This window comes from Brachyhypopomus gauderio, chromosome 3, assembly GCF_052324685.1.
Source record: "Brachyhypopomus gauderio isolate BG-103 chromosome 3, BGAUD_0.2, whole genome shotgun sequence".
In the NCBI taxonomy this organism is placed as follows: Eukaryota; Metazoa; Chordata; class Actinopteri; order Gymnotiformes; family Hypopomidae; genus Brachyhypopomus; species Brachyhypopomus gauderio.
The window spans coordinates 14,009,629-14,231,855 of NC_135213.1; the positions used below are offsets into that span (position 1 = coordinate 14,009,629).

General features: G+C 42.5%; 19 protein-coding genes and 1 long non-coding RNA gene across 34 annotated transcripts; 6 read left to right on the plus strand and 14 right to left on the minus strand.

Annotated features, from left to right (window-relative positions):
• Nucleotides 1-2,062: 2,062 nt before the first annotated feature.
• LOC143510368 (cartilage intermediate layer protein 1-like) lies at nucleotides 2,063-3,328 on the minus strand. The gene is made up of 6 exons (XM_076999638.1): nucleotides 3,104-3,328; nucleotides 2,936-2,989; nucleotides 2,734-2,767; nucleotides 2,645-2,665; nucleotides 2,322-2,493; nucleotides 2,063-2,199 (listed from the first exon to the last, which is right to left on the minus strand). Exons 2-6 carry the CDS (start codon nucleotides 2,945-2,947, stop codon nucleotides 2,079-2,081), a joined length of 360 nt encoding a protein of 119 aa, XP_076855753.1. The 5' UTR covers nucleotides 2,948-2,989; nucleotides 3,104-3,328; the 3' UTR covers nucleotides 2,063-2,078.
• A 5,714-nt stretch (nucleotides 3,329-9,042) lies between these two features.
• LOC143510369 (uncharacterized) lies at nucleotides 9,043-9,651 on the minus strand. The gene is made up of 3 exons (XR_013129962.1): nucleotides 9,629-9,651; nucleotides 9,306-9,477; nucleotides 9,043-9,183 (listed from the first exon to the last, which is right to left on the minus strand). It is a non-coding gene; the product is annotated as an uncharacterized LOC143510369 (long non-coding RNA).
• Nucleotides 9,652-18,217: 8,566 nt separating this feature from the next.
• On the minus strand, nucleotides 18,218-19,248 carry LOC143509745 (cartilage intermediate layer protein 1-like). The gene is made up of 5 exons (XM_076998571.1): nucleotides 19,121-19,248; nucleotides 18,891-18,924; nucleotides 18,801-18,821; nucleotides 18,478-18,649; nucleotides 18,218-18,355 (listed from the first exon to the last, which is right to left on the minus strand). Exons 1-5 carry the CDS (start codon nucleotides 19,130-19,132, stop codon nucleotides 18,250-18,252), a joined length of 345 nt encoding a protein of 114 aa, XP_076854686.1. The 5' UTR covers nucleotides 19,133-19,248; the 3' UTR covers nucleotides 18,218-18,249.
• Nucleotides 19,249-24,444: 5,196 nt separating this feature from the next.
• On the minus strand, nucleotides 24,445-25,474 carry LOC143509744 (cartilage intermediate layer protein 1-like). Of its 2 annotated transcripts, XM_076998568.1 has the most exons (5): nucleotides 25,354-25,474; nucleotides 25,124-25,157; nucleotides 25,035-25,055; nucleotides 24,705-24,876; nucleotides 24,445-24,582 (listed from the first exon to the last, which is right to left on the minus strand). In XM_076998568.1, the coding sequence occupies exons 1-5, from the start codon at nucleotides 25,363-25,365 to the stop codon at nucleotides 24,477-24,479; spliced, it is 345 nt and encodes a 114-aa protein (XP_076854683.1). In that variant the 5' UTR covers nucleotides 25,366-25,474; the 3' UTR covers nucleotides 24,445-24,476. The 2 variants fall into 2 exon arrangements, with proteins under 2 accessions (XP_076854683.1, XP_076854684.1); XM_076998569.1 differs by lacking the exon at nucleotides 25,035-25,055.
• A 13,842-nt stretch (nucleotides 25,475-39,316) lies between these two features.
• Nucleotides 39,317-43,899, plus strand: sar1aa (secretion associated, Ras related GTPase 1Aa). Of its 3 annotated transcripts, none has more exons than XM_076999640.1 (7): nucleotides 39,317-39,740; nucleotides 39,883-39,954; nucleotides 41,294-41,413; nucleotides 41,581-41,646; nucleotides 41,792-41,895; nucleotides 41,995-42,126; nucleotides 42,314-43,899. In XM_076999640.1, exons 2-7 carry the CDS (start codon nucleotides 39,897-39,899, stop codon nucleotides 42,428-42,430), a joined length of 597 nt encoding a protein of 198 aa, XP_076855755.1. In that variant the 5' UTR covers nucleotides 39,317-39,740; nucleotides 39,883-39,896; the 3' UTR covers nucleotides 42,431-43,899. The 3 variants fall into 3 exon arrangements, with proteins under 3 accessions (XP_076855755.1, XP_076855754.1, XP_076855756.1); XM_076999639.1 differs by having other exon boundaries at nucleotides 39,319-39,646; XM_076999641.1 differs by lacking the exon at nucleotides 39,317-39,740 and adding an exon at nucleotides 39,761-39,798.
• Nucleotides 43,900-46,916: 3,017 nt separating this feature from the next.
• On the minus strand, nucleotides 46,917-82,814 carry LOC143510371 (testican-2-like). The gene is made up of 11 exons (XM_076999642.1): nucleotides 82,442-82,814; nucleotides 70,930-70,938; nucleotides 70,376-70,421; nucleotides 64,387-64,501; nucleotides 63,276-63,381; nucleotides 52,890-53,016; nucleotides 51,326-51,445; nucleotides 51,027-51,245; nucleotides 50,737-50,799; nucleotides 49,703-49,840; nucleotides 46,917-49,291 (listed from the first exon to the last, which is right to left on the minus strand). The coding sequence occupies exons 1-11, from the start codon at nucleotides 82,628-82,630 to the stop codon at nucleotides 49,143-49,145; spliced, it is 1,281 nt and encodes a 426-aa protein (XP_076855757.1). The 5' UTR covers nucleotides 82,631-82,814; the 3' UTR covers nucleotides 46,917-49,142.
• Nucleotides 82,815-83,605: 791 nt separating this feature from the next.
• Nucleotides 83,606-95,176, minus strand: ascc1 (activating signal cointegrator 1 complex subunit 1). 2 transcript variants are annotated; one of them, XM_076999644.1, is made up of 11 exons: nucleotides 95,041-95,176; nucleotides 94,331-94,459; nucleotides 94,143-94,242; nucleotides 93,843-93,940; nucleotides 93,390-93,568; nucleotides 92,695-92,828; nucleotides 92,323-92,442; nucleotides 91,882-92,006; nucleotides 90,431-90,504; nucleotides 89,112-89,242; nucleotides 83,606-86,629 (listed from the first exon to the last, which is right to left on the minus strand). In XM_076999644.1, exons 2-10 carry the CDS (start codon nucleotides 94,443-94,445, stop codon nucleotides 89,126-89,128), a joined length of 1,062 nt encoding a protein of 353 aa, XP_076855759.1. In that variant the 5' UTR covers nucleotides 94,446-94,459; nucleotides 95,041-95,176; the 3' UTR covers nucleotides 83,606-86,629; nucleotides 89,112-89,125. The 2 variants fall into 2 exon arrangements, with proteins under 2 accessions (XP_076855759.1, XP_076855758.1); XM_076999643.1 differs by lacking the exon at nucleotides 83,606-86,629 and having other exon boundaries at nucleotides 88,906-89,242.
• anapc16 (anaphase promoting complex subunit 16) lies at nucleotides 95,084-97,318 on the plus strand. Of its 2 annotated transcripts, none has more exons than XM_076999645.1 (4): nucleotides 95,084-95,216; nucleotides 95,684-95,844; nucleotides 96,613-96,687; nucleotides 96,848-97,318. In XM_076999645.1, the coding sequence occupies exons 2-4, from the start codon at nucleotides 95,703-95,705 to the stop codon at nucleotides 96,955-96,957; spliced, it is 327 nt and encodes a 108-aa protein (XP_076855760.1). In that variant the 5' UTR covers nucleotides 95,084-95,216; nucleotides 95,684-95,702; the 3' UTR covers nucleotides 96,958-97,318. The 2 variants fall into 2 exon arrangements, with proteins under 2 accessions (XP_076855760.1, XP_076855761.1); XM_076999646.1 differs by lacking the exon at nucleotides 95,084-95,216 and adding an exon at nucleotides 95,233-95,488.
• Nucleotides 97,319-100,349: 3,031 nt separating this feature from the next.
• Nucleotides 100,350-102,340, plus strand: ddit4 (DNA-damage-inducible transcript 4). Its single transcript, XM_076999647.1, has 3 exons — nucleotides 100,350-100,510; nucleotides 100,860-101,122; nucleotides 101,254-102,340. The coding sequence occupies exons 2-3, from the start codon at nucleotides 100,927-100,929 to the stop codon at nucleotides 101,745-101,747; spliced, it is 690 nt and encodes a 229-aa protein (XP_076855762.1). The 5' UTR covers nucleotides 100,350-100,510; nucleotides 100,860-100,926; the 3' UTR covers nucleotides 101,748-102,340.
• Nucleotides 102,341-103,096: 756 nt separating this feature from the next.
• Nucleotides 103,097-115,508, minus strand: dnajb12b (DnaJ heat shock protein family (Hsp40) member B12b). 2 transcript variants are annotated; one of them, XM_076999654.1, is made up of 9 exons: nucleotides 115,291-115,508; nucleotides 114,434-114,608; nucleotides 113,430-113,575; nucleotides 113,141-113,314; nucleotides 112,837-112,910; nucleotides 109,383-109,492; nucleotides 105,839-106,011; nucleotides 104,136-104,283; nucleotides 103,097-103,641 (listed from the first exon to the last, which is right to left on the minus strand). In XM_076999654.1, exons 1-8 carry the CDS (start codon nucleotides 115,421-115,423, stop codon nucleotides 104,162-104,164), a joined length of 1,107 nt encoding a protein of 368 aa, XP_076855769.1. In that variant the 5' UTR covers nucleotides 115,424-115,508; the 3' UTR covers nucleotides 103,097-103,641; nucleotides 104,136-104,161. The 2 variants fall into 2 exon arrangements, with proteins under 2 accessions (XP_076855769.1, XP_076855770.1); XM_076999655.1 differs by lacking the exon at nucleotides 103,097-103,641 and adding an exon at nucleotides 103,679-104,014.
• Nucleotides 115,509-115,943: 435 nt separating this feature from the next.
• On the minus strand, nucleotides 115,944-118,288 carry cybc1 (cytochrome b-245 chaperone 1). 2 transcript variants are annotated; one of them, XM_076999658.1, is made up of 7 exons: nucleotides 118,147-118,288; nucleotides 117,692-117,779; nucleotides 117,550-117,591; nucleotides 117,352-117,425; nucleotides 117,149-117,245; nucleotides 116,900-117,044; nucleotides 115,944-116,785 (listed from the first exon to the last, which is right to left on the minus strand). In XM_076999658.1, exons 2-7 carry the CDS (start codon nucleotides 117,777-117,779, stop codon nucleotides 116,605-116,607), a joined length of 627 nt encoding a protein of 208 aa, XP_076855773.1. In that variant the 5' UTR covers nucleotides 118,147-118,288; the 3' UTR covers nucleotides 115,944-116,604. The 2 variants fall into 2 exon arrangements, with proteins under 2 accessions (XP_076855773.1, XP_076855772.1); XM_076999657.1 differs by having other exon boundaries at nucleotides 118,041-118,207.
• Nucleotides 118,289-118,303: 15 nt separating this feature from the next.
• narf (nuclear prelamin A recognition factor) lies at nucleotides 118,304-125,483 on the plus strand. The gene is made up of 12 exons (XM_076999652.1): nucleotides 118,304-118,839; nucleotides 119,309-119,375; nucleotides 119,562-119,627; nucleotides 119,809-119,946; nucleotides 120,068-120,200; nucleotides 120,379-120,513; nucleotides 121,050-121,168; nucleotides 121,339-121,468; nucleotides 122,094-122,166; nucleotides 122,600-122,737; nucleotides 123,021-123,178; nucleotides 123,648-125,483. The coding sequence occupies exons 2-12, from the start codon at nucleotides 119,319-119,321 to the stop codon at nucleotides 123,896-123,898; spliced, it is 1,398 nt and encodes a 465-aa protein (XP_076855767.1). The 5' UTR covers nucleotides 118,304-118,839; nucleotides 119,309-119,318; the 3' UTR covers nucleotides 123,899-125,483.
• A 246-nt stretch (nucleotides 125,484-125,729) lies between these two features.
• Nucleotides 125,730-139,137, plus strand: nherf1a (NHERF family PDZ scaffold protein 1a). The gene is made up of 6 exons (XM_076999653.1): nucleotides 125,730-126,394; nucleotides 132,387-132,557; nucleotides 134,829-134,982; nucleotides 135,771-135,814; nucleotides 137,323-137,481; nucleotides 137,807-139,137. Exons 1-6 carry the CDS (start codon nucleotides 125,942-125,944, stop codon nucleotides 137,954-137,956), a joined length of 1,131 nt encoding a protein of 376 aa, XP_076855768.1. The 5' UTR covers nucleotides 125,730-125,941; the 3' UTR covers nucleotides 137,957-139,137.
• Nucleotides 139,138-140,472: 1,335 nt separating this feature from the next.
• Nucleotides 140,473-151,395, minus strand: mbtd1 (mbt domain containing 1). The gene is made up of 17 exons (XM_076999651.1): nucleotides 151,214-151,395; nucleotides 150,069-150,267; nucleotides 149,804-149,937; nucleotides 149,556-149,670; nucleotides 149,332-149,414; nucleotides 147,983-148,100; nucleotides 147,719-147,853; nucleotides 147,524-147,612; nucleotides 147,121-147,355; nucleotides 146,942-146,997; nucleotides 146,750-146,854; nucleotides 146,513-146,660; nucleotides 146,335-146,417; nucleotides 145,941-146,175; nucleotides 145,596-145,667; nucleotides 145,059-145,226; nucleotides 140,473-143,859 (listed from the first exon to the last, which is right to left on the minus strand). The coding sequence occupies exons 1-17, from the start codon at nucleotides 151,232-151,234 to the stop codon at nucleotides 143,741-143,743; spliced, it is 2,115 nt and encodes a 704-aa protein (XP_076855766.1). The 5' UTR covers nucleotides 151,235-151,395; the 3' UTR covers nucleotides 140,473-143,740.
• A 333-nt stretch (nucleotides 151,396-151,728) lies between these two features.
• tdrkh (tudor and KH domain containing) lies at nucleotides 151,729-160,144 on the minus strand. 5 transcript variants are annotated; one of them, XR_013129965.1, is made up of 15 exons: nucleotides 160,018-160,144; nucleotides 157,869-158,025; nucleotides 157,573-157,664; nucleotides 157,221-157,413; nucleotides 156,893-157,032; nucleotides 156,375-156,678; nucleotides 155,997-156,163; nucleotides 155,718-155,893; nucleotides 155,501-155,565; nucleotides 155,233-155,384; nucleotides 154,718-154,828; nucleotides 154,533-154,587; nucleotides 153,432-154,405; nucleotides 152,545-152,633; nucleotides 151,729-152,370 (listed from the first exon to the last, which is right to left on the minus strand). XR_013129965.1 is itself a non-coding variant. In XM_076999650.1 (14 exons), the coding sequence occupies exons 2-13, from the start codon at nucleotides 157,993-157,995 to the stop codon at nucleotides 152,575-152,577; spliced, it is 1,641 nt and encodes a 546-aa protein (XP_076855765.1). In that variant the 5' UTR covers nucleotides 157,996-158,025; nucleotides 160,018-160,144; the 3' UTR covers nucleotides 151,729-152,370; nucleotides 152,545-152,574. The 5 variants fall into 5 exon arrangements, 2 of the variants coding, with proteins under 2 accessions (XP_076855765.1, XP_076855764.1); XR_013129963.1 differs by having other exon boundaries at nucleotides 155,233-155,387; XR_013129964.1 differs by having other exon boundaries at nucleotides 153,353-154,405; nucleotides 155,233-155,387.
• A 2,292-nt stretch (nucleotides 160,145-162,436) lies between these two features.
• tmem94 (transmembrane protein 94) lies at nucleotides 162,437-182,961 on the minus strand. 3 transcript variants are annotated; one of them, XM_076999659.1, is made up of 32 exons: nucleotides 182,829-182,961; nucleotides 181,347-181,644; nucleotides 177,765-177,881; nucleotides 177,539-177,666; nucleotides 176,470-176,606; nucleotides 176,153-176,361; nucleotides 175,859-176,010; nucleotides 175,617-175,719; nucleotides 175,406-175,492; nucleotides 175,174-175,290; nucleotides 174,859-174,915; nucleotides 173,563-173,667; nucleotides 173,058-173,231; nucleotides 170,992-171,210; nucleotides 170,579-170,891; nucleotides 170,034-170,207; nucleotides 169,848-169,950; nucleotides 169,539-169,747; nucleotides 169,025-169,206; nucleotides 168,733-168,862; nucleotides 168,437-168,552; nucleotides 168,209-168,308; nucleotides 167,854-167,962; nucleotides 167,584-167,773; nucleotides 167,348-167,425; nucleotides 167,071-167,156; nucleotides 166,882-166,963; nucleotides 166,529-166,671; nucleotides 166,336-166,427; nucleotides 166,048-166,141; nucleotides 165,670-165,840; nucleotides 162,437-165,438 (listed from the first exon to the last, which is right to left on the minus strand). In XM_076999659.1, exons 2-32 carry the CDS (start codon nucleotides 181,368-181,370, stop codon nucleotides 165,366-165,368), a joined length of 4,074 nt encoding a protein of 1,357 aa, XP_076855774.1. In that variant the 5' UTR covers nucleotides 181,371-181,644; nucleotides 182,829-182,961; the 3' UTR covers nucleotides 162,437-165,365. The 3 variants fall into 3 exon arrangements, with proteins under 3 accessions (XP_076855774.1, XP_076855775.1, XP_076855776.1); XM_076999660.1 differs by having other exon boundaries at nucleotides 182,838-182,941; XM_076999661.1 differs by lacking the exon at nucleotides 174,859-174,915.
• Nucleotides 182,962-183,127: 166 nt separating this feature from the next.
• On the minus strand, nucleotides 183,128-201,708 carry myo15b (myosin XVB). Of its 2 annotated transcripts, XM_076999662.1 has the most exons (49): nucleotides 201,631-201,708; nucleotides 201,375-201,523; nucleotides 201,160-201,205; nucleotides 200,684-200,808; nucleotides 200,422-200,536; nucleotides 200,103-200,278; nucleotides 199,473-199,563; nucleotides 197,426-197,488; nucleotides 197,264-197,321; nucleotides 197,047-197,171; nucleotides 196,746-196,841; nucleotides 196,334-196,569; nucleotides 194,332-194,501; nucleotides 194,044-194,116; nucleotides 193,524-193,697; nucleotides 192,631-192,749; nucleotides 192,393-192,463; nucleotides 192,149-192,227; nucleotides 192,015-192,047; nucleotides 191,832-191,933; nucleotides 191,625-191,743; nucleotides 191,277-191,525; nucleotides 191,064-191,145; nucleotides 190,737-190,847; nucleotides 190,403-190,550; nucleotides 190,154-190,244; nucleotides 189,685-189,931; nucleotides 189,444-189,559; nucleotides 189,237-189,296; nucleotides 188,985-189,060; nucleotides 188,778-188,896; nucleotides 188,546-188,664; nucleotides 188,299-188,440; nucleotides 188,001-188,112; nucleotides 187,323-187,656; nucleotides 187,136-187,187; nucleotides 186,960-187,032; nucleotides 186,706-186,782; nucleotides 186,534-186,610; nucleotides 186,311-186,441; nucleotides 185,872-185,966; nucleotides 185,537-185,614; nucleotides 185,331-185,427; nucleotides 185,004-185,152; nucleotides 184,716-184,840; nucleotides 184,437-184,570; nucleotides 184,162-184,295; nucleotides 183,871-184,008; nucleotides 183,128-183,788 (listed from the first exon to the last, which is right to left on the minus strand). In XM_076999662.1, exons 2-49 carry the CDS (start codon nucleotides 201,521-201,523, stop codon nucleotides 183,693-183,695), a joined length of 5,682 nt encoding a protein of 1,893 aa, XP_076855777.1. In that variant the 5' UTR covers nucleotides 201,631-201,708; the 3' UTR covers nucleotides 183,128-183,692. The 2 variants fall into 2 exon arrangements, with proteins under 2 accessions (XP_076855777.1, XP_076855778.1); XM_076999663.1 differs by lacking the exons at nucleotides 199,473-199,563; nucleotides 200,103-200,278; nucleotides 200,422-200,536; ... (2 more) ...; nucleotides 201,375-201,523; nucleotides 201,631-201,708 and adding an exon at nucleotides 198,303-198,426 and having other exon boundaries at nucleotides 183,129-183,788.
• Nucleotides 201,709-201,843: 135 nt separating this feature from the next.
• Nucleotides 201,844-208,514, minus strand: LOC143509618 (unconventional myosin-VIIa-like). The gene is made up of 16 exons (XM_076998471.1): nucleotides 207,309-208,514; nucleotides 207,045-207,109; nucleotides 206,729-206,792; nucleotides 206,414-206,523; nucleotides 206,237-206,311; nucleotides 206,053-206,146; nucleotides 205,858-205,961; nucleotides 205,671-205,734; nucleotides 205,352-205,465; nucleotides 205,076-205,237; nucleotides 204,636-204,749; nucleotides 203,383-203,441; nucleotides 203,094-203,217; nucleotides 202,741-202,836; nucleotides 202,392-202,523; nucleotides 201,844-202,011 (listed from the first exon to the last, which is right to left on the minus strand). The coding sequence occupies exons 1-16, from the start codon at nucleotides 208,398-208,400 to the stop codon at nucleotides 201,844-201,846; spliced, it is 2,637 nt and encodes an 878-aa protein (XP_076854586.1). The 5' UTR covers nucleotides 208,401-208,514.
• Nucleotides 208,515-208,619: 105 nt separating this feature from the next.
• On the minus strand, nucleotides 208,620-209,825 carry LOC143509619 (uncharacterized; the record flags this gene model as incomplete). The annotated part of the gene is made up of 1 exon (XM_076998472.1): nucleotides 208,620-209,825. A coding segment is annotated over exon 1 (1,206 nt), but the record flags the coding sequence as incomplete, so codon positions are not given.
• Nucleotides 209,826-216,968: 7,143 nt separating this feature from the next.
• Nucleotides 216,969-220,812, plus strand: asb3 (ankyrin repeat and SOCS box containing 3). Its single transcript, XM_076999665.1, has 9 exons — nucleotides 216,969-217,548; nucleotides 217,773-217,931; nucleotides 218,050-218,162; nucleotides 218,279-218,411; nucleotides 218,682-218,859; nucleotides 219,423-219,629; nucleotides 219,726-219,995; nucleotides 220,192-220,325; nucleotides 220,537-220,812. Exons 1-9 carry the CDS (start codon nucleotides 217,350-217,352, stop codon nucleotides 220,704-220,706), a joined length of 1,563 nt encoding a protein of 520 aa, XP_076855780.1. The 5' UTR covers nucleotides 216,969-217,349; the 3' UTR covers nucleotides 220,707-220,812.
• The last annotated feature ends 1,415 nt before the right edge of the window (nucleotides 220,813-222,227 follow it).

The following is a 222,227-nucleotide window of genomic DNA, read 5'->3' on the forward strand; positions in this document are numbered from 1 at the left end:
TTTCCTCGAGCAGGCGGGCAGCCATGTGGAGAAAATAAAACAGGGAAAATTAGCTCTGTATGAGGACAGATGAAATTAAACACATTTCTGGAGTGTGGCAGCAACTCCGGCATTAAGTTAAACTATTACAGCCTAGCTAAAAAGGCAGAACCAGAAGGTAGCATAGGCTTGGGGGCATTCTGAGACAATGGCATCCATCCACTGCACTGTCAACAAACTTGAGTGACCACGAGCAGTGACAGGACGACAGCACCAGCACCCCAGTCAACCATAAAACCCTTCGTCTATGAACCCCTGGATCTGTACCTTTATCTAAGGGGGGTATGTTAATTATCAAACACTAAACCAAAAAGGTGGGATTTCAACCTAGACTTAAAGATTGTGACTGTGTCAGAGTCCCGTACGCATTTTGGAAGGTTGTTCCAAAGCTGGGGGGCCTTATAAGAAAAGGCTCTTCCCCCTGCTGTTATATGTGGGACATATGAAATTTAAACATTTCTAGAGTGTGGCAGTAACTCTGGCATTAAATTAAATTATTATAGCCTAGCTAAAAAGGCAGAACCAGAAGGTAATACGGACTTTGGAGATATTGGCTCATGAGTCCATTCACTACACCGTCCACAAACTTGAGTGACCACGTGCAGTGAAGGGATGACAGCATCAGCTCCCCAGTTTACCATAAAACTCTTCACCCATGAACCCCTGCATCAGTACCTCTATCACATTAATTACCAAACGCTAAACAAAATATGTACGTTTTCAACCTAGACTTAAAGATTGAGACCGTGTCAGTCTCGTACACATTCTGGAAGGTTATTCCATAGTTCGGGGGGCCTTATAAGAAAAGGCTCTTCCCCCTGCTGTTACCTTATTAATTGTTGGAACTAATAAGAGGCCAGCACCTTGTGATCTTAGTGGACGTGGTGGTTCATAATAGAGATAGGTTTCTGGAGGTAATCAGGAGCAAGCTTGTGCAGTACTTTATAATCAGTAGAAGAATTTCATAATTTAACTGGGAGCCAATGCAGGGCTCATAGGACTGGCCTGATATGATCAAATTTTCTAATTATAGTCAGAACTCTGGCTGTGGCATTTTGAACTATTTGAAGATTATTTTGATTCCTATATGAGCATCCTCACAGTAATAAGGTACAGAAATCTAAACTGGAGCCAACAAAGGCATGTACCAATTTTTCTGAATCATGCTGTGATAATGCATTTCTTAGCTTGGCAATGGTGTGGAGATGTAGAAAAAGCTATACTAGTAGTATTATCTATGTATTTTTCAAATGATAGGTCAGAGTTGAGTGTGACGCCGAGATTCTTGGCTACTGAGCCAGGTGTAATGGGGTAGTCTGTGAGATTTATCATTAGATGTGGTCTTGTGGCCTTTGGGCACAAAAGGAAAACTTCAATTTTGTCCTATATCCCGATTCTTCCCTCCTGCTCACAAGATTGTGATGGGAGACGAGCAAACCTCCTTGAGACAGCACATGTGGATGCACCACCCTAGAGGAGCTGGACAACCTGTCTGAGGTTCTGCCTCATGATACCAGCAGTAAAGAGAAACACTTGGAAAATGCACAACTACAGCACTAAGGCATAGGGCAGAAACGGTGGAGTAATAATCTGTGGCCACCAGTTGTCTTACTCTTGAAAGGCTGATGCAGTTGTTAATTTCAGAGCAGATGAGTAACACTTATGCTGCCGATTTTATCCCTGAAGTTTGACTTCTGTGCTGATTTAAGTGCAATTTAAGCAGGGTAGTATATTGCTCTTTTGCAGTGTTGTATAAAGTATTAGAGACCCATACTTGAGTAAAAGTACTCTATCAAAAAACTTGAGTAGAAGTACAGAAGTATTCAGCATTTTTTGTACTTAAGTATTGCAAGTAGTTTATTCTAAAAAGTACAAGTATTGTGTTTTGAATTAAAGAATGGTTTTTATATATCACTTATAATAATAAATAATAATAAGAGAGAGGAGAGTCCTTGCGTGATGGGCACAGCAAACCCCGAGAACATGCAATTTTCATAATGGATGAAAAACCAAGACAACTCAATTGGAGACAATGGGATTTAATTTGCAGGCATTTCCCAGGGCCAGGGACACGGGCATCGAAAGCGCACCTTGTAGTCGAGACAGAGCTTCTTCTTCTGCTGAGAATTCAAGCAAATAAAGCCCACAAGCAGGTCTTGGCTGACAAAGCACAAACACAAACACGGTATTATATGCTTGCTTGATGGCATTTAGAATCTACTCCACATGCGGTGCATTTTTACAATGGCAATTAATCCGTTTCTTCAAAAAGGTACACTCACTGTATAATCACTTGTCCTGTCTGTTGAGCAGGTACACCAGAGAGGGTTTGAGCCTCAATGGCCAAAGGATTTTGGCAAATCTTTCCTGGGTATTTAATCTCAAGGTTTTCTAGTGTTTCCCAGTCTCCAGTCCCACTAGGGTCATCACAGTCAAACCACTGAGTGTAACACACTAGATAGAGGAAGATGAGCAGAACTGATACAGGACACAAGGATCACATCAAGCTTTTAAAATGAAAGCTTTAAACTGCATGGTATGCAAGTCAGCTTGATTGCCCAGCTACATGTAGCCCAAATAATCAAGACATCAGATTGGAGCTTACCCCTGCGGTCCAGCAAAGCTGCTGAAAGACAAAGCAAAGTATTTCAGTGCAAGTATTTCAATGAGTTCTGTAAAAGAGAGGTTACTTACCAGTGCTAGGAATGGTCAGCATCATACAGAGAATCTAAAATAAAACCCAGAAAAAAATAAAATTCATAACCCAACAGTTACAGATCACACAAGAAGAATAAACCAAAAAGCTTGTAACAAATGTAATGTTGACCAAAAAAGCCGATACAGGTGTTTACAGTTTCAAAAATCAGCATCAGTATAAGCAAAAAATCCGACTCACCAACACCTTCATGGTGGCAGGTTTAAATCTACACACCACTGGCACAATACACAGCTACACAAATAAAACATGATATCAGTAGGCATAAGCCAGAGCATCATCATCAATAACAAAAAAAATCACACAAATTAGGTTATTTAAATAATAAAAAAAAAGTCCTACACTTACCCAAAGTCAACGGTTGTAACGGTGTGGTCCATTCTGCTCTTTTGTATGGACTGGAGGAATCCTTTGAGTTCTGGGATCAGGGGAGCATGCTGAATGTACCTGTTTGTAGAAGGGCATTCATTAAATAAAGTTAGGATAAAAAACTATACTTAGCAGTGAGATAGAGAAAATAGCTATAGATAGATGTAAATATAACAGTGATTGTGACACGTATTTAGGATGTTGCATATTGGTAACTCTGTATACCTGTCCATCTAGGATGAATGGTTTAGCCCTTGTAGAATGAGGTCGGGGCTCAAGGGGCAAAAACCGAGTAGTTTAGACAAATGAGAAAAATGGGCGGGGGGAATAAATATTTGTGTGGTTTGCACCTGGTTATTTTGATTAATGTTAAGTCTTTTACTATTTATAAGAATGTGGTGCAATATTTGCATTTTACTACACATTGTTTTAATTCTGATATATTGCTCAGATCAAATCTTAATTTTTTACAAGCTTAATTGCAGAGGAGCCATATATGTAATGTGAATGAGTCTGTCCTCAAAAAGAGCATGCATGTGCACATTGATATGTTTTTGAACAAGTCACCAATGACAAAATGATGACTCATGAAATTAAAGGCAGTAAAATGGACACAACAGAAGAATGCAAGGAGAATTTTGACCGCAGAACTTGTTTTACATTACGCTTGAATATTAGGTTATACTTGATTGATACAGTTCATGAAACATTCTGCTCCCCATTGTGGGTATAGAACTACAATTTGTTAAAGGAACTTTAACAGAGACTTCATGTGCATTTATGTGAAGTTAGCAAGATTTCTCATCAATGGGAGTTACAAACTGTGTTTTCAGAAGAAAAAAGATTCTTATCCACAGATTTTCTCTTTCTTCCCCTGTTACGCTTGGGGAGAATCTCACACAAAGATGGATACCAGAGGTGTTCTAATGGTTTGTTCAATCAATCAAAATTTTTTATATAGCAATTTTTACAACAGTTGTTGTCACAAAACAGCTTTACAAGCGTTCAAGTCCAAGCCCCCAGTGAGCAAGCCAACGGCGACAGTGGCAAGGAAAAACTCCCTAAGAGGATGAGGAAGAAACCTTGAGAGGAACCAAGACTCAGCGGGGGAACCTCTTCCCCTGCTGCGACTCTTCCCCTGGGCTGCATCAGTGCTTGACCCAGCGTCAGAAGCATTAGCAAACGGGTGCTTTGCGTTTAAATGGTACGTCAGACTGGTAAAACTCCTACAATAAACTAATCCCGCATTGCATAAGGTGCAAACAACTTTAGTCTTGTCAATGTCTCCATTAGGAAGCTTCTTAAAAATGAATTTTCCATGAAGCAAACCTGGCGGCTTCGTGGCTGCATCCATGTAAGCACTCGTGCGATTTGTTGTGGGTGGTAATTCACAGGTTTGAAAACTCGTTCTCGCACCCTACTGTGCAATTTGGTTAGGAATACAATCGAGCTAAACTATCAAGGTGGATGTCATCAGTTTGCTTACCTATTTTGACCCAGTTCCCAACCCAACTTTAAGAATAGATTAACGGCGATATTTTTTTTTATATCGCCCGATAAGAGTATCACATTATCGAACGCCGTTAACGGCCCACCACTAGCATTTATATACATGAGTTCTCTATGTAATTCCTATTCAGTCCTAAACGTCTTGATGGTAATAGTAGTCCGGGGAGAATTTGTGGCGGTGAGAGGGTCCAGGGCAGTGGGTTTATCCTTCATCCACAACTAGTTAGTCAGGGAAGTGGGTTGATCCTTCATCATAGCTGGTTAGGCAGGAGGTGGCTGGCCCAGGATGGATCTTGGAAAAGGCTCTTCTCTCCTTGTCTCAGTATTTCTCTGGAAGGTGGGCAGACATACAGAAAAGAAAACTGGGAAAATTAGCTCTGTATGGGATCATATCAATCAATCAATCAAATTTTATTTATATAGCGCTTTTTACAACAGTTGTTGTCACAAAGCAGCTTTACAAGTGCCGAGTCCTAGCCCCCAGTGAGCAAGCCAAGGGCGACAGTGGCAAGGAAAAACTCCCTAGTTTTTTGCATGAGGAAGAAACCTTGAGAGGAACCAAGACTCAGGGGGGGAACCCATCCTCCTCTGGCCGACACCGGTCACCATGACAACAACAATTTAGACAGAAAGAAATAAAGAAAAGGAAAAGATGTAGTATTGTCTATCATGGTGTAGGCTTATCCGGTCAGGCAGTAGGTGGCTGGCACTGGATAACTCGCTTGTCTCTCCTCATCTCATTTTTCCTCGAGCAGGCGGGCAGCCATGTGGAGAAAATAAAACAGGGAAAATTAGCTCTGTATGAGGACAGATGAAATTAAACACATTTCTGGAGTGTGGCAGCAACTCCGGCATTAAGTTAAACTATTACAGCCTAGCTAAAAAGGCAGAACCAGAAGGTAGCATAGGCTTGGGGGCATTCTGAGACAATGGCATCCATCCACTGCACTGTCAACAAACTTGAGTGACCACGAGCAGTGACAGGACGACAGCACCAGCGCCCCAGTCAACCATAAAACCCTTCGTCTATGAACCCCTGGATCTGTACCTTTATCTAAGGGGGGGATGTTAATTATCAAACGCTAAACCAAAAAGGTGGGATTTCAACCTAGACTTAAAGATTGTGACTGTGTCAGAGTCCCGTACGCATTTTGGAAGGTTGTTCCAAAGCTGGGGGGCCTTATAAGAAAAGGCTCTTCCCCCTGCTGTTATATGTGGGACAGATGAAATTTAAACATTTCTAGAGTGTGGCAGTAACTCTGGCATTAAATTAAATTATTATAGCCTAGCTAAAAAGGCAGAACCAGAAGGTAATACGGACTTTGGAGATATTGGCTCATGAGTCCATTCACTACACCGTCCACAAACTTGAGTGACCACGTGCAGTGAAGGGATGACAGCATCAGCTCCCCAGTTTACCATAAAACTCTTCACCCATGAACCCCTGCATCAGTACCTCTATCACATTAATTACCAAACGCTAAACAAAATATGTACGTTTTCAACCTAGACTTAAAGATTGAGACCGTGTCAGTCTCGTACACATTCTGGAAGGTTATTCCATATTTCGGGGGGCCTTATAAGAAAAGGCTCTTCCCCCTGCTGTTACCTTATTAATTGTTGGAACTAATAAGAGGCCAGCACCTTGTGATCTTAGTGGACGTGGTGGTTCATAATAGAGATAGGTTTCTGGAGGTAATCAGGAGCAAGCTTGTGCAGTACTTTATAATCAGTAGAAGAATTTCATAATTTAACTGGGAGCCAATGCAGGGCTCATAGGACTGGCCTGATATGATCAAATTTTCTAATTATAGTCAGAACTCTGGCTGTGGCATTTTGAACTATTTGAAGATTATTTTGATTCCTATATGAGCATCCTCACAGTAATAAGGTACAGAAATCTAAACTGGAGCCAACAAAGGCATGTACCAATTTTTCTGAATCATGCTGTGATAATGCATTTCTTAGCTTGGCAATGGTGTGGAGATGTAGAAAAAGCTATACTAGTAGTATTATCTATGTATTTTTCAAATGATAGGTCAGAGTTGAGTGTGACGCCGAGATTCTTGGCTACTGAGCCAGGTGTAATGGGGTAGTCTGTGAGATTTATCATTAGATGTGGTCTTGTGGCCTTTGGGCACAAAAGGAAAACTTCAATTTTGTCCTATATCCCGATTCTTCCCTCCTGCTCACAAGATTGTGATGGGAGACGAGCAAACCTCCTTGAGACAGCACATGTGGATGCACCACCCTAGAGGAGCTGGACAACCTGTCTGAGGTTCTGCCTCATGATACCAGCAGTAAAGAGAAACACTTGGAAAATGCACAACTACAGCACTAAGGCATAGGGCAGAAACGGTGGAGTAATAATCTGTGGCCACCAGTTGTCTTACTCTTGAAAGGCTGATGCAGTTGTTAATTTCAAAGCAGATGAGTAACACTTATGCTGCCGATTTTATCCCTGAAGTTTGACTTCTGTGCTGATTTAAGTGCAATTTGAGCAGGGTAGTATATTGCTCTTTTGCAGTGTTGTATAAAGTATTAGAGACCCATACTTGAGTAAAAGTACTCTATCAAAAAACTTGACTTGAGTAGAAGTGTTCTTTAAAAACTTTACTTAAGTAGAAGTACAGAAGTATTCAGAATTTTTTGTACTTAAGTATTGCAAGTAGTTTATTCTAAAAAGTACAAGTATTGTGTTTTGAATTAATTAAAGAATGGTTTTTATAAATCAAAGATGTCAAAGACCATAAATACAAGTGCTCTGTATGTACAAACAAGTAGCAACTTAAAAAACTGGGCTTAACACATTTCGTACACAAAAAACAGATAACTTATGTCCCACTACGTCATATGTTTGGCGCAGAAGTACAAGTTCGCCTTAATTTAGCTGAGAAAATGACGTGTATTTTGTATGTAAAATCCATCCGTCGGATTCTAAGGGTGAGCCTACTGCCCTGCGTTTACACTCAATAAATGCCCTTACCCTACAAAAACACTATACTATAAAAATGGGCACATGATTAGTCAGCCTGAAGAGACACGGCTTACTGTTGCTAAAAACACAACTCAGCGTGACGTCGCCTTTATGATTGCCAGGTGAAGTGAAGTGAATACTGCAGCACGTCATGAACATAATTAGGTTAGTTAGCTAAGATATCCAACCTAACTAGCACTTACTGACAGCTAAAGCTGGTGTGTCTTCTGTGCGTTATATTTATAACTTACATTGATGTGTTTTTTACAGTTTGAAGGTGAATTTTTGAAGGCCAATATTTCACACTCTTTAGGGAGACAGAGATGGCACTTCATCCTATAGGAATTTAGTTTCACTCCAGCAAACGCAAACACTGTCTCTAGGTAGGGCCAGGGTGGTCTCCTTCCTCACCGCCACGATCACTTGATGTTGAAGGTGTGGAAGGTGCCAATATATGTACATTAAAATGCCAACAAGCTTAATATGCAGCACTTATGCTGCTCTTCTGCCGTTACCAGTGCATGAATTCCACCTTCTAACTTCGAACGCACAAAAAAAATTGAGAGGTGCACGACCTTGCGCGCGTGGCCAACGCGCATGGGCGAGCCACCGCGATTGAGTCATTTTTGCCGCACGGACACTTGCGCAATCACGACGTGTCAAGTGAACCTAGATTACGAAGCTCAAGTGTTCAGTGAAGGCAGCAGCAGAGTAAACGAGACGCGACCGGAGCATGCGCAGTTCTCATTAGACAGCCTGATCGCTTGACCCGGTGACAGCGCCAGCTAACATGTTTATAATTGTAACGAGTAACTATACAGCACGTAAAAACTGTATCGGAGTAAAAGTATTAAACTGATGGAAAATATGTAGTGAAGTAAAAGTGGAAGAAAAAAATACTCCAGTAAAGTACAGATACAGCATTTTAGTACTCCTCAAGTACAGTAGTGAAGTAGTTCTACTTCGTTACTATACAACTCTGCTCTTTTGTGACCATCAGTAATCTTGTGAGGGCATGATTCAGATGCACAAACTTGATACCACAAGCTCAACATCTACATGAACAGTGTCAAGCATCAACTGACTTGGATGTACACCATTTCTCTTCAGCATACATGCTAGGTTTCCTTCCTTTGAAGAAAGGCAATTTTGACACACTCTCCCCATCTACAATTCTGTAGCAACTCCTCTTGGTAGGCAAGTTTGCTCATACACCAAAAGTAAGCAGAGTGGGTACCAGATTTGTACTGCACACCACTGGGTTTCAAGAGATTTACATTTCACAAATGTATTGCACCATACGGCAGAGAACACACCCTCCCAAGTGCTAGGTTAGTGAAACAAGACTTGAGGGTAGGAGAGTCCTTGCGTGATGGGCACAGCAAACCCCGAGAACATGCAATTTTCATAATGGATGAAAAACCAAGACAACTCAATTGGAGACAATGGGATTTAATTTGCAGGCATTTCCCAGGGCCAGGGACATGGGCATCGAAAGCGCACCTTATAGTCGAGACAGAGCTTCTTCTTCTGCTGAGAATTCAAGCAAATAAAGCCCACAAGCAGGTCTTGGCTGACAAAGCACAAACACAAACACGGTATTATATGCTTGCTTGATGGCATTTAGAATATACTCCACATGCTGTGCATTTGTACAATGGCAATTAATCCGTTTCTTCAAAAAGGTACACTCACTGTATAATCACTTGTCCTGTCTGTTGAGCAGGTACACCAGAGAGGGTTTGAGCCTCAATGGCCAAAGGATTTTGGCAAATCTTTCCTGGGTATTTCATCTCAAGGTTTTCTAGTGTTTCCCAGTCTCCAGTCCCACTAGGGTCATCACAGTCAAACCACTGAGTGTAACACACTAGATGGAGGAAGATGAGCAGAACTGATACAGGACACAAGGATCACATCAAGCTTTTAAAATGAAAGCTTTAAACTGCATGAAATGCAAGTCAGCTTGATTGCCCAGCTACATGTAGCCCAAATAATCAACACATCAAATTGGAGCTTACCCCTGCGGTCCAGCAAAGCTGCTGAAAGACAAAGCAAAGTAGTATTTCAGTGCAAGTATTTCAATGGAGTTCTGTAAAAGAGAGGTTACTTACCAGCGCTAGGAATGGTCAGCATCATACAGAGAATCTAAAATGAAACCCAGAAAAAAATAAAAATAAAATTCATAACCCAACAGTTACAGATCACATTCTACACCAGCAAAGATCACTCAAGAAGAATAAACCAAAAAGCTTGTAACAAATGTAATGTGGAACAAAAATGCTGATACAGGTGTTTTCAGTTTCAAGAATCAGCATCAGTAATATAGCCGCAAGCGGCGATTGGCGGGTTCACACAAAAAAAGGCAAAAAAGCCCAAAGGGTCTTTTAGACAAACAAATTTGCCTCTTGGCCTCAATAGGCAAAAAGAAGCCCAGTAGGTCCTTTAGACCCAAAAGTGAATAGAAGCTGTTTGAGTGGAAAAAATGCATAAGTAAATCAATGTGACAAAACATTCAATTCAACTGAGGCACTAAAGGCCCAAAAGGATCAAAATAATGTGTATTGGCAAAATGATTCAGATCACAGAACTAAATCACATGCTGAGATCAGCTTTGTGTGCGTTTGTGTGGTGTTTCATGTGAGCAATTGTTTTCAGTCAGTTTCGGTGTTTGGCCACTAGATGGAGCCCAAGTACTATCATACTGATATCTCATTAATCTCAGTAATGCAATGACATTTTGGTGAATTAAAAGGTTCATTTCTGGTCAGGCAGTGCACTTTTTGTTATGAGATGTAATTGCAATGTTATAGACCTCATTGATCTGAATCATACAAGCCCCATTACTTGTCTGTATTCTGCATAACAAGATTGCTGCGTGAGTTTTTATGATTTCTCAGGTTTTTGGGTACTGTAGCGCCTCCGACAGGCCAATTTGAACCAAACTTGGCCTACCTCACAAGGACCTCAGTCTATAAAAGCCTTTCAAATTGGGAGTTGATCACTTACATGGTTTATGAGTTATAGCAATAAAGGTCATTTATGGCATGGCCAGAAGGATATAATGGAAAAATTGACCAATCAGACAAATAAAAATGCAACATTTTTTCCTTATTTAGTTAACTACAGTGTCTACAGATTATGCTTATGCCATTTTTTACATCATTGGATCAAATTCCTAGGACTAGTTCTTAAAGAGCTATTTTCAAACAATTGATGAATGTGACAAAAGTATGCATTTTTTAATAGGACTTGTAATAGCAAAGTTGTCAGGTCTACTGCAAGGTATAAAATGAAACAAGTTGCATGTTCCTAAGTGAAAATTTGGAGGAGTTATGTATGATTTTCACAAATAGCGCCACCTAGTGGCCAAATGTTTCAACACTGCACAGTATGACACATAGTCCTGGGATATGTACAGTGATGAGGTTTCATGTTGATTGGCCAATGGTAAGTCTGTCAAATGGCCAATTAATTCAAATAAAAATTAATTGGCTCATGGCGGCCATGTTTTTTGAGTGATGAGGTCATCATTGTGTGCCTTGATACCACTTGGCCCCCTGATGATGCCTGTAAATTTTGGGCTTGATGTGACTAATGGTTTCTGAGAAACAAATTTCCCCATGTTATAGCGCCCCCTATTGGACAATCGTGGCCAGCTTTGACCTGTGACCTCTGAGTCATGTGCCCTAACAACTGATAAATTTTCATAAAGATAGGTCAAAGCATTGCTGAGATATAGCTGCTGAAGTCAATTTGGCCACGCCTCAGAGCTATTGATTGACATGTGACAACCAGACGGTATACCAATGTCACAGTTTTGTTGATGTTCCTTGATAATGAGATTCTTGTGAATATTTTGACACCAAGATTGTGGTGATCAGATGAAAAACCAGGGACTAGTATAAAAAAGTAGGTTTTGCATATTATGCAAATTAGCAAAAAATCTAAGTAGGCGGAGCTTAATGGTTCTTGAGGCTTTTTTGTTTGTCTGGAGCCAAGGAATGCACCTGAAGTGGAATTTTGTGTCTAGGACCTACGGGGTGGGAGATATGAATCCAAACGCAAAATGCTGCGCTATAGCGCCACCATGAGGCCAATTTGGGTGTCTGTACTTAAGCACGGTCCCGCAAACAGACTACACCAGTCTGCCAAGTTTGGTCTCCCTGCGCCTTACGGTTTAGGCTGCAGTATGCGTTTTATGCGGAGAAAAATAATAATAATAAATATAGCCGCAAGCGGCGATTGGCGGGTTCACACAAAAAAAGGCAAAAAAGCCCAAAGGGTCTTTTAGACCAACAAATTGGCCTCTTGGCCTCAATAGGCAAAAAGAAGCCAAATAGGTCCTTTAGACCCAAAAGTGAATAGAAGCTGTTTGAGTGGAAAAAATGCATAAGTAAATCAATGTGACAAAACATTCAATTCAACTGAGGCACTAAAGGCCCAAAAGGATCAAAATAATGTGTATTGGCAAAATGATTCAGATCACAGAACTAAATCACATGCTGAGATCAGCTTTGTGTGCGTTTGTGTGGTGTTTCATGTGAGCAATTGTTTTCAGTCAGTTTCGGTGTTTGGCCACTAGATGGAGCCCAAGTACTATCATACTGATATCTCATTAATCTCAGTAATGCAATGACATTTTGGTGAATTAAAAGGTTCATTTCTGGTCAGACAGTGCACTTTTTGTTATGAGATGTAATTGCAATGTTATAGACCTCATTGATCTGAATCATACAAGCCCCATTACTTGTCTGTATTCTGCATAACAAGATTGCTGCGTGAGTTTTTATGATTTCTCAGGTTTTTGGGTACTCTAGCGCCTCCGACAGGCCAATTTGAACCAAACTTGGCCTACCTCACAAGGACCTCAGTCTATAAAAGCCTTTCAAATTGGGAGTTGATCACTTACATGGTTTATGAGTGATAGCAATAAAGGTCATTTATGGCATGGCCAGAAGGATATAATGGAAAAATTGACCAATCAGACAAATAAAAATGCAACATTTTTTCCTTATTTAGTTAACTACAGTGTCTACAGATTATGCCTATGCCATTTTTGCCATCATTGGATCAAATTCCTAGGACTAGTTCTTAAAGAGCTATTTTCAAACAATTGATGAATGTGACAAAAGTATGCATTTTTTAATAGGACTTGTAATTGCAAAGTTGTCAGGTCTACTGCAAGGTATAAAATGAAACAAGTTGCATGTTCCTAAGTGAAAATTTGGAGGAGTTATGTATGATTTTCACAAATAGCGCCACCTAGTGGCCAAATGTTTCAACACTGCACAGTATGACACATAGTCCTGGGATATGTACAGTGATGAGGTTTCATGTTGATTGGCCAATGGTAAGTCTGTCAAATGGCCAATTAATTCAAATAAAAATTAATTGGCTCATGGCGGCCATGTTTTTTGAGTGATGAGGTCATCATTGTGTGCCTTGATACCACTTGGGCCCCTGATGATGCCTGTAAAGTTTGGGCTTGATGTGACTAATGGTTTCTGAGAAACAAATTTCCCCATGTTATAGCGCCCCCTATTGGACAATCGTGGCCAGCTTTGACCTGTGACCTCTGAGTCATGTGCCCTAACAACTGATAAATTTTCATAAAGATAGGTCAAAGCATTGCTGAGATATAGCTGCTGAAGTCAATTTGGCCACGCCTCAGAGCTATTGATTGACATGTGACAACCAGACTGTATACCAATGTCACAGTTTTGTTGATGTTCCTTGATAATGAGATTCTTGTGAATATTTTGACACCAAGATTGTGGTGATCAGATGAAAAACCAGGGACTAGTATAAAAAAGTAGGTTTTGCATATTATGCAAATTAGCAAAAAATCTAAGTAGGCGGAGCTTAATGGTTCTTGAGGCTTTTTTGTTTGTCTGGAGCCAAGGAATGCACCTGAAGTGGAATTTTGTTTCTAGGACCTACGGGGTGGGAGATATGGACCAAAACGCAAAATGCTGCGCTATAGCGCCACCATCAGGCCAATGTGGGTCTCTGTACTTTAGCACGGTCCCGCAAACAGACTACACCAGTCTGCCAAGTTTGGTCTCCCTGGGCCTTACGGTCTAGGCTGCAGTATGCGTTTTATGCGGAGAAAAATAATAATAATAATAAGAAAGAAAAATCCGAGCAATAACAATAGGTTTCCCACACTATGTGTGTGAACCCTAATAATAATAAGAAAGAAAAATCCGAGCAATAAGCAAAAAACCCTACTCACCAACACTTTCATGGTGGCAGGTTTAAATCCACACACAACTGGCACAATACACAGCTACACAAATAAAACATGATATCAGTAGGCCAAAGTCAGAGAATCACCAACAACAAAAAAAAAATCACTCAAATTAGACTATAAAGAATAACTCCTACACTTACCCAAAGTCAACTTTTGTGATGGTGTGGTTCATTCTGCTCTTTTGTATGGACTGGAGGAATTCTTTGAGTGCTGGGATCAGGGGAGCATGCTGAATGTACCTGTTTGTAGAAGGGCATTCATTAAATAAAGTTCGGATAAAAAAACTATACTTAGCAGTGAGATGAAAATAGCTATAGATAGATGTAAATATAAAAGTGATTGTGACACGTATTTAGGATGTTGCATATTGGTAACTCTGCATACCTGCCCATCTAGGATGAATGGTTTAGCCCTTGTAGAATGAGGGCGGGGCTCAAGGGTCAAAAACCGAGTAGCTTAGACAAATGAGAAAAATGGGCGGGGGGAATAAAGATTTGTGTGGTTTGCACCTGGTCATTTTTATTAATGTTAAGTCTGTTACTATTTATAAGAATGTGGGGCAATATTTGCATTTTACTACACATTGTTTAATTCTGATATATTGCTCAGATCAATTCCTAATTTTTTACAAGCTTAATTGCAGATGAGCCATATATGTAATGTGAATGAGTCTGTCCTCAAAAAGAGCATGCATGTGCACATTGATATGTTTTTGAACAAGTCACCAATGACAAAAAGATGACTCATGAAATTAAAGGCAGTAAAATTGACACAACAGAAGAATGCAAGGAGAATTTTGACCGCAGAACTTGTTTTACATTACGCTTGAATATTAGGTTATACTTGATTGATACAGTTCATGAAACATTCTGTTCCCCATTGTGGGTATAGAACTACAATTTGTTAAAGGAACTTTAACAGAGACTTTATGTGCATTTATGTGAAGTTAGCAAGATTTCTCATCAATGGAAGTTACAAACTGTGTTTTCAGAAGAAAAAAGATTCTTATCCACAGATTTTCCCTTTTTTCTCCTGTTACGCTTGGGGAGAATCTCACACAAAGATGGATACCAGGGGTGTTCTAATGATTTGTTCAATCAATCATTTTTTTTTATATAGCACGTTTTACAACAGTTGTTGTCACAAAGCAGCTTTACAAGTGTTCAAGTCCAAGCCCCCAGTGAGCAAGCCAACGGCGACAGTGGCAAGGAAAAACTCCCTAAGAGCATGAGGAAGAAACCTTGAGAGGAACAAAGACTCAGCGGGGGAACCTATCCTATTCTGGCCGACACCCATCACCACGACAACAATTTAAGAGATAGGAAGGATTTAAAAATCTCATCATTGTGTGTATTTATATACATGAGTTCTCTATCCTATTCGGTCTTAAACGTCTTGTTGGTTTGTAATAGTAGTCCAGGGCTGCAGAGATACAGCCATAACAGGGGAAAATTCGGGGCAGTGAGAGGGTCCAGGGCAGTGGGTTTATCCTTCATCCACAACTAGTTAGTCAGGGAAGTGGGTTAATCCTTTATCATAGCTGGTTAGGCAGGAGGTGGCTGGGCCAGGATGTACTCGGAAATGGCTCGTCTCTCTTTGTCTCAGTATTTCTCTGGAAGGCAGGCAGCCATATGGAAAAAGAAAACAGGGAAAATTAGCTCTGTATGGGATCATATGTGGGACAGATTAAATTTAAACATTTCTGGTGTGTGGCAGCAACTCCGGCATTAAATTAAATTATTACAGCCTGGCTAAAAGGCAGAAACAGAAGATAACACGGACTTTGGCGCATTCTGAGACATCGGCTCATGAGTCCATTCACTACACCGTCAACAAACTTGAGTGACCACGTGCAGCTTACCTAGAAAGATCCCGGAGGCGAGCCCCAAAATTGTTAAGATTATTTCTTTTGGAGTCATCTTTCAGACATAGACCAAAACCATCAGGGTTCATCATTTGAATAATGAATTTGTAAAGGCCTGAGAGTTCCGTAGCCGGGCTCTGGAGAACAGATTCTCTACACACGGGTGTCAGGAAAGAGTTCCAAAGTTTAATAGTAATACATACCGAACGAAGATGTGTTTTAACACAATTGGGTAAGAATAATAAAACATATGTATGATTGGTGTTCTCCTTATAGGCACGGAAGACTGGGTATGGGTAGTGGAAAAGTACAGGGAGACAGAGAGAGAGAGAGAGAGAGGCAGAGGTTCTAACTGAGGAGCAGGCACATAGGTCTGTTGTCTGTTGAGTGAACTACTGTATTTTCTGGACTATAGAGCGCACCTCAATATAAGCCGCACCTACAAAGTTTTTTTTTTAATGGAAAATGTTGTCTAAGCCACACTGGGCTATAAGCCGCATATATCTACTGAACTGAATACAGTGTGTCCACGCATAACGACGGGTCTGGTTAACGACAGACCGGAGTTACGAACAACTTTTTTAAATTTCGCGCGGTGCGTGGAAATAAGTGGCAACACAGTGGAGTGTTGTGTACGAAAAGCTGAGGCAGCTCAGCCTCCACCGCAGCCCATCTCGGCAATGCGATCGCTCTTTCTCACGCTGTACGCACGCACGAGAACATTGTTAGTTTTTTCTATACTGTATTTACGATCAAAGCGTATCTAAATCTAGGGTCACGCTTAACGACAAAAACTGCTTTACGATGGACTTTTCAGTCTGTAACCCCATCGTTAAGCAGGACTCACTGTACATTTAACTGAACTGATCAGTTTCTGAACGGTGCCTGTAGCATTTCATGTGCAACAGTTTTGGCTTTCTCCGTTGTGCCTGCTAGTTGAATGTGCTAAATGAAAATGAGCACTTTCTTTGATTTACAACTTTGACCTACCAACTGATAAACTTTCTGCTCTGCCCCCTGATGGGTGAAGAAAAATCAACAGAAAAGCAACACCCCAGTACAAGCCGCATGGATCAAATCGATGCTCACTAGCATCAGCGACTCAATAAAATAATTGGTTAAAAATTGAAGGCTGTCTCTTACCATTTTATATTTTAGCTATGATTTCACGCCTTGCTTGTATGGAACCTGGATTAGGCTACGCAGGACCCCACATGCCCTCAATACGACACACCTTCTCTGGCCGAAACACGAGCATCCCCTGGTCCTGTCCAGCCAGCGCCACCGGCTCTGTCGTAATGTGTGTCGTAATGTGAGAGCATGTGGGGTCCTGCACAATGTTGCGCACAGGTATGCCATGCAATTGTTAGAGATGGTGGAGCAACCAGCAGACCCAGAGCCAGGACAAAGTAATGCGCTGCCTAACCCAGGTGCCATATAAGCAAGGCAACAAATCATAGCTAAAATATAAAAAGGTAAGAGACAGCATTCAAAATTTAACCAATTATTTTATTGAGTCGCTGATGCTAGTGAGTGCATCACTGATATTTTTAGGTGCATTATACAATTCTGCCAGTGTGCGTTCTGACCACACAACATTTAAAGCTTCACACACGCCGTCCCACTCAGACCTTTTGCGCTTTGCCGTAATGCCACGACGTGCCAAACATTTTTTCCACACCTCACATTCGGTGAAGTTATTCTTTGCCCATTTAGACATGGTTTGTGATGGATCAGAGAGGAAACTTCTCGGGTGCAGGGCAAATTTAAATGAATTTGCATATTCATAGGGGGGCATGTCACAGGAGTAGTCAGCCACTCTCTCGTCTGCGCTCAACTCCACATTGATTGGGATGTACAATTTTTTTTGCGTCCGCCATTTTCTGGGTTTGTACGTACGCCAATTTTTAGTAAGAAATTCACAAGTCTTTGTACACGAGGCCCCAGATGACTAACACTCATGCTTCTGATTTTATCCCTGAAATTGGACTTATTCTGTGCGGATTTAAGTGTAATTTGAGCAGGATAGTATATAGCTCTTTTGGGACATCAGTAATCTTGTGAGGGCATGATTCAGATGCACAAATCTTGATACCACAAGCTCAACATCTACATGAACAGTGTCAAGCATCAACTGACTTGGATGTACACCATTTCTCTTCAGCATACATGCTAGGTTTCCTTCCTTTGAAGAAAGGTCATTTTGACAAACTCTCCCCATCTACAATTCTGTAGCAACTCCTCTTGGTAGGCAAGTTTGCTCATACACCAAACGTAAGCAGAGTGGGTACCAGATTTGTACTGCACACCACTGGGTTTCAAGAGATTTACATTTCACAAATGTATTGCACCATACGGCAGAGAACACACCCTCCCAAGTGCTAGGTTAGTGAAACAAGACTTGAGGGTAGGAGAGTCCTTGCGTGATGGGCACAGCAAACACCGAGAACATTCAAATTTCATAATGGATGAAAAACCAAGACAACTCAATTGGAGATAATTGGATTTAATTTGCAGGGATTTCAATTGGGCCAGGGACATGGGCATCGAAAGCGCACCTTGTAGTCGAGACAGAGCTTCTTCTTCTGCTGAGAATTCAAGCAAATAAAGCCCACAAGCAGGTCTTGGCTGACAAAGCACAAACACAAACATGGTATTATATGCTTGCTTGATGGCATTTAGAATATACTCCACATGCTGTGCATTTGTACAATGGCAATTATTCTGTTTCTTCAAAAAGGTACACTCACTGTATAATCACTTGTCCTGTCTGTTGAGCAGGTACACCAGAGAGGGTTTGAGCCTCAATAGCCAAAGGATTTTGGCAAATCTTTCCTGGGTATTTCATCTCAAGGTTTTCTAGTGTTTCCCAGTCTCCAGTCCCACTAGGGTCATCACAGTCAAACCACTGAGTGTAACACACTAGATGGAGGAAGATGAGCAGAACTGATACAGGACACAAGGATCACATCAAGCTTTTAAAATGAAAGCTTTAAACTGCATGAAATGCAAGTCAGCTTGATTGCCCAGCTACATGTAGCCCAAATAATCAAGACATCAGATTGGAGCTTACCCCTGCGGTCCAGCAAAGCTGCTGAAAGACAAAGCAAAGTATTTCAGTGCAAGTATTTCAATGGAGTTCTGTAAAAGAGAGGTTACTTACCAGCGCTAGGAATGGTCAGCATCATACAGAGAATCTAAAATGAAACCCAGAAAAAAATAAAAATAAAATTCATAACCCAACAGTTACAGATCACATTCTACACCAGCAAAGATCACTCAAGAAGAATAAACCAAAAAGCTTGTAACAAATGTAATGTGGAACAAAAATGCTGATACAGGTGTTTTCAGTTTCAAGAATCAGCATCAGTATAAGCAAAAAACCCTACTCACCAACACTTTCATGGTGGCAGGTTTAAATCCACACACAACTGGCACAATACACAGCTACACAAATAAAACATGATATCAGTAGGCCAAAGTCAGAGAATCATCAACAACAAAAAAAAAATCACTCAAATTAGACTATAAAGAATAACTCCTACACTTACCCAAAGTCAACTTTTGTGATGGTGTGGTTCATTCTGCTCTTTTGTATGGACTGGAGGAATCCTTTGAGTGCTGGGATCAGGGGAGCATGCTGAATGTACCTGTTTGTAGAAGGGCATTCATTAAATAAAGTTCGGATAAAAAAACTATACTTAGCAGTGAGATGAAAATAGCTATAGATAGATGTAAATATAAAAGTGATTGTGACACGTATTTAGGATGTTGCATATTGGTAACTCTGCATACCTGCCCATCTAGGATGAATGGTTTAGCCCTTGTAGAATGAGGGCGGGGCTCAAGGGTCAAAAACCGAGTAGCTTAGACAAATGAGAAAAATGGGCGGGGGGAATAAAGATTTGTGTGGTTTGCACCTGGTCATTTTTATTAATGTTAAGTCTGTTACTATTTATAAGAATGTGGTGCAATATTTGCATTTTACTACACATTGTTTAATTCTGATATATTGCTCAGATCAATTCCTAATTTTTTACAAGCTTAATTGCAGATGAGCCATATATGTAATGTGAATGAGTCTGTCCTCAAAAAGAGCATGCATGTGCACATTGATATGTTTTTGAACAAGTCACCAATGACAAAAAGATGACTCATGAAATTAAAGGCAGTAAAATTGACACAACAGAAGAATGCAAGGAGAATTTTGACCGCAGAACTTGTTTTACATTACGCTTGAATATTAGGTTATACTTGATTGATACAGTTCATGAAACATTCTGTTCCCCATTGTGGGTATAGAACTACAATTTGTTAAAGGAACTTTAACAGAGACTTTATGTGCATTTATGTGAAGTTAGCAAGATTTCTCATCAATGGAAGTTACAAACTGTGTTTTCAGAAGAAAAAAGATTCTTAACCACAGATTTTCCCTTTTTTCTCCTGTTACGCTTGGGGAGAATCTCACACAAAGATGGATACCAGGGGTGTTCTAATGATTTGTTCAATCAATCATTTTTTTTATATATAGCACGTTTTACAACAGTTATTGTCACAAAGCAGCTTTACAAGTGTTCAAGTCCAAGCCCCCAGTGAGCAAGCCAACGGCGACAGTGGCAAGGAAAAACTCCCTAAGAGCATGAGGAAGAAACCTTGAGAGGAACAAAGACTCAGCGGGGGAACCTATCCTATTCTGGCCGACACCCATCACCACGACAACAATTTAAGAGATAGGAAGGATTAAAAAATCTCATCATTGTGTGTATTTATATACATGAGTTCTCTATCCTATTCAGTCTTAAACGTCTTGTTGGTTTGTAATAGTAGTCCAGGGCTGCAGAGATACAGCCATAACAGGGGAAAATTCGGGGCAGTGAGAGGGTCCAGGGCAGTGGGTTTATCCTTCATCCACAACTAGTTAGTCAGGGAAGTGGGTTAATCCTTTATCATAGCTGGTTAGGCAGGAGGTGGCTGGGCCAGGATGTACTCGGAAATGGCTCTTCTCTCCTTGTCTCAGTATTTCTCTAGAAGGTGGGCAGACATACAGAAAAGAAAACTGGGAAAATTAGCTCTGTATGGGATTATATCAATCAATCAATCAAATTTTATTTATATAGCGCTTTTTACAACAGTTGTTGTCACAAAGCAGCTTTACAAGTGCCGAGTCCTAGCCCCCAGTGAGCAAGCCAAGGGCGACAGTGGCAAGGAAAAACTCCCTAGTTTTTTGCATGAGGAAGAAACCTTGAGAGGAACCAAGACTCAGGGGGGGAACCCATCCTCCTCTGGCCGACACCGGTCACCATGACAACAACAATTTAGACAGAAAGAAATAAAGAAAAGGAAAAGATGTAGTATTGTCCATCATGGTGTAGGCTTATCCGGTCAGGCAGTAGGTGGCTGGCACTGGATAACTCGCTTGTCTCTCCTCATCTCATTTTTCCTCGAGCAGGCGGGCAGCCATGTGGAGAAAATAAAACAGGGAAAATTAGCTCTGTATGAGGACAGATGAAATTAAACACATTTCTGGAGTGTGGCAGCAACTCCGGCATTAAGTTAAACTATTACAGCCTAGCTGAAAAGGCAGAACCAGAAGGTAGCATAGGCTTGGGGGCATTCTGAGACAATGGCATCCATCCACTGCACTGTCAACAAACTTGAGTGACCACGAGCAGTGACAGGACGACAGCACCAGCACCCCAGTCAACCATAAAACCCTTCGTCTATGAACCCCTGGATCTGTACCTTTATCTAAGGGGGGGATGTTAATTATCAAACGCTAAACCAAAAAGGTGGGTTTTCAACCTAGACTTAAAGATTGTGACTGTGTCAGAGTCCCGTACGCATTTTGGAAGGTTGTTCCAAAGCTGGGGGGCCTTATAAGAAAAGGCTCTTCCCCCTGCTGTTATATGTGGGACAGATGAAATTTAAACATTTCTAGAGTGTGGCAGTAACTCTGGCATTAAATTAAATTATTATAGCCTAGCTAAAAAGGCAGAACCAGAAGGTAATACGGACTTTGGAGATATTGGCTCATGAGTCCATTCACTACACCGTCCACAAACTTGAGTGACCACGTGCAGTGAAGGGATGACAGCATCAGCTCCCCAGTTTACCATAAAACTCTTCACCCATGAACCCCTGCATCAGTACCTCTATCACATTAATTACCAAACGCTAAACAAAATATGTACGTTTTCAACCTAGACTTAAAGATTGAGACTGTGTCAGTCTCGTACACATTCTGGAAGGTTATTCCATAGTTCGGGGGGCCTTATAAGAAAAGGCTCTTCCCCCTGCTGTTACCTTATTAATTGTTGGAACTAATAAGAGGCCAGCACCTTGTGATCTTAGTGGACGTGGTGGTTCATAATAGAGATAGGTTTCTGGAGGTAATCAGGAGCAAGCTTGTGCAGTACTTTATAATCAGTAGAAGAATTTCATAATTTAACTGGGAGCCAATGCAGGGCTCATAGGACTGGCCTGATATGATCAAATTTTCTAATTATAGTCAGAACTCTGGCTGTGGCATTTTGAACTATTTGAAGATTATTTTGATTCCTATATGAGCATCCTCACAGTAATAAGGTACAGAAATCTAAACTGGAGCCAACAAAGGCATGTACCAATTTTTCTGAATCATGCTGTGATAATGCATTTCTTAGCTTGGCAATGGTGTGGAGATGTAGAAAAAGCTATACTAGTAGTATTATCTATGTATTTTTCAAATGATAGGTCAGAGTTGAGTGTGACGCCGAGATTCTTGGCTACTGAGCCAGGTGTAATGGGGTAGTCTGCGAGATTTATCATTAGATGTGGTCTTGTGGCCTTTGGGCACAAAAGGAAAACTTCAATTTTGTCCTATATCCCGATTCTTCGCCCCTGCTCACAAGATTGTGCTGGGAGACGACTACAGCACTAAGGCATAGGGCAGAAACGGTGGAGTAATAATCTGTGGCCACCAGTTGTCTTACTCTTGAAAGGCTGATGCAGTTGTTAATTTTAGAGCAGATGACTAACACTCATGCTTCTGATTTTATCCCTGAAATTGGACTTATTCTGTGCTGATTTAAGTGTAATTTGAGCAGGATAGTATATAGCTCTTTTGTGACATCAGTAATCTTGTGAGGGCATGATTCAAATGCACAAATCTTGATACCACAAGCTCAACATCTACATGAACATAGTCAAGCATCAACTGACTTGGATGTACACCATTTCTCTTTAGCATAGATGCTAGGTTTCCTTCCTTTGAAGAAAGGCAAATTTGACAAACTCTCCCCATCTACAATTCTGTAGCAACTCCTCTTGGTAGGCAAGTTTGCTCATACACCAAAAGTAAGCAGAGTGGGTACCAGATTTGTACTGCACACCACTGGGTTTCAAGAGATTTACATTTCACAAATGTATTGCACCATACAGCAGAGAACACACCCTCCCAAGCAGGCCCGTTGACAGTCTTGCTGGGGCCCGGGACAAGAAAGTTTCATGTGCCCCCCTCAGCCCCCCGCTTACATCATTTGAATTTCCTCTGTAGCAGACAATCCTTGAGTTAGGTCATATAGTATATAACAGGGGTCACCAAATGGCGGACCGCGGTCCAGATCCGGACCCGAACGCCGTCCTGTCCGGGCCCAATCACATTCCCGATTAACTGGATACGGACCCAAATGCCAAAAATATTTTTTAATTTTTACGAGACTAAATTTTTAACCGGAGCATTTATTCCAGGGCTACTGGAAAAACACTCCATGACGAGTGTTACGTTCGCCACCCCCCCCCAACAACTTAAGTTTGCCACCGCCTCACGTGCTGTCAATTCGCTAGGTCGTGCAGCTCTCGAATTTGTAACTTTGCGCACGCCACGCTTCAGCGCAATGAACAAAGTCATGTTTGCAGGTTCATACACCTTTATAAAAGTGGAATTAAAGCACTTGTACGTCACTTTCAAGGTCCATTTCAATATTTCCCAGAACGTTAAACTTAAGTTAAATATTTATACATATACTTGAAATAATTCACTTTTTAAAATCACATTATTTAATGGTTGTTCATTTTCAAAACGCCCAATCTTAACGCCTTCACGTTCTCTCATGTTTCGTCCTGGAATTACAAGAGGCTCGTATTTGTTAACGTAATACAAGAGAACTATTCAAACAGCTATTTGTTGTGAAACGAAGTAGTTACAGTTTCAAGTATTTTCAAATACTTGAGCACTTTTCAAACCTGGAACACAATGCAACATTAAAATTTGTCAGGTAAATATTTTTCCTTTCTGCGCTCCAGATTTTTGTTTACTTTAACTATCCACCATTATATTTCCCACTGTTGGGCGGGTACCAGCCAGCTACGATCGGTGCTGGATCAAACCATTTCAGTGGGAGGCGGGGGTGTACGCACTTAATGGAAAATATGCAGATAGGTAAAACATTTTTAGCCATTGAGCTTATTTTAAGAACAATTTTCTATTAATGACAGATTAAGATTATTTAAAACTATAGACTTTAAATAAAAAATAAATTGCTGGGCCCTTTGATAGGCCCCCCTTGCCCTGGGGCCTGAGACAACAGACCCGGTTGTCCCCCCCTGTCGACGGGGCTGCTCCCAAGTGCTAGGTTAGTGAAACAAGACTTGAGGGTAGGAGAGTCCTTGCGTGATTGGCACAGCAAACCCCGAGAACATGCAATTTTCATAATGGATGAAAAACCAAGACAACTCAATTGGAGACAATGGGATTTAATTTGCAGGGATTTCACATGGGCACGCGACATGGGCATTGAAAGCGCACCTTGTAGTCGAGACAGAGCTTCTTCTTCTGCTGAGAATTCAAGCAAATAAAGCCCACAAGCAGGTCTTGGCTGACAAAGCACAAACACAAACACGGTATTATATGCTTGCTTGACGGCATTTAGAATCTACTCCACATGCGGTGCATTTTTACAATGGCAATTATTCCGTTTCTTCAAAAAGGTACACTCACTGTATAATCACTTGTCCTGTCTGTTGAGCAGGTACACCAGAGAGGGTTTGAGCCTCAATGGCCAAAGGATTTTGGCAAATCTTTCCTGGGTATTTCATCTCAAGGTTTTCTAGTGTTTCCCAGTCTCCAGTCCCACTAGGGTCATCACAGTCAAACCACTGAGTGTAACACACTAGATGGAGGAAGATGAGCAGAACTGATACAGGATACAGGACACAAGGATCACATCAAGCTTTTAAAATGAAAGCTTTAAACTGCATGGTATGCAAGTCAGCTTGATTGCCCAGCTACATGTAGCCCAAATAATCAAGACATCAGATTGGAGCTTACCCCTGCGGTCCAGCAAAGCTGCTGAAAGACAAAGCAAAGTATTTCAGTGCAAGTATTTCAAAGAGTTCTGTAAAAGAGAGGTTACTTACCAGCGCTAGGAATGGTCAGCATCATACAGAAAATCTAAAAGAAAATCCAGAAGAAAAATAAATTCATAACCCAACACGTACACATCACATTCTACACCAGCAAAGATCACTCAAGAAGAATAAACCAAAAAGCTTGTTGCAAATGTAATGTGGAACAAAAATGCTGATACAGGTGTTTACAGTTTCAAGAATCAGCATCAGTATAAGCAAAAAAAAAAAAACCTACTCACCAACACTTTCATGGTGGCAGGTTTAAATCCACACACAACTGGCGCAATTCACAGCTACAAAAATAAAACAGGATATCAGTAGGCCAAAGTCAGATAATCATCAACAACAACAAAAAAAAAATCACTCAAATTAGACTATAAAGAATAACTCCTACACTTACCCAAAGTCAACTTTTATGATGGTGTGGTTCATTCTGCTCTTTTGTATGGACTGGAGGAATCCTTTGGATGCTGGGATCAGGGGAGCATGCTGAATGTACCTGTTTGTAGAAGGGCATTCATTAAATAAAGTTAGGATAAAAGACTATACTTAGCAGTGAGATGAAAATAGCTATAGATAGATATAAATATAACAGTGATTGTGACACGTATTTAGGATGTTGCATATTAGTAACTCTGTATAGCTGCCCATCTAGGATGAATGGTTTAGCCCTTGTAGAATGAGGGCGGGGCTCAAGGGTCAAAAACCGATATTTGCAATATTTGCATTTTACTACACATTGTTTAATTCTGATATATTGCTCAGATCAAATATTTATTTTTTACAAGCTTAATTGCAGATGAGCCATATATGTAATATGAATGAGTCTGTCCTCAAAAAGAGCATGCATGTGCACATTGATATGTTTTTGAACAAGTCATCAATGACAAAATGATGACTCATGAAATTAAAGGCAGTAAAATTGACACAACAAAAGAATGCAAGGAGAATTTTGACCGCAGAACTTGTTTTACATTACGCTTGAATATTAGGTTATATTTGATTCATACAGTTCATGAAACATTCTGCTCCCCAGTGTGGGTATAGAACTAGAACTTTAACAGAGACTTCATGTGCATTCATCTGCATTCATGTGAAGTTAACAAGATTTCTCATTATGAGATTTTTTTCTCATTCACAAGAAAAAAGACTCTTATCCACAGATTTTCCCTTTCTTTCCCTGTTACGCTTGGGGCCCTGGATAACAGATTCACAACACACGGGTGTCAGGAAAGTGTTCCGAAGTTTAATAGTAATACATGTAGTTAAATACCGAACAAAGATGTGTCTTAACACAATTGGGTAAGAATAATAAAACATATGTATGATTGGTGTTCTCCTTATAGGCACAGAAGACTGGATCTATGGGTAGTGAAAAGTACAGGGGGAGAGAGAGAGAGAGAGAGAGAGAGAGAGAGAGAGACAGAGGTTCTAACTCAGGAGCAGACACACAGGTAAGGGAGTGAACTACCATATTTTCTGGACTATAGAGAGCACCTCAATATAAGTCACACCTACAAAGTTTGTTTTTTTTATGGAAAATGTTGTATAAGCTGCAGTGGGCTATAAGCAGCATATATCTACTGAACTGAATACTACGGAGCCCCTAAAGGATCTAGGTAGAAAAAAAATATTTTGAAAGCTAAATTGTTCCCTCAATTTAATAAATCATTCTCTCAAATTAATAATTCGTTCCCTCAAATATGGAATAACACAGTAGTTTAGGACCAACAGTTTTAACAGGGTCATCTCTCCTACAGCTCTCGTACAGACTGGTATGTTGTTACCATAATGAACTAATAATGCTTTATGTGTGTATGCTATCAGTAGTCAGGCTCATGTAGCGAGAACTCTGCACAAACTCTCATTTACTATCATGGCTCCGTCGGTAATAAGTTAACCTCCAAAGTACACTACAGTGGTTGCTTGCTAGCTGACTAGCTAGAAAATTGAGAAAACATTAGCAAAGTTAGCTAACATTTTATTAATTTGTTGTCTATAATGTAGGCTATAGGCACTCGAGATGGATTACTACTCATTTAACAGCTTCATCGAGTTCATTCAAAGTCGTCACATTGAACAAGCGAGAGTCCAGAATTTCATCAGTGAAAAAGTAACGCTGTGCCTACTTCAGTATCTTACAAGTAGGCCATATCAGTCATTGCTTTGTTTACATGGTGTTGTTCAAATTAATGTAACTAGCTTATGTTACGGCTGTGCTCTGTGTGTGTTTGCTGTCTTGTTGTTGTGTCTGCCTGTTTGTTCCTCCGTGTCCCTAGGTGGTGCTGTCCTGGAGGTAACACCCTGCCAGCCATCCAGGAAGTCCATCCAGGAAGTCCCCAGAAGGGCGTGGCAAGAGGCCAGAAGAGGAGAGCGAGAGGAAGGGGGAGCAGGGGGCTCTTTGTGTTTGTTGACTGGTTGTATCCAGGTTGTGTTACTGTTGTTACTGTGTTACACCCACACACTGAGTGTTCTGTGTGGGTGGCTCAGGGTTGAACTGTGTGTCCTGTTTTAGTGTATGTTGCCAGAAGGGGGTAAGTGCCATTTTCTTTGTATGTATGTCTGTTTCCTCCTGTTTTTCTGCGTGGGTTAGGGAGTTAGTGTAGTTGCCTGTTCTTTGGTTGTTTTGTACTTATTTTGTAGTTGTAGCTAGTTTTGGTGTCTGGACTTAGAGTGGGGTTTACTTTGGGTTGTTTGTTGTTTTGGCCTGGCTTACCCCTGGAGAGATGGCTTGGTGTTCTTATGTGTTATCCTTGTATATTATATGTGAATGTAAATACACGATTGACTAAAAACCCTTGTGTGTTGGTTCATGTTCTGTTGGAACATTAACTCCTGGTCCGGTTACCTTTGGGGGGGAAACATAACAATTGGGGGCTCGTCCTAAGCCGTTGGTGTGTGGGTCTCTGTCTTCCTTCTTTTTTTTGGTGTGGGCAGGTGTGGTGTGTTTTGTCGTGTTTAGTTTGCATTTCCTTTGTTTTAAGATGGAGTTTGATTTGGAGCAGTTTGTGTTGTCTCCATCTGTTGAAGCTCTGGCGCGGTGTAGAAAGGCTGACCTTATGTCAGTGGCTGAGTTTTACAATGTTTCTGTGGCACGTTCTGCCAGAAAGGCAGAGATCAGAGAGACCATACTTGAGAGGCTGCGTGAGGACCGGAGGTTGCCTGTGTCCCCTGATACAAGGATTCCTGCTGTGGCCCAGGTTGCGGGGTTACATGGGTTGGAGAGGGCTAGTGTTGCTGTAGGGGGTGGTGGTTTACTGTCTGCTGAGGTTACAGGGCGTTCACCAGACACTTCCCCAGGCATGGATGTAGTTGATTCTCCACCAGCAGCTGGTTCTCTCAGTGACATTGATTTGAACATGGCTGTAAGGCTGAAGGAGTTGGACCTCGCTATTAAGCAGGAGGAACGGCAGACGCAGTTGTTGCGTGTCCGGGCTCTTGAGTTAGAGGCCAGCAGGAGTGCTTCTTCCAGACAACCTGCCTTGCGCTCTTCTGAGTTTGATGTAAGCAAAAACGTTTCTCTTGTGCCCCCTTTCAGGGAATCAGAGGTTGATTCCTATTTTACCGCTTTTGAGCGTGTAGCAGCCACTCTGCACTGGCCCAAAGACATGTGGTCTTTACTGCTACAATGCAAACTGGTGGGTAAGGCGCAGGAAGTATGCTCTTCCTTAACTATTGAGCAGAGCCTGGATTATGACAGAGTCAAAGCAGCTGTACTACGAGCGTACGAGTTGGTGCCTGAGGCTTATAGGCAACGTTTTCGGACTCACCAGAGATCTGCAGACCAAACGTTTGTTGAGTTTGCTCGTGAGAAAACAGTTTTATTTGAGAAGTGGTGTTCTGCCTCAAAAACAACTAGCTTTCAACAGTTAAAAGAGCTAGTCCTGCTAGAAGATTTTAAACATTCTGTGCCTGAGATGGTGGTAGTACATCTGAATGAACAAAAGGTTGCCACCCTTTCAGAGGCGGCGGTGCTGACGGATGAGTATGTCTTGACCCATAGGACAGTGTTTCCTGTGAAAGCTTCATGTTTGCCTACAGGCAGCATAAGAGGTGAAAGGGACAAAACAGGTCAAGGTGGTTATATGCGTGCTGCTCGCGTATTTGAGAGGTCACCTAAAAGAGAAAAATCTGTAGCTGAGACTACACAATACTCTCCCGATGCTCGTGTTTGTTTTTACTGTCGGCGCCCAGGCCACTTAATTGCAGACTGCCCTAGGTGGATCAAAAGGAAGGATAAACCCAAGTCTGTAGCTTGTGTGGCTGCTTCTACATCAGTGCCAAGTAAAGATCATTGTGTTGCTGCATTCCGTCCATTTATTTTGGATGGTTTTGTGGCTTTGTCTGAGGAAGAACAGTGCAAAAAGCCAATTAGCATCCTGCGAGATACTGGAGCAGCCCAATCGTTTATCTCAAGTAAGGTGCTTGCTTTCACAGCAGACACCTTTTGTGGATCATATGTAGTTGTATGTGGGATCGATCTTGCCCCTATTAGCGTACCCCTACACCACGTTTACTTGCAGTCAGAGTTGATTAGTGGAATGGTGCGGGTAGCTGTACAGGAGAAATTACCGGTTGCTGGTGTGGATTTCATACTTGGTAATGACCTGGCTGGTGGCAAGGTTTTCCCCAGTCTGGAAGTGGTACCCGAACCTTTACCACTTGATATAGACCTTTTAAGAGAGGAGTTTCCTGTGGTTTTCTCTGTCTGTGTCACAACTAGAGCACAGAAAGCGAAAATGATGGAGCAAAATGACCTATCCAATCTGTTTGTTGAGGGTACAGACAGAAAAGATCCTGTAGATAGCCACAGTGGGTTGTTGAAGCAGGCCCATTCTGTCTGTCATGAACTAACTCTCCCAGTAAGTCGTGCTGAGCTGGTGTCTGCTCAAGAGAATGATCAGTCACTTGCCCACTGTAGGTCGGCTGTGATAGACCAGGAGAAGGTTCATGAAGTTCCTGTGGCCTTTTATCAGATAAATGCAGTCTTAATGAGAAAGTGGGCCCCATCGGTAGCTTCAAATGTATGGGACAGCGTGTTTCAAATTGTGGTACCTGAGAAGTACAGGTCCTATGTTTTGAGCCTAGCCCATGATCATGTCATGGCTGGTCATTTGGGTATTAACAAAACATATAAGCGTATCCTGCAACATTTCTTCTGGCCTGGTTTAAAGGCAGATGTGGTGAAGTACTGCAACTCCTGTCATGTGTGTCAGGTTGCTGGGAAACCGAATCAGGTTATTCCCCCAGCACCACTGCGCCCTATACCTGTGATAGGTGAGCCCTTTGAGCATATATTGTTGGACTGTGTGGGCCCTCTCCCCAAAAGTAAAAGTGGAAATCAGTACCTACTTACTGTTATGTGCATGGCCACCCGTTTTCCAGATGCTTTTCCTCTAAGAAACATCACAGCCAAGTCTGTTGCTAGAGCACTTGTACGTTTTTGCTCTGTTTTTGGGTTACCAAAAACGATTCAGACTGACCAGGGAACTAACTTCACATCCAAGTTGTTTTCCCAATTGCTCAAGCAGTTAAATGTTAACCATCGCACCTCTTCAGCATTCCATCCAGAATCTCAGGGAGCCCTTGAGCGCTTTCACCAGACTTTAAAAGCTCGGTTGCGGGCATTCTGTGTTGAGTCTGAAAAGGAGTGGGATGAAGGAATACCCCTCCTAATGTTTGCTCTCCGTGAAGTTGTCCAGGAGTCCACTGGTTTTAGTCCAGCCGAACTGGTGTTTGCACACACAGTGCGTGGTCCACTAAAATTGTTAAAAGACCAAATGCTGAATGAGCCGTGTTCGGTGAAAGCTGACTTGTTGAGCTACGTGACCAGGTTTCGTGAAAGACTCCACAATGCTTGTGATACCGCTAAAGCATCTCTGTCCTCTGCCCAGTCAGCCATGAAGGCAACCTTTGACAAAAAGACAGTGTCTCGTGAATTCAGACCCCTTGACAAAGTTTTGGTATTGTTGCCCATGTCTGGCTCTGCCTTGCGTTCAAAATTCTCAGGTCCATATGAAGTGCATAAGAAATTGAGTGATGTGAATTATGTAATCTCTACTCCAGATCGTAGGCGCAAATTTCGCGTGTGCCATATAAATATGCTGAAGCCATATGTGACCCGTAGAGATCAAGAGTGCCCGGAACCCTGTCCGGCTCTTGTCACTGTTGTGCCGAAGTGTGATAGTGTTGACAATGATGATAATCAGCATGATGGACTAATGCCTCATTCTGGATCTGTTTTGTCTGCCCGTCTGCAGAACTCAGAGCTCATGCGTCAGCTGGACACGATCTTGCAACATCTGCCAGGTGATGCCCGGGCTGATCTGATGTCCTTGTGCACAGAGCATGCAAGTCTTTTTACAGACGTGCCCCGACAAACCAATGTATTGAAACATGACATTGATGTTGGTACTAGTAGGCCCCTTAAGCAAAACTACTATCGCATCAGTCCGGTTAAACGTGTCCATATGCGTACTGAGACAGACTACTTGGTTAAACATGGCTTGGCAATTCCTAGTTCCAGCCCTTGGAGTTCCCCATGCCTTTTGGTCCCCAAACCGGACGGAGCATTCCGGTTCTGTACTGACTACAGGAAAGTGAATACCGTTACTGTCCCTGATTCTTTTCCCTTGCCCAGAATCGAGGATTGTGTGGACTGCGTGGGTTCTGCTAAATATGTGACTAAGTTGGATTTACTAAAAGGGTACTGGCAGGTACCTTTAACGGACCGTGCATCCGAGATATCTGCTTTTGTGACACCGGATGCCTTCCTGCAATACTCTGTCATGGCATTTGGTATGCGAAACGCCCCAGCAACATTTCAGAGGCTGATGAGCTGTGTACTTCAGTCTGTACCAAATTGTGCTGCCTATTTAGATGATGTGGTGGTTTCTACGTCCACCTGGACAGAGCACATGCACACTTTGCGGGAAGTATTTGGTCGTTTGGACCAGGCTTCCTTGACCCTTAACCTGGCCAAGTGTGACTTTGGTAAGGCTACCATACGTTACTTGGGTAGAGAGGTTGGACAGGGTAGTGTGCGTACACCGGTTGACAAGGTTCAAGCTATCCTCCAGTATCCTGCTCCGAATACCAGACGACAACTACGCAGATTCTTGGGTATGGCGGGGTATTACCGGAGTTTTTGTAAAAACTTTTCTGTGGTGGCTTTTCCGCTAACCAATCTGCTGAAGGCTCAGGTGGAGTATAAGTGGACTAGTGACTGCCAGAAGGCTTTTGAAAGCCTGAAAGGTCTCTTGTGTAGCTCGCCAGTTCTAGCTGCTCCTGATTTCACCCTGCCCTTTAAACTGGAGGTGGATGCTTGTGACTCTGGGGCTGGGGCAGTTTTAATCCAGGAGAACCATGAAGGTGTTGATCGTCCTGTGTGTTTTTATTCAAAGAAATTCACCAGCTACCAGCAGAGATACAGTACAATTGAAAAAGAAACTCTTGCTTTGCTCCTAGCGCTACAGCACTTTGAGGTGTATCTAAATTCACATTGCTTGCCCACTATGGTGTATACTGACCACAACCCCTTGGTTTTCTTATCCCAGATGTGCAACAAGAACCAGCGGTTGATGCGTTGGGCATTACTTCTACAGCCGTTCCACATTGTCATACAACATAAAAAAGGCTCAGACAATTTGGTGGCTGATGCCTTGTCTCGCTCACTCTGAACAGTTTAGTTACTAAACTGTTTTTTTTGGTGGGGGGTTGTTACGGCTGTGCTCTGTGTGTGTTTGCTGTCTTGTTGTTGTGTCTGCCTGTTTGTTCCTCCGTGTCCCTAGGTGGTGCTGTCCTGGAGGTAACACCCTGCCAGCCATCCAGGAAGTCCATCCAGGAAGTCCCCAGAAGGGCGTGGCAAGAGGCCAGAAGAGGAGAGCGAGAGGAAGGGGGAGCAGGGGGCTCTTTGTGTTTGTTGACTGGTTGTATCCAGGTTGTGTTACTGTTGTTACTGTGTTACACCCACACACTGAGTGTTCTGTGTGGGTGGCTCAGGGTTGAACTGTGTGTCCTGTTTTAGTGTATGTTGCCAGAAGGGGGTAAGTGCCATTTTCTTTGTATGTATGTCTGTTTCCTCCTGTTTTTCTGCGTGGGTTAGGGAGTTAGTGTAGTTGCCTGTTCTTTGGTTGTTTTGTACTTATTTTGTAGTTGTAGCTAGTTTTGGTGTCTGGACTTAGAGTGGGGTTTACTTTGGGTTGTTTGTTGTTTTGGCCTGGCTTACCCCTGGAGAGATGGCTTGGTGTTCTTATGTGTTATCCTTGTATATTATATGTGAATGTAAATACACGATTGACTAAAAACCCTTGTGTGTTGGTTCATGTTCTGTTGGAACATTAACTCCTGGTCCGGTTACCTTTGGGGGGGAAACATAACACTTATAAAAGTTGTGTACTGATATGAATACAAATTGACATGGAAGCCAAGAGTAAATATTCTGCGTTTAAAGACAAGAGTCATAACATCTATGGTTAGTGCATAATTTTAATAGGCATTCATATCTAAATAAATATAAATAAAAGTCTTTTTAATATCATCTCATTAATATCAGCATTTTGGTTTGGTTGTAAACAGAACACCACAGGAGTATTTCATATACAGTAGCACTGTTAAATTAGTCACACAACACAGACACCTGGATGTCTAGCTAGCCTTTTCCTATTGGACAGGTTCATCTTTGGGCTTAAAGTACCTTGCTAATGCTTAAAGTACCTTGCTTGTATTTTATGTTTGTTTTAATTGTAAACCTGTGAAGATAATGTGACAATTATAACAAAAAAAAAGGTCTCTTTGTTTCCAGAATTGATTTCTTGTTATACAAGATGTCTACAAGATTTTACAGGAGCAAAAAAGACATGAATAAAGTTGGGTTGTACTACTTTTGTACTGTTTGTAATTTTTCATAGATTTAAAATTATACCAATTTTTTCCTTGAGTGTAAGGTATAAATTAATACACATGTAGAGATCTTCAGGAACAGTTCAATTGTACTCTGCCATTATGTAGGTACACAGACTGTAAACATCCTCATCACAAGCGATGTCACTGCGATGTAAACAGTCTGTCTCACAGTTGATGATTTCCTGTTCTGACACATGACATAAGTAGTCTTCAGATCCATACAGTTCTGGAACTGTGTACATTACATTAGGCCGCCCGTGGGGAACATTTTCATTCCTTGAGGGACGGATCAGATGGCTATTCCAGCATTCTCTTCCATATTAATTTTCGTGAATATCCATCGATTGTACCATTAATACAAATACCAAACGGTTTAAGTTTATCGTATGAATCCACATGCCATATGTAATTTGGACCCTTTGCATAATAAACTCTCCTGTTCAGACGCCTTGCTCTGCGGCTATGTGTTCCATCAGGATCCAGGGTGGACAAAATTAGACCCACATCCTCTTTATGAACTCTGACACCTTCCTCTATGCATTTACTATGCATCCACCTATACCCATGGAGGTATATGCTCCAGGCCCTTGCAGCTAATTTCGGATGAACCGGATGGTCTGCCCAATGTCATAATAGGTTTTCCTCCGAAACAACCCATTTTTACATAAAATACGTTTAAGGTATGTCAGAGATAAAACAATGCCATGTTTAACAGCCAAACCTGAAGTATGTCCAGATATTTTAAACCAAGTTCAAAATAAAATATAATCAAATTTAAGCGGTTCATGACATCTGGTGTACTGCATGTTATGCACAAAATCAGATATTTGAGGTTTATTTAAATGATTTATTAAATTGAGGGAACGGTTTGTTAAATTGAGGGAATGAAATAATAAATTGAGGGAACAGTTTGTTAAATTGAGGGAATGAAATAATAAATTGAGGGAACGATTTGTTAAATTGAGGGAATTAATTATTAAATTGAGGGAATGAATTGTTAAATTGAGGCAATGATTTATTAAATTGAGGGAATGAATTGTTAAATTGAGGGAACAATTTAGCTTTCAAAATATTTTTTTTCTACCTAGATCCTTTAGGGGCTCCGTACGAAGCAACAGGGTTCATAGCGCTTTTATTTAGAAAAACGATACGCAAAATGAAGCAATGACGTGGCCGATGTAATGCGAGGCCTCGTTTGTTGCTGATCACGTGATTTTGCTCTCAATATGACACAAGCTCCGAAGCGGGGCTTCATCGGACACGCCCCTTTTTACTCGGTACACGCTTCGAAGCCTAGCTTCAGATGTCCCATCACTAGTTCATGCAAGCTTCTATTTTCCACTCCGTGTTGACCGCGCGTTGGCGCAAAGCTCCCTAAACCGGCTTTTACATTGTAGCCATTTTTTGTGGTTTCACGGCGGTTTTATTACTTTAACCCGAGTGTGCTGAAGCAGCACTTATCCGGAGGTAGGTACGCGGTATTCAGCATAGTTGTTGGTCACTGGTGGTTCATGCAGCTAATATTGTATAGGACTAACGTGGGTTGGTGCAACAACTAACAGGGTGTGAGCTGTGAATTGCAGCGGCCGAAGGTCCTGTGTGAGCATCGCCAGTGTACTGGTCCGGGTTGCGATTGGAACGAGCGGGCCTGGAAGCTTCGTCAATTCATGTTTTAATGAAATATTTTAATACCTACCTAGTGAAATTGGAGTCGCTGCTGTTTTGTTTTGCTTTGTTTTGTGCTGGTGTTTTGTTAGTTTCGTTTTGGCTGCGTTGGATACGCCGTCGGTTAGATTTCTTTGTTTTCCTATTTTGGTTTTTTTCTGTTTTTATGTATTGTGTTTAATTCGTTTATTGGTGGTTTTGCTGTACTTGATGTGGGTTTTTTTTTTTTATATTAACTGATGGTTTGATTTGTTCTGTTTAACCGATTTATGGTTTACTTTGGCAGCAGTTTCTGGTTTAGAGTGGTATTGTTTAAAGCATTTTTCTTGTCTTTCTGGGAAATATTGACTGTGGGGCGTCCTGTGGGTCTAGAGGTCGAAGCAATTGCATATTCTAACCGTGTCTCTTCTTTCTGTAGGACATCTGGATGTCCATTCACTCGTGGTTTGGCACCTTTAATTTGCGGTGGTGTGTTCACGTGCATTACACTTTTGCGTGTGTGTATTGGAGATTTCAGAATATAGACAGGGCTAGACCGCTAGTTCTTGGACACCCACAGCCAGTTCGTCGGAGCTCCTGTACTTTTTTTTTTTTTTTTTTTTTTTTTTTTTTTTTTTTTTTTTTTTACCGTTTTCTGTATTTAGTTTTTTTAAATATTAATAAATGAAGTTATTTTATGGATGGTTGTGAATAAACCTTTGATTACCTCAATCCACATCTCTGAACATTTATTCAGGTTTACCTGTGTGCCTGCCAGCCCCGGTTCTGGACTGCTTTGCTTGGGGGGGCAGTAAAACATAATGAGGGGGCATGTCGATAGTCATACAGAAATATATTCAAGGCTTGATTTGTGCATGAATGATGACTATTGATACTGGCTTAAAGTGATGTATTAGGTAAAGAAATAAAAATGCACATTTTCGAACTTAAAACACAATGATTAAAAAATACATGTCGATTATGTAAATGGAGAACAAAGATTATCTAATTGTATTTCATTTCAATACGCCCCCTTAATTAAATTGCCATTACTAATAGAACAACTCTATTTCTTGAAAGGCTTTAATACAAATTTAAGTCAAAGCTGACAAATGTACCTACACACAGGTACAGAAATAGGAATGAGTGAGAATATTTATATTATTGGGAAATTAAAATATAAAGAAAACAAAAGAATACAAATTCTGTTAAAAAGGGGGTATTCGTCACATTTATATATTGGAAAAAAAAATATGAAAGTACATAAAATAAGAAATCTATCTACTGCACTTTAATAGTAAAAAAATTGGTAAAGTATTGAAGTTTTTATTGATGTTATGAAACGTACTGGTACAATGCGGTATTTATGCACAGTATAACAATACTGGCTGTGATGGCGAGGAATCGTTTAAACCAGGGATGTCAAAGTCAAATACACCGAGGGCCAAAAAACCAAATTTGCTACAAGCCGAGGGCCGGACTGGTTCAATGTTTATTAAAACATATTGAAATGATTGCACATAGCCTATTGAACCAAGACCTAACACAGTGTATATTATTTATGCTTAAATGAATAAAGCAATATTTTTTTATGGATCTGTCAGTAATTTCAAGTGAAAACATTTTTCAACAGGCAAACAGATAAAAGCAAACTTCCTTCAAAGAAAAATCACATGTCCTGTACATTAAATGAATAATGCTTGAAATTGTAACTACTTCATTTCACAACAAATATCTGTCTGACTGAATAGTTCTCTTGTATTACGTTAACAAATACGAGCCTCTTGTAATTCCAGGACGAAACATGAAAGAACGTGAAGACGTTAAGATTGGGCGTTTTGAAAAAAAAAAACAACCATTAAATAATGTGATAAAAAGCAAATTTTTCCGAACCATTTCGAGTATATGTTGTATAAATATTTAACTTAATTAAGTTTAATGTGCTGGGAAATATTGAAATGGACCTTTAATGTGACGTACAAGTGCTTGAATTCCACCTTATAAACGTGTATGAATCCTGCAAACATTACTTTGTTCATTGCGCTGAGGCGCAAAATTCGAGAGGTGCACTATTGATCTATATTAATATAGATCAATGAGGTGCACGACCTCGAGAATTGACAGCGCGCGAGACCCTCGCGCACGGGCGGAGCCACTGCAATTACGTCATTTTCGCCGCGCGGACCCTCGCGACGCGTCGCGCTGCAGTGACTTTGTGGGCTACCGTTGCATTGTGGGGAACGTAGTGCGTGCAAAACACCATCGGGCGGCTGTGGCCTGCGGACCGGTTCTAATAGTAATTAAATATCATCCAGGGGGCCATAGATAATCAATTCACGGGCCGGATCTGGCTAGCGGGCCTTTACTTTGACATATGTGGTTTAAACCATGAGCCGCGACGGCTTGCGCGGGGGAAATAGCACTGTCAGTTAAAGAGGGCCTCGCGCGCTGTCGATTCGTGAGGTCGTGCACCTCTCGAATTTTGTAACTTCGCACACGCTGCGCCTCAGCGCGATGAGAACAGTCACGTTTGCCGGGTTCATCCACCTTTTTAAGGTGGAATTAAAGCACTTGTACGTCACTTTCAAGGTCCATTTCAATATTTCTCAGCACGTTAAACTTAATTAAGTTAAATATTTATACATATACTCAAAATGATTCGCATTTTAAATCACACTTTCAAAACGCCCAATCTTCACGTCTTCACGTTTGCTCATGTTTCGTCCTGGAATTACAAGAGGCTCGTATTTGTTAACGTAAGAGAACTGTTCAGTCAGACAGATATTTGTTGTGAAATGAAGCAGTTACAATTTCAAGCATTTTCAAGTACTTTAGCCTAAATTCCAGCACTTTTCAAATCTGAAAAAGCAACATTAAAATTCGTCAGGTAAATGTTCATTCCCCTGTTTTTTATTACCACATATGGTTTCGGACAACACTGCGCAGCAAGTATTTAAACGCTTCCGCCGTTCGCGCAGGTTTAGGAGAACCAAGTTAGCCTAAACGCTAATGGCTAATAAAATAATTTAAGCAACACCTATGCAAGAGGTAAGTAACATTAAAGCAACGACAAACCACAGTTAAGCAAATATTACCATGTGGAAGTCAGTTTAAACTCAGAAGAGTGTATACCTGCCTTTCACTCACACTAACAGAACACATACTACAGAACTGAACCGTATGGGGCGGTCTGCCGATTTTTATATGACTCAAAGAGCCAATCAGGAATAAGCAAGGAAATATCTTCACGCTGTAAAGCAAAATGCATTTTTGTAATTGGTTCAGGGATAAAAAAAAGCCGTTGCTTGCATTGTGCTTGGGGGGGCAAAGACACAATTTGGGGGGGCAATGCCCCCCTCAGCCCCCCCCCTAGCGCCGGCCCTGGTGCCTGCCTTTATTGGCTTGGGTTAATACATAAGTACGTAGTCGGGTTTGCTCACGGGCCACATTTGCATCTTGACATCACGGCTTTGTCTTCATCTTGCTCTGATTACTTTGAGTCTGGCTTAGGATATAATGATGCTGTTTGCTATCAGAGGAGATCATATGCTTTCCTAGTGGTATGTAATAATAAAGTATTAAATAATTAAGTATTGTAAAGAAACTGAACCAGTCATGACACTAGTTCATCATTATATTTTGGTCAGTCTTTGAAAATTAAAATGACAGCTACACTGAACACTGCTGTGATGGTAATATGTTCACATTGAAATACTGTGGCCTTAAAAAGATGTGAATTATGTTTGGAAGTAGTTATCACTCTTTAAAATATAACGGAGCTATGACATTAGTACAGCAGGTGGCGATAAGTCGTTAAAGAAACGGTTCACACAATACTTCACGTAGCAAAAGAAGAATCGCCGACCTATCTACGGTTACCACGGACGCCGTTTCTCACAGTGGTACAATAAACGAAAGAACCGACAGGATATTTATTTACAAGTTAATATTAATACGACGTTCCCGAGACACCTGGCCCTCAAGGTGAGGACACAAAAAGCATTCTCTGCACTTAGTTGCCTTGCAAGCTACCGAGGACTAACTGGAGAGGACTAGCTAGCTAATGTCAGCTGACAAGGTAATAGCCAGCTAGGCTATTACTATTGCTAGGCTAGTACACTTGACCGGACTAATACGTGAGTCGCTCGATAGTTTGTAACTTATCACGTAATTTTGTCTCGTTTTGTCTCTTGATCTGTCACCGTTTCTTTTTCTTGCAGGACGCGCACCCGCAATGTCATTTATATTAGACTGGATCTACAAAGGCTTTAGTGGTGTACTACAGTTTCTTGGTAAGACTTATAGTTTTACGTATTTTAAGTTATACGTTTTCATAGCTTCATTAGCTCGCATGGTACTGCTATACAGTCACCGGCCTCTTTATTAGGTACACCTTGCTAGTCGGACGAGTTGGACTCCCCTTTTCCTTCAGAACTGCCTTAATCCGTAGTGGCATAGATTCAACAAGGTACTTGAAACATTCCTCAGAGAGTCTGGTCCATATTGGCATGATAGCATCACGCAGTTGCTGCAGATTTGTCAGCTGCACATCCATGATGCGAATCTCCCATTCCACCACATCCCAAAGGTACTTTATTGGATTGAGATCTGGTGACTGTGGAGGCCATACAAGTACAGTATACTCATTGTTGTGTCTGAGAATTTGCGCTTTATGACATGGCACGTTATCCTGCTGGAAGTAGCCATCAGAAGATGGTACACTGTGGTCATAAAGGGATGGACATGGTCAGCAACAATACACAGGTAGGCTGTGGCATTGACACAATGCTCAATTGGTACTAATACGCCTAAAGTGTGCCAGGAAAATATCCCCCACACCATTGCACCACAACCAGCAGCCTGAATCGTTGATACAAGACAGGATTGATCCATGCTTTCATGTTGTTGACGCCAAATTCTGACACTACCATCCGAATGTCGCAGCAGAAATCGAGACTCATCAGGCCTGGCAACTTTTTCCAATCTTCTAACGTCCAATTTTGGTGAGCCTGTGCAAATTGTAGCCTCGGTTTCCTTTCCTTTGCTGACAGGAGTGGCACCCAGTGTGGTCTTCCGTAGCCCATCTGCTTCAAGGTTTGACGTGTTGTGCATTCAGAGATGCTCCTCTGCATGCCTCGGTTGTAACAACTGGTTATTTGAGTTACTGTTGCCATTCTATAAGCTCGAACCAGTCTGGCTATTCTCCTCTGACCTCTGGCATCAACAAGGCATTTGTGCCCACAGAACTGCCGCTCACTGGATATTTTCTCTTTTTCTGACCATTCTCTGTAAACCCTAAAGATGGTTGTGTGCGAAAATCCCAGTAGATCAGCAGTTTCTTAAATACTCAGACCAGCCCATCTGGCACCAACAAACATGCCACATTCAAAGTCACACCTTTCTTCCCCATTCTGATGCTCGGTTTGAACTGCAGCAGATCGTCTTAGCCATGTATGCATGCCTAAATGCAGTGAGTTGCTGCCATGTGATTGGCTGATTCAACATTTGCGTTAATGAGCAGCTGGACAGTTGTATCTAATAAAGTAGCTGGTGAGTGTATATTAGCTTATATTGATAAGTCCTAGGAGATTCTGTCCTAACAGTAAATTCTGTTTTTTGTTTAAATGGCAGGTCTATATAAGAAATCTGGGAAGCTGGTTTTCCTAGGGTTAGATAATGCAGGAAAGACAACTCTTCTGCACATGCTGAAGGATGACAGACTGGGACAGCATGTGCCTACACTACATCCTAGTAAAGAATATCATGAATTATCATTTACTTTCATTTACACTGTTTGCAGAATTTTGATAAGTCTTCCAGTAATTTGTTTATATGTAAACAAATTATACAAGTGTGTGTGTATATATAGATATAGATATATAGATATGTGTGTATATGCATGTATATATGTTTATCAGCCTCAGAAGAGCTCACCATTGCTGGAATGACATTCACCACATTTGACCTTGGTGGACACGTACAAGGTCAGACCTAGCATTTGTGCAAGAAAAACTTTTGTGTGTGAATTTCTATTAATGAGTACATTTCTCTTTCCTACTCTGTCCTGTCCTGCATCCGAGCAGATCCTTATGACAGTAGTCACATATACATTGTATTGTTCTTCCACAGCCAGGAGAGTATGGAAGAACTACCTCCCAGCTGTGAATGGAGTGGTTTTTCTTGTTGATTGTGCAGATCATGAACGTCTTACTGAGTCTAAGGTTGAACTTGATGTAAGTATTACAGCCCCTTTGCAAACGGTTTTATGTGTAACCACTTTGCAATATCTTGACTTGTTGTCTTTATGGAAAGGTTTTGCTTCATCTATTCAGGCACTGCTTTCAGATGAGACCATATCTAATGTGCCAATGTTGGTGTTGGGGAATAAGATTGATCGGCCAGAGGCTGTGAGTGAGGGGAGGCTTCGAGAGATCTTTGCTCTTGACGGACAGACCACTGGGAAGGTCAGACTAGGCCAAATGCAGAGAACCAAAGAACATTTTGTGGCAAACGTTTGACCGCTTGTTTTTGTCATTATACGTTACAGTATTTTATAGTCGATCACCATTCACATGACATGATTGCTATCTTTATGAGAGGCATAGTGTATTGTGAGTGACTGTGGTATTTTTATGCATATTTGCTTTCAAGGGCAACGTGTCGCTGAAGGAGCTGAATGTGCGGCCACTGGAGGTGTTCATGTGCAGTGTCCTGAAGAAGCAGGGTTATGGAGAAGGCTTTCGCTGGCTTTCCCAGTACATTGACTGAATTGAGACGGCTTTCCTGTTAGACTCCTACTTCCACGTCCTGCTGAGAAATTGGGGGAGAGAGTGAGAACGTGGACTGGATATTGGCTTGAAAACTCATTTGAAGGAGAGTTAAAGCTAGCCCAACCTCCTGACATTCCATCCAAAAATACCACATACAATATAAATTGAGAACATATATTAAAGTATTTAATGTTGTAATTTGGGCTTGTAAGCCATTTCACAGATATGCAAACTGTCTTGGCATTCTGTATGTGTGCATGTGTTTTCATATGTACATATTTTTATGTAGCTTATTCCTAATTTGGTGTGATATAGCTGTTTGAGAATATACATCCAATAGCAGCGCTCTTTCTGTTGATCAAGAAGTAGCATGTACTGCTAGCATGACATCATGCAGATGAAACCCATCTACATATGCTATTTTAATAAGATTGAAATGTTCAAGGACAACTCTTGCTGAACATCTGGAAATTCACGTTAAACAATAATTTCCTTTCTATAGTTTCATCTGTTGTAAAACCTGCACTGGAGTTTTATTTATATTTAATGATATTACTATTTTTCTAGAATTAAAATGGGCCCATCATGGAAACAGCTGAAGACTAAAATCAACAACATGAATGAAAAATGTAAAATCTAAAGTCTGCTCTGCAAAAGCAAACAAAGAGATGGAGGCCAAAGCAGGAATGTTCAAAACATGTCCTGCTGGTTTAATAAGTTGCAGTGGAGAAACTGCATGGTATTTTTTATTAATACTAATTTTGTCTATTTATTTTGGATTAGCACTTGCAGCGGCTGGTCCATCACCAGCCTCTTATGTACCAGCAGTGTTCTATACATGTTGCGCACCATGTACATTGTATGCTTGTAAAGCAGTAATACTTTAGCTCAGCATGAGTGTTCTGTGAGTGAACACAAAGGAAAATGCTCTTCCACTGTTATTTTTTTCTCCACTATTTATTTGTTTTTACTTTTTATTTATCTATTTTAAGATGGCATTACTTGAACTCCATGTCAGTCTATGTGTGTATTGCCCTCTTGGCAGGTATTACACAGAAATGCTGTACTATAATGTATAAAATACACATCAAAGTATAGCTATCTTCTACATTTAGTTACAGATAATTTCATATATAATTTCCTTTAAGATGTTATGAAGTAATATATTCAAATTTAAAGTATGTGTCATATTGTAGATATTTATATTCCTTCACTGTATTACAGAGATATATCTGTACAAAGCCTCTGCAGGTATTTTGTGACTCAGCTGTTTATTTTATACAGCACTGACTGGAATAGGTGAAATATTAAGAATCGTATGAATGTAGATGTCATTTGTCAGTATTTGATCTTGCACACTTGAAGAAACTACAATGGAATCTGTGTTTTTACAGTCATCAGTCTTGAACTGAATCCACAGGTATTTAAGATGACTATGTACATCTATAAATATTTTGAACAATTTAATTTTGCTTTTGTATTCTGATTCAATATCTTGGGAGCTCTAGAATCATGAGTTAGCAACGTTAAGGCACTACCCTAGCAGCAGAAGTTGGAAACTGTTTTGTATAATGTGAAATTCTAGTCTGCAGATGAAATGAAGTTCTAAAGAAATGCAAATGATTTTTGCTTTACACTCAAGCGTTCCATACGGAACTAACAGACTTTCTGAAAAGGATCATTGTAGATGTTTTGAATGTCAGTTGAAAGAGTGTAAGCCATCTATTTTTACTGCGTTAAGATGCTTGTTACGATAGTTAAAGAGGAGTGTATGTATGGGGCGTTTTCGGTGTCACCAGAACCTGAACATGAAACCATTATTTCTTGAAAGAAAAGCCTTTGAAATTCAGTCAGGTAGCCTATCCAAAAATTCAAGTTTTCTGGACAGCTCGTTGATGGCAGATGCTGCAGCTTTTAATTCAGTGACGACTGTCACCAGATCTATCTCCACGTTTTTATTTTCCTCACTATTGGTTACAGGCTAAGCAAAATAGCTAGGCCAATAATCTAAACCAATACAAAGCTACTTGTATTGTGTCCAAGCTCATGGTTTACGGCTAACTAGCATAACAAACAATTAACAAACAAAAGTTATAAACTATCTTCATTTGCGCAAATACTACAAATGCGATGTCATTCGCTCGCAGTGGTTTAAATTACACTGATGGCATGGATGAGCATTCATTGATTCACTGAACATAATCTATAATAATAAATCCTTTACATTTACAATGCTGTAATTAAATTGTCTACTGCTGTAGATTCATATACCCTCCTGTAATTTAAATTTGACATTATTGCCAAACAGTATTCTGAGCTACTAATTTAGAGCACAGAAGCCACTTCGTGCTTCTTACATACTGCTTACAAGCCAAAAAGGGACCACATCCTTTCAGGAAACTTGGCAGAAAGACGCACCTCCCAATGACCTCTGAGATGTATTGTGATTGGCCAGATGCCAAATGTTCGATTAGCTCTTAATTTGTTTGCTCTTCCTAAGTACCCCGGATGCTTTCTCGACCTAAATTTCAACCTGAACTTGAATTTTGGCCTGAACCCGAATTTCTGCCTGAACCTGAATTTTAACTTGAATTTTTGGATACCCAACGGAATTTCACAGGCTTTTTTTCCAAGAAATAATGGTTTCAGGTTCAGGTTCTGGTGACACTGAAAAAGCTCCATGTGGATGGTTATCACACAAGGAATTGGTGTGATATTATCATGAAGGGAATCTCTCCACTGAGTGAATTTATAAGTAAAAGATTCCACTATACTTGTGGGGAAAGTTGTTGGGTAGTGTGAAGTAGAATGGCTGCACAGTAACACTTCGATTCAATTGCCCTGTTATGTTATTCAGATCAGTGAACATGAGTGAGTGAAGTAATGGAGCGGCCTAAGGAGGGCTTATGGTCCGGAAAGCTACATGCAATTCACATTGCCACCACAAGGGGCAGCTGGATACCAGAGAAATTGACCAACAATGGTTTACAGTTTTTCTCAGGCGATTTGGTTCATTTCTCAGATCAGAATTGAAATTCTCAAAACTGTTAATTCAATCTCCACATCTCCTTGTGCACATCATAATTGCATTTCTCATTGTGTTTCACATTTTGCAAATGCTTTTGTACATTTTGCATATGGACATGGATTGTCTGTTGTTTTTTACATCTGAAGTCATTTACATTGCTTAAGTCATGTTTATCAAAATGTGTTGTACGGATTGTCTGTTGAAATGTTATACCCTCCAAAACATTTAGTCTTTAGGTCATTGCCTAGGTCATTACATGCAAAGGTGTTGAACATGTTGTCATAATGTCTAAGGCATCATTTTACGTTTTTTTTTTGTTTTGTTACATTTTGGTAATTTTATCCTAACTTGATCAAAATTATTTGCAGGTAAACATTCAGTTACAGTAAGAAAGTAACATGAACCTTTACTGTAATTGGCAAACATTTATAGACGCTAAACACTGCAGTATCACAAAGTCTCATAATGGAAACACGAGGCCATATACAGGGTGAACAGCCAAGAAGAGGCATAAGACTGTGTGGTGTAAGGCTGAGGGGACAAAACAGTGAAATAAGGACAACAACTGTGGACCATGTTTTACATGTAAGTCATGGTCTTACAATGGCTGAAGCTGGTCGGAAGAACAACTGTGTCTTTAATCATTCAAACATTTCATAGGGAAAACATGTGTGTAAATTCAGACATGCTCTCTGCTCTAATGCTGCATACTGACAAATTCTGACGTAATTCAATTTTTTTGTATTGCATTTTTGCATTCTTATACCATATAGGACATCAAAATGAGCTCATAGGAGGGCAACTGTTCCATTTTCACACCTCAACAAGAGGAGGCTGTATGTGCTCAGGTTGTTTTGAATGTGTAGAGTAAGTTTCTAATCTTGCAGTTTTTCCAGTCAACTGTCTGTCTTTTCAGATTTGTTTTTGTCAACAAATTGCAATGCGAACAATACAGTCAAACAATATTGCTGTACAAATTCCAGTCCAATTTCTTTCTATCAGTCTCCCACATACAGTCATGTGTAACTTTGATTTCTGTGTAAGTTTGTATTTTGTGTGTAACGTATCATTTCATTTGATATACCACAGAATGTGCAGCGTTCTTGAAATAAAAAACTTAGCTAGTTTCCATCAGAATATACTTACAGTCTGCACTGTGACTTATAGTTGCACTGACAACATGGTAAGTTGTTCATAGGCGATGGCACACAGACTAGATATTCTGATGGCACCAACAAATTGATTGACAAATATTTGCTTTTGAGGCAAAAACAAAGAATTTTGAGTGTAGTATGTGCTTTTGCAGGTATTTCATTGAGTATTGCTGTTTGCACTAACAACTTTGAGAAATGCACTTGTTGTGATGCCAATATAAACCATGATGTGAGAAATGTACCAAATCAACTGAGAAAAACTGTAAAAACGTGTGATAAAATGACATGTTCTGCAACTCAAATGCATTTAACATAGTTTATTAAACCCACATTTCATGTGATGCTTTGATATAGTAACAGTAAAATTAAGTATGAAAATGCTAAAATAAAAACAGCAAAAACATGCTGTAGCCACTGTGAAAAAATCAACAATAACAGGTTCCAGTGCTGGTTTATTATCAAATATCAAATACAGTGGAAAACATCATGGACTGGGCTATGCAGCACTAAATATACAATAGCAGTTAAAGTATAAGGTAAGGTGAGAAGAAGTCCATGTTAACTGTGTTATAACTCTATAACACTTAATGGGTTCATTTACAATTATATATATTTTACAGACGTCTTAATCAGTTTTTTTTTTACTTCTACCATCTGCTTTGAATGCTAAACCAAATATGCATACAGTGACTCAGACAGTGTGAAGTGGATCTCCACTGAATCCCAAATCACTGTATTCCTGTCTCTGATTACCTTCCATCTTGACGTTACAGAGTGATGATTTAACGTGTGTAGTTCCAGCAGCACTGTAAAGCACAATGCAAAACCAACATTAGATATATACGTCGTGTGATGGTGCTAGCAGGGCCACGTTACATTGCAGCAAATAGCAATCTATGGCTTTACAATACTTGGTGTGGTAGAAGTCTTTTAATATATGTTTGCCCATTCATCATAACAGATTCATAAAATAATGAAGAAGCATGAGCAGTTAGAACATGAAATTCTAAACAGAAATAGTTCCAATATAATCCATACACTGGAGGAAGTCCATGAATTTTTCCTCCCCTTTAATATCACTACTCTGGCAAATTTCCTAGGTCTATGTTAATACCAGCCTTGGGTCTCCCCACTAGAAAGTCATATATCTGATCCTACTCATCATTCCAACTGCAGATGGGAGAAGCTGACGTCATCTAGGCTGATCAGTTCTGATGTTTCCTTTCACTATTCCCTTTCAAAATGTCAGAGTGTATAGTACATATTTTCATGTAATAAAAAACAATTTAACAATGTAAAGACAATTTAATGTTGTTCACAATAAGCTTTAAGATTTGGCCTCATTTGCTGGACTGTACTGATATCACTATAGAAACCTCTCTATCACAATCATATATTCACAACGAGACAGGTTTTGCTGCAGATTCGCTAGAGAACAAACAAAATGATGAAATAATCAGAGGGCCACAGTCTTCAGTGTTCACACAGTAAAACTACATTCTTCTGAGCTAACATGCAATATCAAAAATCAGTTTAATTTATCCTGCAAATTGCATGTATCTTGCAACATCTTTTTCTTTAGAAAATCTCAAGTTTTGAAGTCCAGCGTACACCGAGTAAGGGGAAAAATCAAAAATATATACATTCAAGCAACAAAACACACACGATGCATATTCATCTTTAAAAAGATGAAACCGATAGACTGCTTGGTGGTGTGTAAATATCTCCCTAAGTATGTGTTGTTCATTGTCCTTAAGGAAATGCAGTTGAATCTATCTAGTAATGTGAAAGTTTAAAACACTCAACCCCTGATTCTAAACATGCCCTCTTACCCAGCTCCCTTCTGAAGGTGTAACACCTGATAGGTAACTGTAGAAGTGCTAAACATGACATTGTATGAACATTGTGCTTGGACCTTCACTGTAGACCAGCAAGAGTAGTGACACTGTCCTTTAATGAAAAATCCATTCAGTAAGTGTATGTTAATGCTTCACTATGGTTGATAAATATTTTGGAAAAATTCAATTCAAATAAAAAGAGAAACATAATTTGAATCATAGTGAGTAGCTCAGACTTAAGCTTTTTCACAGCATACATATTATACAAGCAAAGAAACCTCAAGCACCCCAGTTAGGTTTTGTGATTAGTGATTTCTGCATCTCTGCAGTGGAGAATTCTGGCCACAAAGGATGAGCATGGGTTACCTGACCACTAGCACACAGCACGATGGGCCATCACAGGCTAAGAGAAGCAGCAGGTTGTAACACCTAAATGAGACTGTTGGCTTCATTTTCAAACTGAATTGAACTTTAGAAAAATAACCAGACACAAGTTATTTTGCCAAAATGGGCATGTACATAATATCATGTTTTGCCATTTAAACAAAATTCATTTCTACATGTGAAAAAACATCACCAGTTTAGCCTGTCCAAAACCCTCCATCAATAACTTAATTAAAATGGATTAAGACGGTTATTTAAACAAACTGTCTTTGCGAAGTACAGGTGCAGCGATGCTGTGATTATCTTCTACCAGATGTATCCACCATCATCACTTTCCCCTGGTTCAGCTTCCTCCTCTTCCTCAGCCTCCTCTCCATTCTCCTCTGTCTCTTTCTCTTCTTCATCCTCCCATCCCACACCACTGCCAAAGTCCCCGGAGTAACCCATGAGCTCATCTGCACCAGAAAGAGACACTACATATACAGCCAGCATGTCCATAGCACAAACAGGTGACTGAAATGTCAACGGAGCATCTAATATATATTTGAAGCATTAGTTAGTCTTAGGGTTTATCAGATAAATTTGTTTTATATTTATAATTTTTTTACGTTTTGGGAAGGACGTATTCTACCTCTTTTGGAGCACAACTAGTGCTGCCGTTCTTGTATTTGACATGTGAGACTCGTTAAGTCACAGCCTCAGGGATGCTGGCCTAACATTGATCAAAAATCAATAAATAATGATGTGAAGGAAATGTTTGACTAAACGGAGCCAGATGTTTCTTTCACTTTATCATTGTTAAACCTGAACCATTCCAAAAAGTCTTAATGCAAAGCAACATTTTCAATTTTTTAAGTGACACTCACCACAGTCGGGGTTGCCATGTATGCGCGACCCGGTGACCTCAGTTCCATGTGGGTCAACACACCAGCATTCTGCCCTGCTCTGGTCACACTGCAGCTTCCTGTAGTAACCATCCTCATCACAGCTGGGAATGTACACACCTACAACACACACAATATTGATTTCTATCACTTTTAAATCACACTGAACAATTGGACAATTCAGTCAGGTTGACATTCATTTTAGAGATGTGAGATAAGAAAGCCATCAGCAGACACACATATACTCTTCCATCAGTTGATCGCTGATGGCCCAGCAGCCAACCGGTGGGTCATAGGTCAGACACCTAAACAATATGAAGCTGATGGCATCATCCCACTGATACTGTGCCCTTTTGCACTGAAACCAAAGTTTCTCTAATGCTGCTACAATATAGAACACTGCACGCTCCAAGGTGTCTTAGGGGGAAGATGAAGAGGCTAAGAAGCTATATTTGTATACTGATTAACAAAGTAGAATAGAATAGACTAGTACACAGAATGACATCGTTATTTGTAAAATGACTGACAGTTCTTATGAACCAATGGCAACACAGTGCCTGACTGTCATACATCTGCTGTCATACAGATGAGTCACTCTAAATTCCAGCTCAACATGGGTGTCTTACAAGAGAAACCAAGAGACAATACAAGAGAAAAAGAGGGAGGAAGAGAAGGAGAGAGAAACAGAATAGTATGAAAGGTAATCCTTCTCTTCCAGATATTTTTTAGCTTTAAGAAAATCTTCAAGAAGGGAATTAACTGTCCTCTGTCAATGCACACATCCCAACATCCCCACCCATGCACATATTGATTGCTTGCCTCTGGGAAACATTTAAATAATCCCTTATCTCCGCCTGCATTTGAATCTCTCCTTCTCCTTCACTTCCCTTCAACAGGTTAAGAAATAACATCACATTCAACTAACAGGTAACAGAGGAGTCTTGGTGCTTCCAGTTGCTACAGGCCAGAAATGACACAAGACACACAACTCTATATGTGCAGAATTTGGAACATACCTGGCTTCTTCTTTACTATCTCCTGTACTTGGAGTCTCTCAATCTCAGCCAGGCAAGGGGGTTCTGAGAAACAGAAGATTGAGTCTTACTGAAACTGTTTTCAAATGAGACACACTCAAAATGTCTCTCAACTACCAGGAGAATAGTTACGTCCCACTTCAGCGACAAAAAAAAAATCTTGTTTTGAAAGTGAGAATGTGAGCAGGGGAGAGGGGAATGAATCCTGAGGGAGTGAGGCACAGAGGGCTCCGGGCGTCCTGACGCAGTGTTGAGAAGTGGAGAAGACTCACTCTCCCTCCAGAAGCAGAGGCACCACTCTGCTGTGGAGACCTTGCCATCACGGTAGGAGTCGCAGGAGTTGAAGAATGGCCTGATGCACACCTCGTACTTCTCCAGGTTTATTGCAGCCAGCTCGGAATGGTCCAAGTACAGGTCATTGCTTGTGTCAAGCTTAGAGAACATCCAGCCAATGGAGTCTTTGCAACCAGCCACCAGGTTCCGCTCAAACACTGTATGAGGCAGAGATGATCATTGTGTGTGTGTGTGTGTGTGTGTGTGTGTGTGTGTAAGAGAGAGATTTGTGGCTTACCCGATGCTGTTCCTGATCCCTGTCTGCCAGAGTTGTTTGTTTTAGCATTGCCATGGAGAAGCTGGAACCAGTCCCTGAGTCTGTCCCCTAAATCAGCCAGGTCCTGGCCTGTACAGGTGTCTACACAGAGACAGAGAAAATAGGTTACAGATGGTCACAGTCACAGTAGAATTATGGACCAAAATGCAGTGCAAAAGAGACTGACAGAAATTCACCTCTCATCCATATTAAACAAATTCTTGTGGGACACACACAGCAGCATCACACACACAGACATGTCAACAAATGCTCTGTTCCATTGGTTTAACTCTGATCTTAGACTAGGTTGGCTTGGGGACTGACAGTGCTAACAAATTAGACACAGCTCTGTGGTTGACTGACTGGTCCTGTCTCCCTTAGGACCCACTGCTGTCATAAGAGTCATTCTACTCTACAGCTCAACACTGTCTGTCTGACAAACCTGCTAAGAGATAAGGACACAGACATTGAGAGAAAGACATTGGGGTGGGGTGGGGGGTGTTAGAGTGAGAATAATTGTAGAGGTAATCCTTCCCTACCAACATCCCAGCTTTTATATGGAGAACTTAAGAAACAGGTTGCTAGCTGTGAATCAAATGTCTTTTGTCAATACACACACCCACACACACTCGTACCACAAGTCTAGTGTTAAACATACAAGTCTGTTCATTTATTTCACTTTACTTGAATATTTTCTTGTAGAAGTTCTACATGAGCTCAGAACAATATATAATGAGTTGGTAAAATATGAACTTTTATTAGTTTCATTTAAAGTTATGGTAGGCTTATGGATAGATCTACAATTAAGTTGGAGTTGGGATTATTTTATATTTGAGGTGGCAACAGTGAAAATGTAAGGTAATTGTTAATAAAAGCAGTTAAAAATTAGATAAATATAGAAACAACAAACCATCCAAACAAAGAGGTAACCATGTGTTAAGTACTTCCATAAACTGCAGTTAGTCAGTTCTACTGATATTATACTACAAGTATATGGTACTACACGTACTAATATATAACAGAACAAACTAGCATCTTGGTTAACATCATGATCAACATCTATGCTAAAACATTTATTACCATAACAACAGTGCAGCTATTTTAGTTACTAAATTACCACAATGATAAGTTCATCTCTGGGCACAGTTCAACATAGATCTGACAAAGGATGAATTAGCAAGGGAAGAGTCTCTTTGGCCAGTAAGCATGTCATCACTTTACACTGTACACCAGATCCTAACCAACTGTATCTCCATGCTTGCATGAAGCCACAGTTGTTGCCACAGACTCCACCTCCACTCCGTTCAAAAAAGGGCCCATCACCAAAACCTGAGCGATCTGCCCAACAAAACATGTGGCATACCAGGCCTGTGTTTGTGAGACGGCAGCAGTGAGCAGTATGCAGTGCGGCAGTGTGCAGTGGAACAGTATGCAGTGGGACAGTATGCAGTAGGATAGTACGCAGTAGGATAGTATGCAGTAGGATAGTATGCAGTGGGGCAGTATGCAGTGGGGCAGTATGCAGTCAGGCAGTATGCTAGCTCACCTGCTTTAGGGGCAGGCTCCACCTCAGTGTTAGTTTGTAGTGCAGCCTCGCTAACACAAGGACAGGGTCCCGAACACCTCACACTCAGCTCCTTACCATTCAGACAGGCCTGCTGTTCCAGCTTACACTAAGGAGGGACAGAGACAGAGATGGAGAGAGACAGAGAGAGGATAAGAAATCAGGCAACAGAGACAGAAGGGAGGGCGTTAAAGGCAGTCAGCCAGGTGCCGTCATTTAATTCAGCTCAGTACTACCTTACTGCCATGACAAATTCACACTTGTATTTCCATAGCTTGATATGGTAAAAAAATGTGAATTAAATTGATTTAAATCATAAGAAAGATTTTTTTTAAGATCTGAAGAAAATTCCAGGTCAGTAACTGCAGTGTATTTAGTGCAGTGAAGTACACAAATTTTCCAGGACATTTCCTGGACCAAAATGTCCTGTTTCTCTGGACACTTTGTGTACTTCTCATTTTGAGTTTCATTTTATAATTCCCATTATATATATACACTACCGTTCAAAAGTTTGGGGTCACTTAGAAATGTTCTTATTTTTGAAAGAAAATCAGTTTTTTTTTTTCAATTTTGCTAACATTAAATGCATCAAAAATACACTCTATACATTATTAATGTGGTAAATGACTATTCTAGCTGTAAACATCTGGTTTTTAATGCAATATCTACATAGATGTATGGAGACCCTTTTCCAACAACCATCACTCCAGTGTTCTAATGGTACATTGTGTAGCCTCTGTAAGGAGGCTATTGGATATTTAGAAAACCCTTGAAAACCCTTGTGCAAGTAGGTTAGCACAGCTGAAAACAGTTTTGCTGATTAGAGAAGCTATAAAACTGACCTTCCTTTGAGCTAGTTGAGAATCTGGAGCATTACAATTGTTGGTTCGATTAAACAACTTTCAAAAAAACAACTTTCAATTGAAACTCGACAGTCTATTCTTGTTCTGAGAAATGAAGTCTATTCCATGCGAGACATTGCCAAGAAACTGAAGATTTCCTACAATGGTGTGTACTACTCCCTTCAGAGGAGAGCACAGACAGGCTCTAACCAGAGTAGAAGGAGAAGTGGAAGGCCCCGCTGCACAACTGAGCAAGAAGACAAGTACATTATGTCACGGTGAGGCGGCCCCCTACCGGCCGCCTCCGTCCACAGCGGCTGTTGTTGTTGTTTGGTGACGTCATGTGCGTCCCTCAGGTGGGCAGAGCACGTGATCCGTCTCACCTGAGGGTCGTTTGTTTGCCTATGTATGTCTTGTCTTTGTACCAGTTGACCGCTGGTCATTATATCCTTAATTTGGAGATATTGCACAGGTTTTTGGTTTGCACACTTTCTATTAAACCATCCTTTTTCCCTGAGACTTGGCGTGATCGCTTCCTTTTAGTTGCTCACCCCCGCCCGTCACAGAATGACCAGCCACTCGTCGGAAGCCGCCAGTCTCTTTTTCTTTCTCCTTCGTTCGTGGTCATGTCTTGTGGTAAGTGTTTGTCTGCGTGGTGTTTTGTGAAGAGTTCCGCCGTGCTTTTGTGTTGTGTTTGTGGTCATGGACGTAATTTTGATTTCAAAAGTGGGGGGGGACATGGATTCGTCGCTATTTAAATATTTGGTTTTAACCGTAAAAACTGGGGGGGACCAAAACCGGCTTTTGAAAAAGTGGGGGGGACATGTCCCCCCCGTTCCCCCCCCAAAATTACGTCCGTGTTTGTGGCACGGCGAGGACCAGGGCTGTCTGCCCTGGGAAAACTCTTCGTGTGTGTTGTTTGTTTGTTTGTTTGTTTGAAGAGCTCCGCCGTGTTTGTGGCACGGCGAGGACCAGGGCATCTTCCCTGGAAAGGCTCTTCATGTCTTGTGTGTGTTAAAACGTGTGTACATGTCGACGGACGTGTGGATCAGTGTGCGTGCTCGTTGTGTTTAATGTTAAATGTTTTATGTGTGACGCGGTCGCCGCTCGTCACTGTCGCCTCGCTCCCCGTGTGTCTTGTGTTAAATGTGGGAAGCGACTGCGACTCTGAGCGGCGCCTCACTGTGTGTTTATGTCGAGCGCGCATGTGTAGGTCCCGTCTGTCTGTTTGCACACCGTTTTTGTTTGTTTGTCTGGTATTAGTGTGTGCGTTTTGTCCCAGCGTGTTGTCAACTGTTACATGTAATTCCGCACATGCTCCTCCCCTTAAATGTGTGTTTGGGGGGGGGGGGGGGGGGGGGTGGCTGTGGTCCCGTGCCACTGGGTATGGCACGGAGGGCGTCTGAGGCGCGTTTGTGTTTTATGTTGGTGTGTGTGTGTGGGGGGGGTGTGTGTGTGTGTGTTTTCTGTGCAGGTGCACAGTGGGGGGGGTGAAAAAGTGGGGGGGACATGTCCCCCCCGTCCCCCCCCCCAAAATTATGTCCGTGTTTGTGGCACGGCGAGGACCAGGGCTGCCTTTTTCCCTGAGACTTGGCGTAATCGCTTCCTTTTAGTTGCTCACCCCCGCCCGTCACACATTAGAGTCTCCAGTTTGGGAAATCGACGCCTCACAGGTCCTCAACTGGCAGCTTCATTAAATAGTACCCGCAAAACGCCAGTGTCAACGTCTACAGTGAAGAGGCGACTCCGGGATGCTGGCCTTCAAGGCAGAGTGGCAAAGAAAAAGCCATATCTGGCTAATAAAAGAAAAAAATTAATATGGGCAAAAGAACACAGACATTGGACAGAGGAAGATTGGAAAAAAGTGTTATGGACAGATGAATCAAAGTTTGAGGTGTTTGGATCACACAGACGAACATTTGTGAGACACAGAACAACTGAAAAGATGCTGGATGAGTGCCTGACACCATCTGTCAAACATGGTGGAGGTAATATGATGGTCTGGGGTTGCTTTGGTGCTGGTAAAGTGGGAGATTTGAACAAGGTAAAAGGGATTTTGAATAAGGAAGGCTACCACTCCATTTTGCAACACCATGCCATACCCTGTGGACAGCGCTTGATTGGAGCCAATTTCATCCTGCAACAGGACAATGACCCAAAGCACACCTCCAAATTATGCACAAACTATTTAGAGAAGAAGCAGGCAGCTGGTATTTTATCGGTAATGGAGTGGCCAGCGCAGTCACCAGATCTCAACCCCATTGAGCTGTTGTGGGAGCAGCTTGACCGTATGGTACGAAAAAAGTGCCCATTAACCCAATCAAACTTGTGGGAGCGGCTTCTGGAAGCATGGGGTGAAATTTCTCCAGATTACCTCAGCAAATTAACAGCTAGAATGCCAAAGGTCTGCAATAAAAAAAGCTTATTGTTATTTGCATATTACAGTATTGATAATAGTAGAAGTGTAAGCTTTATAATAGTACATACATACAATACATTTACAATAACAACAATTTATAGCTAAATAGTTATAGGTCAGCCTTTTTTTATTACATATTGTATCTGGTTCTACAATTTTGTGATTGTAGCATTATATAATCGCTCCAGAGGCACAGCAACAATTGATTCTGATATTGTCAAACAAATTGACACAGAAAGACAATACTGGCGGGAAGTTTTGAAAAGAGTTGTTGCAGTCATCCAGTTTTTGGGGGAGAGGGGACTTGCTTTCAGGGGAGATGATGAGCTATTAAGATCAGCCCACAATGGTAATTTTTGGGCATCATAGAACTCTTAGCCAAATTTGACCCATTCCTAGCTGAGCACCTCCAAAGGTTTGGAGGTAAGGGAAAAGGTTCTGTGTCCTACTTATCATCAACAGTGTGTGAAGAATTTATCCATTTGATGGGACAGAGAACAAAGCAGGCAATTGTTAATGAGATCAAAGAATAAAAATACTTCTCTGTTATAGTTGACTCCACTCCACACCTTGCTCATGTGGACCAACTTACTTTTATTTTCAGGTTTGTTAATAATGACGGACATGTAGTTGAGCGTTTTCTAGCTTTTGAGCCTATTGAAAACCATAGTGGGGACAGTTTGGCAGAGTGTGTCGTTGGTGGAGAATCTGGGCCTAGACTTATCCAACTGTAGGGGCCAGTCATATGATAATGCAAGTAACATGTCGGGAAAGTACAATTTTACAGTCAACCAAATGTCTACATAGCACTTAGACTTGTTTTGACTGTGCCTATCACAAACTGTGAAGGGGAGCGTTCATTCTCCAAACTGGCTCGTATTAAGAATGAACTCAGGATTAGGATGCGCCAAAACCGCCTGAACTCACTGTCACTTCTGGCCATTGAATCAGATTTGGTCAGACTGCTTAATTTTGATGAATTAGTGGATGACTTTGCAAGAAAGAAGAGTAGAAAAAAACATATATAAAATAGACTCTTGAGTTAGGGTTAGTTCGTGACAGGTTGTTTAATGTATTAATTAATTTATGTTTTTGGGGAGGGGCGGTGCGCGGGGGTGGGGTGGTGCGGGGGTGTGGGTGGGGGGGGGGGGGTGGGGTCCTGTGCAACTCTTTGCCCAGGGGCCCAGACTCCAGACTATCCTTAATCCGTCCTTGCCTGTGAGGCGTCTTTCTCAAACTAGAGACTCTAATGTACTTATCTTCTTGCTTAATTGTGCAACGCGGCCTCCACTTCTTTTTCTACTCTGGTTAGAGCCCGTTTGTGCTGTCCTCTGAAGGGAGTAGTACACACCATTGTAGGAAATCTTCAGTTTCTTAGCAATTTCTCGCATGGAATAGCCTTCATTTCTAAGAACAAGAATAGACTGTCGAGTTTCAGATGAAAGTTCTCTTTTTCTGGCCATTTTGAGCGTTTAATTGACCCCACAAATGTGATGCTCCAGAAACTCAATCTGCTCAAAGGAAGGTCAGTTTTGTAGCTTCTGTAATGAGCTAGACTATTTTCAGGTGTGTGAACATGATTGCACAAGGGTTTTCTAATCATCAATTAGCCTTCTGAGCCAATGAGCAAACACATTGTACCATTAGAACACTGGAGTGATAGCTGCTGGAAATGGGCCTCTATACACCTATGTAGATATGGTACCAAAAAACAGACATTTGCAGCTACAATAGTCATTTACCACATTAGCAATGTATAGAGTGTATTTGTTTAAAGTTAGGACTAGTTTAAAGTTATCTTCATTGAAAAGTACAGTGCTTTTCCTTCAAAAATAAGGACATTTCAATGTGACCCCAAACTTTTGAACGGTAGTGTATGTTAGCACCAAATCCACCTCCACTCTGCCTCCTTTTGCTCTCATCTCCTGCCTGTTGGATCTTAGATGCTGGATGCAATCAAACTTTATGCAGTTAAATAAAAACAAAACCGAAGTCCTGCTTGTTGGTTCAAAAACAGTTATTATCAACTTTGAACCTCACATGAGGGCTTTAGTTAAAAGTTCATTTTTCCATCTGCAGAACATTGCTCACTTGCGCCCTGTGCTGTCAGATAAAGATGCTGAAATCCTGGTCCATGCCTTCATCTCATCTCATTTAGATTACTGAAATGCACTTTTTCTTGGCCTCCCTAAGAAATCTTCTGGTGGTTCCGAAATACAAGCTTGTCACTGCTGGTGGGCGCTCATTCTGTGTAATGGCCCCAAAACTGTGGAATGCCCTCCCACAACATCTTCACCTCTGTTCATCCTTTTCCTCCTTCAAAACTCAGCTTAAAACTCACCTTTTCTCTCAGCATTTTCTCCCTTCCACCTAGTCATAGTGTGGTTTCATTATTTTATTTGTTTGTTTGTGTCACGTTGAGGACCCCGGCCCCTCCCTTTTGGGCGTGTGTATACGTTGTCCACGTGCTTTGTCTGCGTCTGTGGATATCCGTGGTTTGGGTTATGTCGTGTGATTAATAAGTGTGTATTTGTCTGTATTTTGTGTAATTTGTGTGTTAACGGGCCACCCAATAGAGGATGGGTTCCCTTTTGAGTCTTGGTTCTCCCGAGGTTTCTTCCTATTCCCCACCATCATAGGGAGTTTTTCCTCGCCACTGTCGCCTTTGGCTTGCTCATTAGGGTTCTGGACCCATAGTATTGTTAACCTTTTAAATCCTGTAAAGCGCTTTGTGACAACATGTATTGTGAAAAGCGCTATACAAATAAACTTTGATTGATTGAATAAGTCTCACCTGTGACTTGTCTCGTACACAGCAAAATCAGCAGAGTTAAATGTTTGGTGTTGATGAAATATTTGAGAGTAGAAAGTCAATCTGACTATTGCCCGAGTTAATCCAACTCTGAACAGAGTCTCATCTCTGTGGTTTTACTCCCAACTCCCAAAAAAACAGTGTCAAAATAAAGTGTTAAACAAGGTCTCCTTTAAAATAACTCTGAGAGTGTAAGTACGTCAAGTTCTCCTTTAAAATAACTCTGAGAGTGTAAGTATAAGGAATGCCACCTGATCTTCCCTAACCAGCCTCACCTGCCTCTCATTACCACGCCCCCTTTCAGTCACACTTATACACCTTCCCCAGCACGTCACAGTCGCAAAGTATTGTTGACTCATGCCACATACCGAGCGTTTCTATCTCATTTTTGATTCCCCGTGCTCTCACCCTTGCTCGCTCCATAGACCTCCTGGATTCTGCTCTCCCGTTACGACCCTGGACCGTCCCGACCACCCCAAGAGAACGTTACCGCTGCTAATGCTAGTGATCTACTGGTCATTCTCTGTGTGTGTGATTTATGTAAATAAAAGCGACCTACTTCCGCATTTGGATCCCTCTCCGCCTGGTCAATTCATTACATCAGCTTACATATTTCAGATCCTTTGATAAGTAGTTCTCCAATGAGAATGATAAAAGAGCTTGCATAGTGCCATATTGTTATATGTTGAAAATATGAGAATGTCATTCTGTATTTTTAATAGTTTTATTTTGTGTGGTGCACATGATGAGAAAAAAATGATAAAACATGTAGTATGTGATTCTATTTTTCAAATGAAATTGAATTAATTGCACACCCAAAGCTGCAGTATGCAAATCAATATCAGCATGGTAAATCAGTTGAGAAAAAATTGACACTGTAAGGTAGTCAGTTTATAACACTGGACTCTGGTGCTGAAAAGTTTGAACACTGAGTAGTGTTGCCAGGGCCGGAGTGGGACACATTTTCAGCCCGGGAGTTTCATGTCGAAATCCGGCCCAAAATTATTTTTCCCTCCCAATCGGCCCAAACTAGAGACTGACATGAGCCGGCCCATCGGGAATCCTCCCGAATCTCCCGATTAGCCACTCCGGCTCCGAGTGTTGCACAGTGGTACATTTTAACTCTTTTAAGTAGTTAAAAATAACTCTATTGCAGTGTAATTACTACAACACTTTGAAAAGTGTTAAAATAACACCCTGGGGTGTGGACCCATATAGACACTTTAAAAGTGTTGAAATTAACTCCCATAGAGTTATTTTGTGTCTTTCGAATTTGCTGTGTAATCACATGGGGCTAATGTGGTTTGTCTATTTAATGTGCGCTCGCGCAGTGTCCTGTGCTCGTCGTTGTCTAATGTTTACACGCTCAGTGTTGTAGTACATGTTACTCGTGCGCTATATTGCGCAATCTTTGTTAAATATTAAAAGTGACGTCAAAGAAAAGGAGGATTCGTGTCTCATCTTTCCCTGCTCCGCCGCGCGTCACAGTTTGTTTTTTTCTCATAGGATTTTTGTAGAGTGTCCTTGGGTAAGTTTAACTTATTATTATTATTAATTATTATTATTATTATTAATAATAATAATAATAATAATAATGATAATAATAATAATAATAATGTTATTATTAGCTGTATGTTTGGGGACACTGTCCTGCTGCAGAATAAATTGGGAGCCAATCAAATGCCTCCCTGATGGTGTTGCATGATGAAAAAGCATGTACCTGCATTTCTCAGCAGTGAGGACACCATTAATCCTGACTAAATCCCTATCCTAATATGCTTAAATGCAGCCCCTAACTTTGTAAAGAACCTCCACCATGCTTCACTGTTGCCTGCAGATTATTTCATTATTATAAAGCTCTTCAGCCAACAAACTGCTTTCTGATACAGTCAAACATTTCACATTTTGACTCATCACTGCAGCTGTTTTTTTTGCACTGCAATCCTTGTTTTTGTGCATAGTTGAGTCGCTTGGCCTTGAGTCCACGTTGAATGTATGGCTTTCTGGTCACAATGCTTTCATGAAGACCATTTCTGCCCAGACTTCTCCAAACAGTAGAAGGAGGTCCCTGGTTCCCCACTGGTTCCTGCCAGTTCTGAGCAGATGGGACCGCAGGACATCTTTCGATTTCCAAGGGAAGTAAGCATGATGCGTCTTTCATCTGCTGCACAAAGCTTCCTTGGCCGACCATCACGTCTACTGTCCTCAACACAGCCTGTCTGCGGCTCTTTTCACTTCATCAAAAGAGCTTGTGCAGCACATATAGGAACCAAAAATCTGCTTTATACTTGCTGATACAGAAGAACTACCTTGTGTCTTGTTGCTATGCTCAGGCTTGCCATGGTGTGTAACCTGTGACCATAAAACTTGCATTCCACAACCTTGTAACAACCTTGTAACCTTGAAACTTGTAACTGTTTAACTGTTCGTCTGCCTGATTTAAGGCTCCTATATAGCTCTTTCTGTTTCAGTTAATGATTGTGCTTCAACCTACATATGGAAATGGTGATCATTATCACCTGTTTGGTTTCACTGGTTAATCATACATCTTTAATCCTACAAAATCCCTAATCCCTGACTTTGTGCAAGTGTACCTAGCAGAATTGATGCTGTTTGGAAGGCAAATACACCAAATACTAATTTTATTTAGATTTCTCTTTGCATTTCTGTTTATGAAAGCATTATTATTTGCTGCATTGTTTTCCCACACCTGCCTAAAGTATTTGTATGGTAGGCTACTATAGATCTAATTTTGTACATGTAGTTAGGAAGTGCAGTTCTGTCTCAATTGTCTCTGCTCTTTAAGTGTCCAGGATTGTTTATGTCTGCCCATCTTGATGGCCCGGCGGTGGTTGCTGAGACTGTACTTGGTCAGGGTGGACCACAGTTTTGGATCAGACCACATGTTTGTGATCTGCCACATTGCACTTTCAATTTAATGCCAAATAACACTACATTTTTTCTCTGTGAATTTGATTTGACTTCTGAATAAGTAATATAGTTTTGTTTGAGCTATTTTCAAATTTCAAATTACAGTCTATGTAGTGTTAGTGTTTTTGTGTTAGTGTAGTGTTGGTGTATTAGTATAGTGTTAGTGTGTTAGCGTTTTAGTGTAGCGTTCGTGTAGTGTTAGTGTAGTGTAGAGTTGAACCGTGTGTCAGGACCACCTGAGTGAGGGAGCTGCTCTCCTCGATCATCTCTTGGTACTGCATAGCTTTAGAATGGTACATGTGGTGCTCCCTCTGCTGTAAATGTGATCAGTATTTGATTGCCCTTTTTATTTTTTATTATTTATGGATATCTGTCTGATTCTGCCCTGCATGCATTATTAAAATGTGTTGTTTTATGGCATAGAAAATGGTGAGTGCTTTTCCTCTAGGTTCACTGCCAAGTAAAAACTTTTTAAAATTTTGTTTGAATATTCAGCAATGTATTCTCACTGACTCTCTCCTTCTTTTTCAATTGGTGGCCCTTATTCAGATACAGACACTAAAGAGTGTTAATAAATCTGAACATTTTCTGTGCATGTGTGTAGCCTGGGTTATGTTTCTAGACTGGAGACAGAGTGTATTTATTTGTGTGAGTGCAGGAATGTACCAACAATGCAATGCAACTGTATGTATGGGGGGGGGGTGGTCAGAGAGAGAAGAAGTGTGATAGAGGGGGACATAGGGAGAGACAAAGGAAGAAGTAGAAGGAAAAAGAGTGAGATAAAGAGGGAGAGAGGGAGAAACAGGGAGAGAAAAGGAGACAGCTGATGATGAGAAAGGGAGACAGACAGAGAGGGAGACAGAAAATAAGACAGAAAGGGAGGGAGGGAGAGAGAAGGAGAGAGAGAAGGAGGGAGAGAGAGAGAGAGAGAGAGAGAGAGAGAGAGAGGAAGAGAGAGTTCCTATTGTTGAATGCAGTGCTATGATTAATGGGCTTCACTGATTTGAGTGGCACATTACTCGCCTGCTTCTGGCTTTATTGATTCATGTATCATTTTTAATTTTGACCTTGTACGCAAGAAGAACTGAGAAAATGACTGCTCCCATCCTCTCTCCCTCTCTCCCCCTCTCCCCACTCCCTCTCTCCCCATCTCCCCCTCTCTCTTTCCTCTAACTCTGTCCCTACTGTTCCTCTTTCTTTTTTCACCCTTAACTTTACCCTCCATCCCTCTTGCAATTGCGGTCACCCCTATAAATATTTGATTTGGTCCCAGGTTGAGCACGCCGAGGGAATCAGCATGGTCTCTGTACTAGTGTGTGTGTGTGTGTGTGTGTGTGTGTGGGGGGGTATTGAGGGACATATACCTGTGAAGCATAATTATGTCCATCAGATCCACACACAGGGGTCGAGGCTGACAGTGGACATGGTTTACAGCTACTAACATGAGGCATCTGGTCAGGATGCTGTGCCCTGCAGAACACCAGAACACAACAACAGAGTCACTGCATCATGGACATTCACATCATGACATTGGCCTGGCAAGTTTTAGCATATCTTAAGCAAGAGACTTTAAAATAACTCATTATAATATCAGTAAACTGTTTTTGTCAATTTTGTAAATATTGATAGCCAAATAACTGAATCCAGGGAATAAAATCCCATTTAATTCCTTGTTAAACAGCCTGTAGCAACAAAAGTGGATGATTATCCATTAGGAATTCAGCCTTGTTCTTTCTGCTCAGTGCTGTGGCTCTGATCGTGTGATCAGACCGTATCAGCCTTCATCAGCAGATGTCAGTCTCTCTTATTCAATGAGTCGATGCTGCAACTAATGGTATTGATAGGGACAAGCTAACGAAATCACTCTCACACTCCCACTCTAACTCACTCACATTTGCACACACACACACACGCACACACACTCGCACATACACGCACGCACGTGCAATCATAGAGGAGAAATAAATGCCCATATAGACTCTACAGGCAGTGATGTTTTGGCCCATTAGTTTTGCCGATTACACTCTAGCTCTTTGGGGCTGTTCATCAGTTCAGCAGATAAATGGGGAATGCTGGGTAAACCCAAAGCCTGATTAAACTCACACAAACACACACACACACACACACACACACACACACACACACACACACACACACACACACACACACACACACACACACACACACACACACCAAACATGCACTCAACTTCACTTGTGGATACAGTCACACATTCACCTACAGAAAACACATGCACACACTATAAAGACACTGAGTTCAACCTTCAGAATTGCTCCTTGATGTCCTATACCTAATTTATAAATTTTTGTCACTTTGAAATTTTAATGTTTTATCATGTATAGAAAGACAATATAATCCTCCTAAAAGATATACATGACCCCATGGTTATATATGTGATGTTAGACTGCATACATCTGTAAGCCAGCATGACTCCCGTGTTTCCCAGCTACTTGCCTCTGCTCCAGTTTCTTGCGGTTGACGCACATGGCTCTCTGGTAGCCCTGGGCCACACATACTTTGTGTCGACTGCATTTCACCTTCTGACATGGGTCCTTGGTGGTGTCCACACCTGTCGGGCAATTGAGGTACAACTTCCCTGTTATTAACTCATCGATTCACACAGGGTTTTCCTCTCACCACTGTTCATAAGTAAACACAGAATTGAGGGCAAGCCATCCTGCCGCTATCTCTGTGTACTAGACCTTTAATGCCTAGCAATCCTACCATAAATACTGTTTGATACTCCCACCGTCTGCCATTGCTGAGCAGAATACTGATAAAACACTGAAATCACTGTTGATGTCTGGGTAAAAATTATATGTCACAGGAATATAATGCACTGTGTAAGATGCTTATATGAAATTTTAAGGTACCAGTGGGAAATTTTATTTTTGTCCATGAAAAGCAGGATCTTAAATTGTATCTTCACTTATCTTGGACTACACATGAATAATTCAAGACACGCTGAGTCAAAAGTAAAAAAAAAAATTCACTTGACTCAGGAACTGTGAGAGAACATGCTGGAAGCAAAGCTTCGTTACAGAAAACGCCATCTGTTCCAAACGTCTCTGAGCAAATCAGATAAACAACCAGACAAACAAACATCTTGAAGTTCACCACATATTCTGAAATAAAGGTGTGGGGATAGCCCTCGTGAGCCTTCAGAAAACACACTTCTGACACTGGCAGTGTTATCAACATCTCTCTCATTCTTTTGTCCTTTCCCGGCTGTCTCTCCTCAACAAAAACAAAAAAACAATCCCCCCTGTTCACTGTGGCAGAATGCTAATGCATTCGTTCTGATTCGGCTAATCGCTCCCACAAGCTACGACACTGAAACATCTCAATAGCACGATGAATGAAGGGAGACGCAAGCTGACATTTAGGATGGAATGTCATAAAATCACAGCGGCTATAGTTCCTCTGCAGCAGTCTTCTTTCTGGATGTCACTCCCCTTCTCTCCTTCCCTCTCCTGCTGCTCTGCAGTTTGGGTTGCTGTCAGCCATATGCCAGCACACACATCTTATTACTCACTCTGACAGCTGAAATGGTTAAAGCTTCTAACTGGCTCCTATGGAGTTACCACTTTCAATCAGTTTCTCAATGTTATATGTTGCCTGATATCAGGAGAGGCAAATGCAGCAACCAGATTTCGTTGTATAAAACAAGAAATGCAGTCAGTTCTTCTGTTGTACCTTTTAATAGGTGTTGTTCACCATGGGACACTGATCTGTATTTAGCAATGGCCGTTTTCCTGAGAAGGGTGCAAAGCAAAATGATGTGTACAAGGGAAACAATAGATTAAAATCCCTAGATTCATAAAGTGCAAGGCATGAGCAAACGCTCATGAAGAGCTCAGCAGCATGACCCAGACTGCTGCAGATGTCATTCAGAATGACAGGAACAGGGAAATCATGAGGAGACTGTCCTGGGCACCATCACGGCTGCTATATTTAACTAGCCATGATTAGTGGTTTCACATTTCCCAACACATATGTTCAAACATGGGACTTCTGACAATTCCTTGGAACTTGAAAGGACTGTTAATGCATTCCTATCACACACTGAAAGAAATTGATTGGATATACTCTAAATGATTTGCTTTAATAGGGCACTATACATCTGTCTTTTTTCAACAAACCATCTTTAATTTTAGTTATTATTTATATTATTATGCCGAATAAAACATTTGATGACGTGTAGTGTATTTAATGCATTTTCATTCCATGTTTCCACCCTAGAGTTCCCTGTTATGGTGCAGCAGTAAATCTGACACAATTGCTGTTCCAAGATGGTGTAAACACTCCCTCACACACTGCAGTAGCTGCAAACTTGACAGATGACGATGAGATAAATCTGTCAGACTCTTCAGGAACACTAACAATCACTGTCTCAGAGAGTCTTTAGGCAAGAAAATAATCCAGAACAATCTTACAAAGAATAAGAGTGTAAGTGTCTTCTGATGAACTTTTTTAGCTTTGATTCACAATGGTATGAGAGAGAAGGTTATATAGTGAATGCAGAGTTTCACGTATTTTTGCATCTTTTATGGCGCTGCAAGACAATTTTGCACAAGGATTCTAAACTTATATGTAGACATTTTATCTCAGACCAGGTTTTATCTCAGGTAATGTCCTGCACTAAAACTAATCCTGCCTGCTCCCGGCTTATGTCTATAACCCTATACAAGCTAAAGGTCTACCAAAGTAATCAGACATTTGGCACACTGTCAAGACTCCTGTGGAAATATGGAAAGGTTGTTGGAAATTGTAAATGACAGAGGATGTGGATGAAGCAGAGACCAAAGCTGACTGAGACATACCTGCTTTGCATCAGAGCATCTGCTGTAAATGTAAACCTCTCCATTACTATGGAAACCCAATTCAAGCTTGGGGGGAAAAAAGAGAACACACAACTGCAACTTCAGTCTCAAGGGATGGTCATTGTAGCATTGTGTATTTCTCTCAGGGACAGAAAGCACATATGCTGCACTCCACTGACTATAGTGCACCCAGAGATGCATGTCCCCAGACAATATTCTGAGCAGCTGTAACACCACAGGGGATCCTGTGATAGAAGCCTCACGTCTCTGTGCAACATTTCTACTAATAGGTTTGTAATAAGAGCAGGCAGCGGCAACAGCTCAAAGACATAGGTGAAGTCTTATTTCTCACGTTCCACTTGAATGCTTCATCCTCCTCTCAGCAGGCCTACCATAAAAGGCTCACTTGGAAACCAGTGTCACACTCAGTTACCTCAGGTTCTGAACCGCAGCACCGACGACAAGACATGCATTCTCATGGAGTCATCTCCTTTACGGTAATTGTGAAGGTGAGGATGATCAGCTGTAATGCTCAGTGGGATGGATATAAGCTGTGAATTCTGTGCCTGGACGCTGGCTTCAAGCTATGTGATTGCATTACTGATTCAAATAAGGGGAAAACTGGTCGCGCATTTTACACTATTGAGACTCAAGCGGTTCTGAAGACGTTTCCATAGAAACATGAGTTGGACAGAATTTCTGCAACATAGTAACATGATCATATATTAATGGAAGTGCTTTATGTCAAAATGATTAAATGAATGCTGTCTTAACTCTAAGTCTTAAAGGTTCCATATAATGGGGAACTATATTTTCCTTGGAATAAAGAATAAGGAGTAGAATAAGGAGAATTGGGTACATGAAACAGGCATACTCAAGCACTGATGTCTTCTACTGCAAAACAGGAAGCTAAAATGGGCCTAATCCAAAACCCTGTGGACTAGGGATGTGGAGATTCACCGATTCACATCAGTTAATCGGTACACATGTCTGCGATTTGACTGCACCGGTAGATTCAACGTGCATCGGGTTTAATTTGCGGGCGAATTCACGATGCATCGCCTCTAGCCTTTTTGCATCGGCAAATACCATGATTGAATCGGGTGTTTTGTTTTCCAGTATCTATTCCTTATTCTAACATTTAGAGGCAACATATTTTTTATTTTTATTGATTTTTTTTTTTTTCGAGGCAACATAAATGCACCATCGTGTCCTCAGGTACTGACGCAAACACGCAGACGTACACAACAAAGATGGAGGGAAACGAGAGCATTAGCAACGACAAAGATATTTAAGGCACCAAAAAAGACACACAAATCAAACGTGTGGCAATATTTCGGGTTTTTTAAGCGATGTGGTCAACTTGACAAGACGCACGCAATCTGCAAACAATGACGTGGGGCTATCAAATACATTAGTAGCACAACGAACCTGGCGACACACATGAAAAGATGGTGTGGACATCTCTGCGGCCGCTAGCCCCTCGTAAGTCTAGCAGACAGTATTGTTGCAGATCATAATATTCACTATGTTAATAGAGAGTAAAGTAGAATTGTGCTATTGAGTTAAGAAAACTGATGGGTTAGGCCATCCTCAAACCTCAACTAACTGTATAATAATAATCACTTATCAAACCGAATCCTCATATAGTAAGTCATATCGTTACCAATCATTTTTGAATTGCATCATATCGTGAACAGGAGTGATTTGTATCGCATCGTATCGACAAGGGGTTTCAGAGTATCACAGTTATATCGCATCGGTGGCAGTGTATCGAGATGTGTATCGAATCTAGCTTAGTGGTGAAGATATACGTCCCTACTGTGAACCGAAAGAAAGTAGTTTGTCAGTTTCTTATACTAAAAGTTTCACAGGGAGCCAATAACCTTAGATAATTTACTGTTGTTACCACAATTGAAAGCAAGTAACTGGCTAGCAAACTAGCTAATATATGTTACATTAGCTAACAAACAAAATAGAATGACAATGTAGCTAGGGTTAGTTAGGTTATTATTTTCTTTTCTATGTATCATTAAATATATGTGTTGTCATAGAAATCTACAATCTCCAAAGTATCTTTGTCAACCCCCTTGTCTGGTAAAGTCAAACACCTTCTCTACAGAGAGCAATAAGAGAGCAATTTAAAAATACATAATAAATGCATTCTATTGCACCTTTAAGTGGTATGGGCATGCTCCTTGAGGCTATTTAAAGATCTGACACACTGGATCTCCTTTGCTAATTGTCATGCTGTATCTTTCAAGGTCAGAGCATTTTGTAATGTGTGAGTTCGGTAATCCAGATCTGTCTGATTGCTCCAGGGCTGATTTCTCTCTCTACACTTCAACTCAATGGGAGATCAAGGTGACAAGTGCCCTGCAGGACCAATTCCTTTGGGGTGCTGATTAGTACCTTGCAGCATGAGCTATTCTCGCTTTTTTCAGAACTGAGTGGAACATGGGTTAAAAGCAAATGGAGATCCTCTCACCATTATGGATATGAGAAAGAGCTGACATGAATGAGTGATTTGGGTGGCCGAATGGCTTCACTAAATGTACAAATCTAGTTAATATTACCTGTATTAAAATGTTCTGTGTGTTTATGTGGCATGGTAGTTAAATTCTCACCAGTACTGTGGCAAGTGTTTGGAGTCTTTAAAGAGCAAACAGAAGGAGATTCACAGTCTGCATTTTAACCAATTGGAAATGTTAATGAAAGTAAGTGGACTTCTCACAAAAAAAGACGAAAGCATGTCAACTGTCTAAAATGGGTTACACAAAACAGCTTTACTGCTTGCCACAAAGTCCACTTGTTTGATTGGCATAAAGGTCAGCAACAAGCACTTCCTGTGTAATGTGCCTATCCTTTCTATCTGATTCACTGCTTGTACATTTGTTTCAGTAGCCTACTGGTAAAAGTGTTACACATCTTGTAAATTTGTTTGTACTTTTGTAATTTTGTTCCCTAAAATGTAAATTTATCTTGGCCTTCTTCACCAGAGACAAAGTAATCAGAATTAAATCTTAAAATAATACTTACCATTCTAACCAGGCAGCTTATTAATGTAGTATACAATAAGTGGAACTGATATCATCAGAAAGAAAATAATGGCTGTGTTTGCAACAATGTTTATAATCTCACGAATGTTATGTGTTATATAATAACTCCCCCTGTTTAAATACCTATCTCCCTGTTTAAGTGCCCATCTCCCACTTTATGGGGCCATCCTCCTGATTAAGTGACCATCCCCCTATTTAAGTGCCTAGCCCCAATGTAAGTGCCCATCCCCTATTTAAGTGCCCATCCCCCTGTTTAAGTGATAATCCCGCTGTTTAAGTGACCATCTCCAGTACTTGGAAGTTTGGTAGTCAGTGAATGGACTAAGAATGATAAACAACTGAGAAGATAATAATTTACATTTTTGTTACTCAATTTAAATAGAACATGTTTTGAAAAGAGGAACGAGTTACTCTGTTCAGAAAAGGGTGTTTTCACCCCCTGAGCAGCACAGATCTCATCCCACAAGTAAGAGGTATGGTCAAAGCTTATGCTATATGGTTGACAAGGATCAGATATTCTATGAAATGTCTTTAAGTCTGAAAGAGGAGCTGTGTACTTACTCTCATCAGAACCCTGGGGATCTTCTACTGTTCGGATGTAGTCATCCTAAACAAACAAACAAACAAACAAACAAACAAACAAACAGAAATCAATAGAAATAAGTGAATTTTAAATTATTGAATCCATAAGATTCAATATAACACACTTTTTTAAATTACACATATCTTAAATAATTTCCGCTAAACCCATTTTCAGCATTAGACATGACATAAATAATAGTCATAACTAGCAAGATTCACAAAAGAACTTTTGCCTCTGTCACCATGGGAACACAGATCACACTTGACGTACACACCCACGGGAACAGAACCAAATGGAATCAATCTGAGTGACAAGCTAAGTGACTAAAAAGGGATGTCAGAGTACTGCATACTTGTTTTCCTAAGAAATGGGTTTTTTTTTAGTTTCTTTCAAATTCAGTGAGGTGTCATGGTGATTTTTGTATACTTAGGTTTATGCACTACAAGTTTAAAATGTAAACGAAAACAAACACAGAAACTTTATTCATGCCATCACAATGAAAGTAAGAACAAAATTAGAAACAATGTCCTACCTCCACTTCCTTCAGCGGTGGGAGAGAGAGAGAGCAGGAGCAGCGAGGTGAGAAAAAGAGAAACAAGAGGGAGGGAGCCATGTTAGAGAAAAGACACATCAAAGAGCAGGAGTCTTACAGTACACATGTGAAGGAAAGTCTTCTTTTCATGTGACTGATGTTCAAGGCAGTAAGACGAAATAGCTTCTACATTCCACAGATGCCCCAAAGACAGATGATTAGAGTTGATCATAGTAAGCTGATCAAAGCTGACTTGTGGGCCTCTGCTCTTCAGTTATTGTGCTTTAGAAGTTGCTGTCAGAACCTTGTGCATTTCATGTTTTTTTATTTGATTGTACAATTTTTATTCTAGCCCCACACAGTCTGAAACACAAACTCAATTTGTCTGTTCATTCAGATATTGTTTGGCTAGGATTCATAAGACTGCTTCATTTGTAACATCTGAGATTGATCCGGATGCTTAATGCACACAATAAAAAAGGGCATTTGTTGGAAGGATCATTTGAGTATTGAATCCTTCTGCAAAGTCGGTATTGCTAAGGTCAATATTGTGCTAATGATTAATAAACAGTCATTTAGTCTTAGCACTGAACCCACAGAATACATTACTTACAACAATACTTCACACAGGTCCCATGTAGGACATCCAACATTTAGTGTGGCTTGTTTCTCATGGGAAGACTTGTGATTTGGTTCACATAAGCTTATGTCACAGTAGACTATGCAACACTGCCTAATCACAAATCTGTTAACAATATACCATTATAAATAATGAATATGACATAAGACAGATTGTGTGATTGTGTAATCCCACAATTACATTATTATCTCTTTGTCCCTGATACACTAAAAAAACAAACCAAACTGTTCTTTTCTCTTTATGAGAAAGAATGACACATAGCTTTTCTGTCTCTGCTCATTGATGCCCAGAAAACAGTAAACAGACAACACTCAACGCCTCTCACATGGTCTCACATTTATTTTACTCCACAAATGTGCAATGCCAACGCAAACAGCTACACTTGCTCATTTTAGCACCTTACGTGTAAATAAAAGCCTTCAGTGAGCATACATCCCCTTATGGGTTACCAGGATGTGAGATGTTAGGTGCTATCCAGCTTTGATGATTGCAATGGTTTGTCCTTGATTGGCTAAGGATTCTGAATACATGCAATCTAAACACTTTCCAAATGAGAGGATCCTCATATTTGGCATATTTACAATGCAGAACCAAGGGCATGCCCCACAGTCCTGGACTCAAAACAAATGCTAACTGTGATCCTGTTGCTAGGTCCAGTTTGTGCCCCCACCAAGCTGAGGCAGGCCTGCTGTGAGCAGGGGGAAGGCACATGGGGTGAAAGGAGCACTGCTGTCTCGCAGTGGGAGCATCCCGAGGGTCTCAGGATTCGTAGCATCTAACATCATCCCAGCAGGCGTGCCAATGCCACATTCGTTTAGCCAGTGTAGTTCAGGGTGCTCGGGCTAATGGAGCATGACTGCCAGATGCTTCTCTGGCTCTCCAGAGAGCCATGTTAATGCTAACACTAATGCTAGCCTGAGTCTGGATACAAGCCTGACTGAAGCGTTTTACTGGGGAACACAGATAGCACGAAGCATGGTGTGTCCTTTGTCCTTGGGATGAAACAATTTAACCGCATGTCTTATCACTATGACACAGAGGACCTCTGCAAGGGCACAAGAACATACAACTGGAAAGATGGTAACACCTTCTCATCCACACAAACCTACCTTCAAAGACACCTACTCCTCAAAAAGACAACCATAGGACGGAAATATTATACACATCTATATGTTTATTTTTATTCGTTATTCCAATCTCATCATACTGTATATTCTGTGGAAAATTATTGTTGTCTTCCTTGTTGTCTTCAGTCTAATGGTTAATACCATTAAGAAACAAGACAAAGAAACATTTCTAAAAAGTACACATCTGTGAGAGCAGCAGACAGGCAGACCTGTGCACCAAGAGTGGAATCATTTCTGGCTGTGTTCATGTTGGCGTCTCTGGCATCCCTGCTCAGTGTAAGTGGAGCATGACCTACTGGGAGACTCTCTGGAAGGAAACTCAGCCTGGATCACATTTGCATTTGTAAGCCACACTGGTCCAGGGCATGAATACATGACAGAACACATATGAGTCTGAAGGCTTCACAGTCTCTAGAATTGTAGCAATCAAAGTTTGTCTATACATTTGTCTAAGGGACAATGTGTAAAATTGTTGTGTATGTATTTGTGCATTTGTTTATTTATTGTGCCTTATTGTTGGTTTGTTTGTTTTATTGCAGTGTTCACACAGTGTTGCAAAATTCACAAGTCAAGTTTCAATATCAATACTAGCTTGAGAATGAACCATTGGCTACAAAAAGGAATTTATTTTCCTTAGGAGGACACATCAGCACCTCCAGCTTGTCTGAATAGTTACACCAAACTGATATACTTCATTTATAGGGAATGATTTACATACAGAACATTACCTGTAAATGAAAGCACAAATTCCAAATAAATGTTTAGACTCAAAGTATCCTACACAGTCTTGCATTTTAAATAAATACTGTACAGAAGCTCAACAGGTCCTTTCTCTGCTATTAACTGGGCATTTTGCCATGCCATTTGCTTTCACAGCGATTGGCTAAATGTGATGTGATTCAGTGTAAACAGAGAGCAATGCATGGTAGCTACTCCCAATGTATGTGTGATAATCACAAATGGTAAACCATTTGCTTGATCAGCACACAGTGGGTCAGAAACTTTCAGAAAGTTAATAAGTAAAAAATAGAGACATATAGAAGAAAGAAAAAAGCAAGAAAGGGGCCATTTTTCTCTCAGCTCTGAGAGTTTGGCACAGTATGCTGTGAGCTTTAAGGGTTGGCACAGTGTGTCCTCTCTGTCCTACCACTTTCCCAATGAGAGAGGAATGGTGGGGACCTACTGCTGTTTCATCCACTTACAAACACATCAGGAGCACCTTGCCGACAGGACCTACATATTAGGCAGGCCAGACCCACAATACACAAGCTGTTTCATTTTATTCTGCTTCACATCCCTGATTCCATACTGTGTGAACTCACAGGGTCCTCTCTACTAACGTCCCCTTATTATCCAATTGACTCCAGTTTAAATGTTTTAATATGTCATTTGAAATACATCATAAGCAAAGCCACAATTATGATTCGTAAATGACTGTTAATGGTTAAGAATAATTAAGCTAGACTTAAATCAACAAACCTCAAGTCCTCAAGCAGGCAAATGGTACACAGGAAGACAGATCATTTTTGGTTGATTTTTTTCAACCCAAAATCTGGGAGCTTGTCTAACACACCAGCAATGTTTTGAGCAGCTAGGGTATTTTAGTGTTTTGATGGTCCCATTAACACTTTGGCACATTTCATGTTCTAGCAAAACCTATAAACCAAGGAATCACCAAAATTATAGTCCCTGCCTCACATTCTCCTCTACCAGTTTGTGTTCAATAAAAAATATTGGTTTGATATGATCTCATGTTTAATGAGTTGGACAAAGATTCTAATGTGAGAATTTGGTAAAAGCATCTCTAGCCAATTGGTCAGGTGTCACAGCAATAAGCTGTGATATAAGGCAAAGAACTTGAGCTATGACTTGAGATGATCGCAGAGTAGACCTTTCATTGAGGATCAAACTGTGGTCATCCCAGATGTGGCTTGCCTTGTATCTGCTAATAGTAGGTCACTGACATGTAAAAACACACTGAGTTCAGTGCATGTGGGGTGCACTGAGGCTGCAGAAATGAATGAAGTACAGCCTCGCTGACCCCTGCACAGTCATCAGAAAAGACATTTAAGATATAATCATTGGGCACATTAAAAAGACTCTGAAGTTCTGTCATATGAGAACAAAGAATGTGTCTCAATCGTTTTCCTTTCAAAAGTATGGAAAAATGTTCTCCCCTGGGCACAGAACCTGTACTTCTGACCATCTCTTTCTTTCTTATTAGTTCTGTGTAGAAAACCAATACTTATCTTAGGAAAACTGTATTAGAAAATATATGAATTGAAAATTCCTTCTGCCTGGATATTCTAAGGGAAAGCATTTGTTGAGAGTGATTATGTATCTCTTCAAAACAGTATAATACCTGGAGACTCAGCAATGTGCCCCCATTGTCATGCCAAGATCATATCTCGGTGAGCGCCACAGAGGCTTAACTTATCCCCTGCTATTTGAAACCTGATTTGACATTCGGGTTTCAGATAGCATTTTGAAATGAAAACTCATATCTGAGTCTTCCACACAGTATTGGGGCACATGTGGCAAAGTGTTCTCACAGCACTTCAGGAATCTACAAGAACAAGACAATAAAAGCCTTCTCAGTGCAGCTCAGACCACGTCTGCCACTGGCCTATCAGCTTTACCTACGTCAATCATTCAGAAAAATAATCTCACCTGACACCTGAGACGACTGATATATCTGACATTAAAACTATACCTTCCATACAACAAGGCTAGTAACATGAGATTAGATCATAATATAATATTAGAGTTGGTAAACTGATTAAAAAAAGGTTTAGCTGAATTCACCAGATCACTAAATTTTATTTCATACCAGAATGAATGCGAGCACAAATCACTTTATTACAGTCCTTGTTTCCATTCCTGTGGATATTCAATTTGCATAGTTGTGTCTTTCTTGAAAGGACTGTATGAGACCCAAATGAGATTGTGATGCGCTGTTTTCAGCTAAGAGAGAAGAGGTTGTCAATGGCACCTCAGTCCAGTCACCCCCAGCATGAAACATGGCTGATTAAGGTCATTTCTGTAGGGCCGCTCTGCAGATCCATTACTGCCTCACTGTGCCAAATTAACACCCCCCCCCCCCACTTCTTCACACACAGGCATACAAACACACCTCAATTTTAAACCAATCACACAAGATGAACAATATTTTTCTCTACTAGGGATCTACTATCAAATTGCTCAAATAATTCTTATCCAGCGCAGAATGAAGTGAAAAATGTCAATATGTTCCATATCACTAAGCCAGCGTAAAAGTACAGACTGCAGAAGGGTACGTAATGCACTGCAGAACGGTAAAGGCATTGTCCGGTTCTGTAAGAACAGGTATATCAGCATACAGTAAGCAGCTTTCCTGCATCAGAAAGCAAATGCTAGCAGCGGCAGTCCTTCCCAAGCAGAGCAGTGCAAGGTGTCACCACCACATTGCCCCGGGCAAGAGGACTTCAGAGAGGGAGCCACCATCGCCTCTGTGCACATGAGAAGGACAAACAGTGCTGCCGGCAACTCATCAGCCGCCGTCCGCTCTGGAAGTATTTATATACTGCGCTATGCGGTGTATCCTGTGATGTTACACAGACAGGAAAGCAGGACACCCTGCTGGGGGAGCTGAAAAACGCCAGGTGCGGTTTAATAGACAATTCATTAAGAATTAAGCACCGTGATGGAGAGAGCGGGAGTGTGTGCACTGATCTGTTGTCTACTAAAGCCTACCATAACATCACTCATTAATATGGAAACATGGTGCGCTTTGCGGCCCATGCTGTGAACAGACATGTCAGGTTGTGGCTCGAGAATGGCCTGTCGGAACAGAACATTCCAGAACCCAATCGGAACAAAGTCTAGAGCCATGTAAGATTCTGTGCTCTATGTACTATAGTGCACAACTTTGCGGTCCCGCCAATCTTGTTGCGGTGTCTAAAAATGTAGTGCAGGATATCCAGTGCACTGTAACAATTCCACGGTGCACCACAATGAGTAGTGTAGAATCGATGTAGTGGGCAAAGTGGGCAAGGAGTGTCCATAATTCACTCGTTTGTGATCTCTGAGGTGGACAACGGAATGATGGTGATGTCATCATATGTTACATATGTAATTAGCAGGTTAATTGAAGAAATGCTTCGGTATTTTTCAAATGATTTTTGTAATCCCATAGGATGACTTTACAGTAATCTAGATTAAATAACTTTTAGGTCAAAAATTTTTTTTGTTAAAATATATATATTTTTTTACAAGCATACCACTTAAGTAGCAAACCAACTGATTGCTTTCGTTACCTCAGGGACTGATGAAGCTGTCGTGAGCTTATTTTACCTGCTACAGAGAAGGGCTACCTTTCTCTGGAAATAGGCCAGCAGCTCAACCTTAATACTACTTTGTGTGTACATCCTCTTATCTCATGTACCTGATGTTGTTCAACTTGTTACAATGGACCGTGGTATGATGCTCGCGCAGTAACGAGCCAACATGCATACATGTAGTGTCCCAAATCATTCACTGACTTGACAAATTCTATTAATATGGTAGTGCCCTATGTAGTGATCTAGATTTTTGTATGTAGGGAATAGTGAAGAGAGCATAGTTTCAGAAGTAGCTTAGATGTAAACAATTTGATTTGATCTGCCTAGTTACAGAACACAGGCTTTCTTCCACCCACACTGCCTTGCAAAGTCAACGGAGGCACTGATTCCAATTACAGATAGGCCAGGCGTTACACAGAGAACATGCTGTCCCCTCACTAATAGTACAGCAGGTTGAGCAGATGATTCTCCACAGGACCAAGACATGAGAGAGAAACTGACAAGAGGTTTTACAGCGACTCTGCCTACATCACTTACATAGGGCTTAGTCAGGTGAAAGTAAATATGCTGAGTTATAATAGACCTGCTAGGCCCAACGGACAGCAGAGCAGACCACCCCAGATGTTAAAATGAAAACCCTACTACAACCTACGGAGAGATGTGAAGAATATGTTCAGAAATGTTAAATATACATGTAAACGTCACCAGATTTGCAGCTAGTTCTTCAGATCCAAAATCTGAGCAGCTTATAAGCAAACACAAGGGAAGGGAGGCCTGACTAATTTTTTTAACTACCTGATGTCCACATTATAGTCTGCTTTACATGAGTGTGATTGGCTAGTAGGCTTGTCCTATGAACAGTCATATTCATCACAAAATGTTATGATTTCTCTTTTCAGTTAAAAACCTCTACTGAATACTGGATGATTTTTCCCCTCTGTGCTTTGTGTTCAATGGCATCCTATCCATGTGTCCTCTCCAAAGGATCACTTTCACAGTGGCCTGTGGAAGACTGTACACCTGCTCTCCAATTACACATTAAACAGTGCAGCAGTAGCTGCTCATTATTTTGCCTGAATGCCATGCATGACTGCCTGATCAATGAGATTGTGTGTGTGTGTGTGTGTGTGTGTGTGTGTGTGTGTGTGTGTGTGTGTGTGTGTGTGTGTGATAATTTTATAGTCTATATATTGGTAGGTGGGGGAAGGGGTGAGAGGTCTTTGCCTTCCTCTCATTTATCTTGTTTTCCTTAATCATGTGCTACCTGCCATATCATAAGTTCATCTCCTCTCGCACATAGAAATCAACTTTCAGCCATATAACCTGAGAAGTAACAATATAATTTCTTCTTTCTCTATCCCACATGTACACATACATGCTGGCATACATTTGAAATGGCAAACTACATTCTGTGTACTGCATTCAGCTAATGCTGCATACTTATATAGGGCTCAATCACACAAGAAGTATGCAGTATGCACTTCAAAGGAATTCATACTTTACACAAGAAAAATTCACCTACTGAATCTTATTCGATAATAGCAATCTCAGAGAAATACCATACGAGATGTACTAGCGTCCACTGCAGGCATCCCATAGCTACCTTCTGCCAAGCAGCTTTAGAGTTAGTATGGGAATGAGCTCTGTACACCAGAAGACATTGTTTCATTCCAGCATCTCAGCTTTGGGAAGAACTGTCATTGTCCATATGACAATAAATTGCTTTTGTTCACTAGTATGACACCCATTATGGAGAAGCACAGTGAAATCAGAGGCAGAAGAGACAGCAAAACAAAACCCATAAGCCAAAGGCATTGTCCTCTGTTCTGCTCCACCTAATGACGAGTGGAGGGAGATGGAGGCCATTCATATGGGACAGAAAGATGGACTCTCTGTTCTTTTCTCTTTATTGTGTAAGTGTGGAATTTTTTTAGGGTTGAGGAGGAAAAGAACATCAAGAAGCAATTTCAAAGCGGATGGTATAATTACATGAGCCACGCGTCTTTTTGTGGTTTAAAAAGCAAGTTTTTAAAAGTTCCTCTGACAGCCCCAATTTTCTAAAAGCAATAAAACTGCAATTGTGAAATTGTGAAAATAGAGTAAACAAATGTTTATTCCACTTATGTGCCATTGGGGGAACTTACTGATTGGTTTAAAAACCAAACCAAATCAGCAAAAGCAGTCTAGGGGTGGAGAAGGGGTTGTTATCTCAGGTTGCTGTGAGGGAGCTATACTGGGTAAAGGAGGGAGTAGTGCACAGCTAGACTACTAAACACACAAACAGAGGCTATCAGTAGACAGATCTGTATCTGTCTAAATGGCCTTGATATTCAAACTCAATACACAAAGTACAGCTCAGTATACAAATTGATCATTTCAAACAGTTACCAGGATTGTAATATATACTTGGGCAAATTGCTCCAATTATTACAGATCAATGTTAATCTTAAATAATGCTACTGAGACAGTATTCAGATATTTCCAAGCAGCCAGTCTAGTCGCTTCATCTCATCTCATGTTTTGTTTCAACCCCTCGCAAATCAACCTAGAATACTATTCCCTCAGTTCAATCCTTAAGAAGGACATAAACTGCCTTATCTTAACCTAATATAACAAAGCTGTCCCACAAATCATAACCGTGCCTATTAATTTACTCTGAGGAAAAAGAAAACCATGCTTATAGGAACAGAAAACCACTGGGAATGAGCTGAAGCCTTAAACATTGGTATTTTATCTGTTCATGCATATTTAGGCTACAAAAGCCTTAGAAATGACAAAAATAAGACAAATATTGAGGAAAATGGATTATCTCAAAACACAAAGACATGAGTGCTGTGAAGTCTTTATAATTTAGTCAATTGTGTGTGTTATCAGCTTTTTGCTGTGATTGGTTCACCATGTGTCTCCTTTCTTCACTTCTTCCATTCACACGCCTTTTTGAACTTGAAAAAAAACAAATTCAAAATAACAGCATCAAAGTACCAAAGTAAAAGAATGGTGCAAAATAATTCACTTGTTTTGAGAAAGAAAAAGCTTAACCTCTGCAATCATGTCTTCTGTGCTTTGAGCTTTGAGATGCTGTTCAAATGAAAGCATATCACCAAACAGCAGAAGGACTACATTCTGTTCTCTGTATGTGGTGAAAGGAATCATAGCACACAAACAAGCCAAACACTGAAATCCCCCAGTTACACACTGCCTATGATCCAATAAACACGCTTCCTACAAGTGTCATGGCAATAACTCATCACAGAGAACAGTACGCTGAATTGTCAAGAGCATATTTGGACAAATGGGAATTTAGCATTAGTTCATGGACACTGAATCCAATAACGCAGAGACAAATTCATCTGGAAAGCTTTGGCTGTGAGTCCTTCAGTGGCAGGATGATTAGTAAGTGGTAAATAATAACTCAACAGGTGTCCAGGGAGGAAAGGCCAAAACGACTCCCAGCAGCCTTTAAAGGACATGAACACACACTGCAGAATGTAAATACCAGAGAAATAGTACAATCTTCTACCTGCCCAATCAGTTAAAGGCCATTTGGAACAGGTAATAGAGAGAGAGCAGGAGTCAGGCACCAGGCAAATGCACTCAATGGTTGTGAGGTCACCTGCACTGCCCCAGTCAACATGTCCCCACATCCCATGACGTCCTCATCCCCCAGGCTCTCCCTCACAAACACACCCATGGTGGCTAAGACAACATGGTGATGAGGTAGACACAGTAGTGGCATCGGTGCTGGACAGCAACATGACAGACCCATGTTATTCAGCCTACAGCGACGTGGTCGTCAGTTCATTTCTGTCTCACTGTTCTTCTCAGGATTTAAATTTAACTGTCGAATCCCCTGACAGGAGCCAAGACTTTTAATATAAAGCACCTGCTCCACCTCCCTGCTCCGGTGTGACTCCACACACATCTCTTTGTCTTACCTGCCACCTGGCTCACACCACTGCCCAAGGAGATTCTCATAGAAGACAAATAACTACACGTCTTGCCCCCTCTACCTCAAGTGGACAGTGTCTCCGGGGGGGAGAAGCCAAGGCTTCAACTGACATTTTTCCCTTCTTTTCAAACACTGTGAAAGGTGGTGTCGGAGAGGGGAGGGGTGTATGGGGTGGGGGGGGGGGGGGGGGGGGGGTTGAGGATGTTATGGGTGTGTTAGACGTGTGTGAACGAGTGAGACGGGAGGTGAAGCCGCGGGGCGCAGTCATGCGTATCGTCATCAGTCATGTGTATCGTCATCCTTCCTCTGCTCCAAAACTCATTTTCAATGCGGGCAAATGAGGCAATCGATAAATATTGATTAAGGAATGCAGACGCTAGTCAAAGCCCCCGTTTGAAATTAGACAACGTCTGCATGCTGCAGCTGAATTTTAAACTCTAGCCATGTTCACAGCTTGATTAATTCCAAGAGCAATTCTACAGCCTTCAAGCAATTTTCAACAAGCCTCTTCATTTAGCTTGTTTTAAGTACGAGCTTTCTTATTACACTCACATTGCATAATCCCACTTTTTACAGTCACATTTAAACTTTATTTATTTCAGTAATAACCTTTTGATTTTTATGATACACTGCAGAGGAATTTCATATTTTGTGGAAATAAATTGTTAGTAAAAAATTTTTTTTGCTTCTTTGTTTTTAGGAACTTATTATTTTATGAAGGTGCACTACATTACATATATAATTACAGAGGTAAATAATAATAACTTGAGCCGCTAAAGGATAGCTAAAGAAAGACGCTCCCTTAGACGCCCAGTCATCTGGACAGGTGCTAAGGGTAATACAAAACACCAGACACAGAATTATGCATAGAATACTTCACATGACCTGCAGATTATAAAGTCATGTATGGATGCACTATTTGGTTCGCTGACAGGTTACTGGAATTGGGTATTAAAAGACACGGCGTGGGGGCTATTTTTACTATTTTCGGGTGTGGCGACAACCGAGCATTGTCAGTTAAACGGCTTATTTAACTTTCTAGGCAGGGGGAGAATATAATCCTGCATGTGATGCAATGCAACCCAGTTATCTTTCTGCAGAAGTCATAAACGTCTCGTGACAGTTCGAGCAGTACAAGATTCTCCCGATGTACATTTTGGACTGGCATACGTACCTGGGAGAAACCGAGGAAGCGCATTTGATGTCGTTAAAGATTAAAACATAAAACAGCAACAATGAATTAGAAACTAAATTATAGGTTATGCACTAATTATGTCAAACCTATCTGACTACTCCTCCAGGGTTAATGGAATTATCTGTAACGGATACATTTAGCTAGTTTATATTTAGTATTAAGTTAGCGGTACCATTCATCATTCATTCCTTGGAAGCATAGTTAAAATCTTTCCTTTGTCATTGTGCTTGTTTCATTGTTTCCACAGAAAGCATTTTATAGATTTAAAAAACGCCAACTCACGTCTCTGAAACGGTTCCAATGCTTTATCTTGCGGCTGTATTGTGATATGGTTGACAGCCATTGCTCGTCTTCCATGAAATTCCCCGCATTCTCTGCCTCTTTGCCTGTCTTCGCATCACCCTGCATCGAAGATCCGGTCAAGGTTAGGACCAGAATCTGAAGACACACTAGGTTTCTTATCCCGGCCATGAGCACTGAGCTATGTCGGTGAAAATGCTATTTCTTCCAGTCGATCTTCTTCCTCCCGCACAAACACTACAAACTAAACGGTAAGAAGCGCGAAGTGATGTGCGCGAATGTGATCTCTCGAGCAGAAGCAAAGCGGCAAGTAGGTGTGTGAGAGAGAGCGAGCGAGCGGGTGTGTGTGTGTGTGTGTCTGGGGGGGTGGGGGGTGGAATTGTAATAACTACTATGGTTCAGCACATCATAGTACACCAATTCAAATAGAGGATGAAATGTGCCTGTTATATCATTCCTACCACAGCAAGGGAACATGGCTCATGCTGACCCCAGACCTCAGTTAATAATAATCTTTGATAGCACGCCAAGAGGTCAGATGCATGGGTAAGGCCCTACCAGTGCACACAGGCACACTACTGCAGTGTACTTCAGAGACTTTTTTTGCCTGGGCATATGCAGAAGATGTCTTAAGCACGTTGATCATACAAACATTCAGTGCTAGTAATGCTACAAGGGATCTAGATTATGTGCATATCCTATAAAATGTACACCAATTAAGTCTCAGATTGAATTGCACCATCATAACACTTACGGGCACTGTTTACAAGGCTACATGACACCTACATAAGCCCTTCATGACAACTAAGGATTGTGGTGATAAGCTAAGATGTAGTCAGTTACGATAACATGCTATGTCATAGTTATGTCAACTCGACATCAACGTTGACTAAAACAACATCACTGACAAAAACATCTTATGCTTAGTGGGGTCAGTGGGTCAGAGTTTTAGAGAAGCACATCCATGATCCAGCAAGTTAATGAGAACCTGTTATGAGAAATATACTGATACCATTATATTTAAATGTAAAATGTCTTTAGAATGTATGACATGTATACATTGTTAATTGTACAACGGGTTAAGCATATCTTTTTTAATTATATATTTTGCAATTGATATTCTTAACAAAAAATGACTGAGCAGCGATTATGAAATCTTTGAATAAAATGTAAATAACTTTACAAAAAAGCAACTTTAAGTAAAACTGAACCTAAACAGGAACAATCAATATCATCTGCATATGCATCTTAGAATTAAACAGGTCAATAAAGCAGGCATCCTTGGCAGCAAATGAAACAGAAGCTTTGTAATTATTCATCAGGGGGCAATAATAATCAACCCACATATACCGTAAGACAAGCAACTCAGCCACTTGGGGTGAACGGTGAATGTAAAAACTCATCTTGAAAACCAGTGATCAGTGTGATGCTTATACATACATGGTACTTTATCAGAGTGGCCTGATTAACATTAAATGGTAAAAATAATAATAATAATAATAATAATAATAATAATAATAATAATAATAAATAAGAACATAATTTGTTTCCCTCAAAGCTTGTCTAAACGGCAGTAGTGTACAGGCACAGTGCTTTTAATCTTGACCTATTAAAATTTGTGTAAAATATGGCCAACATTCAATTGAATTGGACAGTATATTCAGAGCATTCACAATGATCTCTTTAGACCTTTATATCTGGTTTCATGAACACAGTTTTTCAGCTCAGGACCAGTGTCCATATTTATAAAACTGACTGGGTTTAAATAAATATGGTAGATCATATATCTGTGGAACTCAAGAGTAATCCAAAACATATTTTAAATTCTGGGACTTTTTTGTACAGTTGGAGTCAATATGCAATACTCAATATGCATTGCAAGCACATACGTAGTTGGTTCACCTGCAGTCTAGCAGAACACTGCAGAAAACATACAAAAGCAGGTCTTGTGAATGTTATTATTAAGAGATTGTTGATACAGTCATGGTGAAGGTTTTGGGAAAGCAGTGATGCCGAGCAGATGTTTTGAGCAGAACAAGCCTCTGGCTTTCACACTGTATCTTATAGTTACCGAGTTGGCTTTCCTGAGAATACACATTACAGACACAACTGCATGGCATATTCATCACCCAGTGAGTGAGTCTACAAGCAAATAGATTGTGCATTTCTACATAAGGATTACTCCTTATTATTTAAATTAAGGAAAATGTGTTGCTCCAAAAGGTTGGCATAAGCAGTGGAATGTATGAATAAAATATAAGGTGGTTATTCTCCCATTTCTAGTTTATATTCAGCCTGGTGTCTATGACAGCCATCACTCAAGAGAGCCGGAGCAGGCCGCTATGCAAGGTCAGCTGTTCTCACCCATCTGCTACCCCTGCCTGCACCGTGCTGGGCAGCGGGAGGGCCAGCGCCTGGTCAGTCCACATCAGCCTGAATGCTAACAAAGCAATTTGCTAAAACTGGAGTTTTATGAGAGTCAAGCTAAAGAGCTTACGTTTCATTACTAGGGGAAGCAATTTACAACACTGGCAGGTCATCAATCTCTCTGCCATGTTTAGATGGGGTATTATTTCATAATTACTGCTATATACATAATAGGTGATGAATAAGTGATACCCAAGTATCCGTATGCTTGCTGCTGTATGACAAATTGTAGCCACGATCACACCTCCCCCCTCTTTCATTCCAAAGAGTCCAACCTGCATCCCTGGAAACACGTCACCACCTAGCTGTTCCCTGCATCAGCACCTTGTTACAATTTAACCACATACTAAACACTTCCTGATTTACAACTGAGAGAAATTTACCTAAACAGCAGCAATATAATTAAAAGAAATGTATTAGTCCTGCATTGGTAGGACTTAAGTCACTGAGATTACTGAGAAATCATAAAACCGGGTTTTATGAGTTTGATTGGTTTACAATGCACTGCAGGCATATAACGTATGACTCCATGATTGATAAAGAACTTAATTTCATTTGTGCATTCTCTGACTACAGAGTAATTCAACCTGGCACGTCTGTCACCAAATGGACCTACTGGAGCTACTATTTGACATGTAAATATCAAACTGATAAACAGCCATTTTCATTGCCTTTTTTTTCTTCTTCAAAGAACGTCAGTCATGCTGTATGGCTCATTTGTCCACTAATATCAGGAATCGCTTTACAAATGTTTACACTCCTGTTGTGTCACCTATGAGTAGCACCAACTGGCAAGCATGTGTTTTAACATCTGATCCACACAGATGAACGTTGAATGCTTCAGCCTTCCTGGCAACCTTCAAGACTATATTCACAATTCCAGTCAGTAGTACAACACCTGGTCTTAATTTCACATAACAACCCTTAATTTCACACAATTTAAGTTAGTAACAAAAATACTAAACTAAATAAAATCAAGCTAAAATGAAGCAGGTATGTTAAATGTGTTTTTTTATCCCAAAGAGAAAATAGAGAAATGGTACTATCCCTGAGTTAGTTAACAGAGCATTGCACTGGATTTATGTCCACAATACAGTTGGCATAGAGAAAAGTTAGTAACCAAACGGCCATCGATTTCTCTCTTTCTACCTCTTTCTTTTCTTTTGCTAAAGCTGCATCATTCTCCCCCCTTTGAACGAGGCACAAATGTTTTTACCAGATATTTTCTCAGGAGAATAAACTTGAGAGTAAATGTTCCTGATCTCAACACTCATGTCTCAGTCCTAAGGTTCTGCTGGACCTGAGCTCCGGACAAGACTGAGCAGTGTTGATCACTATTTCTGTAGATTTCGGCATGTATTGACAAGGTCCTTCTGAATGACTTAGCACACGTCTATATTAATAGTGTTAGTGCTGAGCTCTGCACTTCTTTGGTGCTACAGTGTACCACTAATGGGTTGATCGACGGATGGCCAGGGTGAAGAAATTGTAATTTGGGCAGATGGATCAAGACTCAGAGTCCCTAGGTATACAGTCATCAAGCTCCGAATCCTGATTCCTTCAGTCTGGTAAACAATCCCAAACCTCAAACTTCTCAAATGCAGAACTTATCACGCCTCCAACGATGCAGAAGCTGTGATATGATATTACTCCTGAAACACGCTACAGGAAGAACCTGGGCCAGTGTTCATACCGATGCAGTGCAGAGCCGGATTTTCTTCACAGCGGCACCGGGGACAAGGCCTACAACAGAGAGAGCACATTAATCATGGCTGATAGGAGGAAACGCAAGATCGGGCTGAACCCTCGTGGGGTGAGTGGTGGGGCCTCGGGAAGAAGAGAGCTGACTAATTACCCAGAGAGAGAGAGAAAAAGAGAAAGAGAGGGGGAGAGAAAGAAAGAGAGTGAGAGAGAGATGAAAGATAAAAATGCAAGGCAGCAAACCAAACTATCTTTCACTCAGCTCAAATGCCAAATGTCAGTTTGAAATATCTGTATTTGAAAGGCAGTATTATGGTGAGGACAATACTTCTGTGATAAGGCCAACAGAAACCAAAGATCACAGACCACAGAGCCAGATCTAAGATATACTTAGAAAAGCCTAAAACACATGGCACAGTACAAAACTCAGGGCAAATAAAACAGGCGGGACTGTATTATAAATAGAGGACTGTTAATATTGATTTGGTATCCAACAACTGTTATTTAACAATTTCTCACTGAATTATAGCATACCCAGCTGATGTTAGCTACACAGGGTATGCTTATTAATACCAGTATGATCATTTTGTACTGTCAGGCCAGTGCACATTCAGAATTTATCAAATTATAAAGAAGCTCGCTGTAACGCATTTTTAAGATATCCATCCTGTAAAGCTTCTGTATGAAGGTTATAACCCACAGCCGATATAATAAATGTCACTTAAATGTTTAGAAAAGGTTTATAGCATCTGATAAAAAGTACCTGTAATGAGCTTTCAACACTCTACCATTCGAAAACACCAACTGCAGTGCACTCAAATTTACAAACCAGCTATTTATAAAATCATACCTTGTTTTTATTAATTGTCTTTTTTAATGTTTAAAGTAAACCAAATTCAACAATCACACAGATTTGCAAGTGGATTTGTGTGTGAGGGTTTGACACTGCCACTGCAGAATCCATTATTGGTAGGAGAAGGATGCCAATACGTTCACACTAAAAGATTGTCCTGTTCAAACTTTGAGGTGTAGAACACAAACACACAGTACGCACCCTCCCTACTGCACTCTAAATTAGCACACACTCTATACTACACTCTAAACCAGCACACACACACACACACACACACACATACACACTATACTACACTCTAAACCAGCTCACACACTGTATACTACACTCTAAACCAGCACACACACACACACTATACTACACTCTAAACCAGCTCACACACACTACACTACACTCTAAACCAGTACACACACACACTATACTACATTCTAAACCAGCACACACACACACACACACACACACACATACAATACTACACTCAAAACCAGGGCTAATCCACTATATTTTTCTGTGGGCCAAATTCGGCAGATTGCTCTGACCTGTGGTCCGGGGGGGGCTATTGTTTTTTAATAGCCCTGAAATAAATGCTCCGGTTTAAAATTAATTCTCCCGTCAAAATATAAAAATATTTTCAACAATTTATTCTGGGTCCGGATGGGATGGAGTTAATCAGGAATGAGACTGTGTTCGGGTCCGGATCCGGACCGCGGTCCGCCTGTTAGTGACCTCTGCTCTAAACCAACACACACACTCTATAATACACTCTAAACCAGCACACTCTATACTATACTGTGAACCAGCACACACACACAAGTTTGTGTGTGTGTGTGTGCGCGCGCGCGCTGGTTTAGAGTGTAATATACAGTGTGTGTCCTGGTTTAGAGTGTAGTATAGTGTGTGTGTGTGCTGGTTTAGTGTAGTATAGTGACTATACTACACTCTAAACCAGCACACACACACACACACACACACACACACACACACACACACACACACACACACAAACACACACACACACACACACTACACTACACTCTAAACCAGCACACACACACTATACTCACTTAATACACTGTGAAACAAATATTGGGACACAAATACCACTGGACCCTGGCATATGCTAGACAGCAAGCCATTTAAGATCCAGCATGTTCCTGCTCTTACAGTTCATGTCTTTCATTAAACTGCACAATTATGCTTTAGTTTTAAGCTCCATGAGGTCCCCTGCTGGCCACTAACTCCAACCTATGTGCCACTAACTCCAACATATGTGCTAATCATATAATTTTTTCATTCCAAGGCACTTAAGACAAATGCCCACTAAAACACGCAACCACAAAACAGCACACCAAATGCACTTTGAAAATACATTTCTTCTCAGTAATGCTTAGGACAGTATTTCATTTTTTGTGAAGCTTACATGAAAATAAGTGTTATTTTTAAAATACCACCACTACACAGGATATAAGTTATTTACTTATTTTAATGTAACATCACAACACATTTTCACTGAAGCACATGCACCATCTTAACCCTCAAGGTAAGCTTCCACATAGTTTAATGTATACAGCTTACTGTTGGGGACTCACAAAACCCACAAGAGTGGGAATTAAACTCCACAGTAAAGAACACTCAGTATGAGTTAATCTTAATGTGTGTATGTGTGCATACATAAGGGAAGAGTGTCAGATGAAGGTGACTTGACCAGCTGAGCAGTAGTATCCAGTACAGTCTGAGGAAAACCTCTGAGATAGCTGCACGGAGTCCAACTCCAATGATCCGAAATAAAACTCCCCAAACATCTAAATGGAAGCAAGGAAGAGACAGACAGAAAGAGAGAGATGTAATACTGTGTGAAAACCTGCAGTAAAGGGTAACATAATTTAATCACTGGCCAGAAGGCCACATTTTGCAATAATGTATGCTGTAAATCCTGAGAGGACTAACTGAAGCCACCAGATACTGCTTACTGTGCGCAAACTATGCTTAGTGACAACAAGTGTAATGGATTACTTGCAAGGCCCTGTAATAGTGTACATACATAGTAGAGTGGGTGTGGGTGTCAAATGCGTGTGCATGTACTTTTTTTCAATTAACTGGCCTCCACAAATTTCCTTCATATAGTGATTAAACTAGTCAGAGTATTTGTATTTATTCTTAGTATTATTAGTACTTGTTAATGTATTTATAAACTTGTATTTATCCTATACTGTTAAGTGGACCTAGTTCTAGTAAAAGGAACTTGAATAATGCATTTTAATTTCAAGGCGGTCACAATATCGATGAAGTAGTGACAAGTACTTCAGAGCAACGCGCCTTGTATTTCTGTAATTTTTTAAAATGCTTAATTCTTAGTTGGTCTTTTTACTGCCAGCAGGGGGCATAAGGTGCAAATTAACCTGAACCACAAAGAAATTGGTTGTTTTCTGTGAGATTGTTAAAGATATATACTGTATAAACACAGTAGAATGGACATTTGTGTTTGTTTTTAAGAAAAGGGTGTCCTTGCCACCCCTGGAGTAGTGTTTTGCCAAGGTTAATGCCCTCTCTACTACACCAAGAACAGCTAATCAATTTCTTCAGGAGAACCTGAATATTTGAACAAGGCACACTAGATACAGGCTAGCATTAAACTCAACAAAGCTTGAACAGCCTTGCTTTAACAGAGCGTTATAACACCAGAGAGCCAGCATGGACAACCTGTGTATGATTTAGAGTGGACATCCATTAACCCCTCTCACTCTGTGAATTGAGGGTCTGTGTGTGTGTGTGTGTGTGTGTGTGTGTGTGTGTGTGTGTGTGTGTATGCCATTTTTTATTGCATCTGCATATAAATTAACTTACTGTGTACTCACACAGACATGCACACTGCCTCCTGAAATTCCTCCCCACAGATTAAAAGCGTATAACAGATGAAGTTATTTCCAGAATCTATAACTTGGTGTCCTTCATCCCATTAACTGAAATGAAACACACAGCTCAGTTCTCACCTCCAAAATGTTTCTGGCATCAAACGCTTCTCGATCTTTTACATGCTGCCTCCCTTGGCCTCCTTTATCCTCCACTGTTTTTTAATAAACACAGATTAAAGAAAGACACAGGCACACTGTTATGGCAGAGCATATTACATTTTATCATACCCTATAACCATATAACCATGGTGTGTGTGTCTCTTAATTGTGGGTGATATGTGGGTGCGGGGTTAGGTGCGGTGCTCTCTCAAAACAGCACTGTGTCTCTTGAACATGAACATGGACAAGACCACCACAACAACAGTGTCAGCGACTGGTCAAAACAAGCTTCGTATTGAAACATAGGCAGTAAACAGCTACTGCGGGGCTGGCCTTCGACCACTCATGGCACCTCAAAGAGCTCTTTGTGAGTAGAGCTGAAAAACACCCTGCGCTGCTCACAAAAACATTTACTTACTCACACAAACACACATGTGCACATGTGCGTGTGCGCGCAAACACACAAACTTTTCACGCCTGCAGAACCAGGGACGTTTGCAGGCGCTGGCCAAGCACCATCCCTTGAGCAACTGACACCGAGTGAAGAATGTGGCTTCTCTGTCACTGCTCCTATAGACATCTGGGTGAGGGCTATTAGATTTAGGACTGCTGACAGCTGCTAAGTAGCAAGTGAGGTCATTTATATGAGAGTGGCTTGCTTGTTTTGTTGTTGACTTTGCTGAAACTGGTCAGGGCACAGTTGTTCTCAGAGAAAGAAATATGTCCACTAAGCCTCAAATTCCCATGTTTTCTCATATTCATGTGAAAAACACGAACTTGTCTTTAAACTGCGCAAATGAATGAGCACACTAGGATGGCCTCACACAGTCATCCAGTGTGACTTTCAAAACAGGTTACATAATGCAGAGAATCTCTGGCAGTGAACAGGAACACACTGTCCCTCTCGAAGGTGTCTGAGCCACATATCGGCTGGGTGCGAAACCCAAATGGTCGTGTCCAGCCCACACCACTTCATGGAAGGACAACTGCAGAGCCCTGCCCACTCAACCAGCACTACCAGGAGAGTGCTGCAACACCTCCAGGAAGCCTCACCGTGACTACTGAAGCAGTCAGCTACTTTTGCCCCATTAAATAGCTATGACAATATCTGCGCTGTTCTGTTTTCAACGAGCACTGTAGTTATAAGTTGTATCCACTGCGGTTTACTACTGTTTCTGAGATGGAACACAGGTCGGAATCAGTAGGCGTCAGATATGTAATACTGAAGTTTATCATTTCCGGACCTGCGTGTGTGTGTGTGTGTGTGTGTGTTTGTGTGAGTGTTACTTGGCTGCCCTTGCAGAGGGAGACCAAGTGCCAAAGAAGGTGCTGAGAATAAGTTCTCATCCATGTGTTCAATGTGGTAAAGGGCTGGCAATAAGATTGTGAGAAACACTGTGCAGGTTAATGTGCACACTGGACACACATACCTGAGGGATCTTTCCTGAACAGTGTGTTCATGACTGTGGCGTGAAGTTTCACTCTGTCCCACTCTTTAACCATTAATCCTGCTGCTACAAAGCTCTCCACAAGCCTATTTGCTATTACTTGCAATCTGCACACATACATAAATGCATACATATGCTTTACTTTGGTTTTATAACAAAAATTAGAAAATTTACATATTTTACTAATGCTACAATGCTGTTGGTACAGATGATGCTGCAGTGTGACATGTTTACTCAGCAGACCAATGTGAACCAGCACAAAAGGAGAAAGTGAAAGAAATGTAGGACCTCCTATAAAAGTCCTGAAATGGTTCAAAGGAACATTTGTTGGCTTTCGTTCACTCCAAATGTATCACAGTGAAGGCAGCAGAGCAGTTAGTTCATTAAAGCATAACAGCAGACTCACTGAGGCTCACTGCTTACTTGTCAGAGCCGTCCTGAACGCTGACCTTGGCATACAGGACGTCCACCATGGAGGGATCGTCATTCATGTACTCGATTCCTTTCACCTCCAGGGGTAGAGGCTTCCCTTGGGTTATATCCCTGCAAGTATACAGGGGCCGATTTTCATACCAATTTTTCATTACAAATAATACAATAAATCAAACATGGGCATAGTTTCTTGGCTTCTATGTGAATAGAATAAGATGTAACTGTGTGCCACTACTAAAGGTTTATAGGTGGGGTAACCAAAAACCATCAAGAAAATATGACAAAAAAGCAATTCCCTTTTAAAAGAAATGCAGAATGTCATTTTGACAGAGTAACTTGGTCTACAACAAAGGTCTGAGATACCTGATGAAACCCTGACACTTCTGGAGAAGCTCACGTGCTTGCATCACTTCCTGTTCATTCAGTAGTGCCATGGTTCCTATGGTAAGGTGCAGTTTAGCTGGGTTTTGAAAGACACTTGCATTCACACCCATGTCCTGCACCAAACAGAAAAATGGATTGACTGAGGGGGAAAAAAATACTAAAGTGCAGTAAATTTCTCTTATTTGTACCATTATTGAATGTAAACATTTGGCATTGGCCGTCAGTGATGTGTGATTGTGTGATTTGTGTGTGACTTGTGTGTTCGTCTGTATAAAATTGATTCTGTGTAATTTGTGTGTTAACGGGCCGCCCAATGGAGGATGGGTTCCCTTTTGAGTCTTGGTCCTCCCAAGGTTTCTTCCTATTCCCCACCATCTAGGGAGTTTTTCCTTGCCACTGTCGCCTTTGGCTTGCTCATTAGGGATTTGGACCCATAGTATTGTTAACCTTGTAAATCCTGTAAAGCTGCTTTGTAACAACATGTGTTGTGAAAAGCGCTATACAAATAAATTTTGATTGATTGATTGATGTGCAGAATGTCCAAAAAATAATGGAATAATTAACCTTATCAGCCATTTTATGCAGAAAAAATATTATATAGTGAACATTATGTAACATCACCGATGTTCGCAAAATCTTCGCAAAAATTTCTAGAGTAAAACTTGCTGACGCACCTGAGAACAGTGCTCCAGGACTCTGTCTTGAAAGCGCTGAAAACCCTCCTGGACATGGGGGTGGTTCAGTGCAAAGGACAGGAAGTGGGAGAAGGGCTGCTTCCTGCGGAAGCTCTCCATCAAAACCTCAACACGCGTGACGGCCGATGCCACTGCAGCCTTCTGAACACCTGTGATCACTGCAAAACCACGTAACAAAATTCCCACTGTCAGGGCAAACAGAACACCAAGAGAACATACTGTACAAACCACTAACCACATGCACTCTGACACATGAAAATGCACCACCTAAACACTTGCTAGTGCGTGCAAACATCAAACTCGGCAACATCTGACGTTCTGCATCCTAGAACATGGTATGAACCATACATATAAAAGTAGATTTTAGCCCACACATAGATTAAAATTGAAATAAAATGGCTGAATATTGAAATATTACATAAAATATCTGACCTATCTGTCCCTCTATGCCTTGTTTGGGAATGCTAATTGAAGTTCGGGTCTCTGATTCCAGCCGTTTCCTGGTCTCCCCTTTCTTTCCAATAATGTATCTTTAAAAAAATAATAAACAAAGTGAATTGTATTCAAGCACAGCACAAGTAAATGTAAAATGTATAAAATGTAAATGTAACATGAACATGTGTCTATTTAGAATGTACTTCACCCTTACTGTAATAAAAAGTAAACAAAACCTTATTTAATAGGAAAACCTGCAGAAGGTTAGTAATGGTATAAAAAAGGATATTTACTAACTTGTAAAGGACACTTGGGACATCTATGGCACAGCGAAAGCCCTTGTCTGTCTGCTCAATGTTACTAGTGTCACAGGCTTCATCTATAAATTGGTCATCAACTGTAAAAATAAATGGTAAAACAAGATTATGATGCATTACCTGAGTCAATGCAGCACGGAGGCTAATTGTTTCAACTGAATCACAAACCCGGGCCAGAGTATGAGAAATCCTCCTCTTCATCTTCATAATTTTCCTCTTTAACAGCATTTTTTCTGTAAATTCTCCCATTGATATTAATCAGGGCTGGCCGCAGAATGTCCATAATTATCTAAATTCCTTGAAAGAGCACAGGTGTACATGTCAAAGTCACTGAACAGGCTTAAACGTAAATACTGGATACACATTTCTCACTGTGACACAAACATTTAACTCCCCTTAGCCCCCAGGATAGATCTTGAAGTAAGATTCTCCTCAGTGTGATACCATAGTGTCCCTATGGTTGGAATAACATGTTCTACATTTTAATACTTGGAAGAATTTAGAAGTTCTTCAAGAGCTCTGCATCATGCTATAACATGGCCGTTAAAATGTTGTTTTAATCATCGTTTTCAGTTGTCATTATAGCGATATTATGACTTTTCAATGACTACCAGCGTTACATAAAGTGGGTAGACCTGCTTTAAAAAATAATCAACAACTGACACGTGTTTTGTGCAAAATTGTAACTTGCTACATCTCTGGCTACGACATGGTTAGACAGGAACCTAATTAGCTACTACTAGCTCTGTTAAGCCCGTTATCTAGTGTCACACAACACAAACAAATCCAATTATATGGCACCAAGCTGTGTGATGTAAAACAAAAAAGCATACATAGTGATAATTTAGGTAATAACAGAACAGCGAAATTAAGAATACCTTCCCAGCTGTTCTCAGCTGGAAGCGCCGTTTCCGTTGCCGGTTCGTTTCCGGATATAGGTGGTAATAATCTCGTTTACATTACTCCAAACCACTAGAGGGCGCAGCGTGGCTGTTTAGGGACAGTGCGCTGAGATAACGCGAGAAGAACCACCAGCAGCTCGACAGTAAATAAGGTAGCTGGTTAGCAATTTATATATTAGATTCACACCGTTTAAATTACAAAAGCTTGTCGATAGATCTTCAGTAAGCTTAACTAAGTCCTATAGCCACACTACGAATGCTGATAGCGCACTAAAAAAAACAATTAGTTGGTCACAACTAGATAAACATGGTTTGTTAGCTGGTATTAAAACTACTAGCCGTTTTTCCCTTGTGAATGTTTGTATCCTTGTATATGATCCAACAATTGAAACCAGTTCGCCAGTTACGGTTTCGTAGTTACTTGGTAGGTTTGTCGGTAAATCTGAAGCTTCTTGCTGGCGAAAGATGAAATAGTTCAGCTTATTGTGTAAGCTAGTTAGCTTGTAAAACAATGTTTTATTCATTGTAAGCTACCCTAGTATCAATATTGGGGCTGCGTGACTATGAGTGGATAATGCAGAAACGTCTCACTAACACACTATGCTCCGTCCTGTGACAGTGCTAGTTCACCATACTGAATGGCGGCCTCCTCCTCGTCCTCCTCCGCCGGGGGCGTCAGCGGGAGCTCCGTCACTGGATCTGGTTTCAGCGCATCAGAACTCATCCCCCCTAGGAAGGTCCTCTACACCTACCCTAAAGGAGCTGGGGAGATGATGGAAGGTCTGCTTAATGACCTCTACTTTGTCTTTAGTTTTTAAGTTAGGATTTTGTTTTACAGAGATGTTTGAACCAGAGCAGGACTGTTAAATAGAGCCTGTACTTGTATAACAAGTGTCAGTTGTGTGCAGTTTAGTTGCACCCATAAGTCAATAAATCATTACAAATCCATTAAGTTTTTTTTTGTATCAAACCAATTTATCAGTAAAATGTAGTCAGTATGTCAAAATATATTGCACACATATATATGTTTGCTGACAAAAGAAGCAGTACACTTAAATAGTCTGTTTTTTATTTATTTATTATTATTAATTTTATTTTTTACTTCATTTTTTGCCTGCTTGCTGGTTAATTTATGCATAGGAAGATGCGTGTTTCCAGCAGGCTGTACCATGCTGTTTTCAGACAGTTGGACAGCTCTTGCCAGCCTGTGGTCTGAAGAAAGAACAGAAGCCTTTAATAAGTGTTTGAAACTGCCCCCGGCCTTAATTCTAGCAGTTCTCTCTGCACATGCTCAAGTTAAAGTGCTCAGCTTGGGTTGTTCTCAGAAATAATGAGGCTGCAGGTTCAGGGCTTACATGTTCAACAGCAGAAAGAAAAATCATTGTAGACATTGTTGCATTGGGTTGATTATTACTGTTGTGATTTGGACAAGCACCCCAAAGCACACTTATTTAAGTCCAGGAAACGTTGATACTTAGTTCTGACATGGTGCTCAGCTTGGAGAAAATGTTAGCAATAAGTTATAAATGTTTGTTCTTTATTTTTCAGATGGCTCAGACAGATTTCTTTGTGAATCAGTGTTTGGTTACCAAGTGGCATCCACTCTAAAACTAGTGAAGCATGGTAAGGGTTGCAGATTCTCTGATTTTTAAAAATGTCATCCCATTCTGATTTAGTTTCCATTCTGTTTGTACTAGCAGTCTCAGTTTGCTTAGAAATAACATTCTCACAGTAATATACCTTATGAATGCTGGATTACCTCAGCCATCATGTCTGTTCACAGATCAGCAGGTATCTCGTATGGAGAAGTTGGCCAGCCTAGTGGAGGAATTAGAGGCAGACGAGTGGAAATATAAACCTATTGAACAGCTACTGGGCTTTACCACGTCATAATTAAATGTGTGGTTGTTTATTAATTTGATATTTCTTTTTTTGTTCACCAAATTCTGCATCTTTCATAGCCTATATTTATACATATTTTATCTTTTTAAATCAACATGAGTACTGTATCGTTGCTATGTATAGGCTGTGGTCTTTAATCATTGAAGACTTTTGAACACAAATGAACTGATTTGAATATGTTCACACAGATTAACTGACTTTTCAATAAATATGCTAAAGAACCACTCTGGAAACTGCCATGGAAAACATCACGTTGTTAACCTTTTTTGTTTTTGGTTTTTGGGGAGGGTTGTTTTATGGCCTTTTACATTGAATTTGAATTTGTGAAAATAAAATTGTCTAACTTGAGAAATTCAGAGTGAAAAGTTATTTCTTTGCTATTTTCATTAATTTCAAAGTTCTAATGAGTAAGGTGGTTTCTAGAGCAGCAATTATACCATTTTGTCTGAGATTTTAAAATCAAAATTGATTATGCTTCCTGCACAAATTGATGAACTTATGGCATTTGTTTCTGCCCTTACAATGTAATTTAACAAGAAATTGTCTAATTTTAGAACTAAAGCAGGAGAAGATTTTTCGTTTTGTAAATTATATATAGCACGTCAGTCCACCTATGTTTGAAATGTTTAGTACTTTGACGACAGTGTCTCCGGTCTATTGTGCAAGTCTTTTCGGTCTTGCTTTAACGCTCACGTATGAAGGACAGAAATCCTGTGCTTTGTTTTTTTAAACGCCTCCACAGTCACCATTAATTTTACTGCCGTGGTCTGTGAGGCTTTCCTCCCCCTCACAGCAGCAACTGGAGAAACAGGAGAAGACAAAGCAGGAGAGGGGTGAGGGTAGACGGTAAATAAAATCACATTCCCCGTCCTCGGCTGAACACGACGGTGACAGACGTAAGTCACAGCGGACCGCTTCAAAACACGTCCGCAGTGTACAAAAAACACTGGCATGTCTGACTCGTTCATAGAAAACATTTGATGAGAGATGACCATTAAATATCCACCAGTGAATCCTTCAAGAAAGCGAATTGGCTGTGCATGGGCACGGGTTTTATTCCTCTTTGAGAGGAGTGCACTGTTGACTGACACTTGTTTACTGACTGCTTTATAAGATTGCCCATTGAAACTTGGGAATGTGTTTTGCGGCACGATGTGCGCCACTGAATGTTTTGCATCTGAATGAAAAATAAAAGCCGCGAGGAACTGATAATTGTACAGCATGTACTGTTCTAGTGATACTCTACAGGGGCGTTACCAACCAAAAGTATGTCACTGGGTCTTAAAGGCCCCCGTGTCAATCCCTGTACATTACTTACTAGGATAAAAACACATTTTATACATTGCATGTCTCACATTAAAATGCATCATAAAAAGTTATTTTAATTTACATAATGTATTTATGTGTTGATTTTTGTAAGTCAGTGGAACAAAGTTTGCAATTTACTTGGACAAAGTCCATACGTCTTTGTTTTGTTTTGCCTTTCGCCTCTGACTGAAATGAGAACAGTTTGTCCAACCTTCACATGTACTCTCAAAACATCTGTGAACTCTGGATTTCTACCAAAACCATTTTTTCAGCTACGTACAGAATATACGCATTTAATTGGGCAAACAGCATCAAGTAATCAAAACACATTTTAGCAGATTTCTATGAAGTGCTATTCTTGATTTAAAAAAAGTTTAACAATAAATGGTTGCATTTAAATATGGTTGCAAATAAATTATTTCACACTTCATTGCTGACATTTCTCAGTAGATTCAAATAGTCGGAGTTTGTAAACAAAAATTTGAAATATTCAATAGTCTGTTGTATTGTATAGTATAGTATAGTTGTATAGTAAACATAATTCGAACCGTTTTTATGCATTTAAACAAATAAAAATATATGAGTAAAATACCCATGCTGAATAACTGACCACTTTGAATATACCCTCAGAGTTTGTGTAACATCCCTGTCATCTGATATCATACTCAGTATTTGTACAAAAACATATTATTAATTGAAGTAATTTATAGTGAGCATGTTTATGTACTTTGCCCAAGGATAACATCAAAATGAAAAACAATTTAAACATTTATGCTCAGATCATTAATGGTAAATACATATTAATATAAGGCAACAAAGACTGTAGCAACAGTACTGCATCAGAAAAGTGATAAATACCATTTTTGTTACTTTGCATAAGAATATACTTTAATTAAATAATCTATGGCTACATAGCCATTCTCACATCTTTGTCTAATACCTTAAGTGTTGGGTTTTATCTTTTGTAATAAATAAACCTAAATTGACCATATGAGGTTTAAACACTTTAAGACCGATTATTTCAGGACAATTGTTATATAGTGTCATCTTTGGCGACTCAATACTGATACATATTGGAGCATGCAATATTGCATCATGCTGAATACTGAATCCACAATACGAGTGCTTGCAAATTAGTGCAGACTTTTGTCCTTTCGTCTTCAAGCTGAGACACTGAAAGTTAATGAAAATATTTTGGGAGGCAAATAAACTTCTCTGTAGTATTTTATTAAGCAGAATTTTCAGTAAGCTGGACAATTTAAGCCAATTATGAAGGCTGTCCAATATCAATGTTCTTTTCCTCTTCAAATAAACAGTTTTGATTTGTTGCTTATGCTGTCTAACAATCTGGCTTGGCGAAACATTCCCTCTTGACAACAGTCCATGAACATGCACTGGGGGAGTCACAGCCTTAAGAGGAGACAGCAACTGACATGCAGTTATTCACATTTACATTAGGGAATTTAGCAGAGACTCTTATCCAGAGCAACAAATTATTTGGCACTGATAACCGCGTGATCTATGGCCTAGTGCATGTATGGTAATGTAGGGCACAATTTTGTTTTTCTGCAGTCAGTGAGATGACTTCTGCCACCCTTTCAGATAAAGTTACGTTTATGTATATATTTTTTTATGTATAAATTCCTATCAAATCTTTTTTGAAATTATAAACCACATGTATGTTATATGTTTTATGTACAACATATGCTATGCTGACTTGTTTTTCTTCCACCCCATAAAAAAACATAGTAAAGACTGATAGAGCCAGCCATGTATGATTCATATATACTCCAAATACGCTCGTATGCATAACATAGCCAGTTAAATATGTTATCGGATGCAAAGCACCAATCTCTACGTAAATAAGATACAAACCAATATGACGTTAAATATTGCCCGGACTTGTTCTACGTGAAACAGAGAACACTTGAGGTTTCCTTTCTGTCCTCAACAGACAATGGATAAGTTGGTGCTTGAGGTTTGCCTCATGTTACTGGGCAAAGTGGAACGTTCAGGACGTGTGCTAAAAGCTGATTGGTCGTGGAGTCGCCAAGGGGCGTGGTTAGTAGCTGCTGGTGCAACGCTACTTAAAACAGCTTTGTTCGCCTTCATGACATCAGTGTTTGCAGAAGGCGAGCACAGGCGTGGGGTCCAGCAGCACTCTTTCATTATTGGGAAATAACCATATAACAAAGCTGGAGAGGCACCGACATCACATTTTTACTACTCAGTCTTGGTGAGTGTTTTAAGTTAGTCATTTTAATCTTGTGGGAGAGTCGTTTTTCTGTTATTCATTTCTGTTCAAGGTAGATTTACCAACTTGCTTGCGTCAAGGTGCAGTTGGCTTATTTGTGACTGCCAAGCTGCAGCAGTACAATGAATGTGCATGATAGTTCGCTTAATAGTTTCGTTTTTCAGGTAGAATATGTCAAAAAGGTTTTCACCATTTTGATCGTTGTTAGCTAACCAACTTTTTGCTAAACAGCCAGCAATTTTTATTTGTGGTTTAACAAACAACTGCATTGCTTTGTCTTCACTGTACATCTATAACTCATCATCCTCTTTCACCCTTTGTTTCTTTTTAGACATTCGCAACGAAGCACAATCGGATTTAATAGATCCGATTAAAAACAACACGCACTGCTTTCAACCATGCACAAACAGCTGAGTGCGAGTCTTTCTTCCGAGGACGGCAGCTTCCCCAGCTCCCCGGACACGCACACTTGCGCCAAGCGCTTGTCCTGGAGCGGACTGGCGCAGAGGCTTGGTGAGCTCGGCGGCGCAAACGGCGCCCACAGCCTGGACCTCGATTCAGATAACTGCAGTAGGGACGACGTGTCCGACACAGGTGGGTCATCTGGCAACATTAAACGACTGATTTTTGTGAAAAGGACGTACAGTTCAGACGCTGCATACCGACACATTTCTTTGGCGTGTTAAAAAGCAGCATCATAAACTGTGGTTGTTTTTATTTTCCAGGTTCGTTGTCTCTGCCCGACACGTCCAGTCTCGACAGTGAGATGTTTTACGATCCAATGGAGGAGAGCCTGTGTAAAGAAGTCGTGCAGCTGATCGCCAGCAGTCTGACCGAGGCGAAAGATTGCACCCTGCACTGCTCCAAACTCCTCATCCCCGAGAAACTTCTGGAGCACATAGGGCAGGAACTGGTGCATCTGGCTGCGAGTGAGCCGTGTGGCCTGCGGGGGGCGCTGATCGACCTCTGCGTGGAGCAGGAGGACACCTGGCAGAGTGTGGGACAGATAGCAGCGGACCCTTACCTCGTCCCCACCTTTCAACTCACACTAGTACTGAGACTGGAGTCCGGAGGATTTTGGCCCAAACTCCAAGGCTTATTCGCCAAAAGGTCTCCTTCTGCTCCAGTTGTAAGACGTGCACTTAAACTTAGCACTGGCTTCAGGGTGATCAAAAGAAAACTATACAGCTCCGAAGAGCTTCTCATTGAAGAATGTTAAAAAGGAAAAGGTGAACTCTACTCCCTGGACCTCAAAGCTGTCTTGCACGCTATGAAATGTACCTTTTAGTTACAGAAGAGCTCATTTTGCCTGAGGACTGAATTGACATTGTCTGAATACTTGAGGAAAAATGACAATTTGTCAAGATATTACCTGAACAGATAATGACACCCTTTTATATGAGGTTTATAAAAAGAATATTGCATATACAGATTGTTCTGTTAGACATTCTTGTATTGAACTTTTTTTTTGTAGGCATTATGGATTACCGAGTTCATAAATTGCACTTCTTCCAGGCAGTTTTCTAACCTTACCGGTGCTGTTTTATTTGACTGCTTTGAAATATTTACCTCAGTTTCTATGGAAACCAGATTGGGCAGCTATTGTGAACATGATTTGTGTGTTGTGAAATCATTTTTTTTTTATTTGCCATTTGTGAAAATCTGGATTTACCTTCAGTTTAAATGGACCCATTTTTTACTTGTCATGCATATTCTCCTGTGCATCTTTATTTATTTGATATTCAAATACCATTGAATTGTATGTCCATTTGAGAACATACAGGAAAAATAAAATATTTTTTGAAGAAATCATTCATTTTGTGAGCAAATAACTTGAATTTGAATTTATGCAGGATTACTGCAGGAGTCATTTGTATACTTGAGGATACAGAATTTGAATAGTAGCTGGCTTGTTTTTGAACAAGAATGTGGATCTAAACTTTAATGTAGGCCTTTACTGAAACTGATGACAAAGTACAACTTTAAAACTCAAAAGCTAAGGTGTACAGTGAAAAATCACAAATTCGGACAAATTAAAATGAGTTGAATTGGAGCTTTAAGTGGGGGCTAGGCCATTCCACCATGCCTTCAGTTGCATGTAGGCTAATAACTCACTCTGTGCTTAAAAACTAGAGGAAAAGTTCAAAACAATTAAAGAATAAAATAACTGCTAGGTTTTAAGTGTAGCATTAAGATCTATGACAAACTTTTCACCCACACAAGTTAAGGTGAAGTGAGAGAAAAGGAAACCATCATATCGCTTCCTGCGCGTGGATCCAGTACAGACCAGCTGGAGGGGCAGTGGCTACCAGCACGTGTGACGCGTGTGATGAAAAGCAGGCTGCTAGTGAACGTGAGCCTCCGCATGTTTGTGCTTACAGTGAGAACTCAGGCGCCTGCCAAGTGCTAACATGACTCATACGCACACACATACGTAAATGCACACTCACATAGTCCTACCCTTCCTGAAATACAGACACACAGTCCTCCCCTCCCCCTGTGCCTCTGCACATATTACATGTCCTCAGTCCAAACACCCAAAAGCATGCACTGGGGTGGTAAACAGAGCAGTGGCACAAAGAATCTTTATTGTTCAGAATAGAAATGTTGCAGTGCATTACCTGGTGTCAACAAAGCAACATTTCCATGCATTTGAAAAATATAAAAGTTCAAACTTAACCTTGAATAAATACTAACAGTGTAGAGCAGCCATTTTAAATTCTAGTGGCAAAACTTGCAAATCTTCAACAGCTAAAGCTTATTTAACAAACCGAATCAAAATCCCTGCATAGATGAATGCACAGTTATCAATTATAAATTAATACAAAATGACTAGGTCATGATCTATAAAGGACAACATAAAAAAAGCAACATTCTTGCAGTGGGGTTATCTGCTCAGTAATAAATAAAGGCTAGAGGAAGATCCTTAGCTTTCTAAAAACCATTATAGCAGTGTGTCCTCCGTAACAAGGACATGCACCTCTGACACAGACATTCAGACACACACAAAATTTGAAGTCTCTTCTGTTGTCTCATATTTTGTCCTCATTTGGACACCATTCAGTGTACCACATATATGGTGGTGATCTCTAACAGGTAGATTAGTTTCAAACCTAAAAAGAAAACAAAAAACAAAGGAAAGACAGGTGAAATATTATAATTTTTATATATATATATACACTATCCATTTATGTAGACATACAGAATACAGATAGAGAGAGAGAGAGAGAGAGAGAGAGAGAGAGAGAGAGAGAGAGAGAGAGAGAGATCGATAAATAGATAGATAATATATATAATTTGATGCCAATCTCTTTTGGGGGAGGTGCAACAGTGCACATTGGTAAAGGGACCAATCAAAAGAGGATGATTGAGTGCACAGTATGGTGGGGCTGCACATCCATCTCCCACCGATGGTCCTCACTTGCTCCTCTTAGTAACTGGGTCAAGCTTTTCAGGCCACTGGAACTACGCCATTTATTTAAGAAACTGAAAGAGGATATGGGACAGTGGACAACTTGGAAAAGAACCATTACTGGACTGTTGAGGGTTTGACTACTGCAGCGTCTGCTTTAACAGAACTACTGAAGATGGCAGACATCCCACCCACCTGCTGATGCAGAGATTGGTATCATTTTATCCATGGAGAGAAGCCTGAACCTCTGACAGCTTGGAGCAGGAGGGAGTGGCCATTCTCTGGGCTCTCTGGTACAGCTCGGTGTCCCCGAAATAGCGTGCACGGTATAGCAAACCATCCTCTGCAGAACATATGCACAAACTTACAGCCAGAGTAATGTACTGAGAGAAGGAAAAATACATGCAAAAAATAAACAAATCACAACCACACACCATGCAAAATCTCTCAATCGCTTTGACACAGGATTAAACAGCAGTTGATAATGTGTGTACTCAGCTCTTCAGTAAATATACACTGCCCTCATCAATATAGATAGAGCACAACTGATAAACAGCTCGTCTCACAGTAGGGGTTTCCTTTTTCTGAAGGGTTTAAAATGTTAAGCACTTGGTTAAAAGCAATGACTCTCAATACTAGTTCAAGGAACCCATAACCCTGAACAGGTTTTCTTTCCCCACCACACTTCACGAGTTTGAAAATGAGCTCAGATTAATTGGATAGGGCATCTGAGACAGAAAAAAACTTTATATGTTCAGAACCCCTGGTCTAAACAAATGAGAGGTGTGCTCACAAGAAAATTACAGCTGTGCATGTGTGTTTGATGAGTAAACCTGACAATGAAGCAACAAAAGTGATGACAAATTGTGAATCAAAGATAATGCAACGTGAGTTCACACATGGAGAGGAACCAGCTCCAACCAGCTCAGCTGAATAGTCAGCTTCTATGGAAATAACCAAAAAACCCTGATACAACTTGCTGCAGCTGTGGTTTCAGGATGAGGAACAGCATAAATATAACTATGCCAAGTCAGGGAACTACACAAAGTTCACAGACATTTCATAGATAAAGTAAACAAGCTGTAGAAATTAATTGTAGGAAGTAATAAATTAATTCCCAAGATCTCTGGAACTGAACCTGATCTTCAGCCAACCATGACCCTACTCTAGAATGTGTATAAGGAGGAGGCATCAATATGCTAAATTATCCATTTATTTTAGGATGTTAAGAAAGCATGGGCCATTGTCTAGACACATCCACGTCCAGATGCTAGTCTTGCACTAAAATACACCGTAAAATTCTCTCTTCAAATATTTTCACAGCAGGATTTACTCAGTCTTTGCCTGGAACACAAACCCAAAACTACTTGTGAGACACAAACCTATCACTACAGTTAATGGTGAGGATTAACAAAGGACATTCCTCAATAATTTATTGTTGTCACCAGTTTGGCTATGTTCAGCGTCTAGATTAAACATTAAAGGTGTGGAGTGCCTTGGCTATACTGGCCAATAAGTCAAGACTTTAAAACCAAACAGCCATGTCTGTTTTAAAGCTAACAATCATGTGAGAATATATGGAGAAGATTCATAACACTTCTCCTGCTGGTCAAGAAAATAGTGAGTGATTTATAGCTCAGCATATTATGTATCGGCACAAAGTTTCATAATCGGTGGTGTTTAGCCCGAGTGATCAGGATCACCCTCGATCTTCAGATCAGGATGTTATGCAAGTAAGATCAAAGTTCTCCAGTTTAAGTCTTTGAGTGGAAACATTCAGCCCTTTGGCGGCCATCAACCTTAAATCAACAAATCTTAAAGTATTAAACGAAGGTGTGAGGGTTTAACGGTGGGGGGAGGGGGTGCTGTGGCATGGCGGCTGTGAAGGTGGTACACACTCTGTTGTTTCTCCCTCCAGCAGTTGTTCCGGAGTGTGGAGATGTATTCGTCCTCCACGCTGCGCTCCACCTGCCTTAGACTCACTCCGCTGTGCTCCTGGCTGAAGCGTTCGCTCACGTAGTACGGCACACGCAGGGTCTCCGTCAGCCGCTTGTGCGTGTGACCCACCGACCTGCATGGCAGAACGAGATGCCCGTGTGTGTGTGTGTGTGAGAGAGAGAGAGAGAGAGAGAGAGAGAGAGAGAGAGAGAGAGAGAGTGAGTGAGTGAGTATGAGGCTGTGCTGTGAAGAAATACCTGAATAAACCAATGGCAGCATCACCAGAATGTGTTGGTATAGCACACTGAAATGAGTGTCAGTGGGGAAATATGTGTTTTTCTATCAATAACCCCATGAGGCATAACGAGACAGGACTGATAGCAGTCAAGACCTTTTCCACTGTTGGTCAAGAGTTCTACCCACCAGATTCAGTGTATTAATGCCAGAATGAATTTCTATCACCTACATGCACTAGCAGAGAGGTTGTAATGAGACGATGTGGATGATTACAAGAGGAGAGGAGAAAGTCTCCACCGCACAAGCTGCACGTGATAGGCAGTTAGGGTCAAAGTGGACAGTACAGAGGTCATAGACTGTGACCCTACTTTGTCCATTCTGGGAAAGGTTCATCTCTTTCACCATAACAGTCATGCTATACAGAGTGAGGTATGGAGGAGATGGCCTGACTGTGGGCTAAGGTGAGATGTCAGTTGAAATCTGTGACTGTGATAAGTCAGTGCCAAAGGGGAAAGTTCAGGGGTCAGAAATTGTCTATGGTTGTCAGTAATGACAACGGGCCTACAACATAGTGCAACAATGATCTAAAATAGACTTTAAAAGTTGTTACTTTTAAAGATACTTTTGCTTATAACAATGTAAAAGGCTACACCTAAGAATTACATCCTTTCCTATATGAATACAAGAAAATTCTAAATAATGTTTAATTAGTTACACATCTAGACCAATTTGACACAGTGTGTGAAAACATATTTGGTAAAAGGACTGCTGCAAGTTCAGTCAATGAACTTAGCCTAGTATTCCATGTTCTATAGACAGAAGAGTGCCTGTTTTACATCAGAGTAGCCGAACCAGCCATCTTTGCTGGAACTGTAACAGGCCAGTTACCTGCTGCATGAGATTAGCTATTGATGAGCAGGGTGATGGCATCAGCACTCAAACCCTGGTCAGCCCCCTATCACACTATGGCCACACAACCTTCACGTCCGCATGGTCCTTTCCACAGCTCTGCAGAGTGCACAGGCTGAATCAATAAGGCACAAACGAATGGCTCAATCCTGTGTTACACCTTCCTTTTGCTAGAGAGGGATGGATTCACACCCTGGCTGCCCCACGGATCACTCTCTCCTTCTTTCCCAACCTCCTGTGAAAACCTAATCTTCTTCTCCCCTGGTTTTCCTCACATAGCCTTTTTGTGGAAGGAAAAACATCTAAAACAGAATCAAATCAGCTACTTGAAGTGCTGTGATTAAGTTCTCTGAAGCATCTAAGAATTCTTCTTAATTTGATTTTGGTTGCTGTTCAATTTTTTCCCTGTCCCAGTGAAGCCACTTCATGTCAGCAGGGTTCCCTACTGCCCATTCTGCAAATGGACAGACACAGGTCTTTCTGGTGCTTTAGTCTGCCTGAAGTCACTGGGATTGATCATGACCTTTTTGCCGGTTAAAAGGGACATGTTAGAGGTCCCAATGCTATTTCTTATTTTATTTTACCACCATGCCTTGTTTTCAAGTCTCCTACTTGCCTTTTGAAACTGAGTTTACATGGGCTGTGGTTGAGATCTTTCACTATTAAAAATAAGGATTTTGCTGGACATTTCCAACAGGCTGTCCACAGCTGTGGTGAGCTTTCTTCTGTGGGCTATATTACCTGCAGTCCACAACTTCAGTTTCACACATCAATCGGTGAACATATAACACAGAACACTGCTTCGTTCTCAGGCTACTGCCTGTGCTCTGTAGGCACAATTTTCCAGTCTGCACAGATGTTGCAGAGTAGCCATGTAGCCTCAACTCTTCACCCTACCCTCTCCCAACAGGAATCAGGACACTCTCCTCCCACACACACACACCTTTATTAAGTACACCTTGCTAGTACCGGGTTGGACCCACTTGGCATAGATTCAAAAGGTACTGGAAACATTCCTCCGAGTCGGATCAATGACATCACGCAGTTGCTGCAGATTTGTCAGCTGCACATCCATGATGCGAATCTCCCATTCCACCAGATCCCAAAGGTGCTCTATTGGACTTGGGTCTGGTGATGATTGTCGTGTTCACGAAACCAGTCTGAGATGATTCGCGCTTTATGACATGGCGCATTATACTGGTGGAAGTAGCCATCAGAAGTAGCCAGGTACACTATGGTCATAAAGGGATGGACATGGCCAGCAGCAATACTCGGGTAGGCTTTGGTGTTGACCCGATGCTCAATTGGTACTAATGGGCCCAAAGTGTACCAGGAAAATATCCTCACACCATTGTACCACCACCAGCCAGAACCGTTGATACAAGGCAGGATGGATCCATGCTTTCATGTTGTTGACACCAAATTCTGACCCTACCATCCAAATGTCGCAGCAGAAATAGAGACCAGACAATGTTTTTCCAATCTTCTATTATCCAATTTTGGTGAGCCTGTGTGAATTGTAGCCTCAGTTTCCTGTTCTTAGCTGACAGGAGTGGCACTCGGTGTGGTCTTCTGCTGCTGTAGCCCATCCGCCTCAAGATTCGATGTATTGTAAGTTCAGAGATGCTCTTCTGCATGCCTCGGTTGTAACAACTGGTTATTTGAGTTACTGCTGCCATACTATCAGCTCGAACCAGTCTGGACATTGTCCTCTGATCTCTGGCATCAACAAGGCATTTGCACCCACAGAACTGCCGCTCACTGGATATTTTCTTTCTGACCATTCTCTGTAAACCTTAGAGATGGTTGTGTGTGAAAATCCCAGTAGATCAGCAGTTTATACTCAGACCAGCCTGTCTAGCACAAACACCTATGCCACATTCAAAGTCACTTAAATCACCTTTCTTCCCCATTCTGATGCTCAGTTTGAACTGCAGCAGATCGTCTTGGACTTGTCTAGACGCCTAAAATATATATATTTTTATTTATTTTTGAGGGAATGCACGCAGAAGAGAGACAGAAAGAGTGAATGACACATGAGAGAGATTGTGAGTGTGAGTGAGAGAGTGAGCATGTGCACAGTGGAATGGGGGCAGAAACACTTGGCTTGTCCACATCTGATATGGGAAAGAAACCCGAGAAGCATAATTAAACCTCAGGGCTGAATGATGGTGTTCGTGGCATGTGCGTATGCGTATGTGCTTACGGGTTGAATGATGGCGTTAGTGGCATGTACACGTGTGTATGTGTGCGTATGGGGTTGAATCATGGCGTTGGTGGCATGTACACGTCTGTGTGCATACAGGGTTGAATGATAGTGTTGGTGGCATGTGTGTGTGTGCATTCCTGCGTGCTTACGGTCTTATAGTGAGGCTATAGGGAGGTTCGGCCACCAACATCTGGCTAAGAGCAGACACAATGACAAGGATAAGGATGGGCATGAGCTGGACGAAGAGAGCCAAGCCACCCTGCAACAACACACACACACACACACATTACATGGATAGTACTAAACCTGTGTAATTATCAGTAATCCTAAACCTGAATCCTAAGACTGAACCTAACTGCAGCTGTAACATTCTAATTTTAACCATCATGTTACTTTTACATAAATGCTAAACATTATGATATGTAACCTAACATTAATATAAGATTAGAGAATAAGATTGAGAATCCTCAACATAACCAATACCAAAGACCCCTACCATGTCTTGGCAGCTCTGCAAGGCAACTCAAGAAAGCACATTTTATAAACAAAGACCAACATATTGACCAAAAACAACATATACACCTAAAAAGGTGCAAATACTTAAAACAGCAATGTGGATAATGATTAAACAGCAAAATGATGAGTTACATATCAGACAGAAAAAGGTTACATGTTACAAAATGGAAAAATGACGGTAGATTTCCACGTTCCATGCCTTAAATGCTGAACTATTCCTCCACTGAAAAAGTGAATATGCAGAATCTCACCTATAATCAGCTCACTGCTGCCCTCTACTGGTAAATACTAACTAAAGTCTGGAAGCACCGGCTTGTGAAAGGGTGCTTACGAATCTTGCTCATATCAACATAGCGAGAACCCAAATTGTATACTTCCCTGAATAACCTCATCAAAATTAAGGGTGTCAGTAAAAATTAGCAACAGATATTGGACACCCGATAAAATACCTACCGTGATGATTAGACTAGGAAACATTAGTCCTAAACGTTCAAGTAAAATGGCTATAAGCCTGCAATGCTCGCTATGTTTTGAAAGAACATGGTACATGTGAGAAGTTTGCCATTATTGTTTATTAATTAAGAGAGATGAGCTTATGACAGGGGCAAGTTACCTCAGGTTAGGCAAACGCCTGCTAACAGGTGCATCCATTCAATTATTTTACACTGCAATTATACGCATGTTAAGATGCTACTTACTTTTGCCAAGACATTAGGGTTTACATAAAGGCCAAGCTAGGACTCCCCCTCCCATTTACCGCACTTACCTCGGCAACAGATTAACCCACACTGGAGCTCGTCAGATCACTGGCTTTTCATTGGGCTTGTCAAGTAGGCCCTCTCCTCCTTCCGTGTTTCACTGAATTAAGCCTACGACACCTCCAGAAGGCTAAACAGTGAGATCTAGCATCCCAGACCCAACCCCATTCAAGCCCACTTTGTATTAAGAGCAATAACACAACTTGTGGCCTAGTGACTAATGCCATATGGAGCCCCACTGCCACCATTAAATGTATGCTCAGGGTCACCAGTTCCACACAGTTAAACACCCACTGATGTGCAAATAAATAAATCCTTTCTAGCCTACCCAGTGACTTAAAGGGGTTACAAGTTCCACTGACACTGTTAATAAATGCTCAGTGCTACCAGTTCCACTACTCACATCATTACAATTCATCACTCCAATTAACCTGTGACCTCTTGAACCACAGGCGCTGACTAGACCTTCAAACCACTTCCAAGAATTTTAATGATACTGAGTGAATGCCTTCTAAAGGCTACAACACAAGCAAGGTAGTTAATAGTATATCCGCCACCAATTTCAGTTTTCCTCTTTAGCCATTTTCCTGCTAGCGTATGTCTGACCACTAATCACTCCAACCTTTCTTCACAAGCCTAATGCCAACTTCTGACAAAGAGAATTAACCCCCGTGTGCCTATCCAACCTGATTATGCCTCTGTGTATAATGTCCCCGAGATGAACTAATCTTGTAACCTGATAAAAAATGTACTAACTCCAGGGGGTTGGATAGACACCAAACATGGCTTCAATTATACATTTAATACAATAATCTTGTTTTTGCAATCAATCGTTATCTTTTAAATAACTCCCTTCCAGCAACTATAACAAATGTACAGGTGCTGGTAATAAAATTAGAATATCATGAAAAAATTTGATTTATTTCAGTAATTCCATTGAAAAAGTTAAACTCATTCATTATACACAAACTGATATTTAGAGTGTTTGTTTCTAATAATTTGATGATTAGAACTGACAACCAATAAAAACCCCAAATTCAGTATGTCAGAAAATTAGAACATTGTGAAAAAGTTCAATATTGAAGATACCTGGTGCCACAATCTAAACAGCTATTTAACTCAAAATACCTGCAATGGCCTTTAAATGGCCTCTCAGTCTAGGTCTGCAGGCTACATAATCATGGGGAAGACTGCTGACTTGACAGTTGTCCAAAAGATGACCATTGACACCTTACACAAGCAGAGCCAGACACAAAAGGTCATCGCTAAAGAGACCAGCTGTTCACAGAGCTTCGTGTCCAAGCACATTAATAGAAAGATAAAGGGAATGAAAAGATATGGTAGAAAAAGTGTACAAGCAGTAGGGATAACCGCACCCTGGAGAGGATTGTGAAACAAAACCCATTAAAAATGTGGGGGAGATTCACACTGGACTGCAGCTGGAGTCAGTGCTTCAAGAACTGCACCCTGCACAGACATATACAAGATGTGGGTTTCAGCTGTCCCATACCTTGTGTCAAGCAACTCTTGAACAAGACAGCGTCAGAACGTCTAACCTGGGCTAAAGACAAAAAGGACTGGACTGTTGCTGAGTGTTCCAAAGTTATGTTCTCTGATGAAAGTATATTTTGCATTTCCTTTGGAAATCAAGGTCCCGGAGTCTGGAGGAAGAGAGGAGAGGCACAGAATCCACGTTGCTTGAGGTCTCATAACATCTGAGCAGTACCCCAGACTGATGGACTCTATGCCACGCTGCATTGCTACAGTAATTCAGGCAAAAGGAGCCCCAACCAAGTATCGAGTGGTGCACATGCTCATACTTTTAATGTTGATACTTTTCAGTTGGCCAGCATTTCTAAAATCCTTTTTTTGTATTGGTCTTAAGTAATATTCTAATTTTCTGATATACTGAATTTGTGGTTTTCATTAGTTGTCCGTTATAATCATCAAACTAAAAGAAAAACACTTGAAATATATCAGCCTGTGTGTAATGAATGAATATAATATACAAGTTTCACGTTTTTTATGAAATTACTGAAATAAACTTTTTCATGATATTCAAATTTTATGACCAGCACCTGTACATACAAGTATAAAGTATAGCAGTTTCTTGGGTAATTGCTTTGATTATGGCTTTGATTTTCACTTGGTAAAACACACAAAGAAAAGAGTGCTTATAACTATGTGCACGGAATATTAATACACCTGGCCCAACACTACAGAACTATGAGTATCTTCAAAAACCACTTCCCAGATTCCAAATCCCAAAGGGCTTTAGTGTCGTTTGGTCTACTGAGACCCAGATGGTGTTAAGGGATGCTACACTTACACCTCTCTGCTCTCTTCTCTCAGCACGCCGCTGACTGAAGTGCATTCGTCCATTGCTGTACATGTGAACGTTACCTGAGGGAAAACACAGGCTACATTCAGACACATCGATTGAGTATTTACCCGAATCGCACCCACTATATGACATAGTGCATCTAGTAGTTTTACTTATTGGTACTTAATTTACTTATTTACTTATTAAGGGTACTTCTGACTCAGTCAGCAAGGTTCGAGTAAAGAGTAAAGTACAGTTTCAAGCAACACAATCAGCAAGTGTACACGCACACAGAGACATACACACGTACTAGAGGGAAATCCTCCTCCAAAGAACATGTTAAAGAGGTCCTCCGGTGAGATATCTGGCTGGAAGTCTTCGTTAGCATGGCTGTGTCTGCCAGCAGGGGCACGCACCTCCCCGTACTCATCATACAGACGCTTCTTCTCCGGGTTGGACAGGACTGCATATGCATTCCCAATGGCTGCACGGGACAACCATTAGTCAACAAACACAGCATGCTTTTAAGGGGGAGCTGTGTCCTGCAAATAAATGAATAAATAGAGAGTATCAAAATTCTGTCAGCCCATTAGGCTTACCCTTAAAGGCTTCTGTAGCCCCTGGAGCATGATTCTTATCAGGATGGAACTTCAGTGCCAGTTTCCGGTAGGCTTTTTTAAGGTCGTCGTCTGAGGCGTCTTTCTGCACTCCAAGAATCTCATAGTAGTTTTTACATTGTTTTATCCTGTGAAGAAGATAAACGGATTCGAAGAGGCAAGAGAGTAGAAAACAAATAAAAACTCTCAATTTGAACTCTCCTTTTTTTAAACGAATGAAATGTTCAATTCAAATGAAAACATGTTCTAAGTTTGTCCTGAGGTACAGAAAAAAAATTATTAAGATAAATAATAAGAATCTTTATTAAGATGCAAAAGGAAAATACATACACAAAATGTTATGAAACAATTTTCAGAACAAAATAGCATCTACAAGCAAGATTAAGTATTTTGGGGCTACGGTCTTAAAGTTTTCTGAAGTAATCATCTGGTATATTACTATTACTTTGGTGGGAAGTCACACCAAAAATCTTGCCATTGTAGTCCATAGAGGTTTTTTAGTAGTTGCATGCACATTTTCTGACCGTTATATATAGATTTTATATCATTGCCAACTACAAATCTAATAGTGGCCCAAGGCAGTACTGCAACACAGCTGGACCAGCTAATCAATAGCTTACATATCTTGTACTTATAAATAGGATGTTAAACATCCTGTGCCAAACAGAGTTTCAAACAGGGCCTGGCCCATTCATGTTTTGCTGCAACCCACAACATTCCTTGAATGCAGGTATCATTCCTTCATCTGTGCTGAACACCTCTGATACCTCCAGAAGCTATTAAGCTATTCAACCAGCCACATTCAGCTCTTTAAACATAAAACCTCATTGACCTCCCTGGTGACCAAAGCAGTATCTAGCCCCACTGACAATGTTAATAAAATCTAATATATATGTAAATAAAAAATGCTTGAATAAAATAAGTATATCTGGTGGTTGTAAAGAAGAGAACTTCAATAGGCGTATGAGAGGATCCACTGACAGCACCTTCTGACAGCGTCCACTTGTTCTGTGGTGTAAGCGTTAGTGGAGTCGGTGCGCCTGCCCTCTGGAACTCTGTGGTTGTCAGACGTTTCCTGGGAGTCTGTTGGAGCCTCTCTGCTTCCTGCAGAGCTGCTGGGAGTGGGACCACATCCGTTCTGCTGCAGAGACTCCAACAACGCTGCACATATCATGTGTTACAGGAGATATGTGCAGGAATAAGATTACTATCTTCTTTTTAAGTCACGGTGGAAGTAAACAATATATTGCTACAGATGGCCTACAATTGCACGCAAACATGGTTGTGCTGTGCACCTGTGGCAGCAATAGAACATTGTGCACATATGACATGTACAGAATTTGAGCATTTTTATATTTATTTGATTATAGTCATTTATTTGTAGCTACTGCAATTTTAGTTTTGGTTAAGAAAAGCATATGAATAAATAATGTGTCAATATAGCACTTGCGGTTATTTCATTGGTGTTTTTAAATATATTTTCAGTATCTCGCAAGTCTATCCCAGGTCCAAAACTCTTAACACAAGCGTGCCCAGCTCTTGTTCTGGAGGTCTGCCACTCTGCATAGGTTCCCTGCCCTGGATCTATTATTCACCTGTTGAAACCATCGATTAAGTTAACTGATTAAAGATGGGTTAGATAAGGGTTGGAAATAAATTATGCAAGGAGGTAGTTCTCTCCAAGACTAGCCTACATTTGGCATCATAGTCAGTTAGCCTAAGCGTGCAGATTCATTTGAACGTTACAGTATGCTCTGTTTGATTAGGCTTAGACTAAATCTGGCTCTGAGTCTAAGCTCACAGCTGAGCGCAGGCTAGCTAGCTAACGCTACATTTATCTTACCTTTTGCCTGGTCGGTCGGAAAGAGTCTCTGTGCTTTTTCTAGGAATCGTCGCGCTTTGTCAGCTTGGTTACTCCTTACTGCGTTAATTGCAATCTCAATACAACGCTCCGCTTCATCCTTGTTTACTTCCATTGCGTGATACCATAAGAGCTACACAAGTCAAATAAATAACGCTCTTACTAGCGGCGCACTCTAACGACGTGAAATCCCGGAGGCGCTCACTAATGACGTGGAGTCTCAGGGGCGGAGGACGCTCAGATCAGGCGGACTGTTCATTAACCACACGCTCAAAGGAGAGTTACGCCGTCATTATGCCCATCAGTGTTTATAAAGGGTTCCTAATAACATTAGGATTAAAATACTATTACTGGTATAGAATGTACCCCCTTACCCATATCTTACATTTTCAGGCATTTTACACAACTGAAATTGTCCAGAAAGGACTGAAGATTAAATGTTAATTAAATATTTTTTATGCAATAAATATATTGTATCATGGTGTGTATTCTGGTAAATTCTAAAGATATTCTTCACTGTTGTGGTGATATCCAACATTTCAGATGATAGACCACAGATAAATAGAACTACTTTCCTTATTAATTCATCCAAACATTCTAAAACCATAAATAAGAATAGGTCTAATAAAACAATGCATGATTGAATCATTATATACTTTAATTCAGTAAGTTTCCTTATCACTTTCATACTACAAACATCTGCTTTTACTAGGCAGTAATGTGTAACCTTCTTAGCCAGCAGGCAGCATATCACCAGTACAGGCCATTCAATGACTTTATGTATTCTGCAATACTTTGGCATTGACTATTTACGAACTGTTATAGTTTAAAAAATATTCAGCACCATCATATACATTATTCAATTTTAAAGCATTTCACAATTTTCTACATCAGACTTCAAGACCACTGAGTGCAGTTTAACAAATACATCCTGAGTAAAACTGGGAAAAAAAACAAAACAAAAATCAGTAACAAAACTCATGAACACTTGCCATTTACCAGTGAAATTACATTTAAATGTATGAAATGTTCTATAAAGAAAACTATTGTTATTATTGTTGTTTTTGTAGATATTATTAGTCATACTAACTACCTATTAGCTAGACATTTTCTGGGTAATACTATACATCTTTACAGAGGTCTATGAAAAGACCACACTGACAACAATATGATGGAGGGCAGCAAACAATTCCAGGCACTTACATAAAAGGTTTTTAGGTGATGGGGTGTTTTTAAGACTGGTTAGTTTCAGTGTTTAATTAGAGTCTGTCATCAACATATTAATGGGACCAGTGGTCACTGAGGGGTTGCATCACTTTCATCCCTTGAATCACTGCTCTCATCATCCCCTTCCATACCAAGCTGCTCAAAGTCATCGTCATCTTCACCACAATACTCATCTTCCTCTTCCTGCTTCTTTTGCAGTGCTTCTAGTCCCAAGAAACGCTTCAGAAGGGCTACAAGTGCCTCCACATCACTAAGAGTGAAAAAAATGGTATAATTGGTATAATTTGTATTCCAGTTCTTTTTATACCAATAGTTTGGACTGATATTATTCTGCTTGTTTTTTAAAGTATGCTTTAGCACAAACCTCCGTCCCCCAACTGTAGCGCTCTGAGTAAGGGGATGAGAAAATCCAGTGGCCATCCTTAGGACCAGGACATAGCCCTTTCCCAAATATCGCACCTTTTCCTCTTGAATACTTATGTCCCGCAGGTGCCGCAAATCCAGCAAAACTGAGACACAACAGGGACAATAACTCCAGATGCAGTTACAATATTCTAACTGACAGAGAAAACTTGAGGCGTCGAAAACATGATTCTGGATAACACTTTCTCACCTTTATCATGTCCATTTCGCCACAGCGTAAGTATCTTGGCATACAGACTAAATGTTTTCAGCTCTACTTTACCCTTGGTTTTGTCAAACACTGCATCCTGTAGACAAAGAAAGCACTTTCATTCATTTGAACCGTTTTCCATGCCTAGTACCTAGTGTGTGTTGGTAAGCGTTTTGAGAGACAGAGAATGAGAGCTCTCATACTTCCCACTCCTCCATGTTTTGTAGAGCGACAAATAAACAGCCAGTTATATAGAATAGTTTCCATAACACACTGTCTGCAATGTGAAGAAGGGAAAAAGTGGTTATTGAAGGTTGTAATAACTTAATCAACAGTAAACATAAAAACTTTAAATGATTTAAATGTTTTAGTATGTAGCTGTTTAAAGGTAAGCAAATTACCTGAACTGTAATATGCTGCAGCCAGGCCAACTGAGGCAATCCCTGGATCAAGAAAAATGAAACAGGAAGTGTCATTTAAAATAAAACTAAAGTTGTACATGTATCTGCTTCTGCATTCTATCATCTCTCCCATAACTCATACCAACAAGTAGGGACCAGGACCGAATCCCAGGCGATCTCTTCAGATGGAGGACATCATTAGAGTGTTTCTCAACCACCATGTACACCATCTGTGAAAAATGGCAATTCATTTAGTTTTCTAAGGTTTGTTGCATTTCAATGTACTAAATAGAGGAAGTGAATATATTCTTTGTCACACGTGCACAAAACGAAAATAACTAGACGAAAAATCGTTATTTATTAAAAATATGACCCGAGTAATAGACGCATAACAACAACCCACACCCACACGAGTGAAACCTGACCGTAACGACTCTCAGATGGGTTTCATCATGGAAGCTCACAAGAAGAAACGGAATTCGAAAACTTACCTTATCGACTCTATAAACTGTCTGTGAATTTAAGTAGTTGGACCAACGAGATAACATAAAGTGTTCAATTACGTGTTGTGCTGGTCCATGCGATTTAGAAACCCACCTTCGGTTATTCTCAACTTCCGCCAAAGCAGTGTCAGTTCAGATTGGACAACGACATCAGCACTCGCCTTGTTCAGGCCCTCTTCAAACACTCCGGACTCCAACAATACAGTACCGTACAAAGAAGGAGTGCATTGTTGTGTATCTTTGCTAAAAGTTATTTATTATTATTATTATTTCGTGTATTATGCAGGTTGCCTAGCATTATAAACTTTTAGTTGTCCAGAAAAACACCAAAATAATGACGTAAAAACGCGATATACGCTTTGCGGATTTACGCATGCGCGCAGTTTTAGCTAAAGGACAATGAATCCCGATGTTCGTCCGTCAAGCTGCGAAGGAGCGTTTTTTAATCGATTTTGCGGGATCGCGGTTAGTCGAAGTATTAAAATGGAATACTTTTTACACAGTGACCAAGCGGTTCCTACTACTTCTAGATCATGCGGTGGCCTCCGCACTGTTTTCTGATGAACATTTCGACCTCACTCGGCGCACGGAGTCGTCCCCGAGTTCCTGTCCGTGCGGTGTTTTCCACTGGGTTCATGTCTGCACTGGGATGGTAGCGGCTCTGTCCTCCAAGCCCGAATTACTTTCGTGTGTGGGCTAAACTGACTTTCAAGCCCAACTAAGATTTGAACGCTTGTCGGATCACACTGTTGCTTTTTGGTTCAGACTGAAGGAGCAGCCGCCATAGGTAACGAGACAAGGCGCTTGTCTCCCGACGGGCACTTTTGTTTTCACCACTATTGTTAATCAATAAGTTCTTTATCAGTAGCTTCTATCTTGCAAAAGCAAATTTTAACTAGTCATTTGCTGTAATCTTTGTGGTTTTTCATATAATTAGAAGATAGGTAATCCTTATATTGAGTGGTCTTTAGATAGAACCATTTACCATTACCTTCTCAAAACAACAATCACCTTTACTTATGTCGTGGGAACCTTCAATTATCTTACACTTTCTTTTGGGTTTGCCTGTGTTTCAAGATACCACTTTCCCCTTATTCACTCCTTTAATTATAGTGTGGTTTTACAGTCAGTGATTCTGATTGGATGTTCAGAATTTCTTTCAAATCGCCAATGTTTCATAAATCGTCAGTACATAGATGTTAAACGAGCTTTCTACGTCTAGAGAGAACAATTTCTTCCACTGATTTGTTTTACAGAAATTTTATTATGTCTGAAGTTAACATTGCAAGAAAAAAAGAGAAGTGTGAAAATTGCACTAAACAGGTAATTTGTTGTAATTGCTATCCGAGCATTATTCAGACATATCTTGTACATATTTCATTATACTTACATTTCTCATTAATTATAACCATTTTTATGTGTTCCAGATAGTTATATAGTTTCCGATGATGAGTAATACATTGTGGGTGAGGTAACTTGATCATATTTTGTCTCAATTTCGTTTCCCAGTGCAATAAGAAACAGAGTGATGATGCTGTAATCTCACTGCAGGACAGGGGTGCTACCAATGGAGAGGTAGATCCTGTTATTTCTTCATCTATCTAATCTAACGCTTCATTTTGCATATGATTGCATATTCATTCACACATTCATTTATTATACTGTAAAAAACCACTAACAAAGTTGGACAGTGGACTTGTAAGATGTAAGTAGAAGATATATGTCACTGAGCCTGTTGGTGATCTGTATTTCAAAGGTGAGTGGACATGTCTTGGCCCAGCCCGTCTTGCTGAGTGCCTGCCTCACCTGTGAAGGCTGTGTGTCTGATGAAGAGAGCCAGAAGATCTCCCAGCAAAACTTACAGGAAATCAACCGTGTTCTCGCTTTAAATAAGGTGAACATCTGTGGCCATCTACTGGTTTAATGCCTGTTTGTAAAAAAAATCTTGAGCAGAAATGCTGTCAGATGCAATGTTTGTATGTCAAAGTGTTTTGTGTGTGTGTCGTGTGTTGCAGAAATGTGATACCTCGAAGCACAAAGTTCTGGTTGCGTCTGTGTGTCCTCAGTCCTTGCCGTTTTTTGCCGTCAAATTTCATCTCGATATCCCAGAGGCTGCACAAAAGCTTTGTGGCTTCCTGAAAAGTGTGGGTGAGTCTGCCTCAAAGCAGATTAACCCCCCCTACCCTCACTTGTAATCCCTGCCTCCCCCATTTTTTCCCACTTTAATTGAAACCTGTGTCTGACTGTGAATGAATGATTGTCTCTGGGAGATGTCTCTTCGTTCACATGGACGTGAGAAAGCAGTTATAGATGTCTTTGTCTCCAGGCGTTAAATATGTGTTTGACACAACGCTGGCTGCTAGCTTCAGCATTCTGGAGAGCCAGAGGGAATTTGTACAGCGATATCGTCGCAAGCATCACGACACTCATGCCATGCCAATGTTCACCTCCTCATGTCCAGGTGAGCTCATGATAGTGTTGTGGGTATTCATCAGGCTCCAGCTGAATGCCAGCTTGACAATATAGAGTGAGATTCATGTGTTTTCCTTTTGTTTTCCCCTTTTCTTCACATTTTATGGATCTTTTTGTCATAATTTGATGTGGTCAGTAAGGACAACTTAGAATGTGAGGTTATTTGCTGTATATGTGGCTGTGTGTGTGTGTCTGTGTGTTGGAGCGCATGCTGAGTATAGGGGTGTGACTGAATAGAGATAGCCAAAGCATCATGCTGCTTGGAGATATGCTAGCATGGATCAACCCGAACCCTTCCCTGAAGAGAGGGAGGACCTCTGGCCTACTGCCACCATTATGTTTTTTTTCTTTCTTTTAAATATTCCAGTGAAAAAGTCTAAAAATTACACTGTATATATACAATGAGCAGCTAGTTTGGTAAAACAGGTGTGACTGGTTCATAGTGTGCTAATTATTTGTGTGTGTGTGTGTGTGTGTGTGTGTGTGTGTGTGTGTGTGTGTGTGTGTGTGTGTGTGTGTGACTAGGATGGATCCGCTATGCAGAACATGTGCTTGGAAGCCTCGTCACTCCTCATATCTGTACAGCAAGGTCACCTCAGCACATCATGGGTTCTTTGGTCAAAGACTACTTCAGCAAACAGCAGGTGAAGTGTGTGTGAGTGTGTGTGTCTGTCCAGCTAAGGGTTGTTAAGACAAACTTCCTAATCTTAAAGTACAAAAAGTGCTCGTTCTTATGTTGACGTGACGTGGTAACATTCTGAACTGCTGGCTGTCGTGAGGAGCAATGCTGATGCAGTGTTGTGTGTCATGGCAGAAGCTCACCCCACACCAGCTCTACCATATCGTGGTGGCCCCTTGCTTTGATAAGAAGCTGGAAGCAGTGAAGGATGAGTTCTTCACCAGCCTGCTTGATTCCAGAGATGTGGACTGTGTGCTTACCTCAGGTAGGAATACCGAGTGGCTTCCCCGAGTAGCTGTAGTTCAATTTTTCTGTGCGTAATTCTGAGAAGTGAACCCTCATCCAAAGTGTTTATTTTATTTTTTTTATTTTAGCTGAACTACTCATTTAGTCTTTGTGGTGGTGCTTTTTCTCTGTGAAATAGACATAGTCCTTTATGTCTTTATCTCTGAGGTGTCACAAGAACCTTTGTAATCCAATTATGTGTAATCCAAGAATGATGGATTCTTATATCAGTTTCATCAGGACTGTTGCCCTTGTGATAATTGCTTAGTCCAACTACACAATGCCTTGTTTAATACTGGAATAAGGTTTCCCTGTGGTGTTCTGTTTACACTCATCAAACTGACTTGGGCCTTTAAAGGAAGTCAAGCTGTAATTAAGTTTCATTGTAGTGAATTGCACAATTATACCAGTTTGGATGAGTTGGTTGAAAAGGATTCAGTTTAGTCTGATATCAGATCATATACTCGATTTCTTTGTCAGCACACCTCAGAACTGGTGTCTAATGATCTACTTTGATGAAGAGGAAGTGTGATAAAACCGTGTGTTGCATGGCAGATGTCTCTTAGTCATCTTTTGGTGTTTATTCCACACGTGTGTGGTTTCAGGGGAAATTCTGCACCTGATGAAGCAGAGTAATGTGTCTCTGCAGGACGCCGACTCTGTCCCTTTGGATCCCGTGTAAGTGAGACTACCACCATTTCTCTGGTGATAACTGTGGCACTGGGGCCTACTGGAGAAATGGAGACTGCGCCATTCGCATTCAGCTAGTATACGTCAAACAGTTTGGAGACATTCATGTGCTTTAGAGCTTGTCCAACTGTTACACGCCTGGATATAACTTAACAGCACTAAGCAGATGTGTGGAAAAAGTCACTTGAGAGAAAATGGAGTCCTGTTACTGACATTGACACTTCTGTGACAATTATAGGATTAGTTATACAGGTGTCTTGCTCTCATAGACGTCTGCAATTTCTATATTGTGTGGAAGGTTCCATGAAGTTAAAACGTGATCACCAATACTGGAATGATAAACATAAGGAGAGATTTGCCTGGAAGCATTTGATGTATTTTTGTGTGTGTGTGTGTGTGTGTGTGGGCGGGCATGTGACAGGATTGGCGAGATTGGTGACGCAGACTTGACGAGGCACGACGGCCGGGGTTCGGAGGGCTTCCTAGAGCACATATACAAATATGCAGCCAAAGAGCTCTTTGGCCTGGATGTTCAAGAGATTGTATACAAGACCCTCAGGTGTGTGAAGCAGTCTTTTAGAGAGCTTTGTAAGAGCTGCTCAAGCCAAGGTTTCTCAGCTCCAGTCCTGTGGTGCAGTTTTTAGCTTTGCCTGCACTAGCACACCTGGTCCAAGTGATGAGCTGGATGTCCTGTGTTACAGCAGGGCTGGCGAGGCCGTCGAGTTAGGCACTGGATTGTTTGATGTAGTAGCATTACATGTGTACATTTACCTAATGTAGTTAAGACGTGAGATGAGTTAACCTTCCTTCGTTGTGCTTTCCCCCTGCTCTGGTTCTGCTAGGAACCGAGACTTCCAGGAGGTGGTGCTAGAACGTGACGGAGAAACGTTGCTCCAGTTCGCTGCAGTCTATGGTTTCCGGAACATTCAGACTCTCGTGCATCGCATGCGAAAAGGAAGAGTGCCCTACCAGCTAGTGGAGGTCCTGTCCTGTCCTGGAGGTATAACTGTTTTAACAGTTGATAACACTGCGATGCACAGCAATATCTGTAACTATGTTATACATATTACTAACAATTACTGGAAATGCTCTCTACGTGGCTCTATAAAAACATTTAAATTTTATTTGGAAATGACAAATTCCCTTGTAGATTTTGTGGTTTACTGTGACATGTACAAGATAAGGATTGTCTAGATAAAAAAGAAAGCACTAACCCTTAAAGCTTAAACCCTTATAAAGATTTATATCACTTAACTAAGTCAGAACTGAGTACTTATAATGTATGCTTAACTTCTGCACTGTGCTTGTGTTAATACTCAAAACATCCCATATTTCAATCAGGTCAGATAATCTGAGATTCATATATGTCTATAGCAGCACCTCCCTTTGCTGAATTAGCAGTCAGCGTGGTCATGAACACTTCTTCACACAGCATTGTCTCTGTCCCTACCTGCCATCTCTCCTTGCAGGCTGTGTGAGTGGGCGTGGCCAGGCAGAAGGGGAAGGAGGCAGGCCTGACCGGGCCTTGGTCCAGCAAATGGAGGAGGCCTACAGCAGTTTGCCTGTGCGGCTGCCTGAGGCCAACCCTCAAGTCCAGCGTCTTTACCAAGACTGGCTGGAAGGCCAGGACTCTCCACGTGCCCAACAGACCCTCCACACCCAGTATAGCAACCATACGCAAACCTCCCCACACACCCTCATCCCTGATATACAGTGGTGAAGACACAAGTGGACATGGAAGGGACCACTTTATGTCCTGTGTCTCTGGAAACGCCGTGTTTTGTGAGGGAACAAAAGCTTATGCTGTGAACACGTTGAGCACAAACAGACTGCATGGTGCCTGTTCAAAGAGATATGACCTGTCAGAAGCAGGTCCAAGCTCTTTTTTAAGTTATGTAGTTTACCTGCGTGTAAATCCTCTTCCATGGCTTTTACAAATTATTAAAAAGCCTGGTGACTAATTAATCTTATAATTAGATTAATGAGATAATAACAGCAATAAAGGACAATGACCATTTAATATAGTATGTATGATCATGAATTAAACTAATCCTAGGTTTGGACACTGCCAAAATGGGCTGTCGATGTCTGTGTGGGATTGTCTCTAAAATAATGAGGTCCAAAAAGTGCTAAAAACCTAATTATTGATGCCACAATCTAATAAAACATTTACCTTGGAGCAGAATTGACGATATCAAAAAACTTCAGCCTGGAAGTTGTTTGTAATGGTTGTCAGTTGCTTTCTCTGCAATATATTTTTCATTTCTTGATATTCCATGCATGATCTATGTATGCCCCCCTCAAATATCGGTTTGTGGAGACGTAAGCATGTTGTAACAATGCAGGACCAGTGGTCATTCTGCTTATCACCACAAGATGGCAATGCGCGACAGCGTGATAGACTTTTGATAGGTACAAGCACAAGATGTTTCTTCAACACAGACGATGAGTCGGAATACTTCCTTCCTGTGAACGTTTGAACTTGCAGTTTTGCTCTTTGTATTTTTGGCAGAGAGGAAAAGGGAGTGTTACGAGGTTTAATATGAGGTGTTTAATTTTATTTCATTTTAACGTGAAGTTTTAATAGATAGTTTTGAAAGGTTGGTGTTTATGTTCACACACCCACTGGACCAACATAAGTCGAAATACTTATCAGTATATACCTACAGTGACATGTCCATGAGAACATTTCACTTTATTCACAATAATAGGCTACACAAGCTTAGCCCGAACAATGCTCCCTTTTCTCTTGGCTATTTCTTATTGTTGCCACTAAGATTTCTTTTATAAGTGCATAATGACAGATTGTGTCATGTGCAGCCATGCACAAAACACCCCCGGTTATATGATATGCTCCATTATGGTACTTCAGTACAGGAGTATAACCTGTGGTATTTTGGGTGTGTTTCCCTGACTTTGGTCAATAGTAATCTTTTAGATAATGGGCAGCTACTGTCCACGTATTATCAACAGCTCATAGATCATTGTTTTTTTTTTCCTGGCTACACCTCCACCCCTGCCAAGAATGAAATCTCATTAAAAGACAACTACGCAGTTGGAAAGATGTTAGGGATTCACATTTGATTACCACGTCAAGGTTCTCCTAAGTGGACCATATAATCTCACTGTTTTGATCACTGTTTTGATCAATGCTGTTATAAGTTTTAAGAAACGGCTTCACCACACAATTATCAAATGGCTATTTGGACGGAGACCGCTGTATCTATAACATTTTATGTTCCCTTCACTGTGTAGAAGTGCACTTGTCCCAATCGCTTTATATAGTTTTATTTTATTAGACCAGTTGAATAAATACATTATCAAAACCTTTCCAAACTTTACCCAATGTTAGAATTTACCCTCCTTCAAACACTTTTGGCTTGTCAATATAGCCCTCGATGCGTCTTAAATACGCGATATAGCGGGACGAATGTTAAACCCGTTTTAGGACGCAAACTATTGGCTCGTCAAACAACCCACTAGGTTAATGATTGGCCCACTTACCTGTCAACCGTGAAAACGTCATGTCGCTTTTAAACTAAGTCGTGTTTTCACTATTCAGTACTAAGACTTGGAGACGAGAGAGCGCTAAAATAAGTACCTAAAGGAGCTTAGAAATTACATTGGAATTTATTTCGAAGTAAAACATTCGGAAGTGAAGCGTCACAGTTTCAAACTTTCTTTGATCTTTTGTAACTAGTGTAGCTACCTTTATTACGTCATATCTCATCTAAATTCTGTCAGTAACTGCTGAGAGTTCAACATGTCAAGCGCTCTTAGGCCTAGATTGTGCGTTTTAGAAAAGGGTGCTGATGGTTATGGGTTTCATCTCCACGGTGAGAAGGGGAAGCCGGGTCAGTTCATCCGTCTTGTGGAACCGAATTCTCCGGCTGAGATGTCCGGTCTACTCGCCGGGGACAGAGTTGCGTTTGTTAATGGAGACGCCGTAGAAGGAGAAAGTCATCAGCAAGTTGTCTCCCGGATACGAGCTGTTACAGGCAAACTGGAACTAATCGTAATTGATGCTGAGACGGAGGAACTTCTTAAAAAGCATAACCTGAAGTGCCAGAAAGAGTTCATCACCGAGGGGATTCCGTTGCCCAGAAGCGAGACGGACAGCGGAGATGATGTTAAGGATGGTGCACCAAGGGCATCGACGCCTGCTCCAAACACAAACGGTGACATTGCCATCGATAGGTTGAGCGTGAGCTCCAAGGTAAACGAGATTAAATATTAGTCAAAGACTTGAGCCCCATCGCGTTAGACTCCTACTCCCCACGTGTTTGCAGTGTCTAGGACTAAGGGAAAGGAATCTGTTGCAGATTTAAGGAGTGAGCACGTATTCTTTTACATAATGCTTTAGAATTAAAGTCTATGTAGAGTATGTAGGTCTTGTGATGGATCACCGCTCCAGTTCTACACCGCGTGATTGGAGGTCCACTCATAGGACCGAGAGTGGAGAGCACTGGCTTAGCAAGTTCAGGAATGTCTGACTAGCCTGTTTTCGCTTTTACTGGCAATTCGTGCTTAACTCGTCCGACATTAGTTTTCCAGTTTGCCTCGTGCAGTTCGAGTTATTTCTGTCGTTTGGGAGTTTCCTGATGTTACAATGATGCAGTTAGGCAGTGCGGCTTGTCACGATGGACAATATAAACTCGTACACTAGTTTAGAGACGCTCAGATTACTCAGACGCCAAAGCCCCAACAAACTAGGCTGAAAAAAGAGCCCGAGGGTGTGTGTGTGTGTGTGTGTGTGTGTGTGAGGGGGGGGGGGGGGGGGGGGGTTAATTAGTGCAAGGTGCGCCTGCAAGTGCAAGATGCGTTGAAAGTCAAACGCTTGGCAGAATATATAAAACATTTCATCTTTTGGTTAAAAAAAGTCTTATTGGATCAGATGTGTGTCATCTTTAGTACTTTAGTAGCACTTTAATTGCTTTAAACGTTTGCGATTGTGTTTGGGTACTTAATCCAGCACCGCCTGTATCTTCACTTCTCTCTCATTTCCGAAGAGTGCACTGAAATTCCATTTAATCTGGAGGACCGATCTAAATTCGCTTTCATTCGCCGTATTATTAGTAGTTTGGTATTGGTCAACGTTATGTTCACTCATATAACATGGACATATTTAATGTATGCAGCTATACACTGCAGTGAGCGCAAAGTGTTTCTTCTCCATCTGTCCATCCTTGCGCTCAGCAGTGTGGAGGTGAAGATCCAGCGCCTTTCACTTCACGACTTATTCGAGGCTTCGTCCCCGAGCCCTGCTCATCTATGAAGGACTCCTTTGTTGTGTTGGGCTACTCTGTCCGACGTGTGCTTTTCATGCTGCCTTGCCCAGATTGTTCAGGCTTCTGCTTCTGAATGGGACATCCTCAGACCGGCTGGTCGTTTGGCAGAGACTAAGCGCCCTTTGTCCGACCACAGCACGGTGTTCATTCCTAACGCAGATTAAATTTGGGAATGGGTTATTCACACGGTCGGTTAGCTGGTTTGTCTATCCATTTTCCCAGGTGGCACAAGAATTGTCTAAACAAATATGATGGTAATAGACATGTTATAAAATAGTGTTGCAATAAGACCTAGTTCTGGGATTTGTAGCATTGTGTTTTGTGTTACACGGGATTAAATGGGATTACTGTAAAGCCATTTTAACATAATCACATTATGTACCTTTTATGGGATGGTCTCGTCTTTAATATAAAATTTTCAAGAACACTTTATAGATAATATATTGCTAGAATATTCATGCATTCACGTATCACCGTTCCTGTTGTATTATCTTTAGAGTGCACCATTACAGGACAAACGGTGGATTACGAAGCTACTTTGTTAGAAACGTTTCCGATGTTGCAACACCCTGTGTCACGTCACGTAGACTGATTAGCAGACCTGATCCTAGCGGTAACCTCAGAGAAATTCCTCAGATGATTCCTGATGGTGCTCGGGAGGTTTCAAAGTGTGTGGAGGCCCAACCCCACAGCTGCTTCAGGAACATTATCTAGATGTGTATCTAGATGGTTACTTCTTTATCTTACCTAACTGTTTCTGACTTTTATTGTGCTTACCATTTAAGGGTTACAGAATTTCCAGAACAGTACTATCAGCATGTACATCCGTCATTCCCTACACGAAGTCTGAATCACTTCTCAGAGCTGTTAATGGAAATGACAGAGTCTTTAGTAAGGGGTTGAGTACTGTGATAGTGGAGTAAATGAAGGGATTAGTGCATACCCCACCAAGGGCCAAAGGGCAGTGCTTTGATCACCAGGCTTCCTGTGTTATACAGATGAGCAGCGCCCCACACCTAATTCAACTCACTTCTGGAGTCCTGTCATGGCATAAATCTGGTTTATCATCAGCCGTTGTGCGTTTGCTGTAATTAACTATACATTTCTCGTTTTCTGTCCTATCTCTTGCTCTCTTTCTGCTACTATTGACACACGGACTGCGTGATAGGCCAGAGGCTCTCATAAGCATGGTAGGCTACTCGATTAATCCATCTCTTGCCACTATGACTCAGTGGCTCTGTTGAAGCCAGTACAATGTGCTGAGTTATGCTGTATTTTGGTAAAATGGCCTATATCTTCACAGCAATTTTATGTTCAGCCATCTTGTCCTTGCGCAAGTGAAATTTGTGTTGTAATGAGTCATTATTTAGTGTTGAATTTGGTCACCTGTTACTCTGAATTTAGGTACTTCATATCACTTCGTGTTTGCAGTTGAACTTTCAAAATTAAACAAGGGAGCAGGTGTCGGTTAGCGGGACTGACAACTGCTGATGGTGAAATGTCCTGAAAAGATACATGGGAGGGAGCCATGAACATTTGAATAAACCACTTCCTGTGTTACAAGTCTGTTGGTTTCCTGCTAGCAAGTCTTTGTTTTTGTTCAAAGGCAGAAAAAAAAGATGGCGGGATGCAGTGCAGCCCCCATGTTCTGCCTTTGACACGAAGGTGTTAAGAGGCATTTTATGACATGTGTGGTGTGCATGCATGTGTGGTGTGCTGTTGTTGTTTGGTGCTGGGGGGGGGGGGTGTTGTTAGGACTAATCTCAGGTATCTGAAGGTTGATCATTATCTCTGTAGGTCCGCTCATGCCTTCAGAACTGCAGCATGGGCCTTGGGTATCTTTTGTTTCCTGCTTTGCATTCAGAACTCAGTAACTGTATAACTCAGTGACACCACCATTTGCAGTGGATAGCTTGCTTAGACATGACCAAGGATTTACTGCCTTTAGACCTAAACTGTGACATTGATGTGTGAAGATGAACCGTTTCACCACCCTCCACCCAATCTTCTTATGTAACTCCCCTGTTAAACAAACCATAGACTACATAATGGGTGATTTACATGAGTTATAAAGTCATTAACCTTTGAGATAGTGTATCATAATGTAGTGGTTAGCGATAGTGAGTTAAGCTGTTTCTCCACATTTTGCTTATGGTGCTGTGGATGGAAATGAGAGGCTGTTTTGAGCTACTGAATGTGGTTGTGACCTCATACTGTGCACACGTGTGTGTGTGTGTGTGTGTGTGTGTGTGTGTGTGTGTGTGTGTGTGTGTGTGTGTGTGTGTGTGTGTGTGTGTGTGTGTATGTGTGCGTGTGGTGGGGGGTGTAGGTGTGTGTATAAAAATGGCTTATACTTACTCCCCATAGTGAGACATTACTTAGCTTGATGATGAATGTTAGTGGTGTGAAGTGGTTTCCATTATACTTGAAGGGTCCAGGGCAACTTCTCAGGCATGAAGCCAAGACCTCAAAGCAATTCTCAAATTTTTTTCTCTTTTGTTGTTGTTAATCATTGTCCAAACACAGGCCCTTTTTTGCCAAGGTGGGAAAAAACGTAAACGAAAGAAGCATAACTTGTCAGCACCCTTTGGTGCTCCAGTGATGAATTATCTCATGAGCAGGACATGCTTTGAAGGCCTTAACCGTGTTATCTCTTACCAGCGGTACCATGCTCTGTGGGGAAAAATGAAAGCTTTTGTGAAATGCCACAGGGCAGGTCAGCCTGGTTCCTGGTAGGAACAGACAGGAACCCCCATTATGGATGGGTAGAGTTGCAGCAGCTGATTCATATGGAGTAACCCCTCCAGAGGGAGTGTTCACACTCCCTTGTGCCGTAACACTTGGGGAACAGGACAGGCCCCAGACACACTGTTCCTAAGATAAGCCTCCTCTCTAGGACAATGGAGTCAAGCACATTGCACACTAGAGACCATGCAGGCCAGGCAAACTGAAAAATGGATCATGAACTATTGATATATGTTTTATATGCCTGCCATATTTAATATTTAACTATGAAAATAAATAAACCTAGGTCTCAACCCCCCTTTGTTAACCTCTTTGTAACTGGCAGGTGATGTAGTGAGGACCCACACTCTCACGCCAGCATCACCCGAGCAGAGACGCGTGGGCATTTCTTAGCCTCCGCCACTCAACTCCACGAGTGTCCCTTCAGATGAGGAGGGAGGGGAGCAGTGGGGCTCCTCACACCACCCGCCGTCTTCCCAGGCCTCACACGGCCCAGCGTGGAGTCCTTATGTGTTGCGGGTAAATGGCGGTGCTAAGGGTGCGGGGCTTTATCTGAGAGTATGGCGGCATGTGTGGAGCGTCACAGGGCTTCCTCTTTGTGGCTCTGAGAAAGTGTTGTCACCCTTTATGGTGTGAATTTATTTTTTACATTTGGGGAAAAATATGTATTTTAACACAGCAGCAAATGCAAAGAGGTTTGACATTCTCCAGCACTTTGTCTTGTTTCTCAGCTCTGTTGAAGGTCAGTAAATATTGTAACCAGTAGTAAGACACCCTGGTGCGTGTCCGAAACAACCACATAAACCTTTGCATTCTTCTGTGACCACAGTATGCAAATGTCACACTGATGTGAGTTGCACACAATAGTTTCCTATTGCACCTTCACCTAATGAGAGACACCAGAGGCCCCAGATCCTCTTCAGCTGTAACCTTATGGTCCATGGCTGTAGGATTATGTTCTTCTATGGGATCTGATGGATTAGCCTATGGTGAACCCGTAGGGCCAACGTGACTTCTCAGAGCTCTGAAGTAAGCCCACCTTGGGGCTTGTGTGGATTGGTTAGCGTCTCGTTCACTTCAGTCGATTTAGTCTCTGTAGGTGACGCATCTTCTCTCTTGCTGGTCTTCCTGTCTGAAGAAGTCAGATCAGCCCTTGCAGAATGTTGAGTCTCTTTGACCACTCCCCGCCCCCGCTCTGTCTCTTTCAGTAGAGTGCAGAGATTGGTAATCTTGGTTAAATTTGTACACCAGTGCTGAAACCCTGGTTGTAATGTCTGGAATCAACAGATGCTTAAGTTCCCTCTTTTTTCCCATGCAGACTGCTTGGACCCAGTGTGCTGTACACTCCAGATAAGGGTGGGAACACAGTGTAGACCAAATTGTAGGGCTTTTTTTCTGTTTGTTTTACAGTAGTTTGCACAGAGGACCCAATCATTCTTTATGAGAAGCGGTTGAATGTGTGTAACTGAACGTGTGATCACTTTTTTTGCTGGATTGTTAGAGAGCGGTGGCTGGCGTTGTTGTGGGCAGGTGTGCCGGCGGACCTTCGGGTACGGGCAGTGTTGGCTGCTCTCTTTTACTCCCTCACTAGATCATGTTTGCAGGTGCAGCTTCACTGGGTGGTGCCCGCTTGTCTCATAAATGATTAGGCTATTTGATGAAAAAGGAAGCAAACGTGAGTACACTGTCAGTTCTCTCTCTGAGCTGTACACACGGACAAGGCTGTGACATCTCTGCATTTTGCCCCAACACCTAAATGGTACATTGTTTCTTTTTAAACAGTTGTACTTAACCCTGCAGGCATCGAGGAGACATGTTTCCATCTGCAGGCTGTCGTATGAGGGGTGCTCACTGTGTTAGCAGTGCTGTAACTGATCGGTACTTTGTATTTATTTGTTGTGTATTGTCATGTCTTGTGTTGTCAAACATGAAATTATGGTGACTGAAAGAAATGTGCCGTGTTTTAACTTGCTCTGAGAAGTCCTGTGTGAGGGTTCTGAGGTCTTTAATTGTCTGCAGTTTTTAAGCTTTTAAGTAACTGAAAAGTAACATGTTCATATCCACTTTTTCCACATGTTCGTATTCCGTTTTGTGAGCTTTGTCAGATCATGCTTTAGCTGTACCTAAGACCTCCCCCTTCACACACTTGTGTCTTTCCTGTCCTGTCTGTTACAGGAGTCAAAGAGCGAGCTTCGTCCCCGTCTCTGTCACATGAAGAAGGGGGCGACTGGTTATGGCTTTAACCTGCACAGTGAGAAGTCCAAAGAGGGTCAGTATATCAGGGCGGTGGACGAGGACTCTCCCGCTGAGAAGTCTGGACTTCGGCCCCAAGATAAAGTGGTGCAGGTACGACCCCGCCGAAGCCCCACCCGCTGCTACACCCTCAGCACTGAGCTTTAGGGCATGACCCCTGCATTGTTGAATGCTGCAACTCGAGAAGTGGCCATTTTAGGCTTTATTATGGCATTTACAGCACTCTGCATGGTAAAAGATCAACTTTCTGTATGTACATCCTGCTTTAGTGCTAAAGTAGTGGTTGTTGGTTATTCCAATTACTCGTCTGAGGATGTGTGGTACTGGAGATTCAGGAAGACTGGGATTAATGCCTCACAGAGGGCCACAGACCAGGGCTCTTGTACCGCAACCGTCCCATGGCGTTTGTGGTGAACCACACCCTTGCCTAATCCGGTTAAAGTCTACAGGATGAAGTTACGCGGTTGAAATAGCAGCAGAGTAGCCGAGCAGTTTACCGGGGTGGAGAGAGAGAATCCCAGGGTACGCTGCTGTGAAAGTGTCCCTGCACAATCTTTTCTGTCTGTTTTACATTTACATTTTTACATTTTATGGCATTTGGCAGACGCCCTTATCCAGAGCGACTTACATTTTAATCTAATTTTTTATACAAGTGAGCAATTGAGGGTTAAGGGCCTTGCTCAGGGGCACGTCAGTCATGGCCTCAGGTCTGGGAATCAAACCCACGACCCTCCGGTCACAAGACCAGTTCCCTAACCGCCAGGCCATGAACTGTCTGTTCTGTTTGCTGGTGTGGCGTTCAATTTTGATTAGGGTGTAAGAATTTAGCGGAAGTGAAATATGCAGGACCTGACCCCCATAACACGGGCGAACCGGGCAAAAACCACAGAGGTTTCGTCATTGGCATTGGGCCAGCGGTGGGAACCGTGGGGAGTTTCACAGCCTTTATCTGTTTGGCACAGGCCCATCCTGGGTTAACAACCCCGCCCCCATAACACCCCCACCCCCACCGCCTCTGGTGACCAGCTCCAAGTCACTCGGCCTCTGCTGCACCTCCTCTCCTCCATCAGAAGGAGATATCAGGGTGAATAATGGTTCAGCCTGTTCAGACAGAGACTTTGAATAGTGTAGTTGTTGCAGACGTATGAATTCCTGTGGGGCCGTGCTGTGTCAAGCCACCCTTCCCCACTTCCAGGAGGGATTCCCAATTTAAAGGCACTTCCCTGCAGCACCGTCAGAATGGGAACGCGGGATGTGGGCAGACAGAGGGAGGGGGGGTTGGGGGTGCTGTTTGTGCTTCATCCAGCAGGAGGCGCTGCACTGCTCTGGCATTTGCACACACAGCACTCTCATGTCTGAATGTCACGGCTGAGGCTTGGGCATTGTCCTGAACGGGCATTTAAACTGAAGGGCTCTGATGTTGCCTGCACTTTGCAAGCACTTTCTCACCTTTTTGGAGCTATTTTATGAGTGTGTGGGAACATTATTCTGTGTGTGTGTGTGTGTGTGTGTGTGTGTGTGTGTGTGTGTGTGTGTGTGTGTGTGTGTGCGAGCGCGTGCGCGCGTGCGTGCGTGTGTGTGTGTGTGTGTGTGTGTGTGTGTGTGTGTGTGTGTGTATGTGTGTGTGTGTGGACCATGGGAAGAGGGTGTCCTAAGGGGAGACTGGAGAAGCATAAGGGCACTGTTGTTTGCCTGCTGCTCTTTAATTGGGCTTTGGGAGGCTACGAGGCTGGGAGAGACATTCCGAACAGCCCACTGGAGCACCGACTCTCCCCCACACATTCCTCCACCCGCACGGCCCTGACGCAACGGCCCTGACATACTGACACTGACACAGCCCCGATGACACAGCCACAACGCACAGCCACAACACACAGCCACAACGCACAGCCCCGATGACACAGCCACAACGCACAGCCACAACACACAGCTACAACACATCGCCCTGTCACACCGCCCTGTCACACCGCCGTCACACCGCTGCAACACACAACCCTGACACACAACCCTGACACACAACCCTGACACACAACCCTGACACACAGCTGCAACACACAGTCCCAGTGTTTCCTCATGTATCTGCCTGACATCAACTCCACTTCTTGATTTGGCAGAAATATAAAATAACCTGTGACAATGCACAGTGCCCACATCACATCAAGTTTTCATGTCATCATATCTTCAGTTCTGCTGAAGAGATCTTATTTATTTGACTTAATCTGTTTTTCTCTGAAACATGCTGGTCTGTGTTATGGAAGCACTATTCTCAAGTTTTGGTAGGAAATATGTATCGTGGATTAAATTATCGGAACAATGATGCCCCCGTGTGCAGCTCTCGCTGACGTGTGTGGCCGTGTGCGGCAGGTGAACGGCGTGTCCGTCTCGGCCATGCAGCACTCCGACGTGGTGGCTGCCATCAAGGCGGGTGGAGACGAGCTCCGGATGCTGGTGGTGGATCCGGACACAGATGCCTTCTTCAGCCAGTGCCGGGTGCAGCCCACAGACCAGCACCTCACAGGTACGGTGGACGGCAAGCGAGTCTCGTTTCTGGGGAACGCAGGGACAACGTGTTCTACACCTCAGCAAATGTGCTCTTGCAATTCTGGCCTTGTTCTTTTATGAAAGTAAAGCATGTTTTTAGCTGCTTTGAACAGCTTTCGGTACTTACGCACGGACTGGGGTTTAAACATTAACCCACAGCCTTCACCATCCCTGTCCCACACGGGAGGGTTAGTCAGAATGTTAACACAGTCCTAAAAGGCGGCTGTGGTAACCATGACTACAACAACAACATGGGGTTGGAAGATGGAGTGGCTTCACACCTGCTCTCTGGTCAGTTAGAAACATGCTGACTACAGGGTTTCTGTAGCGTTTCTGTGTTTGTCAGTTCACAGTTCAGTTTACAGCTGCTTTTAAACCATTAATCTGTATTTTTTTCCAGTCGTTCCTGGGACCGAGCTTGTGACCATCTGTTAATATAGAGCGTGCCTTTGGACTTTGATTACTGACCCTTTGTTTAACGCTTGTCTGATGTTGTAGTGTCATACAGATGTTGAATGTTTAACTTTTAGAAATCACTCATTTATGCAGTCGCTCCTTCACTCTTGAGGTGACTAGCAGCTGTTCCTGAACGCATTATATGTGCAGTATGTGTTTGAAAGTGATGTGCTGAGGGCGCCATGTTGTGCAGAAAACATCCAATCTGTAAAAGGTTTATACGAGAGATTGAGATTATTCATCCATTTATTTGTTTGTGCGTGTGTGTTACTAGCTTGTTTTTCAACATATTTCCTCTTTTAATCTCAGGCCCTCTTCCTGAACCTGCTCCCATGACAGATGAAAACGAACAGGTAGCCTAACTTTCTCTTTGTTCCTTTGCGTCTTCCACCATCAGCTGAAGCGCACGCTTGGCTTTGAATGACGTCTTTTTCCCGTGCAGCGTCTCACGTCATGGTCAAGGCCTACGTGAGCTTGCGGATGTGTTGGGTCAGGGTGTGTTGGGCCAGGGTGTGTTGGGTCAGGGTGAGCCTGAGAACGCATCGCTGGTGGTACTTTCCTGCATTCCTGTTTAGCCATGCCCTGGATTAAATTACACCATGGAAGATCATGCCGGTGCTAAACTTAATCTGACCCCAGAAACCAGTCATTAGTCTGCTTTTGTGCTTTTAGAAAACGTTTTAAACCTGAATTCAGAACTGGTTGCTTTGGCGCTCCATTTCAGATTGAATGTACAGATTTAGAGTTTGGTGATCTCCAATTTTACTAACTTGGTAAAGGTTACATGCCAATTTGGATGCACATTCTGTGCAGTGTGATTGTGTTGCAGTATTAGTTACACACACACACACACACACACACACACACACACACACACACACACACACACACACACACACACACACACACACACACACACACATCTGTTTTATTTTACACCTCACTACTCTATTTTCCACTGCCAGACTACACTAAGAGAGGGCAGAGGGAGTCAGATGGGAGACTAGTTTAAATGAATAGCTGGTCTTCTGACGTAATGCAGACGTCTTCAGCTGATAAGATGCTGCTGAGGGTGAGCGGCTAGTTTATGTCTTACCGTTTCACACTCAGCTACAGTTTTGTGTGAATAGGAATGTTCTCATCCTCATGGCTTCTCCCGGCCTGGGAGAAACCCTTAATCATCTCACAATAGTTTGTGATTTTTATGGTTTAATAATAAAAACAGAAGTCAGGGTAAATGTCTGATGTTGTTTCAACTCCCAAAGCTTTTTGAAAGTTTTTTCCTCACACCAAATCTGTAGAAGAGTATAATGGACAACCACTGGTCTAAATAACACATGGTTTATTTTTGGGGCGAGGTTATGAATCAAACATATGTGATTTCTCAGCAAGTAACATATTGTAACACCCAACTGTAAAGATAAAAAGATTTTTGTATTACTTTTAATTGGTTAGTTAAATTAATATACATTATTTATATAGTGCAGTGCAATACTTTTTGGTGTTAATACTGTATTGTTGACATTGTGTATGTTTATTTCAAAGGCAACAGAATTAATATTTTGAATCATGGTTGCCCTCTAGTGGTCAGAGTAGAAAGCACGTGGGCATGGGAGAGCACCTTGATATCAACTGCTCATAATACAAAACGGGAATAGTTCTTTAATAAAACAGTTAGAAATAGTTGTAGTTTGGAACATGTAATTTTCTTAGTTTTATTAGTTAATATTCTATAATATATAGTTAATAATATTGTAATATTAATGATTGTATTAGTTTATATTAGTTAATATTAAGTCCTATACTTGGTACATTAGAAGTGCTATGACGCATGCATGAAGCAGTGTTGTGTATTTCCCAGGTGAAGGAGGAGGGGCATCAGGAGGAGGGGCCTCAGGAAGAGGGGCGTCAGGAGGAGGGGCCTCAGGAGGACCAAGCCCTACTGTCAGCGGGTCCCGCTACACCCATGATGTCCTCCACCTCACCCACACCTGCTGCTATCTGCAGCCCACCACCTGAGGTCGGTGTGCACACACACAGGTTCAGATCCCTGGGTGCTAATGTAAGCTGCTTATGTTTATTTATGGGACTTAGACAAAGGACAGGAAGTCTGTATTGGCTGTGCTACTTAAAACTCCTAGATCACACTAGTCACTAGTAGGTGAATCCACAACGATGCATAGAACACACCTTAAATACATATGTAACTTCTGATTTATAATGTTTAAGTGCTATGTAGCTTCATCAGTTCTAGTTTATAAAAACAAAAATACTCTTTGAAAGCCGCGAATGTGCCGAGCTTGGCGGAGGTGATGGTGACGATGATGTGGCCCGTTCTGTTTCAGGAGAAGCCTTTGTGTGGGGATGCAGGCACCAATCTGGATCTGAACGTCTCGCTGCAACAGGCTAAGGAGCGTGCACACCAGAAACGCTCCAACAAGAGAGCGCCCCCTATGGACTGGTGCAAACGAAGCGAGCTCTTCAGCAATCTGTAAACCCTGCCCCCTTTAGTCAGTTAGCTATGAAGTTCACAATTGTTAAACTCCCCCCCCCCCCCCTTTGGTCAGTTATCAATGAAGTTCAGAAGCACAATCTGTAGATGAAGGATAGAAGAACCCCCATAGTTTTATTTACCTTAATGGAGGGCTGATTGATCACTGTAGAGTGATGGCTACAAGATTTATTGCTCTTCTGTCCATTTATTACATTATTGCTGTCTATTATCTTCTTGGTCATGTATACACACACACACACACACACACACACACACACACACATTTCAAGCCAGTGTTATTTTGCCAATGTTATTTTGTGTGTGTTTTTTATTACTTTTCCTGTATTCATCACCTTTTTAGAATTGTGCTTATGAGATTTAAAGTTAGTAGCCTATATCATGTACAGTGTAGATTAATTGTTACATTGGAAATGTCTATTTTCCCCTGAATGTGTTTATATATCGAAGATGTCTATTTGCCTTGTGAAATACTGATAAAACACCAGTGTTTGTAGATGTGCACGTGTTGGAAGACACCACTGGACGTCCTTTATCTCGAGTGCACACCTGCCTTCTCCAAGTTTAAGGCTTGATGGAAGACTCACCAGGACACGTAGGGCTATTTTAATTCCATTGGTTCTTTACATGTTGTTAAAGTCTGCTGGAAAAGGTGGCAGGCCACAGGACAGGAGGGTCACCTGCTCCACCTGCTGTCTGCACCGCCTGCATCTGTAAAAGCTGAGCAATGTCAGGCATTCATGTTCAGGTCCCCGGTGTCGCTACATACAGGCAAACTCCTGAAATTTGAGTCCTGAACACTTGTGCTGCATGCCCAAGTCCTGAACACAGAACGCTGTTGAACTGTCTGAATACTGTTCCTGCCTCTACGTTTCATAGAGAAACTGCTTTTTAATATAGCAGATAGGCCATGTGTAATAGTCTGTAATCATTGTTTAATATGATCAATTTCTAATGTTAATCAAATAGCTTTGATAATTTTGCTTTTGAAGCTCAATGTGATTGAAATGTAATTTATTTTGGCTTGAAAATCATGCCAGGCTGAATGTTGTCCTGTTTCACTGAACATTCCTGAATAACCACTGTCATCCCTGTGGACCAAGTTCAGTCTCATTTGGATGGCATTACTTAAAGAAGATTAAATAAATGTAGATTTTCCTGCAAGTTTCAGATGATTGTGAATAATTTGAACATTAACTTGGATAATTTCTGAATTCCCTGTGAACAGCCATAGCACAACATAAATATGCCAACATGGCCCCATGTTTTGATGGATTTCTCAGGGTTTCAACACACTACTTACTTTGGATTAAGTGGACTGAGAGCTGTCTCGATTTAATCCATGGGTTAAAGTTCTCCGTCACTACGACGGATTTCCGTCATTTGAATTTTTTGGGGAAAAAATCCGTCAAATCATAATAAACCACACAGGCGTGCTATCTGTTTTGTGTCCGAAATATGATCCTCTCACTGGATCGTCAGCGCTGGATGGATGACGGCGGTGTCATTTGATTGACTTGCGGGTCATCCCGCCTTCTGATTTTCGGACATTACGTAGAAAAGTTACCTCCCTCCTGCCTGGGTGATTTAGGTTACAGCATTTTCTCAGAATATTAATAGAAATGTAGTTTTTTTTATTTCACCATAATGATTACCTGACTTATTTATTAATTAATTTAAAGATTAATCATTAAATATTCATTTGTTCATTCATTTTGAATATTATACTGTCATGTCCATACTATAAAGTGACTTCATTTCAAATTTTATTTGAATTTGTAGTGAAATATAGAAGTTATGGTTATTTATACTGAAGAATCTCTCCACCGATCACAGACTTTTCTTCATTTAGCTTTAATAGTCGAAGAAAAAAGGCGCATTTCTTCCATTTGAAATGTCAACTTTTTTATTTCTAAGCCAGTTTAACATGGATGGTGTTGTTCTGTTTGTATTTAAAAGCTCCATCCAGTGGTGCGATTTAATTTGCCATTTTTGGACATTACATTTTTTTGTAAGATAAACCAGGTAATCTTACTGCTTATGTTTTTGCGATAGTGAATCTGATAAAAACAAGAGAGCTTCATACCATTTTAAAACTCACCAGGATTCACTAAATTTGACTTGATCTTTAAACAATGTTCTGGAAGAGGACCCCCAGATAACTCCATTATAAAAACATTTATGTACATTTATAGCTCAGGTGTTGCATTTTGTCGCTTCATAGATTCTCTCTTCTCTCATTACACAGGCTGTTTAGATAAATATACTTTATAAATGTGTTTATTGTGTAGAATTAGACAAAAGAGGCTACACCACATTTTCAGTAATTGCTGGCATTGTCTTTTGCCAGGAAAAATTTTCAGTCAAATGAAAATTTCTTGCTTTAACCCATGATTTAATCAAAAATGTTTATCAAAGACATACAGAACAGAACATACATTACCTTTTTTAATTGGATGGGATTTTGGCTACAAATCAGAATCACAGAATCTGAAAAAATACTTTTTAAGCATCCTTTAATTCAGTGTAAAATGTTTGTTTTCAAAATCAACAGATACATTTTCACAGCCATGCGGAAACAGTTTGCAATGCTTGTAAACAAATTAACATGTACTCAACCAACAAGATCCCCACACATTTGGACTATATACATTAGAAGCTATCAAACCCTATCACAGCACAAAGGATCATCAGAAACGAGGAAATGAAACATGTACAGACTATCAAAAAAGATACAAACCCACCATGCCCACCTTTGTGGGAGGGGCCACTGTTAGTTCAGGTTTAATTATCACAAACCATTCAGCTACTTGTATCCAAAATACAAATTTGTATTACTATTTTTTTTTATTTTACTTCTATATACGTACTCTCCACCTTAAAATTACTGACTTGATTTCCTTTCATAGACCAAATGAATGAGTTATCAAATATATATATATATGTATATATAGCACCATGACGTAATTACTAAGGACAGGGGAAGGACCACAAAAACCCGTGTTAGTACTGAAGGCCAGAGCAGTAGAGGCCTTAAGTGGACTCTGAACATTTCTGCATGCACTGATGATTATCCATCCAAAAACACATTTTCATCCCTTAATTTTGCTTCAAATATTGAAAAAAACGAATAAGGCATCTAATTTGCTGACAAAAGATTTTGCTTTAAAGGTGAAGTTGTGCGTTAGGGTGTGTTAAGATTCATTTCTGGGTAGCAGCAAAAATCTCGTGCCTTGAAACAGTCATGTCTTAATATATGCAAACAACTAGGTGATTTTGGTCATATGAAAAACATCATCAAAATGAGCTGACATCAAAACCAGTGTTTACCTTAATCCTGACACCATGATACTTCTGAGGAATAGCCTATATAGAAAACATATACTGGTTTAGAAGACGTGTTATGTTGAACAGTCTCATGGAAGGTAAAGAAATATTTTCACAAATGTACATTTCAATAGATTACCAACCGCTTAACCAAAAACATCAATATGACAACAGCATGATATTGCTTAAACAGTCATATGTGGCTATATAATGGTTAATAGAAATATATAGAAAATAATACCAAGATTTATCCATATATAGAACTAGAGCACGAAAACTGCACACATGAATACCCAAATAAAAAGTTTTTTTTTCTTAATCCCAAAAAAGCCAAAGTAAAAATGATTATCCCAAATATCAGGATATGATTTAAAGTTTGCACGTCGAGAAGTGGGAAGAAGAGGAGGAGGGGAAAAAAAAACAACCAATCAGCAACCGCCGTAGTGGGGCGGGGCCCATATCAAGTCTGGCTGACTGTTACTCAGAGTCCGCCAGGAAGGGTCAGGTGATTGGTGTCCGGGGCCCACGCCTACAGCCCTGCCTTCTCCAGCTGAATCATGTACGCTGGAGCGGGTCACACTGAACCACGCAGTGCTGTGGCCCTCCGGGACTGAATCTGAGTAACAGTTGTATAATGCAAGTGTATACTGAAGATTCTGAATCGCTCCAGAGCTCTGTATTATCTGTATTATTATTATTATCTATCCCATGAGGTACTGTAAATAAGTAAAGTAAGTAAAACGAAAAAAAAAAAAAAGAGTTCACATCAGTTGTAAATATGAAGAAAACGTGACTGAATAATACAAGCAAAAATAAAAAGCCAATGAAATGCGAGATTTCCTGAGAATTCACCAACAGCCTGACACTGGATCGCCATTCTAGTTATATTATAATAAATCACTATGCAAACAAGGTTTACATATTCCATAACAGGGAAAGCTCAAGTGTTGCTTTTATAAAATCATCACAGTTTTGCAACATATTGTAAGAATATCTGATTTAGGTCTATAAGTATACATCATCATGTTGTCATTTTTAAAGAATAAGACATCATAAAACAACATAGAATTACTGTATTATTGCATATCTTTTTCTGTTTTAAGGACTCTCAATAACATGCTATGTTACAAATATAAATGTTTGGTAACTTGTAAAGTGAAATATATGGTATGCCCAAGTGCATGTGTTATAAACTCTTATTTTGCATATGGTGAATTATAGTCCTTCCAATGGTAAGTGAAATCTAAACTACCTATTGCAATAAGGTGTGGTTAAGGAACCAGCAAGACGGACTTGATTACACACATGAACCCTTAACCTAAGTGTATTTAAAACCCACTTTGAGAGGTAGTAGAAAAACCTTTATTCTGGAATGAATGCAATGTTTAAAACACATCAGACTGATGACTGCTCTCAGGACAGGCTTGACTGCACACTGGTGCAGGACAGAATCTAGAAAGCTGGTAACTGGTCATAATGAGCAGAGAACCCCAACTCTCGCATTATATGACGTTCTTTCCTCCACTGTGCTAGTTTAGCAGAGCTCATGGTAAGGTAGTGTTCGGTCGCTAGTCATTTTCTTGTTTCTTTTAATTCTGTGGCTCATGAAATACTTAATCTAATGGCTCTATGTAAGTGATCAATAATCAACACTGGCTTCATATCGAATAAATATTCTTGCATATCATAATGCCAACTAGAGCAGTTATTCCCTCACAAACACCACAGCCACTATACATCTTGTACATTTGTGTCACTTAATACAATAAAGCTGAACTTCAACATTTTCACAGGCTGATATACATTAATTTTTTACATCCCTGTAGTGCAAAATGTGACAGTGTTTTCCATTAGGCTATACCTCTTCTTACCAAGAACGTTTATGACCAAAATATGAACCCTTGTTAGACTATTCTACTGTATAGAGAATATGCAATATGGATATACTTTAATATAGATTTTTACTGCTCTTATATAATGCACAACCATCCAAATAAAAAGGGTTTAGAAAAAATCAGCGCATGAGACATGGTCTTAAAATGGTAATGAAAATGTTACAAGAAAAAAAAAAAAAAAACAAACAAAAAAAAAAAACCAGATATGAACATTTCAAGTAAAATGACCATGGGGGGGAGAGGGGGAAGGGGGGTGGCGGAGTCCATCTGGCAAACTGACCAAAGCAAACGTCAAGAAATCAAGAGTGTCCCCATTCCAAAGAAAGTCCCCGTTACATCAGTCTTGTGAAAAATGTTCCCGAATTGTCTTTCCATTGACTTTTCTTACCTGAAAAGAAAGATCTGGCGCGGAAGAGGAAAGCAAGCCGACACCGTGTCCTGCCCAGGTCCTGTCCGCCTCGCTAGGAACGGGACCTTCCAGTGCTGCTGGCAGTGAGGGGAGGCCCCAGTGGGGAGCCCCCCAGGCGGAGAGGCCCCTGAAGCGCTCAGGGCTCCTGCTTGATGCAGTAGCTGCCCGAGCCATTGCTCTCTTGGTCCGACGTGCCCTGCGAGAAGGTGAACTCATCCACCTCCGGCGTCTCCTCCTTTAGCTGCAGCGTGACCTCTGAAGGAAAACCAAGAGGACAGTTCAGCTTCACACTTTCTTCTACACAAGCTTACACTAAGACAGAGGTCTTCCTTCTCCATCTTGGGTGGTTGGACATACAGTGAAGACAAAGACAAACCAGGCAGTAGAATCAGAGGAACAAAACTACAAGCAAGGAAGTGCTGCAGTACTTAAAACTACATAAAGTACATAAACATGCAAAACGCTGGATTCAAAGCACACTACTTTTAAGTACAATAATTTAATAAAATATTAACAAAATGATTAACAAAAAAGAGAAAAAAAAAGAAAATAACCCTAGTTTATGTTTCGGGGAAACCACTCAAATGTTTCAACTTCCTGCCGTAAGGCTGCAGATTCAACCGTTTTGGTACATGAATGCACCCAAAAACATTTAATGCTGAATCGTAAACATTTTGGATTTTGGATCAATGCCTGATCATGACGAGCTGTGAAGTAATACCCTTCTCCACCATTTAAACTTAGAGTATTTAAGTATCACCTGGAGAGTAACATTGCAGTCGGAGCCTACAATACCAGCATCGCTGCTCCGACATGGAATGAAAGCCTGGCGTTCATCAACAGACATTTACAGTGACAATATCAAAACCCAGAACTTTCATTTTTACCTTTACTTAGTCTGATTGTGTGATTTGTGTGTGACTTGTGTATTTGTCTGTATTTTGTGTAATTTGTGTGTTAACGGGCCGCCCAATGGAGGATGGGTTCCCTTTTGAGTCTTGGTTCTCCCGAGGTTTCTTCCTAATCCCCACCATCATAGGGAGTTTTTCCTCGCCACTGTCGCCTTTGGCTTGCTCATTAGGGTTCTGGACCCATAGTATTGTTAACCTTTTAAATCCTGTAAAGCGCTTTGTGACAACATGTGTTGTGAAAAGCGCTATACAAATAAACTTTGATTTGATTTGATTATTTTAAAAATACCTTTAGAGTATTATAAAAATGACATTTTCTATATTTTTATAAAAAGGAAATGCTCTCTTGAAACTGTTTTCCATCACATATAAAGCCCTGTTTAAATGGCACGTGCAGTCTGCATTGTATTAGCAACCACAGTTTGTGGCTACTCTTTGCCTATACTGTGCTGGTATAGTTTGACTGCTTGTCCTGGTGTTGCACCTACTGGACCAGAAGAGCTCCACCGGCCCCTGGCCATGAGGGACAGAGAGTGAAGTTACCTGAGTTGAGAGAGCGATCACGCTCCACCCCTGAGGCGGGAGGTCGCCTGGACCCAGATGGGTGGGGCAGGTAATGGGGCGGAGTCTGCTCTTCATCGCCTGAGAAACTGCTCCTCCTCAGAGACCCACCAAACCCGACCGGCCTTCTCCCAACTGGAATCTTCCTCTCTAAAAACCAAGCCAGACTGGGGTTACCCGAGACACTGCATTACCCACGCACAACTTCCACTCACCACCTACTGGGGAGGTTTTCATTTACCGAGTTTCCACGCACCATCATTAAACAGCCAATCAGAGTCCCTTCTACACCGAGTGATAATCATTCCCTGCCTCCCAACTTCTGCCCTTAGAACCTTTCACCCACAAAAGGTACTGCCCCACCACAGGCAGCCAGCATTCATATGGACCAGCAAATCACAGTCGCGCCAGCCCAGAGTGGGAGAGAAAGTGGCCTGATGGGCCAGCACTACCCCACAGGCAGTGGCCAGCCTGCGAGGGGAAGTGGAAAGATAGGCGAAGGCAGAGCAAGTGCCTTACTTTTCTTCTGCCCTTTGTACTGTGGAGCCTTTTTCTTCTGCTTTGTAACATTCGGAGGTGCTTCTCTTGTGGCTGAAGAGGAAAATTACAAGGTGTTATTTCCTCTATGAAGAAAATCAAAACAATGAAATGTAGATGCATAATGCCACATACAAACAATATTGCTATTTCACTGCATAACACCTTTTTTTTATTTAACCACAATACGCAAAAACACATAAAGCAATCAGATAAAGTCAGAAGCTAATGTTTGTATGTAAAATTAAACCTCATTCTTAAAATCCTACTACTTCTTGCATATATACTGAATCTTGAGTGGTCTCCAGGTCTGGAACTCTCCCTTACCCTGTGCGGCAGGTGGCTGGAGTTGGTAGCCGGTGAGCTGACACCAGCCCACAGGATAGAGGTCTGGGGACTCGCAGTCCACCCACTGGTCATACTCGTCTTCCCAGCCGTCAAAGTGGATGCGGAGTAGCCGGTGGATGATCCTGGTGACGGTGGCCACGCACACCAGTCGTGGCTCCATCAGGTCCACTGCCTCCAGCTTCATCCCCTCGCGGAAGCCATGGTTGGGGACTTCCTGCAGAACACACACAACTGGTGGGTGAACACACGAGACAGATCGACAAAAGAGGTCGTGCAGAAATGATGGATGTCGTCAGCCTAAAGTGCTTCATCTGACACCACCTAGAGTTCTGGATATACACCGATCAGTCTGTCTCCTTCAACAGGAACTTACTTTGTTAAAGAGCTTCACAGGGGCTGCTATTGACCCGGTTTCTCTGAGGTAGTCAAACCATTTGAATGGCAGTTTGGAGTACCCTGTTGATGAGGTCAACATCCACAGTTCAAACGACTCACAGATCAGATCAACTGTGGCAGAGAAATGCAAATTTCGAGAGTTCAATGTCCATCACCTCTTGGGGGTGTGAGCTCGATACTGTTGATTTCACAGAAGCCTGCTGGGAAGATGGAGGGAGAGGTGGAGTGGTAGCAGAACCAATCGGAGCCATCGGCTGCCTCCGAGCCATCGATGCCTATCATGAGGTACCCATCTGCCAACACCTGGAAGGAGGATAGCACGTCAACCCCAGGAACAGTGGGGCGGTCCCCACAACTCATTCATGAACTCATCCCGCCTGTGTGGCCATTACCTTTCTTACAGTAGCGACACATATCGCTGAGAGATTGAGAGGGTCTATTGCCTCTAGCTTCATGTTGTCTTTGAACCAATCACCACTTTGGTCCACATCCTTCACCTACACATAATAAGGAGACATATGAAGAACTGTCCGCTATCTGCTAGTCAAGTGGGATGGACTGTATGTGAAGAAGGGAAAAAATACCTTCAAAAATAACTGTGAAGGGGCATCTGTAAGGCCATCAATTTTCTTTGACACATCTAGAGTAAACATTACATTTATCAGTTCTCATAAATCAAGGAATCATTCCATCCGATTACACAGTGTGTGCTGCAACTGAAATTAAGCTGGAACAATTCAGACCAACAACGTTCTACACCAACCAGATCTTTTGAAGCGGTGTCCAATACTCCTCGACCAGCCAATGGAATGGATGAGGGGGCTGAACATGTGACACCAGAAGTCATCAGTGCCGTCCTGGCTCTCCTCGTAAACCAATCGCAGACGGCCCCCGATCACCTGCTCCACCAGGGCCACACGCGTTCGACACAAATGCGTCTTGTCCACCACCTCCACACGCATCAGTTTCTTAAAAGGGTACTGCGTGCTCTCCTGCACCTGTCAATCAAAACAGGAAGAACAGCATTCGCTCACATTAACACGGGTCTATTCCCTTGACGGGTTGGACTGCTGACACACGTTACTAAAGAATAAATCTTAGAAATATGTTTTTATTATACAAGGGCAATGGCAAGATAGCAGCCGCTAGAGTGCAAGCATATTTACCTTTGTAGAAAAATCAGGTGGGAGAGTCTTGGCTCCAGTTAGTCGCTTCACAAGAAATGCCTTCCAGTTAGAGTACTTATGTTGTATTGCTGCATGGGGAGAAAACAAACAAACAAACAAACAAGTCCAGTCACATCTCTGCCAGACTGTTCACCTTAGACTCGGACACAGCCACGCCTGTGCTGGAGCGCTTACATTTGGGAGGTACCAGGGGTTTTCCGTTTGAGGCACACCATCCAACAGGATGTATTTCAGGGGCACACAGATTACACCAGAAGTCATGGCTCGAGTCGCTCTCAAATCCCTCATATCGAAGAAGTGCTTTGAAACCTGCAGAGAGAAATGCAAGTCTATTTATTCCAATATAACCAATCATCATTTATAATAGCGATACATACCATTATAAACTGTTGTGTATTACTCTTAAAATAGTTACACAGAGTCAAGATTTGACTTTACCTGCCAATTTTACAATCCCTGCTATCCAGTAAACTTTGGTAGAGAGGTTTGTGTCAGAATTGAGGACCTCTACCCTCACACCCTCAGTGACGTCACTCCAGAACAAATATAACTGTACCTGACAGAGACAGAGGGCACAAAAAGCACATGCCATGCTATACATTAGGGGTGACCTGCAATAGTCGCTGATTCGGCTATAGTCGACTATGAACGGCATAGTCGAATGTACCATTCTAACTGCATGGGGGTGCCCAAGGATGCTGCTAAGAATTAGTTGTTACATGAAATGTCTTTGTTTTCGTTATATATAGCCTTTTGTCAAATAAAATCATCCTAATTTCTGTTAATTAATATTTTTAAAATGATGTGTGCGCATTAACAATAGGCATCTTCCTTACTACACATTAATAAATCACACCCTGCAGTTGCACAATCCAAATGAGCGGAGCTGAACACGCTACAGGACAGTTAGCGTCTGCCGAGATTATAATGGCTACTAAAAAAACTTCAAAAGTGTGGGAGTATTTTGAAAAAGATAAAGATGAATGAAACAAAGTAAAGTGCAAGTTATGTCATCAACGTCTTTCATTTCATACGACAACAACCAACATGGCATACCATTTAAAACGCGTAGGCTAAGGCGAAAAAAACTGTCGTTTCGGACGTGTCGTCTCGTCGTGGTGCGTCGACAAGTAGGCCTATAAACATTTTTTTGTTGTTGTTTGCTTTTTAAACCCCGTTACTTGAACCTTTCCATATAATTTTTTTGCTGTTGTGTGGCCATTTTTAAAAATATTTTCAAGCAGGCATTTTTATTTACAATATTTTTGACATTTTGCACAGTGCCTGTCTGACAGTTCGATATGCGCACTGACGGTTAATGTTCTCTAACGTTTCATTAAAAATAAATAAGTAAATAAATAAAAGCTGAATAAAGCCAAACTACCGTGTTTATTCATTTATCTGAGTGTTTTAGGTTCTTACTTTGAAGTGGAAAAAAGTCATGAATGAGAACGGGATCCCGTTTAAGGTGCTCTAGAACCCCCCCCACAATTCGACTATTAGTCGACTAAAGGGAAAATCTGACGAATCAGATTCGACTATGAAAACACCTCTACTATACATTATATATGCTGACCGAAGGTATTTGCTTCATAGTGTTAAATATAAACAATGTTGATGGCCTATATATGAATTTTCTCCAAAACAGTGTATACAGTGCACAATTAAAATAATAATGACGAAATTGTAAATGAATTTTAATTGCCTCCTCAAAAAATTCATAGATTTTGTCCCTTATTGTACACATGCTCAGCATACATGAGAATGAGTTTGCGAACAACACTTACATGTTTGAAACAGCTTACTGGTGCGCCAACCAGGTTATTGCTACAGATGTATCGGCCCCAGTCAAACTCCTCAACAGGAACCACTACGGGAAGTGCAAAAAAAGCATAAAATACATACCTTATAAACAAATGTTATTTCATGTTTCTCTGGCTGTCTCATTATATCACAGGTAGTTAGAGGAGGATGAAGTTCATGTTTATATTTGCCATCTCTGTAGACTCACCTGATTTTGATTTAGCTTGGTTCTGCTGATTTGCTTGATACTGTGCGTAAGCTGCCAGCTTTGCCATTAAAGGCTGTTTCTGTAAGACCTTTGCCTTTTTTGTTGGTGGTTTACCCTTTGTAAGACACAAGTGTAACACACTAAAAGTTAAATATAATACTTCATCTATAAAACAATGTCTATTACAATGTCAAAATGCTTGTTGGGAAATTAGAATCTGAGGTGATTTAGAGCAGAGACGTGGTTACCTGAAGTCTTGCCAATATACTGGCTTTTTTAGAATTGGAGGAGTAGCTTCTGGAACAAGACACACTACAGAACCTCTTTGTTTTTGAGTAGAAAGCGTCTCGCACACCAACCATGCCACACATCTCACAAGTTGCTTTATAGACAAAGAATTCAAATGCATTTAAAGGTTACCACAGTAGAACGAATAGTTGTCTCAAGTACACACTCCCTAAAGGTAAACACACACTGCTTGTATGTATTGGGGGGGCATGAAGGAACACTAACCCATTCCTGCCTTGCCATCTGGGTATGTGTACACCTGGCCGTTGTTCTTGATGATAGGCAGAGTGGCGGGGATGCTGCGCACTTCATCCTCGCTGTCCTCCGAGCTGGAGCTGCTGCTCGACTCCTCACTGCTGTCATATCCATCAAAAATGCCAAACGAGTCTCTCCTCTTCCGCTCTGGACGCGAACTGCGCTCAGCCTGCCAAACGACAACCAAGAAAATGATGAGAGCGAAACATGACAGAGTACCACCCAGCTCACTCCAGTACCAACCCAGTACCACCCAGCTCACTCCAGTACTACCCAGCTCACTCCAGTACCACCCAGCTCACTCCAGTACCAACCCAGTACCACCCAGCTCACTCCAGTACTACCCAGTACCACCCAGCTCACTCCAGTACCAACCCAGTACCACCCAGCTCACTCCAGTACCAACCCAGTACCACCCAGCTCACTCCAGTACCACCCAGTACACTCCAGCCTGAGGCGAGTTGCACCGCTGGTTATCTGGCTCACACTACATCCTCGGTGCTAGAAGACATTTGTAAGACGTGAACGGGCCCGTGTTGCTAAACGGGAGAAAAACGTGCCGCTGGGTTCATGTGCAGCAGTAATGTGAGCAGGCTGCCCGAGCTGTGATGATGGATACACCCCTGCAGCACCTGGCTAGCTGGCTACACCAAGCTACCCGTGGCCTACAAATCAGTGTGGTTCAGTGTGATGATCTGAATCACGGAGCAGCGTTCACGTATTTCAGCAGGTGACCACAGCACTAACGGTGTGTGTGTGTGTGTGTGCCCTAACACAGCTGCACCAGTGGCCGTCACGCTAGCTGCGAAACAGGCGAGTTAGCCAACAGCCCAGTAAAGGGCCTATGGGGGAATTTGTGCCCCAGAAAACACAAAATTAAGAATTAGCCTTAATTGAAAAAAATGTTTTGGTGTCCGTGCGCACAAACTTCAAAGAAAGTACTTAATGTGAAGAGTTGATTTTCGGCCTGAATGGGAAGATTCAGTGTGAAGTTAGTTAGCGTGCTAGCTTTAAGACTGACAACCAAAACAAAGAGGATTGTATGGAGCCTGCTAACCTGGCTAATGCTACTTCACAACCGAAACAAGGAAGCAAGCCACTAAAAACAGTCTTACCAAATCTCTTGCTTCTTCCATTAGCCCTTCATGTACGATCGTAACCTAATGCTATTATACTATATTCCAAGACCCCAAAAGCCAGGGGCTTGTGTATAATATTTCACGAAATGCAAAAAAATAACTCCAGTTGATTATCAACAATTGTCATTGATCAAGAGCGCATGCGCGTACGCTCGCGCTGCTATTGGTCCGGAGGGTACGTCGTCACCGCTGAAGATAAAAACAGAGCGACCGATTTTGCTGCAAAGGGGTGTTACGAGCGCAGCTCAAACTTCTCACAAACCTCCCCTGTGATGGTTCTTTGTCTTCCGTGTCGATGCAGCCCCGCTTTACCCCCTCTCCAAGCTTTCTGCACGACACTGGGCCATTTCTACTGCAGTTCCGTCAGATTTTCACGTGGCCACACAAAATGTAAATAGTGGGTAACACTAGCTCTGGAAAGCCATAATCACGATTCATTTCTCCGATGCAGTAGTAGGCAAACCTGTTGATACGAAGGATTGTGTACCAACTCTTCACAAACACATTTATTTGCTTTTTAACATTTTTCCAACAGTGGTCCTAGATTACATTCAGAAGGCTAAACTGGAGTGTGACACTATTCCCTGCGTCCCCGTTTGAACACTAAACGGTTTCATGAATGGCAGGTCACCAAAATAAACAAGTTTCATCTGCCTAATCAACATACTAAAACATAGAAGCTGTAAGACATCACCCCTCTCCGTCCTCCAGAGTGACTTTTAATGGCACTTTAATATACTGAACAAGATGAAAATATTAGAGAAATAGCCTTAGTTTTCTTTATGTATGAGAGGATATAAACCCTGAAATGCACAACATAAATAACATTATATAATACAAGAAGTAAAAATAGAACTATTCCTTCAACCAGCTCAATGTATGATGCACAACCATTTTAATACTGAGGTGTCTTTCTATAGTCCCTGAGCACTGCTCCACATTCGATCAATTTAATTTTCTCAAGCAACTTGGTGCAAGGCAAAGATGCGCTGGCAAGATAAACTCTAGTGTTGACGATTTAAATGCACAAAATGAAAATAACAATACACAGAACATATAGCACAGTCAGGTTAAGGCTCCAGCTGGCGAGGAAGCATGCATTTCAGTGGCAGCCCGGTGATCACAGGTGCTCTCTGGGACAAGAAGAAGAGAGTAAAGAAAGTAGGACCATTCACACAACAAACTAACACATGTTCATCTTCATTTATGGGCCTCTCCAAGTCTGCAGCACCGGATGGCATGCATTGATATTTAACGCTACATACAAAGTGAAATTACATTGGCTAAATGAGCAAAAATGTCCTTACCAATATGAAGGCATATTAGTCTTTGGTCTTTTAACAATTAAATTCCTCATCAAGAACATCATCCACACTGCCAGATATGGAGGCGACTTCTACAAGAGAGGAAAGACAAAATAATCAAACACTGGACAGGCAATGCATGTCTTCACTTACTTTATTCAACAAGAGCATGTTTAAAAAAAAAAAAAAAACACAGGACCTCAAACATGTTAACCAGCCAAAAAGGCTGTTCACCCTTTCAGGGGGCTCAACCATAGCTGGATCTACTCATTTATCAAGTTTAGATATGTTGCTTAAATGGAGTGATTGTGCAGACACTTAAGGACATTTTAAAAAGGTCATGCAAATGTCAGTGTACTGCCTTAACTAGAATTACAGGCAAAAGTGTATAAAGTCTGTAAATGGCATGAAGCTTTAAAAGGTTTACCCCACAAAGTCTGGTTGACTGCTTTAGATGCCCGATTTTCAGCAGGTGTAACTGAAGAGAAAGTTTGTGCTAGACTCGCATGACAAGGCACCTACACACATGACCTCCCTTGTCACTTGTTAAAGAATTGGTAAGGAGTGAAATTTCTTTCTTATATGAATGTGGGCCAGTTTGAGGTCCCGTTTTAGAAGCACAATGAAGAAAGGAGTGAAAGAAATGGCTATTTTGTTTTTATTAATGGTCTAAAGCCCATATTAGTCTGTGCTCAGTGCTCCAAAATACATACTGCACATTTCATGTGGAACAGCCTGTGCATCCCCGACAGTTCTATTCCTTAAAATGTGAATCTGTGAGATGAGGTTTGTACACTCGTGAGAAAAGCACCTCTTCCAGACTGTGAACTTTTCAAACCTTCCTTCAAAATCCATCACTCAGCACTCCTGTTATGGCCCAGTAGAAATACCTCGATTGTAAACCAGCAGCACTTCTTACAGAGACGTCTCCTCTGACGCCCATTGGATTTTCAACTTCCACAATCCACAGCGCCTCTTCATACACCAACACCTCCTCCTCCTCCTCCTCCATCTTCCCTTCAGCTTTCTTCTTGACACAGCACAGTTTCACTATCCGTCAGAAACTGCTGCTTTGTTATATGGCCAGTATAAATTAGGTCACTCCCACAACTGCTGCAATCGCTCTGGTCAATCACATGGATCACGCTGCCGTCATATATCGTCTGTGACGTTTGGCCAGGTCCAGATGCTTGAGTGGAATGTACCCTGGCCATTTTGGAACAGTCAGCACTGTTTGAGAGATCAGAGCTCAGGGAAACGGAGGAGGGAGAAGTCGCAGGGATCATGTCCCCAGAGTCTGACAGACAGGACGATGAGGAGGCGAGACAGGCGGACGAGGACGCACTGGACGACGGCGGCGATGTCCCAGTGGAGTCCAGAGAGGATGTGAGGTAATACCAGACGCCTCTGATGCCACTGCTGCCGCTCTGCTCACTTCCCCCGTGGGACGACGTCGATGTGCCACTGGTGCTGCCCCCCACTGGTCCCACGAAGACATTGTCACTGAGAGTCATGGAGTCCAACGCCGGCCTCAGTGCACCTATGGAGGAGGAGGTGGAGGAGATGCTGATGGGTGAGGAGAGCCCTCGTGCGGGACTTCCTCGCGGCAGGCGGGAGGAGTTGAGGGGGCTCTGAGGAGTGAAGACACTCCCGTCCAGAGACGACGCCGTCGAGCTGGTGGACCCGATGACCTGGCTGACCAGATCGCTCAGGCACAAAGAGGTGGAGGAGTGGATCATGAACGAGGACGAGGGGGCAAGGCCATCGGGGGCGTTCGGCTCCACGTCGGCCCGCTCAAACTCCACCGAGCTGGGGCAGCTCCGAGACCACGTCCGCCGCTCTCTTCCCCAGGGCGGCGTAGAACCTTAACACACGTTATCTAAACTTTTGGTATTCATACAGACTTGCAGCTGTAACTAACACCACTAACGGCAGAGGAAACCTACCTAAATCCCTGTAGATATTCAAGTCCTGGCTGCTGTCAAACTTACCTGACAAGCTTATACAGGACAGGCTGAGTTCTGAGGTCACCCCAGTCATGTCATCCTGTAGACAGGTGAACAGACGGACCCCTTAGTTCCACTCTTGCAAATCACTAGGACAACTGGAATGTGCAAAAGTACATCTTTATATTTGGAGGGAATAAAGGCTGCGTGAGCACAGACGTCTCCCTTACCAACATCTTCTGCAGGGATCGTGCTTCATCTCCTCCTCTCAGTCCACCGCCCTCATCCTGACAGCTCACGGCATGGCCCAACCTAATCAACTCTTCACCCAGGTCCACAACCTTACACACACACACACACACACACACACACACACACACACACACACACACACACACACACACACACACACACACACACACACACACACACACACACACACACACACACACACACACACTTTTTTGGTCATCTGTAAAAGTATTTTACAAGTTTGTCTACAAGTAGCCATTTATACAAGCCCACACATTTCTATATTTAAATGGTATTAATAGAGAAAATGAAGACATGTCCTGGCATTTAAACGCATTGATAGCTTTTGCAAAATTAGCATTTGTTTTTTTGGCAAAGTGTGGGACAGGGAACAGGGGCATGAACGAAGGCCTCCACACCAGTGTGACCAGAGAGAGTACGGCTCCCAGAGACGTGACGGAGCTGAGGATCTCAAGAGGCCTGCAGAACCCACCTTCCCCTCACTGGCATCGTACAGCTTGACCAGAGGCCAGGAGGACAGTTCAGAGTGGGAGTAACTGCACAGTTTGGCCAGTAAAGGCTTCCACTCAGCACAGAATGTCATTCGCTCAAAGTCATCCAGAGCTTCTTCTGTCCAGACCTCTCCTGCTACAAAAGACAGGCAATAACGTTGAGAGATTTCAGAAGAAAAGTTTTTTTAAAATTTGTAACTGAAAAATAAAAGACATTTGCATTTAAAACTCTGAAACATGAGCACTCACCTGCAGGACGTACTCCTGCCAGACTACACTCAATGGCTTGGAATGGCAAGCTTAGGAAATCACTTCTAATAGAGCAGAAGAAGACAAGTGAAAATAAGAACACATCCATTTCAGTGCAATCCATATGGGAACAGAGCTGTTCCAGTGCAACTCGGAACCATCTGCTAATGAACGTCGGCCGCAGCAGAACAGGTGGTAGAACTTCCCTTCCTCTGACCTCATACTGCGGAGCTGGTCTCGTGGCAACTCTGCATTGTCCCCAAAGTCCACGTAGTAGATGTCGACGAGGCCAGAACCCAGGACGCCCAGGACTCGGGCCCGGTTCCACTTGCCGTGGTCTCGATAAGGAGCAGCCAGAATGTCACCCACAACTATCGCCTCCACTCTGTGCTCCTGGGAAAGGACCAGCACCGGCAGGTTATCTCCATTAAACATGTTCCTTCACACACTTTGCTTTAGATGTTCCATAAGAAGTGTGGATAGATGAACGACTCACCTGTGAGGCGTCCCCACTGTAAAAACGACTCATCTCCGTGGTCAGCTTGTCCAGCTGAAGGGATCGAACGCCTATAATCTGGATCCAGAAGTGCTGTGGGTGCTCGTACGCAGACACGTACACTTCCAAGTGTTCGCCAGGTTGGAAGCTCAGGTCTGGACTTGGAACTGGTGAGAACAAGCAGAGGAACCTTAGCTCAGGCAAGATGTTCCAAGCACACACTGAAAAGGTCAAGTTGTTGACCAAGACTTTCACTAAATATCTTATTGCATCTTTAACATGTTTCAGGCTCATTACCTACTAAATACAAACATCCAGAAAAATTACTACTACTTCTTTCACGAGGAGACTTCCTATTATGTGATCCCATGTGCTTACTCTCAAATTTCGAGACCTCCACTGGTGAAGCTGGTGACAAAATCTCCTCCTCATCCGATTTAAAGGAGTTTTCTGCCGTGTGGTCACCACTGCCGACAAACCAGTTGGAGTCACTGGTGTGAACTACGCTTGCTTCAGTCAGTGGTGAGAGCAGGCTCCCTCCATTGATGCTGTCTGCGTCGTGGCTCTGAGCTTTGTGGAGCGACGCGAGTTCTGGGGGTTTCCTCTTCCGCCGCAGAGCAGAGGACTGGCTTATCCGCGTCCGCACATTTTCGTTCTCCAGCACCTTCTCCATGACCATCTCCTAATTGATGCAGGACAGGGCAAAACTTCCTTCAGGATCAATAACATATCTAATCTGTCTGTCTATCCGCCCATTCTCACAGTAACTCTTGGTACAATTACTGTGTTGACTAAGAAAACAACAACTCTGGTTTTAACTTCCATTAGCAAGGATTCTTTATCTAGTTAAAAAATAAATGTTTTTTTTTCATTTGTTTGGGGGAAAAGGCCCTCACCTTAGCACGCTGCACTTCCTGCCGTGTCCCCTGGATTGTGATCTTGCCTTTCTCCTGCGGGCTACAACCACGCTCACGTGGACAGTTCACCCGGGCTCCTGACGTCCGGTTGATCAACTTCAGATTCTCACCCCCACGACCTGTTGCACCAAAACCTCTCTCATTACTTTACTCCAACCACATTAAAAAAAGACATCTAATAAAAATCAGAAGGAGAAAATGAAATAAAACTCACAAAACAGGCAAATGTCACAAATAAATGGGTCTACATTGTGGTTGTTTGTGTTAAACAAACAAACAAAAAAAACATGAGGCTTAGTTATAATACCTATGATCCTCCCAAAAGCTGTGTGAGGCACCTCGAGCACGTGGGTGATGAGCTCAGATTCGGAGGCCAGCTTCTCCAGGGAGCATCTGGCCGTGAGCAGCTGTTCTGCTGTGCCCTGCAGGAGGAAACACACAGAGCTCTGCTCCTCCGTGTTGGCCAGCACGCTCACGTGAGCCCCAGACCTCTGTCTCACCTGCAACAGAGAGGGATCACAAAGCTACCTCTTGGGAGTTTTCCATTACGCCAACATGGGGTGTAAAATGGCCCCAAATTGAAAGACTATTTAAAAAGAGATGAGGCGGCTCAAAATAAAAGTAGCCTGATGATCACAGTAGGGAAGGCAGAAGCTTACTAGGTCCAGAAAGGTGCTCTGGTGCCTTGAAATAGATCTGTACACATCAAGGGGCATAGAAAGTCTGGACTGCTCTGTCATTTGGCACTGAGCTACAGTGGAGAAAAAAAAAACAATTATTGGATGACATTATTATTACAGTTCAAATCAAACAATCAAGGACTTGCTGGCCCATAAAATTGCAGAAGTTACAGTACATAAGCATAAAACTCAGTACATAAACAGTACAGTACATAAGCATAAAACTCAAGTCTTGAATGCAGTGTTCACTCTCATGGCAGTTAAAGGTCTCTCACCACTCCTGCTCTTTAAGTGCCAGTAAATGATGTAGCCGACCGTGGCCCCTATAGACAGGCCTGCTGCCAGCACCACCTTCTTCCCAGAACACAGACTCCTCCAGGGCCCCTCCCGCACCACCGCCATCAGCTCCACCAGCCCAGGCTTCTACTCCACCTACACAGCACAATTCCACACACACAATAAACAAGGCTTTTTGAGATTAGCTACTTAAAATTACAATCTTAAAATAAGTGGATAAGAGGGCTGGGAACCTCCAACGTATGATTATTATGGCCTGGTATAATTTGTCAAATTTCCTTTCACAGACATTTTCTACCACATGGTCATCATTTAGAGTTAATATGCTTAACATTATATATGCATTACATTATAGGCCTATCGCATCCCACTCAAGTATAATGGCATAATGGGACACAAGATACGTGAACAGGGCTCTATGACTAAATCTGGGACTTCAAATTCCCAGCATTCTTCTCCATCTTCTGAGGCCTTTTGCTCTTTCCCTTGAACAAAACAAGGTGAAATGTAGTTATACAGTAGTCAAATGATAGCATGATATGTTTGCAAATCCTGAAGGAAATACATAGTGGTTGAAAAGAGATGCAGGTCTGTGTGTGTGAGAGATGTATGTTTGTGTGTGAGTGAGTATGGGAGAGAGGTGTACTGTATGTGTGTGACTGTATGGAGTGAGTATGGGAGAGAGGTGTACTGTGTGTGTGTGTGAGAGAGTATGGGAGAGAGGTGTACTGTATGTGTGTGAGATGTATGTATGTGTGTGTGACTCTGTGGAGTGAGTATGGGAGAGAGGTGTACTGTATGTGTGTGTGAGCTGTATGTATGTTTGTGTGTGTGTGTGAGCTGTATGTATGTTTGTGTGTGTGTGGAGTGAGTATGGGAGAGAGGTGTACTGTATGTGTGTGTGAGAGATGTATGTATGTGTGTGTGTGTGTGGAGTGAGTATAGGAGAGAGATGTATGTTTGTGTGTGTGTGTGTGTGTGTGTGTGTGGAGTGAGTATGGGAGAGAGGTGTACTGTATGTGTGTGTGAGCTGTATGTATGTTTGTGTGTGTGTGGAGTGAGTATGGGAGAGAGGTGTACTGTATGTGTGTGTGAGAGATGTATGTATGTGTGTGTGTGTGGAGTGAGTATAGGAGAGAGATATATGTTTGTGTGTGTGTGTGGAGTGAGTATGGGAGAGAGGTGTACAGTATGTGTGCATGTGCAGGGGAGGGGGGAGAGATATTCAAAAATAACCGTCACCCTCACTGCTTATCTGAGTGGAGAACCCTTGTTTAATCTTTTAATTTATGACAAGTTAAAAACACAGAAAAATCTCACCAAAGAAATCTCACCGATTCTGAGAAATTCATGAGGCCAATTGGCCAGTTTTCTGTGTCTAGTGCCAAACAAATGCTCATAACTCTAAAACTAATTGATCAATTGAGGAGATATTTCAGCCTGCCAGAAAGGACAAGCTTCTCTGCCATTTCAATGGCGAAGGTGTAATGATTTTACAGCAGGTTATCCAGGAGATTTTTGATAATTTTTCATGCCAGCACACACTCTAACTGTCCGAAATTCTGGACAGTCCTCTATTTGTTTCTATAGGGCTTATTTAATTTTTTTTATTTCAAGCACTATAATAATAGTAAAACACGAAGCAAATAGATCTCCTGAACAGCAGATGCCAGTCCTAGTACACCGTTAGCCAGTTAGCTAGCCATCTCCATCAGTTGACGACACACCTAAACAAATGTATCTTCACCCCATTATAAACGACACGCCTAAACTGGGTTTACCGAGCCAGCTGTTAAAAACGCAGCTTTGTGTTGCATTTTAGCGATATAAACCTGTGTAACGACAGAAGACAACTCTAAACCACATTAGTTAGGTAACTGTAGATGTCATTAACGGTTAACAATTAATCATAACAGCTGTGGGCCGCCACAAACACGAAATAAACACGAGAGAGAACAACTCGGACAGGTTCACCCCGCCAGCTATGAGGCCGACACGGTGGAGCCACATGTAGCCTGTGGGAGGGTTTAAACTAGTCACCTTCACACACAGCAGCCATTAATGTCAACCGCCAGCTAGAAGATGCGGAAAAAAAGACTTCGGAGACACGGGTACTTTACGGCTTACCTCGTAAACGCGACTAATAAGGCGAAGCGACTGTCTTAATGTCGGTCAAACGCGGCACACCTTCCCTCTGGAAAATCAAAATAAATTGCGTGCTATATGTGTAGGGTTTACGGCTCGCGCAGAAATGCACGCTTGCGATTGGCTGAGGTTTGGCAGGTCGACCGCAAGGACCAATCACGTCCGAAGATGAAATCGCAGAACGAGAGCGCCCTCTACATGCGGGTTAACGCAATGTCACGCCCAGTCAGTAATATCGGTTATTAATGTAATGCGTAGTTATTACAAGTGGTTTTTGGAAGCGGCACAGTGCGTGAGATGTGCGGAATGAAAGCGTAAAGATGCAATTTCGCCGGGACAGTTGGTGTTTTCTTTGGGTCCAAGATCACTTTAGTGCAACACGAACGCGACAATGACCCATAATTAAATTACACCTTACATTTTCACAAGCTTGGAATTTCCAAGGTATTTTAAGAGGCAAGGAAACTTATTAAAAACACAAGTCTCTACTTAAAATGTTTAAAAGTGAACACCAGAACAGTGAGGCTATCACATCCACAACTGATTCACTGTGGATCTAAAAAGACGCGTGTGCCGAAAACTTGAGTTTTTCGGGACTAGTACCGTAGACGATACACGGTAGGTTAAGCCTCCTGTCGTCTTCACCTCCCGCCCCTTACTTTAGTGTACCCAGTCCAAACTGACCGGTCTGTTTTGGCACTATTTTTTTCATCACCAAATTCATTACTTTTATTCAACGTTATTTAGCTGTGAACAATGTCTCAAAATAGTGCTTAACATGAATTTATAGAATTAGCCATAAAATAACTGCAGTGCAAATACAAATAGGCACTGAAAATGTATTACAAAATGAGCATGTAATGTAAAAAAATAAATGAGAAATCAAAGACTAAACTCAACATGAAGTCGCGTGCTGTGTGCGCGTGTGTGTGTGCGCGTATGTGAATTCATGCACATGAGTGGCATGTGACACTTGAGAGGAAGTAGACACTTTCGCTCTACTTCCTCTGTCCTGGAGGGATGAAGACCAGAGTAAGTGTCCACTCTTGGACTGGAATCTCTTCTCAGGTGCCTGTTCATTTCCTACGACGGTCACTTTTGACAGGGAAGGTTGACTAACTTTCCTGTCGTGTTCGGGTCAAATCTGACCGATATACAACTTAAAACATTCAAAGTGTGTTTTACATCTGATTGCCTCAAGGCCGCATGATATCCTCCACACTACGCACTTGAACATATAAAAGTGATGACTATGGCTGTGTTCGAAATAGCCTACTACATACTGGATACTGCATACTGGTCCTCATAGTTGTATGCAGTACAGTTTCCAGTATGCGACAAAAGCAAAGCATACAAAGGGGTCACATGAACATAGTGTTGCATGATGGGATGCAGTACACCACGACGATAGCTCTACTATGGCTGTGTTCGAAATAGCCTACTACATACTACTGGTGTACTGATTGGGCCCCAAATCAGTATCCAGTATGCAGTATCCAGTATGTAGTAGGCTATTTCGAACACAGCGGCTGTGTTTGAAATACACTACTACATACTGGATACTGCATACTGGACTCAGTATATACTGAATACTGCATACTGGTCCTCATAGTAGTATGCAGTACAGTTTCCAGTATGCGACAAAAGCAAAGCATGCTACGGGGTCACGTGAATGTAGCGTTGCATGATGGGATGCAGTACACCACGAAGATAGCTCTGTTCGCATACTGGAATATTTAGCGGAAGTAGTAGGTCATCCGGGTATGTTTCGCGTACTGGAAAATTTCATTTTGGTCACATACTGCATACGGCATACTGATTTGGGGCTCGATCAGTACGCCAGTAGTATGTAGTAGGCTATTTCGAACACAGCCACTCTGACTATCAGTTCGTCTACTGGAATATTTTGCGGAAGTAGTATGTCATCCGGGGCTGTTTCGCGTACTAGAAATTTTTTTTTAATTTGCATACTGCATACTGATTTGGGGCCCAAGCAGTACGCCAGTAGTATGTAGTAGGCTATTTCAAACACAGCCCACCCCTTTCACAGAGTTTTGAGTGTTTTAAACAAGTTTTTTTTTTTAAGTAAAACAAATAATTAAAATAATTAAAAAAATTAAACAATCATACAATTCCAATAAAACATGACACCTTTCTTAGATGTATACTGTGAAGTTAAGAACTCATATTTATAAACACATTAAAACAAGCATGTTTGTGAACATTACGGAGCACACAGAGTGATGAGCTCGCGAGGAGCGGGGGGTGAGAAAAGCTGGAGCGGATTTGGAGCGGAGTGATTACGCAGCGCTTTGAGGGAGGAGCTTCTGCCATTACACTCTGGTAAACACATTGCAGAAAAGTGCATCTAACTCTGATAATATAAAACAGCATGACTATATATTTTTTAAAATAAGCATTTATTAACAAATCGACTCACAAATCACTTGGGGAAAAACTATTTAAAGACATCTTTAAAAATACAAAAATGTACAACCTTTATAAATTTTGTGAACATTCATAAATAGCAAAATTATTAATAGCAGTTGGCGCCAAATAATACACTGTTTATTCTGATCATGTACTCACACAAATATCTGTACAGTAGAGAGACCGAGATTGGCTGAAGAGGGCAGGATATGACTGATCTCAACGGAGGAAGCACCAGCCACAAACGCTGCCCATGCGAGTCTTGAGCCAAGGTAGGATGAAAAAGCAAGTCATTAATCAAGTCACTGCATTCCTACTGTCTTGATCATGCATATCTCAGCAAAAATTTGATCTCAACATTTTAAAAATAACTAGAATAGTATAATTCTATATCACTGTACAAAAAAATTGCTCAGTCATGTTCCATTACACATTTTTAAGCTGATTATACAATGCTGTCCTTACAGAACTGATCAGTGCTTTTCAAAATATCTACCTCCCTGCTTACTCTGATACGTCACCTTCCACAAAGTTGATGTTAGCGCTAAAGCACCAGTTTGAAATTCACTGTGTCAATGCCCATTCAGTTGCTCTGCAATGACTCAAAGACAGAGGAGCAACATATATTCTAACCTGCCCTGAGGTGGGAATTTCTTACAATGATAATGATAGTTTCAATGAAGAGACTTCAAGTCTTGGGGTTCATGGGGACCCTGCAGGTTAATAGTCAATGCATGGAACAGAAAAGCAATTATGTAAAGCCATGATATTCTGCACACATAACATTCTCCACAGGCAGGCACAATATGTATGTAAAACAATTCCTGGTATTTAAACATTTAACATGTGTATATAAAATGCATGAGACAAGGTGTGGCATAAAATAAACATGAAATGCAATTACTGGTTAAGACTAGTAGGCTCAAACTGGCTATAATGGAGAGAAATAAGTGCTTATGATATATGATCAACAGTAAATGTTTTTTTAGACATAGAAAGTAGCTAAAATACTAGACATTACTTCCCTAGGAACTCAAAGAAAGTCCCTCATATAGAGAGGGAGGGGGCCCATTAAAAGCACACAGAAAAGGCAAAACAGGTCAGTCAGCGGGGGGAAGTGAAGAACCAGGCTACAGCTGAGGTGTTCCCCAGTGAGTCACTCATTCAAGCTTCTCCATTACTATTCCATTATTATTAGTTACTCTAATGTAACTGTAGTGTTTCAGTCTACTCACAGGCCCCCCCCACAAAGGGACACAGCAGAGTTCCTGGGAAGGCAGAACGCTGGTCATTTAAAGAACAACATATTCACCATGCTCAAAGTAATCAGTAAAACAACCTGTGTTAAAATGAACAAAGGTAGAATAACATTGAGACAATCAACAAGAGGTAGAAGAGCAAAAAACATAACTGCCTTCTTCACCAATAAAGATGCTCTCTCTATGGGAAAAAGGGGTTAAAGAAAAAACCCATCATCTAAGACTGCCCCCCCCAACCAGAATCAAACGCGGAATTAATCTTTACAACTATACAAAATTATGTTGAAAATGGTGATCTAGTCCCAGTTGTGCGACGAGGAAGCCAGCAAGCATTACTGTCTCATCAAAGCATGCAGGTGTATGCAAAATATTCAGGCAGACATTCACATGTGTAAACAAAAGAGAACTCACAATGCTCAGCATGTCAGTAGTTAGATGGTGCTGGAGTGGTCTGAAGCATGCTTTTTCTATGAACATGCCCTACTGATTTGATTAAACTTCACTGCTGGTCTAGCTCCTTACATATTACAAAAATGAACACAGGTCTACTAATTACTTACACTGATTTGATCAAAGTATTTCCAACTAACCCAATAAAGGGAAAAGGATAAAAGCCTTTTTTTAATTTAATATTAAACCCCAGTGTTTAGAATTAGTTTAGCACATGTTCCATCTGGTCACCATATGGATGGATTCCCTTTAGTGAGTTGAGATATGCCTTTTACATGCTTCCAGAATAAATCATTTCAATACCCATGGACCAAAACTAAGTATTACCCTTCATTCTAACCAGTGAGTGAAACATCTTTTCACATCTGTTTACAGCCACCGATTTCATTCTATTTCTGAAATGGGCTTAAACTTCCCCAGTGCACTGTGTTGATTGGTGGGCTTCCAATGTTGTCTTCCCAGGCAGTCATTAACTGGATATAAGCACTTGTATTCAGTAAGTGCAAATATGTCTTTTCTGCAAGCACTATATGTGAGGTATTTCGTAGACAATACCAAGTCTTTATCACGTTCAAATCCGCCATGTGCAAGACCTATGTGGTGATTAAAACCACTGCCCTGTTACAGAGCAGACAGTGGCATCTAAAATACATCACAAAGGGTGTTTCAGCATACACGACAAAGTGGCTCTCACCACATCACATCTTCATCAGATAATAAGATGCCCTAAAGCTAAAACATAATCTGTCTTACCTAGATTTCCAGTCTGTTTGACATATGGTGGCACAACTGTAGACCGGAGGCTGGGCAACCGCGAACAGCCTTAATTATTCTGGCACTGTGAAGGACGACTCCTGTAAACTGTCTCTCCCCCTCATCCATCCTGCATTTCCCAACTTCCACATTTCCCAACTTCCATAATTTTCCAATGTTTAGACTTCAGAAAGCATGCAGCTAAATATCCCTCATATCACGGAAAGGAAATGGAAGACAACAACAACAACAAAAAAAAAAAAAGATATTTATATCATCTACTCCTGACGTAAAAGGACGGCTGTTGTGGGCTGAGGTTCTGGTGGCGGGGAGCTGGTTGGTGGTGGGTTAGGCGTTGAGGTGAGAGGTTCTTTCCTCTACTGCTGGTCATCGGCGGGGCAGTGAGTTCACAGCAAAACAGCCCAGTTTTGTAGCAGCTCAGAAAGGAGAGTTCATTCCCAGCTTAGTCTCAAACTGGAGCTTCTGTCTCTTCTGGTAGCGCACACGTACCCTGAAAGGACAATGTTGTTTTACCGAATTTGGAAAAAAAGCAAAAACAAACAGAAAACTTCTTACTAATAATACTTTCTGAAAGCTATGCTGATGAGAAAAGTCAAGATTTGTCTACAACTGCTACAAGATTGTACATGTTGTAGAAATGTCATAGTGATAGATATGGATAGGATATGTGTATGGATAGGCTTGAGCTTGATCTGAGCCCCATGCTCTGATTGGTCCCTACCTGATCTCATGCAGTTTGACAGCCTCGTTGATCAGCACCACCAACACAGTGGACAGCGACATCAGTAGCCAAACCAGCATGGGCACGTGGCTCAATGTGAAGTCCAGTCCTCCACTTCTGTCCTGCCATAACTGGTAATCTACTGTAGCCTGCACCATCTGACCCAGCAGCCTAACAGATGAGACAGAGAGAACGAAGACTGTAGTTTACATAGCTGATAATACTATATGTCTGCTTATATGAAATCGATCTTATTTTTGCATTTAGTCAATCAATGGTAATTATAGTTTAAAGTAAGACATCTCACGTCCACTGTTTAAGCAAACTATTGTAAATTTCATGGTACAACATGTGAAACATACACACGCACACACTTACACAACAGGCACGATAAGACACCACCATGTGTTGCTGAAGGGGTTTCTCCTCCAGAGTGGCTGGGAGCGGTGTACGTAACTGAGAGAGATCACCACTGAACAGAGGACATATCCAATCAGAGAAGCATGAGAGTATTGGACAACTAATGCACATTGACCTGCAGTCCTTAAGAACTGAACAGTATCCAGAACATCACGCTAGTCCAACACACATCGTATTGTAGGTGTGTAAACACAGTGCCTTACGTAAGCACAGGAGAACTGAGCTGAGACTGTAGGCACATCTCACCGGTATGTAAAGCCAGGAAACCTGCCATGACCTTCTGGATGAGCAGCAAGCCATTAGAAAACTCGTCAAACCACGGCGCTGTTCCATTAGATCTGCAATCAGGAGCAAGCAAGGTGCTCATACGGATGATCGGAGTGTCTTGTGGGGTGGGTGTGTGTGTGTGTGTGTGTGTGTGTGTGAGCCGCACGTGTACCCGCTGATAATGACGTATGTAGATCTGTTGCTGTTAGCAGCGCTGGCACACACTTCATGCAGGGAGAAACCAAAGCCCAGCAGGTAGGCACACATCGTTAGCCCGAACTTCAGCAGGAACCAGCCCAGGAAGTACTGCTGGGTCTGGGGGCACATGAGAAGAAAGAATAAAGTGAGCTCACTCTTTTCATCTCAAAATAATATTCACTATGATGCCGATACACACACACACACACCCACACACCCACACACACACACACACACACACACACACACACAAAGATCATGTCTAGAGTTAATAGAACGGAAAACGTGAAACTGTGCTCATGACAGAGGTCACAAGCCATGCCGCACCTTCCGAGGAATGGCATCTAGATTCTTTCCAGTGGCGACGGTCATCACAGAGCTGTCTGGCGGCTTCCCCAAGAAGGACACACTGTCAGGCGAGCACATGACAACCACAGTTATCCACGTGTGTGTGTGTGAGTGCGCATACGCGTGTGCTTGTGGTGCGAGTGCGAGGGAGACCGTTTCGTCTCGTACCTTAGCAGCGGGTAACAGAAACAAGAAAGCCACAGAATGTCGGTTATGTTCAAAGGAGGAGGAAGTTGGGTAAGACAGGCCAAGAACTAGCAGAAAAAGAAAAAAATACAGTAACAATGAACTCATAAAGCAACCCCACTATGACCAATCAAACACCTGCAATCAGTCTGAGCCAATCACATACGTCCTCCCCAAGAAGCATAATGCAGAGAGAAGACTATACAAGATGGCATATATTCTGCTGGCCAATAGGAGAGAGGGTAGCAGCCATGCTGACCTGGATGATGACTAGAGTGAGTTGGCACTGTAGCAGGAACAGGAAACACTTGCGGATGCCGTATGTGGTGTGCCGGGCCTGCAGGGCACACAAGAACACACACGCTAGCTCGGCACTCCCACCACGCCGCCGACCCCACACGGGGACGCACACGGACGGCCGATCGGCCAGAGAATCACGGCCAACGTCCTCCCAGAGGCGCTTGGGTTCTGCGAGCGTGTCGGGCGGGCGCGTACCTGCTCGATGAGCTTGACGATGCTGACGCTCTCGCCCTGGTGGAAGGAGACGGAGCAGGCGAGGCTGTTGAGTCGAGCCCCCAGGCCCAGCGCACACAGCTCGTCCCGCTCCTCCAGCCGGCCGCAGCCCGCCGCGTAGCCGAACGTCTCCCACGAGCATCGGGCCGGGTACAGCGGGTCCAGGGAGATGCTGCGGCCCCAACACAAAAGAAGCTCAGCGCGCGTGCGCCGGCCACACCCACTGGGGCGGGGAGGGGGGGCGGGGCTCACCTGATGTCGCTCTGGAGGAAGAGGCAGGAGTTGCGGATGTTGGCCGAGCTCCCCAAGCAGCACGTCACCTCCCGGTTCTCCTGCATGATCTTCATCATCTCACACATGGCTGCGAGGCAGGAGAACGCACGCAGGGTTTAGTATGGGACGGCTGGCAACGCGGGTCTCTACACACCCCCCTCGCCCTTTCACTCACGGGGTCACAGTGCAGCACGGCTGCCGCTCACAGCCGAGGGGACACACACACACACACACACACACACACACACACACACACACACACACACACACACACACACACACACACACACACACACACACACACACACACACACACACACACACACACACTCACTTTCAGGGGTGCAGTCTGTGAAAAGGGGCACCAGCAGAGGCACGTTGTCAATGTTCTTCAGGTGAGGGCGAACCTGGTGGATACCACGAGGCAGTTTGGCCTACACACACATGCGCACACACACACACACGCACACACACACACACAGGTCTGAGTCGGTTTTTTGGCTACATATATAAAGCCCTTAAAACAGCTCCAACAGCACGAACAGGGAAGGTGTCTGCATACTCTGTTGCAGTCTTCCAGGTAGCTGGGGACGTCGCTGTCAGTGGGCTGGAAGCTAGTGTGGTCAGATTGGCCTTCATCCTCAGGAAGCAAAGGGCCCTCCGCATCATCCCGGGAATCTGTGCCAACAGAACACCAGAGTCGGACCAGAGCAGGAGCTTCAAACATCTCAAACATTGCAAACATGACCTAAAAGTTGAGCAGTGGGAATGAATCTAAGTGTAATGCAGGTGTGAACATGTCCAGTGCACGTGCGGACGCCAGAGCAGGGCCCCGGGGCCTGTGGGGAGCTGGCGTACCATGCAGCAGCTCATCGTGCAGTGAGCCTGTCTGGCTGGGGCTGGAGGGGGCCCCGTCCCCGGGGCCGTTAGGGGTCAAGGAGATATGGCAGTTCCAGCCCGTTTCCAAACCCATCTTCTCTGCAAATACCTAATACAGAGACATCAAGAAAGACAGAACTTCAACCACACAACACTCCACAGTGTAACCTGTACGCCAGCACCCTGCGTTTGCTGTGTGACCCACGTGATGGTACCACACATGACGGAACCGAAACAGGACCGGGCTCGGCGGCGTGACCCGTGCCGGTACCTTGCTGCGCAGCTCGTCCTCCCTGGAGAAGTAGACGAAGCGGATGCAGGCGCCCACCAGGTTCTCGATGAGCCTCACGGTGTCCAGACGCGCTTGGAACTGAGAGGACACCATGCCCATGAAGATCTGGCCGCTCAGCGCCTGGACACAGTCCTCCTTCTCCAGGCTCTCTCCGATGCCCTCTGAAACACACGCACACATATAAGACACTGCGATCCCACAGAACCGGAACAGGCCAACGAGGGCTCAGATAAACGGCCTCCAGCCGCTCTGCCCTTCCGTACAGCCCACGCGGGGCGTCACGCAGTCCCACCCTCAGACACGTCCAAGTGGCTACGTTCCCACTGCTGATGGTAGAGGTTTATAAATATAACCGAGCTCGCTGTATTAAGTTGTGAAACCCTGCCACACCCTTCCCACACACTCACTGGGTTTGGAGCGTTCAGCAGCGAAGCTCCACCCACCCTCCCTCTACGTCACCCCTCAATCATTAACCCTCTGCCCTCCATCTCACCGTCCGAGCTCCAGCTGTTGCGGTGGCTGCCGTGTTTGATGGGCGTGGTGCTGGGCAGGTCCACCCCAGAGAAGAGGGCCGGGCCAGGGGCCAGCTCCACAAACTTCCCATTCAGCTGGCCGGACAGCGCCACCTGCATGGGCTTGTAGGCAAACGCCGAGCAGTAGCCCGAGAGACAGGCACGCTGGTAGAAATCCAGAACCTTCTTCCTGGAGACAGAAGAGAAAGCCAAGTCAAAAGGCAATTCACACTTGCCACATTAAAACGCACTGCGCTCGGTGTGGGTCTCATTTCAGCCGGAGCGAGAACCTGTCACAGCCAGAGAGCGGGTAGATGTCCGCGCCATCCCAGAAGTCTGTGCACGCCTCCAGGACGAGGTCCGCCGAGCCGTGGGAGAGCATCTGCACGTTGTCTGAGAAGAGGTCAAGAGGTCAAGAGGTCAGGGCCGGCGTGACCCAACATGAAGTCCTAAGAGAGGGGCGGGGCGGTTCTCACTGGTGGTGGTGTCGCGGACCAGCAGGCTGATCAGGTGGCTGATGGGCGGCTGTCGTTTCCCGGCGTGGTACGGGCGGCGTGAGGCCGAGTCTCTGGCCGTGTCCCCGCAGGGCAGCTGGTACAGGGCCAGGTGGTTCTCCTGCTGGAACAGCTCTCTCGCTCCGGGAGTAAAACCTTCACACGGCAGGAGACAACAGCGCTCGGTTCGAATGGGACATTTAGGTACAGTACGAACGCATCCGAGACACATTAAGCAAGCACGGCTAACGCAGCACCATTTACACGGGAGTCCACAGCTCTGACAGAGACCAGAAGCTTTCTGCTCATATGGTTAGTAAAGATTTGGAAGTTCAAGCTGAAATATGTTCTACATCGCGGATTATTTATAACCTCTATTGCTTCCAGTTTAACGTATTTTAAGGTTTCAGGTCTTTCAAGTGTAGTGCAGACAACACAAGTTCAGCATGTTCATCAAAACACGTCCAGCTCAGCCGCCCAGCGTGCGTGGGGCGTGGCGGGTGGTTTGAGGGGCGGGCGCTGCTCACCTATGAGGCGTGAGAGTTCACACAGGCCCCAGGGCACCTGGACCGGCCGCACGGCACCGTGACTCTCCTGCACCGCCAGGTTGGACAGGTGGTCGGAGAAGCGGCACAGCTGCTGGGTGATGGTGGCGTTACACAGGTTCAGCATGATGTTGAGGCCCAGCGGCTTCAGGGAGGACAGGTGGCTCTGCCAGGCAGAGTCGTCGAACTGGATGCTCACGGGGTTCTGCTGGTCCTGAGAGAGGCTCAGCATCTCCAGGTGATAGTCGCACACAAAGTCCTCAGCTTCACACAAGCCATCACTGACGCCACACAGCTACGGGCACAGGAACGCACAGACACACATGCACATGCGCACCAACTCCAGACACGCTAGCGGTGATGGTGCGGGTGGTGCGGGTGGTGCTGGGAACTACCTGGGCCCTCTCCTCCTCGCCCCCCTCCGTGTCGTGGCTGAAGCTGACGTTGGAGCCGGACGGGTGTTTGGAGCGAGCGCTCTGGGGCCCGCGCCGGGCGCGGTGCTGCTCGCCGGTGCGTGCGGCGTCCTGCGGTGCCTCGCCGGGCTCCTGCTGATTGGCTGGCTGGAGGGAAGGTTCGAACGCGGGTCCGCTGAGAAGCGCCTCGCCTTCTTGAGCCTGCACGGGAGAAGAACAGAGCGCAAAATGAGACGACACGGTCGGAAGGGCATCCTCGTGATTAGTTCCGCTGAGCAGGGGGAAATTTATGCAAAGCAGGACGTTATGAACCTTTTTCGCAGTATGACCCTTCGTTTTAGGGCTAAAAATATTTTCTGGAATTCAGGCAGGTGTTCTGCGAACATCTGTTTCAGGGCCATGCAGTGGTCATATCAATTAGTGACTCATTCAATTCAATCCTTGCTGGCGTTGCAGGCATCAACATGTCAATGGTGGACCACGCAGCTAAATAGTGTTAAACATTCTCAAAACTGCCTCATCATTCCATTAAGATGAGTCCAAACCAACCAATCCAGGTTAAGCTTAGAAACAGCTGCTGTTGACAGTCCAGGAACTCCTCTAGTGCAGGAAATGTCACAACAAGATCTCCACAAGCATAGCAAAAGTTTTTGGATCAAAGCCTCTGATTTGTCAGAACAAGAGAAGACAGATGTATTTTGTCCTCGCAATCGTCACCTTCAGCACATTAAGCTGTGTGAAAACTCTGGCCAAACAGGCCAGTGGCCATTTTCATCAGAAAATTGAGCAGCTGGCGGGATGCTCTTCTGGAAATAAAATATCGTCTCACGGCTCGTAAAGGCACATGGGCACGATCATCCTCCCTGGACAGTCCCCATAATTCACCGAGCTACCACGGCCGACGCTGTCCTGCCAGGTCTTAATGGAAAATCTTGAAACATCGTCCACTTGTTGCACTGGTGATGCAGTTCACTGCAATTTTTCAACTGCATGAGCTTTAATCTGCGAATAATACACCGTGAACACAAGGCAGGCAGTTTGACGGCCTGTACGTCCGTGGAGAGACGTCTGCTGGTACCAGCTCATGTAGCCGTCTGAAGACACTCGCCCACGCTGGCTCTAGTCTGCACTACGGTCATGTATATATGGATCCTGTAAAACTAAAGATCCGGGCTGGGCTTTCCAAAAGTGCCCTAAAATAAAGAAGATCTTTGAATAGTATGAAACTGACCACTCTCTGGTCTGTGGTTTCGTCAAGTAAAGTAAATGGATGCTCATCTTGGCCATAATCTGCTCAACACTCTCTACCAAAAGCCCAATATGGTTAGCCACTGTATCATTTGATACTGGTGTTAATGCTGGCTGATCTGCAGCACGTCTCCTGACTGAAACCGAACCTTCTGAACACAGCGAGAGTAGACCTGCTGAAGCTTCACAGGTTTTGACTGGAAAGTGGTTTGGTCTACAAGTCCCAATGCAACGTGGGGGGTTTGGGAAGTTTGTTAGCCAACACTTCACAGATACTGCGTAATGGCAACACGGCTTCTGTCACTGGTCTCGGTAAATACATACTCAAACACATATAAATATGTAAATACATATTCAAATACATATAAATATGTAAATACACCAGCTTTCCTAATTTTCTGTTTTCAGTTGAGAGGGTTTTTGTAGTCAGGCATTCCAGTGCATTACCTTTGACCTTTCCCCTTCCAGTGCTACCTGTTAAGAGCGTAGAGAACATAAATTCTTCTGTAGGTGTGGCTGTTCAACATAGCATACACTCTTCAAACTTCCTCCTGACTACACTGACTCGTACTTTGGAGTCTGTAGGACGGTGTGGCGTTTCTGTTTTTGTGTTCACCGCAGCCCAAGACGAGTGGAGATCCCTTTTTGTTATACAGTGTATGTGCAAAGACGAAACAATGAACTGAACTCAGTCGGTTTGTACTCAGTTAGCCTGTAATGTAGACATCAGGACCTGACAGCTGTCAGTCAATCGATCAAAATGTGTTTATGTGGCGTTTGACCTCAGGTGCCACGCTCACCTCCTCACGCTCGTCCTCTCCGTCCACATGGCAGGAGGAGCTGACGGACAGGTCGTCCCGCAGGTCGTCCTGGCTGTCGTGGGGAGGCTCCACGCGTCCACTGAAGAAGAGGACGGTCTCCGGGCTGGGGTTGGGCCAGGACAGCACGCCCTGCTTGTCCACACAGCACAACACCTGCGACGGGGGAAAATCGGGCAGTCACGGCCTCGTCTCACGTTTCCACGTCGGTCGTCGACCGTCACGTTCCTTTCGTCTCACTTCATCTCTCCTGAAGGAGACCTGCTCCGTTCGACTGTTAATAAACTACAATGTTTTCTGTCTTATTGCTGCTGTATTGTATAATTCTTTGCCATGTTTTTTTTATTTGCCCAAGTTGGTTTTACTATAAGATATGACATTGTATTACAAGACAACTGTATAGGCAGAAGTGGCATCACTTCTGTGTGTGTGTGTGTGTGTGTGTGTGTGTGTGTGTGTGTGTGTGGATGCAGTAATAAACACTCACTGTCACTGAACCCAGGTTGTGCAGAAGACTGGATGTATAGCACAGTGTTTGAGTCTCTCCTTTCAAAACGCCCACTAGATATCTCCATACACATCGCAGCATCTCCTACACACAAACACACACAACGTCAGTATCGCACATGCCTGTTGTCTTCCTCTCACAATCAGGATCTTTGGATTTTGGTTCATCTGAAAAATCTCCAGGGTAGAACATTTAGTAAAGGGTGGAGTCTGAACCTAGGGTTTATTCCCAAGAGTCCCATCTGCCTCTCCTAAAGCCCGACACGCCCCTCCCCCTCCTACCGCACGCACGCACGTGCAGCAGAGAGAAGCAGCTGTATGGTGGCTCCTGGGCTACAGCGTTTATCAGACGCTGCACACTGCAGACGCACAAATGTCCCAGGAGGACGGGGTGTGTGCTGTGAGACGGAGGTCATTCACGCACACAGATCAGTGTGCCCAAGCACACACCAAGCTGTTTTTATACTTCTCAACACAGTGCTTCACACACACACACACACACACACACACACACACACACACACACACACACACACACACACACACACACACACACACACACACAGCTTTGGCTAAAAAGCATCCTACCAAAGACCAAGATCTTGTGTAAATGAGAATGAACCAAACATCCAAAGACAAAAGTCATTTGCGTACACTCAGATAATTGGATTATTCATGCATCCCAAACACCTCACCAGGGCTGTTATTTAAGTGAAGGACACGTGCCGTTCATGCAAAGACCCACAGACGTAAACTCAGATGAAGTGATGAATCAGAGCTCATTCCAGTGCTGACAGCACAGAGGTCACACGCTGGCAGTGAGACGAGAGGACACATGCAGGCCTGAGGGGCGGGGGGTTGTTGGGGGGCGGGGGGTTGCTGGGGGGCAGGGGGTTGTTGGGGGTCGGGGGGTTGCTGGGGGGCGGGGCTACAGGCAGTTGCAGGCTGGGGACCACTGGAGGACTGGCAAGAGGCCCATCGCAAGAAGCCACAATTAACCAATTAACCAATTAACCAATTAACTCTGGACCGCAACAGTGCAACTGAGAAGCAATTAAGCAGGATGGAAAGATGGAGAAAGAAAAAAAAAAAAAACAACAACAGCGGTGACGCAAAAGTGCCAGCGTGTGGAGCTACACAGCGACGTCTGCGCATATCCAGAAAAATGGCAGTTTGGAGGAAAAGGCCTAAAATCAAGTGTGATGGGCAAGTGCTGGCGGTGGTGGTGGTGGTGCGCTCCCGGCCGTGCACGGCGGGCGGCGTGGGGAGGCTGTACCTGCGAGGACACCACTTCCGTGTAGCTGCTTAGGGTGTCCTCAGAGAACTTAGCCAGCTGGGACGAGAGAAGAAGTGGATTAAAATCTCCTTCCCCCCTGCGGGAGGCGCCAGCGAGTCATGTGTCTTCTCGGTCGTGGTACTGGGAGAGCTTTCTGTGGAGGAACTGAGCTACGCAGGCCGTTTGACAGACGCCCTGCCACGGAACGGGCGCGTGTGCGCGGACCCTCTAGATGTGCGCGTGCTTTGGGGGAAGACTTGCTGCGGTAGGCGGTCGAACGCTCGCGTAGCGCGGTTAGCCAAGGGCGGGACTCACCAGGCCCGAGGGCGAGCTACGGCTGGACTCGGCCAACACTCGCGCCTCTCCGTACGCAACGACCAGCACCCACATCACCGGGAAGAGCAGCGGCAGGATGGGCAGCACGCCCATCAGCTACAACCCCACAGGGAGAGAGAGAGAGAGAGAGAGAGAGAGAGAGATGAACAGAGTGGTGAGGGAGACTCGTGGCGTCTGAAAAGAAAACAAATTACATCTTGACAAGACTTACCTGTAACTGAAAGAAGTTGAAGAGAGGTGGAGTGAGACTGGGAGCGTGACAGCAGAACCGAACGGTGTTTACAGTAAAAAATGCCACCTAGAGAAATGAAGAAGGCAGCAAAAGAGGTCAGCGCAATGGCAGGCACTCGTATAAAGAGCAGGTCCAATGTACCAACGACCATTCTGAGACTTTTAGATGCGCGTTTGCTTGACTGACATACCAGCACAGCTGGGCAGGCAATCCTGGCTATGATTGACTGCACTGTGAAGCGCTCGTTATCGAGAACCGTGATGGGGCGTGAGAGAGCGAGGTCAAGGCTGTTTCTGTTGGGAAGAGGAGGTTGGTGTCAGAAATCACCTCAACACGGCAATCAAACATCTCACGGATGAAAGGTGGAGAGCGTTAATGAGACAAGGCTGCGTATCGCAAGCGGAATCGTTCTGGCAGGATGCCGCACGTTACCTGACGCTATCGAGAATAGGCGTGCAGACCACCCTGAAGAGTCGGTGCTGCTGGGGTGTGTGAGGGCTCCTCTTATCGGTCCCGTGGGGAGAGGGTGGGGGGGAGAAGGGCGGGAACAGATCCCCAGGCTCCAGAACGATGTGCTCGTCATCCTGGTGGCGATACGGTGAAGTAAAAGCACATCAGGTACGAGCACAAACCCTCCAAACACAGGAAAGCAGCTCCGCTTTACTCTTGGGTTAACGCTCAAACTAGCTAACACAACCGCTGATGTCACCGAGGAACAAATGTAACCTTGATGCCTCGGAGAGAGACGAACGCCTCCTGGCCGGGTCTTAAGGCGATAATGTCACCTTCCACCAACAGGCTGACGGGTAGGTTAACCAATTGCTCGTCTCGATATGTCCAGTGCAGTGACCAGGATGGAGAGAAAGGAGTGTACAGGTCGGGGTAGCGAGAAGCAGCCCATCTGATTGGTTGGCCTCCACTCCTCTCCAGATAACCTGTTGACCAGAACAGCACAAGTCCAAAACGTCGAGACCTGTCCAACAACATCCGCCGCTGCTACGTAAAGGAGACCAGAGCTTGAAGGCCACACACGTCATCCTCACCGTTCAGCTCGGAGATGATGGACTTGAGCCGTCGCACCATCTCGCTCCTCTTCAGCTTCTGCTGACGTCCGATGAGGAAGAGGTTGAGGATCAAAAGAAGAGTAAGGGCCCCGGCGTTCACCAGCTCAATGCCTTTACTGTCCAGAGACACCAGCACAGGTTACACATAGCACACATGGCCACCCAGCAATGCTTCCTGCCATTCAACCTGCGCTTCAGTAATAATCAAACTCAGAGTCATCAAACTCAGAATCAAATCCTGTCACAAGTTAAGAAAACTTTGCACACGCTCCCATTTTGCTAATATAAAGGTCCGTTTGGAGACCAAAATACAGCAGACTTTGCAACTGCAATATGATGGAAAGAGGATGATAGTGACTTGCTTGGTCAGGATCTCGGACTGTCACTAACTTGCCCTAGGAAATGTACGTCCAGGTGTCCCAGAGGAAGAAGCTAGAAGCAAGTTAACAATTTGGCTGCTCTGCTATGCACCACCACGCATCTCCTGTGTGGTGAATGTTACGAACACGCTACATTTTATGTATCCATGCATATGGCAGTGTTCAGCCTCTGGTACTACTGCTCTGTGGTTAGTCAGTCTTTAATATGCATGGCCTCATTTACATGTCAATTTTGATTGGCTTTCACTCTGGGCACAGGTGAAATTACTGCATCGTTAAATTTATACCAGGACACTAAATATCACCTCTGTGACCTAATGAAAATGAATAAAATACCATCTCATGCATTTTGCATGCCATAGTGCAACTACCATTAATGTTCAGAAATACGCTCCATGGTCTCTTCTTTCTTACGGAGCCCAAATGTACAAATGATACTCGGCTACCACAACACTCTAATGACAACTACGCGCACACTGAAGTTCTTGAAATGTTGAATGAATTTAGAGTCCAGACAGTAGCTTCATCATGTGACCATTGAGTGCCCCAGCATTCTGGGAAATGTAGTGCTACTTTTTAACCGTCACTTAGGCTAGTTCCACACTTAGCAAGTGATGCGCTATGTACAAAGCCAGGGTTTCATCTGAGACACACCCTCTGCCTCTTACCTTCCTTTCGGCTGGCTGCCATGGCAACAGAGCAGTCCAATCACCACGAGCAGCATGAGGGCGGCCCCCGGCCAATGGAAACAGGACTGACGGTCGTCGTGGTTGAGGAAACTCCTGGACCACAGATCCTGCAACAGCCAACTACACTTAGCGCAACAGCCGTCTGGCAAAAGAGAAACGTGTTTCAACCGATAACGGACCTAAATGCTACACAGCCCTGGCTGACCTGTATGGTTGGCGAGCGCTGGCTGCGGCGCTGGTACTGCTCCAGAAGGCCGGAGAGCTGGTCGCGGAGTGTCTCCAGAGCCCGAGACGTGGACAGGCCCAGAGACACCCCCTCCTCCTGAAGACGAAGAGGCCCGGGTCAGTGGCGTCATCAGACAAATGTTACACTAATCACACTAAGGCGAAGGGCTGTGGTTCACACAGGGCCTCACACACACACACACACACACACCAGCCTCCCTCTTCCACTACCCATAAACACCTGGGAATGCCAGTAGGAGGAGAGATCACTCCCACTCAGCCCAGGTGTTTGTGGCTGTGGGGAGTCTGAAAACAGGCTCACCATGGATCTGCGGATGAGTGCAGCACATCTATAAATAACCCCATAAATAACCCCAGTCAGGCCTTTCCCACAGCCGGGGGCAGAGGCACTGAATCCCCCAGCGAGCCTCCACAGCAAGTACCCATCGCTGCAGAATCAAAAGTCCAGGGGGTGGAGCTGGATCTAGATCCAACTCCTCCCACCGTCCATAGTTTATTTTGGTCGGTCCAGGGGGCGGAGCTGCATCTAATCCAACTCCTCCTACATGTCGCTTACGTTTTCCGACCAGGAAATATAAATCTAATAAATTCACCCTTAATACTTTTACCGTTTAAAGATCAAAATGTTCTTTAAATGTTATTTAAATAACACAATACAGGTTTTTTTAAGTTTACAAGAAAACGTAAAAGTGGACAGGAATAATGATCTGTGATTGCCAACATAATAAAGTACAGTACATTTCTTAAATATGTACCATTTCATTTTTTTTACCTTTAATAAAAAAAATAACTTTTTTCGTTAGGACGGTACACTTCAGGTGTGCAGAATGGACAGTGGTATTTACTACAACATGTAGTGCACTGCACAACTGAAAGCGTCTGTCCTTTTTTCAAAACCGTGATATGCATCTATAGATGGATGGAAAAATATAAATAGCATTATATTAGTGGTGAAGTTTTTCAGTGAACTGGTTAATGAGGATCATGGCCGTTACATGCACGCACTACTGAATAACAGTCCCCCTGTTCGGTACCGCATGGACCGTCCATGCGGTACTGAACAGCACAACCATTGCACATTAGCAAGATGAAAACTGGTTTATTATGAACTAACTTTCACATTCGTGATTGTTCACAAATGAATGGCAAGAGTGATTTGGAATGGCTGATCTGATAGAACTCCTCCTGCGTAGTGCCATTACTTCAGACCAATGAAAACACAACGGTGGGAGGAGTTGGGTCTAGATCCAGCTCCGCCCCCTGGACTTTTACTTCTGCAGCGAGGGGAATCTCCTCCACAGGGAGGACGGTTCTGTACGCACCCTCAGGCAAAGGTTCAGTCCAGGCCTCTGACTCACTCACCACTTCTCCAGGGTCCATTTCCGTGCACACACACAGACAGACACGCAAACTGCACATACTACAAACCCACAAATTCCAACACAAATATGAAAAAGTGCCCTTTCCAAAAAAAAAAAAAAATCTATTAATTAATGATTTTTTAAATCCAATACACTCCTGGTAAATAAGGATGACACCCACTTCTAGAGCATATTACAACTCCACTCACACGGTCCTTCAAAAACTAGGCACCATCTTTTAGGATCGTGACCAAGTCCCTGTGTCGAACACAGACGCTGTAAAGGCACACGCAGACGGGACACACACACACACACACACACACACACACACACACACACACACACACACACACACACACACACACACACACACACACACACACACACACACACACACACACACACACACACACACACACACACACACACACACACACACACACACACACACACACACACACACACACACACACACACACACACACGGGACCTCAGCCTACATGCAGGTGGGTCAGCAGCGGATGAAGGACAGAGGGAGGGCTGCTGCTTCTCCAGCCAGACAGCAGACCCAGCACAGCCAGACATCCACATGACAGGCCCGCTCCTGATGCAAACATACGCAAGCACCAGGAGATGGAGGACAACACACTTAAGACACGATTCTCTGAGATCATCTGTTCAATCTTGATGAAAGCCATTTCACCCATCAGAGTGGACCATGGCAAATGTTTTCAGGAACGAATGGGCTATATTGAGCACATTCCTCATCACACAGTGTATTGGTAGATTTTAATGGCTCTTAGACTCGTCCATTCTAAATACCCTCAAACAGTTTTTCAGCGGACAACACTATGTTAGTTTAAGAGTCAACGGGGAACGGCCTGAGGCACCAGTGGAGACTGGGAAGGGGGACTGGGAAGGGGGACTGGGAAGGGGGACTGGGAAGGGGGACTGGGAAGAGGGACTGGGAAGGGGGACTGGGAAGGGGGACTGGGAAGGGGGACTGGGAAGGGGGACTGGGAAGGGGGACTGGGAAGGGGGACTGGGAAGGGGGACTGGGAAGGACGACTGGGAGCCTTCAGGACAGAGGCTCACAAACGCCTGCAGCATCCCTGTGTTTAGCAGCCAGTCATCCGTTACAGCAAGCGCAGCAGTTCTCTCTCGCAGCGGCAGGAGACTGGAGAGACAATCATGGACACAGACGCCCCAGTGACCCCCCTGTTCCAGACTGCTCCCACATCCCCGCACTCAGCAGCCTTCAGCGGACACACAGGCACTCAGAAAAATCAATAAAAACATGGACGAGGGCCTGGAATACAGGAATAAGTGTAGGTACACACACTGGATCACGATTTCAAGGACACAGTTGAAATAGCAACGAGACTCGGAACCGTAGCCTGAAGTAGCCTCATGATAGCACCAACAGGGATCACACAATGTCTTCCTGTTTAAAAATAATAAAACTGTATCCCTAAACCTAATCTCAGATCCCAATTTAATTAAACATTAATGTTTATTTTTTTCTTACCACTATTAACACTTCACAAAACCGAATTCCGAGCTAAAACATGCATTGTCATAGATGCAAAGTAAATGCATAGTCTACTACACATTTAATATGAGACAGAAAAACCTACTTCCCTCAGAAAAAAAAGTAACTGGTCTGGCCAAAATGGTTAATTATTTAACAACACAGCTAAAACAGGAAGAACCACACATGAGAGAAGAGTCATCAGGAGAGCATAGGATCATGTCAGGAACGTCAATGCAAGTTGTCCCCTTCACTTTAGGATCGAGCTCTGTGCGGTCAAGCAGATGTGAACTTTCCGCAGACCTTAGGACCATGGGAACATATTGGACTCTGCACAGAGGCAGGAAGCAGTGAGAGTGAAGCCAGCAGTTTTGCTATGAGTCATGAAGTTTATTTAGAGTCCAGTGTGAGTGGCGGAGCCTTCAGATTAGAAACCAAACAGGGCAGATTTCTACTTTTGAGATATTTCTGTATTTGAGAGATATCTCTCTTTTAATTGCCAATAACATTAGCCGTAAATGATCAAAAACGAAACAACTTCTCATGGAAGTTGAACAGTCAAAGATGGAGAAATGTGGGAGGATCAGCCAGCCATACCAAGTCCACAAAACACACTCGCCCCCAAAGCGAAGGCAGCCTGGCAACTCACCTGCTTCTTATCTGGTAGCTCCATGGCAACCACTGCCTCTCACCATGTTCTGTGAGGATGTGTGGAGCTGGTTGTCAGGGGTGACTTGCGTCCTGACCCAGGTCCTTGTGGCAGAGGAAGGCAAACGTGTCCCCCAGCCCCCAGGCACCACTCCTGCGACTACTGCCAGTGTGGGAGGAGCTACAAGACAGGTTCTTACAACACTGTGCATACAGCGGCAGCTGCAGTCAACGTGGACAGGTCTTTCCTGCTACTGTACTGGGTGACTCTCTTAGGATAACAACTAACGAGAGGTGAGCTAGGGAGAGAAAGAGAGAGGGGGACGGAGAGAGTCAAAGAGAGAGAAAGAAATTATTATAAATTTAAAAAATGTGTCGCTCAGTCACTTGCCAATGCTTCTCTATCGCTGGAGGCACTTAGAGTCATATCAATGTACAACAGCTTTGCTCAGTTTCCCAAATGCAGTATTATTTTTACAGGCATTTTCCCAAATCTATTACAATAATGGAGAATTACTAATGACTGACCAAAATACACAGCAACGTGGAAAAATTAGACTTTGCCAGGTAGCAGCTGGCTATAGTTTACAGTAAACAACAGAGACTATAGAATGTTTAAGCCCTTGCATCTAGCAACTTATTATTTGGCAAACAAGTCACTGAATGAGTTCAGGTGGTTAATAATAGCAATAGGTGTACAACCATTACAGAGATCTTCAAGACTTTTTTGTAAATGTATGCTAGTTTCACTGATGTAAAAAAATCTGGAATCAGACATGCAATCTCTGATCTCGGATTTTTCCTGTTAAATCAGATATATCACAATTATCTTAAAACATCTTAATCAGAATGATCTTAAAATAGTTCATCACTACTGTAAAATCGCTGCAGGATCATTCTTAGCCATTCTTCTCACATTCACCTGTCCTGTGTAGCTAATGAAAACATGAATCTCTCAGACACGAGATTAACTTGTCATGACTTGATGGATTCCAGATGGTTAGACGGGCACATCTGACTAGCTAGCAGGACTACAAGACCCTGCATGTCTTCAAAACACATTCACTGCAGTATATCTGCAATTTTGACTACCTCTAATCTTTTACAGTTGCTGAAATAATCATATATTATAGATTGATCGATAAATAAGATAAGATAAACAGTCGCTAACATCGTCCTATGCAATTTTCCATATACGGATGAACCAAAAAGCTGATAAAGATTCAGATTTTAAGATTGTTCATGGGGTCGACGTAGAAATCAACCTTGATCGGCCAGCCAGGTCCCACAATATAATAAATGATATAAGTGTCTGCAGCACAAACACATAAAGGTCAGAGTAGCCAGCGAGCTAACCAGCTACTCCTTCATTAACAAGTGTCAAGCTAGCTTGTAGCTCCAGCCACCTTAGGTCCCATCAACAGGGCTTACCAAAACTGACCGGCTTGTCACTAAAATCAAAGAGCGATCAAACGAAACTTACGGAATACACCTTTTAATTCATCGGTGTAAGGCGGCTATCAGCATCTGTCAACATAAGTCTTCCAGCTGTTGTGATACGCCTGCAGAGCCCTGGCACTCTCGCCGACGACGGCCATGTTGGAGCTGCCGAAGGGCGTGGCGTGTTTGCGCGTGGGCAGCGGCAGCGCTGTGATTGGTCAGGAGTTTTGAAGGCGTTGACGTCTACGGTCTCTCGCTGGATTGATCTTTATAAAGTGGGCGCTAATCTGGCGGGTTGCAGGTGCGCAAAGAATACTATAATCTCTGGAGTAGTGTGTTTGTCAACAAAACCTCTGTCTGTTCATTGTATCGAATTAATATGTGGTATATTATTAGTCAATTCGACAAATAGAAATTCATTACCACGACGCATCTCGATATTTACGTAAAATGTCGTACTGCACACACCATTGTGAAACACATGACGGTTCAATAGGGCCCCTGTGATGTAGTTTTTTAATTTTTTAACAGAGCTGAAAATGTCCAATTAAAATTGAACACAGCATTGATTACGCATATTAATACAGTTTAAAAATGGATTTGCATTAAATGATTTTCTCAGACAAAGGACCATAAATGTTACAAAGAAATCTCAAGTAAAATCTCAATATACTATATTTCCTGATGTTGTAAAACAAACAAAACGAATTAAAAACATAAATACTAAACTCAAAAACTGGATGTCAATTTGCCCATAGAGATATGAACTCTTCAAATGTTCAAAGTAGTTTTGAAACAGATTATTAATTAATCTAAATAGCTTCTTCATTTAAAAGCAGCTGGTTACTGCATTACCAGCCAGCCTCTGTTCGGCAGTATGTTAATATTGTACACACGAGTGCAGCATTCATGGAGATTCCGTACGACTGGTCACAGAGCTTCTGCCAGGTCTTCTCACCAGCTCTTCCATGATCACAGCAATAATGTGGCAAAATTCCTTCGCCTGGATGAACAGGAGAACAAGATCTAAGCAACGTTTTCATTTTTCTGCCACACTTCCACTCCCTACGCTACAGATGTTTTACCTGCTTCAGGTAAAACGTAATGGTTTTAGCTTGAGCTGCATGGCCATAGTGGATCTCCACCGCCGGGACCTTCTCTTTCTTAGGGGCGAGAGAGCGCAAGGATTGCACCTCCTCAAGTGGAATTGTTAAGGCTGTAATCTGCAAAGATAACATATCCAGTAGGTCATGGCTTTGATAATGTGCACAGGTTGCTGTTAAGAACGAGAAAAGGTGGCGTGTTGAAATGACTAATCTAATCGCACGGAGAGTGACCTGTGACGCCAAGGCCCAGTCAGATGTTAGGTGTTCTACCTGTGTTTGGGGATGAACGAAGCTGATGTGTTGAGGGTTCACGGCTACCACACAGGGTGAGGGGCAGCTGCCGTGACTGACCTTCTGAGCCATGAACACGTGTGAGCCAAACAGAGGCAGCGAACTGAGATTCTCTGAAAGAAAAAGAAAAATGACTCATCTGTGTGGTTTTATGGGCTTTGGCGCTGCATTTGCGACCACTGATTGAAAACATAGTGACAGAACACAAATGAGAAGGTGAGCGGGAGAAAGATGGCATTGTAACAGGCACTCACTGAGGAAGGACACTTTGGCCTCCAGAGGACTGACGCGAGCAATTACCGACAGATGTTTCAGAGTAGCACTCAGCAGGTTCTCCACATTGGAACGGATTCCATCCAAACGGGGTAAATAATCCTTCAACTCTTGTCTACACAGATTAAAATCATCAAGGGAGACAAGACACAATACAATTTTGACCTGTTACAAAATGAAACAAAGGAATCCAATCGCTCATTGTTCATGGAGTCTTTCTTCAGCGAATAAATAATCCTGTCAAAGTCACTGATTCTTACGTTGTAGGCTGTCGATTTGAACCTATAATGATGTGCTGAAGTGCAGCCATCTCTGCCACCTGCTGGTGAACGGAGGAACTGTTGCCAGGCAGGAGGTGTTTCCCATCCAGATAATGGGCCAAAGCCTAGCAGACATGCACAAGCACACAACTAGCATAACTAAAGTAGGGTGAAGGCAGATAAGTAATGCATTTGAAACACCTCAAAACAAAAATATGTATCCATTTAAACACATATAAGGTTTAGCAGGAAATCAAAGGGTACAACTGGCAACAACTGTGACAGTACCAGCTGGTAATGAAACTCGATATAGAGGTCATTGTCAAAGTGCAGGGGGTGTTGCCAGGCCAGGCGATGGAGGGAGAGAATGATTGAGCCGTCATCCAGCAGGAAGTCAAACAGATACTCGTCCGAGTGAACTGGGCGCACTTCTCCATCTGAGAGAGAGGTACAAAGTGTTTTGATGAAAAGTAGATATTGAAGAAGATTTTCATACTGACCCTCGCAACAATGGGTCACGTTGCAGAATATGTGTGCTTCTAAACGGAAGAGCAGTCAGGTTATGGAAGGAGGAGAGAGAGAGAGAGAGAGAGAGAGAGAGGGCAGACTGCTCACCCTGTCCTCGGGTAGCGTAGATGACAAATTCTCTCACCTCCGCCGGATTACTCACTGCCATCTCTGTGCAAATGTCTGACACTACCTCCCACGCCACCTTAGTGAACACACACACACACAGGCATCATATGAACTTGCATCAGCCTTCTCTCAGTGGTGTGTGTTAGTGTGTGCTGGGAACAGGCAGCTCTCTCTCTCTCTCTTACACTGAAGCTGCGCGCTTTGCATGGGAACTCGACTCCACCCGGGAGCAGGACAGGTAACCGCCGCATGGTCCGCCCAGCCTGGACGGAGAGTTTACATGCAGAAATATGTCCACTTTTAATACAACCACTTTCATAGCCGCACCTGAAAAAATAGTCTTTGTGTGCACTGCAATAAGTATTACAGCTGGGCTCTGGTTTAGTGGGTAATACATTGTCAGTTAGGATTCTGATATTGTAAAATAGATAACATAGATATGTTGATTATTTGCTCAGATGGATAGTAATAGCATTGATTTTAGAATATTGCTGGAATGTCTTCAGACTGTAGATTTTACCAGAATGGCTTCCATCTCTGCATGAGAAGGAATATGCCTGCGCCCTCCATAAGTAAGTGAACGTTTGAGATTATCTTCACACATACGAGACAGCTCTGAAAACATATACACACACACACAGCCAATCAAAATCATCACACTCATGCTAATATAGAGTAATCCAAATTTGAATATATTTAAATTTGAATATGGTAATCATCAGCGTCTTTGAAAACTCAAAGAGATTAAATGGAACTATGAGTAATGCATGATAAGTCAGGCTGTAGCAGAATCTGCCAAAGCTACAAAATTCATTATTTAAATATTTACACATGAATATGACTATGTTTTGCTCTCTTATATTTCACATAAACCAAATGAATGTAAGAATTGCATAGTTCAGGGGTAATCAGAAATCTGTGCATGTGATGAGTCAGGCTGCCTGTGGTGAGCTGTGTACCATGGTAAGGGTGACTAGCATTCACACTGCAGATCCGTAGATGGCATTTCATATACGGCAGGAACGTGTTGGAACAAGGGAAGAAGCCGGTTACCAGGTCCAGCAGCAGCCAGCCCCGTGTGCAGCTCTCTCTGCAGAGACACCCAGCATGGATGTGCTTTACACACACTACACACTCGTGCACCAGCAGCACACACACGTCCACCCGTCCCTCCACACTCACTTTATTGGGTTGTTGGTGACCTGTTTGATGATCTGGCAGTAGATCTCATCTCTAAGGAACTCCTTCTCTTTCCCTAGCTGTATGGTCACATCAGATTTTTGTGGCATTAATAATTATGATAACTTTTCTGTTCGTAGAATGAGTGCTTGGATGAGTGGCATTCAAGTCTTGCCTGAAGAATGAAGTTTGTGCACCATCCCTCTGTCTGGTCCTTATTCAGTGGTAAGTCAGTCATGAACTGCATCACATCTGTAGAGAGAGGACGATGGAAACAAGAAAGAGTTGAAGAGAGGAAGAGAGGGGTGAAGAGAGGAAGAGAGGGGTGAAGAGAGGAAGAGGGGGGTGAAGAGAGGGGTGAAGAGAGGAAGAGAGGGGTGAAGAGGAGCCAACACCAGCCTAAATGTATTTGTTTGTGCATTCACTCACGTATGAAGCACTGCACGCCGAGACCATTGAGCTCATTGTCTGAATACAGGATGAGAGACTCTTTGATGGGTTCCTGAGAATGAAAAGGATCAATCAAATGAGCCAAGGTTCAGTACGCCATTATCGGTGCATGTAGTTCTATACGACTGGTAGAACGTAGTTCTAGTCAAACATACTGTAGTGTGCTGCACCAACTCATCAAGGCTTCTGGCACCAGAGAGATGGCCCCTGCCAAAAGGTCAAAAGAGAAAGCCGAGGTGCACGGTTATGTTTATGCAGCTGTCTGTCACTATTCGGCATTCAGCGGTGGACTGTATGATGTTTCACAGACAAGTGCACCAAGACAAAGCAGAACTAATGAACCTTTGAATAGTTTCTCTGAAGTACTTCATGGCAAACTCCGTAATGCGGTACTGCTGAAGGTCTCGAAGGTCCTGCTCAGAACTGTGGGTGGATGCCACTTCCACACTGCGTACAGACACCCGGGCTGAGCGGCCACCAGGGGGCGTGGAGGAGGCAGCGGGGGCCCTGGGGGAGGCAGCGGGGGCCCTCGAGGAGGCAGCAGGGGCCCGCATGCTTTTTCTTCTTTCAATTTGCCGGTCGCTGTAGCTACTGTGGTAGTCTGGTGGTGCAGAAGGCTGAGTGACCTCCACTGGGAAGAGACCGGATCGTCCTCCAGTAGAACCGAACCGCCACCCTGCAGGGCAGTTCAGGAACTCAATGGCACCACTCTGCCTTATGCAGTTCTGGTATATTTACTACTATATTATGGCGTGCAAAAATCAGTACATTCTCTGTTCATTGACATCAAGAACTTAAAAACTATTTAAGCCAGTGTGCTGTGTGCTGGAAGTAAAAGCCGTGTGTTGATTGTGTTTTGTATGAAAGGAGCTGTATAAAGGCATCACGTTAATTTTATAGTAGTGTTCATGTCAATTTGAGTGGCTTAGCAATCCTTGTATGGAAATGTTTTGTTTTCTGTGGTGTTACCAGGACCATAAAGAGACTTTCAACTTAAGTTGGAGAACTTAAAGAATTCACCTTCCTGGAGGCTGTCCATGGGAAGCAGTTTGATGACATCACCTTTCTGGAAAGTCAGCAGACTCTTCTCGTCTGTTACGTAGCTCTTCAGAGCCACAACATACTCTGAGCCCTGGGGAGACAGATAAAGCATGATGTATAACTGCTAAATACAAGGAATACACAACAGGGTTTGAAGTGTTCAAACTAAACACTTAGTAAATAGTTTGCGTTTCAAAGGGCTTAAAAAGGTCACAAGCTATGAGGAAACTTTGTGAAGTTGTGTATTAAGGAGTTAAGCGTAGCAATAAAGGAGCACCTTAGTCAGTTCGGCCAGGAAGAGGCGAACCATATGAGTGATCTGAGGGGCTTGTGGGGAATGTAGTTGTAGCTCCTCACTTTTGAGACACATCAGAACAGTTCCAGCAGCCTTCTGTTCCACAGACAACAGCTCTGCGTAGCTGCAAGAGCAGAAAACACAATCCAGAATGCCCAGCAATGCAACACATTAGATTATAAACACCTGTACTGGACCTGTTGATAACCTTTAAAGAAGTGCTTGTTACCTGTAGCTGCGCAGGAGTTTGAGGTGTTTGGGGTTGATTCCTGAGGCTTTGGCCACTTTCATTAGCCTGATCCCACGGTGAGAGATCCCAAGAATATGAGCATCCCCTCCAGTTTGACCCTGAACCAGAAAACAGTATGTGTGTATGTGTGTTTGCATGTGTGTGTGTGTGTGTGTGTTTGTATGTATGCACGCACACATTTCATTTACACACTTCATGGGAACTTATTTACTTTTACAGGGAAGAGGCGTGTGAAATAATTTGCCCAGTTATCTCTTGCTGCCATGACAACCCTCTTCTTCATAGCGTCATCCAGCACAGAGCTGATGCTGGTTCCGATGTGGAAGGTTGCTGGTGACGACCAGAAAAGCAGAATCAGCAAGATGTGCGTGATTACAGCAACATGGGCCTCATAAACCAGCTTGTTACGAATTTATACCCAGCAGATCTTTCATCTTGCGTCGTTCTTCACGTGAAATTCGCACACAGGCATCTGAGTAGGTGTCTCGCATAATCTGTAGTTTATATAAAAAACAACAATCACACTTTTTAGTGGCATGTAGAGAAGGAGGTTCATAGACTGTCCTATTTAAATACGAAAAATGAAAATATTTAAATAATACTTAATAAGAAATGCATAAATGCTTGAAGTATGACACTTTATAGCAGCCAACCACATTCACTAACCCACCTGCTCACACAGCAGATTAAGGATGTACGGGTGATTGAATTTCTCTCTGGGGTAGAACAACTGGTCAGAAGAAAGAAAATACAAATGAAATGAAGGGGAAATATGTCATTGCGATGCAATTATGAAAATATACAAAAATATCATTCCTACCCAGAAGCAATCCTAACTCATACAGCGCCATGCTATGAGGGCGTCTGTAACTTATACCTCTTTGCGTAGGAAGAGCTTGCCAGTCATGTGAGAATAGGAGAAGAAGACACTAGCAGAAAACTTGTGCAGCTGAGAGCGGCCATGTTGGTCATCCTCCATTCTCTGAAGCTGACCTAAAGAAACGCTCATGATGACTCATGCCCATGCAAATATCCATCACTGGTACTTTGCTTACCAGTTTACCACATGCAATAGTTCAATACCAAACAGAACCATGGACCAGAGTGATGTCACTCACCTAGCGTAGGGGCCGCCACCGTGGGCGGGTCGGGAATGTTATTGTGCAGAGTTGGGGCGGGGTCTGGAGGAGGGAGGGGCGGGGCCTGGGAGCGCTGGGAGCCAAAGAGGTCGGCGAGGGAGCGCTGCTTCTGTCTCATGCTGCTGGAGACGGAGCGGGGAGCTTGCTTTGCACGCGGAAACTGGGGAGGCGGGGGAGGGGGAGGAAGGGTCTCCTTTTTGGGTTGTGGAGGCGGGGCCCACTGTTTCTGTTGCAAATGGAGGCAAACGAAATTAAATTCCAATAAATATCTAATGTTCATTATAAGTAATGTTTATTCCATTTCACTTGACAACGTACCTTGTGAACAGAGAATAAGAGATCTGCTTTTAGACTCATTGCCAAAGCGAGATAAGATGACCTAATCATCTCTCCAAGCAGAGGTGTATTGCTGGTGCTGGGAATGAGAGTTTGGCTGCAGGGTTCTTACCTTCTGCTGAGTGACTGGTCCTTTCTCTCTGAGAATGGCCAGTGCCTCTTCTTTTGGGTCACTCTTCTTCACAAATTGCTTGGCAGGAACCCTGAAGCGTTCAAAGTCCACTGTATTACCATAACCCCAGTACTTTGTTTTCCCCTTCAATTCCGGGAGGCTTGCCATGTGATAAAGGCAATACAGCCCTATCTTGTGTAATTATCTGCACAGTATCACAGTGATCGGGGAGGTAAAGACTACTGTTACCTGACAGGCTGGAAAGCCTTGGGCTCCGGGGTGGGCCTACTCTGATACATCTTTATTATTTCCCGGATATTGCAACTGGGCTCTGGTTTAGTGGGTGAAACCGGAGGAGATTCCACGTCTGGGGGTGGTGATGCTGCTACTGGAGGTTCTGGGGATGGTCCCAATTAATAACACAGTAAAGATCACTGATAATTGTACCTTAATTAAGGATGTACTCGCACATGGGCTCTAGATTTATGCTTCAGATAAAGGTCAACAATTAACCCATGCAAGCCTGAAAATTTGAGGGAAAAAGACATCTGCTTCTAATGGATGTTGGAAAGATGGTGCTAACCTTCAGTCTGCACTGGAGAGGGAGATCTGGCATTGGTCAGTGGTGGACTAGCGTAGATGAGTGGTTTTGCCACCTTTGGAGTTGGCTTTGGAGCTGGCTTTGGATTACTTTCTACAATAGAAAATCATACTTTCTTGTAATCTTTTTAAATGAACATTACTTTTATATTGATTGGTCTGTATTTAGTTTTGAACTAGAGTACTAGATTTGTTAAGATACCTCATAGTTTTCTAAACTTTCTTTACTTTTTTGAGAGCTCTTAAGATCTTAAGATAAGATCTTATTTGCCAAAACATGAAAAGTTTACTAGGAAACTGAACATCTTACTAATGTTTTGGAAGAAGGCTCGCTTCTCCTGAAAGGTTCCTGCTGGTTGGTTGGGGCTGGTGGGATTAACTTCACTTGCAGGCTGCACAAACAAACTTCAGTAATGAGGAATTCCAATCATCACACATCGCCCTCCACCTTCTCTCACACACACACACACACACACACACACACACACACACACACACACACTCACACACTCACACACTCTACCTCTGGGATGCTCTGTGACACAGCTGGTTCAGCAGGTTTGTGCGGTGTGGAGGGGGTGGGGGTGCGGGTGGGAGCTGGTGGAGGGGAGGGCGTCTGTGTGTTTTGAGGTTGGGGCCGCGCCTGTTGACGCTCCTGCCGGTCCTGACGGTCCTGCCGGTCCTGACGCTCCTGCTGCTGACGCTGTTTTTGCAGCTGTTCCTGCTGTTGTTGCTGTGACAGTGTCATGGCCTGCAGGGTCATCTGCTGCGCCTGTGTCAGGAACACACGCATGAGTCATGGGGTCATGCGGGGTCACGCAGGGTCACGCAGGGTCATGCTCCACACACATGTACACAGCACAGGTCTCACCATGAGCAGCGCCTGCTGGTTGATGAAGGCTTGCTGCTGTTGGGCCAGCTGCTGGGAGTTGACTGGTGGGGGCGTGGCAGGCATCGCAGTCTGTGGCATGGCACCGGGCATCATCATGGCTACAGGGGAGACATGCGGGGGTGGGCAAACATACCCTGGCAAATGTGAGGACCATTTGTGGGATATGTGTGGTAAAAGGGCCCTTACGCTGCATGGTTGGAACCATGGGCATTGGAGCAGCAGCAGGCATCATGTTTGGCATTACTGGGGTGGCAACGTAGCCTGGCATGGCTGGATTCATGGGCATTCCTGATGATATGACAGATTTAGAACAGTGTCACAATAGTGGCTTCACAAAATCAACTCATACACAGAATTCGATCCACTCACCCATTGAATACCCTGGCATTGACATTGGAACACCTGCAAATCAGAGAATACAACTCAGTGTTCAATGATGCTACACACGCACACATGAATTAATTTAGTAATTCATTTACACATTAATTTAATATAGTGTGTACCGGTTCCTGTGTACATATTAGGCTGCATTCCTCCACCGCCCCTCATTCTGCGGTTCAGCATGGCCATACGTTCAAAGTCCTACAACCAATCAGGAGCTGAGACCATGCCACACCAACCACAACTGACACTTACACCAACGTTTAGCTTAGAGGACTCAGTTAAAGCACAGGGGCTCATATGGCATGCAGTGATGAAGTGACCACTAAGCATAATTCAAATGTAAATGACGAGAAAGGCACTGACTGGAGGGCCCTGATCAAGAACAGAGTCAAAAAGGTCATCCACATAGGCATCAATCTGGGGACCTCGGGACCCTAAACAGAGGATGGATGCAATCAGTGTGCTTAGGAATGAAAGTGTAATATAATATGTTCTGTGTAATATAATATTCTGTTATGTTAACCAGTGTAAGATTATCTCTTCTTTGAAGCTAGTCCAAAATGTATTCGTCACTAAGTTTATGGAATTGTGTGGTACCCACCCTGAGATGTACTAGATGGAGTAAAACCCCCCCAGGGTGCAGCTGCGGAGGGGGGGAGACCGGGGGCCTGCATGGGGGGAGCTGGGGGGATGAAGTCCTCCAGTTCAGATGCCATCAGCCTGATAGGAGTTAACAAACGTTTTAGCTGAACATGGGTCGAAGAAAATGACACCTTAAGACTAACAAAAATAACATTTCAGGTTACAAATTAAACCTAGTCATTTAGTCTCTAACCAAACTGGGCATAACTGGGTTACGTTATGGAGGTTTTTTCCCTACATTACATATTTACATACATACATATATATATATATATATATATATATATATATATATATATATATATATATATATATCAGTCTCAGAGTGTGTGTTTCCTGGGAATCAAACCCAGGACCTCGGTGTTACAAGCACCTTATGTTGTGCTGCCTCCCAGCCAAAGCTGCGCGAACTCCACCTCCCAGGGTGTTTCTGACAGCAGGAGGACATATGTTGTCCCACCTATCACGAAGTGTGCCGTCGGAGTAGATCACCCGAATACTAATGAGTTTCACCTAACATGGCTAATTAGGTTTTGTCTGTGTGTATGTATACCTGGTTCTGTGCTCTTCCTCTTTGCGAGGTTTTGCATCATTGTGTGTAGCCCCACTGAGCTATTTTCTCACGTTATATTTATTCTGGTTTTGACCCTCTGCCTGTTTCTAGCTATGTCTCTAGATCACTCGTGACCAATAAGCAAAGCTATGTATTTTCGACTCATCCACCAGCGTCTGCTTCTTTCTGCCACGTTACCCCTTAAGCTAGCTGCACTACCAGGCAGGCTACATATTAATACAGAGAAACTCAGGCAACTTCCAGACTGTAGCTATGTTCAATAAAGCATAACTCTATACCTGTCTCCTGGGTCACTGAAGAGGTAATCCGGGCGGCTAGGTGGCTGGTCTGAGGAAACATCACACTCCACTCCAGCTACTAGATCCATTACATAGTCACAGCCAGTCAGGTCCGTCCAGGTCTCCCCAGAGAGCATGGACAGAGACCAGCCACGTGGAACCTCGGGCGCACCCCTGACAATAACAATTTAATTCATCAATGTTTTATTGTGCTTTTATTTATATATATATTTTTAGTTTTCCAATACAACTAATTTTTTTTATTGAATATTTACTGAATATTTAATTCACAAATGTAATATTATTTCTTTTCATTTTATGTTGCTATAATATCCTTTCACTATTAATAGCCATACTGGCATTTTTGCCGACAGACCACAGGCTGCCTGTGTTTCCCAATGGATGGAGGGCCCATCTGTCCATCTGTATTGCATGACCACTACACATCTGCACATGTTTTAATGATGCATTCCGGCATACAAGAAAAAGGTCAAGAAAAATCTAGCCAATCATAACTTACCTGAAAGTCAGAAGCCAGGAAGCCAGCTGCTCCCCTGTGGTCCAGGACTCCACCTCTGCTGTAAGCTTCTCCTCTGTCAAAAGATGGTATCAAAGCTAGAGTCAATTCAAAGTCATGTCAGCAACTGTATTTTGTAAACCTAGAGTTTGGAGAGTTGAGTTGCAGTTGTTATGATCTATATGTCTATATGGACTGTTATAGTCTACATGTCTGTTAGTTTATATATCTGAAAACACATCTTGCAATTTGCATGGCAGTCAGAAATATAACAACACAGTCTGTTCTAACCGTTGAAAGTGTTGACTTCCACAACCATCTTCCCTTTCCTCTGATTGGTGGTCCACTCCAGTGGTGTTGGGGGGTGATGCCTGCAGGCAGGGGAGGGCAGCTGGAGAGAGGTGAGCAGCTTGTGCTGACACAAGGAGCGGTATTCTCCCGGGCCCTGGTCAGACACATACCTGGCACACACACAGGAGCTGCTACAGTCAACACCAGTAGGACTCCTAGTCACATGGTCAAAGAAGCACTCAACTGCACTGCTGCACTGTTCCTTAAAATCAATATCAGGAAATATGCATGCTGGGTAATTCCATTTAACTATGCATACTATTAACAGAGAATAACCTGATTCTGCACAAACATGGACGCTCCTGTCAGGCATCATTGTAGCTAAGTCGAATAGACACGTGAGTAGGGCACGTGAGTCAAGTAGGCACGTGAGTAGGACATGTGAGTCGAGTAGGCACGTGAGTAGGGCACGTGAGTAGGGCACGTGAGTTGAGTAGGGCACGTGAGTCGAGAAGGCACGTGAGTAGGGCACAGAAAGACACTGGCACCAACTACTAGGGGACAATTCGAGACTGTAAGAGCAATCAGACCTAATCCTAACCCTAACCCTAACCCTAAACCTAACCCTAACCCTGTGCACCAACGCCTGGAATGACTACAAGAAAGCCCATGATTCAAGGCCCCACATATGAATCCTGGAATGCTTGGGGTTATATAACTTATATAATAAATAAAAGCATGAAGAGACCACAGTGGAATCAGTTCCAAAGAAATACCCTCAAAGACTTCCTGAGAAGGCAGGTGAATGTAAAGAACAAGATCCAGGCTTTCACACCTTCGCTGTAACATCCATCAGATACGCCGCTGGCTTAATCAGGCCAAAGAAGGAGATAGAATGCACAGACATGGAGACAGGGTAAGTTCTCACAGTGCATGGAGCATTTCATCACAAATGCAGCTCTCAGGGACTGTATGCTAAGTAGAAGGAAGGGAGCTAAGGATTAATGATCGTCAGAACCACTATCCAGGTTGAAACATTCAAGATCCTGGAGTATGCCAGACAGATGGTCCCAAATTCTGAAGATACCTGAGGTGGGTGGGAATGAGGAGAACCAGGAACCGTCATGAGAGGATAAACCCTGCATGGTATGTATCACCAGCAAATAGTGGAAAATCCATGTCAGCCTTTTCAGCCTGGAAAAGGCTGGATTGAAAGATAGCATGGAGGCAATAATCATAGGAGTACAGGAACAAGGTGTGAATAAAACATCTTTAGAGGCTGGGCTCTAACACAACATTCAGGAGTCCAGATGCAGGCTGCCCAAAACACCTCTGAGACAATCCAGCACATAACAGCAGGATGCAAGATGCTAGTAGGCAGAGCGTACATGGAATGCCATAACTAAATGGCTAGAATAGCATTCAGAAAAATCTGTCAAGTATGAGCTGGAAGTCATGAGGTCAAAGAGGAATACACCCCAAAAGTGTTGAAGAATGACCAAGTTGCGGGATGTCCAGTCAAGATTTGAATTGCTATCCAACCAAACAAAATAATGATGGACAAACAGCAGAAGACGGCTGTAGTGATAGATATAACAATCCCAGGTGATAGCAACGTCAGGAACAAGAACATAAAAGCTCAATAAATACCAAGGGCTGAGAGAAGAGTTGGAAAAGATGTGGAAATTGAAGGCAACAGTGGTAGCCCATGATGCAACATCTGCGATTTCCGTTAAGAAAAGTGCAGTCCTCGGGAATGTCAAAGATACTATGCAGAACCCTCAAGCTTCCAGGCCTCTTGTAGAGAACCTGAGCTTGAAGGGAAAGAGAGATCACCTGGTGGAGGGTGGGGATTTTATCACTTACGGGTTCTGAGGTATTAGCAGAGTGGCAAGGTGCAACAAAGTTTTAGATATTTTGTTAGCGTATTCTAGACAATGACTACCAATCCACTACTGACAGCGTTCTGTAACATTTTAGACTAAAGAACTAAAGTACGTACTTGAGCAGAGGTTTGTCCAGGTCCGGCGAGGGCGTAAAGGTACTGATACAGCAGGACAAGAGCAGCCAGCCTCTCAGAACACCTTCCTCACCCTCCCGACCCCAGGTGTAGTAGACCAGCTGGGCCAGAATCTCATCCCTGAGGGATGGTCTGCCTTGCGCCTTCTCCACTATGTAGTTCCCCAACATCTGCTCCTGCCAGCCGGTCAGCTCTGGGTCTCCACAGAAGCGTAGGATCTAGAGAAGAAGAATTACCACGAGGGACCCATGATGCAGTCGGGTGAACTAAAGATGCCAAATCAGCCGAAAGTGGTGAAATTAAAACAGATGTTCTGAATGTGAAGAAACACAAACAAAACCATCAGTTCATGATGGAACATGTGGGGTTCGTGTGGGGACGTCCTTTCACTCACGAGCTTGTAGATCTCCAGAGCTGTGCGGGCATCCTCGGGCTCTAGAGAGGTGAGTGGCCTCTGGAGGGAGTGACCCTGCGGTTGGCACCATCCATCCTGCCACAGAACAGACCGATTTAAAGACATGTACAGCAAACACACTAATCTTTGATATACATGGCAGATTTGCTATAGATCCATATTAAAATGATTACAAACAGTTCCTAAATTAGCCTAAATCCTCTACAAGGTTATCACACATTATTGAATATAATATTGATGATCCAAATGAAGGTAAATGAAAGCTCTTTGAGCACTATACCTTTAAAACTCTGTTAGCATATCGGGAGAATGGGTAGCTGTCAATATCAGTGGGCAGGGAGAGGTTATGCTCTGCTTTGACCTGTGGGGGGGCTACCTCTGTGACCCCCAATCTCTGTGGGCGCCCTGTTAGACACCACAGAAGAAGCCAGTAACCAAAAGGAAACCAGTAGGTAGGTAACACATCAATGTCGAATACCACTTTTAAAACAACCTACCTGCTGCGCTACGTAATCTGGCCGATAGTTCGGCTGGGACCTCCAGCATTCCCACATCCTGAAATATAGGCAGACCGATGACAAACCCTCACGGTACCACTCTAGCAATCCACACAGAGAGATATGAAGGTGAAACCAGAAAAGAAAATGATGAATGCATACCATCCCTGAATAGATAGACCGAGCTTTGGCCACCTGTTTTACTTCGGATCTTTTGCTGTGTTCCTGTAACATCAAAGCAAAGGCTGTATTACATCAGGTACTCACCATTCCCTTCCTTTATGATGACAATACGCTTTTGTCCTTGCCATGTTCTTTAGAGTGTTGAAAACAAGGCTACATTCTTTGCTTTGTAAAATTCTCCTTTTGATCCCTACCTGTGCACTGTCCTCTAAAGGTTGACAAGCACTATTCTTAGAAGCAGAACTTTTATATACCAGGAACGCCCTCTGCCTCCTCGCCCAACCCCAAACATCACATGGATCAAGAGTCCACGAAGCAAACCCTAATCTAACCATCGACGACTTGTCATTGGTGTAATTATTTATTTATTTTGCTTGTTTACCACGCTTCCCTTTAACAAATGAAAGAACAGCAATACTGTGGTGGAGTCCTTCAGCTCTTTCGGACATGCTGAGGCACAAGTTTGTTAAATGGACCTTCAGTTGAAAACCCAATTACCATCCATATAAAAAGAGCATTTCAGAATGTTCTTGTGCCCATTTTAACAGCGGTGTTAAACAATGGAATAGGACATAGTCCAACGCAAATTAAACAATGACAAAGAACAAGGAACTAGACACAGAATGTGAAAAGGTCAGTCCAATTCTGGATCATTTCTCCTCATTTTCCAGACACCAAGGGGAGCTGCATAATGTAAAAGACCGTTGTGTTACATTTGATCTAAAGATAACATTCAACTGACAGAGCTCTGACAGCTCAATTAAGCGATCTCCGATCTCATTTTCTCATAGCCTTCTGCTACATATTAAAAGAATAAGTACAACATAAGCTCTCAAAGTAACAAAACAGAACATACCTATGGCAATGTTTTGACACAAGCAGCAGTCAACAGAGAAGAACTTTTAACAGGTGCAGGAAAATACATGTAACTTCTCATTAAAGGGGTTTTGAAGTCCGAACTGAAGAGGAGTGCGAGAAAGCATATGCTAAAGAGAGAGAGAGAGCAGGAGAGAGAGAGAGAGAGAGAGAGAGAGAGAGAGAGAGAGAGAGAGAGAGAGAGAGAGAGAGAGAAAACTGAAATTTGGTGAGAGCAAAGGTAAAGGGGCAGGGAAGAGAAGTTTTGCTTAGCTGCAGCACTACTGGTGACATGCGGTGCAGAGACCAGGGACGGGTGGCTTTTTGGATCAGAAAGCCCTGTGCTGTACATCACAATATTTTCAATATATACAGTGCTATTAGACAAAACAGCAAACATATAACCTCTGCTCAGATTTGTTTATTTGAATGCTGAACTAAATGAAATCTGTGGTAAAAAACCTTTTCAATGTAAGAATGCAAGAGCAATAAACAATTTAATTTCTCATATTTTAATTTCTCATTTAATTTCTCATAACCATAATCAAAATGGGAGTAATAAGAGAAGAAATGTTGGCATTGTGCCAAGGAAGTTATCTGTCATACAATGCCAAGGAAGTTATCTGTCTTAGGACACTATTCTTCAGATTGCTTCCAGTGAGTAAAGAACAGAGAATGCAACACACCTACTACAGCTTTCATCAGACAGCTGTATATCCTGAATAACTCTTACACAGGTTTGAAGACTGAAGCTTTGTGGCTAGTGATGCGTGCTCATACTTTGACCCTACACGTTACTATATCCGTGGTTGATTTGTAAGCAGTCACCCATGGTAACTGCTGAGATATATATAAAAAAAACGGCTCAGTGCTAAACTGAAACAGGGTGAGGCTGGAATTTATAGCTAGCATTATTTGAGCAATAAAAAGGTGTTGGTTGCCTGGCAATAACTCAGCATGAGACAGTCCAATAAGAATTATCTGTGTAACATATGGTATACATGACAGTCGAGAGAGAGAGAGAGAAAGAGAGAGAGATAGTGACAGAAATAAAGAGCGAGAGAGAAAGAGAGAGGGAGAGAGAGAGAGAGAGAGAGAGAGAGAGAGAGAGAGAGAGAGAGAGAGAGAGAGAGAGATGGACATAGAAACACACCCACAGCAGAGATCTTACCCTCCACTGTCGTTTTTTAATGGTATTCCTAGTAATCATCATAGCTGCCCAGAACTGGGTAAAGGACTGCTTCAGTCTCTTAAAATACTTCCTGCAAGCGAAAGAGGGCACCATAACACCATAACACATCCCCAGTCTTCCCGTCTCACACTCTTCACCACCTCCCTTCACATCTTTGTGCGTTCACAGTGAGCAAAGGCTGGCTTCCACCACAGAGTGGACCGATGGAACAGAAAGTGTTTAAACACTGTAGGAAAGGACTTTTACAGTTATCGTAAGGCATCTTCATTAAGGAAGTTTAAAGCCACTCAAATGAGCAAAACCAAAAATCCCCCAAATATTAAGGTATTCAAATAATTACAAACAAAAATAATTATATTCAAATGATATAACAAAGACAAAAAACACATACAAAACAAAACAAACAAATAAATAAACAAACAAACATGCAACTCAAGCACCCAATGGTCGTACTGGAGCATCACAGTTTACATCCAAACATTGCATTTACAAAGCAGATACTAAAACTGTAAACAATACATAATAAAACTGTGTGCACACATGATCATGGTAGTGAAATGGCCGGGTTTATGGGCTGGTAGGCAGCAGAGCTGGCCTCCAGGATCTGACCTGGCCTGGTGACCCCTGATGTGGGACTGAAGAATGATGGCCTTCTGCTTAAAGAAGCGGAAGTTCCGTCTGCAGATGAAGCCACGGATGTTCCTCTGAATGGTGACAGCTGCCCAGGTCTGAGTGCTGCTCCATCTCTGCTCCAACTCCTGGTACAGACGTTCCTTCAGAAACACCTAAGAGTGTACGTGTGTGTGTGAGTGTGTGTGAGAGTGTGTGTGTTCATTACAGTGGAGAGAAGGCAACATGTACTTAGTTAATTATAGCTGGTAATGGGATCTGGGAGTTTGTCAACCCCAGCACAAATCCTCCATTTTACCTTGGTCAGTCCTAATTGGTAATGACTGTCTTCACCGCCCATGAGCTGTAGCAGGGTAACTACCTGCTCTTTCTCAGAGAAGTGTGTAGGCTGCTGGGAGAACAACACACCATACCTGACACGAAACAAAACCAGAGAGACAGAGTGGCCAGTCAGTTTGAAAAGAGAGCATAGACGGTCATTCATTAAACGGAATTTGAAGAATCTGATAAGCATGTGCTGCATGAATTGGACAGGCTATTTTTTCACATAAATCCAATACCTTTCCATAAAGTTTTTGAAGGGAATGCGAACAGGATATCCCTCTTTCTTAACCTGGATTATTTGTAGGAATCCCCCATGCCTCAGCTGAGTAGTGATGTAGTCTACATCAAAAATTCCAGGCAGCTGAGAAAGATTACACACCATACACACACCCCACACACACCATAAACACACACCACACACACCATACACACACACCATAAACACCTTCCCCCCCACACACACACCAGAGGTGTCAATTCCAGGTTCAGAAAGTAAAAGTCCTCACCAGGATTTTGCTCAGGCTTCCTGGATTGTGTTGATTCCACTAATTTTACCTGGATTGCACTAATTAGAAAATCTAGCAAGCTTGAGCAAAATCCTGGTGAGGACTTTTACTTTCTGAACCTGGAATTGACACCTCTGACACACACACACCATACACACATAGAAAGACTGAAATGCACTGCAGGTGAACCAACAAAGAGCTTTTACCTTAACGTAGTTTGGCTTAAAACAGCGGATGTATGTGGTGTTACACCTGAAAGGAAGGATAATAACAGGGCAAAGGGATGAGGGAACAAAATATTGACTTCAACAGAAGCACCAACCACAGACAATCCATCGCATTGACCAACCAACATTCGAGTCGCGTCCTCAATGCGAGTGACCGGAGAACAAAGTCAGGAGGTGCCGGGTTCTCCACAAACCTCTCCAGCCGCGCTACGAGCTGGGCGAGCGACTGCTGAAAGAGCGCGGCCACGGTGGACGCCTGAGGACGGGGCCCTCCCCGCCTGGAGCCCAGCCGCTTCTGCTGGAGGTGGCGCTCCTGTACCTTCCGGAAGAGTCCCGACACCATCTGCACACATCGCAAACGTGCACACTTATCAGGCCAATCCTCCGGGGAGCCGTCCATCCCACCGTAGGGCCGTGTAAGCGTCAGGGGATGAGGGACATAGCTTTTACCTGTAATCGACTGCGTGCAAAGAGTTCTAAAACCTCTGGCCGAAATTGGTCATAGTTTTTGTTCAAAAAGTTGTGAACCTGTTAAGGAGAACACAATTACAGTTGAAATGTATGAAAATGGCAAAAAGTGTTTACAAATAAAATATGAAGCGCCAATACTTTCTATATTTCGTAGTACTACAACAATAACCAAATATTTATGTGAAGCAGCAATCACGACTGGATGAATAGGTTGTGTGGTGTTTGGCTGATTGCCTGGTAGGTGACAGCTCCTGCATAGTGATACACAGTAAAGACAGGCAAAGGAGTCTTGGGCTTGCTGTAGTATGGGCTGTTGCCATGGTGATAATGACATTTTTGTAGAAACGTATGGTCTGTAGCCTAAGACAGAGAGGAAGAACAAAAAGAATGATGAAAAGAGAGAGGCATCTAAAAAGCTACACCTTGAGCTACCGAGGCAGAATATTATCTATCTATCTATCTATCTATCTATCTATCTATCTATCTATCTATCTATCTATCTATCTATCTATCTATCTATCTATCTATCTATCTATCTATCTATCTATCTATCTATCTATCTATCTATCTATCTATCTATCTATCTATCTATCTATCTATCTGCCCTTGACTTCTGTTCAGTGTATTCAGCCTGTGTGGTAGGGTGTGCTGCTTCATGTTAATCTGATTAATGGATGATATTAGACTCCTTCACTTGGAGAGCAACACTGCCATCATTACGGTGTGAAGGCGGTGCTAACCTGGGGGAGGCAGGTCTGGTCATCCAGGATGCGAAGGATCCCATGTGGCCGTGCTGAGATGAGGTCCAGGCAGGAATGCTGGCTCTGCAGGGCCACCGGACTCCACTGGATCTGCTCAGATCTGTACTCCTCCTACAGCAGACAGCCACAGTCAGACACGGTGCCAGTCCAACACCGGGCAAGCGGACAACAGGAACATCACACAGACACACCGCCACAGCACTGACCATTACACGCTGTATCACTGGTGCAGTCTTACAGATCTATAAAACAACAGCTTTGTGCCGTGATTGTTTGGTCCGACTAGTGTCCCTATACATGGCCTGTACAGAGGAAGGGGGGGTCCTACCTGCTCCTGACACACAACGGCCTTGTTCACAAACTGCTGCAGCTGCTCATTGGCAAAATTGATGCACAGCTGCTCAAAGCTGTTCACACCCAAGTCCTGTAATAGTGATATGGTTCAACACTTAGCTAATACAGTATGTTTCACCGTAAATACAATGGAATATTTATAATAGGATGACTGCCTCTGGACATCCTCCTTATGTACTTTCAGACCTACTTTAGCACATGCAGTTCTAGTTTTCAGAATAGGCAAACCAGGTGTGATTAAGGTTAAGTTTAAGCCACATGCCAACACATCTTCAGGAGCAGGGATGGGTGATCCTGCAGTACCCATAAGTCAACATCATGACTAACCTCAAACCCATAAATGTCCACAATGCCAACAGTGCTGTCCATCTCTGTGGGGATCAACCACTCATTGATGCGTTCAAGCAGCCAATCAAAGAGCACAGAGTAAAGACCCTTGGCAACGGCATCCCTGAGTCACAGTGGGAAAGCTGTAAGTATTGTAGAACATCTGTGCTATGTACACTTAACACTGATAAATAATGCCATAAACAACTGATGACAACAAAATACCAGCTTTAAATTTATTTTAAGAATGGTACAATGTATTTCCAACATTTCCAGGTCAGAGCCTCACCTGGATTCAATGGCAGATTCCACAGACAGGGGGCAGTAAATCCTATCATAAGTGGTTTCCTGTACAGAGATCAGACAATGTGATTACAGTTTTTCTCAGGTGAACATTCAGTTACAGTAAGAAAGGGAATTTGTGAAGGTTTACATCAACCAATGGTTTCAACCAAAGGTCAGAAGTGTGTATCAGGAACCTTTACTGTAAATGGCAAACATTTATAGATGCTAAACACTGCAGTATCACAAAGTCTCATAATGGAAAGACAAGGCCATGTACAGGGTGAACAGTCAAGAAGAGGATTAAGACTGTGTTTTGTAGAGGGGTAAGACTGTGTGGTGTAAGGCTGAGGGGACAAAACAGTGAAATAAGGACAACAATTGTGGACCATGTTTTACATGTATGTCATGGTCCTATAATGGCTGGTCATTGGTTGCAGCCGAATATTGGAAGAACAACTGTGTCTTCAATTGTTCAAACATTTCATAGAGAAAACATGTATGTAATTCAGAAATGTGTTCTCTGCTCTAATGATGCACACTGACATAAATTCTGACATGTTATTAAATTTTTTTGTTTTGCATTTTTGCATTCTTATAGCATATAAGACATCAAGACCAGCTCATGGGAGTAGCAGAGGTTCCATTTTCACACCTTAACAAGAGGAGGCTGTATGTGCTCAGTTTGTTTTGAATGTGTAAAGTTTCTAATTTTGCAGTTTTTCCAGTCAGTTGTCTGTCTTTTTTTAATTTCAATCAGATATGTTTTTGTCAACAAATTGCAGTGCAAACACTACAGTCAAACAATATTGCTGTACAAATTTGATTTCAGTCCAATTTCTTGCTATCAGTCTACCACATACAGTCATGTGTAACTTTGTGTTCTGTGTAGGTTTGTATGTGTGTAACATGTATTTGATATACCACAGAATGTGCAGCGTTCTTGAAATCAAAAGCTTAGGTAGTTTCCATCAGAATATACAGTCTGCACTGACTGTGACTTGAAGTATTTTGACTGCCTTGTTCATAGGCGATGGCACACAGACTAGATATTCTGATGGCACTGACAAATTGATTGACCTAAATATTTGCTTTTGAGGCAAAAACAAAGAATTTTTAGTGAAATTTTGAGTGTTTGCACTAACTGTTTTGAAAAATGCACTTGTTGTGATGCCAATGTAAACCATGATGTGAGAAATGTACTAAATCAACTGAGAAAAACTGTAAGTAGGAGCAGGTCAAAGTGTGTGTGGTAGTCACCGTGACGCGGTGCGTAATGACAGTCTGCAGGGCTTCTGCTGACACATGTAACAGGTCACCCACCCTTCGAGCTTCAGCCTCACTAAAGATCCTCGCCAGCTCAAATGATTCACTCTGGGAAAATGCACACGCACACACACACACACACACACACACATACACACACACACACACCCACACACACACACACACACACACACACACACACACACACACACACACACACACACACACACATACACACACATTCACAAACAAATACATGCAGAGAGAGAGAGAGACAGAGAGACAGAGGGACAGAGAGAGACAGAGAGAGAATGCATGCAATCACTGGTGTTCACCTTTAAAATAATAGCTTCATATTCCATGTTAGTGGGGCATTCTGCATAATAGAATGCAATGGTGTTTTGTACATTAAAAAGGTGCAGGTGTGAACAGACCTCATAGGAGCTAAAGCAGATGTTGCCAAGCTGTAAGATGGATGACAGAATGGCCCAAATAGTGGAAATCTCATCTGCATGTAAGCCAATCGTCTCCAGACAGTGTACAAGAATCAGGAAGTCCTGTTTGTCATGCTTTCCTTGCAACTCACAGGCCCCACCCTTAATAATCAAAGATGGAGAACCAAACATTACCACCAATATCAAGCCTGCATACTTACTAATGGATCATGTGTGTATGTCCCTCCTGGTTATTTGATAGGGTCATATTCACACCTGGTTGAGGTAGTAGTAAGTCTCAGCTCCCTGCAAGTACAGATCTTGTTTTTTCCACTGATTCATCCCAGCCAGCAACTCATAAAATACATGATAGTTTCTCTCCTCTTTGGCCTACAAGAGAAAAAAAGGCTCAGAGTGCTGAATCCTATCAGCAAGTGTTACGTGTAAGTGTACGGCAAGTGTTATAGTATGATTGGGATTTTTTTTTTATTTGACATGCTTTGCATGAAAGCATGTTAAATTATTTACCCTGTAAAACACAGAACAAACACCATGCATATGATACAAAATGAACTGCACAATAAACAGACTGTACCTGGAAAACAATTCTTGATTTCTCCAGGAGATACTTTGACAGCGAGGTCCCGACAACAACACCACTGTAAGCACATTTAAAATATTGATTCAAAGAGCTGTTTTAAATATTTAGATTTTATGTTTAGAAAATTTTTTATGCTCTTGGCTTCAAGGAGAGCCTGTAAATGAACTCAGAGTTAACTTACTGTCGTATGTGTATGTGTACATATTTGCCAAAACGGCTTGAGTTGTTGTTGAGTCTAGTCTTGGCATTACCAAAGCTTTCTAACAGGGGCAAGACATCCATTGGCTGAAAACAATAAGAAAAGAGAAGAAGATTGGTGTGATACAGACTGTATCTCCTTTAACATGAAAATGAACATCTGGTTTATTGGTAATACCTGACGCAAGTTGTCGTTTCTACCCTGATACACTGAACTCAGGTAGTGGACAATAAGCTTGGCTGCCTCTGTCTTCCCAGAGCCACTCTGTCCGCTGTAGACAGAACTTACACTTAATAAAGCACCGTAAAATATTTTACATGAGCCCAGATGGTCACGATTCCATTTATTATGGGTAACTCACCTTATGACTATGCATTGCTCTTGGGTGGTGATTTGGGACTGGCAAAATGCAGCATCCGCAATAGCATAAACATGACTAGAGATGTTATTCAGCAACAGTCAAACTCAATATCACAGGGACTGACCTCACAGACATCACAAAACAGACATACAGTAAAGTGCACAGCACACAACTCACGGTGGATTGTTCTGCTTCTCCTTGCCCTGATACTGTAGCCTCAGGTCCTCTGTGTAGATGTTCAGATGCTTAAAGGGGTTGATTGACAGCAACATATTGCCAATATATGTCTGTTGCAGTCAATAACATAAAAAGAAATAAGATCAAAATACAAGACGGGTAAGTGTGGCAAAGACCAGTCAGTTTCACACTGCAGGTCAAAACAGACTTGTTGTGAATTCAGTTTTGGAAGAAGCTATCGATGGAGTTCCAATGTGGAACGTGTACACCAGATAGAAGTCATATAGCACAACATGGAAAAAAAGCAATACCTACATAGATGCAATCCCGATGAAACCTCTTCTTCAGATTCAGCAGCACTGAACTCTCACTAACCTCTCTGCAAAAACACATGGCGTTGTTTAGCACAACGGCAGTTTGAGTGCATACAGAAATTCAATCAAGTGCAAGCATTATGGCCTTCAATTCGCCCTGCCATTATATTCAACCCTTGGTAGTTTCAAATTTCAAATTCTTAGCCTACATCTTTGCTTGTCATATGTTGATATATAAGTAAACAAATCTTGTGCAACTTGTACGATATACTCATGGGAAGCTGTGTTGGTGTGTGATAATTGAGGTAATACACTACCCTAGTTGTGTCAGATCCTCCAGTTTGTCCACCTCCACAACTTCTTTGCTTCCTGGAATGAGGACCTGGGACGGAGACCAACGAACAGTAGATAGAAGGACAACAACAGCTCTTAGTCATCGTGACCCAGCAGCCTCTGGGTCAACAGTCGTACGAGGTTTAGCACTGTTAGTATGCAGCAGTTTTAGCTACAGGTATAAGACCAAGTACACTCTGAGTAAAAATGACTTGATAAACAATATAAAATACAGGAAAATTTCATACCTGAATGTTGTTGAGTCTGTCCTCTAGCATATTTTGAGTTGGATCCTCTGATTCCCATGGACCCCTCCCATTGTGGCTAGGTACTGTTTGATCGTGGTCCTCATCCTGATACAGTGTCCACTTTGTGAGCTTCTCTATGGTTTGATGCGGCAGTAGGTTTTCATTACGAAGCCACTCTTGAGGATCACCATACATTTGGGGATACTGAGCCCAGTGGAGCTCCACATTTGATGGGAGGGGTCCTTCACCCATGAGCTCAGCTACCTCTCTGTCTGCTTCTTCTTCATAAAAGGGTGGCCCCAAGCCATCTTTCTGGGGCTCAGCCTGTGCAGATCGAACTGTCTGGCCAGAACTCCTCTCCCTCTGTGCACCATCTCTGTTTTGACCAGTACTTCTTTTACCTTCTAGGAGAGGCCCGGACTTGGAGAATTTCATAATATTGATCTGTGCATTCCCAAGCTTTCCTTTTGCAGCTTGCAAGACACTGACAGTGTCTTTTCTGCCTAACACTGGTGTATTATTGTCTGCTGTGGTCTCATGTGTACTGTCTATCATTCCATCTTCAGAGTTGCCATTGTTCTCTGGTTGATTAGTGGCATTGGTTTTTCTCACAGACTTGAGCAGGCTGAGGTCTGGCTTCACTGGAAGTACAAGGCGTGCCCCGGGCTTTAGGAGTTTCAGCCCTGGAGGGGCTCCACCGCCAGTGCTAGTGCTGGCAGGAGCAACAGAAGTGATGTTGTCTTTACCAGCATTGTTAATTCTGGGGAAGACAATGGCATACTTTGCATCTCCTGCCTTCTCTTCTGGATCTTGTGAAGATGAGTAAGGTTCATCAGATGAAGATCCCAGGCCCTCAGCAGCCTCACACTGGGTATTTGTTCCCTCTTTTATCTTTGTATCCCCTGAGGAAGATGTCTTCTTTCTAGCAGCACTGCCAGCCATCTTTATGGCCATCCTGTGGCGAAGAAGGCTCCTTTTGGATTTTTTACTGTCTTTCTTTGTTTTCAAAACCAGGGTGGGCAGCCATCTTGAAATTCCAATTGCTTGTGTGACAGCATACAGCTTTTGTCGAACACTTATGTTCTTGGGCATCTTCTTGTGAATCCAGACAGATATCCTGCGCAAAGTAGTAAATCCCCTCTTCTGGGCTATCAAAGACTCTGTTGGCTTAATGGATGTGGCTTCTTCAGTCTCTTCTGTTTCTGTTTCTTCATTGTCTTTCTTTTTCTTAACTCCCTGGTATTTCTTTGATGCAGTACTTACCTTCCCTATGGCTTGCTTTACATTGTCAGGTTGCATGTATGTTTTTTGTTTCTCTATGATTTTGCCATTTAATTCATCCATTGATTGATTTTCTTGAGGTGCTGTTTTATTTTCATCATCACTATCACTATCTTTCATTGTAAATGACCTACTGGACTGACTGTGTTGGATACCACTGGGACCTTCAGATAGAGCCAGTGTCTCCTCTTCTTTCTGGACATCTTTCTTCTTCATTGTCTTGGTTTTACTTGTCATCTGCAGGATCTGAGTTTTCCCCTTCACTGCTTCACTCTTGCGAGTCATTCTTTTATTCTGAACTTCTTCTGAAGGTTCTGCATTTTTGTTAGGCTTCTCTGCTAGGGCAGGGTCGTTTTTACATAGCATCTTTGATTTTGGGATCTCTGTCTGGCCTTGGAGACGTGAACTCAGGTTGAATGGTCGTGGCTTCTTAGATGGAGTAGAAGTTTCCTCCTGTTTGTCTTCAACGGTTTCAAAGACTACCACTTGAGATTCTGTATCCTCTGCTATGGCAACAGGTTCTTCTGCATGTTCCTCATTATCTTCACTATCTGAATGTTCATCTACATCCTCCTCTCTTATGTCCTTTTCTGTATCCACCTCTTCCTGTGTTTTGTTGTCTGGGTCTGATACATCTTCCTCACTGATCACTTTTCTTTCTTGTGTTTCAGCAGTCTCCTCTGCATATTCTGACTCCGCCTCCTTCTCTTCCTTACTAGACTCCTCAGTCTGTTGCTCAGAGTTCTCATTTTCGGTGTTAGACTCATCCTCTTCGGAGCTGTCCATCCTTCTATCTTGCCTTCTAGCATTACCAGGTATTTTTCTGGTAGCTTTTGTTCTAGATGTGGATTTGACATCCTTTCCTGTTTTCACTGGGCTTTCGCTTGTTTTCACATTAGCAGACAATGATCTGCCATTTTGTCGTCTCCCTCTGCTTATTCTTCGAAGAGATTCATTTTCTTCGTGTTCTGACTCTTCGGCTTGGTCCGTTGTTCCAGTTTTCTCCTCATCTTTTTTGGTTTTGCCCTTGCTGACTTTATTCACTTCTTTGACTTGCTCTTGGCCACCTTTGCCCTTTTTTCTTCCAGGCTCCTTTTCATTGGTGCCTCGGGACACGCCTACCTTCCTTCCTGACTTCTTCCCTTTTTTAGTTCTCGTTTCTTCATTTTCCTTTTTGCATTGCTCCACTTTCTGTTTGCGTCCTCTCACCTTGCTCTGTGACTTGGCAGGGGCCATGGCATGGAATTAAATTTGCATGGTTGTCATTGTCTTCTTCTTCACAGCTTTCCAGATGTGTCAGGGACGTTCAGTGATCACCTACACATATCAACATTTTTTATAAAACAAGTTTAATTTTTTTAGCAAAGTTTTGTTTACTTCTTTAATCTTTCTTTTGTTCTTTACATTTATTTTGTTGAAATGGCGAACTGAAAAGATAAAGGGACCCATACCAGCAGGAGACAAGATCAGGTTTCATGTCTGTCAGCTAAAGTGAGAGGCGCGCCTGGCCAAATGGTCATCGTTAGATCTACTCAGTCAATTAGTGTTGCCTGCATGTAATAGTTTTGGGTAAGAGACCTGAGACACATATTTGAATGGTTCTTAATGCCTTCTACATAAATTATAATGCTCATAATTAGCAACAAATTCTTAAACCTATTATAGGCATAACAATAAAATTTAAAAAATATGGTTGCTATTTATATTTTCAAAATTTGGAAATACAAGCTCTATATTTGCATTGGAACTCAAAATCAAATCTGTATATCAAATTCTGTTTAAAACGGAAAGTTACACAGGTCCCTCAACACTAGAGACTGGCCATGCAGTTAACACACTGAAGTACTTACCTGTCTTCATAGATGCTCTGGAGGCATGGTGGGAACTTTTGCTTGAGCTGCTGGTTTTACTGACCCACACCAACGATTGAACTTGCTGTAAGACACAAGCACCAATCTGGTCACATCGAATACACATTCACAAATGTGCCTGCTCTAGGGGTCTTTTGAATAATTCATGTTTGAACGGCAGTCCATACACTTATAGACCCATTCATATTGGCAGCTGGCAAACACACTCTGGAAAGGTGAGAGGCAGTGCTGAAGGAGTGACAAAAGGTAGTGACACATGAGAGTGAAATAGGGAGATACGTACTGACAAAAATTCCATTAGTGTGTCTAAAAACTCCTCTCTTGTAAGTGAGTGGATAGGCTTATATAGTAACTTAATTAATTGTCAATATGCAAACACCTTTAAATTTATTTTAATCAAATATGAATTACATTTAGTTTGTATTTACATGATTTTGTGACTGTATGTGAAAGATGCAATTATGGAAATAAGTAATAATAAGGATGGAAATAATAAGTAATAATAAAATTATAAACAAATGTTCAAATGCTTTGAAATATCTGAACACTAGTGCTGTGCTCTGAACTGTATAGCACAAAATGTATTATAATTCAGGACTGTATGGCATGTTGATGTTTTGTACTTACTGTATTACAATATGATATAATTTCTCAAAATACAGTGTTTAACTATTTCATCTCTGAGTCTATTGCATTTTTGTTTTCTTGAAAATCCGCCATTGGCACTTGGTTGTCATTTAACCCCAGTTCATTAACCGCTCCCGTCTTTTATGGACCCTAGACAGGGTCATAGCAACTCCTCTGTTTCAGCTCTGGACTAACTGTTTCACTCTAGTATTAGGTTACATAATAAGACACAAGATGAGATGAGATAACACTTTGTGAATCCCAGGTGGGAATCTTGTGTTGTTAACACAGGAGGTGCAGCACCAGATGTAGTGACAGACAGCAGAGTAAAATACTATAAACAGAGAAACCTAAGACAACATAATAAGTTTAAATACGTATACAAAGTAAAAAGGACAATAATGTACATATAGTGCATATAGTCCAGATGTACAGATGTGAGATTAAGGATGTACAAATACACAGATGTATTTGTGTTGTACAGATATACTCAAAATCCCCCATATAAATAGGCTAATGTGCTGAAATAATAATAATACATTTTATTTCATAGGCGCCTTTCTTTCACTCAAGCACACCTTACAAATATATACAATGTAAACAAAAGACAACCTTAAAACAGGTGGATAAGACAACACAATTGAATCAATCAGATGTAGAAGGCAATCTTAAACAGGTGGGGTTTGAGTGCGGACTTGAATTGTGTGAGTGAGTGAGAGTATGTTTCCTATTTGTGATGTTGGGAAATATAGAGATGTACTTCTATTAAAAGGTGCTTCAAGCAAATGTGCGTATGTTCACTTAAACATATCACTATACAATATATGCAAAATACAAACAGTTGTATATGAGTCTAATATGACAGTGATGATGATGATGATGATGATAATAATAATGATGATGATATATAATAATAATACTGATGATGATGATGATGATGATGATAACAAACGGTGAGTGTTCAGCAGAGGCCAAAAGAGGCACAGAAGCACAGGAGTTGGTGCAGGTGGGGAAATGAACTGCTCATATTAAAGGTATGAGGTATGGATGATGTTATAGAGTGAGATAGCTGTAGGAAATACTTTTGCTGCTGCTCACTGTGCTCCACTGTGAACTAATTACTGAATGACTGCACAGAGGGGGGTGTGAGATGATGACTGAAAGCTTGGCCAGCATTTTTGTCTCCACTGGGTCCAGTCTGAGCCCCAGGACTTAGACAGCCTTCCTGATGATCACAAGAAGTGTCTCTTGCGGTGATACTGTTTTCCCAGCACACAGCTGCATAAGAGATGACACTCAACACTAATGACTCACAGAATGCATGTGGTAGGGTGCCATGTACACAGAAGGACCTTGAGAAAATAGAGTTGGCTCTGTCCCTTCGTGAACAGAACGCCAGTGTGTACTGCCCACACAGCTTGTCACCCAGATAAACACTCAGGTATCCGTATGTCAGTACATGCTCAATGCCCTCACTCTGGATGATGACAGGGTTGGAGGAGTTTTTGCCTTCTTACGAGAAGTCCACCACCATCTCTTTTTTCCTTCTCGGAGTTGGAGATGGCTGAGCTGACACTGCTACACAAAGCTGTCACTCAGGCTCCTGTATTCCTCCTCCCTCCTCCACTAATACACCCCACAATAGCCATGTCGTCTGAGAACTTTTGCAGATGACATGTCTCAGAGACGCACCTGAAGTCAGAAGCGCAGAAAGGAAGGGAAAGGGAAAGGAGGGGAGCCAGAACAGTTCCCTGTGAAGCATCCGTGTTTCTATGACATGCTGCGGCTCACAGCTTTGTAGCCACAGACACCGGGTCTTTGGTCCAGTACGTTTGTGAACCAAGAGGCCAGGGCATTGTCCATCTGTGCAGAACTTCACTTATGCCTCAGACACGTGGGCTGGATGGGGTTAAAGGTAGGTGAAAAGTCAAAGAACACGTCTCATGGTGTTACCTGTCAACACCAGGTGGGCTGGGAGTAGGCTCTGTGAAGCATGTAGATTACTGCATCCTGCAGCCCCATACCTAAATCAATCCATTACCATCATCATCAGTGTTTTTACGTGACTGAGAACTAGCTTTTCCACAGTCTTCATCAGATGTGAAGTTATTGCCATGGAGCTACAGTCTTTCAGCTTCTTCAGGACCCACTAGTCTCAGGTTCAGGTTGTAGATGTCCTGGAGCATCCTGGAGAGCTGGTAAGCTGGTAGGAACAAGACTTCAGTTCTTTCGAGCAGACATGATCAGGGCCTGCTGCCTTGTCTGCATGTAGTCTCCTCAGATGAAGTTTTCTCCTCACCTGATCAGCTGTGATGGACATAAGGGCAGATAACAGCAGGGGAGATGGCGATGATCTTCATCACAGAATAGGATGGTGGTGAATATGCAGCAGATGAGACTGAGAGGAAAGGTTCCCTGAGAGATGGATGAATGGACCTTTGGTCAAATTTGTTACAGAACAGATTTGACTCATTTGCCTTGCCCTCCCCAAACATTCATCTTTTGTCTGATTTTAACCTTCGGTTTCTTTTGAACTCATCTCTCTGCCTCATCTCCCACCATAAAAGTCCTTCTCAGGAATCAGTATGCACTTCTAGATACCACAGTACTGTTCACACAGAAATATATATATCAAGATCAATAGAGGCTGGGATCTACCACACCAAGGAGGACCCCAGATGCAGGCTGTGCAGAGATGCCCCTGAGACCATCCAGCACATAACAGCGGGTTGCAAGATGCTTGCAGGCAGAGCATATATGGAACGCCATAACCAATTGGCTGGATTAATTTACAGAAACATCTGTGCTGAGTATGCGCTGGAACTGCCAAAGTCAATGTCCGGAAAGAGGTGGAGAACAACCAAAATAAGATCCTGTGAGACTTCCAGATGCAAACTGACAAAATGGTAATGGCTAACAACCTGGACATCCTGGTGATGGATAAACAGCAGAAAAGGGCTGAAGTGATAGATGTGGCAGACTTGTGTGATAGCAACATCAGACACAAGGAACACGAGAAGCTTGAAAAATATGAAGGAAAGAAGAACTGGAAAAGATATGGAAGGTGAAGGCAATAGTGGTTCCTGTGGTAATAGGAGCACTAGGGGCTATGACCCCCCCACACCCCTCACTGGGGAAGTGGTTTCAACAGATACCAGGAACAACACCCGAGATCTCTGTCCGAAAGAGTGCAGTCTAAGCTAAGATAAGATACAGCTAAGATACTGTGCAGGATAAAATGCAAGCTTCACATATGCATGTGAAGGGTGTTAATTGTGTGGTGGGATGTGTGACCTACTGGTTGATATATATATTACACTGTATAATATATAATATATCCACTGAATAATTTCAATGCATTAGATATCAGATTCTAATGGGCCGTTGTCCTCATTTTGTTCAGTATTTTGCCTCAGCAATATACTAGATAGGAAACCTTATTCATAAGGTTTTTAAGAGTGATGTAAGCCAAGATAATAATAGACCAAAACAAAGCTGGTGACAGCTGGTCTTATTTGGGTGCACTTCTTCATGCAGGGCACTTTGCCTGATACTCTGTATCATGAACAACAAGCATCTCACTGTGAAAGCACTGTCCATGTTTTAAACAGTTGCCACTCAGGACACCCAACAGTTTATTACTTGTCAGGTCACATAACTGCTAATATTATTCAGTACATTCTGAAGAACACAAGTTACAGAGCACATACCAAATGGGCATACACGTACCACAGCACACTACACAGCTTCATGGCCATACATGTTTCAGTGCTATAATCAAAATAACAGTCACACCCAACTGTGAACGCAGGGTTGCCAACTCTCACGCAATGAGCGTGAGACACACGCATTTGACTGACTTCACACGCTCTCATGCCACACATCTGATTTCTCACGCCGAAAAAAAAAATCTAGTTTATTTACCTCTGATCCATATCTATGATTCAATGAGTTACTAGTTCGCTCTGGCGCCAACCACTGGCGATCGATTGATCAATCGCAATATAATAGCCCGGTAACATGAGTTTTCATGAGTGAATTACAGTTTTTCTCAGTCGATTTGGCTCATTTCTCAGATCAGAATTGAAATTCTCAAAACTGTTTATTCAATCTCCACATCTCCTTGTCACTTGTGTACATCATAATTCCATTTCTCATTGTTTCACATTTTGCAAATGCTATTGCACATTTTGCAAATGGGCATGGACATTGTCTGTCCAATTGTCTGTTGTTTTTTGCATTATCAATTGCTTATGTCATGTTTATCAAAATGTGTTTTACTGATTGTCTGTTGAATTGTCTTATGCTCCAAAACATTTAGGCTGTAGGTCATCGCCTAGGTCATTACATGCAAAAGTGCTGAACATATTGTTATAATCTCTGAGGTATCATTTTACATTTATTTTTTTTGGTTACATTTTGGTAATTTATCCTAACTTGACTAAATTATTCTCAGGTGAATCTTGGCATTCAGTTACAGAAAGAAAGGGAATTGGTGAAGGTTTAGATCAACCAATGGTTTCAACCATAGGTCAGAGGTGCATCTCATGAACCTTTACTGTAATTGGCAAACATTTATAGACGCTAAACACTGCAGTATCACAAAGTATCATAATGGAAAGACGAGGCCATATACAGGGTGAACAGCCAAGAAGAGGATTAAGACTGTGTGGTGTAGAAGGGTAAGACTGTGGTGTAGGGGGTAAGACTGTGGTGTAGAGGGGTAAGACTGTGGTGTAGAGGGGTAAGACTATGTGGTGTAAGGATGAGGGGACAAAACAGAGGAAGAGGTTTGTCCCAGCTGAAATAAGGGCAAAAATTGTGTACCATATTTTACATGTAAATCACGGTCTCACAATGGCTGAAGCTTGTCGCTGCCGAATATTGGAAAAACAACTGTGTCTTCAATCGTTCAAACATTTCATAGAGAAAAAAATTTATGCAATTCAGAAATGTGCTCTCTACTGTAATGCTGCACACTGACATCAATTCTAAAATGTTATTCAATTTTATGTTTTGCATTTTTGCATATACTATATAGGACATCAAGACCAGCTCATAGGGGTGGCAGGTCCCATTTTCACACCTCAACAAGACGAGGCTGTATGTGCTCAGGTTGTTTTTAATGTGTAGAGTAAGTTCCCAATTTTTGCAGTTGAAATTTGAATTTCAATCAAATTTGTTTTTGTCAACAAATTGCAGTGCAAACAATATAATCAAACAATATTGCTGTACAAATTTGATTCCAGTCCAATTTCTTACTATCAGTCTGCCACATACAGTCATGTGTAACTTTGTGTTCTGTGTAAGTTTGTATTTTGTGTGTAACATGTATTGTTTCATTTGCTATACCACAGAATGTGCAGCGTTCTAAAAATCAAAAGCTGTTTCCATCAGAATATATTTACAGTCTGTACTGTGACTTATAGTTGCACTGACAACATGGTAAGTATTTTGACTGCATTGTTTATAGACAATGGCACACATTCTGATGGCACAAACACATTGATTTACCTAAATATTTGCATTTGAGGCAAAAACAAATAATTTTGAGTGAAGTATGTGCTATTGCAGGTATTTCATTGAGTTTTAAACTTTGTTTTTAACACTGTTTTTAACTGTTTTGAGAAATGCACTTGTTGTGATGCCAATGTGAGAAATGTACCAAATCGACTGAGAAAAACTGTAAATATGAAACCACCATGGTCATGCCCCCCCCAATAAACAAAATCAAATTTTTGAAATCAAAATCTCTTTTGAAATAGAAATAAATAAATATTTTAAATATTTTCTCATGTTAAAGTTTGAACCGTTTATATAAACCCAGAACGTCATGATTCGATTCACGCCCACAGGCTTTTATTTTGAAGAAATACTTTCCACAAACGTTTTAGGAAACCTGGGCTAGCTACCTAGCTAAGTATAGCAATCTCCCAGATCTAAAGGTTGCCAAACCTTGAATATTTCACAATATTTAGCTATGTACATCTGATCAGAGAGTTAGTTACTAAACTTAGTATATTTGCTTTGCAGCTGAAGATGCTAAATAAATAAATACAGTGCAGATTAGATCCAATTCATATCGAATTTCACTTCTGCTTGGACAAGCTAACCTAGCTTAGCTACTTTGGTACTTCATTTTTATAGACTGTTGAATGTTGCATATGGGGTTAAACCGGCTAGCCGTTCAGCTAACGTAACTATGCTGGGCAGCTAACGTTAGCTGCGTGGGTGCTGAGGGTGTATTCCATTGTGAGCAACGATGGACTTCACAGAGTGCTACCAGGATACGTGTTCGACCGTAGCGCTGGCGGCCCGACGGGGCGACAGCAGGCGGGTCCGTAAGCTCATCAAGCAGGGCTGCCCCGTGGACGTCAGAGACAACCGGGGATGGAACGCGTTGCACGAGGCCGCGGCGTGCGGCTCCTCGGAGTGCACGCGCCTTCTCCTGGGCGCCGCAGGTGAGCTACAGAAGCGTTGTTGACTCTGCTAATGGGCACTCTTAGAAGTTGCATCTTTGACCACACCGTGCACTTCGGCAAGTCAACCAGAGGAGATGTAGAATAGTTAAGTGAAAATGTTAATGTGGAAATCTCGGTTGTTTCAGTTTTAAAGATATTGTGGTGATTATGCAGAATAATTGTTGGTTTACACCCTTCTCCTCGACCTTAATTGGGATCTTAAGTCATCTGCGAGGACTACGTGAACTCCCTGACACACAACTCCGAAACGCCTCTCTATTTCGCGGCCAGGGAGGGACACCTTCGCGCAGTGAACAGGCTCCTAAAGGCTGGTGGAGATATCAACAAAATGTCCAATGACCTTTCCAGTCCTCTTTTTGCAGGTAAGACAATGCACAGGTAAGGCGGGTATGTTTTTAGACATGCATGCTTGTGTATTTTCTTGATTGACGTTCTACGTGTATTGTTCTAGTGTATTTGGTTCTCCTGTTTTCTCTGAAGCTGTGGATGGAGGCCATAAAGATGTCGTGGAGCTGTTGGTGAATAAAGGAGCAGAGGTCAACGGGGCTCATTCCACATCTGGCTGGTCCTGTCTTCATCAGGCCGTTTACAAGGTATTCGTAGACCAGAGACTCCGTACCTCTGACGTCCACAGCCTTGTATAAAGACCTGGATTATCATGTCTGGAAAGCAGTGGCAGGTATGAAAGTCATTCTTGTCTTTTTCCTAGGGCCACACTGAGATTGTGAAGTTCTTGGTCAGCGTTTGTTCCCTTGAGGCTCAGGATGACTATGGGATCACGCCGTTGTTCATCGCTGCACAGTATGGACGCCACCGCTGTTTAGAGGTCCTAGTCAGTGCTGGTGAGGGCACTTTTTAATGATTAACTCCGCTTGCTACATATATTGGGCACAGTAAGTTCATTGCTTACTCTGGTCAATGGTCAAATCTACTTTTATTATGACATTGCGATATCATGCCGTGCAACACGTATTACCCGTTTTTATACGCTGCGCGAGTGTTCGGTCAGATGCTGAGGCGGTATGTGTGGGGTTGGGAGAGAGGCGTGAAGGTGAAGAACGCCGCAAGCACAGTAGCACGTTTGTGAAGGTAAAATCTGTAAAATGGTGCAGGAGCGAATGTGGATTGCCAGGCCAGCGACCTGGCCACGCCGCTCTTCATCGCCGCTCAAGAGGGCCACGCAGCGTGTGTGGATCTTCTCCTGACCCGAGAGGCTGACCCAAACCTCTACTGCAATGAGGACCGCTGGCAGCTTCCCATCCACGCTGCAGCTCAGTTCGCTCGGGTCAGGTGAGGGGGATGTGTGGCCTGACGGTTGGGGAGGGTGATGTGTGTGTGTTGGGGGGGGGGGGGGGGGGGGGGGGTGTTAACAGCCATGTGTGCCAATAGCCTCCTTGGTTAGATGATCTTGCTAAAGATATATAAAAGACATATTAAATCCTAATTGTGATCCAATGTCTCATACACTCTCTCAAGGTGGATAAATGTATATTACATATGGACTGCACATAAATCTATGTAGTTCAATGCAAGTTTAGTTTTTCTCTTAGCTATAGTCAGACAGAGGGAAAGCCAAGAAAGACATTATGATCTGGAATTTTAGGCTGTTTCCATATATGTGTATATATCCAGCAGCATGACTGTTGAGTCCTGTTACACTTTGGTCAAGCCATGTGTCAGTGCTTAAAGACCCACACACGCCTAGCAGAACTTTTCATGAATGTGATTGAATGATACAGTTCTGTTGAAGAGGCAGGACATGTTGGGTGGGCATGAGCCTTTATAAAAGTGCCTTTTTAAAAATTAACTTTTTAATTAATCCTCGTGTCCTTGTTCCTTGTGACGTCCTACAGCATTCTGGAGAAACTGATCTCGGTGACGGGCAGGGAGTGTGACCAGGGTGAGGGGAAGGTCAGCCCTGTGTATCTCGCAGTCCTCAGTGGTCAAGCGGACAGTCTTCGGCCGCTGCTCAGAGAGGGCTACAGCCCAGATGCCCAGAACTGCAGGCAGTTTGGGTACTGCTGCCCTCTGGACATGGCTCTGTGGTGCAACTCATGGAAGTATGAACCCGGCTGCTTCTAACCGTCTCCGCGTAACAGCATAACGGTGTTCTGTAGTGGGTGGATGCTACACCTCCCTCTTTCTCCACCTCCCAGTTTAGATGGAGAATGCCACCAGAGCCGAGAGATCACGCAGGTCCTGCTGGCTGCCGGCGCGCACGTCAGTCTGGCCACGTACGTCCTGGCCCTGCAGGGCCACGTCCCCGAGCACCTGCCCCTGATCCTGGAGCACGCCGGCCTGCCCGCGGGGGAAGGGCTGGGCCGGCTGGTCCAGGCGGCGCTGGATGAAATGCCCAGTGCGCCGTTCTGGCTCCCCCTGCTGCTCAAAGCTGGACTCGAGCCCTCGCTGCTCCTCAAGCACAAAATGTAAGAGAGAGAATCACGACGAGCCCAGTTGATCCTCCCACGCTGGGCTCTGTTGACTGTCAGTGAACTTATATATGTTGGAGGAAATGAGGGAGGTGCTGTTTACTTTAAGGCTAAAATGAACCGAGAAGGACTTTTATTCTGCCCTGCCTCTTCACGCGTGTCATTTCCCATGTGGCGTGTTATTTGTATGCAGGCTTGAAGAGGCAGAGAGCAGGGTGCTTAATTTCTTCCTGGAGTTTATTAATTGGAAGACACTGCCCTCCACGATGCTTCACATTCTCTCTCGCCGTCGAGCTGAAGGCACTTGGACCCCACACCGACATTTTGGTAAACATCCTTTAAAAACAAAAAACAAACAAAAAAAAAAGTCACGTATACAACTAAGCTGCACCCCTCCGCCTCACGAATTAGCATTACCACTGACCTTAACTCCTTAGTTTCCCCCCACCCCATATATCTTATGGCACACATGTAGAGCTTTATACACTGTATCTGTTCTCCCAGTCTGTCCCCCTAATCTCTTTGGTCTGTGTTCCAGAGTGTGTTCCTACACTGACTCATCTGTGTCGACTGGCGGTGCGAGGTGCCGTGGGCAGCGATGCTCTCTCGAAACCCTCCACTGTGCAGCAGCTGCCTGTTCCCACACTGCTGCAAGACTACCTCCAGTTCAGCGACATCTCCAGTGCCTACACCTACACAGCAGCCTGACTCACGCTCCCGGCTAATTAACTTCCCTTACTCGTTTCACTGCAGGATTTTTTTTTTTTGTATATATGTTAATAAAACTTAAACGACCGTCTACTGAAATTGGGCTCCGGCTGGTCTCATTAAGCTGCGGTCTGATGATGTTGGGGAGAAGGGGGTTTCTCCTGCGTTTTCCTCCAGGCATCCCTCCCGCTCGTGCGCAGTGGGCCTTCTGACGGTGGGGTTCGGTGCACGTTCACCTCTGCTCCGCGCGTTTGGTCTGCCTCATTATCTCCTGCTCACTCTCCCCAGTTCCCCGTACTATCCGTCTCCAAGGTTACGCAGGCGTAAGATGCATGCTCTATTCCAATGCTAATTATGGACTGAGGAACATCATCGATTAGTGGGCTGACATGTCTGTTCTTTGAGTCGCGAAGAGAGGTGCTTGCTAAATGCTAGCACAAAGTCTCTCAATATAATATAAATGTTTCTATTTTATTCTATTTATTCTATGTATTACTAAATCTTTTAACCTTATCGGGAATCCTCATGTGTATGGGTTTCTTCAGGACTCGATAGTAGTTCCCACCCTCCCCCACCCCCAACATGTACTAATATGTGAGTGATTCAAGTCTGTTAGGCTGCTTGTTCGATCAGTGCTCAGCTGCTGCGAAGGGGAGGGAAGGACTTGTTTATTTATTTTGAATAGGAGATTCGATGAAAGTGGCTTGCAATGCCACCTGCAGACAGTAGGGGGAGAACATGTTTAAGCGTAGACGATGCTGCATTGTGCCATTTCAGAGGAGCCATTTCAGCTCCCCACTCCTGCTTCTCTGAATTTTGAGCAAAACGGAGGTTGTGTCTTAGGAAGTTGGAGCCTAGTTCTAGACAATCAGGCCGCCTCTCTGTGGGAGACTCCATGAAGGCAAGGCATCAGCAATCATGGCTATTAAGGTCCCCTTGTGCTATAGGTAAGCTTGGGTCAAACAGACTTTGATTTGCAATCAGGCTTTTGAGCTGCAGTTGAAAGATTTCACTCTTGTTCTGTCTGTATGTCTTTCTCTATCTTGCATTTGTTATATATATATATATATATATATATATATATATATATATATATATATATATATATATATATATATTTACCACTGTTTCCATCCCGTGTTTAACACCTTGCTGTAGAGGAAATATACTTTGCACTATGACCTTCCTTAATTTCCAGCAATTTGAGTTGTTTTAAAGATGTAAATAGTTAATGTCCACTAATGTATTTTTTTCCTGACTTTAGGCCCAAATAACCCCAGTGATTTTAGCAGAAGCTTCTTATTCGCTAAATGACTCTATACAGATAAATGATGCCCAGAATAGGCCATGCAGCCTACATAATTGATGCCACATAATGTAAAATGTATCAATCCTTGGATGCAGTGCAGGTGTTCTATAAAACACTGACACTCTGCCCAGAGCTAATTCACCCTGTTTGACTCCTGAGCCTGCAATGTTGAACACTCACCACCTATCGCACTATGAAACGCACCGATTCCA

Coding starts and splice junctions, on each gene's coding strand:
- LOC143510368 (XM_076999638.1), bottom strand. Junction 2,494..2,644: donor AGCTTTGCTGGACCGCAGGG/GTAAGCTCCAAT, acceptor TCCTCTATCTAG/TGTGTTACACTCAGTGGTTT. Junction 2,200..2,321: donor ACAGGACAAGTGATTATACA/GTGAGTGTACCT, acceptor GTGCTTTGTCAG/CCAAGACCTGCTTGTGGGCT.
- LOC143509745 (XM_076998571.1), bottom strand. Junction 18,822..18,890: donor GCTGACCATTCCTAGCGCTG/GTAAGTAACCTC, acceptor TTTGTCTTTCAG/CAGCTTTGCTGGACCGCAGG. Junction 18,650..18,800: donor AGCTTTGCTGGACCGCAGGG/GTAAGCTCCAAT, acceptor TCCTCCATCTAG/TGTGTTACACTCAGTGGTTT.
- LOC143509744 (XM_076998568.1), bottom strand. Junction 25,056..25,123: donor GCTGACCATTCCTAGCGCTG/GTAAGTAACCTC, acceptor TTTGTCTTTCAG/CAGCTTTGCTGGACCGCAGG. Junction 24,583..24,704: donor ACAGGACAAGTGATTATACA/GTGAGTGTACCT, acceptor GTGCTTTGTCAG/CCAAGACCTGCTTGTGGGCT.
- sar1aa (XM_076999640.1), top strand. CDS start 39,897: ATGTCATTTATATTAGACTGGATCTACAAAGGCTTTAGTGGTGTACTA. Junction 39,955..41,293: donor TGGTGTACTACAGTTTCTTG/GTAAGACTTATA, acceptor TTTAAATGGCAG/GTCTATATAAGAAATCTGGG. Junction 41,896..41,994: donor AGTCTAAGGTTGAACTTGAT/GTAAGTATTACA, acceptor TCATCTATTCAG/GCACTGCTTTCAGATGAGAC.
- LOC143510371 (XM_076999642.1), bottom strand. CDS start 82,630: ATGGCCGGGATAAGAAACCTAGTGTGTCTTCAGATTCTGGTCCTAACC. Junction 64,502..70,375: donor TCCCCAGGGTTCTGATGAGA/GTAAGTACACAG, acceptor ATTGCCCGACAG/GTGTGGACACCACCAAGGAC. Junction 63,382..64,386: donor CGCAAGAAACTGGAGCAGAG/GCAAGTAGCTGG, acceptor GGTGTTCTGCAG/GGCACAGCATCCTGACCAGA.
- ascc1 (XM_076999644.1), bottom strand. CDS start 94,445: ATGGACATTCTGCGGCCAGCCCTGATTAATATCAATGGGAGAATTTAC. Junction 94,243..94,330: donor TTTCTCATACTCTGGCCCGG/GTTTGTGATTCA, acceptor TTATTTTTACAG/TTGATGACCAATTTATAGAT. Junction 92,829..93,389: donor TCCTGGAGCACTGTTCTCAG/GTGCGTCAGCAA, acceptor TGTTTGGTGCAG/GACATGGGTGTGAATGCAAG.
- anapc16 (XM_076999645.1), top strand. CDS start 95,703: ATGGCGGCCTCCTCCTCGTCCTCCTCCGCCGGGGGCGTCAGCGGGAGC. Junction 95,845..96,612: donor AGCTGGGGAGATGATGGAAG/GTCTGCTTAATG, acceptor TTTATTTTTCAG/ATGGCTCAGACAGATTTCTT. Junction 96,688..96,847: donor TCTAAAACTAGTGAAGCATG/GTAAGGGTTGCA, acceptor GTCTGTTCACAG/ATCAGCAGGTATCTCGTATG.
- ddit4 (XM_076999647.1), top strand. CDS start 100,927: ATGCACAAACAGCTGAGTGCGAGTCTTTCTTCCGAGGACGGCAGCTTC. Junction 101,123..101,253: donor GGACGACGTGTCCGACACAG/GTGGGTCATCTG, acceptor TTTATTTTCCAG/GTTCGTTGTCTCTGCCCGAC.
- dnajb12b (XM_076999654.1), bottom strand. CDS start 115,423: ATGGAAGTAAACAAGGATGAAGCGGAGCGTTGTATTGAGATTGCAATT. Junction 109,493..112,836: donor AGAGAAGAGAGCAGAGAGGT/GTAAGTGTAGCA, acceptor GTGTTGTTGCAG/GGTGGCTTGGCTCTCTTCGT. Junction 106,012..109,382: donor TATAGCCTCACTATAAGACC/GTAAGCACGCAG, acceptor TCTGCCATGCAG/GTCGGTGGGTCACACGCACA.
- cybc1 (XM_076999657.1), bottom strand. CDS start 118,097: ATGTTATCTCGTTGGTCCAACTACTTAAATTCACAGACAGTTTATAGA. Junction 117,246..117,351: donor AAAACATGGAGGAGTGGGAA/GTATGAGAGCTC, acceptor CTTTGTCTACAG/GATGCAGTGTTTGACAAAAC. Junction 116,786..116,899: donor GCTACAGTTGGGGGACGGAG/GTTTGTGCTAAA, acceptor TTTCACTCTTAG/TGATGTGGAGGCACTTGTAG.
- narf (XM_076999652.1), top strand. CDS start 119,319: ATGTCTGAAGTTAACATTGCAAGAAAAAAAGAGAAGTGTGAAAATTGC. Junction 119,376..119,561: donor GTGAAAATTGCACTAAACAG/GTAATTTGTTGT, acceptor TTCGTTTCCCAG/TGCAATAAGAAACAGAGTGA. Junction 121,169..121,338: donor ACTACTTCAGCAAACAGCAG/GTGAAGTGTGTG, acceptor GTGTCATGGCAG/AAGCTCACCCCACACCAGCT.
- nherf1a (XM_076999653.1), top strand. CDS start 125,942: ATGTCAAGCGCTCTTAGGCCTAGATTGTGCGTTTTAGAAAAGGGTGCT. Junction 132,558..134,828: donor CCCAAGATAAAGTGGTGCAG/GTACGACCCCGC, acceptor CGTGTGCGGCAG/GTGAACGGCGTGTCCGTCTC. Junction 134,983..135,770: donor CACAGACCAGCACCTCACAG/GTACGGTGGACG, acceptor TTTTAATCTCAG/GCCCTCTTCCTGAACCTGCT.
- mbtd1 (XM_076999651.1), bottom strand. CDS start 151,234: ATGGAAGAAGCAAGAGATTTG. Junction 146,176..146,334: donor CTGTGAAGCTCTTTAACAAA/GTAAGTTCCTGT, acceptor TGTGTTCTGCAG/GAAGTCCCCAACCATGGCTT. Junction 143,860..145,058: donor TGATCGCTCTCTCAACTCAG/GTAACTTCACTC, acceptor GTTTTCCTTCAG/AGGTCACGCTGCAGCTAAAG.
- tdrkh (XM_076999649.1), bottom strand. CDS start 157,995: ATGGCGGTGGTGCGGGAGGGGCCCTGGAGGAGTCTGTGTTCTGGGAAG. Junction 155,894..155,996: donor ACAGTGGGGACGCCTCACAG/GTGAGTCGTTCA, acceptor GTCCTTTCCCAG/GAGCACAGAGTGGAGGCGAT. Junction 155,388..155,500: donor GGCAGGAGTACGTCCTGCAG/GTGAGTGCTCAT, acceptor TGTCTTTTGTAG/CAGGAGAGGTCTGGACAGAA.
- tmem94 (XM_076999659.1), bottom strand. CDS start 181,370: ATGGAGCTACCAGATAAGAAGCAG. Junction 170,208..170,578: donor TGAACTCTCACGCCTCATAG/GTGAGCAGCGCC, acceptor TGCCGTGTGAAG/GTTTTACTCCCGGAGCGAGA. Junction 168,553..168,732: donor GCACGATGAGCTGCTGCATG/GTACGCCAGCTC, acceptor CTGTTGGCACAG/ATTCCCGGGATGATGCGGAG.
- myo15b (XM_076999662.1), bottom strand. CDS start 201,523: ATGGTGTCGGGACTCTTCCGGAAGGTACAGGAGCGCCACCTCCAGCAG. Junction 196,570..196,745: donor CTCTGGAGATCTACAAGCTC/GTGAGTGAAAGG, acceptor CTTCTTCTCTAG/ATCCTACGCTTCTGTGGAGA. Junction 188,665..188,777: donor CACGCCTCTTCCCTGTAAAA/GTAAATAAGTTC, acceptor TTTCTGGTTCAG/GGTCAAACTGGAGGGGATGC.
- LOC143509618 (XM_076998471.1), bottom strand. CDS start 208,400: ATGCCCAAGAACATAAGTGTTCGACAAAAGCTGTATGCTGTCACACAA. Junction 205,735..205,857: donor GTACACATACACATACGACA/GTAAGTTAACTC, acceptor ATGTGCTTACAG/TGGTGTTGTTGTCGGGACCT. Junction 203,218..203,382: donor GAATCTGCCATTGAATCCAG/GTGAGGCTCTGA, acceptor ACTGTGACTCAG/GGATGCCGTTGCCAAGGGTC.
- asb3 (XM_076999665.1), top strand. CDS start 217,350: ATGGACTTCACAGAGTGCTACCAGGATACGTGTTCGACCGTAGCGCTG. Junction 217,549..217,772: donor CCTTCTCCTGGGCGCCGCAG/GTGAGCTACAGA, acceptor TGGGATCTTAAG/TCATCTGCGAGGACTACGTG. Junction 219,630..219,725: donor CTGTGGTGCAACTCATGGAA/GTATGAACCCGG, acceptor TCCACCTCCCAG/TTTAGATGGAGAATGCCACC.